This window comes from Dendrobates tinctorius, unplaced genomic scaffold (genome assembly GCF_039654945.1).
Source record: "Dendrobates tinctorius isolate UK_male_01 unplaced genomic scaffold, ASM3965494v1 ptg000063l, whole genome shotgun sequence".
Lineage (NCBI taxonomy): Eukaryota > Metazoa > Chordata > Amphibia > Anura > Dendrobatidae > Dendrobates > Dendrobates tinctorius.
The window spans coordinates 20,438,565-20,711,489 of NW_027361731.1; the positions used below are offsets into that span (position 1 = coordinate 20,438,565).

At 47.2% G+C, this 272,925-nt stretch overlaps 4 protein-coding genes and 1 long non-coding RNA gene across 15 annotated transcripts; 2 read left to right on the forward strand and 3 right to left on the reverse strand.

The window, feature by feature from the left end:
- Window positions 1-74,152: 74,152 nt before the first annotated feature.
- Window positions 74,153-218,479, reverse strand: LOC141094200 (uncharacterized). 10 transcript variants are annotated; one of them, XM_073579970.1, is made up of 7 exons: window positions 98,449-98,703; window positions 96,060-96,206; window positions 95,755-95,934; window positions 95,548-95,671; window positions 95,367-95,464; window positions 95,078-95,168; window positions 74,153-75,365 (listed from the first exon to the last, which is right to left on the reverse strand). In XM_073579970.1, the coding sequence occupies exons 1-7, from the start codon at window positions 98,686-98,688 to the stop codon at window positions 74,587-74,589; spliced, it is 1,659 nt and encodes a 552-aa protein (XP_073436071.1). In that variant the 5' UTR covers window positions 98,689-98,703; the 3' UTR covers window positions 74,153-74,586. The 10 variants fall into 10 exon arrangements, with proteins under 10 accessions (XP_073436071.1, XP_073436079.1, XP_073436075.1 ...); XM_073579978.1 differs by lacking the exon at window positions 98,449-98,703 and adding an exon at window positions 218,438-218,479 and having other exon boundaries at window positions 74,467-75,365; XM_073579974.1 differs by lacking the exon at window positions 98,449-98,703 and adding an exon at window positions 99,600-99,777 and having other exon boundaries at window positions 74,467-75,365.
- LOC141094387 (uncharacterized) lies at window positions 101,928-102,971 on the forward strand. The gene is made up of 2 exons (XR_012233056.1): window positions 101,928-102,148; window positions 102,311-102,971. It is a non-coding gene; the product is annotated as an uncharacterized lncRNA (long non-coding RNA).
- LOC141094242 (uncharacterized) lies at window positions 108,566-115,532 on the forward strand. 2 transcript variants are annotated; one of them, XM_073580059.1, is made up of 3 exons: window positions 108,976-110,874; window positions 113,165-113,296; window positions 114,146-115,532. In XM_073580059.1, the coding sequence occupies exons 1-3, from the start codon at window positions 109,746-109,748 to the stop codon at window positions 114,739-114,741; spliced, it is 1,857 nt and encodes a 618-aa protein (XP_073436160.1). In that variant the 5' UTR covers window positions 108,976-109,745; the 3' UTR covers window positions 114,742-115,532. The 2 variants fall into 2 exon arrangements, with proteins under 2 accessions (XP_073436159.1, XP_073436160.1); XM_073580058.1 differs by having other exon boundaries at window positions 108,566-110,874; window positions 113,165-115,532.
- Window positions 184,338-218,758, reverse strand: LOC141094290 (uncharacterized). Its single transcript, XM_073580127.1, has 7 exons — window positions 218,658-218,758; window positions 209,258-209,387; window positions 208,949-209,128; window positions 208,742-208,865; window positions 208,561-208,658; window positions 208,272-208,362; window positions 184,338-189,112 (listed from the first exon to the last, which is right to left on the reverse strand). Exons 2-7 carry the CDS (start codon window positions 209,324-209,326, stop codon window positions 187,998-188,000), a joined length of 1,677 nt encoding a protein of 558 aa, XP_073436228.1. The 5' UTR covers window positions 209,327-209,387; window positions 218,658-218,758; the 3' UTR covers window positions 184,338-187,997.
- A 44,961-nt stretch (window positions 218,759-263,719) lies between these two features.
- LOC141093971 (SCAN domain-containing protein 3-like) lies at window positions 263,720-268,691 on the reverse strand. The gene is made up of 2 exons (XM_073579643.1): window positions 268,494-268,691; window positions 263,720-265,630 (listed from the first exon to the last, which is right to left on the reverse strand). Exons 1-2 carry the CDS (start codon window positions 268,689-268,691, stop codon window positions 263,720-263,722), a joined length of 2,109 nt encoding a protein of 702 aa, XP_073435744.1.
- Window positions 268,692-272,925: the final 4,234 nt, after the last annotated feature.

Here is a 272,925-nt window from a genome sequence, read left to right on the forward strand (position 1 = left end):
CTGGGATACTGCTGGCTGTTACCTGTATGGAGCCTGCTCAGTTATAGAATCATAGAATCGTAGAGTTGGAAGGGACCTCCTGGGCCATCTGGTCCAACCCCCTGCTCAAAGCAGGATTCGCTAAATCATCCCAGTCAGATGTCTGTCCAGCCTCTGTTTGAAGACTTCTATTGAAGGAGAACTCACCACCTCTCGTGGCAGCATGTTCCACTCATTGATCATTCTGTCAAAAAGTTTTTTCTAATATCTAATCTGTGTCTCCTCCCATTCAGTTTCATCCCATTGCTTCTAGTCTTTCCTTGTGCAAATGAGAATAAAGATGATCCTTCTACAATGTGACAGCCCTTGAGATATTTGTAGACAGCTATTAAGTCTCCTCTCAGTCTTCTCTTTTGCAGGCTAAACATTCCAAATCCTGCAACCTTTCCTCATAAGACAGGGTTTGCAGACCAGTCACCATTCTGGTCGCTCTTTTCTGAAATTACTCCAGTTTGTTGATGTCTTTTTTAAAATGTGGTGCCCAAAACTGGACACAATATTCCAGATGAGGTCTGACCAAAGAGGAGCAGAGGGCATAGTTCCCTGCTCTGCTGCGTAGCCATGCATGTGTTGCTAGGTCTTTGCTCTGCTGCTTGACCATCCCCATGTGCGATCCCTGGTTGCCGCTGTGGAAGCTGTCCACGGGTTGCGAGATCATTTGCAGCTGGTGCATGACTTTCCACATGTGTCTAGGCTTGCAGACGCTGCCAGGTATTCTAAGCCTCAATTTCTGCACTGACTGTGCTGTAATGGTTTCTGTTTGTGCTTAGTGCATGCGCGCCACACCTCCACTGCTTTTATCAGGGTTAGTGTGTGTACTTGAAATGTTGTCCCCAGCCAATTTCTGAGGGTCAGCTCCTATATAAACTTCCCCTTCCCTGCTGGGTGGGGCCAAAGCTTCTGTCATGACTGCGGCCAAGCACGTGGCCCAGCAGGTGCCTCCACGCCGACGGTGAGGGGTGGAAGTCCCTCGGGGACGCAATATGGACCCTCTATACCACAGAGGGGGACCCGAGCCTACCCAAACTAGGGAAGGGCAGCAACCGGGATACTGTGGCAGCTGAGCATGTGGACAAAGAGAAGACATGTAGGAATTGATAACACCGCACAACTTCGGGTATAAAGAACGTAAAGTTTGCTAAAGTAAAGACACACAGTACATAGACGAAACAGGGCTATGCCAGGCTCCCGATTCCACACCTACCAGAAGGGGTACCACCCAGTGGACCCCAAGGCACCAACGGATCTCCGAGGTACAAATAGGCAGGGAATCAGGACATAAGGGTACATGAGGACATCAGTACACAGGCTGGACATCATGGTCACTCACAGGACATCAGAGTCACCGGCAGAACTCAAGAGTCATTCGGTTCCGGACATCCGACATGACCTACAGGCACCAATGCAGTCATCAAGCTCCAGGCTCCAGGCAGCTGACACCAGGTTCCAGACTGCGGTCGTCAGGCTCCAGCCATTGGACCTAGGAAGGAACTCAAGCATGATGGTGCTAAAACCGCAGGATTGCTGGGCCAGCATGGAGCTAGCACCGTATGGTAGTCAGAGAATAGGGTAGTAGATGCTCAGCAGGAATACCGGTTACAAAAGACTCAGTCACTGGGTGTGAGGCTCCAAACACAGAGGGATTCCAGAAACATAACAGCAGACACAGTGTCACAATCCATTTTTGGATCTGTGTCAGATTCTGGATTCTCTTATATAAACTTTTTTCCCTTCAGGCCATTGGGGATTAATATTAGTTTTTGCCCCCAGTGGCCGCTGGTGTTATTACATGTTTGGTTAGTCTGAGTCTGCTGGTGGTGACCATTCCCGCCTTCTTATAAAAGGTCACCTGAGGCATCAGCTGGTGTTGGTGATACACTTCTTTTTGAATACCAACCGTGGTCAAGACAGGAGCTGGCTGAGAGCAGTGGTGCTTCTGCTGAATGCTGATCTGGTGCCTCACTCTGCTGCTTGGTGCATTGCTGCAGAGAAAGCTAAGTGTTGTTTGTCTTACCTTGTCTGTTATCTTTCCTTAGTGTTATATTAGTGCAGTGGTGGGACCAGTGTCCGCTCTTACCAATTCCCTAGTGAGGGATAAGTGCAGGGTAAGTGAGGGGAAAGGTGTCTGTCACGATCCATTTTCGGATCTGTGGCAGAGTCTGGACTCTCTTTTATGAACTTTTTTCTTTCTGGCCTATGGAGTTTTGCCCCCGGTGGCCGCTGGTGTCACTACAACTGTAGTTGGTCGGCTGCTGGGTTTTTTTCCCTGGTGGCCGCTGGTGTTACACTACATGTTTAATTGGTCAGCAGGCGGTGACCTCCCCCCTCCTTCCTATAAAAGGTTGTCAGCTGCTGCTGCTCCCTGTTGGTAATACTGGTCATTCACTAGCCAACCTTGGAGAAGAGAGGAGCTATTTGGAGCAGTGCGGTTGCAGCTCATCTGGAGCCTTGGTGTTTCAGCGGGAAGCTGTGTCCGGGTGCCTTACTCTGCTGCCTCAGGAGCATTGGCAGCAGAGAAAGCTAAGTTTGTTATTCCCTGTCTGTTATTTTCCCTGGTGTGTTTATTAGTACAGCGGTGAGGACTAGTGTCTGCACTTGCCAGTTCCCTAGTAAGGGATAGGTGCAGGGCAAGTGAGGGACTGAGGTATCTTGGTCGGCGACAGGTTGAAAGAACCTGTGTAGGGAACATGAGGAGAGCTCAGGCGCTTCCTTAGGAGAGTGCAGAAGGTGTCCACTTCCCCATTCCATATTATAGGGCCCACCATTGTAATTGTTTCCACGGTGTCCCCTTGTCTGTCTTGTTGTTTTGTGACCGACCGATCGTCGGGTCGCATCACGCAGAGCCAGACATACCTTGACATTATTAGCAACCTACCCATTTTTTCTGGTAAGCCATGACCCAAATACAGGCCTTTGCCCAACTGCTTCCCTCATTGATGAGCTTAGGGTGCTGCGTGGTGAGGTATTGCAGCAGCTGCAGCAGTTGGTGGGGTTTGGGGGCTTGGTTCAGGTGCAGGCCCAACCAGAACCCAAGATATTTCTCCCTGACAGGTTTGCTGGAGGGAGAGATAAATTCTTGGTTTTTCAGGAGGCCAGCAAGTTATACTTCAGGCTCTGTCCTCGTTCATCAGGGAGTGAGGAACAACGGGTGGGAATCATTATGTCCCTTCTTAAGGGTGATCCCCAATCCTGGGCCTTCTCCCTGCTTGTCGATTCACCATCTCTACGATCAGTGGACGAGTTTTTTGCGGCATTGGCCCTGGTGTATGGAGATCCTGATGGCGTCTCCCTGGCGGAATCCCGACTCCATAAGATCAAGCAAGGGGGCCGGCTGAGGAGTACTGCTCAGAGTTTAGGAGGTGGGCCACTGACACACAGTGGAATTACCCTGCACTTAGGAGTCATTTTGTGCAGGGTCTGTCCCCAAAGTTGCAGGACACTCTGGTGCAGTACGCCGCCGCCATGTTGTTGGAGGCCGCCATGTCCCTTGCTATCTGGGTGGATAGACGCCTCAGGGAGAGGCATACACCAAATCTGCCCCATGTAGTCCTTGCTAGGGAGGATGACACACCAATGCTGATGGAGGAACCCATGCAGATCGAAGTAGTGGATTTCAAAAGAGGGTTGCCTGTGATTCGCCGTGGTGTGGGGGCATGTTTTTTTCTGTGGGCACACTGGCCATTTTTTAAAACTCTGCCCAGCGCATACCAAATCTTCGGTAGAACCTAAGCAGCCACTTTCCCCTGGTTGTGTGGAGGGAGGCGACCAGGGAGTGTATATTTCCTCCATTTTGCCCTCTCAGTGTACTTTGTCAGCAGAAGTGGTGGTTGGTGGGGTACCTGAGGGCAAACTGGTGTTTGTGAACAGTGGAGCGGGAGTCAATCTGGTGGACGCTCACTTTGTCCAGACTCATGGCCTGAGGTGTAGAACGCTAGCCAAACCCCTAGGCATCCAGGCCATTGTCTCTGTCCCACTGAGCCAGGGGAGGTTGACCCAAGTCGTGGAAAATATACATCTGCGTATAGGGACTCATCATGTAGAGGCCCCTTCATGCTACGTCTTGGGGAGAATGCCAATCGTTTTAGGCCTCCCTTGGTTAGAAAAACACAACCCGGTCATAGATTGGCGGTCTAGGGAAGTAGTCAGCTGGAATCAGTCGTGTGAGGGCTGCTGCCTGGAGGCTACTGTCTCTGCTCTTTCTACAGCCATCCCCTTCTACTACAGTGGGGGCAGCAGAGGTGCTGCCAGGGAGTAGGGGCAAGTCTCAATCCTCACCATTAGCCAACCCTGAGAGGCGGAGTCCTCGTAGGAGGAGGGGTCAGAGGAGGGTGGTGACTCCTTCTGAGCATTGTAGGGGTGTGAGTGTGATGACACAGGGGGACACCTCTGTTGTTGGTTCTGTGAAGAGTTCACCATCTTGTGGCAAACTTGTGCATGGCAATAAACGTTCAGGTCCGGACCTGTGTGTGAATGAGTATGTATAGGTGTCCACCAAAAACATCCGGTGAAAGTGTGCTGCAGGGGTCTGGAGTTCTCGGGTGATCGGGCTGTATCAGGTGTCGGCCATCCTCGGCCCGGGGACTTACCAGTTGGAGCTACCCCCAATAATGCCCATACACAACTCATTCAGGTCGGCGCTCTGGAGATTTGTGGTGCCTCCGGAGCATACATTGCCACTTCCATCTGCCCACGTTTGCCATAAACCTGAGAGTCAGGTAGTTGCTGAAGTGAACTCTGGTGGATCTAGGCATCCTCACTGTAGGTGGCTTTCCGGTGAGGTGCTGTGTTGAGGTTCCAGAGGCCCCAGGTGCTTCACAGGAATTTATAACGCAGAGCGGTGAAAATAAAAATATTTTTTTTCCTCAAAAAATGATTTTTAGCCCACTATTTTTTATTTTCACAAGGGTTACAGGATAAAATTGGACCACTAAAGTTGTTGTCCAGTTTGTCCTGAGTACGCTGGTACCCCATATGTGGGGGGGACCACTGTTTGGGTACACGTTGGGGCTCGGAAGGGAAGTAGTGACGTTTTGAAATGCCGACTTGATGGAATGGTCTGCGGGTGTCATGTTACATTTGCAGAGCTCCTGATGTACCTAAACAGTGGAAACCCCCCACAAGTGACCCCATTTTGGAAACTAGACCCCCCCAAGGAGCTAATCTAGATGTGTGGTGAGCACTTTGAACCCCCAAGTGCTTCACAGAAGTTTATAAAGCAGAGCCGTGAAAATAAAAAAAAAAAAATTTTTCCTCAAAAAATGATTTTTAGCCCACTATTTTTTATTTTCAAAAGGGTAACAGGATAAATTTGGAACACAAAAGTTGTCCAGTTTGTCCTGCGTATGCTGGTACCCCATATGTGGGGGGGACCACTGTTTGGCCACACGTTGGGGCTCGGAAGGGAAGTAGTGACGTTTTGAAATGCCGACTTGATGGAATAGTCTGCGGGTGTCATGTTCCGTTTGCAGAGCCCCTGATGTACCTAAACAGAGGAATTCACCCTCAAGTGACCCCATTTTGGAAACTAGACCACCCAAGGAACTAATCTAGATGTGTGGTGAGCACTTTGAACCCCCAAGTGCTTCACAGAAGTTTATAAAGCAGAGCCGTGAAAATAAAAAATAAAAAATGTCCTCAAAAAATTATATTTAGCCTACAATTTTTTATTTGACAAGGGTAACAGGATAAATTTGGACCCCAAAAGTTGTTGTTCAGTTTGTCCTGAGTAAGCTGGTACCCCATATGTGGGGGGGACCACTGTTTGGGCACACGTTGGGGCTCGGAAGGGACGTAGTGACGTTTTGAAATGCCGACTTGATGGAATGGTCTATGGGTGTCATGTTACATTTGCAGAGCCCCTGATGTACCTAAACAGTGGAAACCCCCCACAAGTGACCCCATTTTGGAAACTAGACCACCCAAGGAACTAATCTAGATGTGTGGTGAGCACTTTGAACCCCCAAGTGCTTCACAGAAGATTATAAAGCAGGGCCATGAAAATAAAAATAAAAAAAATTTCCACAAAAAATGATTTTTAGCCCCCAATTTTTTATTTTCCCAAGGGTAACAGGATAAATTTGGGCCCCCAAATTTGTTGTGCAATTTTTCCTGAGTGAGCTGATACCCCATATGTGGGGGTAAACCACTGTTTGGGCGCACGTCGGGGCTTGAATTGGAGGGAGCACTGTTTAACTTTTTGAATGCAAAATTGGCTGGAATAAATGGTGATGCCAAGTCACGTTTGGAGACCCCGTGATATGCCTAAACAGTGGAAACCCCTCAATTCTATCTCCAACCCTAACCCCAACACACCCCTAACCCTAATCCCAACCCTAATCATAACCCTAACCACAACCCTAACCCCAACACACCCCTAACCCTAATCCCATCTCTAACCACAAGCCTAACTGTAATCCCAACCCCAACCCACCCCTAACCCTAATACCAACTGTGAGAATCATGTGGGAATAGTGGATGAGGGCAGGTATATCTCACCCAGATACCTTTCCTATGTGGCCTAGTCTGGTCAGTATCTCACCTGGTTAGTAATGAATAATGGGAGGCGGATATAAAAGGATGCCAGGTGGTTGTGTGAGTGTCTCAGCCTGGGGACACAGAGAGCCTGTCTGTATGAGAGACACATGTGAATGAAAGCAGTGCCCACGGTAACTGTGGTTTGGCTGGACGGGAGAAGCCCACCAGTTGGTAGTTAGGTCGTACCTTGTTTAGTTAGTGCCGGACAGGCAAGGATTTGTTTTATGTTTTTATTTCCTTTATGCATTGCTTTCACCTTTAATAAACCTGACCCAGTGTCAGTTATACCCGGACCCCGGCTGTGCACCTGAGTTTCATGCTGAACACACGTGACCTTTGACCCCAGCAAAGGCGATCCCGGAGTGTTTTATCACATTGTGGTGGAGAACGCGGGCATCACGTTGGAAGCATGAGCATGGAGGACGTGGTGAAAGCGCTGGTACAGTCGACCGCCGTCCAGCAAGAAGCTAATCGGGTGATGATGGCCCAGCTGAAGGAGTTGGTGGACATGACAGCTACCGATCGTTCGCTTCTACATCAGGTGGTGCAGCGCCTGGCAAGCTTACCTGAGGTTAACCTGGAAGCCGAGTCGAGAGTGATTCACGAGAGTCGGTACTGGCAGAAGATGACGTCGAGGCATACCTGACCACGTTTGAACGGACGGCGGTGCGAGAAAAATGGCCGAAGGCACGATGGGCCGGCCTGATTGCCCCGTTTCTTTCCGGTGAGGCCCAAAAGGCTTATTAAGACTTAGAACCTGAAGCCGCGCAGGACTTTGACAAACTGAAAGCCGAGATCTTGGCCCGGCTGGGAGTGACGACCGCTGTCCGTGCACAGAGTGCATCAATGGACTTATCAGCCGGATAAACCACCGCGGTCACAGATGTTCGACCTGATCCACGTGACCAAGAAGTGACTACAACCCAAGGTGCTGACAGAGCTAGAGATAATCCAGAGAGTCATCATGGACAAGTACCTGAGAGCTCTACTGCCAGCCCTGAGTAAGTGGGTAAGCCATGGAAATCCTACGACGGCAGATCAACTGGTGGATCTGGTTGAACGTTACTCCGTGGCGGAAGGACTCCGAGGCGACGCTACCCCACCTCGTTCTTCATCATCTCCACGTGGAAGCGGTAAGACTGTTCCAGGGAGTAGGGGAGAAGGAAAAATCCCTAAGACAGTGGGGGAAGAAAACGGGACTGACCGCACTGCGAGGCCGAGAGTAACGAACTATGGCTTAAGCATTGGGCCCGTTAGGTGTTTCCGCTGCCAAGAGATGGGCCACATTGCTGCGAACTGTCCGGTCACTGCTGAACCCATGCAGTGCGACGTCACAGACTCTAAAAACCACATGTCTATGGTTGCACGGGTAGTGAGTGTGAATGCCGGTCAAAAGGATGTGGAAAAACACTTGTGTGATTTAACGGTTAATGGCAAAAATGTGGTGGCATTGTTAGACTCAGGAAATGTGGTGACTCTGGTGAAGGCCAGTCTGGTGTCAGCCCCGACTGGACCATCAGACAAATTTTCTGTAACGTGTGTGCATGGAGACACCTGTTCGTACCACACCACGGTCATATGCATTACTACTTCCTATGGGTCTGTGCAACATAAAGTGGGACTCGTCCCTGCGTTATTGCATGATGTTATCTTGGGCCGGGACTTTCCCCACTTCAGGCCATTGTGGGAGAATCAGTTGATGCCCCAGGGTAATAGCGTACATGGTTCTTCTCCCAGGGCGCGTGTGGGTCCCGAACCCCTGGATGAGGTCCCCCCCGGAAGACTCGGGGGGAAGAGTCTGCTGGAAATGACCTGCAGTTCCCGTTTTCAGTCATGGCGGGTGATACGTAGGAGACCAGGGAAGAGGAGGAGGCCGACAGCCGTTCACCTCCCCGTTTGCCGGATTTGGAAGTTCAGAAAGATGACTTCCAAAGCGAGCAAATAAAGGATCCTACCCTTTCTCAGGCTAGGACAAATGTAAAAGTGATAAATGGCGTACCCGTAGAATCTGGCTCTAGGCTGGCATATCCTTACATGGTCCTGGAGAATGATTTACTATATCAGATAGAGAAAAAGGGGGAAGACATGGTGCAACTATTAGTCGTGCCAAAACCCTACCGGTGGCAGGTGCTGGACCTGGCCCACGGAAATGTGATGGGAGGTCACCTGGGAGTCCAGAAAACCACCGAAAGGATATTACACTGTTTTGTTTGGAAAGGCATGCATCACGATATTTGTGTATATTGTGAGTCTTGTCCTGACTGCCAAGCCTCTGCGCCTAAGCCCCGGTTCTGTAGCCCTTTGGTACCCCTACCTATTATTGAGGTCCCGTTTGAGAGGATTGGGATGGATTTAGTTGGGCCCCTTCCACGGTCTGCACGTGGACACCAACATATCCTGGTCCTCTTGGATTATGCCACTCGTTACCCGGAGGCCATCCCTTTGTGTAACACAGCCACCAAGACGATTGCCAAGGAACTGGTGCATGTGTTTAGTCAGGTCGGTATACCAAAACAGATACTCAGCGACCAGGGGACTCCCTTTATGTCCAGGGTAATGAAGGAGCTCTGCCGGTTGTTACTAATCGAACCGTTACGCACATCCGGTGTATCGCCCTCAAACAGACGGGTTGGTCGAACGGTTCAATAAAACTCTGAAGCAGATGCTGAGAAAGGCGATAGACAAGGATGGGAAGAACTGGGACTATTTACTTCCGTATTTGCTTTTTGCCATCAGGGAAGTGCCCCAGTCTTCCATGGGATTCTCGCCTTTCAAGTTATTGTACGCCCGACGTCCTCGCGGACTGTTAGACGTCACCAAAGAAACCTGGGAGGGTCAGGTCACTCCGTTTAAAATGGTGATAGATCACGTATCCCAAATGCAGGACCGTATTGTGGCTGTTATGCCTATCATCAAAGAAAACATGATGCAGGCTCAAGGAGCCCAAAAAAGAATCTATGATAGGGGCGCCAAGATCCATACGTTTGCACCCGGAGATAGGGTGTTGATCCTGGTCCCCACGGTGGACAGTAAGTTCCTAGCAAAGTGGCAGGGCCCCTTTGAGATAAGAGTTGGTGAAGTAAACTACAAAGTATACCAGGCAGGTAAACGGAAACCTGAACAGGTTTATCATGTAAATCTGATAAAACCCTGGAAAGATCGGTCTGCCTTGTCAGCAGAGCTGGCCCGTCCCGTCTGCTCGCATACCATACCAGAGGTACGGGTTGCAGAGACTCCTTCTGGAGCGGCAGGCAGTTTCTACTTCACAACCAAAAGTTTTTCTCAGAAAAACCCGGGCAGACTACGCTAATGAAACATGTCATCGTAACGGAACCTGGTGTCACAGTTCACGTGAAACCCTACAGAATTCCGGAAGCGCGCCGTGAAGCCATTTCCCGAGAAGTGAAGGCAATGTTAGAGTTAGGTGTCATTGAGGAATCGCACAGTGCTTGGTCCAGCCCGATTGTGTTAATTCCTAAACCGGACGGCACCATCTGGTTCTGCAATGACTTCAGGAAACTGAATGCGGTCTCAAAATTTGATGCCTACCCTATGCCCTGGGTCAACGAGTTAATAGATCGGTTAGGAAAAGCCCGGTATATTACGACCCTAGACCTAACAAAGGGGTATTGGTAGATCCCTCTGGTGGAGGCGGCCAGAGAAAAGACATTTGCTACGCCAGAAGGTTTATTTCAGTATGTGTTTATGCCGTTTGGACTGCACGGAGCAACGGCGACCTTCCAGAGACTGATGGATCGAGTTCTGAGGCCACATAGGCAGTACGCTTTGGCCTATTTGGATGACATTGTCATTTACAGCTTGGACTGGGAGACTCATCTCCAGAAAATACAAGCTGTAATCGACGACCTGTGGGAGGCAGGTCTAACCGCGAACCCAAAGAAATGTCACATCGGGCTAGAAGAAGCTCGGTATTTGGGGTATGTAATTGGGAGGGATATTGTTAAACTCCAGGTCGATAAGATTCAAGCGGTTCAGGACTGGCCGCAACCTGTCAACAAGAAGCAGGTGCAAGCCTTTCTGGGGATCGCCGGCTATTATCGCCGGTTCATACCCAATTTTGCAGCCATTGCTACCCCCTGATGGATCTTACCAAAGGGAAAGACTCTGTCATGATTAAATGGAATTTAGCGGCTGAAGAAGCCTTCCATAGCCTAAAACGGGCACTTTGCTCTCAACCCGTACTGGTGATTCCGGACTTCTGAAGCGAGTTTGTGGCACAAACAGATGCCTCTGATACCGGTATCGGGGCCGTACTGTCACAAGTGAGGGACGGAGTGGAACACCCAGTCCTCTATCTCAGCAGGAAGCTGAATAAACATGAGCAAAAGTATGCAGTTGTAGAAAAAGAGTGCCTAGCCATTAAGAGGGCTCTAGAGGCCCTCAAATATAACCTGGTGGGTCGAAAGTTCAGGCTGATCACTGACCATGCCCCTCTCAAGTGGATGCACTTGCACAAGGAACGGAATAGCCGGGTGACCCGATGGTTCCTTGCCCTGCAGGCAGGCCTACACTTTTACGGTGGAGCACCGCCCAGGGGTACAGATGGGGAATGCAGATGCCCTGTCCCGAGTGCACTGTTTGGCGGGTGTCATTGCTCGACCGGAGTGGTCTGAGCAGAGGGGGGGATATGTGAGAATCATGTGGGAATAGTGGATGAGGGCAGGTATATCTCGCCCAGATACCTTTCCTATGTGGCCTAGTCTGGTCAGTATCTCACCTGGTTACTAATGAATAATGGGAGGCAGATATAAAAGGATGCCAGGTGGTTGTGTGAGTGTCTCAGCCTGGGGACACAGAGAGCCTGTCTGTGTGAGACACACGTGAATAAAAGCAGTGCCCATGGTAACTGTGGTTTGGCTGGATGGGAGAAGCCCGCCAGTTGGTTGTTAGGTTGTACCTTGTTTAGTTAGTGCCGGACAGGCAAGGATTTGTTTTATGTTTTTATTTCCTTTATGCATTGCTTTCACCTTTAATAAACCTGACCCAGTGTGTTATACCCGGACCCCGGCTGTGTGCCTGAGTTTCATGCTGAACGCACGTGACCTTTGACCCCAGCAAAGGCGATCCCGGAGTGTTTTATCACACAACCCTAATTCCAACCCTAACCGTAATTCCAACCCTAACCCTATTTCTAACCCTAATTTCAATCATAGCCCTAACCCTAGCCCTAACCCTAACTCTAATGGAAAAATAAAAATAAAAATATTTTCTTTATTTTATTATATGTCCCTACTTATGGGGGTGATAAGGGGGCGGTGATTTATTTTTTTTTCTTTTGATCACTGTGAAAGTGATCAAAATAAATGAATGAATCTGCAGGTCGCAGATTCCCGGCAGGCGCACTGCGCATGCGCCCACCATTTTCCAGGATGGCGGCGCCCATCATCCGGGACGGTGGCAAACCGGGACAGCCAGAGGGACTTCAAATTTTCATTGATGAAATATTACAATCGCTCTGATTGGCAGTTTCACTTTTAACAGCCAATCAGAGAGATCATAGGCACGTGTGGGCTAAGTCACACCCCCTGTGGTTAACTCTAAGGTGTCCTCTGTGTGCGGGTCGGGTGACCTTTCAGTGACCCCGGTCACCCGACCCGCAGGGGGGCAATCAATTCATGACGCCACATAGGTGTCATGGGTCATTTTGGCCCGTCTTTTCATGATGCCTACGTGGCGTCAAAGGTCGCGAAGGGGTTAAAGACCTGGACTTACATTGGCTCGCCTTGGATATTTCTGGAATCCTCCATGTCATCCGCACTTGTCTTGGAATAGGTGGAGACGTCTTTGGTCAGCACAGCAAGGGTTAAAATGACTCTTCTAAACATAGCCCCATAACCGGTCCTTAGTCCTAATACACAGGTCACATGTCAGAGTTGTAGCTTCCTGACAATTACCTTCATTGTTCACCAGCTTTTATCAAAGCTTTATAGGTGATGGGAAACCACTGGAACTCGATAAAAACGTGATAACACAGTTCATCTCAGCGTCATAGGATCATCGTCCTCTGCAGTCGTGGTTGTCAGTGGTGAAATGAATTGTAATTGACACAGTCCATTATTACTCAGAAATCATAGCTTTGTTACCTTCTGGGACTTCTGTATAGCGGCTATTTCTTCTTGAAACTTTTCTTATTTCTAAATTCAATTGATTCTTAAAAGTCTTTATTAACATACTGTAATTCCAGAATTTTGCTTGAAGTCTTCATTCCCTATTCTATACCAAATCTGGTAATTTCCTGACTTATAATATCACACTGTACCATAGCAGTCAGTAATATCCATATAATTATCATCAGTGTATTAATATGGAATTCTTAGTGTAAAGAAATGACTCTTTATAATACTTAATGCTATTATAGCCAATATTATACCATTGTACCTTATTTATATTTTGTGACGTCCGTCTGCAAGTCTGGGCTGCAGTAAGACAGCACCCCCGATACCCTTTACCCCTATACAGGGATCTGGATTTACAGCAGAGCCCAGGAGGCGCTGTCTGAATATGAGCAGCGGCCAGAGCAGGACGGTCACCAGAGAGGGGTAAAAAACGGACCAAAAGTGAAGTCAGGTATCCGAGTCTTAACCAGGCGGGCAGCAAAAGTACAATAGCGGCAGACAATAGCGGAGTCAAATTCAGGCCAAAGTCAGAATCATAAACCAAGAGGGCGGCAGAGGTACAGAATCGTTAGGCAGTAGCAGAGTCAGAAATCCAAGCAAAGGTCAGAATCAACTATAGTAAATCACAAAGTAACACGTAGGGGAACCAAGAATATATCCGGCGGCTTGCAAGCCCAGTGCCAAAGTATTTGAGTGATCAGGTCATCCCTCACAGGTTCCCGGCCTGCTGATGTCATCAGGACCGCCCCCAGGACCAGACCCAATGATGATGCACCAACCCCTTCATGACTGACAGAGGAGCGGAGTCTGCGTCTACTAGACGTCTGCGCAGAAGCCCTTTCACTGTTGCCGCCATCACTCTTGCGTGAACCACAGCGCCTCCCAGTGACCGAGGCAGGAACAGCAGGCCCTGAGTTCGACAGTGATGTGTCAGTCCGGCGCCTCCTGATGACCGAGACCTGGACAGCATGCCCCGAGCCCGAGGGCGGCGTGACAGTCCGTCACCTCCTGGTGGCTGAGGGTGGAAAAGCAGGCCTCGCGTCTGACGGTATAGAAAGAACACCGTGAGCACAACTCAAGATGGTGCTAAGGTTAGGTTCCCAAACCGTTAAAGCAACAAATATGAACCTAGCACTCAACTTAAAGGTATTTGTAAGGCGGTTAAAAGACGTTTCGGTCAATGTGACCTTCTTCAGTTACGTGTGGTATATAGATTGTGTAGAGCTTATAGGCATCTATCAGAAAGGACGATGGTGCTTTAGGCATTGAGGAGAATGTCCACCGGCCATCTGGAGGCACGTTTGCCCCTCTCCTATATACTGACAAGCCCATTACCTTAGAGAGATCATTCTCCTCAATGCCTAAAGCACCATCGTCCTTTCTGATAGATGCCTATAAGCTCTACACAATCTATATACCACACGTAACTGAAGAAGGTCACATTGACCGAAACGTCTTTTTTCGTGTACTACAATAAACCGCCTTACAAATACCTTTAAGTTGAGTGCTAGGTTCATATTTGTCGTGTCTGACGGTGACGTGACATATTTCTTCTTTATTAAAATGTGTGAAGAAGAGGCATTAATCAAATGTGATGATGTAGTCAGGATCAAAAACACATTTCCCCCTTAATACCAACAAAATATTGTTAATTATAAATAATAATAATTATTACAATTATTTTATAAATTATTTGTGTAAATTCTATACTTGCTTCATACCATATATTTGTCTGAAGACCTGTACCTGTCTAAGTAACCATTAAAAAATATCATTGAATATCATAAAATTATCCTTAGGAAAAAATGTAGATTTTCTTAAACCATTTTGATGTGTGATTACACTTATCAACAATGAACTAAATCAAGAAGTAATAATTACTATAGAAATATATGTTGTGTAGATAATATTTCATTTTGTATCTTATTCGAATAATTTAACCAATTTGTATTATTTCTCATAAAACAAGGTTTTTGCTTTCTCCTAAAACAAGGTTTTTGCTTTCTCCTAGCAAGTGTCATGATCCAGGACGGGGTTTCGCTTTGGCCCATCCTGGTCTGATTGGGGGTTAATTATTCCGCCTCTCCCTGGCAGAGGGTGGCTATTTAATGCTGACTGGACCTAGGTCCGGTGTCAGTACCACTCCTGCCCTCGGCTGAGTTGGTTGACCTTGTGCATACGTGTGCCTTGTGCCTGATAACTTGTTGCTTGTTTGGTTTTGATCCGGTTCTGTCCCTGTTACGAGTTTTGTCTGTCCCTCTTGTACAGCGCTACCTCTTGTGTATGACTCTCTGCTTGTGACCCGACTTATCTCTGCTCGTCCCCTTGGTACCGCGTCGCCCTCTTGTGTATGACCTTTGGCGTTGTCTGACCTCCCATCTGTTTACCCCTTCTGTACCTCGCTGTCCGTACTGTGAAGACCTCCATTTTGCCTGACTCTGAGTTTGCTGTCTTCTGTGAAAGCAGGAAGCTAAGACCCGCCCCCTTGCAGTCACATGACCGTAGGTCCCGTGCCGGCTTTCTAAACTTCATCCCTAAGGTCCTGTGCACCTATACTTTCTGGCTATTCTGGTCCCCAGGGGTCCCTACAGTGCGGGTGAGTCCCTGCTCAGCGGAGGCTGTACGCCGGCGCTGTCAGGATCCTGATAGCGAGTCATGAGACCTCTTCCATACATCACACATGCCACGTTACTCTTACGTTATATTCTCTCTCAGCACCTGCTCATCCTCATCTGTCACCGATCACTCAGACCGTGACAAAGATATAAGTTCACACCACAGATTCCACATATAAAGGTATGAATACATGTACATTAGCCCAAATTATTGTAACCTAATTATCAATGCTAAATGTAAACTATTACATTTAATATTTCTTTAAATATTCCCCCAATAAACATAACAAACTTTTGTAAACCATTTATAGATAGAATACTGAATAGAAAATTAGGCATGAGGTGGTACAAGGGTTTTCTTTTTATCTTTTTGCACTTTTTATCATTTTTGCAGGATGCAGCCGGGCCTCTTTATGTTGGCTTGGTTTTTCTGTGTAATGCATATATATAGTGCTGAGCACCCCACCTGCTAATACTATGGGCGTCATTAATAGGCTGTTCAGACACTTTGCACCACACTTATCTGTGTGACTGATGTCCTATGCAAGCCCTATTTGTGTGCATTTTTTTTCCACTAGGCAGCCAGACAATATTGGGTTACCAGCTGTTCTCATCAGTGGTTTTGCATCTGTGCTGCCCCAGCCTTTATCAATGGAGGTCTGCTGCTTCCTGCTAATGCATTAGTCAGGGTTTTGGTGAGTTAACCTCTCAAATGTGTTTTTTTTAATTTTTGGGAATTTTTTCCTTATGTGCGCTGTTCAGATTTAGTGGTACAAGGGTTTGCAATTGTAGCTGAACCTTGAAACTTAAGAGGCCTAAAAAATCCCTTTGACTTGCAAAGGTTGAGGTCCCTCAAAAATTCTTTTATTATTAGAACAGAGTTCAGATGTCACCTGCTGTGACTGTCATGTCATGCCATGCAGTAAAGAGACAAAAAAACTGACTGGCACATCCAAACTAGTGTGAATAGTCACCAGGTGGTGATTTTAACTATAGCAGGTTCCTACTTACCCATAAATGCAGGCATTGCTGACAGAGGTGTCCACATTCACCCAGGAATTCAGACATCAGCCTTAGAGAGGTATTCACACAGTGCAGGTACCCATCAGATTTGAGGCCGCCTTGACGTTGGTTGGTGGGCAGATAATATTTGGCCAAATTTTATGCTATGAGTCTCATATTATTATTATTTATTGTTATTGTTATAGCACCATTTATTCCATGGCGCTTTACATGTAAGGAGGTGTATACATAATAAAAACAAGTACAATAATGTTAAACAATACAAGTCATAACTGGTACCAGAGGAGAGAGGACCCTGCCCGTGAAGGCTCACAATCTACAAGGGATGGGTGAGAATACAGTAGGCGAGGGTAGAGCTGGTCATGCAGTGGTTTGGTCGATCGGTGGTTACTGCAGGTTATAGGCTTGTCGGAAGAGGTGGGTCTTCAGGCTCTTTTTGAAGGTTTCGATGGTAGGTGAGAGTCTGATATGTTGTGGTAGAGAGTTCCAGAGTAGCGGTGATGCGCGAGAGAAATCTTGTATGCGATTGTGGGAAGAGGAGATAAGAGGGGAGTAGAGAAGGAGATCTTGTGAGGATCGGATGTTGCGTGCAGGAAAGTACCGGGAGACGAGGTCACAGATGTATGGAGGAGACAGGTTGTGGATGGCTTTGTATGTCATGGTTAGGGTTTTGTACTGGAGTCTCTGGGCAATGGGGAGCCAGTGAAGGGATTGACAGAGGGGAGAAGCTGGGGAATAGTGGGGGAACAGGTGGATTAGGCGAGCAGCAGAGTTTAGAATAGATTGGAGGGGTGCTAGAGTGTTCGAGGGGAGGCCACTGAGCAGGAGGTTGCAGTAGTCAAGGCGAGAGATGATGAGGGCATGGACTAGGGTTTTTGCAGATTTTTGGTTGAGGAATGAACGGATTCGTGAAATATTTTTGAGTTGAAGTCGGCAGGAAGTGGAAAGGTCTCATATATTTTTTCTATAATTCTAAAGCTGTATTGCAATTCTAATTACATATATTCCACATTGACATGCCTTAGCATGATAGAGTGCAACCATTCTTTGTATATGCCATGCAGTAAAGACATACAGTATTAGCAGCACACAGAAAACTAATTTTAGATTGTTATATATTATTTCTTTTAAGTGTTAAATATATGAAATCATGCAGTTATTTCAACTTCCTGTGTAAATAAAGGCCTGAATCCATGTAAGAGAATTTTTTTCTGATTAAGTCCTACTTTGAAATGAAAATTCTAAGGAAAAATAAAAGATAAAAGTTAAATATCAAATTCATACAGAAACAAAACAATTGTAATATCCTATACATATATGTATTGGCTTTAATGTAATTCTAAATATTATTACTGGAGTAAATTTTAATTTTCACTAAAAAATACAGTTCTACAATCTCTACTTAAGTATACTATATATACTGTATGAATATATACATATTTATATATACACACATACCTAGAAAATCTATGGAATTACAGAATTATACTCTATAAAATAATTACAAATCACTGACTAATACATTGTATAACACTTTTTACACAACCTATAATTACATTTTTTTTTAGCCAATTCCTAAACCAAATCTTATTTCTCTGTAAAAAAATCTCCTGAAAAATCATTGCCATTTTTAAGCTAATGGATTCTCTGAGCAGCTCCGATAATTGAGTCTTCAGTTTACCCCCCCCCCATGATGTCACTCTGAGAAGTCACCTGTTTCTGTCTGTCAATTTCCGCCATTTGTCTTTTTACGGAAAGGTCTGAACCTGGGATTTTTAACTCTTTCTGTCTTTCTGTGGACTCTTGGATCATTTGATAGGGCTTATAACAAATATGTGATTTTCTTTGTACTTCATAGATTTGATTACGGGGATAACTCACTTTAGGAGAGTTTGATTCTGGCTTCTGATAAGGTTTTACTCTGCCTGATTTTACTAAATTAGCACGATTTATTTTTCTTTCACAATTCTTATGTTTTCTAGTAAAATCAAGGGATTGCGCACACTCAGATAAAGAATCTTTAGTGACGCAATAACACAAGATACAGGATCTAGGAACCCAAAATTGTTTGCAAAACTTTTTCTCATTGATTGTGTTCTTACATTGTTAATGAGAGTTTTGTACAACTGTTCAAATATGGACATGAATGTAGAGGTACATTCTTTCCGACCAATCCTTAATTTTTTGGAAGAATATCAATATCTGGACAACTTTCATTCGATGCACACAAAAAGACAGAATTTTTAATCTGTCTATATCATTTAAATTTTCATGTGACTCACAAGAGATTTTTAATGTTGACCATTTAGAAAAGGTTACAGGAAGCCACATTTTAAACAACTCATTTTTCTCCTCATTAGTTAAATCAAATTTATCAGCAAAACTTTCAAATATCTCTGAATTTCTGCACGCATAGATTTTGTTAGATGAAGGAATGATTTTGCATAATTGTAAAATTTTTTTCCTAACTTTAACCTCTTCCCGACCTTTGACGCCACGTAGGCGTCAAGAAAGTCGGTGCCAATTCGACCCATGACGCCTATGTGGTGTCATGAATTGATAGCCCCCCTGCGGGTCAGGTGACCGGGGTTCTGAAAGGTCACCTGACCCGCACACACTGGGCCCTTAGTACTTCACCCCAGGGGAGGTGGCTCAGCCCTTCCGTGGGTATGATCACTCTGATTGGCTGTTAAAAGTGAAACAGCCAATGAGAGCAATTTGTAATATTTCACCAATTAAATTTGGTGAAATATTGCAATCCAGCCATGGCCGATGCTGCAATAGCATCGGGCATGGCTGGAGACACCGATCCACCTCCCCCACCGACTGATGGCACCAAGCGGCCCCTGCCACTGACTGACGGCACCGATCGGCCACCGTCATCATCTGCTCCCCCTCCCCTCTGTTCCCCTCACCCCCCTGTACCTCCTATGTCCCTCTGACCATCCCAATGTCCCTACATCCCAGATCATGGGCGCTGCCACCTTGGAAAATGGCGGGCGCATGTGCAGTGCGCCCGCCGGAATCTGCCATCTGCAGATTCATTCATTCATTTTGATCACTGTGATAAACTCTCACAGTGATCAAAATAAAAAAAAGTAAATAAACCCCCCTTTATCACCCGTATAGGTAGGCACAAATAATAAAATAATTTTTAATTTTTCCATTAGGGTTAGAATTAGGGTTAGGGTTGGAATTAGGGTTAGGGTTGGGGTTGGAATTAGGGTTAGGGTTGGAATTAGGGTTAAGATTAGGGTTAGGGGTGGGTTGGGATTAGGGTTAGGCTTGTGGTTAGGGTTAGAGTTGGGATTAGGGTTAGGGGTGTGTTGGGGTTAGGGTTGTGGTTAGGGTTATGATTAAGGTTGGGATTAGGTTAGGGGTGTGTTGGGGTTATGGTTGGAGTTATAATTGCGGGGTTTCCACTGTTTAGGCTTATCACGGGGTCTCGAAACGCGACATGGCGCCACCATTTATTCCAGCCAATTTTGCATTCAAAAAGTCAAACAGTGCTCCCTCCATTCCAAGGCCCGAAGTGTGCCCAAACAGTGGTTTACCCCCACATATGGGGTATCAGCGTGCTCAGGACAAACTGGACAATAACTTTTGGGGTCCAATTTATCCTGTTACCCTTGGGAAAATAAAAAATTGGGGGCTAAAAAATTATTTTTGTGAAAAATTATTTTTTATTTTCACTGCTCTGTCATAAACTTCTGTGAAGCACTTGGGGGTTCAAAGTACTCACCACACATCTATATAAGTTCCTTGGGGGGGTCTAGTTTCCAAAATGGGGTCAATTGTGGGGGTTTCCACCGTTTAGGCACATCAGGAGCTCTGCAAATGTAATGACGCCCGCAGACCATTCCATCAAGTTGGCATTTCAAAACATAACTACTTCCCTTCCGAGCCCCAATATGTGCCCAAACAGTGGTTCCCCACCACATATTGGGTACCAGCGTACTCAGGACAAACTGGACAACAACTTTTGGGGTCAAATTTCTCCTGCTACCCTTGTGAAAATAAAAAATTGCGGGCTAAAAAAATCATTTTTTGAGGAAAAAAAGGATTTTTTATTTTCACGGCTCTGCGTTATAAACTTCTGTGAAGCACTTGGGGGTTCAAAGTGCTCCCCACACATCTAGATAAGTTCCTTGGGGGTCTAGTTTCCAAAATGAGGTCACTTGTGGGGGAGCTCCAATGTTTCGGCACACAGGGGCTCTCCAAACGCGACTTGGTGTCCGCTAACGATTGGAGCCAATTTTCCATTCAAAAAGTCAAATGGCACTCCTTCCCTTCTGGTCCCTGATGTGCGCCCAAACAGTGGTTTATGACCACATATAAGGTATTGGTGTACTCAGGAGAAATTGCCCAACAAATTTTAGGATCCAATTTATCCTGTTACCCATGTGAAAATGAAAAAACTGAGGCTAAAAGAAAATTTGTGAAAAAAAGTACTTTTTTTTACAGATCAATTTGTGAAGCACCTGGGGGTTCAAAGTGCTCACTATGCATCTAGATAAGTTCCTTGGAGGGTCTAGCTTCCAAAATTGGGTCAATTGTGGGGGAGATCCAATGTTTAGGCACACAGGGACTCTCCAAACGCGACATGGCAACCGCTAAATATTCCAGCACATTTTCCATTCAAAAAGTCAAATGGCACTCCTTCCCTTCTGAGCCCTGCTGTGCGCCCAAACAGTGGTTTATGACCACATATGAGGTGTCGGTGTACTCAGAAGAAATTGCCCAACAAATTTTAGGATCCATTTTATCCTGTTGCCCATGTGAAAATGAAAAAAATTGATGCTGAAAGAAAATTTGTGTGGGAAAAATTAAAATGTCCATTTTTTCCTTCCACGTTGCTTTAGTTCCTGTGAAGCACCTGAAGAGTTAATAATCTTCTTGAATGTAGTTTTGAGTAGCTTGAGGATTGCAGTTTTTAGATTGGTGTCACTTTTGGGTATTTTCTGGCGTATTGACTCCTCAAAGTGACATCAAATGTGAGATGGTCCCTTAAAAATTTGCTTTTGTAAATTTTGTTGTAAAAATGAGAAATCGCTGGTCAACTTTTAACCCTTATAACTTCCAAACAAAAAAAAAAATTGTCTCAAAAATTGTGCTGATGTAAAGTAGACATGTGGGAAATGTTATTTATTAACTATTTTGTGTCACATAACTCTCTGGTTTGACAAAATAAAAATTCAAAATTTGAAAATTGTGAAATTTTCAAGATTTTCACCAAATTTCTGTTTTTTTCACAAATAAATGCAAAAATTATCAACCTAAATTTACCACTAACATGAATCCCAATATGTCACGAAAAAACATTCTCAGAATTTCTAGGATACATTGAAGCATTCCTGAGTTATTACCTCATAAAGGGACACTGATCAGAATTGCAAAAAATGGCCAGGTCATTAAGGTCAAAATAGGTTGGGTCATGAAGGGGTTAATTTGGAGTTGGGCCTCTGAGTGGTCTATTTTTAGTGCGTCTGTTCCTCGTAAGTCATCTACGTCAGTTCTGAAGTCTCCTCCTATGCTTCCTCCATCTTTTTTCATATCTTCAGACATAAGTTCACCTTGAGTGGCTGCTACAGACACATGACTCTCATTTTGTAACTGTTTCTCCACATTACAATCAATCTTGGGAACATCACTACTTTCCTTTGCACAGTCATTTTTGGCTTTCTCTGACACAAACTTGTGAAAAACGTCAACCAACTGTAAAATATTTTTCAATTTCTCTCTTTCTCTATTAAAGGGCACTAACTTAGAATCTAACTTTAGATTTTCCATTTCACATTCTGCATAGAAGCTGAGCCATAAAACGTCTAAATTAGACTCATCTGGAGACATAAATTTCAGTTTACTTTGCTTAGAAAAAGAAGTAATGATATCCTTGTTTCTTACCTTGAAATATCTCAACTTTTAATTCCTTTGTTGGACAACGCTGGGCTCTGGTCATCAGGACGTTTATCTTGTAGTTTGTCTGGCACTTGTAGCTTCTCAATCCATCTGACAACTCTTAGTCCTCACTCCTAGGTTCTGCCTGATCCTTGTGACTTGAAACATAGTAGTGGAATTCCTGATAACTTGCGCATCTGACGTTAGCAAAGCTCTTTAAAATTCCCCCTTGGGCAAGTAAAAGGAAATCCACACAAAAATAGCACAGAATAATCAGACATGGCTGGCTCTGCCAATGTTAAATATACTTATTTTCATATATTTATTTAGTCAGGACTTGTTACCCGATGTGATACTCTAAAGAAAATATCACAATGTTTCTCAGAAAAAAAATGTAGTGGTTTATTGGATTGTCCACCAAAAAGATCATTGCAGTAAAATATGAAATAAATAAAATAAGTTACATTGTCCATATCAAAGTCTGTACGCTTCTTTCCTGGGATCCTGAATGATAAATGACATCTGTCTCTGTTAAAAACATGGAAGAAGCAACACGTGGTTAACTTACATATCAGCTGTCCTTTCAACGTAGTGTCAGAGTAAAGTGTCCCTGGAGTGTGCCTGAAGAGAGTGTAGAAGAGAGAGCCCCCCTTCCTGTAGGTCATGTGTTGTATACGTCCCACAGAGCACGTGTTCTCTCTATATGGTGTTGACATTTTACCATGAGCTAAATACAGAAATAACATATGCAATGTCAGCGAAAGGCAATGTGCTCAGTACAGAATTTAGAATAAGAATAAATCCATAACCAATAATTAATATTTAACACCGCTTCAGCTATCTTGCTGGTATCCAATAAAAAGAAAAAATGGTGTTCTATACAAAAAATTATATTAAAAATAATACATTTTATTAAACAAAATAACATACATATATAAAAACCAAGCAATGGTAGACCCTAGCAATTAATACATGGGTCCAGGGCATACAATAGGGTAATATTATGTATCAAGGCACATATCTATAATACTATATCAAAATATAACTTCAATTACAATCCCACTGATTAAAAGTTTAATCCCTCAAACAGACACAAACTTGACTCTTAAGACCTCGGGAATAACCCTCAGTATATATAGCATCCAAAAACGATAGGGTATATATAATCAGAGCGCTACTGAGATGAAACAGGTGCCATAAAAAAGTGATTTTAGTACTTAATGCAGTGACGCCGTCGGCCTCAGACTAGACAGAGGAGGACGCCGCGGCTGTCGGGAGATGAGCGGCTGTGGCGCAGGAGCGAGAAGGTGAGTAGACGGGGGAGCGACGGGGGCCATGACTGGTTAATGATGAAAAATAATAAAATAAGAAATAATAAATAAAACCAAAATAAAAAATAATAAAATATTAAAAATTATTTTGATAAATTGGGACACAAGGAGAATCCAAGAGAAAAACGGAATGGAACAAAAGGAATCATAGAAAGGGGGCAAAGCTCAATTTTTCATATAGCCCATTAGGGGCCATGGAATCCAGATCAACAATCCACTTGCATTCAGTTTGTGCTAATAGGAGTTTGACATTGCCCCCCCTACTACCGACATGCACCTGATCAATTCCTACAACCCGTAATCCCGTAGGGTCACCATTGTACACTTTTAGGAAATAAATCGGTAGGGTTTTAAGGGTGCTCAAAACTTCAATTTTTCGAGCATTAATGATGTCCCTAACATGTTCCCTTACTCGAATGCGGAGCTGACGTGAAGTCAACCCCACATAAATTTTGGAACAAGGACATGTGGCCACATAAATGACATATGTGCTACTGCAACTTAAATGATGCCGAATCCTAAATGTAGCAGTAGCACATATGTCATTTATGTGGCCACATGTCCTTGTTCCAAAATTTGTTGGCGATTCTTGGTCCAGCGCATGCGCTCTGTACTCCTGGAGCGACATCGTACCTCCGGCTTCATACTCCCAGCACGCATGTGCAGCGATGTCATCTGGGGATTTCCCCATGACGTGCGCGCTTGGTGAATGCTGGGAGGCAATGTAACTTCCTCCAGCGATGATTTCTGGGCATGCCACATAATGGATCTCACTATAAAAATACCAGTCAGTGATTCTTTGCTCATTCCCTTTTGAGAAAGCAAATGCGAAACGCACGTCAGGGGTGGCACGTGGCTCCCGGGCACTTCAGCAATATATTTTATGGGTAAGAACTAAAATCACTTTTTTTTATGGCACCTGTTTCCTCTCAGTAGCGCTCTGATGATATATACTGTATACTGAGGGTTGTTCCCGAGGTCTTAAGAGTCAAGTTTGTGTCTGTTTGAGGGTTTATACTTTTAATCAGTGGGATTGTAATTGAAGTTATATTTTGATATAGTATTATAATGTGCCTTGATACATAATATTACCCTATTGTATGCCCTGGACCAATGTATTAATTGCTGGGGTCTTCCATTACTTGGTTTTTATATACGTATGTATGTTATTTTGTTTAATAAAATTTATTATTTTTAAAATTTTAGACCATTTGACAGGGAAGAAAAAATAATTAAATTTTTACCACAAATTTTGTTTTAGTATTGCTTAGCCATACGGCGAGACTCAGGAGGGACGGAGCGCTATTTTCCTCCTGGAGTGCAGATTTTTTGAGAATTGTTTGCAGGCTCCATATACAGAGACACTAAGTGCTTGAAGAACGTAATCCCATTTTGGAAATTATACTCCTTTTGAAATGTATCTACAGTTATAGTGACGATTTTGACTCCATGGGTATTTTCCAGAAGCAAAAAGCAGTGGATGTTTGTCATGAATGGCACGGGGGATATATTTGGGTATCCCACCGCTGCCACCAATATGTCATGAACCGGGGTGTTTGGTTGCCCCAAGGTTTTTCTCAGGAGGATTTATGTATATCCCGCTTTCCAATTTCCAGTTTGGACTTTGACCTGAGGGTAAGGGGGCGCTGGAGAGCTGCAGTCAGGGAACAGCACCTAGGATAAGTAGTCGCCGGACGGGCCACCTCTCTGTGTCAGGCTAATAGAAGGCTGCAGTGAGGGAGATGACTAATCCCGGTCCTAGGCAGGATGTACAATTCTCAAACTCTGTCTGTCTTTGCCAGGGTCTCCCCAAAAGCCCCGAACACCCTTCGCTGCCACCAGCTCCTGGTCCTAGAATATGGGGCAGGAGCCACCCCAATTTGTAGCGAATTTAGCCTCAGAGGACATGAAGACACGTTATAGAGCAAAAAAACAAAGCTAGTAGTGATGAGTGAGTATGCTTGTTGCTCGGGTTTTTCCGAGCATGCTCAGATGATCTCCCAGTATTTGGACGTGCTCGGAGATTTAGTTTCTGTTGCCGCAGCTGCATGATTTGCGGCTACTTGACAGCCTGAATACATGTGTGGAATGCCTGTTAGGGAATCCCCACATATATTCAGCCTGTCCAGCCGCTGCAGATCATGCAGCTGCCGCAACAGAATCTAAATCTCCGAGCACTTCCAAATACTCGGAGATCATCCGAGCATGCTCGGGAAAACCCGAGCAACAAGCATACTCGCTCATCACTAGAAGCTAGTAATTTTATAGATTTTTCTCCAAAAGGTAGGCAGTGTACAACAGGTTAAAAAGATATTACAAAATGAGACAGTGGAAATATGTACAAACGATTACAAAATAACGAATTAAAAGGAGAAAAACACTTACAGTTGGTTAAGTCATTTCATAGAGACCATGCGGTGTGGGGGAGGGGCGATACATCACAGTGCATTACAGAGCCTCTCTGTATCAGGGTCCCAGGGCAAAGACCCCTGCAAAATGAGATGCCACTATCTTATACCCCCTGGTTGTGACATCACTGAGGGGCTGAGTTATGGGAGCCCTCCTCTTTTCAGAAAAGCCTAATAAACTCATAAGTATCATATCGCTGGGAAAGAACCTCGTATAGCGACGAACAAAGTATCATCTTACTCAGCATGACGTTGGCATTCATTTAAGTCCAACCACAAAGTGCCTGTATGAACCAGTTAAGTAGGAATCCATTTCTTGGATTCTGCTGAACTGGAGTCTAGAAAACTACAGGGTGGGTAGCTCTATCGGAGCACATTCCAAATATGTAACTTTAATACTTATAACACCAACTGGGTTCAAGATATGCCCTCTCACATACGCCAAAAGCACGTCTTCAGACATAGGATTGTATTCTGATCCCCCAGCACATTCTTGAAGGGGGGGAGGAAGGAGTACAGAATTACACACGCAGGCAGAGGGAGAGAGAAGGAGGTGGAAATGGGGGCAAAAGCACACAGCGTGTGTCTGGAAAGCCATGTAACCTTCTAGAAGTATACTCAGAATAGGGCATAGTAGTAGGATCATTACAATGTTGCTTAGTGAAAATTGAAAACTGCCATTGTGGTGCCCGTATGTTGTAGTGCACAGTACATTGCAGTCACCAGTATGTGGCAGTGCCCAGCTCATGCTTCTGTAGACACTGTAGTGCTGTGGTAGCACGCTGTGCAGTGTTGATGCAGTGACCCAGCAAAGTTATAACACAAAAGTCTTTTTAATGTGTTACTTGACAGCCTCAAATGTCCAATTCACACAAGTGCATAGCATTAATATCCAGTTCACATAAGTGCATATCATTAATGTCCACTTCACAGCGCTACATAGTAGCCAGTATCCTCCGGATCGCAGTCGGGAACCATATCCTCCAGTTTGCAGCAGTTAAACATGCTTGTCATCCTCCCTCAGGCACAGAAAAGTCTACCACTGGTTTACTGCCAGGCACAAGACAGTCCACCTTCGAGACCAGTTGGCGTGGATGACTGCAACACTGTGTAGGCTGTGGGTGCCAGGCTATTCAGCTGCCTTAGCCGTTTGGCTCCCCTGGCTTGTGTTGCCTCACACAGGTGGAGCTCTGCAAAGCCGACTGTTCTGCACACTATCAAGCACCAACTGACTCTGGCCCTGATACACTCAAACCCTATACTTCAGGGATTTTAACTGGGATGTGGCCTTCAGCAACATGGAATACCCAGGCATGGAATGAAATGGACTGCATGACTACCATCCTGCAGTCTGTTTCAAAATACAAAAACCCCAGAGCAGGTTTTCCCACCTCTGCCCTGGACACTAGCATGCCCAAGACTAACACTTATTTTTAGTCTACATTGCAATCACAGCTACACCTGTGACTGCAATGCACTCTCATGGCCTCCACACGCCTCCGTGAGCATCCTGGGGAGAGTTCACAGTGACCCCTACCTGTGACATCGGTCACTGCCTCACATATCCCCCGTGTTCAAACCTGTGGGGTTGAACACTTGTCATCCAACATGGGCGCATGACAGGGCATCCGCATGACCCTGTGACATCTCCGACCGACATGGTACTGAGAAACCAAAGTAGGGACCAGAACCATTGGTTGACACATGCATCCCTCCTCTGCATTTCTCCTCCATACTTCGTTATGGGACCACCCACCGCCCCATTCTCTATTGCAGTTGACATGTCCACTTTCCTGATTATCCGTAGGTTTGGGCTAGTTTTGGGGGGTCTCGACTTTATTTATTTTGGGATCACTAACCCCGAGGCTCCTCCTGGGACCTAAGTACCTGCCTTTGGGCCCTTGCTACCGTTTCCTCCATACCCTTACCCGTGGCTTGGTGACTATACCACGCCGAAACACCTCGGTCAACACAGACAACTCCGGAATACATCCGCACCATGTCGCACCTGAACCTAAGCCTCCCGATGCTGCTGTCTAGCGAGAACTCTATCCCTTTTCCCCTAATCACCGGCCACTTCCTTGGCCGGTGCCAGAGGTTTCCTTGTGCGTATGTCCCCAGTCACCTCTGGAACCACACTCTCCCAGTTCTTCCCAGCGTTCTTTTTAGATGTGCGGTTTTTATTCCTGTATCTCTGCATGGGACCCTGGAACTGAGCTGTCCCAAACTTACATTTCCAGCTCGGAGTTCAGTGGGGTCTCCATGACCTCTCCTGCCACAACTTCTAGGGGGAACCTATTGGAGTAACACTAGATCCCTAGATCGGTGACCCCTATGGCAGGTATCCCTGACTCGGGATCTTCGGATTCTGAACCCGGAACAATTACCATGGGAGTGTTAACCCTGGTCTCCCACAGGGACCAGAACAGTGGAAAGTCTCTTCCCAACACAGTCCCATATGGAATGGTCTTTACCACTCCCAACACATGTTTAATGTCCCCACATGGTGTGGAAAAATTAACCTCTGGGTACTCCCGGATTTCTCCATGGAACCCATCACCTCCACTTTCCATTCTTTGGGGTTGTCCCAGGCAACAAGGGACCCATGGACCAAAGTCACTATGCTCCTCGAGTCCAGGAGATCGTCCGTTTGGCATCCGTTGATGAATACCCGGCACAGCTGTGGTTCGCCACCATCAGTGCCCTAGTGGTGGTACAGGCTAGCTGGACATACATAGACTCACAGCGAGTATACCCGCAGTCCATGAGTTTAGATGTCAGAGGACAGTTGACAGTCATGTCCGGGCCCTTGACACCAATACATAAGAACTACAGCATGACTAGACCTTGAAGCCAGTTTAGGGGAAATGGGAATTTTGTCACCCTCACTTTGGGTTACTCCCTCATCATGGGCTTGGTCCTGGTTAGCCCCAATAGTGTTTTTGGGACTTTTCCCATGCTCCAGCACAAAGTCTTGATTGGCTGTATAGCGCTCAATCAATCCTTCCAGCTGGTTCAGAGTGCCCAGGTTCCCTTGCCCCACCCAACGCTGCTGGGCAGCCAGCAGAGCCCTCACCAGCCAGTCGACCACCATTCTCTCTACTATCTGGGCCGGGGTCAAAGTCTCAGGCTGGAACCATTTCTCCACCAACTGCAATAAGTCATTTGCCTGAGACCTGGTGGGACGAAACTCTGCAAAGGACAACTGGTACACCCTTATTTTTAGTCTGCATTGCAATCACAACTACACCTGTGACTCCAGTGCACTCTCATGGCCTCCATATGCCTCTGTGCTCATCCTGGGGAGAACACACAGCGACCCCTACCTGTGACACTTGTCACTGCCTCACAGCATACAACTGTAAATTAGGTGGGCCATCATCGCTACAGAAATGCCAAACATGTGGACGTTAAATGTGGTTTAGACACACTATGGTGATCAGAAAGTAGGGGACATTTGGATTTGGGAGCGCAGAATCTGCCAACTTTCTTTTGGGAGGCGAGGAGCCACAGCGCTTTTCCAGAGCCTTTGTGCTACCAGTAACGTGGAAGCCACATATATTTCCATTGACAGGTGATTGACCTGAGTGGGATCTTGCTTTTTTGTGGATTGATTTGAAGCTTTTGTAGGAAACAATTTTCTATAACATTTGAGATGACATTTATCCAGCACTCTACGCTGAGCACTTACATCGGGGTTTACATCTAAAACTGTGAGTGACAGGATTCAGATGAGACCTCCAAGTTATTCGCTATAATGCAGCAGCAGAGAAATTCTGGACTCTGTCTGGCGCCATCCTTTTTTTCAGAGGTGCACAAAACTGTGGTTGACTGCACTTTTACGCATCTCTAAAAAGATAGATATCGCAAGATCATAGGAAGCCACACGGCATCCACAGTGACTCCATATGCCTCATTACAGTGGGTACGGAAAGTATTCAGACCCCTTGAAATTTCACTCTTTGTTTCATTGCAGCCATTTGGTACATTCAAAAAAAGTTCATTTTTTTCTCATTAATGCACTCTCTGCACCCCATCTTAACTGAAAAAAAAACAAATGTAGAAATTGTTGCAAATTAAAAAAGAAATACTGAAATATCACATGGTCATAAGTATTCAGACCCTTTGCTCAGACACTCATATTTAAGTCACATGCTGTCCATTCCCTTGTGATCCTCCTTGAGATGGTTCTACCTCTTCATTGGAGTCCAGCTGTGTTTAATTAAACTGACAGGACATGATTTGGAAAGCACACACCTGTCTATATAAGACCTCACAGCTCACAGTGCATGTCAGACCAAATGAGAATCATGAGGTCAAAGGAACTGGCCAAGGAGCTCAGAGACAGAATTGTGGCAAGGCACAGATCTGGCCAAGGTTACAAAAGAATTTCTGCAGCGCTCAAAATTCCTAAGAGCACAGTGGCCTCCATAATCCTTGAATGGAAGAAGTTTGGGACCACCAGAAGTCTTCCTAGACCTGGCCATCCAGCAAAACTGAGAAATCCTGGGAGAAGAGCCTTGGTGAGAGAGGTAAAGAACCTCAAGATCATGGTGGCTGAGTTCCATAGATGCAGTAGGGAGATGAGAGAACATTCCACAAAATCAACCATCACTGCAGACCTCCACCAGTTGGGCCTTTATGGCAGAGTGACCAAACAGAAGCCTCTCCTCAGTGCAAGACATATGAAAAGCTGCAGAGTTTGCAAAAAAAAAAAAAACACATAAGGACTCCCAGGCTATGAAAAAGAAGATTCTCTGGTCTGATGAGATGAAGATAGAACCTTTTGCTGATAATTCTAAGAGGTATGTGTGGAGTTAACCAGACACTGCTCATCAGCTGCCAAACACAATCCCAACAATGAAACATGGTGGTGGCAGCATCATGCTATTGGGGTGTTTTTCAGATGCAGGGACAGGGTGACTGGTTGCAATTGAAGGAAACATGAATGCGGCCAAGTACAGTGATATCCTGGATGAAAACCTCTTCCAGAGTGCACTAGATCTCAGACTTGGCTGAAGGTTCACCTTCCAAGACAATGACCCTAAGCACACAGCTAAAATAACAAAAGGAGTAGCTTCAGAACAACTCTGTGACCATTCTTGACTGGCCCTGCCAGAGCCTTGACATAAACCCAATTGAGCATCTCTGTAGAGACCCAAAAATGGCTGTCCACCAACGTTCGTCATCCAACCTGACGGAACTGGAGAGGATCTGCAAGGAAGAATAACAGAGGATCCCCGAATCCAGGTGTGGAAAACTTGTTGCATCATTCCCAAAAAGACTCATGGCTGTACTAGCGCAAAAGGGTGCTTCTACCTCAATACTGAGCAAAGGGTCTGAATACTTATGACTATATGATTTCAGTTTTTCTTTTTTAATAAATTTGCAAAAAAAAGTCAAGTTTGGGTGCAGAGTGTACATTACTGAGAAAAAGATAAACTTTTTTGAATTTACCAAAATGACTGCGATAAAACAAAGAATGAAAAATGTGAAGGGGTCTTAATACTTTTCGTACCCACTGTATAGGGTATCATCCACCATAGGTTCCATCTGAACCATGTATTTCAGAGATGTACATGGAAACCCCTCTGTAAGCGCTCAGCATAGAGCACAGAATAAATATGAGGCAAACCTTACTGTGATCTTTGGGAGGCAGAATGAACAAATCAACAGCAGGTGAAGAATTGGTTTTATTTATACTTATGCTGTTCATCGTATGTAATAAGTGATAAGGTGACTTTATTCTTTGGATAAGTGCGATTACAGCTATACCAGATGTGGAGACACAGGGGTCCGCGAGTGCTCTAGACTGCTAGCCGAAACCGGCTGGACCAAGGATCATCCCACTGAACGCCCGCTCTCCTTTGACCATGGGCATAATATTACTCAGACAACACAGAGTGAAGGTAAAACAGTGTGGCAATACATTATTCAACCACAAAACAGGCAAATAATATATAGAACAGTCCCAGAAAAATACCCAAGATAGTGTAAAATTAGAGTCTCTCAATTCCGCTAACTCGCCGGGACTAGAGCAGCTGTGACTTCAGAGCTTCCAGGGCCAACTACCCCACCTGTGGAATGCACAGGAGGAGGCAGCAACAAGCCTAGGAAGCCAACAATCCAGTGAAATACAAGGCCAGGTGACTGGAGGGTCAGATCCTGGCTTCTCCGAACATCTCCATGAAGCCAGGTGACAAGTGGGTGCCAATCCTGGCTTTCTCAAACTTATCCATGGGGCTCTGGTGATCAGTGAGTCCAAATCCTCACTACCCAAAACATATCTATGGCACAGTTGTGGTCAACAGACAGATCATTATTCTTTCAGCGGGGCCGTGGTCCCCTAAACTGGCATCCTGTAAAATGTCAAATCCGTTTTCCTCGCGATGGAGCCATGATCTGGCAGCAATCCTGTAGAGTGTTCATGGATGTGGTTTTGTAAAGAGTCTCTGGTTCTTTGGATCTCTTGGTTCTCTGGATGTCTTGGCTGTCAGGATGTATATTGTTAGAAGCATATTCCACTTTTGTAACTCACTACTGTTGTCATTCAAGCCAGGATCCAGTGGTCAAGAGGAAGATGTGATGTTACCTCGCATTGTTTGACTACTTAATTTGCATAGTTTTTAATCCTCTGTTTTGCAAGTCAATAAGCCACAGGACCCACAAAACGGTCATTCAACAGATTAAGTAAAAATCCAGTGTTCAATTACCCTACATCACTGTATTCTAAAGATAGCAGACAATAAGTTGTAGGAGCCGATGTAAGAGGCAAACATTAGCTATTCAAAATGATCAAAAATCAACGTTTAAGACTAATATGACAACAGTGTATGGTTCTTGAACAACTGAAGAACAAACGCAAAAATGCACAACTCAACATATAGATAACAGTCTATTCCTCCTGGCTTACAGAAAATAGACGTGTGGATAATTCAGATAGAATACTGTGTCGTCACACCAGAATTATATATTTTTTTATGTTTGGCTGCTGTCACACATTAAGACGCTTTTTATTGCAAAAACTGCATCACCATATTTTGAGAGTTATAATTTTTACATAGTTTGGCTGGCAGTCATGTGAGGACTTTTTTTTTGCAGGACGAGTTGACGTTTACTGGTATATTTTTCGGACACATGACATTTCTTCATAGCTTTTTATTCCGATTTTTGGGAGGCAGAATGAAATAAAAAGTAACTCCTATTATTTTGTTTTTTTTTATGCTGTTCCGCAAGTAGTAAAATTGATAAGGCAGTTTTATTATTTGGATGAGTACAATTACAGCAATATCACATGTATTTTTTTATGTGCTTTTACACAATAAAAACTTATTAAAAAAAATCGCTTTATTATGAGAGCTATAGCTTTTTAATTTTTCTGCTGATGGACCCGTATGACGTTTTGTTTTTTGCAAGACAGAATGATGTAGATTGCTTTTTTTATCGCATAGTTTTCCACTTTTTGTTCATCAACATGATGATAAAGCATAGTTTTTTGGTTTGTTTTTATTTTGTTTTCACCGTGTTCACTGAAGGGGACAGTTTTATAGGTCTGGTCATTCCAGAAGGGGCGATACCAAATGTGTACTTTTTATTTTATTTCAAACATACCGTATTTTTCGCTTTATAAGACGCACCTGATTATAAGACGCATTCCCAAATTTGGTGAAGAAAAAGAGAAAAAAAATATTTTTTTATGTTAAATGGAGGTGTGTCTTATAATGCCAGTGTCCCGTTCAAGTATTCCCCCCTGCTGGCACACATTGTCCCCCCGTCCCTATATTCCCCCCTGCTGGCATACATTGTCCCCCCATTCATGTATTCCCCCTGCTGGCACACGGCCCCCCATCCCTATATTCCCCCCTGCTGGCACATACTGTCCCCCCATCCCTATATTCTCCCCTGCTGGCACACATGGCCCCTTGTTCATATATTTCCCCCCTGCTGGCACACATTGTCCCCCTGTCCCTATATTTCCCCCTGCTGTCACACATGGCCCTCGTCCCTATATTTCCCCCTGCTGGCACACACTGTCCCCCCATCCCAATATTCCCCCAGCTGGCACACATGGCCCCTTGTTCATATATTTCCCCCCTGCTGGCACACATTGTCCCCCTGTCCCTATATTTCCCCCTGCTGTCACACATGGCCCTCGTCCCTATATTTCCCCCTGCTGGCACACACTGTCCCCCCATCCCTATATTCCCCCCTGCTGTCACACATGGCCCCTGTCCCTATATTTCCCCCTGCTGGCAAGCACATGCTAAAATAATAAACAGTTAACTCACCTACTGATGATCGCTCCTGCTCCCAGCTCCCACGTGGCTTTCCTGAGTCTGTGCTGAGTCTGCTGTCATCCTCCTCCTGCAGGGCGCACGCAGCTGCTGCTCATTCAGGCAGCTCATTGTAGCTACAGGACCTTCCATGATGTGACCAATAGGAGCTGCTCAGCTGCGGTCACGTGACTCGCAGTGCACACTGAGAGTCACGTGACCGCAGGTCCTATTGGTCACATCATGCAAGGCCCTGAAGCGATGAGCTGCCTGAATGAGCTGCTGCTGCCGCGCGCCCTGCAGGAGGATGACCGCAGACTCGACACAGGAAAGCCAGGGGGAGCTGGGAGCAGGAGAGATCATCGGTAGGTGTCTATAGTGACTGGGGGTGAGTGCCGGCACATGTAATATGCACTATGTACCGCTCCCCTGTCTACCAACTCGGCGCTGCTTCAGCACCGAGGTGATGGACACCGGGTGCAGTGAATATTACATGAGCCTAATTAGCGGGGGGAAAGGACCTCCTCCTGTCTCTGCAGCCCCCAGCCAGCCCACCCCAGCCCCCTGACACCACCCCAGTGCCACCCCCCACTCTATAGCACAGCAGCACACAGATTCATTTTATAAGATGTACCCCCCACTTTCCCACAAAAATTAGGGGAACAAAATACGGTACGCTCATTTTCCGCCACTCGTAAAAAGGTTGTGAATCTAAGTACTGGGGAAATAGCAGCTATTGTGATGTACAGTATTCAGATGTACGGGATATCTTGTTCTCCAGACCTCCATTTTGTTGTTTTGAGATAAATTCTGTAACTAGGGTAAAGTTCGCGGTTGTTATGAAACCAGACTGTTCCAGCTTGCACAAGATATGAGATATGAGACCCTGATTAATGTGCTATTGTTCTCCTTCTTATGCTACGTAGATATGGACATATATGTAGTTTCCGGTTTTCTTGCAATACTATTGTCTTAAAAAGTAAATGTGATACAACGATGCTATTGGTAGCTATGTACTTTGTATAATTAAGCAAAATGCAATAACACAGATGACATAATAAACAGGGTTAGCGATCTGCTTTGATCCTGCCATACAGAGACACACGTCTCCGTCTGGTCATTCTCGGTTGCTAGCAACACCCTGTGGATTAATTTGGAAATCACTTGGTCAACCGTGAAGGGTCATTTCAGATCCTCTCTCAACAGCTTGGCACCCAATGTGGGGCCCCCAAAGAGGGACGCCTCTGCCCCCAGAGGACAACAAGACAAAGGACCCTTGGACCGGACACAGGCACTGGAAAATTGGGACTGATCATCCCCCACGACAGCCACAGTAAGTTGGCAGTTATACAGTACAGACTGACCATTTTGTGTGGTTTTCCTGTGTTTGTTGCTGCAAAGAGGATCTGAGGTTTGTCCTTGATGGTGGGGTGATTCTTGGGTGGAATCATATAGAGGTGCAGTCCCATTGGGGGCCCAGTGTTCGAACCGTACCTCATAAGGGACGGACACCCCGAATTGACCAGTGATTGTGACTCTCTTTAAAGTCAAAATATCCTGAAATCCTGATCACTGTTAGAATCAGGCATGGTGATGTGATCGAAGATTGGGTAGGATATGTAACTCAGGAATATATATACACTCACTGGCCACTTTATTAGGTACACCTGTCCAACTGTGTGTTAAGACTTAATTTCTAATCAGCCAATCACATGGCGGCAACTCAGTGCATTTAGGCATGTAGACATGGTCAAGACAATCTCCTGCAGTTCAAACCGAGCATCAGTATGGGGAAGAAAGGTGATTTGAGTGCCTTTGAACGTGGCAAGATTGTTGGTGCCAGAAGGGCTGGTCTGAGTATTTCAGAAACTGCTGATCTACTGGGATTTTCACGCACAACCATCTCTAGGGTTTACAGAGAATGGTCCGAAAAAGAAAAAAAATCCAGTGAGCGGCAGTTCTGTGGCCGGAAATGCCTTGTTGATGCCAGAGGTCAGAGGAGAATGGGCATACTGGTTCGAGCTGATAGAAAGGCAACAGTGACTCAAATTGCCACCCGTTACAACCAAGGTAGGCAGAAGAGCATCTCTGAACGCACAGTGCGTCGAACTTTGAGGCAGATGGGCTACAGCAGCAGAAGACCACACTGGGTACCACTCCTCTCAGCTAAGAACAGGCATCTGATGGCTACTTTCAGCAGGATAATGCGCCATGTCATAAAGCTCGAATCATCTCAGATTGGTTTCTTGAACATGACAATGAGTTCACTGTACTCAAATGGCCTCCTCAGTCACCAGATCTCAATCCAATAGAGCATCTTTGGGATGTGGTGGAACGGGAGATTCGCATCAGGGATGTGCAGCCGACAAATCTGCGCCAACTGTGTGATGCCATCATGTCAATATGGTCCAAAATCTCTGAGGAATGCTTCCAGCACCTTGTTGAATCTCTGCCACGAAGAATTGAGGCAGTTCTGAAGGCAAAAGGGGGTCCAACCCGTTACTAGCATGGTGTACCTAATAAAGTGGCCAGTGAGTGTATATATATATGTATAAAACCAGAGATGTCCGGAGGGATAGTCTGAGACACCCTCCTCCTTTCACTGAGTACCGCGTTGAATTTTGGGCATCCCAGAGGGGGATAGACCCAGTGGAACAGACTGTATGGTCGCTCCAGTACTGTGCACAACTGAAGTAAGGATTTTTTTTTTTTTTGATGTAAGGATATTTAGCTCTAAAGGAGAGAATCATGTTTCTGTGGAAGAAAAAGAAGAATTTCGTGGCTTGGCATATGAATTGTGTGATGAAGGTGTTAGGAAGAACAAAGGAAGTGAATTCTGATTGTTTCTGTTGCTGCTATGTTAAAGAAGGAAAATTGTCTATTACTATGACAAGGACTGGATGTTCTATGGTGCAAGAAGGAAAATAGAAAGTGACTGTGGTACGAGAAAGTGACGGAGAGTAATGTGCCAGAAAGACAAAGAACTAAAAATGATGATCTGAAACAAGGGGTCTTCTTGCTAGATGATAAGGTCCCACCCTAGGAAATCAAGCCTCTCCTCCCAACTGTAAGCTCTGTGCCCCTCAACCCCAGAGCACCAATATATCCTTGGCTGCCAAAACCCAGTGCGCCCCATCCTATGATCCTGCCGGGTGGATTTGTGACGTATGCGGAGTTACTAATCCTCAGTGGAGAGAGGTCTGTTGCAATTGTGGAGCAAGGAGACCTGGCATCGTAGTCCCAACCTTTCCCTTGTTAAACACTGACGGTACCTATTATCAGCCACTGCCAGGACCAGTCCCTGCTATGCCTAATATTGCTAGTGGTTATGAGTATCCACCCCCTCCTACTTTAGTCACCCGGTCAGAGATAGGATACACAGAGGAGATAGAAGATTTCCAGGAAATGTATTCCAATGTTATTCCTAGACCCCACCGTCATGATGTGCTCTTTAGGATAGGGACAGGGGATCTCACGAAGCAGCACGTTGGGGCCATAGTAAATGCCGTGAATAATCAACTCCACCATGCTGGAGGACTGGCCGCAACAATTTCACAGAAAGGCGGACCCATGATACAGGAAGAATCTAATTCGTATATACAAACGTATGGCCAGGTAGAAACAGGACAGGTTGCAGCAACCAGAGCAGGACAGCTGCCTTGTCAATATGTAATACATGCAGTGGGACCACGATATAATCCTACCAACATTCCTAGGTCCCAACAATTGCTTACTGAGGCTGTCCAGAATGCAATCCTGTATTCCTCCTCTGTCCCCCCTGGTACAATGCCTCAATGTACAATGGCCATACCAATAATCTCTGCCGGTATCTTTCAATATTCCAGGAAGGATGCCACCATGGTCATAGTATCAGCAATAGAGCGATGTATACAGGAAAACCCCATAAAATTGGAGGAGGTCCGATTTGTCCTCGACAGCCGCCTAACAGCCCATCAGGCAATACAATCTCTAACTGTAACAGAGCCTCCTGCCCCGCTTCCGCAGCAGATGTCTCTTGTGCCCGTACTACCGCCACCTCCTCCCTCCCCCGAGTCAGTAATATCCGAATTTGAAGAGGATAATGTGGAAACTACTCCTGACAGGCCAAAGTATACCCCCTTTACCCCATCCCAAATAGACACCCTTTTGTTGTGAGTTCATTTTCCCCTTCACTACTGAGGCCCGAGGAACTCCCTCTTCTGGTAAAGAAAGGTAGTGAGCCTGATTATCAAACACCTGAGTCTGATGATGATGACTGGCTGAGTGGAGTTACTGACTGGATATAAGGCTGCCGACGCCCTTCTGCCCTGCGGGTGATTTCTCTGTGGGATCCTTGGAGACCAGTCTGAATTCCTGCTCCTCTAAAGCTAAGTTTTCTGCTCGGCTTTTTGCATTTGTGCTTAGACTTTGTTTTGCTTTGTTTTTCTGGATTTCTGCCATTCCCTGCTGGGGTGTGCTGAATTCCTTTAGCTCTGTCTTCTGAAAATACCTGAGTGCTGATTTAGTTTTTGAAGCCTAGCTGCTTCAGGGTCTTTTTCATATCAGCTTGTTGGCTTATGTCTTTGATAGGGTTTTGGCAGATTGCAGACAGCAACCTTCCTTTCCTGTTCTGTTTAGCTAGCTTGGGCCCCATCGTTTGCTCAGCCTATCTTTCTATCTGTGTGAGTGTTTTTTCATCTTGCTTCACCGTCATTATATGTTGGGGGCTGCCTTTTACTTTGGGGTCTGCTCTGGGGCAGTTTAGATTTCCTTTTCTGTCTTTAAGCTATTTAGCGCTCCGGCTGTGATCGAGGGGTCTAGGGCATCGTAGGAACCCCCACGGCTACTGCTAGTTGTGTTGATAGGTTCAGGGGTCTGCAATCTGATAGTTGCCAACTTCTCTGGTTTTCTGGACGTAGCTTCTATTTTGGTGTCTGCCTCCTACGGTGACTCAATCATAACACCCTTTGCAATTAATTACCCGATCCAGAGACTTCCCCCATGGCCTTCTACAGACAAATGGCAGCAAATCGAGAGATTTATTCCACTCCCCGAAGAGATCTATTACACATACTTCGCGTAAAAGCTGGGGAGGGGTATTTTCCAATTATTGAGAGTGGCATAATGTATAATGTGAATCTGGATGGGGGAACCCATGAGAGTGGTGTCGATTTCTGCAATGCTTTAAAGGTTTGGGCACAAGATAGACTAGCGGATCAAGCTACCTCTCTCACAGATGTTATACAGGACAAGGGGGAGACTGCCGAGAAGTTCTTTGGGCATCTTATGGTGGTATTTAAAGATCTGGGATTCTCATTGTATAATAAAGCCCATACACACCTTTTTGTGGCAGCTTTGATGTCCGGCCTTAAACCCGAATTGAAGGAGGTGATAATGTCGGTTAGACCTGACGTCGAGAATTCCACTCCGGACGATGCATTGAAAGTAATAAAAAGTTTTCAGAAGAATTTAACCCGCTCTGCATCAGCAGGAAAAAACAAACAAACCAGCAGCTGTAGCAGTTCCAGCTCCTGCTCCAATTCCAGCCCCCACCACCACCCCCACCGCAGCTGCAAACACACAGCTCGTTCCTTATCAGTGGCCCATAGAGCAAACTCCAGTTCCCATGCTCCAACCATACACAAATTCAGCCCCCTACTCCAATATCTCTCCCAATCCTATGACTGGGAACCTTACTCCCCAGATCCGCCGTGCCAATTCTCGTCTGCAATGCTGGCGCTGTGGCCGATTCGGTCACTTTCAGAGTGCTTGTCATACCCCCATATTATTATTGGTAGAAGTTAAAAGTTAAAGATAGAAGACATTCAAAAACTCAGAGATCAATATGATAAAGTAATTATTAAAAATTACATAAAAATAATTGCGCTAGTATAACCCACTTGAATTGAATTTATCACTCCTAAAAGATCAATAACGAGCCATAATTTGATAAATCCCATTAAAAAATGTTGACCAAATGATCTCAAAGAACAGTACTCTCTCCTAGAGGTTTATAAAGATAACACCGATCTATATAAATCTCTTACTGCAACAATTAACAAAGTGATGTCAAAACAATTAAATCTCCTCAGAATTTATGAAAATAATGCCAGCAACAATAGGTCTCTCACTGCAAGGAAACCATTTGACTGACCATCCAAGTCACTGTTCATACCACAAGCGGTATTAAGAGTTCAGCGTACGTCGATGTTTCTCTTACCTTACTTCTATATGCTGAAGTAATGGCGCGTTCCTCAATGCCAATAACGCGTTAATAATGGAGAGTTCAGCAAACGGAGATATTTTCTCCTACCATGCTTCTGCGTGCTGGAATAATGGTGCGTTCCTCAATGGCAGTAGTTACATTGATGTTAGAAAGTGGCAGGCAAAAGGTAATAAGAATAAATCGTGTTCACCTCAGATGTAGTCAGGTGGTATATAGCGGGCGATGCTCCGGCCGGTAGCAATAGCCCTAATCTCCGATAATGTGCCGCCAGTAAAAAGCGGAACCAGCGGCAGGAGATATGAAAAAAGCCGGCAAGGGGATTTATCAAATTATGGTTCTTTATTGATCTTTTAGGAGTGATAAATTAAATTCAAGTGGGTTATACTAGCGCAATTATTTTTATATAATTTTTAATTGTTTTATTTTTCAGACAAAAAGGTGGAGTTGTCTGACAATTTGCAGCTTGTTTATCCCGAATGCAGCGCCACTGGTTATATAATATTCCTTTCAATATGATAAAGACAATGATCGCAATAAGGACAGCTGGTGGTCAGACACCTTCTCCTTTCTCAATCCAGCCAATTGGTTTAAGGGAATTGGGGTCTGGATAGCTGGGATCTTAAAAAGCTTGTTGCATATTGCTGCCTATATCCTTGTTGTATATGTGATACTAAAACTTATTCTTTGGTGTATTTCTGTATGTATTAGGAAATTCTGCACTAGGACAGCTAATGATGATACCAAAGGCGTCGTCACCTGCTCTTCTCTACACCGATCTCAAAAGGTTATTTGATGAAGATGTTGAAGCCAAGCGCATGGGTACCTTCAAAAGATTTCCACCACTGTCATCAAAAATGGTTATTCATAAATTGTAGCAAACAGGGGGGATGGGTGCGCCGCAACAGCCATGACTGACCAGTACCCCTCAAGCTGCTAGCTTGGGATAGCACCTCTGATGCTGCATATTAGTTAATAAAATTTATCTCGGGGGGATTGTGAAGTACAGTATTCAGATGTATGGGACATCTTGTTCTCCAGACCTCCATTTTGTTGTTTTGAGATAAATTCTGTAACTAGGGTAAAGTTCGCGGTTGTTATGAACTCAGACTAGAGTTGAGCGAAACAAGTCGATCGAAACCCGACCCTAGCGTGAGGTCGGCCATGAGGTCGCCGATCAGCACACCAAAGTCGTGTTTCAAATGATGCTTTCAGCGCCTTTTCTCACCCAATGATAGAGGACGCACACTGTGGGCAACGTGATAACATGCACCATCTTAGAGAAGGGCATTGAAGTGATTGGCTGGCTTTGTGTGGCATCACAGTGGGTATATAAGGCTGTGAACGCTGACCGCCATCTTACTTCTGCCGATCTTACAATAGGGAGAGGTGCTGCTGCTGATTCTGACAGGGAGAGCGTTAGGCAGGGAAGAAGAAAAAAACTGCTTCTGCTGATAGCGCTTTTCACTGTACAGTTAGTGTACAGTGAAAGGGGAGGATTTTTGTTGTGTGCAGCAGCGCTGGTGGTGATTAGGCTGCCTTTTAAGGCTACCTGCTAGCTGCATTGCTGTGTGCACACTGCTGTTCAAAATGCTTTTTTCAAAGCACTCCAAATTTTATTATTTTGCCCTGGTGAGTTACTGAATGTTGATTTTTTCACACACCGTCTAGCAGTGTACACTCCTCACACACTACCGTGTACCGGCTGGTATCACGGACAAATAGAAGCTATCTGGGTGTGACTCTGGAAGAAAAGCCGAGGAGTTTGCCAATTTTTCCAGACCTACACCTTAGAGTTGTGTCCGTTTTTCAAACAGTTTCGTATATCTGCTGTTTGATTACGGTCAAAACTAGACAGAGAGACAGCGTGTGTCAGTCCGTATACAAATACATGGAGCTTGACAATTTTCCATACAGACACCATCTAGCGGTGTACGCTCCTCACACACTACCGTGTACCGGCTGGTATCACGGACAAATAGAAGCTATCTGGGTGTTACTCTGGAAAAAAAGCCGAGGAGTTTTTCCGTTTTTCCAGACCTACACCTTAGAGTCCTGTCCGTTTTCCAAACAGTTTTGTATATCTGCTGTTTGATAATGGTCAAAACTAGACAGAGACAGCGTGTGTCAGTCCATATTGTAGGGATTCGCTCTGGTAGGCAATAGCCGGGCGGCAGTAACGAGGTAACACACAGGCATAAAGTCCAATTCAAGTGGTTTTAATGTCACTCAGTAATCAGCAGCTTAACAGAACATAAGGAAAACCAAACACATACTCCAGCTTGGAGAACCACTGGTCCCAGACTCACCCCTTGCACGGGACGGGTGTAACTAAACGGCTGCCAGGTCCCGCGGCATCCGCCAGGTGCCATTCCTGGGGTTCTTCCGAGTCTTTCTGCTATAGTCCTGCAGCACGGGAATCTTGTATACAAGTTTCAGGCTGAGTCCACACAAGTTCCTGTAGCTTCCAGAAACACACTCACACTGTGGTAATTACCAACCTCCTTTACATGGGTCTTAACCCCTCCCACCAGTGAGGTAGACATCACATGGGCTGATCACGTGACCCTGACATCATCGCAGGTCCCGTCTTTAGGGAAAAACCTGGCCAAACATTAATCTGCTGGGAGAAACATATCTTCCATCCAGTAAAACACCCTTTACTGTACCACATACCTCCCCCCTATGTTCAACCCCAAGGGGGTGGACACATGACATACAGTGAACTCTGGACAGGGCATCTGCATTCCCCTGTAGTCTGCCTGCACGATGTTCGACTGAAAATTTAAAATTTTGCAGAGACAGGAACCACCTTGTGACTCGGGCATTCCTCTCCTTAGTTTGACTCATCCACATAAGAGGGGAATGATCTGTCACCAACCGAAATGTTCTCCCCAGCAAATAGTAGCGCAATGATTCCAGTGCCCACTTGATGGCCAGGCACTCTCTCTTCACAATACTGTATCGGGTTTCAGCTGGGGTATGTAAGCTTCCGGCTTAGGAAGCTAACGGGATGCTCTTCCCTGTTAACTTCCTGAGAAAGCCTATCTCCGAGGCATCAGTCTGCACCACGAACTCTTTTTTGAAATCTGGAGTGATCAGGACTGGTGAACCACACAGTACCCCTTTTAATTTTGTAAAGGCCTCCTCTAACTGATCATTCCAGTGGACCATCACAGATTTTTTCCCTTTTAAACAATCTGTTAAAGGCACAAACAGGGTTGCAAAGTTGGGAATGAACTGCCTGTAATATCCCACTAAACCCAAAAAGGCTTTTACCTGAATTGTTGTGAGGGGGCGGGGCCAGTTCTGAATTGCCTCTACTTTGTTTACTTGGGGCTTGAGAACTCCTCTCCCAATGACATACCCCAAGTACCGGGCTTCTTCCAACCCTATGGAACACTTCTTTGGGTTGACAGTTAGCCCTGCTTGTCGCAGAGAGTCTATCACTGCCTGTACTTTTGCTAAGTGGCTTTCCCAGTCGGTGCTGCACACAATGATATCGTCTAGATAGGCTGAGGCATAGCGGCGATGGGGACGGAGCACAATATCCATTAACCGCTGGAACGTTGCTGGTGCGCCATGCAACCCAAAGGGTAATACCTTATACTGGAACAGCCCCTCAGGTGTTACAAAAGCCGTTTTTTCCTTCGCCGCCTCTGTTAGGGGTACCTGCCAATAACCTTTTGTGAGGTCTAGAGTTGTAAAATACCGTGCTTGCCCAAAGCGCTCTATCAACTCGTCAACCCGGGGCATGGGGTAGGGGTCAAATTTTGAAATGTCATTGAGTTTTCTAAAATCATTACAGAATCTTAGAGACCCATCAGGCTTGGGTATTAGGACTATTGGGCAGGCCCACTCACTTTGAGACTCTTCTATGACCCCTAACTGTAGCATAGTTTTCACCTCTTCCGAGATGGCTTGTCGCCGGGCCTCAGGCACCCCATAAGGCTTTAGTCGAACCTTGGCCTGTGGCTCTGTGACAATGTCATGTTGGATTAGGGAGGTGCGTCCAGGGAGCTCCGAAAAAACATCTGTATTTCGGCTAATGAACTCCCGGACCTCCTGAACCTGTCTAGGCGACAAAGTATCTGCAATTTTTACCGCAGGTTGGGCTTCTCCTGCCTCGCCCCGAGGTAACTGAGCCTTTTCCATCTGAAATGCTGGCAGCGGACTATCCCCACCAAGGTGCTCTCTTTCCAGGGTTTAAGCAAATTAATATGGTAAACCTGTTCTGGCTTTCTTCGTCCTGGCTGGTGTACCTTGTAATCTACTGGCCCCACCTTCTCCATGATCTCGTAGGGTCCCTGCCACCTTGCGAGAAATTTGCTATCTACGGTAGGCACAAGCACCAACACCCGATCCCCAGCGCTTAAGGTTCTTACCCGAGCCTTCTGGTTATAGACCTGACTCTGTGACCGTTGTGCTGCCTCCATATGTTCCCGGACCAGGGGTAGGACTGTCTCCATTCTCTCTTGCATTTTTGCAACATGTTCTATCACACTTTTGTGGGGGGTAGGTTGGTTCTCCCAGGCCTCTTTGGCTATATCGAGTAAGCCCCGTGGATGTCTGCCATACAATAGTACAAAGGGCGAGAACCCCGTAGATGCCTGAGGCACCTCCCGTACTGCAAACAACAAATATGGCAATAAGAGATCCAAGTCCTTCTCGTCTTTGGAAACTGCCTTTTTTATCATGCCCTTCAGCGTCTTATTGAACCTTTGTACCAGACCATCTGTTTGGGGATGATTGACCGATGTGCGCAACTGTTTAACATTTAACAACCGGCAGAGTTCCTTTATAATTTTTTACATAAAGGGGTTCTCTGGTCTGTTAAAATCTCTTGCGGAATTCCCACCCGTGAAAATATACCCATGAGTTCCTTTGCTATAAGCTTAGATGATGTGTGGCGCAGCGGAATGGCCTCAGGATATCGGGTAGCATAATCTAGAACTACAAGAATGTGTTGGTGTCCCCTTGCCGACTTATTGAGAGGCCCCACCAGGTCCATGGCCACTCTCTCTCATGGCACCTCTATAATTGGCGAAGGCACTAAAGGGCTCCGAAAGTGAGGCTGGGGACTGGTTACCTGGCACACTGGACAGGAGCTACAGTATCGTTTAACTTCTTCATCGACCCCTGGCCAGTAAAATCGCTGCAGAATTCGGTCGAGGGTTTTCTTTTGGCCCAAATGCCCCCCGAGTACATGCGCATGTGCTAAATCCATTACCAGCCTCCGATACGTCTGAGGTACCAGTAATTGTTCTACCATTTTCCCCGTATTTTCTCCACTCGGTACAACAAATCCTGGTTCAGCTCAAAGCGTGGCAACACCATATCTGCCCCAGGTTGTTGGGGTTCCCCATTGACAAACAGTACATTTTCTCTGGCCCGGGCTAAAGTAAGGTCTCGGAGTTGCGCCATACCAAAATTGTCACCTGATACATTCAAGTCTGACAACTCAGGTCCCGGCGGCAAGTCTTCCACCTCTCCAGCCAATACTTCCCTGGGAGAATTCTCCCCCTTCTCCACTGAAGGGAAGGTTATTCCTACAGCCAGCACTTCTTCCTCCGGGCCACCAGGTTCATGCCCCACTTCTGGAGAATGTAACTTGGTTGCCTCTGACAGCTGCTCAGTGGGTGGGACAACAGACGGCCACAGCACAGAAAACAACGGAAAGTCTGTTCCAATTATCACCTCATAATGTAAATTAGTCACAACCCCCACCTTGTGGCACCGCCTCCCCGCTGGCATGCTGATTGCCACTAGTGCGGTGGGATAGTCTTTTAAGTCTCCATGTATACACAACACCCCAATTTTCCGGCCCGTATACTCGCTGGTGTGTATCCAGCTGGCTCGTACCAGGATAACAAGACTCCCTGAGTCCAATAGGGCCACAGCCGGGTTGCCCTCTACTTCAACCCGACATAAATGTTCCATATTGGGACCTTTCGGGGTACCCATTGCACACATCGGTTCGGCATAGTGGGACTGGCGGTACCCAAAATTTGTGTCCATGGGTTCCGTCAGGTGGGGGCAGTCAGCTCTCCTATGACCTGGTTCCTGGCACTGCCAGCAGATTATGGGGCTCCTTACTTCCCCAGATAAGTCCTGAGCGGCCTTCCTGAGCTCTGCTCGCCGAACCAGGGGTGGGGACTTAGGGAACCTTCCTGTAACCTTCTGGGGGGTCCCTCCCTGTAGCTCTTTGGTATCCCCATACCTTTCTATGAGGTCTATCATCTGCATCGCATTAGTAGGGGATGCCTGTCCGACCCATGTCTGGAGGGAGTGGGGCAAAGCCCTCCAAAATTTATCAGTCACTATGCGGTCCAGCATGGCCGTGGGGGACAACACTTCAGGCTGCAACCACTTTTGTAACAGGTGCAACAGGTCGTAATACTGGGACCGGGCCGGCTTGGAGGGGGTAAACTCCCACTGGTGTACCTGTGGGCCCGCACTAACACATTTACACCAAGACGAGCCAGTATCTCACCCTTGACGACCGTGTAGTCCGCCCTTTGCTCTGGGGGTAGGTCCTGATACGCCTTCAAAGGTCCTGGGGTCAGAAACAGAGCGAGGACATGCGCCCAATTGTCCCGGGGTAGCTTCTCTCTCTCAGCGACTCCTTCGAACATCTCCAGGTATGCCTCCACATAGTCCGATTTTGCCATCTTGGGAATCGCTATACGAACTGCTTTCCGGACCTCATGGATTCCCCAGTCAGCTCCTTTTGTCTGCGCTGCCGTGATATGCTGTGTCAACAGCTGATTGGTTTCCTACTGCTGCATAGCCTACTGCTGCATAGCCTGCTGTTGCATGGCCTCCTGTTGCTACTGCTGCATGGCATCCTGTTGCTGCTGCATAGCCTGTATGAGCGCTTTTACCGTGGCCTCCATTTCTGGAAAGTTCCCCGCCTGGGTCTCTGCCACTCGTTTCACCCAGGCCATAGGCTGGGGTACACATCAAAAATAAAAAAAACAGCCTGGCCTCACTGCTTCTGCCCGCATTCAGTCGACCAATTTTAGGGATTCGCTCTGGTAGGCAATAGCTGGGCGGCAGTAACGAGGTAACACAGAGGCATAAAGTCCAATTCCAGTGGTTTTAATGTCACTCAGTAACCAGCAGCTTAACAAAACATAAGGAAAACCAAACACATACTCCAGCTTGGAGAACCACTGGTCCCAGACTCACCCCTTGCACGGGACGGGCGTAACTAAGCGGCTGCTGGGGGCGGGGCCTATCTCTTGATGTGAGAAGTTGGGTGGCTGTGCTTCTCTGCCACTATTAGCCTCAATTATCCTGCACAGAGCCCAAACCAGCTAATTCCTTTACCAGGATCAGATGTCTGAAGGTCCCAGGAGTCATGGACGAGCTTCTGCCAGACTCAGAGAGACAGACATGGGCCGCAAAAGGCAGAAAAATGCCGGAGCCTGCAGCAGTGCCTCAGTCCAAGATGGTGCTGAGAGAGAGGAGGAGGCGGGAAGAAGAAACACAGCCTATGCACAGAGGCTGGAAGTCTCAGCCCGGCTGAACAGGTATGTGAGGGGCATGGAGACAGATGAAGAAGGAAATGGAGGGAGTGAGAAGCACAGAGATGAGGAGGAAGACGATGAGGAGATGCCTGTGCTGAATGCAGAGCTGGAGCAGGAGGAAGAGGGGGATGGTGACACTGTGAAGTCAGCTGAAAGTGCAGATGTAGCAGAGCCCACCCTGCGGGATGTATTCCAAGCTGTCTTATACTGCAAGACTGCTTTAACTGCTCTGACAAAACAGGTGAATTGCCTGAAAGAAGAAATGGGAGGCATAAAAACATCTATGCAGAAAATTACAGCCAGATTAACTGAGGTGGAGGACAGAGTTGGTGTAACAGAAGATCACTTAACCTCAGTGCAAAAGACACAACAGCAGAGGATCACGGTAGTAGCCAATAAAAATGATGACCTGGAAAACCGGTCACGTAGGAACAATTTGCGCATTGTGGGCATCCCTGAGAGAGCTGAGGGTGCTGACCCCACAGCCTTTATTGAAACCTGGCTGCTGGACAAGTTTGGTGCTGATAACTTGTCGAGAGTGTTTGCGGTGGAGCGTGCCCATCGCGTACCCATGAGACCCCCAGTGCCGGGAGATGGACCTCGCATGATGCTAGCCAGAATCCTGAATTGCAGAGACAGGGACACTATCTTACGAAAGGCTGGAAAGTTGATAGATCTTAACCTGGAGGGCAAACGAATCGAAATATACCCGGATTACTCAGCCGAGGTGCAAAAGTTGCGACTGCGATATGGCGAAGTGAAGAAACAGCTCCGCTCTTTGCATTTGAAATACTCTATAATTTATTCTGCTAAATTAAGAGTGGAAGCTTTTGGAAAGGTCATTTTTTTCCCGTCACCGGTTGAGGCTGCTTCGTGGTTGGAGCGCAACCGGAGCAAATTGAGAGAAGATAATGGCAATATGACCACATGACCCTGCTAGACTGATCACTGGACAGGGTTGTGGCGCTGCTTTACTCTGCGAAATAGGAGCGCAGAAGAGGGGGAGAACTCCCCACTGGGATCTATGTATTATGGTTAATTGTTTGACTAATGGTTCGGGACTATGCATACTGTTGACAATATGGCGGAGAGGCTGCCAATGATGGAGGGGGACACGACGCATGTTGAAGTGCGGAATACTGAGAAGTTGCTCAGGTTCTTTGAGCTCCCACTCTCACATTGGAGAGAGAGTGACAACTGCAAAAGGGGAAGGGTGGGGGGAGGGGAAGCGGAGAGGGATGGGGGGAGGTGGGTGGGGCGGATTTGTAGGGAGATGGGGGTTTTCATGCTGTTTGACCGGGTATGATTGGGACTACAATGTAATGATGTTACTTGATGATGATGGATTGTTCTTTCTAATGCACAATGAGTAACCGTACTGTTCGGATGTTAAGTTGGAATGTACGTGGTATATCTGATAAGGTTAAGAGGGCGGCTGTTCTGAATCATATCAAATCCTGTGAACCTATGATCGCGTGCTTGCAGGAGACACATCTCACTAGAGACACTATGCACTGGTTGTCAAGAGCCTGGATGCTAAAGACATATCATTCTACTTATTCCTCGTACTCCAGGGGGGTGTCAGTCCTAATACACAAAAACACACATTATGAAAAGCTGGAAGTGCATGTAGACAGTGAAGGGCAGTATGTATGGATTGCTTGCAGATTGTTCGGACACAAAATGATTTTAGTGGCTTTATATATCCCTCCACCTTACTCTAAAAAGAAACTACAAGCAGTACTGGAACTGACGGGCAGATGGGGGGAGACTCCGTTGTTGATTATGGGAGATGTTAACAACACTATGAATGATTATTGGGATAAAGTACGACCGGCAGGTACTGAAGCTGGACAGGACAGGATGACTGCCTTTGGCGAGTATGTAGGGGAACTTGGGCTGGTAGATCTGTGGAGAGTACGAAATGAGGGTAAGAGGACTTTTTCATGTCATTCGGCAACACATGGAACACTCTCGAGGATAGACCTGGCTTTGGGGGATACCGCTATGGACGGGATGGTGAGGGAGGTGGAATACTTACAGAGGACTCTCTCGGATCATGGTCCTATGGTGGTCACGCTTCTGGTGAGATCTGCTCAGGGTCAGAGGGGAGGTTGGCGTCTTCACCAGACGTGGCTTAAAGTGGTGGACATGGGTGGCATAACCAAAGAGCTAGAGCACTTCTTCCAAATGAACGAAGGGAGTACTGAGGCCACAACGGTATGGGATGCCATGAAGGCGTTTATGAGGGGACTTTTTATAAGTGAGATTGCGAGGTGTAAGACCAAAACTAAATTGGCAGATCAACAAATAAAAGATGACCTGACAAGAGCGGAGGCAGACACATTGGCTCAGGAGGCAGTTGATAAACTGCACATGATGCAAGCTGAGAGGAAAAGGGCATTTCAGCAAGCCCAATTCTTTGAAGAAGGAGAGAGAGTGGGTCACTTGTTGGCGGTGATATCTGCGGCACAGAGGGAGTCTTCCAGGGTGTATAAACTGAGAGATCAAACAGGGGCGACTCTGACAGACACAAAGGACATACTGGAGGTCTTCAAGGCATATTACATGGCACTGTACACTTCGAGAGCACGGGACACAGAGGGGGATGTGGAGAATTTTTTAGAAGGCATTTCACTACCTAAATTGTCTGAGGAAGATAGGTTGAGGTTGGAAGAACCTGTGAGTGTGGAGGAGGTGGAATGTGCAATACTGTCTATGCCCAATAACAAATCACCGGGAGCTGATGGTCTTCCTGGGGAGGTGTACAGGGTGGAACTGCTGGCTCCGAAATTGAAATCTGTGTTTGATGAGGCTTTAGTGACGGGGGCACTGCCGAGATCAATGGAGGAAGCGGTGATAGTGGTTCTGCCGAAGGAGGGAAAAGATCCCATGGATGCGGAGTCGTACAGGCCCATTTTGTTGTTGACAACGGATGTCAAAATACTCGCTAAGATCCTGGCCACCCGGCTCACCGGGGTTGCGCATACCATTATACATGAGGACCAGTCGGGCTTTATGCCTAACCGCTCCACGGCTGTTAACTTAAGGAGATTATTTCTTAATATGCAACTGCCTGCTGATAATGGTAGCAGGAGAAAAGTGATGTCATTGGACGCTAGAAAAGCATTTGATAGTGTGGAATGGCAATACTTATGGAAAATCATGGAACTGATGGGATTGGGCCCCGCGTTCATGGCCTGGGTGAAGTTATTGTACTCATCCCCAAAGGCGGTAGTTAAGGTGAATGGAGAACAATCCGGGATGTTTGACTTGCATAGGGGCACAAGGCAGGGGTGTCCGCTGTCCCCGCTATTGTTCGCGGTGGCAGTGGAGCCCCTGGCGGCCAAGATCAGAGCTGAGAGGGGAGTGGTCGGATTTAAATTTGGGAAGCTGGAAGAAAAAATATCATTGTATGCCAACGACATCCTGTTGTTTTTGGAAAGTGCAGGAGAGACACTGGGGTGCGCGATGGATGTAATTAAACAATTTGGGAGCATTTCGGGACTGGAGATAAATTGGCACAAGTCTTATGTCATGGCTGTGGATAGAGCAATAGAAGCGGAGGAGATAGATGAGAGGGGGAAACAACTCCAGCTAGTTTCACAGTTTAAATACCTAGGGATATGGGTAGCTCTTCCACTGTCCTGATTCACGGGTCTGAATTTGGTTCCTCTGCTAGAGAAATTTAAAGGGAAAATAGGTGCATGGTGCAAATTGGCTTTAACGGTAACGGGTAGAACTAACCTGATTAAGATGGTCCTTATGCCACAACTAATGTACGTTTTGCACAATTCGCCGATATGGCTACCAAAAAAACGGTTTCGGGGCATTGATTCTATCTTCAGATCCTTGATATGGGGCAAGAAGCAGGCACGGATTAAATTTGGAACTTTGCAAAAAGGAAAGGAAGAGGGAGGACTGGCCACACCAAGTCCATGGGTCTATTTCTTGGCAGTACAGGGCCAGCATGTCAGGGGATGGAGAGAGCTCGATTGTGGAGGAGCAGCTCACCGGGTGCTGGTACATGTGACGGGGAGACGCCCACTTATCCAGGGTCTAGAGGATGGTACCTTTAAGAAACTGGGAGCACCATATCCTACCATAGGCATGATTCAGAAGGTATGGGACACCATTAAAAGGATCAGAGGGGTGGATGAGCTGACTAGGTACTCACCGGTGTGGGACAATGAGCATCTGCCGGAACTTAATAAGCTGCGTCAAATGGGCAATTGGAAGGCGAAAGGAGTGAGATATGTGTGCCAGCTGCAGAGTGGAACGGACCTGAAGACCTTTGAGACATTGAGAGAGGAATTTGATTTGACTTCGGTATGGGGGTTTCAATACTATATGCTTCGACATGCTTGGAGGACACAGTGTAGATTGGGAGCCATGACGGTTCAGGGCGACATTGTACTAGACTTTGTGTGTATGAAGGGAGGGACGAGGGGAGTTATATCGAGCATATATCATGATCTACTACACTCCTATCTGGGGGACAATCACCTCACTGCAAAGAGTAAATGGGAAAGGGAGGTGGGTACCCTCACAACAGAACAATGGGAGGCTATTCTTGAATATGTCCCGAAGATCTCTCTAAGCGAGCAGGCACGGCTCTCCCAATTATATGTAATACATAGAACATACAAAACACCGCTGGTCCTATTCAAGGCGGGCTTGAGGGGAGACTCTAGCTGCCCTAGATGTGGCACAGACCAGGCCGGACTGTTACATATGCTATGGTCGTGTCCGCGGCTGGTGGCATACTGGCTGGTCGTTATCAACAAAATTGAGAGAGCTTATGCATGTACGCTCGACAGGAATCCAGTGCTGTGTGTTTTGGGGGAGGTGGATGGGATACCTGTCTCAGAACATTACAAAGTGGCAATAGCGAGGTTGCTGTATATGGCACGCAAACTAATAGCACGAAAATGGAAGGATTCGGAACCCCCCACTAGGAGGGAATTTATTGCTCAGACACGTACGGTAATGCATTTAGAGGAAAGCATTTACAGGCGAAGGCATGGTGAAAGAACGTTCGAAAAAATATGGTCCGCCTGGATGGCGGTGATATGATTGCTAAGACTCTCAAGTATACCCGGCATAAGGAGGATTGGGGGAGGGGGGATGGCTTTGATTGTATTATTACAAGATATGTGAATTGTTACATGTATATTGATATCCACTGTTTATTGTTTAAAATCTTTTGAAACCTAAATAAAAATAACTGGTTTAAAAAAAAAACTAAGCGGCTGCCAGGTCCTGTGGCATCCGCCAGGTGCCATTCCCGGGGTTCTTCCAAGTCTTGCTGCTATAGTCCTGCAACACGGGAATCCTGTATACCAGTTTCAGGCTGAGTCCACACAAGTTCCTGTAGCTTCCAGAAACACACTCACACTGTGGTAATTACCAACTTCCATTACATGGGGCCTAACCCCTCCCACCAGTGAGGTAGACATCACATGGGCTGATCACGTGACCCTGACATCATCACAGGTCCCGTCTTTAGGGAAAAACCCAGCCAAACATTAATCTGCTGGGAGAAACATATCTTCCATCCAGTAAAACACCCTTTACTGTACCACATACCTCCCCCTATGTTCAACCCCGTGTATTCAATACACGGAGCTTGACAATTTTCCATACACACACCGTACAGCGGTGTACGCTCCTCACACACTACCGTGTACCACCTTCTAGCACGGACAAATAGAAGCTACCTGTGTGTGACTCTGGAAAAAAAAGCCAAGGAGTTTTTCCATTTTTCCAGACCTACACCTTAGAGTCCTGTCCGTTTTTCAAACAGTTTCGTATATTTGCTGTTTGATAACGGTCAAAGCTAGACAGAGACAGCGTGTGTCAGTCCGTATACAAATACACGAAGCTTGACAATTTTCCATACACACCGTACAGCGGTGTATGCTCCTCACACACTTCCATGTACCGCCTTCTAGCACGGACAAATAGAAGCTACCTGTGTGTGACTCTGGAAAAAAAAGCTGAGGAGTTTTTCCAGACCTACACCTTAGAGTTGTGCACCTGCTCCGACTGAAGGTAGCCAACAACACTCCATCGCTACCCCCACTGTATGACCACCGCCACCATTAAGCACACCACCAGCACTAAATGTGGAGGTGTTGTCACAAGGCCAAAGCACTCAGGGAATCACAATGGTTTTGCAGCACAACACTGAATCTAGGCCATCACCACCAATACCATCACCAACCCCCTCTCACTCCATACGGTCCACCGCTACTTCCTCCATATGCAGCTCTCCAGTCCAGCTCACCCTACCAGACACTCTGAGTAGGACAAGAAAGTACTCATCCTCTCATCCGCGTACACTGTGTTTGAACGCCTACATTGCCAAACTAATCTCATTAGAGATGATGCCCTACCGTTTGGTTGAAAGCGAAGCTTTCCGCGACCTCATGGCCTACGCTGTCCCACACTATGACCTACCCAGTCAGCACTTCTTTTCTCGAAAAGCCATCCCTGCCCTCCACCGGCATGTGAAAGACCGCATTGTCCATGCACTAAAACAGTCAGTGAGTGGAAAGGTGCACCTCACAACAGATGCATGGTCCAGTAGGCATGGTCAGGGCCGTTACGTGTACATCACTGCGCACTGGGTTAATGTGGTGGATGCAGACTCCACTGGGGACAGCAGCGGTGGAACAGTGCTGCCTAGCCCACGGTATAGGAAACAGTTGGCTGTAGGTTTTCGCTCCTCCTCCTCCTCGTCTATCAGTGAAAGCTCATCCACAGAGCGCAGTCGCACGAGCACTACATCCGCAGCTGGCAGTGTTGCACACGAGGTGTCCCACTATCGAACAGCTAGTGGTAAGCGTCAGCAAGCTGTGTTAAAGATGATGTCTTTGGGCGACAACAGACACACCGCGGAGGTACTGGCCGACTACTTGCAGCGACAAACAGAGTCATGGCTGGGCAGTCCACATCTTGAGGCAGGCACGGTAGTCAGTGATAACGGCCGTAATTTTGTGGCAGCCATAGCCCGTGCAAAACTCACACCTACCTTGCCTGGCTCACACTTTGAACCTGGTGGTGCAGTGCTTCCTTGATAATTATCCAGAGTTAACATCCCTACTCCATAAGGTGCGAAGACTGTGCTCGCACATCCGTCGCTCGGCCGTACACTCCAGTCGTATGCAGAAGCTGCAGCGATTGCTCCACCTCCCCAAGCACCGCCTAATCATAGACGTTGCACCAAGGTGGAACTCCACCCTGCACATGGTTGAGAGGCTGTGCGAACAGAGGCAGGCTGTAATGCATTTGTGGGAGATTACACGGGCAGGCAGTTTGAGGGGAGACATGGAATTGTCGGGTATGCAGTGGTCAAAGCTGAAAGACCTCTGTAAAGTCCTTCAGTGTTTTGAGGAATGCACACGGCTGGTAAGCGCAGATGACACCAGCATAAGCATGAGCATCCCACTTATGCGTCTGCTCATGCAAAGTTTGACGCACATTAAGGATCAGGCGTCTGCAGCGGAGGAGGAGGAGGAGGGAAGCCTTGATGACAGTCAGCCATTGTCTGGTCAGGGAACTGTCCTGGACGAGGTGGAGGAAGAGGAGGATGAGGGGGATGATTATTTTGGGCAGGAGGATGTTTCTCAGGGGGCAAGAGAAAATGTTGGTGTTCCAAGATCAGGTACAGTGTTTGTGCATGACTGTAGTGATGTGGATTTGCCAGAAACTGCTCCTCCACCCACCACGGGCAGTGCATCATTGACACCAGGAACATTGGCCCACATGTGCGATTATGCCTTGCAGATCCTAAAAAGGGACCCCTGCATTGCCAAAATGATGAGGGATGACGACTACTGGCTGGCCAGCATCCTCAATCCACGCTACAAAGGCAAATTACACAACATCATGCCACAGGAGAACCTAGAGATAATATTGGCAAACAAACAAGCAACTCTGGTAAACCGTTTGTTTGAGGCTTTCCCAGCACACAGCAGCGATGCTGGTTCTCCCACGAGCCGTAGTGGGCACAATGGAAGAGGTGTTCGTGGTGCACACAGCAGAAGTGGCTTTGGAGACAGGGGTTCCATGACCAAGTTGTGGAATGATTTCTCAAGTACCGCTCACACGACTGCTAATACTGCATCTTTTAAAAGTGACAGGAGGCAGCAGTTGTCAACTTTGGTTACAAACTACTTTTTCTCCCATATCGATGTTCTCCCTCACAGGTCATTCCCCTTTGACTATTGGGCCTCTAAACTGGACGCCTAACCTGAATTGGCAAAATATGCCTTACAGGAGCTCGCTTGCCCTGCTGCTAGTGTGTTATCTGAAAGAGTCTTCAGTGCTGCTGGATCAATCCTGACAAAAAAAAAGGACCCGTCTGTCAAACCAAAATTTTGATGATCTAACCTTCATTAAAATGAACCATGCAAGGGTTTCAAAGGATTTTGTCCCACCTTCCCCTGATGACACATAGGTTACCAGAAAAGTGGCTCCGTTTTTTCCTCCTCTTCCTCGGACTTGCCCAATTACACCCTTTGCAGCAGCTGAATGTCCAGCCAACACATCAACATATGCCAATTTTTAAACCTCCCTAACTGGGCTGCCCACCCCTCCCCCACCGACTGGGGTCAAGACCTGGTGCACCCGGGCAAGTGCCATTGCTCTGAACAGGTGGATGGGCCCACTGATGGCCGACGGCAATGGCACAGAGCCCCTCATAGCACAATACAGTGTCTCAGACGGTGGGAGGGCCCACTCGCCGTCAGACACACCAGCATACTATGAGGGGCCCTGTGCCAGTACCATCGACCACGATTGTGCCCCCCCTGCTTGATCATGGCCACAGCACTTGCAAGTTGCAATACTTACCTCTCCCTGCTCCACCGCTGTGTAGTCTGGGCAGTTAAATCCTTCACAGGGACGGCCACTAGAAATTTGGTGTATTGATCAATGATGGTTAAGATGTAGCTATGGCCTGTCATGCTGGCCTCTACCTTCAGATGATCAATGGCTACCATTTGAAATGGACGTCAACTTACAAGCGGATGCAGTGGTGGTTTATAATCACCTTTCACAGTTGTGATAGTCACAGATGTGTGACATTCCTGCCACCATTTTTAAATGTCTCCTCTCATGCCAATCCAATAGAATCGCCTACAGCTTGTGGCTTCTGTCTTTTGCACTCCAAAATAACCAGACACATCATGATAGGCAGTGAGGACCATGGGTACATCTCTCCCTGTGATCACAATTTGATGGAGACGAGTAACGGTGATGTGATCCACGCTACTGCGATAAAGCAATCCTTTCTTCACAAAGAACCTTTTTCGCTTTCTCCACAGACACAGTAATTGAGGGTCTGCATCACCTCTGCAACATCTACCGCGATGAGTAATTCCAAAATTTCTGCTAACACTCGACTTTGCGTCTATACTTGTATCCATGTAGTTTCCAGTAGCGGAGATTCTGGACTGGCTTACTGAGATTGAAATATATATACGAAGATTTAAAAGTACCACAACACTGCATACTGGTGTATGCTATGAATACCTTTCCCTTTTTCTACTTTTTTAATTCTGGTGTAATACATAGTGAGCCTGTGAGTGTCTGTGTCTGACTCCGGAAGTATAGACGGAAATTTAACCCTAGACTGGACACACCTGGTATGTGCTGATACAGTACCTTGTTTCAAAAATTTGTATTAAGGTATCATCTGTAGGATAACCAACTGTGGGGGGGGGACCATCTTCTTGCCGCAGACAAACATGAGACTGAGACAGAGTTTGTATTGAACAGGTCCGTTTTTAGTGCCCATCCTTCTGTCAACAACAGCAATTCACCACAGCCGTTTCACATTTCTCTGTACATAGGCCCCGGTACCTTCACTTCCTTTGTAACTATAATCATGGCGTCCTCTGTGGCTCTTCCACTGTGGCTGGCCTAGGCCCAACCATCACAGCGCTGCGCCAGTCTGAGCACACCGTCCGTATGATAGCCCCAGGCCGTCTTCGTCTGCGGCTACTGTCCTTTGGGCCACCCCCCGTGACCGCCTCAACTGTCAGTCCTCTCTGGAGCCTTCCCACTGTCTCTATTTCCTCAGCAGAACTTCCTCTTTACTGTGCTCCCTTCGCTGACTGACTCTTCCAGAACCTTCCCTCAGCCTTTTATACTTCCAGTTCTGGTAACTCCGCCCACCACCACCTAACAGTTTCTCTGACCAATGGCAGTTATTCAGTCCCAATCCTACTCTCCACTGCCCTTCAATGGGCAAGCTAAAACACTGCACCCTTTCTCTTTATCTTAGCGGTTTCACACCTACACTGCGCTACACCTCTGCTTCTCACTACAGGCTGGTTTGTCTGTCAGTCCACCTTCCCTACATCATCCATAGTGAGTGAGCATGTGTGGGTTACGCCTTCTATATTTACGGTGAATCGGAGAAACAAATTTTTACACTATACAGGATACAGCTTGTATCTTGTTATACAGTACTTTTATTCGACAGTTAGCATTATGGTCAAATCCATACTGGGTAAGCGTCTGAGAGTGACTACGGGACTATTTATACGGAGATTTCAATTGTACCCTAAAAAATATATACTTGCTATCTTGTTATCCAGGACCTTTTTTACAACATTTTTTATTATGGTCAAAACCAAACTGAGTGAGCGTCTGAGGGTGACTATGGAAATTTATACCGATATTTTCAATTTGGCCAACACTGTATACAGCAGAACGCTTTTGATACAGTAACCTTTTTAACTATTTAGATTCTGGTGTAATCCATAATGAGCCTGTAAACGTCTGTCTGTTACTCCGGCAATATATTTGGAATTTTAAGATTACCCCAACACTGTATACAGCTGTACGCTTGTGTTACATAACCCATTTACAGCTTTTCATATTCTTGTGTAATCCATACTGGGCCTGAGAGCGTTTGTGTCTGCCTCCTGAAATGTATACATAGAATCAGAATGTTTACACTATACTATATATACCTTGTATCAGGTGATACTGTACCCTTTTTCAACTTGTTATTTTATTGGGTAATCCATACTGAGCCTGTGAGCGTCTGTGTATGCCTCATGAAATATATATACGGAGATTTACTGTTATCCATAGACTGTATAGAGCTGTACGCTTCTGATACAGTACCATATATCTGCTGGTATTTTGGGTCCATTTTCCAAAACATGAGGAAGTATGGTGGAAGAGGACGCGGATGTGGGTGCGGAGGGCCACCTGGTACTGATGGTGGTGGTGGTGGTGGTGCATCTGCTGGTACAGCCAAAAACACAATAGCAGCTAAGGCAGGAGGTGTTGAGCCAGTGTCATGGTGTAGCTCTGGAAGACCTGTAAGGCTCCCTTTTCTGGGAGTAGGTAGACTGCTTTTAAAGCCGGAGTATCAGGAACTGTTTGTGGCTTACATTGCTGAAACAGCCTCCAGCTCTATCGCCTCCTCTTCTGAAGTTGTAAAAAATGCAAGTACTGAGTCGTAACTGCAGGCTTCTGGTCAGGAGCAACCCCTTTCCTTGTGTCCTTCACCCACACCAAAAGTGAAGGATGTGGAAGCACACACCTCAGCTTACTTATACACAAAATGCCGTGAAAAGTGACTCAGTGTATTTAAAAATAACAGAGCCTAATTGCTCATATCCTTATACAAAATATATAAATTATTATGTGCAAACATTACTAAATATATTTGACCATATAAAACTCTATATTATTTATAACAGTGTACAAAAATATAATACATATAAATAATTTAAGTGCACAAATTCATTAATATACAATACACAGTACATTTACTGTATAATACACAAATTCATAAATAAACAATTATGCAGAACAATTTTATTTTATTTTTTTCTTTTTATACATGTGAAAAATAATTGTGTAGACCGCAATAGTATGTTCTTTCAAGATGTTTCTTGATGGTTTCCAGACCAGACAATAATATGACATAAACCGCCATGTAACTAAAATAAATATATTCAAAAAAGATGATTAGAACATAAAAACACCCAATTACTCCCCAATCCCATAAAAACATAGCAATAATTGCCCATCACAAATATGCACTAAATCCAAAGCTTTCATTTAACCCGTTTGGTACCATGGTTCCCAATCTATATATCCATTTGCACTCAAGTTTAGCCAGGTGCTTACTCAGATCACCCCCCCCCCTGGATCCCAATTGCAATACATCGATGCTTTTAGCATAGGATGAGGCACATTGATGATGTGTGGTTCATCTGGGAAGGCCCCAAACAGGACTTGGATGTCTTGATGACCAAATTGAATCAAAATAATTTAAACATTAAATTGACCTACAAGGTTGGTAGGGAACTGGACTTTCTGGACATATTGATTAAAACCTCTTCTAATGGATGCCTCATGACGGAGGTTTACAGAAAACCCACGGCAACTAATACCTTGTTGCATGCTACCTCATCCCACCCACGATCCAATATGGGTGGGATACCTGTAGGTCAATTGTTGAGGATTAAACGCATTTGTTCTGACGAATTTTCGTTTGAACGACAATCTAAGATGCTTAGAACGAGTTTTGGTGGTAGAGGTTATTCTAAAAAAATTATCACAGAAGGTTACCATCGGGCCAAAAACACCTCCAGAAATGAATTGCTTTACCTAAGGAAAAGGAAAGTGAGGTTCGGTTAATCTCTGCATTTAATAGCCAGTGGTTTGAGTTTAAGGATATTATTCGAAAACACTGGCTGATTTTATTATCAGATCCAGTATTGAAAAAGTGTTTGCCTTCCTCACCATTGATTACAGCTCGGAGATCTAAGAATCTCAAAGATTTGCTGGTACATAGCCACTACGAAACATCGGTACCTAGCAATAATACGTGGCTGGAAATTAAAGGATTCTTTCCATGTGGACACCGCAAAGGGTGCGCCAATATGGTGAAAACAAAAGAATTTTCAAATGCTGCTGGTACACGCAATTTTCTTATTAGGCATTTTATAATGGGCTCAACAAAAGGGGTTAGTTATAGTGCACAGTGCCCCTGTGGTAAGCTTTATGTTGGGCTTACCACACGAGAATTGCATGTACGTATTAGGGAACATGTGCGGGATATTGAGAATGGACGGAATGCAACAGATCCATCCCTTCTCAAAACGATTCCTAGACATTTTTTTCATCATCATAATAGTGATTCGAGTCAATTTTTTGCTAAAGGCGTTGATGTATTGCAATTGGGATCCGGGGGGGGGTGATCTGAGTAAGAACCTGGCTAAACTTGAGCGCAAATGGATATATAGATTGGGAACCATGGTACCAAATGGGTTAAATGACAGCTTTGGATTTAGTGCATGTAACATCGGCGGCCGTGCCCGCCGATATTCCATCAGCGGCGGCACCCGCCGCAGCCCTGTCTCACCTGCGCTTCTCCTCCCGGGCTTCCTCCAGTCCTCCCTCCCGTTCTGCTGCGTTCCCGTGCGCCTCCCTTAGGCCGCAGGCGCGCACCCGACCGCTCTCTTCACACGGCGGGGGGCGTCGCTGAGGGGCAGGGCCGTGGTGATCCACTTCCGGGTTTAAAGATATTTCAGGCGTCTTCCCTAAGGGGAAGACGCCTGGTAATCGTGTGGTGTCCCTGCACTATTCTGGCCGCTATAGTGCTTCTATAGTCCTCTAGCCTAGTCTGTTCCTGGTCCCTGTCTTCCTTGTCTCGGTGTGCGTCCCTTGCCATCCCTCCTGCCTGCCTTCTCCTAGTTTAGCCTTGCTACCTTCTACCTAGCGTCTGGTGTTACTGGTTCCCCGTCTTCTGTCCGTCCGCTGATTTTCCTGCCTCTGGTCCTCCACTTCTGCCTTCCCTCGCCAACATGCTGCTCCTCTCGGTGTCCTCCCTCCTCTGGTACCCCCTGCTCAGGTACCCTTGTCTCCGCCTTGCATCCCAGGCCGTCGGCATCCTTATTTGTCCTTGAGCCGTCCCTCTTGGTCCCGGCTGTCGTGGGTCTGACCCCGGCGGCCCTGCCCCTAACGATCCCTGTATAGGGGACTGTTATCACCGGGCGTGCTCGGCCCAGGGGTCCAGATCCGCGACCCAGAGGATCTACTCCTGGACGTTGTCTACTCGTGAACGTCACAGTGCATATTTGTGATGGGGAATTTTCTGCAGTTATTGCTATGTTTTTATGGGATTGGGGAGTAATTGGGTGTTTTTATGTTCTAATCATCTTTTTTGTATATATTTATTTTAGTTACATGGCGGTTTATGTCATATTATTGTCTGGTCTGGAAACTATCAAGAAATATCTTGAAAGAACAAACTATTGCGGTCTACACAATCATTTTTCACATGTATAAAAAGAAAAAATAAAATAAAATAGTTCTGCATAATTGTTTGTTATTTATGAATTTGTGTATTATAAATGTACTGTGTATTGTATATTAATGAATTTGTGCACTTAAATTATTTATATTTATATGTATTATATTTTTGTACACTGTTATAAATAATATAGAGTTTTATATGGTCAAATATATTTAGTAATGTTTGCACATAATAATTTATATATTTTGTATAAGGATATGAGCAGTTATTTTTAAATGCACTGAGTCACTTTTCACAGCATTTTGTGTATAAATTAATGATATAAATAATGTATGCACTTCTAGTGTGTAATTAACACTTAGTCACTTTTTGATATGCAGTCTGTGAAAATTGCATTGAGATGGCCACTATAGAGCGCACAGCTTTGTTCTCCAGCGCCTGGACTCTGATATCCCCGGCAATTTAGAGTCAGCTGACAAACAGGTTTGCCTCATACTATGGCAACCTGGATGTTTGCGTCTCACTAGCCGGAGATGACGGGTCACTTGTGAGGCAGCTGTGATATGATGCTGTGCGCCGCAATTAGTTCGGCTTTTTCAAAAGCATACATGTGATCGCATTTAGCACATTTTTATTGGCGCTTAGATGATTTAAAAACCCGCTCTCCCTCTCCCTTGGTATGCCCCCTGATGAAGAGGACGAAACGCGCGTCAGGGTGAGGGACGTGGCACAAGACACTTTACATGTGAGTTTTCATTGCAAATTGTTATGCGGTTACTGAGTCCTGGCAGTGGGGAGATACAAGGCTGTAATGTAATTATTGGAGATCTGCTTAAATGTTAATCCTTCATGGTTATAATTAAAGGGCCAGTACCTATTTAGCATTATATGTTCATAATCACATATTTAGAGTGGTCTGTAGCCTCTTTGTGTCCTGCCATAGAGGTGATTGTGGCTTGTACAATTATTTTTGTGCTTGTGATATTTTTAAAAAAATTTCCATGTAGAATAATAAAATAATTTTATACAATTTCTAAATATTGTGCCAGTTTCTGTTTAACAAAAAAGGATATTAAAACAGATGGGTTTGTTATTAATGCTATGTGAGGCACATTGATAATATTGTTGGTTCTTTTGTTGGTTATAAATGTCCCTACTCTGCCTAGAATGGTATTCAGAAGGAGTCGGACCATACGTAATCTTGTCGCTCCAAGCAATACCACCCTACACTCCTCCCATGGGTCTGGTATCCAACCAGTCAAGAACCCTGGTTGTTTGGCTTGTAGGGCAGCGAAGTGTCTTTGCTGCTCCTCTATTGTTAACGGTGCAAAAGAATTCAGCTCTAATACTACTGGTATCTGCTATAAGATTAATCATTTTGTAAACTGCCAATCAATGTTGTGGGCTCCAATATGTAGGCCGCACTATACAGACCATGCACGCGCGGCTCAACAAACACTGTCAGAATATACGGAATGGCTATCTACTGCACAGCCTCGCCAAACATATCTTTAATAGGCACCAGAAAGATCCAAAATCGCTCAAATTAATAATTATTGATCATATACCTGATACTGTACCTGACCGCTATAACAGCCTAATTAATCGGGAAAGCTTTTGGATTTTTAAATTGGGCACATTGGCACCTGAGGGACTGAACCTAACCATTGAAAAAGTGATGAGATATATATATATATATATATATATATATAAAAAATATGTAAAATATATAGCTATCTTTTTACTGGTTTCTTTTATTGTTTTGTCGCCATTTTACTATAACATAAGTGTTCTTAATTTTGCTTTTTACCTTGTTTCAGTCTTTTTAATTATGTATTTTTATATATTTTATTCCCCTTGTTTATTTCTTCCTGTGATTTCACTCTGTCATGTGACTTGTCAATCATGTGTCTAACCACCGTGACCATTGAATGGTTGCTGGTCACATATATAACCCTTCCTGTTTTGATCAATAAACTGTCATCTGATGAAGACGGTTTCCAGTCGAAACGCGTTGCAGGCTAAAGAAACTACTGCTCTCTTCTCTTATTCCTGGCGCTCCTCTGACCGTTTCTCACAGTGCCCATAGTGGTGGTACAGACTGGCTGGACATACATAGACACACAGCGAGTATACCAGCAGTCCATGGGTTTAGATGTCAGAGGGCAGTTGACAGTCACATGTCTGGGCCCTTGACACCACCAACACTTAAGAACTGCAGCATGACTAGACCTTGGAGCCGCTTTAGGGAAAATGTGAGCTTGTCACCCTCACTTTGGGTTACCACCTCATCATGGGCTTGGTCCTGGTTAGCCCCAACAGTGTTTTTTGGACTTTTCCCATGCTCCGGCACAAAGTCTTGAGTGGCTGTATAGCGCTCAATCAATCCTACCAGCTGGTCCAGAGTGCCCAGGTTTCCTTGCCCCACCCAACGCTGCTGGGCAGCCGGAAGAGCCCTCACCAGCCAGTCGACCACCACTCTCTCTACCATCTGGGCCGGGGTCAAAGTCTCAGGCTGGAGCCATTACTCCACAAAGTGCAATAAGTCATTCGCCTGAGACCTGGTGGGACAAAACTCTGCAAAGGACCACTGGTACATCCTATGATTGCCCTACTTGATGGGTCTCCTCTTTACACCGCTGATGCTCCGTTTGCTGCCTCTGCAACTGCAGCACTTCTTCCTGCTGCCGCTGTATCTTTAGCTCCTGCTGTTGGTCTCTTAGCTCCAGCTGCTGCCACCGGAACTGCAGTGCCTCTTGCTGCTGCCGCTGGAACTGCAGTGCCTGCTGCTGCTGAGTGAGGATTAGCTATTTCAAAAGCTCCTCCATTTTGTCCAGCAGGCTTAAGCTGTAGCAATGCTGGCTTGCTCACGGATATGCAGCACACTTTGGGGTATGGCTCAGTTCACACTGTCCACATTCTCCAACATATCTAGTGCCGCGGTAGCATTCTGTGCAGTGATGAAGTAGTGACCCAGTAAAGTTCCAACACAAAAGTCTCTTTAATGCGTTACTTCACAGCATTACTGTGACGGACTCAGCTCCTGCTGAGCCCATTTTTTGAGTGGACCCTCTGGGTCGTGGCACCCACCCACCGAGGGCGAGCTGACCTTGTGAGAATCCACCCCCTATACAGGGAGTGTCAGGGTCAAGACCAAGGGGGTGAGCCACCACGACTGCTGGGACCAGACGGCCGGCTCAGGGGACACTAGACGAGTGTCTGACGACAAGGACGAGCAGGAAGCAAGACGAGACTAGACGTAGGTGCAAGGTATCTTCATTAGAATAACACAATATCACATACAGAGAAAACAAGCAAAACGTGCAAGGTGCGCGCGTGGGCACGCCAAGGTCCATAACATGGTACGTGCCAGATGGCACGCCTAGGCACAGGTAATGGCATGATGGCATCGGACTCCGGACTGCTGGCAAACCGACAGGGTCCAGGGATCAGGCTGCGGACGTCAGCTCCGGACATCAGGCCGTAGTCATCTGGTTCCGGACCTCTGGCAACGGTCGGCAGGTTCCGGGCATCCGGCAGGCAAACCAGGGTTCAGGCAAGGAGGCACGACAGATATCCAAGCAGGGTGCGTGTTTAGGGAACACGCCAAGGTCCAAGGCTAGGTGAGTGTGTAGGGGACACGCCAGGGTCCAAGGCTAGGTGCGTGTGTAGGGGACACACCAGGGTTCAAGACTAGGTGCAAGGCAAGGTGCGTGTGTAGGGGACACGCCAGGGTTCAAAGCGAGGTGCGTGTGTAGGGGACACGCCAAGGTTCACAAACGAGACAGGGTGCATGTGTAGCCACGCCAAAGCATAGAATAAGACAGTGCGTGTAGAGACACGCCAAGGCACAAGGTACAAGACAGTGCGTGTAGAGACACGCCAAGGTACAAGGTATAAGACAGAGTGCGTGTAGAGACACGCCAAGGTACAAGACAGAGTGCGTGTAGAGACACGCCAAGGTACAAGACAGAGTGCGTGTAGAGACACGCCAAGGCACAAGACAGAGTGTGTGTAGAGACACGCCAGGGTTCAGAGCAGGGCTGCGTGCTAGGAGCTACGCAGGGACGCACACCTCACTGGCCAATGCACACGGCTGTAACGCCAGCACGAGGCACGACTAAGGCACAGGAGGGGGAAAAGGAACCTTCGTGCTAGGAGCCACGCCAGGTTCAGGGCAGGGTGCGTGCTAGGAGCCACGCCAGGGTTCTAGGCAGGGTGCGTGCTAGGAGCCACGCCAGGGTTCAAGGCAGGGTGCGTGCTAGGAGCCACGCCAGGGCACAAGGAAGGGCTGCGTGCTAGGAGCCACACTGGCCAGTACACACGGCTGTACACAAATACGTGGCACTTACCACGGCACAGGAGACGGCCAAGGGGAACCCACGCTGGGGTTCAATGCAAGGACAAGGCAGGGAACAAGGCAAGGAACACAAGCAGAAACAGAGCCAGGTCAGAGCGAGGACAGAGTCTAGCAGCGGAGCGTAGGCAGAAGCCCAGAGCCGGGCCAAGGGAAGACCTTGGGACTAGACAAAGAAACGAGCACTAAGGAGAGGAGAAATGGTGCGTGTGCCAGGGAGCACTACAGAGCACCATAGGAGAGAGCGAGGCAGAGCAAGCAAAGACTGAGACCATAGGGAGGAACACAAAGCAAGGAATAGCAAGGCAGAGAACACAGGGAGGACTACAAGTCAAAGCATAGCAAAAGCAAGACATGGCAAAACAGGCGAGGCAGAGAACGCAGGAAGGACTACAAGTCAAAGCATAGCTAAGGCGAGACATAGCAAAACAGACTAAGACAAAGAACAGCAGAAGGACTACAAGGCAAAGCAAGGCAAAGACAAACATGGCACGAGAGACAACACAAGACATGGCACAAGACAAGAGGCGGAATACGAGCACGGAGCGTGTGCAGAGATGCACTACAGAGCAAAGTGCAAGGGCACAGAATAGAGGGAGCAACCCCACAGACCCAGAGCCTTGCAGGGAAGCAACACAATAATCAGGCCCTGAGCATAGGAAGAGGCGGCCTGATATAGGGCATAGCACCTCCTCCTCCAGGTCAGGACCAGGGGAGCACTTCTGGGATTCTAGACATGACGAGATGATAGCAGAACCAGACAGGATCTTAGGAAACGTCACATGATCAGGGTTTCAGACATGACGAGATGATCACCGAACCAACCAGTGCAGGATCCTAGGAAGAACACATGATCCGGGATTCTAGACATGACGAGATGATTGCAGAACCAGACAGTGCAGGATCTTAAGAAACATCACATGATCAAGGACTCCAGACATGACGAGAAGATCACAGAAGGCAGAGCAGAAACGCAGGGATCCTGCAGCTCAGACATGAGGTGAGTCTGCACACAGCTCTAGCGAAAATGCAGGACAGCAGACAAAACATGCGCATGCACATCGCTCCAGGAGTTCTTGAGACAAACAGACATGGCGGACGTGACAATTACATGTCCAATTCACACAATTGCATAGTAATAATGTCCAGTTTATACAAATGCATATCATTCATGTCCACTTCACAGCACTACATAGTACCCAGTATCCTCCGGATCGCAGCCGGGAACTATACCCTCCAGTTTGCAGCCATTAAACACTCTAATCCACCTCCTTTGGGCAAAGGACAGTCTACCTTTGGTTCACCGCCGGGCATAAGACAGTCCACCTCCGGGACCAGTTGCTGTGGACGACTGCACCGCTGTGTAAGCTGTCAATGCCAGACTATTCAACTACCTTGGTCATTAGGCTCCGCTGGCCTATACTCCCTCACTCAGGTGGAGCTCTGCAAAGAAAGACTGTTCTGCACACTAACAAGCACCAACTGACTCTGGCCCTGATGCACCCAAACCCTATACTGCAGGGATTTTACCTGGGATCTATGGCCTTCAGCATCATGGAAATCCCAGGCATGGAATGAAACAGACTGCATGACTACCATCACGCAGTCTGTTTCAAAATACAAAAACCCCAGAGCAAGTTTTCCCAACTCTGCCCTGGTTACTAGCATGTCCAAGACTAACATTTATTTTTAGTCTGCATTACAATCACAACTCCACCTGTGACTGCAATGCACTCTCATGGCCTCCATGCGCCTCTGTGCTCATCCTGGGGAGAATACATGACCTCTGCCTGTGACACTGGTCACTGCCTCACAACACATAACTGCAAATTAGGTGGGCTGTCATCGCTACAGAAATGCCAAACATGTGGACGTTAAATATGGTTTAGACACACTGTGGTGATCAGAAAGGAGGGGACATTTGGATTTGGGAGCGCAGAATTTGCTGACGTTCTTTTGGTAGGCGAGGAGCCACAGCGCTTTTCCAAAGCCTTTGTGCTACCAGTAACGTGGAAGCCACCTATATTTCCATTGACAGGTGATGGACCTGAGTGGGGACTTGATTTTTTTGTGGATTGATTTGAAGCTTTGTAAGGAACATTTTCCAGAACATTTGTGATGACATTTAGCCGGCGCACTACGCTGAGCACTTACATCGGGGTTTACATCTAAAACTCTGAGTGACAGGACTCAGATGAGACCTCCAAGTTATTCACTATAATGCGGCAACAGAGTTATTCTGGACTCCGTCTGGCGATGTCCTTCTTTTCAGAGGTGCACAAAACTGTGGTTGACTGCACTATTATGCACCCCTAAAAAGATAGACATCGCAAGATCATAGGAAGCCACAAGGCATCCACAGTGACTCCATCTGCCTCATTGCAGTGGGTACGGAAAGTATTCAGACCCCTTTAAATTTTTCACTCTTTGTTCCATTGCAGCCATTTGGTAAATTCAAAAAAGTTCATTTTTTTTCTCATTAATGTACACTCTGCACCCCATCTTAACTGAAAAAACAGTTGCAAATTATAAAAGAAAAACTGAAATATCACATGGTCATAAGTATTCAGACCCTTTGCTCAGACACTCATATTTAAGTCACATGCTGTCCGTTCCCTTGTGATCCTCCTTGAGATGGTTCTATTTCTTGAGTCCAGCTGTGTGTAATTAAACTGATAGGACTTGATTTGGAAAGGCACACACCTGTCTATATAAGACCTCACAGCTCACAGTGCATGTCAGACCAAATGAGAATCATGAGGTCAAAAGGAACCGGCCTGAGAGCTCAGAGACAGAATTGTGGCAAGGCACAGATCTGGCCAAGGTTACAAAAGAATGTCTGCAGTACTCAAGGTTCCTAATATCACAGTGGCCTCCATAATCCTTAAATGAAATAAGTTTGGGACCACCAGAAGTCTTCCTTGACCTAGCCGTCCAGCAAAATTGAAAAATCCTGGGAGAAGAGCCTTGGTGAGAGAGGTAAAGAACCTCAAGATCATGGTGGCTGAGCTCCACAGATGCAGTAGGGAGATGGGAGAAAGTTCAACAAAGTCAACTGTCACTGCAGACCTCCACCAGTTGGGCCTTTATGGCAAGGTGGCCCAACGGAAGCCTCTCCTCAGAGCAAGACATATGAAATCCCGCATAGAGTTTGCTAAAAAAAAAAAAAACAAAAAAAAAAAACACAGACTCCCAGGCTATGAAAAATAAGTTTCTCTGGTCTTTTCAATTGCAGGGACAGGATGACTGGTTGCAATTGAAGGAAACATGAATGCGGCCAAGTACAGAAATATCCTGGATGAAAACTTCTTCCAGAGTACACTAGACCTGACTTGGCTGAAGGTTCATCTTCCAACAAGACAATGACCCTGAGCACACAGCTAAAATAACAAAGGAGTGGCTTCAGAACAGTGACCATTCTTGACTGGCCCAGCCAGAGCCTTGACCTAAACCCAACTGAGCATCTCTGGAGAGACCTGAAAATGGCTGTCCACCAACGTTCATCATCCAACCTGACGGAACTGGAGAGGATCTGCAAGGAAGAATAACAGAGGATCCCCGAATCCAGGTGTGGAAAACTTGTTGCATCATTCCCAAGAAGACTCACAGCTGTACTAGCTCAAAAGGGTGATTCTACTCAATACTTATGACCATGTGATAGCAAATTTATTAAAAAAGAAAAGCTGAACTAACATTTCTACATTTCTGGCTTTTTAAAGTCAAGATTGGGTGCAGAGTGTACATTACTGAGAAAAAAAATGAACTTTTTTGAATTGACCAAAATGACTGCAATAAAGCAAAGAATGAAAAATTTAAAAGGGGTCTGAATACTTTCTGTACCCACTGCATAGGGAATCATCCACCAGAGGTTCCATCTGAACCATGTGTTTCAGAGATTTACAAGGAATTCCCGCTGTAAGCGCTCAGCATAGAGTGCAAAATAAATATGAGGAAAACCTTACTGCAATCTTTGGGAGGCAGAATGAACAAACCAACAGCAGGTGAAGAATTGGTTTTATTTATTCTTATGCTGTTCATCGTATGTAATAAGTGATAAGGTGACTTTATTCTTTGGGTAAGTGCGATTACAGCTATACCAGATGTGGAGACACAGGGGTCCACGAGTGCTCTAGACCGCTAGCTGAAACCGCATGGACCAAGTATCATCCCACTGAACGCCCGCTCACCTTTGACCATGGGGGCATAATACTACTCAGACAACACAGGGTGAAGGTAAAAGTGTGGTAATACATTATTCAACAACAAAACAGGCAAATAATATATAGAACAGTCCCAGAAAAATGTCCAAGATAGTGTAAAATTACAGAGTCGCTCACTTCCGCTAACTCGCCGGGACAAGAGCAGCTGTAACTTCAGAGCTTCGAGGGCTGACTACCCCACCTGTGAAATGCACAGGAGGAGGCAGCAACAAGCCTTGGAAGCCAACAATCCAGTGAAATACAAGGCCGGGTGACCAGAGGGTCAGATCCAGGATTCTCTGAACATCTCCATGAAGCCAGGTGGGTGCCAATCCTGGCTTTCCCAAACTTATCCATGGGGCTCTGGTGATCAGTGGGTCCAAGTCATGACTACCCCAAACATATATATGGCACAGTGGTGGTCAATGGAGCAGATGGTTATTCTTTCAGCTGGGGCCGTGGTCCCCTAAACTGGCATCCTGTAAAATGTCAAATCTGTTTCCCTCATGATGGAGCCATGATCTGGCAGCTATCCTGTAGTGTTCCTGGCTGTGGTTTTGTAAAGAGTCTCTGGATCTCTTGGCTCTCTGGATGTATATTGTTAGAGGCAAATTCCACTTTTATAGCTCACAACTGTTGTCATTCAAGCCAGCATTCAGTGGTCAAGAGGAAGATGTGATGAGGTTACCTCGCATTGTTTGACTATTTAATTTGCATAGTTTTTAATCCTCTGTTTTGCAAGTCAACAAGCCACATGACCCACACAATGGTCATTCAACAGATTACGTAAAAATCCAGTGTCAAATCACCCTACATCACTGTCTTCTAAAGATAGCAGACAACAAGTTGTAGGAGCCGATATAAGAGGCAAACATTAGCTATTCAAAATGATCAAAAATCAATGTTTAAGACTAATATGACAACAGTGTATGGTTCTTGACCAACTGAAGAACAAACGCATAAATGCAAAACTCAACATATAGATAACAGTCTATTCCTCCTGGCTTACAGGAAATAGACGTGTGGATAATTAAGATAGAATGCTGTGTCCTCACACCAGATTTATATATTTTTTTATGTTTGGCTGCTGTCACACACTGAGAGACGCTTTTTATTGCAAAAGCTGCATCACCATATTTTGAGAACTAGAATTTTTCCAGTTTTGCTGACAGTCAGGTGAGGGCTTGCTTTTTGCAGGACGAGTTGACATTTACTGTTATAATTTTCAGATACATTACAGTTTGATACTTTTTTTTTTTCGTTCTGCAAATATCAATCCAAGGAAAAAAAGAAACATCCGGCACTGTCCATGAATAAGAACCCGTCGAAGTGCATTGTGCACGAAACGGCTGCTGTCCGTCTTTTTACATCTCTCCCGTGCCGATGCCTATGCTTTGTCAATATGAAATAAAGTGAATCATTTCAAGAGAACGGTGAGTGCCATCCTGCTGTCTTTTTCTACTATGATTTTTTTCGTTCTGCCTCCCAAAAATTGGAATAAAAAGCTAACTATTGTTTTGTTTTTTTATATGATGTTCGGCAAGTAGTAAAATTGATAAGGCAGTTTTATTCTTCGGATCAGTACAATTACAGCAATACCTAATTTATATTTATAGGTTAGTGCTTTTACACAATAAAATCTATTTTATTCAAAAAAGAATCGCTTTATTATGAGAGCCATAGCTTTTTTATTTTTCTGCTGATCGACCCGTATGACGTTTTGTTTTTTGCAAGACAAGATGATGCTTTTTTTTTTTTTATTGAATAGTTTTCCACTTTTTGTTCATCAACATGATGATAAAGCATAGTTTTTTGCCTTGTTTTTTTTGTTTGTTTTTACTTTGTTCACTGAACGAGAAAGTGGGACAGTTTTATAGGTCTGGTCGTTCCAGAAGGGGCGTTACCAAATGTGTACTTTTTATTTTATTTCAAACATAAATGTATTTATTGGATTAATATTTTTTTTTTTGTTCTTTATTTTGTGATTTAAAATTTTTTTTTTTAATAATTTATTAACTTTTTTTTTTTTTTTTTTTTAACTTTTACATGGTCCCCGGATGGGACATCAACTGTATAATGACAGATCGCTGATCTAGCTGATCACAGCGACATATCTATATGGCGGTTTGCGGTAACACAGCTCCTGCAGCGCCTTATATACACACAGCGCAAATCGGGAATGGGTTAAACAATTCTGTCTATGAATGGTTGGATGAGACAAGTTGTGCCCTTTCAAATACTTATCTCTTCCTACACAGACAATAGGCGATACCGTATATACTCGAGTATAAGTCGAGATTTTCAGCCATTTTTTTTAGGCTGAAAGTGCCCCTCTCGGCTTATACTCAAGTCAATGTTCCAGTGGGTTGGCGGAGGAGGAGGAGCAGGCAGCTGTCACATCATACTCATGCCCTGCTGGTGCGGTCTCTGCTCTTCCCTGCTTCTCAGATGGTTTCCGGCGCCAGCAGCTCTTCCTGTGTTCAGCAGTCACGTGGTACTGCTCATTAAAGTAATGAATATGAATGCGACTCCACTCCCATAGGCGTGGAGGGCATTTTCATTACTTTAATGAGCGGTACCATGTTACCACTGAACACAGGAACAAGCTGCCGGAGACCATCAGAGAAGCAGGGAAGTTCAGAGACCACTCCAGGAGGGGGCGAGTATGACAGGGAGGACGGGGGGAGTCATGCAATATTCACCTGTCCCTGTTCTACCGCCACGCTGTCTTCCTCATCTGGCTGTGACATTCAGATCAGAGGGCGCGATGACGTGTATAGTGCGCGCCCTGTGCCCGAACAGTCACTGTAGAGACCCGGAAGACGGAGCAGCGCACGGCGGTGGAATGGGGACAGGTGAATATCTCAAGTGTCGGGGGCCTGAGCCAGCGGCAACACTTGCAAATGGCCCCCAGAGACGAGAGGTGAGTATTTAATTTTTTTTATCACAGCCGCAGCATATGGGGCATATCATTCTATGGAGCATCTTATGGGGCCATCAACCTTTATGGAGCAGCATAGGGCATTTTATTCTATGGAGCATCATATGGGGCCATCAACCTTTATAGAGCAGCATATGGGGCATATTATTCTATGGAGCATCTTATGGAGCCATCATTAACCATTTATGCAGCATTATATGGGGTATATTTTAATATGGAGCATCTTATGGGGCCATTATTAACCTTTGTGCAGCATTAAATGGGGTATATGTTTGTATAGAGCATCTTATGGGGCCCATCATGAACTCTATGGAGCATTATATGGGGCTCATGATTCAATATGGATATTCAAAACCATTTAACCTACTGATGTCTTAATTAATTTTACTTTTATTGGTTATTTATTTTTGAAATTTACCAGTAGCTGCTGCATTTCCCAATAAGTTTTCCCAGTTTTTTTGTGGCAAAATTAGGGACCTCCGCTTATGCTCGGGTTGGCTTATACTCGAGTATATATGGTATTCCTTCGTGTACAAACCATTTGCTATCCCCTCTCTAAGCTGAGAATTCAAGAGCTAAGGTGCCAGGATTGACACCGATCTCCAGCAAAAGCCACTTTGTGCTTACAATACTGGTATATCCAATTTCACCCTTTTGTCAACTAAATGTAACTTTACTGTCTTATTCATTTCAATTCTTAATTATTTATTTCCTTCACACGCTACATGAGTTTTTCGATGATGAAGAAGATATGATTCCCAGGAATAACATTTCCCACATTCTGAACATAAAAAATGGTTTCTACCCTGTATGAGTTCTCTGATGTGCAACAAACTTTGATCTTGAACTATAACATTTCCCACATTCTGGACATGAATACGGCTTCTCCCCTGTGTGACTTCTCTGATGTTTAAGAAGATCTGATCTGTGGATAAAAAATCTCCCACATTCTGAACATGAAAATGTCTTTTCTCCTGTGTGAATTCTCTCATGTGAAAGCAAGTTAGATTTACGTTTAAAACACTTCCCACATTCTGAACATGATAATGGCTTCTCACCTATGTGAATTATTTGATGTTTAAAAAGATAGATTTTCTTGGTAAAACATTTCCCACATTCTGAACAAGAAAAAGGCTTCTCCCCTGTGTGACTTCTGTAATGTGTAATCAAATTTGACTTACTGTTAAAACATTTCCCACATTCTGAACATGAAAATGGCTTCTCCCCTGAGTGAATTCTCTGATGATTGAAAAGACTTGATTTCTGGTTGAAACATTTGCCACATTCTGAACATGAAAATGGCTTTTCTCCTGTGTGAATTCTCTCATGTCTAAGCAATTGAGATTTATTTTTAAAATATTTCCCACATTCTGAACAGGTAAATGGTTTCTTAAATGTGGGAATTATTTGATGTTCAGCATCACTTTTGCGGCTTTCATTTTGCTTAACAGTCTGTGATGAATCCAAATAGGTGACTGATTGAAAAGGCTCCGATGACTGATTTTTGCTCTGAAGGGCTGGAGGTATAGCTGGAATAATGGCATGCTTTTCATAGGTATCTGGTTTGACACCACAGTCACCTGCCAAGAATAAAACTGATTTTATTATTTTTCATTATCAATGCCTTATATTTTATATAATTTCTATATACATAATTCTATACAACGTAAAGTATAGTGAATCTATGACCTCAGACAGTGGTGAGCCACCTGTTCACAAATCCCATAGTACTGAACCTCTAAAAGTACAATCAACAAACATAATATACAAACGCAGAAAAGTTTGAAGCAATAAAGGGAGGATTAAAAAATACGCTTTATTACATTACAATCTATAGCAAAACATAAAAATAAAGACCATAAAAACAAAGTCTTAAATGGGTATTAACCATTTCTGATCAACTATCCCAATATGTAGTAGGTGTAATAATAATATTAGGAAATATGTAGTATAGTTCCTCTGACTCGCTATGTTGCTCACTCCATTTGCAGAGCATTGCATTAGCTTAAGCATCCATGGTTGCTACTGTTAAGAACGTGTAGACTAGGAAATAAAAAACAAACAAGCTAAGTCTCAGAAAACCAAAGAGGTTGGTAACTATGCAGACCCCTGATCCTAACACGCAACTAGCAGCAGTCGTGGAGCGTTCCTACGGTGGTCCTAGACGCCTCGTCACAACCGGAGAACTAAATAAGCCTAAAGCAGGAAAAGAGGAAAACTAACTGCCCCAGAGCAGACCCCAAAGGAGAGACAGCCCCCCACATGTATTGACGGTTCAACAAGATGAAAATACAAACAAAGGCAGGCAAATAGGCTGAGCAAACGATGGGGCCAAACTAACTAGAAAGGACAGGAAAGGAAAGATACTGTCTGCAATCTGCTAAAAAACCCTACAAAAATGTCCAACACAACTGATAGCAAAATAAACCCTGAAGTCACTAGATATCTCCCACTATATCAGCACTCTGAAATATTCTGAGACAGAGCAAAAAGAGGCCAATCCAATAAGGGACAAAAAAAAAGACAATTTGGCAAATAAGTGTGGAAATTCAGCACAGCCCAGCCGGGATGGCTGACCACACAGAAAACTGAAATGACCAACAAGAGCAAGTGTGAACATTAGCAAAAAACAAACTTGTCTTGGGAAGACTGGAACAGAGCCGAGTCCTAGACCTGAGAAGCAGACTGAACCACCAGCACTAGGATAGGGCGTCGGCTGTCATATCTATTCTGATCCTCCAGAGATCCAATCATCATCTTCCTCACCAGGTGGCAGATCACTACCACTTAAGCCAACCTCTCTACCTCCTGTCACCACCAGAGGGAGAACGGAAGGGGAACTCTCAGCTGGTAGAGCAGAAAATGAGCTCATAACATTCTACCACTCATACAGTGACTGTTAGTTGCTAGTAGTCATAGTCATGGATACCTAAGCTACTGCAATGCCCTAGTCATGGGGTAAGTGACAGAGAATCAGAAAAACTATACCACATTCCTAACTGGAGGTATTTGCTATTATTACACCTACTATATTTTGGGATAGGATCTTGGAAATGAGAGTACCCCCTTAAGGCCTCCTTCACACGTCAGTGTCCAACATGTGTGGTGACAGTTTTCATACATACCGGAGACACAAACACGCAGACCCATTCAAGTTTGCGCTGATCCCAGGTGTTTGAAACAGCTCACATCACTGTACCCTGCTCTGCCTGTGATCAGCGCAAGCAGGGGACAATATTGAGAATTGTATTTGGCCCACGCTGTCCAAGTATAAAATTTTTAAAAAAAGTAAAAAAAAAAAAAAAAAAAAAAACCACACACACGGGCGGCTAACTTGCAAGGATATGATTTGTTTAGGAGGGATCGTAAAAAAAGGAAAGGGGGTGGAGTCTGTCTATATAAAAAGTCCACTTTAAAGCCCACACTGAGAAGATATACAAGAGGGAAATGAAGAGGTGGAGTCTCTATGTGTGGAGACACAAGGAGAGAAAAGTAATAAAATCCTCATAGGGGTTTGTTATAAACCACCAAATATAACAGAAACCACTGAAAATGTATTATTGAAACAAATAGACAAAGCAGCAAATCCCAATGAGGTGATTATTATGGGGGACTTCAACTACCCCGACATAGACTGGGAAACTGAAACCTGCGTATCTCAGAAAGGAAACCAATTTCTGTCAGTGACCAAGGATAATTATCTGTCACCACTTGTGCAGGGCCCAACTAGAGGGACAGCCCTTCTGGACTTAATGTTAAGCAACAGGCCAGATAGAAAAACAGAAGTACGAGTCGATGGGCACCTAGGGAACAGTGACCACAAGATAATACACTTCCACTTGTCCTTCAGTAAGGTGCCCTGGAAGGGGGTTACCAAAACGCTGAATTTCAGGAAAGCAAAGTTTGATCAGCTTAGAGAGGACCTTCGCCAAATTGATTGGGACAATGTCCTCAAAAATAGGAGCACAGAAAATAAATGGGAAATATTTAAATCAGTTTTACACACCCACTGCGAGCTAGCCATACCGTACAGAAATAAAAGGGCTGGGAACAGGAGAACACCAATGTGGCTAAATAAGGATGTAAAAAGGGCAATAACAAGAACAAGGCAATGAAGAAGCTAAAACAAGAAGGCAATGAAGAAGCATTAAAAAGTTACAGAGAAAAAAATAAAATGTGTAAAAAACAAATACATTTAGCAAAAGTGGAAACTGAGAGACTCATTGCTAAGGAAAGTGAAACAAACCCCAAACTATTCTTTAATTATATAAACAGTAAAATGATTAAAATTGATGGTGTCGGCCCTTTAAAGAACAATGAGGGTGAAATCATAGAGAGCGATGTGGGAAAAGCAAATGTTTTAAATCCTTTTTTCTCAACAGTGTTCACACAGGAAAAGGATTTGCCAGGGGAAATGCAGAGTGATAATGTAAACTCCCTATTAAGTATTACCTGCCTAACCCAGGAAGAAGTGCAGAACCGCCTTAGTAAGATTAAAATTGACAAATCACCAGGCCCTGATGGCATTCACCCTCGGGGATTAAGGGAGTTAAGTAATGTGATAGACAGGCCTCTATTCCTTATATTTAAAGACTGTGTTCCTTTTGATTGGCGGCAAGCAAATGTTGTACCAATATTCAAAAAGGGGTGTAAAAGGGAACCTGGAAACTATAGGCCGGTAAGCTTAACATCTGTTGTGGGTAACATTTTTGAAGGGTTTCTAAGGGATACCATTCTGGAATATCTCAATGTTATTAAATGTTTAACTCCATATCAACATGGATTTATGAAGGATCGCTCCTGTCAAACTAACCTGATCAGCTTCTATGAGGATGTAAGCTCTCAAATGGACCAAGGAGAATCATTGGATGTCATTTATCTCGACTTCTCTAAAGCATTTGACACTGTCCCACATAAAAGATTGGTAAGTAAGATGAGAAAGCTTGGGCTAGGGGAAATTGTGTGTAGATGGGTAGGTAGCTGGCTTATTGCTAGAAAACAAAGAGTGGTTATTAATGGTGCACACTCAGATTGGGCCAGGGTTACTAGTGGGGGACCACAGGGGTCTGCATTGGGCCCCCTACTATTTAATATATTTATTAATGATCTAGTGGATGGCTTACACAGTATAATATCAGTATTTGCAGATTATACAAAACTATGTAAGGTAGTTAACACAAAGGAGGACAGTTTGCAACTACAGACAGATTTGAGTAAATTGGAGAATTGGGCTGAAAAATTGCAAATGAGGTTTAACACAGATAAGTGTAAGGTTATGCACATGGGAAGGAGAAACAGATGCTACAATTACTTACTAAATGGGAAGCTGCTGGGGAAAACAGACATGGAAAAAGACTTAGGCATCTTAGTCAATAAGAAGCTAAATTGGAGTGCCCAGTGTCAGGCAGCTGCCACCAAAGCAAATAGGGTCATGGGATGCATTAGAAGAGGTCTGGGGACACGAGATGAAAACATAATTCTCCCTCTGTACAAATCACTCGTCAGACCACACTTGGAGTATTGTGTGCAATTTTGGACGCTGGTACTCAAGAAAGACATTACTGAACTTGAAAGGCTTCAAAGGCGGGCTACTAAAATGATAAATGGAGTTGGTTCACTACAATACCCAGAAAGGTTATCAAAATTAGGTCTATTTACTCTAGAAAAGAGAAGACTTAGGGGAGACCTAATATATATGTACAAGTATATCAGAGGGCAATACAGAGATCTATCCAATGAACTGTTTGTACCAAGGACTGTGACAAGAACAAGGGGGCGTTCTCTTCGCTTGGAGGAAAGACAATTTCTGCACCAGCATAGAAGAGGGTTCTTCACGGTAAGTGCAGTGAGGCTCTGGAATTGTCTTCCTGAGGAAGTGGTGATGGCCAACTCACTGAATGAATTTAAGAAAGGAATGGATGCTTTTCTTGTAACAGTATAGAAGGTTACAAATAACATAATATTATAGGTAGATGGTTGACCCAGCATAGGGGAAGGAATTTTTTTCCCTATGGAGAAAATTGGCTTCTACTCTGTGGGTTTTTTGCCTTCCCCAGGATCAACAATGCATAACAGCTGCACTAAAAATAGGCTGAACTAGATGGACATAAGGTCTTCCTTCAGCCTTCAAAACTATGTTACATTATACTTACCTTAACACCTAATCCAGTGAAGCCATTGTCCCCTGTAAAAAAAACACAAAAATGAAAAAACAACAATATCCCTCATGTGTCCAAAGCTGAAAGAATCCAAAATGTTCCACGCTGTAATCCATCTGTGTGACATTTGCTTATCAGCATAAGCGATGACCTGAGGCGACCAAACATTGAAAAGCTGGGTAGAATGACTTATTGCACGCTGATTTCTCAAGGTGAACTGTGTTGATCTCACTAAGGTCATCACAGTTCATAGGCCTGCTCTCGCTGCAGGGAGTCATGTTGCCCTGCTCTTCAGCAGGAGCGATTGTCTCATAACTCTCCATCAAACTCCATTGCACCCAAAAGCACTGCAAATATTGGCTGGTGACTAGCTCATCCAACCTTTATCCACCCCCAATTCCTCAAGATGGCTCTTCCATCAATGTAAATAAGCCCTTGTACTTTGTGTCACTCCCATCACATTGTAAGCTCTCACAGACAGTGTTGTGAACATCATTGCATTAATTATTGAATTACCATTAACTTTGTTATGAATGTTGTATATGAACTGTTGAATTGTAAAGTGCTGCAAAATATTTTGGCGCTATATAAAGTTTATTATTATTATTATTATGAGCAAATGTCACACAGATGGATTACAGCGTTGATTACTTGATTCCTTCAACTTTGGACAGGTGAGAGATATTGTTGTTTTATTTTTGTTTGTGTACAGGTGACAATAGCTTCAGGGGATTAGGTGTTAAGGGCTTGTACCCATTACTTTGAAAAAAAATTCTGATTTCGGTTCAGAAAAGTAGGACTAGTGTCATGAACATACCATGCAATTTTCATGCGAGTACAACCCGATTTTTCACACCTAGCATCAGATTGACATCCGAATGCCATGTAATTGCTATATTGCAATATGATTTTATCATGAACTTTGACATAGACTAATTCTCCATGTTGTTTACACATTTTTCCAAGGAAATATACTTCAATGCACACACATATATATTGATGAAAAGCCAGCAATTCATCTGCCACGTACAGTAGAATTACAGTGTGGCAAATGGGTTGATGGTTGGGGGAATGATGGCACCTTTGTATTGTCAGGTGACATCAAGCCCAGAGGTTAGTAAAGGAGAGGTGTCTATAAGGGTATGTTTCTACAGTCAAGAAACGCTGCGGATTGGACGCTGCGCACAGCCATAGCATCCAATCCGCAGCGGCCAGACGTTTCAGCATGGTGAAGGGGATTTTATGAAATCCCATATCCACTATGCGTGCAAACCTGCGTATACCCACATGTGGCGCGTCTTTTTAGACCACAGCATATCTTTATCTTGTGGAGACGCACAGTCTCCTCAAGATAAATAGCACCATCCTATGTATAGGGTGCGATGATTCCGTACTTGTTCAATGAACATATGCAGAATCACCACACATATAAACTGGGGCAGCGCTTTGGGCGAAGCTGCGTCCAAAGCGCTGCCAATACCCCATGTGGAAACATACTCTAAGATGTCCCCATTACTAACCCCATAGTCAAATTGTACATAAAAAAAACCTTTGTATTTGTAAAAACACAAAGAATAAAGTCCTTTAATTGAAAGAATGAAACAGACTCCTTTAACAAACCTAAATTAAACCATACTCACGTCATCACCCACTCCACTGAAGCCAATGTACCCTGTAACAAAATTAAAATAACCATATTCCTCACCTGTCCGCCAAGAAGATAATAATCCATTTGTCCCACGTCGCATCTGACTCTGCTACATCCAAACTGCAATGTTGCATGATGCGACTGTACAGCATGCCATCCAGCAGAGATACTGAGCTGCACGTGCTTCGTAAGCTCAATGTCTCACACTGAACTCCTTTCACCTCACTGATGTCACAGCAAGCGTGAGAAAGTTCTCAGGCTCACTGTGCCAACAGAAAGGTCCGGGGAATTCAGAGCCAATGAACTCAGTTCAACTCACTAATGTCACTGTGAGCACCGTTAGAACTCTTCCTACAGCTATAGCGCTGACGTGAATTGAACTGAATTCATTGGTTGTGAACTCACAGGACCTTTCTGCCATCATTGTGAGCATGGGAACTTCCTCACACTCGTGGTGACATCAGTGAGGTGAAGAGAGTTCACCGCGAGACACTGAGCTGAGCAGGCATACACAGCTCAGTGCCTCTGCTGGATGGCAGCCTGCCATGTAGCAGAGCTAGACCAGTCATGGGACAAATGTATTATTTTCTCGGCAGACAGGTGAGGACTATTGTTATTATTTTAATTATGTTACAGGAGACATTGCCTTCAGTGGACTGGGCGATGATGTGAGTATGGCTTATTTTAGATTCATTAAAGGAGTAGATGTCATTACACTGTGTTCCAAATTATTATGCAAAAAATATTTCCTCAAATTTTCTCTAAATTACCTATATGAATTGCAGTCATTGTTATTTTCCAGTCATCTAATATTCTAGTATAATTGCAATGTTTTTGAACAAACTGCCTATGAAAACAGTATATTTTTAAAAATAAGAAACACTCAAAATGCATGTTCCAAATTATTATGCACAGCAGAGTTTAACCTTTTTATTTTTATTTGGAACAAAAAAAATAGTCAATTGTGAAATTATAAGCATTATCAGCTTATTACAAAATGAAATCAAACAGTTTTCAAGTCAAAACTTTATTCTAGGTGATGTTACATTTGCACATAGGACCGCTTGTTCGAAAGAAGCTTCTGAACTCTCTCGCCCATTGAATTTGTCAGTTTTTGGATGGTTTGTGCTTCAATTGTTTTGCATGTGGACAGAATACCCTCCCAGAGCTGTTGCTTAGATGTGACCTGCCTCCCGACATCATAGACACTCCTTTTGATGATGCTCCAGAGGTTCTCAATGGGGTTGAGGTCAGGGGGAAATGGTGGCCACACCATAAGTTTGTCCTCTTTTATGCCCATAGCAGCCAGAGATGCAGATGTGTTATTTGCAGCATGAGACGGTGCATTATCATGCATGAAAATGATCTTGCTGCAGAAAGCACGGTTCTTCCTCTTGAACCATGGCAGGAAGTGCTGTTTTAGAAACTCCACATAGATTATGGAGTTCATCTTTACCCCTTCAGGGATCCTAAAGGGGCTGTGATAAAAACACTCCGGGATTGCCTTTGCTGGGGTCAAAGGTCACGTGCGTTCAGCATAAAACTCAGGCGCAGAGCTGGGATACGGGTGTAACTGACCCTGGGTCAGGTTTATTAACGGTGAAAGCAATGCAAAAGGAAATAAAACATAAAACAAATCCTTGCCTGTCCGGCACTAACTAAACAATGGACAACCTAACTACCAACTGGCGGGCTTCTCCCGTCCAGCCAAACCACATTTGCAGTGGGCACTGCTTTCACTCACGTGTGTCTCTCACACAGACAGGCTCTCTGTGTTCCCAGGCTGAGACACTCACACAACCACCTGGCATCCTTTTATATCCACCTCCCATTAATCATTAGCAAGCAGGTGCGATACTGACCAGACTAGGCCACATAGGAAAGGAATCTGGGCGAGATATACCTGCCCTCATCCACTATTCCCACATGATTCTCACATCCCCCCCCCCTCTGCTCAGACCACTCTGGTCGAGCAATGACACCCGCCAAACAGTGCACTCGGGACAGGGCATCTGCATTCCCCATCTGTACCCCTGGGCGGTGCTCCACCGTAAAAGTGTAGGCCTGCAGGGCAAGGAACCACCGGGTCACCCGGCTATTCCATTCCTTGTTCAAGTGCATCCACTTGAGAGGGGCATGGTCCGTGATCAGCCTGAACTTTCGGCCCACCAGGTAATATTTAAGGGCCTCTAGAGCCCACTTAATGGCGAGGCACTCTTTTTCTACGACTGCATACCTTTGCTCGTGTTTATTCAGCTTCCTGCTGAGATAGAGGACTGGGTGTTCCACTCCGTCCCTCACTTGTGAGAGTACTGCCCCGATACCGGTATCAGAGGCATCCGTTTGTACCACAAACTCGCTGCGGAAGTCCGGAGTCACCAGTACGGGCTGAGAGCAAAGTGCCCGTTTTAGGCTATGGAAGGCTTCTTCAGCCGCTAAACTCCATTTAATCATGACGGAGCCTTTCCCTTTTGTAAGATCCGTCAGGGGAGTAGCGATGGCTGCAAAATTGGGTATGAACCGGCGATAATAGCCGGCGATCCCCAGGAAGGCTTGCACCTGCTTCTTGTTGACAGGTTGTGGCCAGTCCTGAACCGCCTGAATCTTATCAACCTGGGGTTTAACAACACCCCTCCCAATTACATACCCCAAATACCGGGCTTCTTCTAGCCCGATGTGACATTTCTTGGGGTTCGCGGTTAGACCTGCCTCCCACAGGTCGTCAATCACAGCTTGTACTTTCTGGAGATGAGTTTCCCAGTCCAAGCTGTAAATGACAGTGTCATCCAAATAGGCCGAAGCATACTGCCTATGTGGCCTCAGGACTCGATCCATCAGTCTCTGGAAGGTCGCTGGTGCTCCGTGCAGTCCAAACGGCATATACACATACTGAAATAGACCTTCTGGGGTAGCAAATGCAGTCTTTTCTCTGGCAGCCTCCGCCAGAGGGATCTGCCAATACCCCTTTGTTAGGTCAAGAATCGTAATATACCGGGCTTTTCCTAACCGATCTATTAACTCGTCGACCTGGGGCATAGGGTAGGCATCAAATTTTGAGACCGCATTCAGTTTCCTGAAGTCATTGCAGAACCGGATGGTGCCGTCCGGTTTAGGAATTAGCACAATCGGGCTGGACCAAGCACTGTGCGATTCCTCAATGACGCCTAACTCTAACATTGCCTTCACTTCTCGGGAAATGGCTTCACGGCGCGCTTCCGGGATTCTGTAGGGCTTTACGTGAACTGTGACACCAGGTTCCGTTACGATGTCATGTTTCATTAGCGTAGTCTGCCCAGGTTTTTCTGAGAAAAAGTTTTGGTTGTCAAGTAGAAACTGCCTGACCTCAGTCTTTTGCCGCTCCGAGAGAGTCTCTGCCACCCGTTCCTCCGGTACGGTATGCGAGCAGACGGGATGGGCCAGCTCCGCTGACAAGGCAGACCAATCTTTCCAGGGTTTTATCAGATTTACATGATAAATCTGTTCAGGTTTCCGTTTACCTGCCTGGTATACTTTGTAGTTTACTTCACCAACTCTTTCCTTAATCTCAAAGGGGCCCTGCCACTTTGCCAGGAACTTACTGTCCACCGTGGGGACCAGGATCAACACCCTATCTCCGGGTGCAAACGTACAGATCTTGGCGCCCCTATCAGATTCTTTTTTGGGCTCCTTGAGCCTGTATCATGTTCTTTGACGATAGGCATAACAGCCGCAATACGGTCCTGCATTTGTGTAACGTGATCTATCACTGTTTTAAACGGAGTGACCTGACCCTCCCAGGTTTCTTTTGCAACGTCTAACAGTCCGCGAGGACGTCGGGCGTACAATAACTCGAAAGGCGAGAATCCCATGGAAGACTGGGGTACTTCCCTGATGGCAAAAAGCAAATACGGAAGTAAATAGTCTCAGTTCTTCCCATCCTTGTCTATCACCTTTCTCAGCATCTGCTTCAGAGTTTTATTGAACCGTTCGACCAACCCGTCTGTTTGAGGGTGATACACGGATGTGCATAACGGTTCGATTTGTAACAACCGGCAGAGCTCCTTCATTACCCTGGACATAAAGGAGGTCCCCTGGTCGGTGAGTATCTGTTTTGGTATACCGACCCGACTAAACACATGCACCAGTTCCTTGGCAATCGTCTTGGTGGCCGTGTTACGCAAAGGGATGGCCTCCGGGTAACGAGTGGCATAATCCAAGATGACCAGGATATGTTGGTGTCCTCGTGCCGACCGTGGAAGGGGCCCAACTAAATCCATCCCAATCCTCTCAAACGGGACTTCAATAATAGGTAGGGGTACCAAAGGGCTACAGAACCGGGGCTTAAGTGCAGAGGCTTGGCAGTCAGGACAAGACTCACAATATACACGAATATCGTGATGCATGCCTGGCCAAACAAAACAGTGTAATATCCTTTGGTTGGTTTTCTGGACTCCCAGGTGACCCCCCATCACATGTCCGTGGGCCAGGTCCAGCACCTGCCGCCGGTAGGGTTTTGGCACGACTAATAGTTGCACCGTATCTTCCCCCTTTTTCTCTATCTGATAGAGTAAATCATTCTCCAGAACCATGTAAGGATATGCCAGCCTTAGCCAGGTTCTATGGGTACCCCATTTATCACTTTTACATTCGTCCTAGCCTGAGAAAGGGTAGGATCCTTTATTTGCTCGCTTTGGAAGTCATCTTTCTGAACTTCTAAATCCGGCAAACGGGGAGGTGGACGGCTGTCGGCCTCCTCCTCTTCCCCGGTCTCCTCCGTATCACCCGCCATGACTGAAAACGTGAACTGCAGGTCATTTCCCGCAGACTCTTCCCCCGAGTCTTCCGGGGAGACCTCTTCTAGGGGTTCGGGACCCACACGCACCCTGGGAGAAGAATCATGTACACTTTTACCCGAGGGCATCAACTGATTCTCCCACAATTGCCAGAAGTGGGGAAAATCCCAGCCCAGGATAACATCATGCAATAACGCCGGGACGAGTCCCACTTTATGTTGCACAGACCCATAGGAAGTAGTAATGCATATGACCGTGGTGAGGTACGAACAGGTGTCTCCATGCACACACGTTACAGAAAATTTGTCTGATGGTCCAGTCGGGGCTGACCCCAGACTGGCCTTCACCAGAGTCATGACACTTCCCGAGTCTAACAATGCCACCACATTTTTGCCATCAACAGTTAAATCACACAAGTGTTTTTCCACATCCTTTTGACCGGCATTCACACTCACTACCCGTGCAACCATAGACATGCGGTTTTTAGAGTCTGTGACGTCGCACTGCATGGGTTCAGTAGTGACCGGACAGTTCGCAGCAATATGTCCCATCTCTTGGCAGCGGAAACACCTAACGGGCCCCTTGCTTAGACCATAGTTCGTTACTCTCGGCCTCGTAGTGCGGGCAGTCCCGTTTTCCTCCCCCACTGTCTTAGGGATTTTTCCATCTCCCCTACTCCCTGGAACAGTCTTACCGGTTCCACGTGGAGATGATGAAGAACGAGGTGGGGTAGCGTCGTCTCGGAGTCCTTCCGCCACGGAGTAACGTTCAACCAGATCCACAAGTTGATCTGCCGTCGTAGGATTTCCATGGCTTACCCACTTCCTCAGGGCTGGAGGTAGAGCTCTCAGGTACTTGTCCATGACGACTCTCTGGAGTATCTCTGGCGCTGTCAACACCTCGGGTTGTAGCCACTTCTTCGTCACGTGGATCAGGTTGAACATCTGTGACCGCGGTGGTTTATCCGGCTGATAAGTCCATTGATGCACTCTCTGTGCACGGACAGCGGTCGTCACTCCCAGCCGGGCCAAGATCTCGGCTTTCAGTTTGTCAAAGTCCTGCGCGGCTTCAGGCTCTAAGTCATAATACGCCTTTTGGGCCTCACCGGAAAGAAACGAGGCAATCAGGCCGGCCCATCGTGCCTTCGGCCATTTTTCTCGCACCGCCGTCCGTTCAAACGTGAGGTATGCCTCGACGTCATCTTTGGTCGTCATCTTCTGCCAGTACCGACTCACGTGAATCACTCTCGACTCTGCTTCCAGGTTAACCTCAGGTAAGCTTGCCAGGCGCTGCACCACCTGCTGGAGAAGCGAACGATCGGTAGCTGTCATGTCCACCAACTCCTTCAGCTGGGCCATCATCACCCGATTAGCTTCTTGCTGGACGGCGGTGGACTGTACCAGCGCTTTCACCACGTCCTCCATGCTCATGCTTGCAACGTGATGCCCGCGTTCTCCACCACAATGTGATAAAACACTCCGGGATCGCCTTTGCTGGGGTCAAAGGTCACGTGCGTTCAGCATAAAACTCAGGCGCAGAGCTGGGATACGGGTGTAACTGACCCTGGGTCAGGTTTATTAACGGTGAAAGCAATGCAAAAGGAAATAAAACATAAAACAAATCCTTGCCTGTCCGGCACTAACTAAACAATGGACAACCTAACTACCAACTGGCGGGCTTCTCCCGTCCAGCCAAACCACATTTGCAGTGGGCACTGCTTTCACTCACGTGTGTCTCTCACACAGACAGGCTGTGTTCCCAGGCTGAGACACTCACACAACCACCTGGCATCCTTTTATATCCACCTCCCATTATTCATTAGCAAGCAGGTGCGATACTGACCAGACTAGGCCACATAGGAAAGGAATCTGGGCGAGATATACCTGCCCTCATCCACTATTCCCACATGACTCTCACAGGGCCGACAATCTCTCTCCCCATGATTCCAGCCCAAAACATTACTCCACCTCCTCCTTGTTGGTGCCTTAGCCGTGTTTTCATGGGGTGTCCATCAACCAGCCATCCTCCACTCCATCCAGATCGAGCGTTGCACGGCCCTCATCGGTGAACAAAACAGTTTGGAAGTCAGTCTTCTTGTATCGTTTGGCCCACTGGAGCCGTTTCTGCTTGTGTGCAGTGGATAGAGGTGGTCGACAGGATGGCTTACGCACAGCTGCAAACCTCTGAAGGACCCTGCATCTTGTTGTTCGGGGGACATTGGAGGCACCAGCAGCTTCAAAAACTTGTCTGCTGCTATGACAAGGCATTTTTGCAGCTGCTCTTTTAACCTGACGTAATTGCCTGTTGGAAAGAGTCCTCAATTTTTCCTTATCAGCACCCACACGTGTGTGCTGCGAATCAGCTACATACTTCTTGATTGTGCGATGATCACGATGAAGTGTCTGGGCAATGTTGATTGTAGTCATGCCTTGACCTAAATACTCCACAATTTGTTGCTTTTCAGCAGCCGACACATCCTTTTTCTTTCCCATTTTGGCAAAAAATGTAGGCTGCTTAATAATGTGGAACAGCCTCCTTAAGTAGTCTTGCCTTTATTTGGACACACCTGCCAAACTAATTTGCACAGGTATCTGCAATTGCTTTCAGTGATATAAAGAGCCCTGACACACATCACCATCAAGGAGTTTAAATGACAAACAAAAAAATTCTAACCTTATCACTCCTAAACTCTTTTTGCATAATAATTTGGAACACAGTTTATTTCAATGAAAGACTTTATTCTTGGTGTGTGTTTTTTTCTAATTCAAATTGACTATGGAGTTAGTAATAGGGGTGTCTTATTGACGCCTCTCCATTACTAATCTCTGGGCTTGATGTCACCTGACAATACAAAAGGTGACATCAATCCCCCCCATCACCCCATTTGCCACCGCCCCAGGGCAAGTGGGAAGAGCGAGGCTAAGTGCCAGAATTGATGCATCTTATATATGCTCCATTTCTGAGGAAGCTAAGAGCTGAGGTTTTTAGTCTGGAATGGAGCCAATGTCCATGGTCCCTTTGTATGCTATTAATATGAGCCCAAACCTGTCTGCCAAGCCTTTGCTGGTTATTAATTATAGGGAGACTTTACGTCATTTTTTTTGAGGGGACTCCCATTTTAATAACCAGGAAAGGCCAAGTATACAGCTGTGAACTGACATTAATATCCTGGGAAGCTCCATGTGTATTACCTTCTTCCCAGGCCATAAACATCTGCCCACAGCTGTCAGCTTTCCCCCTGCTGGCTAATAAATTGTCGATGGACCCTATGCCAGTTATTTCAGAAAATAATTTAGTAACTAATAAAATACATGTAGAGTAAGCTGCACACACACTGTACCAATTCAATATGTGACTGACATCTTTATATCCATCTATTCTATTCTGTTGGGTCAAGCTGTGATTTTACAGTAGGCGGCAGATGAATTGCCGGCTTTTCAAAGGACATGGGTATGTAAAATTCGGACAGCACTCGCATGGTCCGATTGCAGTGTGATTTTTTTTTCCTCGCACCCATTGATTTGCATTGGTGAGTCTCCTCCGAGATACAAGGACAGTTGCAGAATGCTCATAGAATAACACGGAGTGCGGTCTGATTTTTTATCGGATTGCACTCGTCCATTTTCCTCGCAGATGAGTATGAGCCCTTAATGTGACTATAATGTGATTTATTTATTCTTAATTTTACACAGCGGGCTCTGAATACAACTCTCAACATTGTCCCCTGCTCCCGCTGATCACAGACAGAGCAGAGGAAAATTATGTGAGCCGTCTTCAACACCCAGCACCGGGGATCAGTGCAAACAGTACCGCTGATTCTCAGGCACCGGTAAGTGTGATACTGATGCAGCACATGGTTGCCACACGTATGAAACACAGACACATATCTCTGGGCCAGGCAAAATTGTTGGCACTTTGCCAAATTTTGATTTCGGCCATGAGTGTATCTAGAATGTAGTGTTGAATGTATCCTTCTGTCTGAAGCCAGTATAGACTGCGCCTGCGCAGTGTGGTCAGAGTCAGAAGGATGCGTCCAACTTTAAGAGAAGTGACAGGGAGAAGGATGAGGATGGAGGAGTGTGGCGCTGGAGATTGCGGTATGCGTAGACGCTGAACGAATATGTGAGGACTTACTGCGAGTGTTGGGCCGGAGTCAGGGCCTGCACGTGGTCCTATCTCCTGCGCTATTTTAATGAAGACAAATTCGCACACAGTGTATTAAACAAAATGGCGCCAGATAGCACGGTATGAGCATGCGCTGACTCCGGCTCCATTTTAAAAAAATATTTTTTGCAGACAACGCGTAGCAGGGAAGCGAGGGAAAGATTTATTTTTTGTTTGTTTGTATGAATAAAACTACAGTACAGTAGTGCATGCAGGATGGGGTGAGCATATAATAGGATGGGGGAGCATATACCAGGCTGGAGGAGCATAAAGCAGGCTGAAGAGGCATATACCAGGGTAGGGGAGCATATACCAGGACTAGCTATTGAACCGGTTCTACGCCCAAATTGTGAGCATTTTTATTGGTACATTTTTGTGCTATGTTAACCCCTTCAAGTCCTTGACCTTTTTTGTTTTTGCGTTTCGGATTTTCATTCCCCTTCTTCCCAGAGGCATAACTCTTTTACTTTGACCATGTTAGGGCTTGTTTTTTTTGCAGGACAAGTTGTACTTTTGAACAACATCATTGGTTTTACCGTATCGTTTACTCAAAAATGGGAAAAATTCCAAGTCTGGTGAAATTGCAAAGATAAAGTGAAATTCCACAAATTTTTGGGGGATTTTTTTTCTATACTATGTTCACCAAATGCTAAAACTGAGCTGTCATTATGATTCTCCAGGTCATTATGAGTTCATAGACACCAAACATGTCTAGGTTCTTTTTTATTTAAGTAACAAAAAAATTCGAAAGTTTGTTAAAAATAAAAAAAAAGCATCTCTATTCTTCGTGATCTCGGGTTGGGTGAGGGCTTGTTTATTGCGTGCCGAGCTGATATTTTTAATGATACCATTTTGGTGCTGATACAATCTTTTGATCGCCCGTTATTGCATTTTAATGCAATGTCATGGCAACCAAAAAAAAACATAATTCTGGCATTTTGACTTTTTTTCTCTCACTACACCGTTTAGCGATCAGGTTAATCCTTTTTTTTTTTTTTTTTTAATTGATCGATCGGGCGATTCTGAACGCCAAATATATGTACGTTTGATTTTTTTATTGTTTTATTTTGAATAAAGCAAAAGGGGGGTGATTTAAACTTTTCTATTTTTTAAATATTTAATTTTTTTTTTTTTTACTTTTGGCATGTTTTAATACTCTCCATGGGAGACTAGAAACGAGACTAGAGACTGCCATAACCCGATAGGCTCTGCCACATACAGGTGATGATCAGATCGTCTGTATGTAGCGGAATACCTCACTTGCTATGAGTGTTGACCACCAGGCGGCGATCACAGCAAGCCGGCAGTGACAACTATGGCCGGCGGTCAACAATGGTGGGAAGCATGGGTTAAATGTCGCAGAGATTGACAGTGGCATGTAATGGGTTAATAGTTGCGGGTGGATCGCGATTCCACCCATGGCTGTTCAGGGCACATGTCAGCTGTTCAAAACAGCTGACATGTGCCAGAAAAGATGTGGGCTCAACGTCGGAGCACACATCAAAGCGGAGACATGACATTTGCCATACTAGTACGGTGCATGTTGCAAGGGAGTTAAAAGGAATCTGTCACCTCAAATTGGCACTATATGTAAATGAGTTTGGTCCGATCCAATGGGCGGTGTTTCGGCTCCTTCCCTCCACCCTTCCTTGGCCGCTGTACGCAATATTTCAGGTAATTCCCGTAGTTGTCGTCCATATTACGCGCGTGCGCATTGCAATCTCCAATCGTGCGTGCTCAGTATGCTTTGCCCAACTGCGGGCAAAGCCGAAAAGCATTAGTGCGTGTGCGCCAGTAAACTATGTCCCGGAACACAGAAATGGCAGCAAACTACTTCCGGGACTTCATTTACATACAGAGCCAAATTGAGGTGACAGATTTCCTTTAAAGGGAACCTGTCACCAGAAATAATGTTGTTAACCTGCAGATATGCAGTCAGTCTGCAAGTTAACAGTTAGCAGTATTATGCTGCCTGGTGCCCGCACGCAGCCAAATGCAGAGGGGAGAAAATTTATCTTTATTCTTAGCAGTATGGTCATTTCAAAAAAGTTTGCTCATTTCTGCATCAAGATACGTGTTTATTCTTCCCAAGTGGGTATCAATAATCAGTTGTGTACAGATGGTATAGAGAAACACCTTTGTACATAGAAGAACTTCATATGCTGCCATGTCACGTCTCACCATGACTACTCTGTAATGGTCTTGTACTGGCATGCTCCTGCACTGTCACTTTTCTAACCAGCCTTCGCAATATAGTCCATGGTTTATTAATAAAATAAAACTCATGAAGCAGGTCTGGATAGAAATGGTGGTTCCCTTAGTATTTTGCTGTACAACCTTTTGAGGCAATCACTGCAATCAAACGATACCTGTATCGATGCATGAGACTTCTGCTCCTCTCGACAGGTATTTTGGCCCACGCCTCAAAAGCAAACTGCTCCAGTTGTCTCATGTTTGAAGGTTGCCTTTTCCAGATGGCATGTTTCAGCTCTTTCCAAAGATGCTCCATAGGATCTAGGTCAGGACTCATAGAAGGCCACTTCAGAATAGTCCAATGTGTTTTAGCTGTGTGTTTTGGGTCAATATCCTGTTGCAAGACCCGTGATCAGCGACTGAGACCAAGCTTTCTGACACTGGGCAGCACATTTCTCTCTAGAATCCCTTGATAGTCTTGAGATTTCATTGTACCCTGCACAGATTCTAGACACCCTGTGCCAGATGCAGCAAAACAGCCCCAGAACATAACAGAGCCTCCTCCATGTTTCACAGTAGGGACAGTGTTCTTTTCTTGATATGTTTCATTTTTCCATCTGTGAACATAGAGCTGATTTGCCTTGCCCAAAAGTTCCATTTTTGTCTCATCTGTCCATAGGACATTCTCCCAGAAGCTTTGTGGCTTGTCAACATGTAGTTTGGCAAATTCCAGTCTGGTGTTTTGTGATTCTTTTTTTCAACAATGGTGTCCTCCTCCATGAAGTCCACTTTGGATCATACAACGACGGATAGTGCAATCTCACACTGATGTTCCTTGAGCGTCAAGTTCACCTTTAATCCCTTTAGAAGTTTTTCTGGGCTCTTTTGTTATCATTCGCATTATGCATCACTTTGATTTGTCATCAATTTTCCTCCTGCAGCCACATCCAGGGAGGTTAGCTACAGTCCCATGGATCTTAAATTTCTGAATAATATGTGCACCTGTATTCACAGGAACATCAAGCTGCATGGAGATGGTCTTATAACTTTTACCTTTACCATGTTTGTCTATAATGTTCTTTCTAATCTCCTGAGACAACTCTTTCATTCTCTTCCTCTGGTCCATGTTGAGTGTGATACACACCATGTCACCAAACAGCACAGTGAGTATTTTTAGCCTCTATACAGGCCACTCACTGATTCCAAGATTGTAGACACTTGTGATGATAATTAGTGGACACACCTTAAGTTAACATGTCACATTTTCAGGGATACCAGCATTTCTGTCCAGGCCTATTTCATGAGTTTTATTTAAAAAAGCAATGTCTGTGTTAGGAACGGCAGAACGCACTAAATAAAATAATAAAGTGCGTTCGCCGCTCGGGGTCCACCGTGCAGAAGGTGATATCACTGATGCTAAGTAGTGTCAGACGAGCAATATGGTGGAAATGCGCACACGGGTTGCAAGTCACCCAGGTGCGCTAAGCAATCTGTTTGCTCACAGAGATGTCAGCAGAGGTAAACACAAAAGGCTGAGCCTGTTAGTGTCACAGGTCTCAGGTAACTGCACACACGGTATCTAGTCACAGGAACGGGACCCAAAGCAGAGGGACTGCGTCCGTCTAGACCTACCGTGCGTGCAGCGTCGCTACTGCCGATGCCAAGGAGGGCTACAACTACAGCGCGGCGTAGGACACTGCCGCTAGTCGACAAAGCAAGGAAGCAGGCGCAATGTCAGACGCTAGCACTGTGGATGATGTAGTAGTGGCTTGTGGCTTGCCGCGCGCTGGCTCTAAGCTAAGTCCCTGTACACTTTCGTAATATCACAGGGAGGGGATCTTAATGAGTCAGTCACCAGAATCATACATCCATCACCATTCACACAGTAGCAACTAGAAACTATAAGCGCCTTTTATAGCCAGGACCTTCCGGAAGCTTCCAGATCTCCAAGATGGACCAATGAGACCTGGAGCAGGACCTGGGCACATGACTCCCGATCTCCAGTGGGAGATAGTCTCATGAGCATGCCCAGTAGGAGAACAGAGGGACTTAGTCTCTGGAGTGATTTGCTGCAAAGCAATCTGCTCTGCGGTAGATAGACAGCAGGAGACCGCAGAATGTGAGGCTCTGGTTTCCTGCAGAGCAGATGCAAAAACATGAAGCCTAACAGTCTGACTTTCATTTGTTCACCTTCATAGATTTTTTATTTATCATTACTTTAGTCAAATTCAAGTTATTTCTGTGACCATTGTGGTTTATTCCTTCATTAAATGAGGGGTACCAACAATTTTGACCACGTGTGTACAGTAATTACAAAAGAATCTGTGACTTCTCTACATTTAATGGTTACTACTCACCTGGGTAGTCATATGTAGGAATCTCCTCTTTACACCGCTCATCACCCCTCACATATGTCTCTGTAGTAGTAATATGGGTCAGATCTTCACCCTGAAACAAATATTGTAAAAGTCACAGACAGATGGAGAAGTCCCATCTATGATCAGCTCTAATCCTGCCATCTCCACCGCTCTCATTACACAAGTATAAAACATATAATACTGGTGGATAAAACAAGACTGAGCACAAGACCTTCACAGCCGTCTACACATCATAGGGGAGATCTCATGACACCTTCTCTCCATCTACCTGATGATCCTGAGGAACATTGGGATCTTCTTGGTTACAGTCCTGTGGAAGAAGAGGACGGGGACATCTCTCTGGTGTTGTCCTCTTACTGGATAGATCTGGAGGAAACACATACAGGGACTGAATTCATTCTTTACATACAGATAATTATAGGCCGTGTGTATTTAGTCCTGTCTATTACCTGGTGATGTGAGGGGCTGGGGAACCTCCATCATGACGTCCTTGTACAGATCTTTGTGTCCTTCTAAATACTCCCACTCCTCCATGGAGAAATAGATGGAGACATCCTGACACCTTATAGGAACCTGACACATACAATGATACCGTCATCCCCCCGATCCCTTCATAGTGTTACTGCATAATGTCCCAGCATTCCCAGCAGTGTCACCTCTCCAGTCAGCAGCTCAATCATCTTATAGGCGAGTTCTAGGATCTTCTGGTGATTGATGTCCTCATATATCAGGGGGTGAGGTGGAGGCCCCGTGATTGGGCTCAGGGGTCTTCCCCATCCCTCAGACACAGGGTCCTGACAGCGCTCACTAGAGGTCTTCTTCACTACTGTGTAATCCTGGTTATGGAGACACATTAATAAATCTCAATACAGACATTTCCAGAGTCCTCACCTCTCCAGTTCTGTCCATCTGTTATTCCCATAGATAAGAATGATGTAATGTGACCTCATCAGAATCTCACCTCTCCAGTAAGCCGGAAGAGGATCTCTAGGGTGAGGTGTAATATTCGCTCCGCCATCTTGTCTCTGTCCATATCCATACTTGATGGGTACATAAGGAAAATTCTCTTTTGTAGATCTTCTCTGAGAGGATCCGATATTGCAGAGACCTGAATCAGAAGATGAGACGATGTTTCCAGGATTCTTCTGGGAATTGGCTGCGATATCCCCTGTGCAATATATTTCTAGTATTAATGCACCAGTAATGGGGAATCTCCAGCATCGACATCCACCCGCAGAGCCGCCCTCCACATAGAGAATAATGGAGCCTCCAGCACCGACCTCCACCAGCAGAGCCGCACTCCACATAGAGAATAATGGAGCCTCCAGCACCGACCTCCACCCGCAGAGCCGCACTCCACATAGAGAATAATGGAGCCTCCGGCACCAACCTCCACCAGCAGAGCCGCACTCCACATAGAGAATAATGGAGCCTCCAGCACCGACCTCCACCAGCAGAGCCGCACTCCACAGAGAATAATGGAGCCTCCAGCACCGACCTCCACCCGCAGAGCCGCACTCCACAGAGAATAATGGAGCCTCCGGCACCGACCTACACCCGCAGAGCCACACTCCACATAGAGAATAATGGAGCCTCCGGCACCGACCTCCACCCGCAGAGCCGCACTCCACATAGAGAATAATGGAGCCTCCGGCACCGACCTCCACCCGCAGAGCCGCACTCCACATAGAGAATAATGGAGCCTCCGGCACCGACCTCCACCCACAGAGCCGCACTCCACATAGAGAATAATGGAGCCTCCGGCACCGACCTCCACCCGCAGAGCCGCACTCCACATAGAGAATAATGGAGCCTCCAGCACCGACCTCCACCCGCAGAGCCGCACTCCACATAGAGAATAATGGAGCCTCCGGCACCGACCTCCACCCACAGAGCCGCACTCCACATAGAGAATAGCCTCCAGCACCGACCTCCACCCGCAGAGCCGCACTCCACATAGAGAATAATGGAGCCTCCCGCACCGACCTCCACCCGCAGAGCCGCACTCCACATAGAGAATAATGGAGCCTCCAGCACCGACCTCCACCCGCAGAGCCACACTCCACATAGAGAATAATGGAGCCTTCAGCACCGACCTCCACCTGCAGAGCCGCACTCCACATAGAGAATAATGGAGCCTCCGGCACCGACCTCCACCCACAGAGCCGCACTGCACATAGAGAATAGCCTCTAGCACCGACCTCCACCCGCAGAGCCGCACTCCACATAGAGAATAATGGAGCCTCCAGCACCGACCTCCACCCGCAGAGCCGCACTCCACATAGAGAATAATGGAGCCTCCGGCAACGACCTCCACCCGCACTCCACATAGAGAATAATGGAGCCTCCAGCACCAACCTCCACCCGCAGAGCCGCACTCCACATAGAGAATAATGGAGCCTCCGGCACCGACCTCCACCCGCACTCCACATAGAGAATAATGGAGCCTCCGGCACCGACCTCCACCCGCAGAGCCGCACTCCACATAGAGAATAATGGAGCCTCCAGCACCAACCTCCACCCGCAGAGCCGCACTCCACATAGAGAATAATGGAGCCTCCGGCACCGACCTCCACCCGCACTCCACATAGAGAATAATGGAGCCTCCGGCACCAACCTCCACCCGCAGAGCCACACTCCACATAGAGAATAATGGAGCCTCCGGCACCGACCTCCACCCGCAGAGCCGCACTCCACAGAGAATAATGGAGCCCCCAGCACTGACCTCCACCCACAGAGCCGCACTCCACGTAGAGAATGGAGCCTCCAGTACCGACCTCCACCCGCAGAGCCGCACTCCACATAGAGAATAATGGAGCCTCCGGCACCGACCTCCACCCGCAGAGCCGCACTCCACATAGAGAATAATGGAGCCTCCAGCACCGACCTCCACAGAGAATAATGGAGCCTCCAGCACCGACCTCCACCCGCAGAGCCGCACTCCACATAGAGAATAATGGAGCCTCCGGCACCGACCTCCACCCGCAGAGCCGCACTCCACATAGAGAATGGAGCCTCCAGCACCGACCTCCACCCGCAGAGCCGCACTCCACATAGAGAATAATGGAGCCTCTGGCACCGACCTCCACCCGCAGAGCCACACTCCACATAGAGAATGGAGCCTCCAGCACCGATCTCCACCCGCAGAGCCGCACTCCACAGAGAATAATGGAGCCTCCAGCACTGACCTCCACCCGCAGAGCCGCACTCCACATAGAGAATAATGGAGCCTCCAGCACTGACCTCCACCCGCAGAGCCGCACTCCACATAGAGAATAATGGAGCCTCTGGCACCGACCTCCACCCGCAGAGCCACACTCCACATAGAGAATGGAGCCTCCAGCACCGACCTCCACCCGCAGAGCCGCACTCCACAGAGAATAATGGAGCCTCCAGCACTGACCTCCACCCGCAGAGCCACACTCCACATAGAGAATAATGGAGCCTCCGGCACCGACCTCCACCCGCAGAGCCGCACTCCACAGAGAATAATGGAGCCCCCAGCACCGACCTCCACCCACAGAGCCGCACTCCACGTAGAGAATGGAGCCTCCAGTACCGACCTCCACCCGCAGAGCCGCACTCCACATAGAGAATAATGGAGCCTCCGGCACCGACCTCCACCCGCAGAGCCGCACTCCACATAGAGAATAATGGAGCCTCCAGCACCGACCTCCACAGAGAATAATGGAGCCTCCAGCACCGACCTCCACCCGCAGAGCCGCACTCCACATAGAGAATAATGGAGCCTCCAGCACCGACCTCCACCCGCAGAGCCGCACTCCACATAGAGAATAATGGAGCCTCCAGCACCGACCTCCACAGAGAATAATGGAGCCTCCAGCACTGACCTCCACCCGCAGAGCCGCACTCCACATAGAGAATAATGGAGCCTCCAGCACCGACCTCCACCCGCAGAGCCGCACTCCACATAGAGAATAATGGAGCCTCCAGCACTGACCTCCACCCGCAGAGCCGCACTCCACATAGAGAATAATGGATCCTCCAGCACCGACCTCCACCCGCAGAGCCGCACTCCACATAGAGAATAATGGAGCCTCCAGCACCGACCTCCACCCGCAGAGCCGCACTCCACATAGAGAATAATGGATCCTCCAGCACCGACCTCCACCCGCAGAGCCGCACTCCACATAGAGAATAATGGAGCCTCCAGCACTGACCTCCACCCGCAGAGCCGCACTCCACAGAGAATAATGGAGCCTCCAGCACCGACCTCCAGCCGCAGAGCCGCACTCCACATAGAGAATAATGGAGCCTCCAGCACCGACCTCCACCCGCAGAGCCGCACTCCACATAGAGAATAATGGAGCCTCCGGCACCGACCTCCACCCACAGAGCCGCACTCCACATAGAGAATAATGGAGCCTCCGGCCCCGACCTCCACCCGCACTCCACATAGAGAATAATGGGGCCTCCAGCACCGACCTCCACCCGCAGAGCCGCACTCCACATAGAGAATAATGGAGCCTCCAGCACCGACCTCCACCCGCAGAGCCGCACTCCACATAGAGAATAATGGATCCTCCGGCACCGACCTCCACCCGCAGAGCCGCACTCCACAGAGAATAATGGAGCCTCCAGCCGCAGAGCCGCACTCCACATAGAGAATAATGGAGCCTCCAGCACCGACCTCCACCCGCAGAGCCGCACTCCACATATATGGCTGCTCTGTGCACACAGGACCTGTGATGAGGTCACAGGAGGGGAGGAGTCAGGGGTCACATGATCAGGGGCCTCAGTGTGTGCAGGACTCTGCTGTGCTGGTTGTCATGGTGCTGGATGAGGGGAAGTTTCTGTGTGGGGTCAGGAGGGGTTTACAGTGTGGAAGGAGCGGAGCCGTGTGTGTACGAGGTGTACGGAGCGGAGCGGAGCCGCGTGTGTACAAGGTTTACGGAGCGGAGCCGCGTTTGTACGAGGTGTACGGAGAGGAGCCGTGTGTGTACGAGGTGTACGGAGCGGAGCCGTGTGTGTACGAGGTGTACGGAGCGGAGCCGTGTGTGTACGAGGTGTACGGAGCGGAGCTGTGTGTGTATGAGGTGTACGGAGCGGAGCTGTATGTGTACGAGGTGTGCGGAGCGGAGCCGTGTGTGTACGAGGTGTACGGAGCGGAGCCGTGTGTGTACGAGGTGTACGGAGCGGAGCTGTGTGTGTATGAGGTGTACGGAGCGGAGCTGTATGTGTACGAGGTGTGCGGAGCGGAGCCGTGTGTGTACGAGGTGTACGGAGCGGAGACGTGTGTGTACGAGGTGTACGGAGCGGAGCCGTGCGTGTTCGAGGTGTACGGAGCGGAGCCGTGTGTGTGTACGAGGTGTATGGAGCGGAGCCGCGTGTGTACGAGGTGTGCGGAGCGGAGCCGTGTGTGTACGAGGTGTGCGGAGCGGAGCCGTGTGTGTACGAGGTGTACGGAGCGGAGCCGTGCGTGTACGAGGTGTACGGAGCGGAGCCGTGTGTGTACGAGGTGTACGGAGCGGAGCCGTGTGTGTACGAGGTGTACGGAGCGGAGCCGTGTGTGTACGAGGTGTGCGGAGCGGAGCCGTGTGTACGAGGTGTACGGAGCGGAGCCGTGCGTGTACGAGGTGTGCGAAGCGGAGCCGTGTGTGTACGAGGTGTACGGAGCGGAGACGTCTGTGTACGACATTGGAGGATGTACATGAAGAAGACGCCATGATCTTCTAGTCCTGCTTTGTGTTGGGTATGGGGCCTTTATCTGGTGGTGATATGTGGGTGCAGGTCTTGCATTTCTTCGGCTGTGCGCACATGATGCAGATTTGCAGCGGATTTTACCGTGCAGAAGCGTTGCATATCCGCATTGTGATGTACAGTAGCCTTAAAATCAATGTTAAAATAAACCGCTGTACAGACGCTGTGGATTTTTGCGCGCGGTTTTCCCGCAGTACAAAATCTGCAGCATGTCACTTCTTTTGTGCGGTTTTCCATCTCCCCTGTCACCAAATCCGCAGGGGGAAAACCACACAAAAACCGCAAGAAAAACTTATGAAAAATGGAAGAAATCCGCAGGGCCAAAAAGTGCTTCTGCACTCAGCCTTACTGATACAATGTACAAGGTGCAATGCAGGGACAGACATCGGGGAAACTAAACAAAAACTACAAACAAGGATGAATCTGCATAGACATATGATGAATAATGAGCTGGAGCCGCCTGTAGGAATACACTTCTCTAGACCTGGGCACAGTATCGCAGATCTACAAGCCCTAATATTGAAAGGTCATTTTAATAGTGACAGAGAAAGAAAAATCTGGGAGTTCAGATTTATAAATATGTTTCAATCTCTAACAATAGGACTCAGTTTGACACCTGGATTCATGACTCATTACATGGACACAGTTCACACCTCCTCAAGTACGTCTTCACATGTACAGTATAATAAAACACTTCCACCTCATCTACATGTATAACAAAAGCCTTAATGTGATTTCCTTGGCCTGTCTCTAGCATCATCTCATGTCCTTGTATAATTCCTATATAAATGTCGCCATTTCTTCTCAGTAATGGCCTGATGAAGGGGCCTTCTGAGCCTTGAAAGCTTGCAAATATAATTTCTCTGGTTAGGCAATAAAGGTATCACTCCTTGAATACTTTTCTCAATTTTTTTGGCACATAAGTATTTACATAGATTTTCTGGCTAACTCGGTACCACAATATTATTTTGTATTGAACATCTTTATTGATGTAAAAAGACATAAATCCATGCGACACATTCATTCCTGCACTGAGTTAGTCAAAGGTCGTCATAAATTTATTCTCCCAGACCCTCCTGTGTCTCTGAGATTTGAAATTACCTTTTAACCCTCCGTCAGGCGCAATAGATCTGACAGGCACACAGTAATTAGTTTCACTTCTCTCTCCTTGCCCACTTATCAGAAAACCTCACCCCTCCTAGTTATCTCCTGACTCTACAGGCTCTGTGAAACCTGATATCACAGTGACTCAGCAGACCTTCTAGTGAGCAGATATCAACACTTTGGCTTCTCAGGCACATTGCGCCTGATTTCAACACAAATTGAAAGGTTAGTATTTTCTTTTTTTATTCATCACGATTGTGTATTTAGCTTGTTTTATGAAGGATTAATGCTAAGTTAGTGTACATAAGTACTGTTTTCTTAGACAAAAGGAGGGTGGCTTCTAAGGCACATTGCGCCCTAACACATACTCTTTCTCTCTTGCTTCAGATTTTCTGCTGCAATGGCCAGAAAACAGTATGATTCATCTAAACCCCTTCATTTAGAAGAAATGAAGATTTTTTTGTTAGAAGATGATGAGGAAGAACCAGCAGTAACTGAGGATTTAGAGGAATCTAGTGACATTTCATCTGAAGATGAGGTAGCAGAATGTAACACTGATTCTGGAACAGAGCAGGATGGTGATGACACTGATACAGAGGAAACAGACACAGATCTAGCTTATTATTTGGGCAAAGATAAAAATACAAAGGACGTCCCAAGGACGTTCCAGAACAAACACCGACTCTACCACCTTCTAAAAGACGCAGTTGTACTACCTGCTCATTTGTATCTGGTTTCAGAAGGCTTTCTAAATATGACTGCAAAATATGTAAAGAATCAATCTGCCTTTCCCATGCAACTTTCGTCTGCCAGCCTTGCTTTTCTAAGTGTACCTGTGCTGCTTCTGCTGCAATTGAAACCACTGAAGATGAGTAGAAAATAATTAAGTAACAGCTAAGTGCAATATCCTTTAAGTTTTTTTCCATAATTTTATATTTAAGCAATAGTTACGTAAAGATAACTGGAGCCTATTTGGCGGTACTACCGAAAAGTGGTACTTTTAGTTTTAATAAGTTTATGGTTAATAAATGTTTTTTTTTGCATCTGATTTGGTGTAATCTCTTTTAATACATTCCTATGAAGGTCACTGACTACTTCTATAGTCCTGAAATTGAAAAATGTAGCTACTATAGGTGGTTTTCTGACCTGTGCTTGTCAGGCACATTGCGCATGAACTGAGGAGAATCTATATTGCGCCTGACGGAGGGTTAAAACAAGTAATTTAATGTCCATGATGCTATGACCGGGGATACAAAAATGTTTTTCTACAGTTAACTGTGAACCTCTAGTAGTCACCTACAATCCAAATCTGGAGGTGCTAAGGGGCGCTGCCCGGAAATTACAACCTTTACTACACAAAGATGCCCGATTACAATCCATATTTCCAGACCCCCCCACTACTGTGTATTAGGCAGCCTCCAAATTTAAGAAACATCATTGTCAGAATCTCCCTATCTGTAAGGTTCTCAGTCTGTTTTGACATTTTTTTTAATTAAGTTTTTTCCGTCGGCCATTTTGCTTTCTGTCCTGCTGCAGCTATCTTGCCCTCAGTTAGTATGGTGTTTACAGCTTTCATGTTCCCGCCCTGATTCTCTCCCTCTTGCCTCTTAAAGGGAAGGTGCCATCCAAAAAAAAATTTTTCAGCAATTGAAAAAATTTAAAGAATTAATGTTTACATTTTCTTAAAAAATATTATCATTTGTTTTTAATTTTGAAAAATAATTTTAAAAAGGTTGGCATTTCCACTTGTTAACACTAGGGGGAGCAGCTACTGAAATTTGGCACAAAAACCTAGTGTATAACTAACTCAGATTACTGCCCTGCAGTAATTATGGGCGGAGTCTGCTGACATGGGTGTGATGTCACTCCTCTCCTCCCCTTCTGGGTATTTGCTAAGGGAAAAGAGAGGATGACATCTAGGAACACAGTGAGCAGCCATTTTGATGGGGCCTGCAAAGTTACTGACTGTCTTTGCATGTAAAGTCTGGATCCGAACAGGTCATCAATCAGAAGAAATGTTTCCTGGATTTCTGTGGAGCAGACAAGACGGTCCATCCATGTGTATAAAACACAGCACTCTATGTACAATCCCTGGCACTGAGCAGGGCGCCCCCCATAGACCAGCACACTGCTCTCCTGAAATACTCTGTGCTGCTGTCACCCTGCTCCTCCACCATATATCTCCCTCTGTGCCCCCCATAGACCAGCACACTGCTCTCCTGAAATACTCTGTGCTGCTGTCACCCTGCTCCTCCCCCATATATCTCCCTCTGTGCCCCCCATAGACCAGCGCACTGCTTTCCTGAAATACTCTGTGCTGCTGTCACCCTGCTCCTCCCCCATATATCTCCCTCTGTGCCCCCCATAGACCAGCGCACTGCTCTCCAGAAATACTCTGTGCTGCTGTCACCCTGCTCCTCCTCCATATATCTCCCTCTGTGACCCTCCATAGACCAGCACACTGCTCTCCTGAAATACTCTGTGCTGCAGTCACCCTGCTTCCTCCACCATATATCTCCCTCTGTGACCCCCATAGACCAGCACACTGCTCTCCTGAAATACTCTGTGCTGCAGTCACCCTGCTTCCTCCACCATATATCTCCCTCTGTGCCCCCATAGATCAGCACACTGCTCTCCTGAAATAATCTGTGCTGCTGTCACCCTGCTCCTCCCCCATATATCTCTCTCTGTGCCCCCCATAGACCAGCACACTGCTCTCCTGAAATACTCTGTGCTGCTGTCACCCTGCTCCTCCCCATATATCTCCCTCTGTGACCCCCCCATAGACCAGCACACCGCTCTCCTGAAATACTCTGTGCTGCTGTCACCCTGCTCCTCCTCCATACATCTCCCTCTGTGCCCCCCATAGACCAGCGCACTGCTCTCCTGAAATACTCTGTGCTGCTGTCACCCTGCTCCTCCACCATATATCTCCCTCTGTGACCCCCATAGACCAGCACACTGCTCTCCTGAAATACTCTGTGCTGCTGTCCCCCTGCTCCTCCACCATATATCTCCCTCTGTGCCCCCCATAGACCAGCACACTGCTCTCCTGAAATACTCTGTGCTGCTGTCACCTCGCTTTCACACATCGCCAGGACAGGATCTGAGGAGAGGAATAGGGTCTTCGATCACTGAGGATGGCAGGCAGCAAGGATTCTGGGAGCAGGGTGACAGCAGCACAGAGTATTTCAGGAGAGCAGTGCGCTGGTCTATGGGGGGTCACAGAGGGAGATATATGGTGGAGGAGCAGGGTGACAGCAGCACAGAGTATTTCAGGAGAGCAGTGTGCTGGTCTATGGGGGGTCACAGAGGGAGATATATGGTGGAGGAGCAGGGTGACTGCAGCACAGAGTATTTCAGGAGAGCAGTATGCTGGTCTATGGAGGGTCACAGAGGGAGATATATGGTGGAGGAGCAGGGTGACAGCAGCACAGAGTATTTCAGGAGAGCAGTGCGCTGGTCTATGGGGGGCACAGAGGGAGATATATGGGGGAGGAGCAGGGTGACAGCAGCACAGAGTATTTCAGGAGAGCAGTGTGCTGGTCTATGGGGGTCACAGAGGGAGATATATGGTGGAGGTGCAGGGTGACAGCAGCACAGAGTATTTCAGGAGTGCAGTGTGCTGGTCTATGGGGGGTCACAGAGGGAGATATATGGTGGAGGAGCAGGGTGACTGCAGCACAGAGTATTTCAGGAGAGCAGTATGCTGGTCTATGGAGGGTCACAGAGGGAGATATATGGTGGAGGAGCAGGGTGACAGCAGCACAGAGTATTTCAGGAGAGCAGTGCGCTGGTCTATGGGGGGCACAGAGGGAGATATATGGGGGAGGAGCAGGGTGACAGCAGCACAGAGTATTTCAGGAGAGCAGTGTGCTGGTCTATGGTGGGCACAGAGGGAGATATATGGTGGAGGAGCAGGGTGACAGCAGCACTGAGTATTTCAGGAGAGCAGTGTGCTGGTCTATGGGGGGTCACAGAGGGAGATATATGGTGGAGGAGCAGGGTGACAGCAGCACAGAGTATTTCAGGAGAGCAGTGTGCTGGTCTATGGGGGGTCACAGAGGGAGATATATGGTGGAGGTGCAGGGTGACAGCAGCACAGAGTATTTCAGGAGTGCAGTGTGCTGGTCTATGGGGGGTCACAGAGGGAGATATATGGTGGAGGAGCAGGGTGACTGCAGCACAGAGTATTTCAGGAGAGCAGTATGCTGGTCTATGGAGGGTCACAGAGGGAGATATATGGTGGAGGAGCAGGGTGACAGCAGCACAGAGTATTTCAGGAGAGCAGTGCGCTGGTCTATGGGGGGCACAGAGGGAGATATATGGGGGAGGAGCAGGGTGACAGCAGCACAGAGTATTTCAGGAGAGCAGTGTGCTGGTCTATGGTGGGCACAGAGGGAGATATATGGTGGAGGAGCAGGGTGACAGCAGCACTGAGTATTTCAGGAGAGCAGTGTGCTGGTCTATGGGGGGTCACAGAGGGAGATATATGGTGGAGGAGCAGGGTGACAGCAGCACAGAGTATTTCAGGAGAGCAGTGCGCTGGTCTATGGTGGGCACAGAGGGAGATATATGGTGGAGGAGCAGGGTGACAGCAGCAGAGTATTTCAGGAGAGCAGTGTGCTGGTCTATGGGGGGCACAGAGGGAGATATATGGTGGAGGAGCAGGGTGACAGCAGCACAGAGTATTTCAGGAGAACAGTGCGCTGGTCTATGGGGGGTCACAGAGGGAGATATATGGGGGAGGAACAGGGTGACAGCAGCACCGAGTATTTCAGGAGAGCAGTGTGCTGGTCTATGGGGGGTCACAGAGGGAGATATATGGTGGAGGAGCAGGGTGACTGCAGCACAGAGTATTTCAGGAGAGCAGTGCGCTGGTCTATGGGGGTCACAGAGGGAGATATATGGGGGAGGAGCAGGGTGACAGCAGCACAGAGTATTTCAGGAGAGCAGTGTGCTGGTCTATGTGGGGGGTCACAGAGGGAGATATATGGTGGAGGAGCAGGGAGACAGCAGCACAGAGTATTTCAGGAGAGCAGTGTGCTGGTCTATGGGGGGTCACAGAGGGATATATGGGGGAGGAGCAGGGTGACAGCAGCACAGAGTATTTCAGGAGAGCAGTGCGCTGGTCTATGGGGGTCACAGGGAGATATATGGGGGAGAGAGCAGGGTGACAGCAGCACAGAGTATTTCAGGAGAGCAGTGTGCTGGTCTATGGGGGTCACAGGGAGATATATGGGGGAGAGAGCAGGGTGACAGCAGCACAGAGTATTTCAGGAGAGCAGTGCACTGGTCTATGGGGGGCACACAGAGGGAGATATATGGTGGAGGAAGCAGGGTGACAGCAGCACAGAATATTTCAGGAGAGCAGTGCGCTGGTCTATGGGGGTCACAGGGAGATATATGGGGAGAGAGCAGGGTGACAGCAGCACAGAGTATTTCAGGAGATCAGTGTGCTGGTCTATGGGGGTCACAGGGAGATATATGGGGGAGAGAGCAGGGTGACAGCAGCACAGAGTATTTCAGGAGAGCAGTGTGCTGGTCTATGAGGGTCACAGAGGGAGATATATGGGGGAGGGAGCAGGGTGACAGCAGCACAGAAATCCAGGAAACATTTCTGCTGATTATTGGCCTGTTCTGATCCAGACTTTGCATGCAAAGACACCATTCCCCTCCTCAGATCCTGTCCTGGCGATGTGTGACAGCGAGGCGACAGGTGCAGTCCGGAGTGACACTGGGAAGCAGGCTGGGGGGAAATGGAGCCATACAGTAACGATAAAAATGAGACCCCTCTCTTCAGCTGCCTCACCAGCCCTCCCCTGACTGCACCTAACTATTACCCCTGACCTGTGTGCAGGTGCTCAGCCAGAACCACCTCAAAATGGGTCCCCTTTTAGCAGATAATACTGCCATAGTGTTCTCACATAATACCGCCATATATTTCACACATAATGCCGCCATATACTTCACACATCATACCGCCATATAGATCATACACAATACCACCATGTTGATCACACATAAAACCAGCAGGGTGACAGCAGCACAGAGTATTTCAGGAGCGCAGTATCAGACGGGATAGGATTAGATACACAGCTCAGCAGTCAGTATCACACAGGATATGATTAGATACACAGCTCAGCAATCAGTATCACACGGGATAGGATTAGATACACAGCTCAGCAATCAGTATCACATGGGATAGGATTAGATACACAGCTCAGCAGACAGTATCACACGGGATAGGATTAGATACACAGCTCAGCAGACAGTATCACACAGGATAGGATTAGATACATGAATCAGCAGTCAGTATCACACAGGATAGGATTAGATACACGGCTCAACAGTCAGTATCATACGGGATAGGATTAGATACACGGCTCAGCAGTCAGTATCACACAGGATAGGATTAGATACACGGCTCAGCAGACAGTATCACACAGGATAGGATTAGATACACGGATCAGCAGACTATCACACAGGATAGGATTAGATGCACGGCTCAGCAGACTGTATCACACAGGATAGGATTAGATGCACGGCTCAGCAGACTGTATCACACAGGAGAGGATTGGCAGGCACCGTACTGAATAAGGATGGTGCCTCTGACTGTAGAGCCCCCATGGATTTGATGATAAGTAAACTCTGTGCAGTGAATCCTCCTCTCACACTAATCCCCCTCCCCAGGTGATTAGGACGCCCCACGGACCAATGGAAAGAGAATGGAAGGGGCATCCGGCCATACCCCCAGGGGTTAAATTCAGATGCTGGGTGGGGGTCTCTCTCTTTCCTCCCCGGCTGATACCTAGAAGCTTTTGTTTTCCTGAGGACCCTGGAGCCATGTCTGAGGCAGTGATTGCGGCCCTGCGGCAGAGAGCAGCACAGGTGGGTGATCCATGTATTTTAGCCCTTTTATCTGAATTAGATTATCACCCACCTGTGCCCTCTCTTAATCCCCTGTCGCCGCTGGCCTCCCCTTTATCCCCCGAGGCTCAATCCACTCCAAGGCCACAGGGTCCTTTGTCTCCCCCTGCTCCGGTGATGCCTGCAGCACACGCAGCCCCTGTGTCTCCCACTCCTTCTGCCTCTGCATGCCTCCCTTGTAGTCTCACATGCGCCGTCCTCTGCTGGCCCGTCCACTGCGTCCCCTCCGGCTCCTTTGTCGGCCCCGGCGCTGCCCTTTGTACAAGCCGCCCCTGAGTTACCCACCACGCCTGCTCTGCCTCCGAATGCTTCCCCTCTATCCTTGCATGTCCCGTCCTCCCCTGGCCCGTCCACCTGCCACCCAGTTCTTATACTGTCCTCTCCCCTGCCATCTCCAGTTAGTCGGGCACACGCTGCTCCCACCACCTCCTCTCAGAGGCCGCGCTCCAGCAGACGCTCATTCAGAACTAAGCGCCAGCCTGAGCGTCTGCATGTGGGCGAGATTTCTGCTGTTCGGCGTCGCGCCCGGGCTGCTGCTCAGATACAGGATTCTTCCCCACTTGTATCAGCCCGGGGCGTCGCATGTAGGCCGCAGAACCGGACGCCATTACTGTGTTCTTCTAGTGGTGTGAGTCGGACGGTGGCTCCGCCCACTTCTTCCCCCGGCGTTACGCCCACTTCCTCCCACAATCGTCCTCCCACTCACACACCCACCCCTTCACTTTTGCTGGGACCTGGGCGTCATAGCCGGCCTGTAGCTCCACCCACTTCAGCCCAGCGTCACCGCATAGGCCCGCCCATCTCCAGTCCCACCCTTAATCCTTTGTTTAGGGCCAGGCATCTGAGCCGGCCCCTAGATCCACCCAAACAGCATCCCATCTCTACTTCCTCTATGTCTGCAGCAATGGCAAGTCCTGTAGAGCAGCCTCTACAGAGGAGGCCGCGCAGCCACTACAATAGCCAGCCATCTCAGGTACACCCGGTCTGCAACATCATCCCTGCGGGCGCAGCTCTGCCGCCCGTGCGGGACGATGTGGGATGCAGAAGAAACAATGCTGCGGCCGAGCGCGCTGTCCGGACCAATCCGACCATTCAGCGCGCTCTGCTCCAACAACAAGGTGAAACATGTATAGCAAGCACAACACACTATACACCGCCGACCCCTCCAATGAGCCAATACCGCTCTGTACACCCCACATTATTGGCGGACATAACGCCATCCTCCCTGCTAAACGCCACACAGACAACAATCGCCCAGGGCCCTCTGAATATTCCTCTTCAACTGGTACCAGAAACTACCCTTAGGCATGCACCAAGTCAGCATATAAGCTCTAACCTTGGTAGTCGAAATTCCATACACCACAGGTCTTTATCCCCCTCCTCAGGGGATTCCCATCACCATTCTCGCTGTCCCTCTGTCTGTCGCTGTTCCCGTTTCAGTCAAAAGCGAAGCTCCAATAGAAGCCGTCACAGATCGCGGTCATCCAGGTGGCGGTCACCTTCTACTTCTGAACAGTCCGACGCACCCGAGAGTTGTCGCAGCAGGCGGTCGGGGGCATCCAGAAGACGGCGTACGAGATCTCCATCCCAGTCAGCCAGACGGAGGGCCTCCTCAACACCAATTGGGACCTCCGGTCAGATCGTGGTCGGAACCAGTGCGCAGCTATCATCGACAGCATATCCACCACGGGCAGACAGCAGTCATCAGCTGCCACATGCTCCACCATCATATCCACCACGGGCAGACAGCAGTCATCGGCTGCCACATGCTCCACCATCATATCCACCACGGGCAGACAGCAGTCATCGGCTGCCACATGCTCCACCATTGCCCACAAGCCGGGAAGAGCTATCACTTCAACCCATTTCAGGTTCCGTTTCTGAGATGGAAGTCCAGCAACATTCAATGGGTCTTGGGAGCGCAGAGTCATCAAAGGTCACCAGTCATGGGCAGGACATCACCACCACCGGAGTCGGGGTACCTCCATCTCCTGGAGACTCTCGATCAGCGAGGAACAGTGGTGAGTTTGGCGTAATCAACGCATCTAATAATACACATGACGCTGTGGAAAACAGCCTGGTATCTGCTATCAGGGCGTTAGTTGACCACTTACACCAGCCGGGAGGTCAAACCGTTACTAGGAATATACCTCAATTAGCTAGTTTACACAAAGATGCTTTTTTCTGTGGAATTAGTCCACTAGGTACACACATAGACCAAGATACAAAAGAAAAAATTTGGAATAATGATTATGTTGACATATGGTCTTTGTTATCAGCAGACCAGCAGTCAGTAGATAAGGAAAGGAGGACTGGCGAATGGTCATACGATAGAAATAGAGGTAAAATAGCGCATACCATGAACAACTGGCTGCAGGCCTTCCTAGGATGTATTATGGGTCAAAAACACCCAGAACATTGCTCTGAGTTATTTATATACCAGGATTTAATATATAACTCCTATAAGTCTCATGGCTGTGTTGCTTGGAAGGCGCTATGATGAGGAGTTCTGCAGGAGGCTAGCCCTGCAACCAGATCTAGGATGGGGAGTGAAAGCCACAGATGTCTGGCTACGATTAATGCTTACACAAAAACACCCCCCCTTTTCATCATCGGCCACTAGTTTGTCAGCAGCCGCAGGCCAGAACTCAGTGGTCGTACGGAGACCAGGGGCCTGCTTGTTATACAATGAAGGAAACTGTCGCTTTCAGGCGGCATGCAGATATAGACATCATTGCGCAACCTGCGGTGGCGGACACCCTGCATCAAGGTGTACACGCTTCACAAACGCAAACTCTACGAGGCAAAACCCCAGTGAGCGTAGCCGCCATGGGCCCCTGGCTAAGCCTTTACCCCAATAAAGAAGCTGCTCAGCAATTATCTGACGGTTTTAGGTCCGGTTTTTTCATCCCCTTTAAATTTAACCTAGCACCAACATCAGCTAAGAATCTAAAATCAGCTCGGGAGTTCCCGGAGGTCTTACAACAAAAAATCATGAAAGAGGTCGAACTCGGCAGGATGGCGGGCCCATTTCAATCATTACCATTTAAAAATTTCAGGATTTCGCCCTTAGGTATTGTGCCCAAAAAAGAACCCGGTAAATATCGGCTAATTCACCATCTATCTTACCCTAAAGGCGATTCGGTCAACGACGCAATTCCCCCCGAAGACTCGTCGGTAACTTACGCGTCGTTCGACAGAGCAATTGAGCTTGTGCGAGCAGTGGGGCCCGGTGCCCTGTTGGCAAAGACCGATATAGAGTCAGCTTTCCGTCTATTACCCGTGCACCCCGAATGCTTTCATTTGTTGGGTTGTAAGGTGGACCAGCTTTTTTATTTCGACATGTGCCTGCCCATGGGCTGCTCCATTTCCTGTCACTATTTCGAACTTTTCAGCACCTTCTTAGACTGGGTAATACGTCACGAAACAGGCAGCAATTCCACAATCCACTACCTCGATGATTTTTTGTTTGTGGGTCCCAAGGAATCTAAACTCTGTTCTTTTCTGCTTCAAAAGTTTAAATTTATTTCTAGGCTTTTCGGTGTCCCACTATCGCCGGAGAAAACGCTCGGTCCGTGTAATGTTCTCCCTTTCCTTGGTATTGAAATAGACACAAACGAGATGATTTTTCGTTTACCGGCGGATAAAATCGAAAAAACACTCCAAATGGTTAAAAGTTTCCTCGTGGTAAAGAAAGTCACCCTCCAGCAGATGCAGTCCTTACTAGGTTTACTCAACTTTGCTTGCCGGGTAATGCCAGTTGGCAGGGCTTTCTCACGCAGGTTATCATTAGCTACAAAGGGCATCGCCCAGCCGGGCCACAGAATCAGAATTAATCGGTCAATGAGAGCGGATTTGTCCGTGTGGAATGCATTCTTGGAAAACTACAATGGGCATACATGTGTCATGTCTCAGGAAACGCTAAACAGCACCCTAGGTCTACTGGTGGGCGCAGATCTCACAAATGGTTTTGTTGCAATCTACCGCAACCAATGGTGCAAAAGCAGATGGCCGGACATATGGACCTCTGCCAACTGGGGCTGCAACCCCGTCTTGTGGGAGATATTTGCTATAGTTACATCTGTCGAACTATGGGGTGACAAACTAAAAAATGTAAATCTCAGATTTCTAATCAAAAATCCAGGAACCGCCAAATGCTTGAACAGTATGTCTTCCTCATCACCACCGATTCTTGCGCTGTTGCGCCGCCTTGCACTATTATGCCTTAGACACAACATCTGGTGCTGAGCCAGAGTGACGCCTACTGTGGATGATAAAATGGTTAACTCTCTGTTGTCTTCCGATTGGCAGGCCTTCAAAGTCTTCCTTCCCAGCGCAGAACCAACGGGCCTACTGTGTCCTCCCTCCCTCTGGGACACAGTGGCCAATCACTGATGCCCTTGATTCGAGCCTCAGTGACACCGGCTACCTGGCAGGTTTATGGTAAGGCATGGGAAGAGTGGTGCTCGCTAGTAAAAGGGAGGCCAGTTGATACGTGTGTTCGGGCGAGATGCGACGTGGTGGTAGAACTCCTGAATCTGCTCAAGAGTAGAGGTGCGTCGGGTACATTAGCGCAGCATAATTTAACGGGAATAGCCTTTTTCTTTCAGCTAATGGGATGGGCCGACGTAACTAAATATTTTTTCATAAAGCAAGCCGTTAAAGGCTGGAGAAGGCTCCAACCCAGTCAGGAATGTCGTCGCCCCATTTCTTTAAGTCTGTTGCACGATATTATAACAAAATCTGAAACGGTGTGCAAGTCTCAATACGAATCTGCCCTAATATCTACAGCGTTTGCAATTGCATTCTTCGGGGCGCTGCGGATTAGTGAACTGGTGCCGCATTCTAAAACAGCACTAATAGGCGGGTTAATTAATGAGGATCTCGTAATATGCAGCGACGCTCTGCGCATTAGAGTGCGGAAATCCAAATGCGATCCCACCGGTAGAGGGTCGTGGGTCCTGGTCAAGGCTCTAGAAGGCCCCATATGCCCTGTTAAAATAGTAAGACACTACGCGGTTATAAGACACGAAAGTCATTTTTTCCTCTCACACACCGACGGGTCCCCACTTACTAAAGATCAATTTCACACAATTTTTAAAAAATGTCTACAAGCTGTCGGTGTAGACCCCAAAGAATACGGAACACATTCTTTTAGAATCGGAGCAGCCACTGAAGCAGCTAGGGCCGGTGCAGCTGAAGCTGAAGTACAGAGATTGGGTCGTTGGAAATCCGCATGCTTTGCAAGATACATAAGACCAGACCTGCTATAACACATCTTGTTTCTTACAGGAGATTATAAGCCCGCTGTTTGGGTGTTGGGACATTCTTTTATTTATTGGGCGTGCAAAAGAGCCGAGATACGCCCCTGTGGAAAGAATTTTTACTTCCCACAACTAGAGGTCAACTGGAGAGGCATCCGAGGGCTCCAGTGGGAGCAGATTTTCCCGGAGTTGGTTAAAATTTCTAAATCGGCTAAAGGGCCGCTGATATTGGTGTTACATGCTGGTGGAAATGATTTGTGCAAGACAACAGGAGCAGAGCTCTTCACGACAATGAAAACCGACATAAAGCGGGCTGTTTGTCTTATACCAGATATGGTGGTGGTGTGGTCTGATATAATATCACGACCAGTCTGGCACGGAGCTAAAGACCCTAAAGCCATTGACAAGTCAAGGAGAAAGATAAACTCGAAAATGGCAAAGTTTGTCAAAGAGAACTTCGGCATCGTGGTTCACCACCACAATCTGGAAGAAAACATCTCACCCCTCCTGAGACCGGACAGCGTTCATCTAACAGATATCGGGCTAGATATGTTCTTATTAAACTTGCAAGACAGGGTTGAACAGGCCTTAATGATGTTGTGTGGGGGTCGGAGTCCTGTGTAGGTCATACACATGATCCTCCGTGGCGGTAGTGTAGAGGGGGGCAAGGTTCGTAACCTCTCATCAGCCGACGTGCCCAGCGGTCGCGGGCCTACAGCTGTGAGTCTGTTGCGAATTGTACTTGCCTCACTCTGTTTATTAATAAACTGTGACCGACCTGTTCAACCCATCCATGCTTGTCGGTGTTTTGTTATTACGGGATTGGTGGGAGGCGGGATGGCACTGCTTACGACACACAGGTCTCTGCAGTCTGGCAGGCACCGTACTGAATAAGGATGGTGCCTCTGACTGTAGAGCCCCCATGGATTTGATGATAAGTAAACTCCGTGCAGTGCCTCCTCCTCTCACACTAATCCCCCTCCCCAGGTGATTAGGACGCCCCACGGACCAATGGAAAGTGAATGGAAGGGGCGTCCGGCCATACCCCCAGGGGTTAAATTCAGATGCTGGGTGGGGGTCTCTCTCTTTCCTCCCCGGCTGATACCTAGAAGCTTTTGTCCCACCCTCCCTCCCTTATAGATTAGAAGATATGCGGTGGTTTTGTATTAAAATCTATAATTTCAACAAAAAAAAAAAAAAAACACAATGTATATATATTTTTACATAATTGGTTGTGCACATATATTATTCATGTTATCTGGTTACTATGTCACAGCGGTAGTGTAGAGGGGGGCAAGGTTCGTAACCTCTCATCAGCCGACGTGCCCAGCGGTCGTGGGCCTACAGCTGTGAGTCTGTTGCGAATTGTACTTGCCTCACTCTGTTTATTAATAAACTGTGACCGACCTGTTCAACCCATCCATGCTTGTCGGTGTTTTGTTATTACGGGATTGGTGGGAGGCGGGATGGCACTGCTTACGACTAGAGTTGAGCGATACCAGCCGATACTTGAAAATATCGGATCGGAATGGATCGGCCGATCTTAAAAAAAAATATCGGTATCGCCGATTCCGATACCGGGAACCAATGCAAGTCAATGGGGCCAAAATATCGGAATTAAAAAAAACCCTTTCTTTCCTTGTAGGTTAATTCTACATGAAGAAAAACAACTAAGAATAATGTAGAATGTATTGTGGGAGGTGGAGGAGACATTAAAGCCATAGAGTTTTAGCCCAATCAAAAGGAATAGCAGGAATTAAACTTTTTTTTTAAAGACGTTAGGAGTTACAAAGATATTGACTATGTTAGCCTCATTTATATTTTGCCAGACATGTATGTCTTCTTCTTCTTTCTTCTTCTTTCTTATTCTTCTTCCCTTTTTTACCTTCTTCTTCTTCTTCTTATTATTCCTTTTTTTACATTCTTCTTCTTCTTCTTCCTTTTTTTACATTCTTCTACTTCCTTTTTTTACATTCTTCTTCTTCTTCCTTTTTTTACATTCTTCTTCTTATTCCTTTTTTTACATTCTTCTTCTTCTTCTTCCTTTTCTTACATTCTTCATATTCTTCTTATTCAACAATTATTATTCTACATATTCAACTTCTTCATCTTCTTCCTATTCTTCTTCATCATATTCTTGTTTGTGTCAGGCATTCCTGTAGTTGTTATCTAGAAAAGTTAGAAGTTTACACCTTCCGTTCTGCCTGTCACAAAAGATTTACAACAGGATTTGTCCGCGTTCAGTTTGGCCTGCAGCAGCAGGCCTTTTCCAGGGGCACCACGAGGAGGAACGGACTCACCCCCATACACTGCCTAGTCTTCTTCTGCTTATAAATAAGATAATATCATTTGCTCAGAGTATTAGTCTTATGCTTAATGTTCTTCTGCTTTGTTTTTTTTATGCTTCTTTGTCTTCTCTCTCTTGTTGTTCTGCATCTTGGTGGTTGTCTTCCTGTTCTTTGTCCTCTTGAACCAGCTAACGGTACTGGCACCCGGAGGGGCAGCAGAAGGAACAAGAGCCAATGGCACTACCGAGGACCAGCTGACGGTGCTGGAACCCGGTTACTAAGCAGGAGGTACCTGTGCTACAAAGCACTACCAAGGACCAGCAGACGTTGCCGGAACTCGGATACCGAGATGGAGGCACCTAGGCCAAAGGCTCTGACGAGAACCAGCTGACGGTGCTGGAACCCGGAGGGGTAGCATAAGCTGCAAGAGCAAATGTAAATAGCGAGGACCAGCTGACAGTGCTGGCACCCGGAGGGGCAGCAGAAGGAATAAGAGCCAATGGCACAACCGAGGACCAGCTGACGGTGCTGGAACCCGGTTACTAAGCAGGAGGTACCTGTGCTACAAAGCACTACCAAGGACCAGCAGACGTTGCCGGAACTCGGATACCGAGATGGAGGCACCTAGGCCAAAGGCTCTGACGAGAACCAGCTGACGGTGCTGGAACCCGGAGGGGTAGCATAAGCTGCAAGAGCAAATGGAAATAGCGAGGACCAGCTGACAGTGCTGGCACCCGGAGGGGCAGCAGAAGGAATAAGAGCCAATGGCACAACCGAGGACCAGCTGACGGTGCTGGAACCCGGTTACTAAGCAGGAGGTACCTGTGCTACAAAGCACTACCAAGGACCAGCAGACGTTGCCGGAACTCGGATACCGAGATGGAGGCACCTAGGCCAAAGGCTCTGACGAGAACCAGCTGACGGTGCTGGAACCCGGAGGGGTATCAGAAGTTACCCCTGAAAAGCAAAGTTGGCATGCCGCAAGCTGGCCGCAGTTACCGAATCACACAGTCCTACAGGGGGTGCTTGTCCTACTGGCACTATGGAACAAGCCTTTCTTACCAGAACCCGCAGTCCACATAGGAAGCACCTAAACTGCTGGCACCCTAGCCTCGGCTAACCCAACCGCAACACGACATGGCAACTTGGGGTGGCAAACTGACATTGACACTTCCCGGAAACAGCAGGCAGGGCTGGAACCAAGCTGGGCAGGAGGGAGTACCCGTGCCAAAGTCAGTTATGAGCAGCAACTGGCGATGTTGGAGCCCAGGACAAGCACTTAGCAGGCTGAGGCCTGATGTGCTGTCAATTGGGAGGCAGCAGGACAGATTGCCATCAAAACAGCAGGGGAACAGCTGACGTTACTGAACCCCACAAACACAGGAGCTAGTGTTTTACTCTGTGAAGACGGCACTTCCGAGCAACAACTGGCTGTGTTGAAGCCCAGGGACAAGCACGGAGCAGGCTGAGGCTGCATTGAAGAAATTTTAAGATCGGTTGTAGACTACTAATTTTAACCAAGCTCCACTTAGGCCTGTGGCTTCACTGATTTTCGTATTTCCCCTGTCCTCCAACCCCGCCAGTTACAGCTCCGAAGTGGCGTCTGCACAATCCACACTTGTTCCTGTGTTACAGGTGTTCAGTCCGGTCAGTTAATCCCCTGATGTGTGTCCGGCAATGTCGCCTGCTCTGTCCACATTCCCATAATGGGAATGTGGACAGAGCAGGCGACATTGCCGGACACACATCAGGGGATTAACTGACCGGACTGAACACCTGTAACACAGGAACAAGTGTGGATTGTGCAGACGCCACTTCGGAGCTGTAACTGGCAGGGTTGGAGGACAGGGGAAATACGAGAGACAGTGGAGCCACAGGCCTAATTGGAGCACGGTTAAAAATCAGTAGTGGTATGACTGTGTAGGCAGCAGGAGACTTTGCCATCTACACAGCAGGGGATCAGCTGACGTTACTGAACCCCACTGAGACACGGGAGCAAGTGTCTCTTTCCGTGTGGACGGCACTTCCGAACTACAACTGGCTGTGTTGAAGCCCAGGAAATTGGAGGGTGTAGGCAGAGGCCTACTGTATTTTGAATGAGGTGACAGCAGGAGAGACTGCCATCCACACAGCAGGGGATCAGCTGACGTTACTGAACCCCACTGAGACACGGGAGCAAGTGTCTCTTTCCGTGTGGACGGCACTTCCGAACTACAACTGGCTGTGTTGAAGCCCAGGAAATTGGAGGGTGTAGGCAGAGGCCTACTGTATTTTGAATGAGGTGACAGCAGGAGAGACTGCCATCCACACAGCAGGGGATCAGCTGACGTTACTGAACCCCACTGAGACACGGGAGCAAGTATCTCTTTCCGTGTGGACGGCACTTCCGAACTACAACTGGCTGTGTTGAAGCCCAGGAAATAGGAGGGTGTAGGCAGAGGCCTACTGTATTTTGAATGAGGTGACAGCAGGAGAGACTGCCATCCACACAGCAGGGGATCAGCTGACGTTACTGAACCCCACTGAGACACGGGAGCAAGTATCTCTTTCCGTGTGGACGGCACTTCCGAACTACAACTGGCTGTGTTGAAGCCCAGGAAATAGGAGGGTGTAGGCAGAGGCCTACTGTATTTTGAATGAGGTGACAGCAGGAGAGACTGCCATCCACACAGCAGGGGATCAGCTGACGTTACTGAACCCCACTGAGACACGGGAGCAAGTATCTCTTTCCGTGTGGACGGCACTTCCGAACTACAACTGGCTGTGTTGAAGCCCAGGAAATAGGAGGGTGTAGGCAGAGGCCTACTGTATTTTGAATGAGGTGACAGCAGGAGAGACTGCCATCCACACAGCAGGGGATCAGCTGACGTTACTGAACCCCACTGAGACACGGGAGCAAGTATCTCTTTCCGTGTGGACGGCACTTCCGAACTACAACTGGCTGTGTTGAAGCCCAGGAAATTGGAGGGTGTAGGCAGAGGCCTACTGTATTTTGAATGAGGTGACAGCAGGAGAGACTGCCATCCACACAGCAGGGGATCAGCTGACGTTACTGAACCCCACTGAGACACGGGAGCAAGTATCTCTTTCCGTGTGGACGGCACTTCCGAACTACAACTGGCTGTGTTGAAGCCCAGGAAATTGGAGGGTGTAGGCAGAGGCCTACTGTATTTTGAATGAGGTGACAGCAGGAGAGACTGCCATCCACACAGCAGGGGATCAGCTGACGTAACTGAACCCCACTGAGACACGGGAGCAAGTATCTCTTTCCGTGTGGACGGCACTTCCGAACTACAACTGGCTGTGTTGAAGCCCAGGAAATTGGAGGGTGTAGGCAGAGGCCTACTGTATTTTGAATGAGGTGACAGCAGGAGAGACTGCCATCCACACAGCAGGGGATCAGCTGACGTTACTGAACCCCACTGAGACACGGGAGCAAGTATCTCTTTCCGTGTGGACGGCACTTCCGAACTACAACTGGCTGTGTTGAAGCCCAGGAAATTGGAGGGTGTAGGCAGAGGCCTACTGTATTTTGAATGAGGTGACAGCAGGAGAGACTGCCATCCACACAGCAGGGGATCAGCTGACGTAACTGAACCCCACTGAGACACGGGAGCAAGTATCTCTTTCCGTGTGGACGGCACTTCCGAACTACAACTGGCTGTGTTGAAGCCCAGGAAATTGGAGGGTGTAGGCAGAGGCCTACTGTATTTTGAATGAGGTGACAGCAGGAGAGACTGCCATCCACACAGCAGGGGATCAGCTGACGTTACTGAACCCCACTGAGACACGGGAGCAAGTATCTCTTTCCGTGTGGACGGCACTTCCCAACTACAACTGGCTGTGTTGAAGCCCAGGAAATAGGAGGGTGTAGGCAGAGGCCTACTGTATTTTGAATGAGGTGACAGCAGGAGAGACTGCCATCCACACAGCAGGGGATCAGCTGACGTTACTGAACCCCACTGAGACACGGGAGCAAGTGTCTCTTTCCGTGTGGACGGCACTTCCGAACTACAACTGGCTGTGTTGAAGCCCAGGAAATTGGAGGGTGTAGGCAGAGGCCTACTGTATTTTGAATGAGGTGACAGCAGGAGAGACTGCCATCCACACAGCAGGGGATCAGCTGACGTTACTGAACCCCACTGAGACACGGGAGCAAGTATCTCTTTCCATGTGGACGGCACTTCCGAGCTACAACTGGCTGAGTTGAAGCCCAGGAAATAGGAGGGTGTAGGCAGAGGCCTACTGTCTTTGGAATGCGGAGACAGCAGGAGAGACTGCCATCTCCACAGCAGGGGAACAGCTGGCATTGCTGAACCCCACTAACACTTGAACGAATGTGTTTGGCTCTGTGGAGACGACACTTCTGAACACCAACTGACGCTGTTGGAGCCCAGGATTAGGCGAGGAGCAGGCTGGGGCCTACTGGATTTTGGCAGGTGAAGGCAGCAGGAAACTTGCCATCTCCACAGCAGGGGAACAGCTGGCAGTGCTGAAACCCACTAACACTTGAACGAATGTGTTTGGCTCTGTGGAGACGACACTTCTGAACACCAACTGACGCTGTTGGAGCCCAGGATTAGGCGTGGAGCAGGCTGGGGCCTACTGGATTTTGGCAGGTGAAGGCAGCAGGAGACTTGCCATCTCCACAGCAGGGGAACAGCTGGCAGTGCTGAACCCCACTAACACTTGAACGAATGTGTTTGGCTCTGTGGAGACGACACTTCTGAACACCAACTGACGCTGTTGGAGCCCAGGATTAGGCGTGGAGCAGGCTGGGGCCTACTGGATTTTGGCAGGTGAAGGCAGCAGGAGACTTGCCATCTCCACAGCAGGGGAACAGCTGGCAGTGCTGAAACCCACTAACACTCGAACGAATGTGTCTGGCTCTGTGGAGACGACACTTCTGAACACCAACTGATGCTGTTGGAGCCCAGGATTAGGCGTGGAGCAGGCTGGGGCCTACTGGATTTTGGCAGGTGAAGGCAGCAGGAGACTTGCCATCTCCACAGCAGGGGAACAGCTGGCAGTGCTGAAACCCACTAACACTCGAACGAATGTGTCTGGCTCTGTGGAGACGACACTTCTGAACACCAACTGATGCTGTTGGAGCCCAGGATTAGGCGAGGAGCAGGCTGGGGCCTACTGGATTTTGGCAGGTGAAGGCAGCAGGAGACTTGCCATCTCCACAGCAGGGGAACAGCTGGCAGTGCTGAACCCCACTAACACTAGAACGAATGTATTTGGCTCTGTGGAGACGACACTTCTGAACACCAACTGACGCTGTTGGAGCCCAGGATTAGGCGAGGAGCAGGCTGGGGCCTGTTGTTTTTGGCAGGAGACTTGCCATCTCCACAGCAGGGGAACAGCTGGCAGTGCTGAAACCCACTAACACTCGAACGAATGTGTTTGGCTCTGTGGAGACGACACTTCTGAACACCAACTGACACTGTTGGAGCCCAGGATTACGCATGCCGCATGCAGAGGCCAATGGGCAGCGGTTTTTATGGAGGTTGTGGACTACTACTGATTCTAACCATGCTCCACTTAGGCCTCTGGCTCCACTGTCTCTACTATTTACCCTGGCCTCCAACCCCGCCAGCTACATCTCTGAAGTGGCGTCAGCACAATCTACACTTGTTCCTGTGTTACTGGTGCTCAGTCCCGTCAGTTGATCCCCTGATGTTTGTCCGGCAAGTTCGCCAGCTCTGTCCTCATTCCCACTACTGGTTATGGGAATGTGGACAGAGCAGGAGACCTTGCCGGACACACATCAGGGGATAAACTGATGGGACTGAGCCACAGGAACACAGGAACAAGTGTAGATTGTGCTGACGCCACTTCAGAGATGTAGATGGCGGGGTTGGAGGTCAGGGGAAATAGTAGAGACAGTGGAGCCAGAGACCTAAGTTGGGCACGGTTAAAAATCAGTAGTGGTTTGAATGTTGATGGAGCTGGTGACTTTGCCGTCCACACAGCAGGGGATCAGCTGGCATTACTGAACCCCACTAACACAGGAGCTAGTGTGTTTCTCTGTGCAGACGACACATCTGAGCGACAACTGGCTGTGTTGAAGCACAGGGATTATAGTTCAGGTGGTAGAAAAATGAACACACCAGCAGACCTGGATACAGTTGCCAACCACTAATTTAGTCTGTAAGAGGAATGGCAAAGTCTTTTGAGATCCAGGCCTTGTTCATTTTCAGAAAAGTCAGCCGGTCAACATTATCGGAAGATAGTCGCGTGCGACGGTCTGTTAGTACACCACCTGCGGCACTAAAGACACGTTCCGATAATACACTGGCAGCAGGGCAAGCCAGCACCTCCAATGCATACTGGCTAAGCTCTGGCCATGTATCCAGCTTAGAGACCCAAAACTTGAAGGGGGAAGAGCCATCTGGGAGTACAGCGACAGGGCAAGACATGTAGTCTGACACCATCTGACGGAAGCCTTGCCTCCTGCTGACTCGAGGCGTCGCTGATGGTGTAGACAATTGTGGTGGACACACAAAACTTTGCCACATTTGGGCCATAGTGGTCTTGCCTTGTGCTGCGGCGCTGCCTCTGCTCCCTCTTTGTGCAGAGTTTCCTCCACTGCCTCGACGCACAGAGCTGCTTTTTAAAGCAATAGCAACAATGCTGTCGGGTGGAATGGAAAACATTATGGACTGCACCAGTGACTCTTCGTACTCCCGCATTTTACGCTCCCGGTTCAACGTTGGTATGAGCCTTTGTACGCTGTCCCGGTAGCGAGGATCTAGGAGGGTGTACACCCAATAATCAGCCGAGACGAGAATGTGGGCGATGCGGTGGTCGTTTCTCAGGCACTGCAGCATGAAATCAACCATGTGCTGCAGACTCCCAACTGCCAAAGAACCGCTGTCCCCTGTTTGAGGCGTGACCTCGGCCTGCTCTGCATCACCCCACCCTCGCTGTACATACTGAGTAGAGGTTTGTGTACCTCCCTCCTCTGGAGAGATGTCTTCCTCCTTCATCGACTCCTCCTCATCCTCCTCACAAAGTGTCCCCTGCCTAGGCCTTTGTGAGGAAACACGTAGCGCAGACTGTCCAGAAGCAGATGGCATTTGGGACTCCTCATCCTCCACCTCTTCCGAAACCTCATCCCTTAGTGCTTGCAGTGTTTGTTGAAGCAGGCAGATAAGGGGGACAGTCATGCTGACTAGTGCATCATCTGCACTCGCCATCCGCGTGGATTCATCGAAGGCACGCAAAACGAGGCAGATGTCCTTCATAGAGGCCCACTCAATGGTGCTGAAGTGTGAACGGCGCACAGTGCGACTTGTTTGCGCCTGATGCAGCTGGTACTCCATGACTGCTGCCTGCTGCTCACACAACCGCTCCAACATATGTAACGTTGAATTCCACCGGGTGGGTAGGTCACATATGATGCGATGTTCCGGAAGGCCAAATCGTCGCTGCAGAGCAGCGAGGCGCGATCTTGCCGTGCTGGAACGTCGCAAGTGAGCGCACTCTATGCGGACCTTGTGCAACAGTGCATCAAGATCCGGATAGTCCCTCAGAAAGCTCTGCACGACCAAGTTAAGAACATGTGCCAGACATGGGATGTGTGTGAGGTTGCCTAGGCCAAGAGCTGCCACCAGATTTCGGCCATTGTCACACACTACCAAGCCCGGCTGGAGATTCGCTGGCCCAAACCACACATCGCTCTCCAGCTTGATAGCATTCCAGAGCTCCTGCGCTGTGTGGCTTCGATTCCCCAAAGAAATTAATTTGAGTACAGCCTGTTGACGTTTGGCCACGGCTGTGCTCATATCGGTCGTAACAGGCTCCTGCTCTGCTGTTTCTGAGGAACTTGAGTAGGAGGAGGAGTCTATGTGTACAGACTGGAGTCCTGCAATCCGTGGCGTTGGAAGAACACGTACAGCGCCACTCTCCAGATCCGTACCCGGCTCCACAACATTGACCCAGTGGGCAGTGAGGGAAAGGTATCGTCCCTGTCCATGGTTACTGGTCCACGCATCGGTGGTCAGGTGGACTTTGCTACTAACGGCGTTTAGTAGCGCATGTTTTATTTTGCCCTCAACATGTTTCTGCAGGGCAGGGACGGCTCGCCTGCTGAAATAAAAGCGGCTGGGCACGTTGTATTGGGGGACTGCCAATGCCATTAAGTCCCGGAAGGTGTCAGTGTCCACCAGCCTGAATGACAGCATTTCAACTGCCAGAAGTTTGGCAATGCCAGCATTCAGAGACTGTGCTCGGGGATGGTTTGCCGAGTAAGGGCGCCTTTTATCCCATGCCTGTGCTACCGATGGCTGTGATGGATGGGAACGTGCTGCTATGGGTGTAATCTGACAGGGTCTCCGGACAACAGTGGCAGAGGTTCTTCCTTGGCGATCCTGTGAGGAAGCCGAACCAGCAGTGTGTGAGCTGGAGGAAGAGGCCCCAACACGAACTGAAGAGGTGGTAGGTGGTGCTGTACGTTGGCCTACATCTTCAGGGTGTCTCTGCAACTCCAACTCGTGCTTGGTGCGCACATGTTTCCACATATTTGTGGTATTGAGGTTGCTGACATTTCTCCCTCTTTTGACTCTCTGATGACACAGCTTGCATTTGACAAAGCAAATGTCATCTGCAACTGTGTCAAAAAAGGACCACGCACTGCAACTCTTGGGAGCGCCCGGTTTGCCTTTGGAATGAGGAATGCTCCTAACGGGTGCCGAAGTGGAGGGTACAGGCAACCAAGTCTTCCCCCTCCCTCTGCCTCCTGTTTTGGCCGGTAGGGGAATCTCTTCCTCCGAGCTGCTCCCACCACCTTCCTGTTCCTCACGCCATGATGGGTCAAGGACCTCATCATCTTCCCTCCCCTCTTCAAACAGCTGCTTCTCCGGGGTTGTCTCGCCAGCACCATGCGCACCAGAAAGTGGCAACTGAGTCTCGTCATCATCTGATGCGTACTGAGGTGTGCTGACCATAGGCACTGGCCCACTCGCCTCTTCAGATTCGGAGGGACAAAGAAGTTGCGCATCACTGCATACTCCCTCTTCTTCACATTCAGGAATGCTGCTTGGCTGGCCCCCTCTTTCCAAGCCAACAGATTCCGAGAACAGAAGTAGAGACTGTGATGGCTCCTGTCCATGTCTCTCTGACTGCCTGGGCACTTTGGCAGGTGGTGATGGTGCAGATGGTTGCTCTTCGGTGCTCTGACCCTGAGAGGATGCGGAAGTAATTGAAGTCGATGCGTTAGCTGCCATCCATCCGACAACGGCTTCAATTTGTTCCTCCCGCAGCAGTGGGGTACGTTGAGGTCCTACAAAGCTGCGCATAAAGGACTGTTGCCTGCTAAAACTGGGGGATGCTGATCCACTGGTGCCCGCAGCAGGCCCAGAATCCCCACGTCCTCTACCTGTAGAATCCCCACGTCCTCTACCTGCAGAATCCCCACGTCCTCTCCCTGCTGAAACTCCACGCCCACGCCCACGCGCCTTACTCCCTGCCTTCTTCATCTTGCAAGACTGCTTAAGATAGGCAGAAAAGTACAAAGGGGGGCCTTAGTGTGCTTATTCCTGAACAGCTGGTTACAGGTACAAGAAACACTAATTTTATGAAGTGTGTGTGTGTGGACTACACTTTAATAGGAGCTGATGTGGCCTACACAAGTTCCAAATGTAGTGTTTGGTGAACTTTTTTTGTGGTTTCTTTGTTGGAAACAAACTCAAAGTATGTGAACAAAGAATTGAAACTGATAGTATCACCAACTTTTTGGAGCTATTACAATGCAGGCAGGTAACCTACAATGCAAAAGATGAGGCTCCAAAAAAATTGGGTAATACTAATCTGGCTGCGCCGGCAGGGCACAAGCCAGAAAAAAAGGCTCCTCTATCTACTCCTATATAGTGTTTGCAACCAATCAATGTTGATGGATACGGATGGATGCACACTAATAGGAGAAGAAAAAATGAGCTGCACTCAAAGACAAATATGTGTGAGGCAGTGACGCACGTTGAGCGTCCTACAACCAGACGTAGCTGCAGGACACTCTACTCAGCGTGAGCTGCACTCACACACAGTCAGAGACCTCTCAGACAGCCGTCAACAGTGCAGCTAAGTGGGCACTGGCACTGACAGGCTGCAGAAAGGCTCCGCTGTGTACTCCTATATAGTGTTTGCAACCACCGTAGATGGAGACGGATGGATGCACACTAATAGAAGAAAAAATGAGCTGCACTCAAATAAAAATATGTGTGAGGCACTGACGCACGCTGAGCGTCCTACAGCCAGACGTAGCTGCAGGACACACTACTCAGCGTGAGCTGCACTCACACACAGTCAGAGACCTCTCAGACAGCCGTGAACAGTGCAGCAAAGTGGACACTAGCCCTGAAAGGCTGCAGAAAGGCTCTGCTGTCTACTACTAGTGTTTGCAACCAACGTATATGGATACAGATGGAAGCACACTAGATTGAAATTATGTAAAAAATGCAGCTCAAAAATTAAAAGATGTATGAGGCAGCAGTGATCACACTGGGTGGCCTACAGCCTGACGTGGCTGCAGGACCCACTCCACAGCGTGAGCTGCACTCACACAGCCCTTGCAGACAGCTGTGAACACTGCTGCTAGGGCAAAGAAGGCTACAGTGGTGGTTTATGTAGCCTGGGTAAAGCACTAGATGTTTGGTGGAATCGCTATTTCTAACTGTCCCTCACAGTCTTCTACAACAGCCTGTCCCTAACTGAATTCACAGCAGAGTGAACCAGAAATGGCGGCTGCGGTGGCTTTTATAGTGCATCATGACATCATTTCGGCAGCCAATCACAGCCATGCCAATAGTTAACATGCCTACATGCCTAACAGGATGTGCCCACACTTCGGAGGATTCCCATTGGCTGAATCAAAGCAAGCAGGCTCATAGCATGATGGGAACTTCCGATTCCGGAATCCGATATGACAAAAGTATCGGAAGTCAGTATCGGAATTCCGATACCGCTAATATCGGCCGATACCCGATACTTGCGGTATCGGAATGCTCAACACTACTTACGACACACAGGTCTCTGCAGTCTAGATACATAACTCAGCAGTATCACACAGGATAGGATTAGATACACAGCTCAGCAGACAGTATCACACAGGAGAGGATTAGATACACAGCTCAGCAATCAGTATCACACAGGATAGGATTAGATACACGGCTCAGCAGTCAGTATCACACAGGATAGGATTAGATACACAGCTCAGCAGACAGTATCACACAGAATAGGATTAAATACACAGCTCAGCAGTCAGTATCACACAGGAGAGGATTAGATACACAGCTCAGCAATCAGTATCACACAGGATAGGATTAAATACACAGCTCAGCAGTCAGTATCACACAGGAGAGGATTAGATACACAGCTCAGCAATCAGTATCACACAGGATAGGATTAGATACACGGCTCAGCAGTCAGTATCACACAGGATAGGATTAGATACACAGCTCAGCAGACAGTATCACACAGAATAGGATTAGATACACAGCTCAGCAATCAGTATCACACAGGATAGGATTAGATACACAGCTCAGCAGACAGTATCACACAGAATAGGATTAGATACACAGCTCAGCAATCAGTATCACACAGGATAGGATTAGATACACAGCTCAGCAGACAGTATCACACAGGATAGGATTAGATACACGAATCAGCAGACTATCACACAGGATAGGATTAGATACACGGCTCAGCAGTCAGTATCATACGGGATAGGATTAGTTACACGGATCAGCAGTCAGTATCATACGGGATAGGATTAGATACACAGCTCAGCAATCAGTATCACACAGGATAGGATTAGATACACAGCTCAGCAGACAGTATCACACAGGATAGGATTAGATACACGAATCAGCAGACTATCACACAGGATAAGATTAGATACACAGCTCAGCAGTCAGTATCACACAGGAGAGGATTAGATACACGGCTCAGCAGTCAGTATCACACAGGATAGGATTAGATGCACGGCTCAGCAGACTGTATCACACAGGATAGGATTAGATACACGGCTCAGCAGACAGTACCACACAGGAGAGGATTAGTTACACGGCTCAGCAGTCAGTATGACACAGGATAGGATTAGATTAGATTAGATAGGATAGGATTAGATACACTGTATACAGTCTAGATCACGTGAAGTCATTATTTCCCTCTACTCCTCTTTGGTCAGACCTCATCTGGAATATTGTGTCCAGTTTTGGGCACCACATTTTAAAAAAGACATCAACAAACTGGAGCAAGTCCAGAAAAGAGAGACCAGAATGGTGACTGGTCTGCAAACCCTGTCTTATGAGGAAAGGTTGCAGGATTTGGGAATGTTTAGTTTGCAAAAGAGAAGACTGAGAGGAGACTTAATAGCTGTCTACAAATATCTAAAGGGCTGTCACATTGTAGAAGGATCAACTTTATTCTCATTTGCACAAGGAAAGACTAGAAGCAATGGGATGAAACTGAATGGGAGGAGACACAGATTAGATATTAGAAAAAACTTTTTGACAGTTAGAGTGATCAATGAGTGGAACAGGCTGCCACGAGAAGTGGTGAGTTCTCCTTCAATGGAAGTCTTCAAACAGAGGCTGGACAGACATCTGACTGGGATGATTTAGCGAATCCTGCTTTGAGCAGGGGGTTGGACCAGATGGCCCAGGAGGTCCCTTCCAACTCTACGATTCTATGATTCTATGATTCTACACAGCTCAGCAGACAGTATCACACTGGAGAGGATTAGATACATGGCTCAGCAGTCAGTATCACACAGGATAGGATTAGATACACAGCTCAGCAATCAGTATCACACAGGATAGGATTAGATACACAGCTCAGCAGACAGTATCACACAGGATAGGATTAGATACACGAATCAGCAGACTGTATCACACAGGATAGGATTAGATACACGGCTCAGCAGTCAGTATCATACGGGATAGGATTAGATGCACGGATCAGCAGACTATCACACAGGATAGGATTAGATGCACAGCTCAGCAGTCAGTATCACACAGGATAGGATTAGATGCACGGCTCAGCAGACAGTACCACACAGGAGAGGATTAGATACACGGCTCAGCAGTCAGTATCACACAGGATAGGATTAGATACACAGCTCAGCAGACAGTATCACACAGGATAGGATTAGATACACGGCTCAGCAGACTGTATCACACAGGATAGGATTAGATACACGGCTCAGAAGACTGTATCACACAGGATAGGATTAGATACACAGCTCAGCAATCAGTATCACACAGGATAGGATTAGATACACAGCTCAGCAGACAGTATCACACAGGATAGGATTAGATACACGAATCAGCAGACTGTATCACACAGGATAGGATTAGATACACGGCTCAGCAGTCAGTATCATACGGGATAGGATTAGACGCACGGATCAGCAGACTATCACACAGGATAGGATTAGATGCACGGCTCAGCAGACTGTATCACACAGGATAGGATTAGATGCACGGCTCAGCAGACAGTACCACACAGGAGAGGATTAGATACACGGCTCAGCAGTCAGTATCACACAGGATAGGATTAGATACACAGCTCAGCAGACAGTATCACACAGGATAGGATTAGATACACGGCTCAGCAGACTGTATCACACAGGATAGGATTAGATACACGGCTCAGCAGTCAGTATCACACAGGATAGGATTAGATACACAGGTCAGCAGACAGTATCACACATGATAGGATTAGATACACAGCTCAGCAGTCAGTATCACACAGGATAGGATTAAATACACAGCTCAGCAGTCAGTATCACACAGGAGAGGATTAGATACATGGCTCAGCAGTCAGTATCACACAGGAGAGGATCAGATACACAGCTCAGCACAGTATCACACAGGAGAGGATTAGATGTCCAGCAGTCAGTATCACACAGGATAGGATTAGATACACGGCTCAGCAGTCAGTATCACACAGGATAGGATCAGATACACAGCTCAGCAGTCAGTATCACACAGGATAGGATTAGATACACGGCTCAGCAGACAGTATCACACAGAGGATTAGATACACGGCTCAGCAGTCAGTATCACACAGGAGAGGATTAGATACACGGCTCAGCAGTCAGTATCACACAGGAGAGGATTAGATACAGGGCTCAGCAGTTAGTATCACACAGGAGAGGATTAGATGCACAGCCCAGCAGTCAGTATCACACAGGAGAGGATTAGATACACGGCCCAGCAGTCAGTATCACACAGGAGAGGATTAGATACACAGCTCAGCAGTCTCTATCACACAGGATAGGATTAGATACACAGCTCAGCAGTCAGTATCACACAGGAGAGGATTAGATACACGGCTCAGCAGTCAGTATCACACAGGAGAGGATTAGATACAGGGCTCAGCAGTCAGTATCACACAGGAGAGGATTAGATACACGGCTCAGCAGTCAGTATCACACAGGAGAGGATTAGATACACGGCTCAGCAGTCAGTATCACACAGGAGAGGATTAGATACACAGCTCAGCAGACAGTATCACACAGGAGAGGATTAGATACACGGCTCAGCAGTCAGTATCACACAGGAGAGGATTAGATACACGGCTCAGCAGTCAGTATCACACAGGAGAGGATTAGATACACGGCTCAGCACAGTATCACACAGGATAGGATTAGATACACGGCTCAGCAGACAGTATCACACAGGATAGGATTAGATACACGGCTCAGCAGTCAGTATCACACAGGAGAGGATTAGATACACGGCTCAGCAGTCAGTATCACACAGGAGAGGATTAGATACACAGCTCAGCAGACAGTATCACACAGGAGAGAATTAGATACACGGCTCAGCAGTCAGTATCACACAGGAGAGGATTAGATACACGGCTCAGCAGTCAGTATCACACAGGAGAGGATTAGATACACGGCTCAGCACAGTATCACACAGGATAGGATTAGATACACGGCTCAGCAGACAGTATCACACAGGATAGGATTAGATACACAGCTCAGCAGACAGTATCACACATGATAGGATTAGATACACAGCTCAGCAGTCAGTATCACACAGGATAGGATTAAATACACAGCTCAGCAGTCAGTATCACACAGGAGAGGATTAGATACATGGCTCAGCAGTCAGTATCACACAGGAGAGGATCAGATACACAGCTCAGCACAGTATCACACAGGAGAGGATTAGATGTCCAGCAGTCAGTATCACACAGGATAGGATTAGATACACGGCTCAGCAGACAGTATCACACAGAGGATTAGATACACAGCTCAACAGTCAGTATCACACAGGAGAGGATTAGATACACAGCTCAGCACAGTATCACACAGGAGAGGATTAGATGTCCAGCCTTCAGTATCACACAGGATAGGATTAGATACACGGCTCAGCAGTCAGTATCACACAGGATAGGATTAGATACACAGCTCAGCAGTCAGTATCACACAGGATAGGATTAGATACACGGCTCAGCAGACAGTATCACACAGAGGATTAGATACACGGCTCAGCAGTCAGTATCACACAGGAGAGGATTAGATACACGGCTCAGCAGTCAGTATCACACAGGAGAGGATTAGATACAGGGCTCAGCAGTTAGTATCACACAGGAGAGGATTAGATGCACAGCCCAGCAGTCAGTATCACACAGGAGAGGATTAGATACACGGCCCAGCAGTCAGTATCACACAGGAGAGGATTAGATACACAGCTCAGCAGTCTCTATCACACAGGATAGGATTAGATACACAGCTCAGCAGTCAGTATCACACAGGAGAGGATTAGATACACGGCTCAGCAGTCAGTATCACACAGGAGAGGATTAGATACAGGGCTCAGCAGTCAGTATCACACAGGAGAGGATTAGATACACGGCTCAGCAGTCAGTATCACACAGGAGAGGATTAGATACACGGCTCAGCAGTCAGTATCACACAGGAGAGGATTAGATACACAGCTCAGCAGACAGTATCACACAGGAGAGGATTAGATACACGGCTCAGCAGTCAGTATCACACAGGAGAGGATTAGATACACGGCTCAGCAGTCAGTATCACACAGGAGAGGATTAGATACACGGCTCAGCACAGTATCACACAGGATAGGATTAGATACACGGCTCAGCAGACAGTATCACACAGGATAGGATTAGATACACGGCTCAGCAGTCAGTATCACACAGGAGAGGATTAGATACACGGCTCAGCAGTCAGTATCACACAGGAGAGGATTAGATACACAGCTCAGCAGACAGTATCACACAGGAGAGAATTAGATACACGGCTCAGCAGTCAGTATCACACAGGAGAGGATTAGATACATGGCTCAGCAGTCAGTATCACACAGGAGAGGATTAGATACACGGCTCAGCACAGTATCACACAGGATAGGATTAGATACACGGCTCAGCAGACAGTATCACACAGGATAGGATTAGATACACGGCTCAGCAGTCAGTATCACACAGGAGAGGATTAGATACACGGCTCAGCAGTCAGTATCACACAGGAGAGGATTAGATACACAGCTCAGCAGTCAGTATCTCACAGGAGAGGATTAGATACACGGCTCAGCAGTCAGTATCAAACAGGAGAGGATTAGATACACGGCTCAGCAGTCAGTATCACACAGGAGAGGATTAGATACACGGCTCAGCAGTCAGTATCACACAGGATAGGACTAGATACACGGCTCAGCAGATAGTATCACACAGGAGAGGATTAGATACACGGCTCAGCAGTCAGTATCACACAGGAGAGGATTAGATACACGGCTCAGCAGTCAGTATCACACAGGAGAGGATTAGATACACGGCTCAGTAGTCAGTATCACACAGGAGAGGATTAGATACACGGCTCAGCAGTCAGTATCACACAGGAGAGGATTAGATACACGGCTCAGCAGTCAGTATCACACAGGAGAGGATTAGATACACGGCTCAGCAGACAGTATCACACAGAAGAGGATTAGATACACGACTCAGCAGTCAGTATCACACAGGAGAGGATTAGATACACGGCTCAGCAGTCAGTATCACTCAGGAGAGGATTAGATACACGGCTCAGCAGTCAGTATCACACAGGAGAGGATTAGATACACGGCTCAGCAGTCAGTATCACACAGGAGAGGATTAGATACACGGCTCAGCAGTCAGTATCACACAGGAGAGGATTAGATACACGGCTCAGCAGACAGTATCACACAGAAGAGGATTAGATACACGGCTCAGCAGTCAGTATCACACAAGAGAGGATTAGATACACAGCTCAGCACAGTATCACACAGGATAGGATTAGATACACGGCTCAGCAGACAGTATCACACAGGATAGGATTAGATACACGGCTCAGCAGTCAGTATCACACAGGAGAGGATTGGATACACGGCTCAGCAGTCAGTATCACACAGGAGAGGATTAGATACACAGCTCAGCAGTCAGTATCACACAGGAGAGGATTAGATACACGGCTCAGCAGTCAGTATCACACAGGAGAGGATTAGATACACGGCTCAGCAGTCAGTATCACACAGGAGAGGATTAGATACACGGCTCAGCAGTCAGTATCACACAGGATAGGATTAGATACACGGCTCAGCAGTCAGTATCACACAGGAGAGGATTAGATACACGGCTCAGCAGTCAGTATCACAAGATACACGGCTCAGCAGTCAGTATCACACAGGAGAGGATTAGATACACGGCTCAGCAGTCAGTATCACACAGGAGAGGATTAGATACACGGCTCAGCAGTCAGTATCACACAGGAGAGGATTAGATACACGGCTCAGCAGTCAGTATCACACAGGATAGGACTAGATACACGGCTCAGCAGATAGTATCACACAGGAGAGGATTAGATACACGGCTCAGCAGTCAGTATCACACAGGAGAGGATTAGATACACGGCTCAGCAGTCAGTATCACACAGGAGAGGATTAGATACACGGCTCAGTAGTCAGTATCACACAGGAGAGGATTAGATACACGGCTCAGCAGTCAGTATCACACAGGAGAGGATTAGATACACGGCTCAGCAGTCAGTATCACACAGGAGAGGATTAGATACACGGCTCAGCAGACAGTATCACACAGAAGAGGATTAGATACACGGCTCAGCAGTCAGTATCACACAGGAGAGGATTAGATACACGGCTCAGCAGTCAGTATCACTCAGGAGAGGATTAGATACACGGCTCAGCAGTCAGTATCACACAGGAGAGGATTAGATACACGGCTCAGCAGACAGTATCACACATAAGAGGATTAGATACACGGCTCAGCAGTCAGTATCACACAAGAGAGGATTAGATACACAGCTCAGCACAGTATCACACAGGATAGGATTAGATACACGGCTCAGCAGACAGTATCACACAGGATAGGATTAGATACACGGCTCAGCAGTCAGTATCACACAGGAGAGGATTAGATACACGGCTCAGCAGTCAGTATCACACAGGAGAGGATTAGATACACAGCTCAGCAGTCAGTATCACACAGGAGAGGATTAGATACACGGCTCAGCAGTCAGTATCACACAGGAGAGGATTAGATACACGGCTCAGCAGTCAGTATCACACAGGAGAGGATTAGATACACGGCTCAGCAGTCAGTATCACACAGGATAGGATTAGATACACGGCTCAGCAGTCAGTATCACACAGGAGAGGATTAGATACACGGCTCAGCAGTCAGTATCACAAGATACACGGCTCAGCAGTCAGTATCACACAGGAGAGGATTAGATACACGGCTCAGCAGTCAGTATCACACAGGAGAGGATTAGATACACGGCTCAGCAGTCAGTATCACACAGGAGAGGATTAGATACACGGCTCAGCAGTCAGTATCACACAGGAGAGGATTAGATACACGGCTCAGCAGTCAGTATCACACAGGAGAGGATTAGATACATGGCTCAGCAGTCAGTATCACACAGGAGAGGATTAGATACACGGCTCAGCAGTCAGTATCACACAGGAGAGGATTAGATACATGGCTCAGCAGACAGTATCACACAGAAGAGGATTAGATACATGGCTCAGCAGTCAGTATCACACAGGAGAGGATTAGATACACGGCTCAACAGTCAGTATCACACAGGAGAGGATTAGATACACGGCTCAGCAGTCAGTATCACACAGGAGAGGATTAGATACACGGCTCAGCAGTCAGTATCATACAGGAGAGGATTAGATACACGGCTCAGCAGTCAGTATCACACAGGAGAGGATTAGATACATGGCTCAGCAGATAGTATCACACAGAAGAGGATTAGATACACAGCTCAGCAGTCAGTATCACACAGGAGAGGATTAGATACACAGCTCAGCACAGTATCTCACAGGAGAGGATTAGACACACGGCTCAGCAGTCAGTATCACACAGGAGAGGATTAGATACACAGCTCAGCAGTCAGTATCACACAGGAGAGGATTAGATACACAGCTCAGCAGTCAGTATCTCACAGGAGAGGATTAGATACAGGGCTCAGCAGTCAGTATCACACAGGATAGGATTAGATACACGGCTCAGCAGTCAGTATCACACAGGATAGGATTAGATACACAGCTCAGCAGTCAGTATCACACAGGAGAGGATTAGATACACGGCTCAGCAGTCAGTATCACACAGGAGAGGATTAGATACACGGCTCAGCAGACAGTATCACACAGAAGAGGATTAGATACATGGCTCAGCAGTCAGTATCACACAGGAGAGGATTAGATACACGGCTCAGCAGTCAGTATCACACAGGAGAGGATTAGATACACGGCTCAGCAGTCAGTATCACACAGGAGAGGATTAGATACACGGCTCAGCAGTCAGTATCACACAGGAGAGGATTAGATACACGGCTCAGCAGATAGTATCACACAGAAGAGGATTAGATACACAGCTCAGCAGTCAGTATCACACAGGAGAGGATTAGATACACAGCTCAGCACAGTATCTCACAGGAGAGGATTAGATACACGGCTCAGCAGTCAGTATCACACAGGAGAGGATTAGATACACGGCTCAGCAGTCAGTATCACACAGGAGAGGATTAGATACACAGCTCAGCAGTCAGTATCTCACAGGAGAGGATTAGATACAGGGCTCAGCAGTCAGTATCACACAGGATAGGATTAGATACACGGCTCAGCAGTCAGTATCACACAGGATAGGATTAGATACACGGCTCAGCAGTCAGTATCACAAGATACACGGCTCAGCAGTCAGTATCACACAGGAGAGGATTAGATACACGGCTCAGCAGTCAGTATCACACAGGAGAGGATTAGATACACGGCTCAGCAGATAGTATCACACAGAAGAGGATTAGATACACGGCTCAGCAGTCAGTATCACACAGGAGAGGATTAGATACACAGCTCAGCACAGTGTCTCACAGGAGAGGATTAGATACACGGCTCAGCAGTCAGTATCACACAGGAGAGGATTAGATACACGGCTCAGCAGTCAGTATCACACAGGAGAGGATTAGATACACGGCTCAGTAGTCAGTATCACGCAGGAGAGGATTAGATACACGGCTCAGTAGTCAGTATCACGCAGGAGAGGATTAGATATACGGCTCAGCAGTCAGTATCACACAGGACAGGATTAGGTACACGGCTCAGCAGTCAGTATCACAAGATACACGGCTCAGCAGTCAGTATCACACAGGAGAGGATTAGATGTCCAGCAGATTGCCAAGTGTTTTGAAACAGCAGGGAGCAGCTCTTCCTATGTTTTGCAGGGGCTGCAGCTGGTCGGGTGATTTGGAAAGAGCAGCTCGGTCTCCAGCAGCTCGTCCTGGTTCCTCTCCTACAGCTGGTATGTGCAGAGTGAACATCCAAGCCCTGTTATGCTGGAACAGTACAGCATCCAGGGCTTGCAATAGAGTGTACATGGAGCCAAGAGGAAGCACTGGGCTCTAATAAGATGGCGCCTGGCCACACCTACAGCTGTGAATTGAGCCGCCCACAGAGGCATGGCCAGTTCAATCCTGATGCTGCTGCCATGATACAGATAGGGTCGGGAGCCGACCGTTATGTCTTATGTCCAGGGACTGCCGTAAATGAGCATGGAAAGTGTCGTTCAGCAGCCAGAGAGGTAAGATGGCAGCCCCCAGTGGCTTCATTAATGCAGTAAATAAAACAAAACAAACACACCACTGAGTCAAGCTTAGGGGACAATATCTTTTTTGCATTAAATTATGAAAAAACACGGCACCTTCCCTTTAATCAGCCTCAGCTGAGCAATCAGTGCTTCAGAATCAAGTCTGCAGTTAGCCTGTGACCTGCTCCTGGAAGTCTTGGACTTGGTACTCCAGCCATCTCCTGCTGATGAACTTGGGAACACTTGTGGACACTGGAAACCTGCTGCCTGCTAAAGCCACAGTTGCCGGGGAAGTAACAGAGAGAGACCATGAACCTGTTGTGGAACTTCTGCTGTGTTTAAAGCTTACTCTTGCCTGCTGTGTCTCCTGCCTTTGCATCTGCAAACTGTGAACCCTTTTGGCTTACATGTATGAAGTAATACAAGTCCTTCCTAATCACACCTGTGTGTCCTGTGTTTTCCTTGCACCCAAGCACAAGACGCTATATGAATCGTACACAGTACATCACAAGATTCTGAAGCCAACGTTGGTGTCTGCTGGGTTTTGAAGGCCGTGTCTGTCGTGACCATGGATGTCAGATATCCGTTTATATCTTCCGTGATGACAGTGGTTGTGACTTCTCACAACCATTCCAGTACTTCTGCCTTAAAGGATCTGGAAGATGGAGTCTCGCATAAAGGAGTTGTGCGGAGTGACTGATACAATCCTTGCAGATATACAGACTTGAAAGACCCGCTTTACAAGCCTGCAGGACCTTACTAACCACAATTTGCAGTTTTTTGGACAAACTACTCAGGATTTACGAGCCAAGATTGAGGCTCTAGAGGAATAAATCCAGGCTCCAGCCATAACCCCGAGTTCTGGGATCCCCAAGTTACCTCCTTTTCGTTTTGGCAGTGAACGTGAAAAATTCAGGGGATTTATTAAACAATGCAACCTGTTTTTCGCTGCACATGCTTCACAATTTCCCACTGAACAATCCAACGTGCTTACTATAATCATGCTGCTTACCAACAAGGCTCTGATGTGGGCAAATCTTCTGATTGAGACTGAGGATGAATGTTTAAATCATCTTGATGATTTCATTTCAGCCATGGGGCAAGTGTTTGATGACCCCAACCGAGGTGCAACAGCTGAAGCAGCCATGTTAACTTTGCACCGAGGTAAGCGCTCAGTAGCCGAATATGCCTTGGATTTCAGGAGATGGGCTCTTGATACCACTTGGGACACTTCCGCCAAAAAATCTATTTTTCGGAAAAGGTTGTCTCCACTGATTAATGATGAACTTGCTCGTGCAGACCCACCCAATGCGTTAGGTGACTTTAGTAACTACTGCATCCGTATCGATGCTCGTCTTACTGAACGCAGACAGGAGAGATGGTTCGAAAGTAATCGCACTCACTTTTTCCTACCTTCCTCCCCAGCTAAGGAACCTTTGAGTAGAATCACACGGGAACCAGAACTTGAATCCATGCAGGTGGACTCTGTACAGAGACGGGTTAGTGATGCACGCAAAGAACATCGCCTAAAGGAAAATCTATGTTTCTACTGCAGTAAGTCAGGGCACTTCATTATAAACTGCGCCAGCCATTATTGTAAGACTACAGCGGCAGTCATTCACTGTGAGTGTTGTGAGAGGAGATCTGTCATGTCTGAGCCTCAGGCTCCAGGGAGATCTGCAGCCATAGATATGGAGTTCTCGGACTTAAACTCTGTTAGTTCTGAGGCCGATGACTGTGTTAACGCTGCAATTTTTCAAGTTTCCTCAGCAGTGTCCCAGCTGAGCTGTAAGAAGAACAATTATCATTGCTTCCTTTCCATCAAACTCTGGGTTGACTCGGTCTGGGTGTCTAGCTCTGCTATGATCGAATCAGGGGCAAGCAGCAATTTTATGGATATCTCCTTTGCTCTGAAACATGGGATACGTTCAGTGAAGGCTAATCCAGTACAGATGGAGACTGTGGATGGCTCCGTGCTGACCTCTAGACCAGTGGATCAGGAAACAGAGCCTTTGAAGGTCCTTATGGGTAAAGATCACCAGGAGAAACTGTCTTTTATGCGTATCTCTTCTCCCCACTTTCCCATTATTCTAGGGCTACCATGGCTGCAGGCTCAGACCCTACAATTAACTGGGAGACCAAGGAACTACACTTAACAGAGAAACAGATGAGTCCAGAAATTTCAGCTTGCTCTGTTCCTAAGGGAACCATGTCAGTCCCTGAACTACCAGCTGTATACCAGGACTATGTGGATGTTTGTGATAAGAAGAGCGCTGACCAGCTTCCCCCTCACCATCTATATGATTGTCCAATTGAATTATTACCTGGAGCAGAGATACCTTTTGGTAAGATCTACCCCTTGGCGGGGCCCGAGCTAAAGGCTTTGAAGGACTATATAGACGAAAATCTAGCTAAGGGCTTCATACGCCACTCTTCATCTCCTGCAGGTGCACCCATCTTCTTTGTGAAGAAGGATACATCTCTGAGACCCTGCATAGACTATCGGGAACTCAATAAGGTTACTATTAGAAATCGTTATCCATTGCCTTTGATCCCGGAGTTATTGGAGAGACTGCGGCATGCCAAAATTTTCTCTAAACTGGATCTCTGTGGGGCCTATAACTTGTTCTGTATTAGATGAATGGAAGACTTCATTCAGGTCATGCTACGGACACTTTGAATATCTAGTCATGCCATTTGGTCTGTGTAACGCCCCAGCCACCTTCCAACACTTGGTGAATGACATCTTCAGGGATCTCCTAGATACATTTGTGATGATTTATCTGGATGATATTTTAATTTTTTTCTAACTCCACAGAGGAACATCATGGACATGTGAAAATGGTCTTAGAATGCCTAAGACAGAACCATCTTTACATCAAACTTGAAAAGTGTGAATTTCATAGGACCGAAATTCAATTTCTGGGGTATGTAATGTCTACACAAGGAATTAGTATGGATGGAAGCAAGACCCAAGCCATCAAGAATTGGCCACTTCCTAGGAATGTGAAGGAGGTGCAGCACTTCATCGGGTTTGCCAATTTCTATAGACGTTTTAATAGGAATTTCTCTGAGGTTGTGTCACCTATCAATATTTTATCAAGGAATGATAAAAAAATAGGGAAATGTGATAGATTTACATCTATGCTACAAAATCTTGTTATTATTGTGGATATTATTATTATAAAACATCTTATTTATGATCTTTTTGAGGTGTTTAGCATAAATACTTAGTAACAATGTATCACATGTACATAAAAAATAATGAAAAAAATATGTGAAAAAAAATGTCTAAGGAATAATGGGCAATAATGAGACATGATAAATTTATACTTATGTCGCAATTTTTGTGACATTATTGTAGACACCACCATTGTAATTCATCTTATTTTTTGATCTCTTTGTGATTGTCAGTATAAATACCCAGAAATAACGCACTACTATTTTTCTCCATTTTTCCTTTCCTATATGAATAGTTTGGCTACATATATAGAGAACAAAAAAACTCAGAGAATACAAGGATAAATTACAAGAGAAAGAAAATCAATATAATTACTTGCACATATATATGAATAAATGGAAACATTTTTGATTGATAAAGTCCGTCACAAACTATAAATTACTCTGATTGCACCTTCTGGTCATTTTCTGACCATTTTTCTGTGATTTTAAATGTATTTGTACTTCATGTGTTTTCACTTTGTTAATTGTTCAATTATTTTACCGGTGTGTAGACCGGATTCAGCAGAAAAGTTCTGTCTGTAACATTGCTTGACATCATGACTAAGGGTGCGCAGTCACCAGAAACGCGTTGAACGCAAGCAATCATCTGTATTATGCGGGCATTTTAACCTTGTTTGTACTTTTGGATTGGAGTGAATAAAAGAATTTATATTTTCACCACATGGTAGAGCTGGACAATCTCTTCATTCCTGTAACTAAGGTAAATGCAGGGTTTCTAAGTGATGCGCGCTGCTTAGAAACCCGATGTGTACCTTAGTTACCAGCTCCCTGCATCAGCGCGCTGGTAACTAACGTACACAGCGACGCGCCTGCTCGGCGTCGCTGGTGCTGATCGCTGGTGAAGCTGCCTGTTTGACAGCTTATCAGCGATCATGTAGCGACTCACCAGCAATCCTGACAAGTTGATATCGTTGTCGGGATTGCTGGTGAGTCGGGGCCCTAAGAATGGTGTGTGGATTCAGGGACAACGCTTGTATATACCCGAAACGGTCAGATTGAGAGTATTGCAACTCATCCATGTTTCTAAGATAGCTGGGCATAGAGGAGTTCTAAAGACACAAGAACTTCTTTCTGGTTTCTTTTGGTGGCCCACTTACAGAAAGGACATTTGAAACTATGTCACTTCATGTGAAGTCTGTGCAAGATGCAAAACACCACGCTCCTCGCCAACGGGTCTATTGCAACCCTTTCCCACCCCGGCCTGCCCATGGGGATCCATTTCTATGGACTTCATTGTGGAGTTACCAACCTCTCAAGGGAAGAACACCATTGTAGTGGTGGTGGATCGTTTAGCAAAGGCAGCTCATTTTATTCCCTGTGTCGGCTTAGGCTGGTTTCACATTTGCGTTTTTTAGCGCTGGAAAAAAACGCATACGTGCGCATGCGATTTTTCCCCTATATTTAACATGGGTGCGCATACCTGCGCGCTGGCATGCGCATGTATGCGATTTTCATGCGCTGCGTTTTTTTGGGGTGTGCGTTGGTATTTTCCAGACGCTGCATGTTGCATTTTTTGGCCCTTGAAAAAAGCGCATGCGCACGTATGCGCACGTTTTGCGCTAAAAATGGCCATTATAGCCTATGGATGCGCATACGTGCGCACTGGCATGTGCAGGTATGCGTTTTTTTAGCGCTGCGTTTTTTGGGTGGTGTCCACTTGTTATCCTAGTTATAATCTTCTAAAGTCAAAAAAAAAAGTCTATATAAAGGAGGTGCCTGCCAAAACTCTGCCACTACTACACTGACAGATTGAAGAGCAGACAGTCAACCAAGAACCCATTATATCAGCGAAGAATGTGAGTATATTACATTATATGCCTGTCCTTTTAAATTATGTATGTACTAATGATTTTTATTATTTTTACATGCAGTATGTCTTCAGAATCCGAGTATTCCCCATCGCGGCAGGAATTGGCGCAAGCAGACCGTGAGGTGATTATTTTCGTGCATCTGGTAAGTATATCTGCTGCTTCTCCAAATCTCTTACGTTTTTTTCAACTTTTTTAAGACATCGTCATCATCATCTGCGGACGGGACTAGTGAGGGCGAAGAGCAGGAGCAGCGAAGCCAAGTCCCGGTGGTGATACGGAATGTAAGTATCAAATGATTTGTAATGTTCTTTATTTTTTATCTTCTATTTTTACTCTTTTTTTTGTTTCTTTTTTTGTAACTTTTTATTCAATTTAAATTTGATTATTCTAATGAATGTGTTTTGTCTAGGTTCCACAACGGGATGAAGACGTCTACCTGGATAATGAGCAGCTCATCAGCCTGGTCCAGGAGCGTTCACCGTTGTGGGACAGCCGTGACCGGCTATACAAGGACAATGTGGTGACCCGGCGGCTATGGAATGAGGTGGCCGCAGCGTTGATGGATGACTGGGACAGCGCCACAGCATCGTCTAAAAAGGCGTTTAGTGAGTATTTCCCTGCTCTGTATTGTGCCGCAGTGACTGTTGTCCTTGACGGCACTGTTGGGTTTCGTGCTAGGCATATTCTAGCAGGAAACCCAACAGTGTCATCGGGGTCTACAGTGACTGCTTTGAGTATTGTATTGCTACATTGTGCCTCAGTGACTGTTGTCCTTGACGGCACTGTTGGGTTTCGTGCTAGGTGTATTCTAGCAGGAAACCCAACATTGTCATCGGGGTCTACAGTGACTGCTTTGAGTATTGTATTGCTACATTGTGCCGCAGTGACTGTTGTCCTTGACGGCACTGTTGGGTTTCGTGCTAGGTGTATTCTAGCAGGAAACCCAACAGTGTCATCGGGGTCTACAGTGACTGCTTTGAGTATTGTATTGCTACATTGTGCCGCAGTGACTGTTGTCCTTGACGGCACTGTTGGGTTTCGTGCTAGGTGTATTCTAGCAGGAAACCCAACAGTGTCATCGGGGTCTACAGTGACTGCTTTGAGTATTGTATTGCTACATTGTGCCGCAGTGACTGTTGTCCTTGACGGCACTGTTGGGTTTCGTGCTAGGTGTATTCTAGCAGGAAACCCAACAGTGTCATCGGGGTCTACAGTGACTGCTTTGAGTATTGTATTGCTACATTGTGCCGCAGTGACTGTTGTCCTTGACGGCACTGTTGGGTTTCGTGCTAGGTGTATTCTAGCAGGAAACCCAACAGTGTCATCGGGGTCTACAGTGACTGCTTTGAGTATTGTATTGCTACATTGTGCCGCAGTGACTGTTGTCCTTGACGGCACTGTTGGGTTTCGTGCTAGGTGTATTCTAGCAGGAAACCCAACAGTGTCATCGGGGTCTACAGTGACTGCTTTGAGTATTGTATTGCTACATTGTGCCGCAGTGACTGTTGTCCTTGACGGCACTGTTTTTTTTTTATCAACAGTGGACAAAGTCCGAACACGTTGGCGTTCGATCAAGGACCGCTTCAACAGTGATGTTCGTGCTGAGGGCCAGGTTCGCAGTGGATCTGCGTCAAGGACCAGAACTAGATACCGTCACTATCACGCGTTGCAGTTCCTAAGACCGGTCCTTGCCACGAGATCGTAAGTATTATACATTTTGGGTTTTTATTTTTATTAATCTGTGTTTTTCTAATCCACAGCTGATGCTTCTTGTAAAGGCATGGTAGTAATGATTTTCCTTTCTTCCACAGCACCTGGAGCAGCACCCTGCAACCTGGCCCTGGAGCGGTCCTTCCTCGGACGTCCTCTGACCCGTCCCAGCCATCCGACAGCCAGGAAGCACCTTGCAGGTCAACCACACACACAGCTGGTGACCAGGAAGCTGGGCCATCAGGTGTTCCCCTGTCCCAGGTCTCTGCCACTGGTTATGCGGGCACTACCCGCCAGCGGCAGAGGGCCTTGGACAGGAATGTCTTGCCCGAGTTTATGCATTTGAGCGAGACATTTAATTCCAGCCTCAAGTCACTGTCCGACAGAGTTGAAAGCGGTTTTGCACTCATGGAACGTGGTTTTAACCACTTTTAACACCGCTTCAATTCTGTAGAACAGCGCCTTGACCGTCTGGAGGCCGACCTCAACAGACCAGCACACCATTTTTTTAGTAAGATTGAAAAGGGCATGGCGGAACACCTTAGTCCTGATCAACAGCTGAATGTGCTGCAGGCCTGCAACAATGCTTTCTTGCAGGCTATGCAGCATAATCGGTACGGTCAGCAGTCAGTGGTGTCCTTTCCACCTGTGCCACCATTGACTCGCTTCACCTCACTACCGACTTGTGCTGCATACCACTGCACGGACACCTCTATTCAAAGCCAGGACACCCACCGTTACACCACCACAAGTCTGAGTGCAGCTGGTCACTTCACCGACACCACCATGGCAAGCGCTGCTCCTGTCTGGAGCACCACCGCCAATCCCATGCATGCGTGGAGCTCAGCCACCACTAGGCAAACATGGAACAGCCCTGCCGCTACAACAACATGTAGTAGCCCTGCCACCACCACTCTGCAAACCTGGACCATCACTGCCGCCACCAGTCCTCCTGCAAGGACGAGCACAGACAACGAAGAGCAGCAGCAGCCACCTCAGCAGCAGCAGCCACCTCAGCAGCAGCAGCCACCTCAGCAGCAGCAGCAACCACCTCAGCAGCAGCAGCAACCACCTCAGCAGCAGCAGCAACCACCTCAGCAGCAGCAACCACCTCAGCAGCAGCAGCCACCTCAGCAGCAGCAGCCACCTCAGCAGCAGCAGCCACCTCAGCAGCAGCAGCCACCTCAGCAGCAGCCGCCACCTCAGCAGCAGCCGCCACCTCAGCAGCAGCAGCCGCCACCTCAGCAGCAGCAGCAGCCATACCAGCAGACGGGGGACCTACATTCCATATTTGCCCCTAGTTCAAGGCGAAATCAATCAAGGCGGGCATTGGGCCAAAGTCGGTCCAGGCACACAAGCCTACGGCGACATGCCATTACAACTAATGTACCTGAACAGATTTCCTCTCCTCCAAGTGTTCCTAGTTTAATTCCCTTAACTGGACTACCTTCCCCCACAAGTTTTGTTGCCCCTTCCCCTCAAACACCGTCTTCAACTGCAAGTGTTGCATATTCCCTGCACACCCCCAAACGCCGTAAAAAATAATTTTTAGGTTTATTTTTGTGATAAAAAATAAATTTACATTTGTGGTTCACCATTACTAAGTTTCATTAATGTTGTTTGCGCCGCTCACACACACTGAGGGGTAAATACATGTTAAAAACCAACCCAAGGCCTAGTATAGTCATATGTGAAATAACATGGACTAGTATAGTCATACCAAGGCCTAGTGTAATAACTCTAGTTTTACCAACTTGGATCTGGTTTCATGAAAAACAAACTGTTGAAACTTGTCTTAAAAATAAGTTTCTTTCTAGTTTCACCAGTTTGTTTTTTGTGAAACAAGATGCTAGTTGTTAAAAATCGAGTTATTACAGTAGGCCTTGGTATGACTATACTAGGCCGTGGTATTTCACATATGACTATACTAGTAGGCCCAAGGCCTACTATACTCATATTTGAAATACCACGGCCTAGTATAGTCATTCCAAGGCCTAGTGTAATAACTATAGTTTTACCAACTAGAATCTGGTTTCATGAAAAACAAACTGTTGAAACTTGTCTAAAAAATAAGTTTCTTTCTAGTTTCACCAGTTTGTTTTTTGTGAAACAAGATGCTAGTTGTTAAAAATCGAGTTATTACAGTAGGCCTTGGTATGACTATACTAGGCCGTGGTATTTCACATATTACTATACTACTAGCCCCAAGGCCTACTATACTCATATTTGAAATACCACAGCCTAGTATAGTCATTCCAAGGCCTAGTGTAATAACTCTAGTTTTACCAACTAGAATCTATTTTCATGAAAAACAAACTGTTGAAACTTGTCAAGTTTCACCCGTTTGTTTTTCGTGAAACAAGATACTAGTTGGCCAAAATCGAGTAGGCCTTGTTATGACTATACTAGGCCGTGGTATTTCACATATGACTATACTAGTAGGCCCAAGGCCTACTATACTCATATTTGAAATACCACGGCCTAGTATAGTCATTCCAAGGCCTAGTGTAATAACTTGTAATGGAGCAGATTACATGAGCAGATTACATTCATCCACTCAATACTGACTTGTATTCCCCATGGACTTTCATTGGGGTTGGGTTTTGAGGGTTGTGTTTTGAGAAAATCACATACTTTGTTTTAAACTAGTTGGTTTCCTGATTCATGGCCTGCAGCTTTGCTCGTTCCAATATATTTCACGCAGACTAGCAATGCTGCATTTTAACTCATATGTGTATTTACCTGCCCAGGTGTGTGAACATCAAAAAATTCAGTTATACATGGGAATTTTTTTAATTAATTGGAGTTTAAAAAATATAGTGCACTCAGTAATGGTATCAAATAAGGATTTTTATTACCATAAACAAACAACAACATTACACCATTTCATCTTGCCAGTGCACCCGTCCTACATCAGAAATAAAGTAGGCCGCAAATTTGTCCCTCATTTGGCCAACTTCAACGGATGACCTGAGAGTGTGCTGAGTGAATTCAGGCAATGGGTTAGGAGCATCATCGTCCAGTTCAAAGGTCGGGTGCTCTTTAGCCATCACAAAGTTATGTAGAACCACACAGGCCTTCACCACCTCATCGACTGTTTCAAGTTTAAGATTAATGGCCGTGCCCAGAATTCGCCATCTGGAAACAAGAATCCCAAAAGCACACTCGACAGTTCTTCTGGCCCTGGTCAGCCTGTAATTAAATATTTTTTTGGTGTGGTCCAAGTCCCGGCTGGAGTAGGGTTTCAGTAAGTTTCCGCACATTTGAAAAGCCTCATCGCCAACCATTACAAAGGGCAGTGGCGGAGCTTCGGTGTGAGGAAGAGGCCGTGGCATAGGGAAATTAAATTGGTTGCCATACAACCTCCGGCCCATGTCTGAGTTTTTAAAAGCCTGTGAGTCATTACCACGGCCAAATGCTCCAATGTCCACTGCTACAAACATACATCCGGCATCCGCAATCGCAATGAGTACTATTGAAAAGTACTTTTTGTAATTATAGTACTCAGATCCCGTTCTTTGGGGTTTGATGATCCGTATGTGTTTCCCATCAACAGCTCCCAAACAGTTGGGAAAATTGCATACTGTCCAGAATTTGTCAGCAATTTCCATCCACTTTTCAGCGGTGGGCAGGGGCATAAATTCTGGGCAAAGAACATTCCAGAGAGCCCGGCAGGTGTCAGCAACAATTCCAGACAAGGTAGAGATTCCAATACGGTACTGGAAGTGTAGTGAAGATAGGGTTTCTCCAGTCGCCAGGAATCTGTGAACAGACAAAGAAGTAAAATTAATATTTATGTATATTATTTTTAAAAACTATAAAATAAAATATTAGTACATTCACGAAAACTAATTACCCAAGGTTTTGAATACTAAATTTACAAAAAAAAACATCAGACCACACCCCTTGGTTTTTAAAACATACCGTAATGTCACCAGTAGCCGTTCCTCAGGAGGAATCGCACGACGGAGCTGTGTGTCCTGTCTCCGGATGGATTGTTGGACACGAGCAAGCAAATCCATGAAACTTTCGTGGGACATCCGGATATAATCTGTAAATTTCTCCGGGTTTGCCCGTAGCTCGCTGTAGAGGGTGTGGTATGCCCCACGGCTCTCCCGGAGTTCAACAATCGGATGTATCCACATACGCCGCCGTCTTCGCTGCCTCTCTCTCTTCCTTTGTTCATGGCAAGCAACTGCATACGCCTGAGCCATCGCAATGTCCAAATCCAAGTTGAAGTGAAAACTCTTCCAGCGCAGATCCATGGTCACGAGAAGAATCAAGCAAATGTGAAGAATACTGTAGACAGGGTCTATATATTAACATACCACACCCACAATGAAGTCCCATTGGTCTTGTGTGTTGTTGAATGGTTGTTTTTTCATTTTTGTGGGGTTTTTCAAAAATCTGTAAAAAAACGCTAACGCACAAAAAACGCATACAAACGCGCAAAAACGCTGCGTTTTTTCCTGCATGCGCATAAAAATGCTTGAAAAAAACGCAGCGTTTGTATGCATTTGTATGCGTTTTTTTAATGCGTTTTTTTGCGGTAAAAACGCGCTGCAAAAAAAAGCAAGTGTGAAACTAGCCTTACCCACTGCAAAACAAACATCAGATTTGGCGATTCAGAATGTGTTTCGCTTGTATGGAGTACCGGATGAGGTCATTTCGGATCCAGGGGTGAAATTCACTTCAAGGTTTTGGCAGATTTTCTGTGCCGCATTGGACTTTAAAGTAAACCTTTGTTCTGCTTTTCATCCCCAGACTAATGGACAGACGGAATGGACCAATCAGACCCTGGAGCAGTATCTCTGCTGCTTTATTTGCCACCTACAGGATGATTGGGTGGATCTACTTCCACTGGCGGAGTTCTCTTATAACAACTCTCAGAGCGCCTCCACTAAGCAGTCTCCTTTTTACGCCAATCTAGGTTATCATCCTAACATTCTTCCTCGATTTCCCATAGATACACGCTTGTCAGCAGTGGCTGAAAGAATCACGTCTTTACAAAGAATATTGATCTTCTAAAGGAAAATCCGGAATTGGCTCAGGAACGGTATAAGAAAGCAGCAGATAAATTTCGTAAACTTGCACCAGCTTTCAAGGTAGGAGACTTGGTCTGACTGTCAACCAGAAATCTTAAGATTCCATCATCTAAATTGGGACATAAATACATTGGACCCTATAAGATCAATAAAATTGTAAGTGCCGTTGCTTGTCGTCTTCAACTGCCCACAACTATGAGAATCATCCCTTTCATGTTTCCCTACTAAAGGCTGCAACACCCAATATGTTTCCTGGATGTTCTTCTCCTCGCCCTGACCCAGTGCTGGTCGATGGTCAGGAAGAATTTGTGGTGGAAAGGATTCTAGATTCCAGGTTGTACAGAAATCAGTTACAATACTTGATTAAATGGCAGGGCTACCCAGTGGAGGACAACTCATGGGAACCAGTCAATAACATTAATGCTCCTCGCTTACTCCGCCAGTTTCATTAGAGGTACCCAGACAAGCCTGGTCTGAAGTCATCCGGAGGCTGTCCCTAAGGGGGAGTAATGTAAGGTTCTCAGTCTGTTTTGACATTTTTTTTTTAAACTCAGTTTTTTCCGTAGGCCATTTTGCTTTCTGTCCTGCTGCAGCTAACTTGCCATCAGTTAGTATGGAGTTTCCAGCTTTCATGTTCCCGCCCTGATTCTCTAACTCTTGCCTCTTAAGCAGCCTCAGCTGAGCAATCAGTGCTTCAGAATCAAGTCTGCAGTTAGCCTGTGAACTGGCTCCTGGAAGTCTTGGACTTGGTACTCCAGCCATCTCATGCTGATGAACTTTTGAACACTTGTGGACACTGGAAACCTGCTGCCTGCTAAATCCACAGTTGCAAGGGAAGTAACAGAGAGAGACCATGAACCTGTTGTGGAAGTTCTGCTGTGTTTAAAGTTTACTCTTGCCTGCTGTGTCTCCTGCCTTTGTATCTGCAAACTGTGAACCCCTTTTGCTTACTTGTATGAAGTAATACAAGTCCTTCCTAATCACACCTGTACATCACACTGTCCTCTCCAACAGCTACAGGAACCTTTCCTTGCAACCAGAAAAAAGTAAGACCTGTCCACTTATAATGACCACGGACAAGATAAAGATCCCCCAACTCACATCAGGACTACAAGATCCCAGGTGCTTTCAGCTCAATCACATCTAATGGGGTGTACTTAATTATTTGTACTAAATATCCAACTGGGGGTCTGTATGTGGGGGGGAGACAGGGCAAAAGCTGAGAACAAGGATGAATTCTCATCGCCACAACATAAGAGAAAGAATGGACCTACCTGTAGTAAAACCTTTTTGTATCCCCGGTCATAGCATCATGGTATCAACCATTGAGGACTCTCAATTCTAAATATTTTTCTGTCTATTGGCTGACACGGCACAAAGATATATATCTTTCCTGGATCAAGATTTTGGATGCGCTTTGTTTTTGTCTTATTGACCTTTGTACTGTCCTGGTCATCCATAATGGTTTCTTTTTATTCCTGGACATTTTATTACCTGAGGGTGTAAGGTTTTTGCAGGATTCTAGAAGTATTTCCTTAAAAGTGCCCCATTTATGTTCGGTATCCCCAGTTACCATAACGTTGTCCCAGTCTATACGATTAAAGGGAATCTGTCACCCTTTTTTTGGACTATGATCTTTCGGCATCGACATCAGGGGCTTATCTACAGCATGTAGATAAGCCTCCGATCTAACCTGAAAGACAAGAAAAAGGAGTTATATTATACTAACCGGGGGGTGGTCCGTTCTTGGCCCGATGGGTGCTGCGGTCTGGCACCTCCCATCTTCATACGATGCCGTCCTCTTCTTTCCTGTCGTGGCTCCGGCGCAGGCACACTGCACTGCCCTGTTGAAGGCAGAGCAGAATCCTGCAGTGCACAGGATTCAATATGGAAGAGCAGTGTGCCGGAACCACGACAGGAAGGGAAGAAGAGGATGGCATCGTATGAAGATGGGTGGCGCCAGACCGGATCGCGACACCCATTGGACCGGACCGAATGCCAGGGTGAGTATAATCTAACTCTTTTTTCTTCTCTTTCAGATTACATTGGGGGCTTATCTACAGCATTACAGAATGCTGTAGATAAGCCCCTGATGTCGGTGCCGGCAGATCATAGTCCAAAAAAAGGGTGACAGATTCCCTTTAAGCTCCTCCCTTAATTTGTTAAAATCATCTTTCTTAAAGTTCCAGGTTTTTGCATTTGCCTTTTTGAATGTTTGATTGAAAATGACGTTTAAACTTAGGGTCCCATTACATTTAGCGATGCAGCAGCGATCCCGACAATGTTACGACCTGGTCAGGATAACTGGTGCGTCGCTAAATAGTCGCTAGTGAGCTGCCAAACAGGCAGATCTCTCCAGCGACGCAGCAGCGATACAGCGATCCATCGGGGGTCGCTGTTACCTGTCATACCGCAGCGATTCTGATGACTTCTGCCTACGTCCATGAGTTCTGTGTCGCCAACGACGTCGCTAGTCGGTGCTGAACACAGCGATGCATGCCGGCCAGTGGGACGCCAGCGACAATAAAATGGCCCAGGCCATTCGAGCATGATCAGCGATTTCCAGTGGGGGGGGGGGCGGTCACAGGTACGTGTCACACAAAGCGAGATCGCTGTTGCGTCACAAAATCGGTGACGCTTTAGCGATCTCGCTATGTGAGAAAGGCCCTTTACTATGTTATTCTCACTGCTTCCCAAATGCTCCCTGACCTGTAGATCTGAAATTGTATCTAGTCTGTTTGACAGAACCAGATCCAGCAGATCACCTCCCCTGGTCAGTTCATCAGCCAGCTGAGGGAGGTAATTGTCCTGAGCTGCGGACAAGAAATTGTAGCTTTTAGCACAGCCAGAAGAGTCTATGTCCCATTGAATGTCTGGATAGTTAAAATCCCCCATTATAAGAACCCTATTACTGTTTGCTGCTCCTCCTCTACCTGTTCCTCTATATTAGGAGGCTTGTAGCAGACTCCAATTAGCAGCTTTCCATTATTACCATCCCCACGTACAGTTACACAGTGACTCTACATTGCTGTAACTCCCCCAATGTCTTCATTGAGCACAGGTTTTACTGTGGATTCTATGAAGATGCACACCCCTCCACCTTTTTTTATCTCTTCTATCCTTTCTAAATGTAGTGTAACCCTCTGTTTGTTCCCCAGTCATGGCTCTCATCAAGCCAGGTTTCCGTAATGCCCACCACTGTAGGCATCGTGGAGGTGGATGCTTCTGATTGGGCATTGGGAGCCATTCTATCAAAAAACTGGAGAGAAGGCTCTGTTACATCCCTGTGCTTTCTTTTCCTGTAGGCTTACCCTTGCAGAGAGGAACTATAACGTGGGAAATAAGGAACTTCTAGCGAATATTGCAGCCTTTAAGGAATGGAGGCATCATCTGCAAGGGGCCGCACAACAGATCATAGTGCTGACCGATCATCGCAATTTAAAATTCCTCAGATCTGCTAAATGTCTGTCTCCACGTCAGGCTCGGTGAAATTTATTTTCCAGGACGTCCACCTGACAGCACCAAGGAGGACGTCCTCCTCCTCCTTATAGGGACAGGAAAGCACACGAGAGGTTAAAAGGTCCCGTCCCACCCCTTTTCCATCAGTGGTTTTCCTGTCCCTGCATGGAGGGACACGTGAGAGGAGCTGCAGAAGCTTACCGGAGGGCCCAGGGGGATCGGGCAGCCAGTCCAAACCTTCCCCCTGTCAAGACGCCCGGGACGAAACTTTCCAGTGGGAAGTCCCTGTGCCCCAAAGGCCAGGAGCAGGACGACGCTCCTGGAGGGAGCCACTCCTCCCGGTGGGAGGCTCTCGGCTCCAGTTGGTGGCCGCCATGACAGGCGAAGGTCGGTCCCCCACAGGCAGCTGGCTGGGCAGGTGCCGGTGTCACGAGGAGAGCGCCGTCGGAGGTGCAGGCGGGGCTAGAGTCCGGGAGGAAGCGGCAGGACCCGGCCTATCGCGAGAGCACGCGCGTCACTGCCGATGACATCACACGCCGGGTTTGAATCGCAGCATGCGCTCCAGGAGCTCACCCTCTCTCTGGAAGCGTGGATCTTTGCAGGATGGATGCAGAGGCTCCGGCGAATGGAGGGGTAAGTGCGCCTGGCGCAGACCACCCTCCCCACACCCATCCCCGCAGCCCAGGATGACTGACATGGCTACCCCATCTTATGTTGATAGGATAAGGGAACCCCAGCAGTCCCCCCGTCAGTGACTAAGGACCCTGCCAAGGCCACATCCAAGTTGGTCCGATGCCCTGTATGCAGAGTAAAGCTGCCAGACACCTATAATAAAAACCTCTGTGGACCCTGCACATCAAGGGTCATAAGAGACGAACAACCATCCCTCCTATCCGAGATGAGATCCTTGATACGGAAGGAAGTCCAAGCCTCCAGAGCCAGCCTCGCACGGCAACAGTCCCCCAGTCCAGGGCCGAGCTACAAGCATCCTAGGTGGGAGGCAGACCCAGTTTCCGAAGCAAGCTCTATCGAGGAGTCAAGACTTCCGGGACTCGGATCCGGAGGAGGAAGGAGAGATCCTGGCGGACAGACAGGATCCAGGCAGGAAATTCCTGTTCAGGCTGGAGGACACTGACGAGTTAGTCCAGGCGGTCAGGAACACTATGCAGATCGAGGAAGTTCCTAAACCACAATCCAAACAGGACTTGATGTTTGGAGGTCTGGTGGCCCGGAGAGAGACAGTGTTCTCCGTAAGTGAACACATCAAGACAATGGTCCATGAGGAGTGGAAAGAGGCAGAACGTCAGCTTGTACTATCCTGGGACTTTAAAAGTCGTCTGCCTTTTGACCCCGAGGAAACATGAGCATGGGAGGAAGTCCCCAAAATCGAAGTTCCGGTAGGCAAGGTCACCAAGAAAACCGCCATCCCGTTCAAGCACTCATCAAGTCTCCGGGACCCGATGGACAGGAAGGCGGACATTCTATTAAAAAGGACATGGGAGACTTTGGCGGCCCTCATTAGGGCTAACATATCAGCCACCTCGGTGGCCAGGTCTATGTTTCTGTGGATTTTGCAGTTGGAGGAACACCTAACCAACAAGACCCCGAGATCCTGGCATCCCTTCCACTCATGAAATCGGCCATGGCATTCCTGTCGGACACGCCAGCCGAATCAGTAAGGTTCGCAGCCAGGAACAGCTCCCTGTCTAATGCAGCTCGGAGAGCGATCTGGCTTAAATCCTGGTAGGGGGATAACGCTTCTAAGGCGAAGTTATGCTTCATTCCCTTCTCAGGCCTAAGGGTGTTCGGTCCTGCCCTAGATAACATTTTAGAGCTAGTGTCCAACAAGAATAAAGGGTTCCCAGAAGTCCTTTCAGAGAGGCCACTTCTCTAAGAGACAGGCCGACTTCAGGAGCCAAACCAGGTCCAACAGAGGCTCCTATAGGAGCTCCCACAGCCAGGGTGGGAGAAGCAAAAGCTCCTTTTTGCGTCAACCTCCAGACCTAGAAGGCAATGACGCCATAAGTATCGGGGGGAGACTTCACCACTTCGCAGTAAATTGGGCCCGAGTTACCCACAACCAGTGGGTCCTCAGAACCATTGCGGAGGGTTACAGCATAGAGCTTTACTCCCCTCCCCCTGACAGATATATTGCCCCCACCGTAGTCCAGGCGGACTGCCATGTGGACGGACCTACAGGAAATGATCAGTTCAGAGGTTATAGTACCGGTTCCTCTGACAGAAAGGTGAAAGGGACACTACTCCTCCCTGTTCTCCATTGCAAAACCATCCGGCGAGGCTCGTACTATTATAAACTTAAACCCTCTAAATGCCTGGGTCAGGTACAAGAGGTTCCGGATGGAATCAATTCGGTCTGCAATACATCTAATAGACAGGGACGCGGTCATGTGCACCCTCGACCTGAAGAGTGCGTACTATCAGGTCCCTATCCATCCTTCATCCCAGAAGCTGTTAAGATTCGGGGTCAAATTACCAACTCGGACCTGCCACTTCCAGTTCCAATGCCTTCCATTCGGGCTGGCTTCGGCCCCCCAAATCTTCACAAAGCTGGTAGCAGAGGTAGTGACCTACCTGAGAGGTCAGGGTATCGTGATCATACCATACTTAGACGATTTCCTCCTGGTGGCAGGATCCGAAGAAGCGCTCAATCGAGACAGGAACTGAGCAATTACAGTGATGGAGTTCCTTGGCTGGGTGATCAACTGGCAGAAGTCAAACCTCATACCAGAGTCCAGAAACGTCTTCCTCGGAGTTCTCCTAGACTCAGGAGACAGGATATCCCTGTTACCAAAAGAAAAGCAGAAGACTATTCGGGACAGAGTCGGAGACCTTTTGAAGCATCGCTCCTCCATAAGAGGGGCAATGGAGGTTCTGGGTCTAATGACTGCTTGCATTCCGTGCATCAGATGGGGCCAGTTCCATTCGAGACCATTACAAAGGGAGATCCTCGCAAGATGGGACAGGAGGCAGGCTTCACTCGACATATTAAATATTTCCCATAAGGGATGGGGGCATTGCTCTAGAATTACTGCATTGAGAAACATGTGATGGTGTCTCCGCAGTGTTGGATGTTGATCTCCATGAGGTCATTCATCCTCATTTTTCACAGGCTTCACTCGACAGACCCATAAGGCTGCCAGGACTGGTGGAAAAAGTCACTATGGTGGTGGACACAGCCCAGGAACCTCCAGGTGGGTGTACTATGGACAACCTCTCCATACGTGGTAGTCACCACGGACGCCAGTACGTGGGGATGGGGAGCCCATGTAGAAGGGAAGATCTTCCAGGGAAGATGGCCAGTAGACATCAGAAGCAGATCCTCCAACTTCAGGGAACTCTATGCGGTCTGGGCGGCCCTGCGGCGGAACCGATCGGTCCTGCAGAATCGACATGTCCAAATATTATCCGACAACGTAACAGCAGTGTCATTCCTGAAGCACCAGGGAGGCTCCAGGCACCGACGACTCCAAGCCCTAGCAGGAAGAATATTCGCCTGGGCAGAATCAACAGTCCTCTGAGTAACGGCAATCCACCTACAAGGTTCCCAGAACGTGGTAGCGGACTACCTAAGCAGAAAGCAGGTCTGCCCGACAGAGTGGGAACTGAACAAGGAAGTTTTCTGTCAACTGTGTCAGCGTTGGGGGACCCCCAGTATAGACCTGTTCGCAAGCTGAAAGAACTCAAAGGTCTCCAAATTCTACTCCCTGAACCCGGCGGACCACCCGGAAGGCGTAGATGCCCTGAGCCAGGCCTGGGAAGAACCCCTCTCACGCGTTCCCACCCTGGCGCTCATACCGGCGGTACTCAGGAAGATCCACGAGGACCGGGCAAAGGTGATAATGGTCGTTCCATACTGGCCAAAGAGAAGCTGGTTTCCCCTACTAGGAGCCATGGCAGTGGAAAACCCAGTCGAGCTACCTTTGAAGAAAGAAGTCATCCACCAGGGCCCGAGCCGCCATCTGAATCCAGCAAGGCTCCACCTTTCGGCTTGGATCCTGAAAGGGACATCCTGAAGGCAAAAGGCTTGTCAGATCAGGTCATATCTACCGTACAGGCCAGTAGGAAACCGGTGACGTCCGTAATCTACTGGAAAATATGTAAGAGATTCTGTCTGGACGGTGGCAGGTCTGATCTTGTGGCTGGTACCCCTGACCTCCCTAATATCCTAAACTTTCTACAGTCAGGGTTTAATAAAGCCCTTAAGCCCAGCACTTTAAAGGTCCAGATTTCGGCCTTGAGCTCCTTCTTTGATTACCCTTTAGCTTCTCATCCTTGGGTAGAAAGATTCATAAGGGCCACGCAACTTCTTCGCCCCACAATTAGGCAGCCCACCCCGCCTTGGGACCTTGGCCTGGTACTCAGATTCCTATGTAGAGATCCCTATGTCCCCAGGGAAGAGATGACTCTCAACTCTCACTCACAGAACAACCTTCCTTGTAGCCATTACCAAAACCAAGAGAATAGGGGAAATCCAGGCCTTGTCCACCAGAGACCCATATCTCCAGATCAGAGAAGATCGTATAATCTTGAGATTAGATCCGGCATTCATTCCAAAAGTAGCCTCTGGCCAAAATATAAATCAGGAGATAGTGTTACCATCCTTCTGTGACAATCCCCGTAATGAAAAGGAACAGCGTCTTCACTCACTGGATGTGAGGCGTGTGGTTATAGACTATTTAGAGGCTACCAACAGTTGGCTCATTGACCCAAACCTGTTCATCCTTTTTTGGGGTAAAAATAAGGGGAAAAAAGCCTTGAAGGCATCCATCACAAGATGGATTACTTCAGTAATTTCAGATGCCCACCAAGCCGAAGGCACCAACCTGCCAGATATTTTAAAGGCCCACTCTACAAGGGCAGTATCAGCCTCGTGGGCCAAATGGGCCGGCGCATCGGTTGATCAAATCTGTAGCGCAGCAACCTGGGCCAGATTTAATACATCTGCAAGCACTACAAGCTTGATGTGCTATCTGGTCAACAGACCGCATTTGGGAGAAAGGTTCTCCAGGCGGTTATCCCACCCTGAGGAGGTGCTTTGGTACTCTCCATGGTGCTGTCAGGTGGACATCCTGGAAAATAGGTATTAGACCTACCGGTAATGATGTTTCCAGGAGTCCATCCTGACAGCACGGGTAGTTCCCTCCCTGTTTATGTTATGTCATATGCTGTAATATGATTGTATCATTAAAGTGTTACTTGCATTATCCATGCTGCGGTATTTGTTAAATCACTGAGGGAAAGGGGGTGGTACGGGACCTTTTAACCTCTCGTGTGCTTTCCTGTCCCTGTAAGGAGGAGGAGGTTGTCCTCCATGGTGCTGTCAGGATGGACTCCTGGAAACATCATTACCAGTAGGTCTAATACCTATTTTTGACCAAATTTAAATTTTGTTATTTCGTACCGTCCAGGTTCACGTAACGGGAAAGCTGATGCTTTGCCCAAATCCATTCTTTGGATTCCGTACTTGGGTCCCTGCCCAAGACCATTTTATCAGATGCCAACTTCATCGGAGTAATCCAAGATCCAGCCCTTTGGATGGAGATCAAGGAGGCCTATGATGATGATGTATCTCTTGCTATCCCGCCTGTGGATATCAATCTTGTCCTTAAAGAGGCTTGTGGTTTTGTGACCGATGTATCTACATTCCTGAGGCCGTATGTCTGCAGATCCTCGAGTTGGTACATGACTCCAAGTTGGCTGGTCATAGGGGGGTACAGAAAACACAAGAATTCCTGAGCCGATTTTTCTGGTGGCCAACTTGCCTGAAGGATACAAAGGACTATGTTCTCTCTTGCGAGGTATGTGCTCGCTATCAGACTCCTCGTACTTCTCCTACGGGTCAACTTCAACCACTACCTGTTCCATCTCGTCCGTGGGGCTCAATCTCTATGGACTTCATTGTGGATCTTCCTACTTCTGGTGGCATGAATATGATCCTAGTGGTGCTTAATCATCTGACTAACCCGCTGCTCATTTTGTTCCTTGTCCTGGCCTTCCCTTGGCTAAGGAGACTGTGAACTTGGTGATACAGAATATATTTCAGCTGCATGGGGTCCCAGATGAAGTTATCTGACCGTGGAGTACAATTCACCTCAGATTCTGGAAGGGGTTTTGTTCTGCACTTAATATTAATGTTCATCTTTCTTCTGCATATAACCCTCAGACGAATAGTCAGATCAAGCGAACCAATAAGACTTTGGAGCAATATCTAATATGCTACGTCTGCCATCTTCAGGATGATTGGTTGGAACTACTTCCTTTAGCGGAATTCTCCTACAATAATTCTCAGAATGCCTCCACTATGGTAACACCTTTCTTTGCTAATCTAATCATCCGAGCATCTTTCCTAGATCTCCGTTGGATGTTCCAGTTCCAGCAGAGGAGGAGAGGTTGTCTGCTTTGAGGGAGAATCTAGAAGTCCTTAAAGAAATATTAACTTCAGCTCAGGAATGTTACAAGAGATAGATTCCAGAAGCCAGCACCCATGTTCAAGGTAGGAGACTCAGTGTGGCTATCCACTAAGAATCTAAGACTGAACGTTCCTTCACAGAAACTGGGACAGAAGTTCATCCATCCTTTCAAGATCAGCGGTATTGTGAGTTCTGTGGCCTGCCATCTTAAGCTGCCAAGGACTATGAAGGTACACCCAGTATTTCATGTTTCTCTTTTGAAGTCTGTCTCTCCTAATAGCTTTCAGGGATGCATTGTGCCCCCTCCATGACCCATACTGGTAGATGGGCAATAGCATTTCTTGGTGGAGGTTATCATTGATTCCAGGATCTAGAGAAACCAACTCAGTATCTTATAAGATGGCAGGGATGGCAGTCCTGAGGAGGACTCTTGGGAACCCGTTGCTAACATCTGTGCCCTGCAGAACATTACTCAGTTCCATCAAAGATACCCTCAGAAACCGTTCCGGGATCGTCCTTATGCCGCTGTTAAAGAGGGAGTAATGTCAGGACTCTGGGTTTCCTGTTTCACTTTCATCTGTGGTGCTTATTGCTCTTTTCCAAGATGGCATCTGCTGCCTCGCTTCTGCTCATGTGACCCTCCTTCCCTGTCTTTTTAACCCTGGTTACCCTCCCAGTCAATGTTTCTGTATTCTGCTTGAATTCCTGGCTTGTGTTGCAAGAGAATGATTCTCACCAGAGAATCTGGCTCAGCCTTTCCAGCAAACCTTCCCAGCTTACAGTGGTGCTGCTCGTTCTACAAGCTGTGTGTTTGTGTTTCTCTACGTCTGCTTCAGCCTGCCTGCTTAGGACACGTAAGCTCGGCCCACTTCAGCTATCTTGTTGGTATTCAGTGCCAGTATATTTGACTGTTCTGGACTCTCAGCTCTGCACCGTTTCTGGGTATTCTGAGACTGCCAGCCCTGTTTGAACTGTGTCTTCTGGTCAGCATTCCCCAGTCTGTGCCTCGCCCATGAGATTTTGCTTGCAGCAGCGCTGTGTAAGAACTGCTTCTAATATCATCCCGTTAGCTTTGTTTGCTTGAACTGTTGCCCACATGCTGCACCTACGTTTATTCATATAAATACAGACTTTGCTTGCAGTAGTGCCGCATACGAACTGCTCCTAATATCATCCCGTTTGCTGTGTTTACTTGAATATCATTCCGTTTGCTCACACTCTGCACCTACGTTTGTTTAATACAGACTTGACACCGTACTCAGTTTCTGTTGCCTTATTGTCTCAAGCCAAGAGATTCCTGAGTGTACCACTATAATTGTTACAACCACATCATGTTCCGTTACTGTCATAAGAGTCTCCAGTTCATCCATTTTGTTTGCTAGACTTCTTGCATTTTCCGGCAGACATTAAATATTCTTAGCACATTTGTTACTCATTCAGCTCCCTGCTTTCCTTACATATCCCAGCCATCCTAATTCCCATTTACCCCTACTGCCTCCCTCTCTCTGTCTACTTTATCCCCTTATTAGAACAACTACCCTCCCTCCCCCAGATCCTAGTTTAAAAGCTCCTCCATCCATCTTACCATTTTTCCCCAAGCACAGCTGTACCCTCCCCATTGAGGTGCAGCCCGTCCCTACCATAGAGCCTGTAGCCTACAGAGAAGTAGGCCAGGTTCTCCAGAACCCAAATCCCTTCCTTCATGTACCAATTTCTAAGCCACTTATTTATCTCCCTAAGCTCCCGCTGCCTATGTAGTGACGCTCATGGCACTGGCAGTATTTCTGAAAACACCACCTTGGAGATCCTGGCCTTCAGCTTCTCTCCTAATTCCCTAAAATCATTCTTAAGGACCTTCCACCTCCCATGGACCATGACCGCAGGGTTTTCCCCAGCCCTACCCAGCAATCTGTCTATTCGATCCGCAATATGTCGAACCTGAGCACCCGGCAAACAACAAACTTCAGCATTCACGTTCTAGGTGACAAATGACCTTGTCTGTCCGCTTAATTATAGAGTCCCCTACCACCAATATCTGTCTGGTCTTTGCTGCACTCCTATTTCTCTTCTTCCTAATGTAAGGGGGTAAGTTATGATGTCTCTTATGCCTCCCGTCCCTCTGATTGTCTTCCAGTTCTTAATGTTTACAGACGTGGTTTTATTGCTTGCAGTACTGCTACATGTATAATTATGTATTACCGCTCACTACTTATGGTATTGCCACTTGAATGTGTTACCATTGTATGGATAACTGCATATATTACCTCAAGTTCCTGTACAGTATGATAATATTGCATGTATATTATGTGTCATTTGTGTATGTACAGTCAGGGAAAGTTAGTGCATTCTTTATTGGGACATTAGACGAGGGCATTCTTAGTAAATAGTTTCCACATAGGCTGGGTAGCTGTAGTTATGTTGTGGGCCACTAGGTGGTGGTATATTAGTGGGGCCTGATAATAGGTTCATAGAGGGTTAAGTGAGGAGGGGCTGCTGAGAGATAAGGTTAGTGATCAAGAGGGGTTTAGTCAGATGGGGCCAGGGTGCCCAAGAGTCCACATGGTTCGCCTGGACAGCTCGGCAGTCACGTAACGTTAAGTCGTTATTGCCCACGTTACACACGGCCACTGCAGGTCTTAGCAGTGGGTCAGAACAGGAAAAGGAAGATGTGGTGTCTTACCGCCTGGGCCAATGCTTTTAAAGCAGCAGTTGGCTGAACTAAGTAAATGAAAGGAGTTGGAACTTTGACGAGAACGGTACAGACGGGCCGGATGCTTCACCAAACGTAGTGATTGAAGAATTCATGTTTGGGGCGAAACAGGCTGAAGGAAATGTCACTGTAGTGAGGTCAGACCTGGAAGGAACTGGGAAGCAGTCTAGTACGGTCCGGTCCGGTCCCGTACTGCACAGAAGTAACAAGCAAGGGAAAGATCAGGAAGCAAATGTTATGATGTACCAACTGTGGATGTAACGTGCGAAATCCTAAGTAATTAAAGTGTTAAAGTTGTCTCAGACTGTGTCTCCATTGATGGGTGTTGCCTAGAAGAGGGACTGTTATGGCCTGGGAAGTGCCAGGGTGAAGATGGATCTGGAGATGCAGGTATGCGGAGCAGCATAGTATTGTTTCATGTAGGGGAAAGGCTGGGAGAGCTGCCACCAGAGTACAGGTCATGACTACGGTCCTGGCCCTCCCTTACACTACAGCAGTTGTTTTCCTTGGTGCTAGGAGCAACGTCCTGCTGCAGTGATCCCAGTCCTGGGCTTGCATTCCTAATATCAGCCAAACAGGCATATTTACCAGGTTGTGCCAGATCAGGACTGGGTTCCCTGGCACTTTTCCCCCTACCCCTTCTTGTAACATTTACCCAGCTGCTTACTACTCTTCCCTGATCTTCCCACCTCCACCCTCCTCCATATCACTGGCCTCAGCCGGCACAAGCTCGGTGAGCTCTAAACTCCTCTCGAGGTTAGCAATGCTCCTGAGTGTTGCCAGCTGCACATTTAGATCCATTACCTGGGCTTCCAAACATGTAACTCGCTTGCATCGAGTGCAGACATATTCACCCTCAAACGGCTGTTCAAGGCATGCATACATCTCACAAGACGCACACCTAGTGGCATTGTCCATGGAGCACATATCCAATGGGGATAACAGTACAGATAAAAGCAGAAAAAATAACCAACTGAAGCTAGTAAGGAAAACATCAAACTATGCTCTTGTGTTAACCTATGAAATTGCATTTAACTATGGACTTATCTGCAGCCTCGGACTTAACAGCCCTCACTCCGCCCATAAGTGACCCCATTTTACACATTGAATTAATATATGGGTGCAGTGATCAAATTTACACCACAGGTGTTTCACAAAATGTTATACCATTGAACAGTGAAGAAAAAATAATTAAATTTTTACCACAAAAATTTTGTTTTAGTATTGCTTAGCCATACGGCAAGACTCAGGAATAATGGAGCACTATTTTCCTGCTGGAGTGCAGATTTTTCAAGAATTGTTTGCGGGTTCCATATGCAGATCCACTAAGAGCTAGAAGAAAGTAATCCCATTTTGGAGATTATACCCCTTTTGAAATGTATCTACAGTTAGGCCGGAGTCACACTAGCGATTAAATCGGACGAATGCAATGCAATAAAAAAAAAAAAAAAAAAAAAAAAAAAAATCGCATTGCATTCGTCCCAATGTTATTCTATGGTGCTGCTCCCATCATGCGATTTTTGATCAGATCCGTTCCTCGGACAGAGACTATCGCAGCATGCTGCAATTGTCACCGATTTTCGGATCGGATTCGACAATGCAAGTCTATGGATGCGATTAAAAATCGCATTGAAAACGCACCACATGTGTGACTTGTGTCAACAGGAAAGAGCATCAGGCATTGGCATTGGATGTCAATTTGATGCTTAGATGCGAAAAAATCGTATCATCGCCGGAAAATGGGATGACAGATGGATCCCTGGACAAGAAATCTTTGTGCGATTTCGTACCGTTAAAATCGGAACGATTTTTTATTCGTTGTGTGTGACTCCAGCCTTATAGTGACGATTTTGACTCCATGAGTATTTTCCAGAAACAAACAGCAGTGGATGTCGCTTAGTGAAAATTGCAAACTGCCATTGTGGTGCCCGTACATTGTAGTGCCAGTACGTTGCAGTCACCAGTATGTGGCAGTGCCCAGCTCATGCTTCTGTAGGCACTGTAGTGCCGTGGTAGCACGCTGTGCAGTGTTGGGCAGTGACGAGCAAAGTTCCAACACAAAAGTCTCTTTAATGTGTTACTTCACAGCATTAATATCCAGTTCACACAAGTGCATATCATTAATGTCCAGTTCACAGCACTACATAGTACCCAGTATCCTCCGGATCGCAGTCGGGAACCATACCCTCCAGTTTGCAGCCATTAAACACGCTGGTCAACCTCCTTCGGACACAGGAAAGTCTACCTCCAGTTCACCACCGGGCACAAGATAGTCCACCTCCGAGACCAGTTGCCTTGGATGACTGCACCGCTGTGGGTGCTAGGCTATTCAGCTGCCTTAGCCATTTGGCTCCCCTGGCTTGTGTTGCCTCACACAGGTGGAGCTCTGCAAAGCCAACTGTTCTGCACACTAGCAAGCACCAACTGACTCTGGCCCTAACACACCCAAACCCTTTACTGCAGGCATTTTAACTGGGATCCATGGCCTTCAGCCACATGGAAAACCTGGGCCTGGAATGAAACGGACTGCATGACTACCATCCTGCAGTCTGTTTCAAAATACAAGAACTCCAGAGCAAGTTTTCCCATCTCTGCCCTGAACACTCGCATGCCCAAGACTAACACTTATTTTTAGTCTGCATTGCAATCACAGCTATGTCTGTGACTGCAATGCTCTCTCATGGTCTCCATAAGCCTCCGGGCGCATCCTGGGGAAGGTACTAAGCCAAGAACAGGGAAGCATAATGGCAAAACTAAAAGCAATGGAGGAAAAAGTAAAAAATTTCCAAAACCCCATGGATACACCTATTCCTCTTACATTACAGGAAGTAGCAGAGAGAATCTCTTCCATAAGATGTAGAAAAGCCGGTGGCCTGGATGGAATCCTACCAGAAATGCTGAAGTACAGCCCACCAGAAATACAGGCTGCAATGGTTAGACTCTTCAATATTGTGCCAAGTGCTGGCTACTTCCCTCGTATCTGGAACCAAGGCCTCATCACACCCATCTACAAGAATGGGGACATGTATGACCCTGCCAACTACAGAGGAATATGTGTCAGCAGCAACCTGGGAAAACTGTTCAACAGCATCCTGAACAAGAGGAGCCTCAGTTTCCTCACCGAGCACAACGTCCTCAGCAAGAGCCAAGCAGGGTTCATGCCAAACCACCGCACCACTGACCACATCTATACCCTGCACAGCCTCATTCAGGGCCATGTTTACAATACAAAGAACAGGAAGATATACGCCTGTTTCGTGGACTTTAAAAAGGCCTTTGATTCGGTGTGGCACCCAGGCTTATTCCTGAAACTGCTGGAGAGCGGAATAGGAGGAAAGACCTATGATGTTATCAAAAGCTCCTACACCGAGAACCTCTGCAGTGTGAGTGTGAACGGCAGAAGAACGGCTTATTTCCAGCAGAGCCGGGGAGTCAGATAAGGCTGCAGCCTAAGCCCAACACTCTTCAACATTTACATCAACGAGCTGGCTACTGCTCTGGATTCTTCCACAGCACCAGGTCTCACCCTCCACGATGAGCAGGTGAAATTCCTGCTGTATGCAGATGACCTGCTGCTTCTGTCACCAACCGAGAAAGGCCTCCAAGACAACCTGAAAATCTTAGCGAAATTCAGCTCCACCTGGGCACTACCGGTCAACCTAAAGAAAACCAACATCTTGGTGTTCCAGAAGAGAAAGAGAAAATCAGACCAGCACCTTTTATTTGTCCTCAACAGCTACGCCCTTACAGAAACGGACAAATATACCTACCTGGGCCTAGAGATTCACTGGTCAGGGAGCTTCAAACAAGCCATAGAGACCCTGAAAGACAAGGCCTGCAAAACCTTCTATGCCATCCGAAGGAAACTCTACCATCTGAAGCCACCAGTGAGGGTCTGGTGACATAGTTACCTAGTTTTGAGGGCTGAAGGAAGACCTTATGTCCATCTAGTTCAGCCTATTTTTAGTGCAGCTGTTCTGCATTGTTGATCCTGGGGATATACTTGTACATATATATTAGGTCTCCCCTAAGTCTTCTCTTTTCTAGAGTAAATAGACCTAATTTTGACAACCTTTCTGGGTATTGTAGTGAACCAACTCCATTTATCATTTGAGTAGCCCGCCTTTAAACCCTTTCAAGTTCAGTAATATCTTTCTTGAGCACCGGTGTCCAAAATTGCACACAATACTCCAAGTGTGGTCTGACGAGTGATTTGTACAGAGGGAGAATAATGTTTTCATCTTGTGTCCCCAGAACTCTTCTAATGCATCCCATGACCCTATTTGCTTTGGTGGCAGCTGCCTGACACTGGGCACTCCAATTTAGCTTCTTATTGACTAAGCTGTTTAAGTCTATTTCCATGTCTGATTTCCCCAGCAGTTTCCCCATTTAGTAATTGTAGCATCTGTTTCTCCTTCCCATGTGCATAACCTTACACTTATGTGTTAAACCTCATTTGCCATTTTTCAGCTCAAATCTCCAATTTACTCAAATCTGTCTGTAGTTGCAAACTGTCCTCCTTTGTGTTAACTACCTTACATAGTTTTGTATCATCTGCAAATACTGATATTTTACCATGTAAGCCATCCACTAGTTCATTAATAAATATATTAAATAGTAGGGGGCCCAATACAGAACCCTGTGGTCCCCCACTAGTAACCCTGGCCCAATCTGAGTGTGCACCATTAATAACCACTCTTTGTTTTCTATCACTAAGCAAGCTACCTACCCATCTACACACATTTTCCCCTAGCCCAAGCTTTCTCATCTTACTTACCAATCTTTTATGTGGGACAGTGTCAAATGCTTTAGAGAAGTCAAGATAAATGACATCCAATGATTCTCCTTGGTCCATTTGAGAGCTTACATCCTCATAGAAGCTGATCAGGTTAGTCTGACAGGAGCGATCCTTCATAAATCCATGTTGATATGGAGTTAAACATTTATTAACACTGAGATATTCCATAATGGTATCCCTTAGAAACCCTTCAAAAATTTTACCACAACAGATGTTAAGCTTACCGGCCTATAGTTTCCAGGTTCCCTTTTACACTCCTTTTTGAATATTGGTACCACATTTGCTTGCCCCAAATCAAAAGGAACAGACCCTGTTTCTATAGAGTCTTTAAATATAAGGAATAGAGGCCTGTCTATCACATTACTTAACTCCCTTAATCCCCGAGGGTGAATGCCATCAGGGCCTGGTGATTTGTCAATTTTAATCTTACTAAGGCGGTTCTGCACTTCTTCCTGGGTTAGGCAGGTAATACTTAATGGGGAGTTTACATTATCACTCGGCATTTCCCCTGGAAAATCCTTTTCCTGTGTGAACACTGTTGAGAAAAAAGTATTTAAAACATTTGCTTTTCCCACATCGCTCTCTATGATTTCACCCGCATTGTTCTTTAAAGGGCCGACACCATCAATTTTAATCATTTTACTGTTTATATAATTAAAGAATAGTTTGGGGTTTGTTTTACTTTCCTTAGCAATGAGTCTCTCAGTTTCCACTTTTGCTAAATGTATTTGTTTTTTACACATTTTATTTTTTTCTCTATAGCTTTTTAATGCTTCTTCATTGCCTTCTTGTTTTAGCTTCCTAAATGCCTTGTTCTTGTTATTGCCCTTTTTACATCCTTATTTAGCCACATTGGTGTTCTCCTGTTCCTCGCCCTTTTATTTCTGTACGGTATGGCTAGCTCGCAGTGGGTGTGTAAAACTGATTTAAACATTTCCCATTTATTTTCTGTGCTCCTATTTTTAAGGACATTGTCCCAATCAATTCGGCGAAGGTCCTCTCTAAGCTGATCAAACTTTGCTTTCCTGAAATTCAGCGTTTTTGTAACCCCCTTCCAGGGCACCTTACTGAAGGACAAGTGGAATTGTATTATATTGTGGTCACTGTTCCCTAGGGGCCCATCGACTCGTACTTCTGTTATTCTATCTGGCCTGTTGCTTAATATTAAGTCCAGAAGGGCTGTCCCTCTAGTTGGGCCCTGCACAAGTGGTGACAGATAATTATCCTTGGTAACTGACAGAAATTGGTTTCCTTTCAGAGATACGCAGGTTTCAGTTTCCCAGTCTATGTCGGGGTAGTTGAAGTCCCCCATAATAATCACCTCATTGTGATTTGCTGCTTTGTCCATTTGTTTCAATAATACATTTTCAGTGGTTTCTGTTATATTTGGTGGCTTATAACAAACCCCTATGAGGATTTTATTACTTTTCCCTCCTTGTGTCTCCACACATAGAGACTCCACCTCTTCATTTCCCTCTTGTATATCTTCTCAGTGTGGGCTTTAAAGTGGACTTTTTATATAGACAGACTCCACCCCCTTTCCTTTTTTACGATACCTCCTAAACAAATCATATACTTGCAAGTTAGCCGCCCAATCATAGCTGTCTAACCATGTCTCAGTTATTCCTACTATGTCGTATTTTTCCTCATATATTACCAACTCCAGATCTTCAATCTTATTGGTCAGACTTCTTGCGTTGGTCAGCATGCAGGAAAGAAGTTTTGCTTCCTTTTTCTTAGCTTCCTTCTGAGTACCCTGTCTTGGGTCCTCTGTACCACATCTAGTATCCTTGATTAGTTTGTCCTTCTGCTTCATGTTTTTGTCTGCTGCTTTTCCTCCCATCCCCTCTTCTTCTAGTTTAAAGCCCTCCTGATGAGTGTGGCAAGTCTTCTGGCGAATGTGTGTTTCCCAGGTTTTTTGAGGTTTATCCCATCTCTTGCGAGAAGTCCATCGTAGAGGTAATTCACGCCATGGTCCAAGAATCCAAATCCTTGCTGCCTGCACCACCGTCGTAGCCAGTTGTTCACCTCTAGTATCCTATTTCATCTTCTGATGCCATGACCATCGACTGGGAGGATTGATGAGAAAAACAACTTGTAAATTCCGTTCCTTTATTTTCATCCCCCTAATTTCAAAGTCTTCGCAGATAGTTGGTAGGTCATTTCTTGCCGTGTCGTTTGTGCCTACATGTATCAGTAGGAAAGGGTAGTCGTCCTTGGATTTGAGGATAGTTGGTATCCTGTTGGCCACATCCTTGATTTTTGCTCCTGGGAGGCAGCATACTTCTCGTGCGGTTATGTCCGGCCTGCAGATAGTTGCCTCCGTGCCTTTTAGTAGTGAGTCGCCCATAACTACCACTCTTCTTTTCTTTCCGGATGCACTGCTTGTTGCTCGTGAGTGTTTTTGAGTGTCATTTGTTTCCGCTTTTGTTGACGGAGTAACTTCTTTTGTTGATATGGTGTCTTCTCTTGTAGATACGGTATCATTCTGAACTGTGCCATTTTCATTCTCCAGCATGAGGGCTTCATATTGGTTGCTGAGCTGTGTGGGTGGTGATGACCACTTGATCCGTTAGCTTCTTTTCGTCACATGGCTCCACTTTTCAGCCTCTGTATGTGCTCTGAAGCTTTTCTCACTTTCCGTTTCCTGAATGGTTGCTTCTGCTTCATCCAAGAAGTCCTCATGTTCTTTGAATAGCAACATTGAAGCTAATTTTTCTTCCAGTCCCTGCACCTTTTCCTCTAAAAGGGCAACAAGTTTGCACTTCTGACAGGTAAAGTTGAGTTTTTGAGCCGGAAAATCCGTAAACATGTAGCATGTGTTGCAGGTGACCATGTGGATTTTCCTCTCTTCCATATTGCTATTGCTGATGCAGTCTATGATGGGTGGTTTTGCGATGTCCTCAAACAGCGAGACCCGGCAAGTCCCAGCGATCGATCAGCTTAAGGCGACTCTTCTCCTCTTCCCAGAATGCACCGGAAATATGCAGATGAGCTTCCTGCTTCTCCAATCCCTGGTAAAAAATCTTCGACTATCATCGCCCCAATCCTCCTGTATGGCAGCGAAGTCTGGGGTCCTCACACCTACCCAGACTGGTCAAGGTGGGATTCCAGCCCAACATAAATATTCCACATGAAATTCTGCAAGCACCTTCTCCAAATCCATCGGAGCACCTCCAACAGTGCTTGCCGGGCCGAGCTGGGCAGATTTCCTCTACACCCAACAGTTCTAAAGAGGGCACTGTCATTCCGGGCTCACCTATGTAGGAGCAATCCAAGCTCCCATCACCATAAAGCCCTGACACACGTAGGTGAAACAGAAAAACCAGGACCCTGGGAACAGCTCACTCAAACCCAATCTGACCAAAACACCAATCACAACAACCTGACAAAAGACAGAATCAGGAAGATGGTAGATGAAGGCCAGGAGAGGTACGTAAGTGACTGGAAGAACGACATCATCAGCTCACAGAAACTGACCATGTACCGGAGTCTACAGAGAGACTACAGACTGGCCCCAAGTCTGGAGAAACTCCCAGACCTCAGAGACCACAAGATCCTGAGCCGATATAGACTCAGTGCCCACAGTCTGGCCATCGAATCTGGCCGACACAGGCAGAGCTACAAGCCCAGGGAGGAAAGACTGTGCCAACACTGTGACCAGGAGGCCCTGGAGGATGAGACCCACTTCCTGCTACACTGCCCAAAATACTCAGCAGTGAGGGACACTCACTTCAGGAGACTCTCACATCTCTTCCTGGATTTCATAACCATGAAGGAAGAGAAAACATATATCCTGCTGGGGGAACAAGAGAGAGCAGTGGAGATAGCAGCACAATAATGTGAGCGAATGTCAGACTGCGAGAAAGAGAACTATGATATGCCATGGACTTCTATGGCCCCCACCCAGGATCTGCCCCCATCCCCCCATTCACCTTCCCTATGCCATGGACTTCTATAGCCTCATCCTGTATCTGCCCCCATCCACCTTCCCTATGCCATGAACTTCTATAGCCCCATCCTGGATCAGCCCCCATCCTCCTTTCCTACAGCCCCTACCCAACATCCCTACAGTCCCTATCCCTATTCCCTTTTGTACACTTGCTTTGGCAAAACTAATGTGTATTTAGTCCTGCCAATAAAGCTTCTTTGAATTTGAATTTGTACACAGTGACCCCTACCTGTGAAGTCGGTCACTGCCCCCTCATCATTGTAATTACAACTACGTCTGTGACTGCAATGCACCCCCATGACCTCTATATGCCTCCGTGCGCACCCTGGGGAGAGCACACAGTGACCCCTACCTGTGACACCGATTACTGCCTCACACATATCCCCACCTCTGTTTAAACCTGTGGGGTTGGACACTTGTGATCCAACATGGGCACGTGACAGGGCATCCGCATGACCCTGTGACATCCCCGACCGACAAGGTACTGGGAAACTAAAGTAGGGACCGGAATCATTGGTTGACACATGCATTCCTCCTCTTTGCGTTTCTCCTCCATACTTCGTTACAGGACCACCCACCACCCCATTCTCCGTTGCAGTTGACATGCCCACTTTCCTGATTAACCGTAGATTTGGGCTAGATTTGGGGGGGTCTCCACTTTATTTATTTTGGGTTCATTAACGCCATAGCTCCTCCCGGGACCTAAGTACCTGCCTTCGGGCCCTTGGTACCGTTTCCTCCGTACATTTATCCGTGGCTCGGTGACTATATCAAGCCGAAACGCCACGGTCCACCACATCAACTATGAGCATACATCCGCACCATGTTGCACCTGGACCTGAGCCTCCCGATGCAGCTGCCTACCGAGAACTCTATTCCTCTTACCCTGACCCCCGGCTACATCCTTGGCCCATGCCAGAGGGTTCCTTGTGCGTATGTCCCCATTCGCCTCTGTAGCCACACATGCCCAGTTCTTCCCAGCGTTTAGACGTGCAGTTTTTATTCCTGCGTCTCAGCATGGGGCCCTGGAACTGAGCTGTCCCAAACTTACCAGGGGACATTTCCAGCTTGGGGTTCAGTGGGGTCTCCATGACCTCTCCTGCCACAACCTCTAGAGGGAACGTATCGAATTAACACTCTGTCCTTAGATTGGTCACCCCTACGGCAGGTATCCCCGACTCGGGATCTTCGGGTTCTGAACCCGGAACATTTACCATGGGAAGGTTAACCCTGGTCCTCCCACAGGGACCAGAAAAGTGGCAAGTCTCTTCCCAACACAGTCCTATATGAAATGGTCTTTACCACTCCCACCACAAGTTTAATGCCCCCACATGGTGTGGAAAAATTAACCTCTGCGGTTGGGTACTCCCGGATTTCCCCATGGATACCCATTACCTCCTCTTCAGTCCTGAAGATAGTGGAGCTGGTCAGATTGAGAGTTCTCTTTCTGGGCTCCCTCTGGTGGTTACTGGAGGTAGTGGAGCTGATCTGATTGACAAATGCTTGCTACCTGATAATGAGGATGACGATTGGAGATCTGAGGTTTCAGATTGGGATTTAAGACAGCTGACTCCCTCTATCCCTGCTGGTGATTTTCTTCATGTGCCTTCTGAGGTCTGATGTCTCCTGCTCTGTCCCTGCATGGTTCAGCTAAGTGGTTCATTTGCTATTCAGTTTGCATTTGATCTGGTTTTGTCTGTCTATCTCTGCTTTGTGCGGGTCAGCCAGCTCCAGCTGGGGCTGTACTGCATCACCGTCCATATTTTACTGCCTGTGTCAGTTTGTTTTGTCCCGTTATATTGGTCTCTTTTTGTTTTGCTTTCAGAATATACCAGAGTGCTGATATAGTGGGGGCGAAGTCGTGCGACTTCAGTGTATTTTGTGCATCAGACGTGTTGGACTTTTTGCAGGGTTTTTTGTGTGATTGCAGACAGTGTCTTTCCTGTCTAGTCAGTGTGGGCCCCATCATTTTCTCAGTCCATTTTCCTGCCTGTGTTTGTGTTTTCATCTGGTCTCACCGACAATATATGTTTGGGGGCTATCTATTCCTTTGGGGTCTGCTCTGGGGCAGTTTAGATTTCCTTTTTCTTGCTTTAGGTTTAGTTAGCTCTCTGTGTCATGATCTCAGTGCGGGTTTGACTCGCACACGTGGGGTTAATGCCTGGAACCAGTGCTGATGACTGGCATTTCTGGGGTTAAAGGTTGTGATCCCGGTGCAGGCTTACCTGCACACCTGGGGCTATGATTGTGGCCTCTCCCTGGTTCTGGGGGAGGCTTCTTATAGCCTCAGGACGCTCCCATCCCTGTCAGTTATACTTTCGCCCTTGGCATTGTGTGGTGACCCCTGAGTGTGTTAGTGCTGTGTTCTGGTTGCATGATTCTCTGTGTATGACTCGGTCTGTTCCCTGGATATCGCTTTGGATTCTGCCTGGTACCTTATATGTCTGCAAGCTTTTTTTTCTCTAAGGCCCCGCTCCTCCGGGGATGAGTTCCAGAGGGTGGGGGTCATCATTTCCCTACTTCGGGGGGCTCCGCAAGCATGGGCTTTCTCTCTGTCTTCCTCTGCTCCTGAACCTATGTCAGTGAACGCATTTTTTGAGGCCCTCGGGCACATTTATGATGAACCTGACCGAGTGTGATTGGCAGAGGACATGGTGATAAGTGTCTGTCAGGGGAAACACTCAGCTGAGTGGTTTTGTTCTGAGTTCCGCCGCTGGGCGGCAGAGGTCTCTTGGAGCGACGCCGCACTCCGAGGACTCTTTCGCAGAGGCTTGTCTGAGCGGCTGCAGGATGCCTTGGCGTTACATCCCCCACCTAACTCTCTCGAGGACACCATGACCCAGGCCGTCCGGATGGACCGCAGGCTGCGGGCCAGAGGGGTGATGCAGGTGGATACTCCATTATTCTCCAGTGGAAAAGAGACATCCCCTGAGCCCATGGATGTAGGCGCCCTCTCCCTGAAGGATACGGAGAGGAAACGTCAGAAGGACAAGCAGTTATGCTTTTACTGCGGTAAAAAGGGACATTGGAAAAGAGAGTGCCCGAATTGCCCGTCTTCAAAACCGGTCGGCGGGAAACGACTAGGTCTGGGTAGTCAACGGGGAGGCTGCTCAGACCCTCAGGTACCATTTTCCTCGTTTTCTAAAGTAGTACTGCCTGTGGAACTGTTTGTGGATGGTAGTTCTTTTTCCTCTACAGCCTTCGTGGACTGCGGATCATCTATTAATCTTATTGACTCCCAATTGGTCACACACTGCAAGATAGGGACAGTTAGGCTCAAGGTTCCGATCAAGGTGATGGCCATTGACTCATCTCCCCTCACTAAGGAGGGAATTCGCTTTATGTCTGATGTGTTTTCGCTCAGAGTGAGCGCTACTCATGTGGAAAACATAAGTTGTTTTGTGCTGGACAATCTACCTGCAGGGTTGGTGTTGGGCATGCCCTGGTTACAACACCATAACCCAGTTATTAACTGGAAAACGGGGGAGATTGTACAATGGGGGTTTAATGATTTTGAGTTATGTGATAAATCCGCACTGCTGATTGAACCTGTTAAATCTGTGTCTGTATCATCTGTCGAGCTGGAAGGTATTCCGGAATGCCTGAAGGACTTCGAAGATGTATTCTCCGAAAGCGAGACCGAGACGTTATCGCCACATAGACCCTTTGACTGCGCTATTGAGCTGGTCCCGGGGGCTAAATTACCCAAAGCCCGTCTGTTTAATTTGTCCGGTCCTGAGCGCTTGGCTATGAAGGAGTACATTACTGAAAGTCTGCGCAAAGGACACATACGTCCTTCAGTCTCACCTGTGGCGGCAGGTTTCTTTTTTGTAAAGAAAAAAGATGGCGGGTTACGTCCCTGTCTCGACTTCCGGGAGCTTAATCAAATTACTGTACGGAATACGTACCCCCTTCCGTTGATTCCCGATTTATGTAACCAACTATCAGGGGCAAAGTGGTTTTCTAAACTGGACCTTCGGGGGGCATATAATTTGATAAGGGTCCGAGAGGGGGATGAATGGAAAACCGCGTTCCTCACGACCGAGGGACTATTTGAAAATTTAGTCATGCCGTTTGGTCTTACCAACGCCCCTGCCATATTTCAGAATTTCATCAACGTGGTATTCTCGGATCTCATTGGTCGTTTTGTCGTTATCTACTTAGATGATATTTTAATATATTCCCCCCGACAAGTATTCTCATTTGGAACATGTACGAACTGTGCTCCAAAGGCTTAGAGAAAATCATTTGTATGCCAAATGGGAGAAATGTGTATTCTGTGTACAAGAGTTGTCCTTTTTGGGGTTAATTGTATCCGGTGAGGGTTTTCGCATGGACCCCAAGAAGGTGCAGGCCATTGAGGATTGGGTGCAACCCCGAGATCTTAAGGGTCTTCAGCGCTTCGCCAATTATTACCGCAAATTTATCCGGGGGTTTTCGCAAGTGGTCAAACCTCTCACGGATCTAACATGCAAAGGTGCGGATGTGAGAAATTGGTCCTCGCTCGCAAAAGAGGCCTTTGCAACACTGAAAAAATGTTTTATGTCTGCTCCTGTGTTAGTGCAGCCAGATCCGTCCAAACCATTCGTCGTGGAAGTGGACGCCTCTGAGGTGGGGGTGGGGGCGGTGTTGTCCCAAGGGCCTGCCACTCTAACCAACCTCAGGCCATGTGCTTTCTTTTCCAAGAAGTTCTCTGCTGCGGAAAGAAATTACGACGTAGGCAATAGAGAGCTTGCGGTCAAATTGGCGTTTGAAGAATGGAGGCACTTTTTGGAGGGGGCCAGTCACCCGGTTACGGTGATCACGGATCACAAAAATTTGTCCTACATTGAGTCTGCTAAAAGACTAACGCCCAGACAGGCCCGTTGGTCACTTTTTTTTCCCCGTTTTCAGTGTACGATTACATTTCGTCCAGGGTCTAAGAATGTCAAGGCTGACGCCTTATCACGCAGTTTTCAGCCGGTGTCGCCCCCTGAGCCACCGTCCTCCATTCTTCACCCTGGGGTTGTGATAGCAGAGGTCTCATCTGAATTGGAACGGGAGATTCAGGGGGCCCAGTCGCGGGCCCCAGCGGCCAAGCCGGAGGGGAAGTTGTTTGTCCCAGAGCAACTTCGCCTGAAACTCTTGCAGGAGTTCCATGAATCCAAGCTGAGTGCTCACCCTGGTATTTCAGCCACACGTCTGGCGGTGGCTAGGATCTTTTGGTGGCCTACCCTTGGTTCGGACATAAAAAAATTCATTGCTGGTTGTGGGGTCTGCGCTCGTTCTAAAAGCTCTCATAGCCGGCCGGCAGGGGAGCTGATACCCTTGACAGTGCCCGAAAGGCCATGGACTCACTTATCCATGGATTTTGTTACCAATCTCCCTCCATCTAAGGGTAGTACAGTGGTATGGGTAGTGGTGGACAGGTTTTCTAAGCAGGCTCATTTCGTACCCCTGTCCGCACTACCGTCAGCTGAGACGTTGTCCAGGTTGTTTGTGCAGCATGTGATCCGGTTGCATGGGGTACCCCTGAATGTGGTGTCTGATCGTGGTGTGCAGTTTGTGGCTAAGTTTTGGCGTGCTGTCTGCAAAAAATTAGGTATGTCTCTGTCCTTTTCGTCTGCATACCATCCTGAGAGCAATGGGCAGACGGAGCGCACTAACCAGTCCCTGGAACAGATCCTCAGGTGTCTAACCTCTGCTAGACAGAATGACTGGTGCGATGCACTGCCGTTGGCTGAATTTGCCTTCAATAGTCGGGTGAGTCAATCCACTGGTAGGTCCCTTTTCTTGATTAACTATGGGTTCAGTCCTCATTTTGGTGAGTTTTCTCGTCTGGATTCGGGGTGTCCCGGGGCTGAGGACTCTGTTCAGCGGTTAAAAGATACATGGGCAGAAGTCCAGCAGCGTATATCTAGGTCTCAAGGCAGGTATAAGTTTTTCGCGGACAGGAAACGAACACCTGGTCCCATGTTTCGGGTGGGAGAGAAAGTTTGGCTCTCCACGCGAAACATTAAGTTAAAGATTCCGTCAGCCAAGTTGGGACCCAAATTCATTGGCCCGTACAAGATTGTGGAAAAAAATCAATCCAGTGGCGTATAGGCTGTGCCTTCCACCCTCTTTCAAGATCCCTAACATCTTCCACAAATCTCTACTGAAACCTTTTGAAGCAGTCCGGCGAGACTCAGAGTCTGCCGCTCCTCCTGTTTTGGTCGAAGGGCAGGTGGAGTACGAGGTTGGTCATATCGTAGATTCCAGGTTGGTACGGCGGTCGGTACAGTGCCTGGATCATTGGAAGGGGTATGGACCGGAGGACAGGTCCTGGTTACCGGCCCGGTTGATGCATGCTGATCGCCTGGTGCGGGCTTTCCATGCTAAGTACCCGGGCAAGCCTGGGGTCCAGAGGCCCCCCGTTGAGAGGGGGGTACTGTCATGATCTCAGTGCGGGTTTGACTCGCACACGTGGGGTTAATGCCTGGAACCAGTGCTGATGACTGGCATTTCTGGGGTTAAAGGTTGTGATCCCGATGCAGGCTTACCTGCACACCTGGGGCTATGATTGTGGCCTCTCCCTGGTTCTGGGGGAGGCTTCTTATAGCCTCAGGACGCTCCCATCCCTGTCAGTTATACTTTCGCCCTTGGCATTGTGTGGTGACCCCTGAGTGTGTTAGTGCTGTGTTCTGGTTGCATGATTCTCTGTGTATGACTCGGTCTGTTCCCTGGATATCGCTTTGGATTCTGCCTGGTACCTTATATGTCTGTTTGGTTTTGATCTCTGCTTGGCCCTGATTATCCGCTCTGTCTCCTCCCTGGTACTGTACTGATATCTTGTGTATGACCTTTTTGCTTTGTCTGACCTCCCGTCTGTTTATCCCTCCTGTACCTCGCTGGTCTGTACTGTGCATGACTTCTGCTTTGCCATAATCTGAGTTCTCTGGACCCTGACACTATTAGCTTGAAGCACGCTTTTTCACCTCTGCTGCCCTGCTCCCCAGGTAACTCTTAGCACTGCTTCTGTACTCAGGACACGTGCACTGGCTCTATGAGCAAGTGTAGTGCGGTGTCTCTGACACTCTGGCTGTGCCAAGGCGTCTAGGATCATCGTAGGCACGCTCCTCGGCTACTGCTGGTTGTGTGGATAGGATCAGGGGTCTGCAATCCACTTAGTTACCAACCTCTCTGGTTTTCTGTGGCTTAGCCTGGGCCTGCTATCCTCCTCAGTGACCCATTCATAACAGGGACCTATGGATCAAAGTCACTATGCTCCCCGAGTCCAGGAGAGCGTCCGTTTGGCACCTGTTGAAGAATACTCACCACAACTGCGGTTCGCCACCATCAGTGCCCGTAGTGGTGGTACAGACTGGCTGGGCATACATAGACGCATAGCGAGTATACCCGCAGTCCATGGGTTTAGATGTCAGAGGGCAGTTCACAGTCACATGTCTGGGCCCTTGACACCAACACATAAGAACTGCAGCATGACTAGACCTTGGAGCCACTTTGGGGAAATGGTAATTTTGTCACCCTCACTTTGGGTTACCCCCTCATCGTGGGCTTGGTCCTGGTTAGCCCCAACAGTGTTTTTTTGGTCTTTTCCATGCTTCGGCATAAAGTCTTGAGTGGTTGTATAGCGCTTAATCAATCCTACCAGCTGGTCAAGAGTGCCCAGGTTCCCTTGCTCCACCCAATGCTGCAGGGCAGCTGGCAGAGCCCTCACCAGCCAGTCGACCACCATACCATCTGGGCTGGGGTCAAAGTCTCTGGCTGGAGCCATTCCTCCACCAACTGCAATAAGTCATTCACCTGAGATATGGTGGGACAAAACTCTGCAAAGGAACACTGGTACACCCTCTGATCGCCCCTTACCTTAGGGGTCTCCTCTGTACACCGCTGATAATCCGGTTACTGTCTCTGCAACTGCAGAACTTCTTGCTGCTGCCGCTGTATCTGTAGCTCCTGCTGCTATTGGTCCCTTAGCTGCTGCTGCTGCAGCCGGAACTGCAGAGCCTCTTGCTGCTGCCTCCGGAACTGCAGTGCCTGCTGCTGAGTGAGGAATATCTGTTTCAAAAGCTCCTCCATTTTTTCCCAGCAGCCTTGAGCTGTAGCAATGCTGGCTTGCTCATGGATATGCAGCATGCTTTGGGGTAAGCCTCAGTTCACACTGTCCACATTTTCCAACATATGTAGTGCTGCGGTAGCATGCTGTGCAGTAATGAGGCAGTGACCCAGCAAAGTTCCAACACAAAAGTCGTAGTTACTCACCGGTTAACGGTATTTTTCGGAGTCCATGACAGCACCACCAGAGAGAGGGGATCCGCCCTCCACGAACAGGAAATCCTACAGATACATAAGGGTGGCACCTCTCCCACGCATCAGTTGGTTTACAGAGCACAAGAGGACCGCAATGGTTAATAGCATAATTTATATACAATACTATACACGACTATCAATTACCCGTGTACATATAAGAGGAAAAAGTGCACACCCAAATTAAACTAAAGGGAGGGAATGTACGGGTGCTGTCATGGACTCCGAAAAATACCATTAAACGGTGAGTAACTACGACTTTATTCGGTCGTCCTTGACAGCACCACCTGAGAGAATTACAGAGAGTAATAATTTAGGGAGGGACTACAGCCTGCAGAACCCTGACACCAAAGGAGAGGTCTGAGGAAGCACCCAGGTCTAGTCTATAATGGTTATAAAAGGTGCTTGGAGAGGACCAAGTAGCTGCCTTACATATTTGGTCGATTGAGACCTCCGATCTCTTGGCCCACGAGGTTGCCATGGCCCTGGTGGAATGCGCCCTCAGCTTGCGAGGGGCCGGTTTGCCCTTTGAGGTGTATGCTAAAGAAATGGCCTCCCTAATCCACCTCGCTAGCGAACTTTTTGAAGCCCTAAGGCCCTTCCTAGTGCCCTGATAGGAAATAAATAAGGCATTATCTTTTTTCCAGGGGTCGGTAACTGTCAGGTACTCTAGGAGACATCTCCTAACGTCTAGCGTGTGTAATTTCCTTTCTTTATCGTTCGTGGGATTAGCGCATTCCCTGTTTTTTGCCTTGTCAGTACATTTTTTCCCCTATAGGAGGAAAAACATAAGGGGGACACTGCGTCAGGGCACATTCTTGAAGATCTCTTACGCCTTCTGCTCAGGGTAGGTACCGGATCACGGGGGGGGCGAGCTGGATCCTTCGGCCTGGAGGAACTTCTGTGGCCGCATTGTCCAGTTAGTTTCTTCTTTTGCTGGGAGCTGGTTTGGGACCTCTCTGAGGTACGTTCCTGCTCTTTGTCCAGCTGTGCCTCTGAGCTTGAAGCCACTCAGCAGTGCATCTGTGCACTTTTTCTCCCCCCGGAAATCTGGGTTCGCAGGTGACGTGGCCAGGGGCTAATTTTCTCCCCCCCCATTTTTCCCTGATGTCCCCCCCGCATTCCGTGCCCCCTCCCCGCGTTGACCAGCCCCACCGGGCGCGCCGACACGCAAGCCGTCAACGCCACCGGCTCCGCCGCACCACTTCCGGTCCGGCGTGCGCGAGGACGCGCACGCCACCGGCCCCGCCCCCCGCTGCGCCACATCCGGTCGGGGCGTGCGCAAGGACCACCGGCCCCGCCTCTCACCCACGCTACCCCCGGCTCGGCGCGCACGAGGATGAGCCGGCCACCAGCGCCCCGGCGGCGCCGACACATAGTGCTCCCCGGGCACCACCGAGCGCAGCCGCACAACCCCGACCGCGATCCTAGGCGAGGGGAGCTGCACCAGCTGGGGTAAGGACCGGGATCCGGGGGGAGAAAGCCCTATTTACCCGCCGGCCCAGGAGACGGGCATCCACCGGACCCCACTCGCACCTGCCCCGCACACTGCCGTGAAACCCTGCGTGGGTCACCGTGGCGCTTCCAGGGAGCTCCGCACTGCCCGAGGTAAGAGACCCCCCCGCTGAGTCGGACAGCCGGCCTGGGGATTCCTTCGTCCATGATAGCATGATCTGTAGGGAATCCTGTCCTCCAGGAACAGGAAACCAACTGATGCGTGGGAGAGGTGCCACCCTTATGTATCTGTAGGATTTCCTGTTCCTGGAGGGTGGATCCCCTCTCTCAGGTGGTGCTGTCATGGACGACTGAATAAAGTCTCTTTAATGCATTACATGTCCAATTCACACAAGTGCATATCATTAATGTCCACTTCACAGCACTTCATAGTACCCAGTATCCTCCGGATCACAGCTGGAAACCATACCCTCCAGTATGCAGTCGTTAAACACGCTAATCCATCTCCTTTTGGCACAGGACAGTCCACCTCTGGTTCACCGCCGGGCACAAGACAGTCCACCTCCGAGACCAGTTACTGTGGACAACTGCACCGCTGTGTAGGCTGCGAGTGCCAGACTATTCAGCTACCTTGGCCATTTGGCTGTGCTGGCCTGTACTGCCACACTCAGGTGGAGCTCTGCAAAGCTGACTGTTCTGCACACTAACAAGTACCAACTGACTCTGGCCCTGATAGACCCAAACCCTATACTGCAGGGTAGACACTCATATTTAAGTCACATGCTGCCCATTACCTTGTGATCTTCCTTGAGATGGTTCTATTCCTTCATTGGTGTCCAGCTGTGTTTACTTAAACTGATAGGACTTGATTTGTAAAGGCACACACCTGTCTATATAAGACCTCACAGCTCACAGTGCATGTAAGACCAAATGAGAATCATGAGGTCAAAGGAACTGGCCAAGGAGCCCAGAGATAGATTGGTGCAAGGCACAGATCTGGCCAAGGTTACAAAAAATGTCTGCAGTACTCAAGGTTCCTAAGAGCACAGTCGCCTCCATAATGCTTAAATGGAAGGAGTTTAGGACCACCAGAAGTCTTCCTAGATCTGGCCGTCCAGCAAAACAGAGAAATCGTGGGAGACGAGCCTTGGTGAGAGAGGTAAAGAACTTCAAGATGACGGTGGCTAAGCTCCACAGATGCAGTAGGGAGATGGGAGAAAGGTCCACAAAGTCAACCATCACTGCAGACCTTCACCAGTCGGGCCTTTATGGCAGAGTGGCCCGACGGAAGCCTATCCTCAGTGAAAGACATATGAAAACCCGCATAGAGTTTGCTAAAAAAAAAAATCCACACGTGAAGGACTCCCAGGCTATGAAAACTAAGATTCTCTGGTCTGATGAGACGAAGATAGAACATTTTGGTGATAATTCTAAGCGGTATGTGTGGAGAAAACCAGGCACTGCTCATCACCTACCCAATACAATCCCAACAATGAAACATGGTGGTGGCAGCATCATGCTATGGGCGTGTTTTTCAGTTGCAGGGACAGGATTACTGGTTGCAATTGAAGGAAACATGAATGCGGCCAAGTACAGAGATATTCTGGATGGAAACCTCTTCCAGAGTGCTTTGGATCTCAGACTTGGCCGAAGGTTCACCTTCCAACAAGACAATGACCCTAAGCACACAGCTATAATAACAAAGGAGAGGCTTCAGAACAACTCTGTGACCATTCTTGACTGGCCCAGCCAGAGCCCTGACCTAAACCTAATTGAGCATCTCTGGAGAGGCCTTAAAATGGCTGTCAACCACCGTTCATCATCCAACCTGACGGAACTGGAGAGGATCTGCAAGGAAGAATAGCAGAGGATCCCCAAATCCAGGTATGAAAAACTTGCTGCATCATTCCCAAGAAGACTCATGGCTGTACTAGCTCAAAAGGGTGCTTCTACTCAATACTGAGCAAGGGTTTGAATACTTATGACCATGTGATTTCAGTTTTTCTTTTTTAATAAATTTGCTAAAATTTCTACATTTCTGGTTTTTTAAAGTCAAGATGAGGTGCACAGTGTACATTACTGAAAAAAAAATAAACCTTTTTGAATTTACCAAAATATTGTAAAATTAGTCTCACACTTCCACTGACTCACAGGGACAAGAGCAGCTGTGACTTCAGAGCATCCAAGGCCGACTGCCCCACCTGTGGAATGCACAGGAGGACGTAGCAACAAGCTTAGGAAGCTGACAGTCCATTGAAACACAAGGCCAGGTGACCGGAGGGTCAGATCCTAGCTTCTCTGAACATCTCAGTGGAGCCAGGTAACAGGTGGGTGCCAAACCTGGCTTTCCCAAACTTATACATGGGGCTCTGGTGATCAGTGGGTCCAAATACTGGCTACCCCAAACTTGTCAATGGCACAGTGATGGTCAAACAGATCGTTATTCTTTCAGCTGGGGCCATGGTCCCCTAAAACTGGCATCCTGTAAAATGTCAAATCTGTTTCCCTCATGATGGAGCCATGATCTTGCAGCTATCCTGTAGAGTGTTCCTGGCTGTGGTTTTGTAAAGAGTCTCTGGTTTTTTAGATCTCTTCGCTATCTGGATGTATATTGTTAGAGGCATATTCCACTTTTATAGCTCACAACTGTTGTCACTCAAGCCAGCATCCAGAGGTCAAGAGTAAGATGTGATGAGGTTACCTCACATTGTTGACTACTTAATTTGCATAGTTTTTAATCCTCTTTTGCAAGTCAACAAGCCACAGGACCCACACAATGGTCATTCAACAGATTACGTAAAAATCCAGTGTTCAATTACCCTATATCATTGTATTCTAAAGATAGACAATAAGTTGTAGGAACTGATATAAGAGGCAAACATTAGCTATTCAAAATAAAAATCAACGTTTTAAGACTAATATGACAACAGTGTATGGTTCTTAACCAACTGAAGAACAAACGCATACATTCAAAACTCAACATATAGATAACAGTCTATTCCCCCTGGCATACTGTTCACCCAGTCCCAGTTCTGGCACTGCACCAGGTTTTGACGCTGCCCCCCCAGTTCTGGTCCCTCACCTGCTCCTGACGCTGCCCCTGTACCTTGGCGAGGTCTGTCAGGATCCTCGTTTTTTCTGTCCCTCGGCGTCCTGCTGTTGCTTCTCTCTCCCCCATTTCCTGGCACGCTGCCAGTAGGCCTCCAGGGAATGCTTAGGACGTGCGCTTGCTTCTCTCTGGGGACAGCGTGCATTATTTGAAAATATCAATTAACCAATGGCAGCGCACTGATTACTATTTCTGGCCACTCCGCCATAGGGGGAGTGCCGGAGCAACGTGTATCTACTCTTGCTAAGTCCGATCGTTTCTTTCTGCCTGCGCTGTTATAGCATTCCGTTTGGCACTCTGCTTATACTGTTTGTTTCCGCAGAATATCAGTGACCTGTTATTCGGCTATCCTAGACAACATCTGCGATTAAAAATACAAATATCGCAGGTGGAATATATTTAGTTATCCCACCACTGCCACCAATTGGTCATGAACCGCAGAGATTTATGTATATCCCACTTACCAGTTCCGGTTTGGAACTTGCAGCTCTCCGGTGCCCCCCTTACCCCTCAGGTCAGTCAGGGAACTGCACCTAGGATAATTAGCTGCCAGACGGGCTGCCTGGATGTGTGCTGGCTATTAGGCACGCTGCAGCGAGAGAATTATAACTACTCCTAGCCGCAGCCAGGCAACACGCTTCTAAAACCCGCTCCGTCACTGCCAGCTTTGCCTAACAAGCCCAGAACACACTTCGCTGCCACCAGCTGAGATTTCTTAATTAATAACAGGTATGGAGCTAACTCAACTTAGTAGTGCAATTCACTTCAGAGGACGTGACAGTACGTTATAGAGCAAGGAGAAACAAAGCTAGTAATTTTATATATTTTACTCCAAAAAGGTAGGCAGTGTTTACAAAAGGTATAAAAAGATATTACAATATGAGAATAGAAATATGTACAGATGATTACAAAATAACAGGGATTAAAAGGAGAAAACACTTACATTTGCTTAAGTCATTTCAGGCAGACCATGTGGTCAGGGGATGGGCGATGCATAGAGGCTCTGTGATGCACTGTGATGTATCAGGTTTTCAGGGCAAAGACCACTGCATTATGAGCTTACACTATATTATACCCCCTGGTCATGACATCACTGAAGGGGCTAAGTCATGACAGCCCTCCTCTTTTCTCAGAGGGTTGAACACTGGCTAAAACCTTATTGATTCTATAACTCAGGCGGAAAACCTGGCAGAACAAAGGCAGACCCATCACCAATCCTGTTTTGGAATTAGCTTCTATTAAATCTAAACATGGAGTGGTTATTCGACTCTGTTCAGGAGAAGTCCATTTCTCGGATTCTGCTGGTGCCAGACCTTAGTAGAAGGCGCTGGCGTGTAGCTTGAACATTGCAGGTTCTAAATATGTAATTTTTATATCTCTGTCACTGAATGGGACCGAGTTATTCCATCTTTAATAATCACCACACACACAAAGGAAAGTGCGTTTCAAAGGACTGGTTTCTGCTAATTAACACTTTTCTGAGGGAGGGGTTTTGTATTACACAGCAGGCAGAGGGAGACAGAGCTTGCAGCTGTGACAGGGGGGGGTCAGAAACCCACAGCTTGTGTCTGCACAGCTATGGAACTTTTCTACAAGGGTACTTTGATTATGAGCATTTTCATAGTATCATTACAACATCTGTACCTAAACACTCAAGTGCCATCCCGTTCCGCCACTCGCCATCCGAACTCATGGACAACGCTCAAGTTGCTGTAGCCAGCTTCCTTCCATCTAGCAGGAACCTGACTGTCCTCGTCAGAGCCAGCTTCTCATATACCCGGTGTCCGCCGGTCAGCTCCACCATATCTGTAATATCTGTTGACCCGTTTGTCCTGCTGGGACAGCTGCCACTTGTCCGGGGTATATCTGGAGGTAGTACCAGGCATTCCACTCTGGTCCTGTTCGAGGGATCTTACTACAGATACCCGGGGCTCACTAGTTACGCCCCCTTCGGAGCCCCCCGGACCGAGGTCCCACTCAAAAAATAAAAAACGAATGTGAACTTCATCACCTGTGCCTCTGCTTCCATTCGTTACACTTCCAGAAAATAGACGTGTGGATAATGAAGGTAAAATGCTGTGTCGTCACACCAGAATTATACATTTTGTTAGGTTTGGCTGCTGTCACACACTGAGAGACGCTTTTTATTGCAAAAACTGCATCGCCATAATTTGAGAGATATAATTTTTCCATAGTTGTGCTGGCAGAGTCATGTGAGGGCTTGTTTTTTGCAGGCCGAGTTGACATTAAGGCTGAGTTTACACGTGGCGTTTTTTTCCGCGTTTCCGCGGTGGTTTTAACCGCGCGATTTTGCCGCGAAAAATAAGCATCCCATGCATTCCTATGGGATTCCGCAATGCTGTGCTAGTGCTGCGGTTTTTACCGCGGCGGAATCGCTTCGCGGTAAAAGCTGCAGTATGCTCATTAATTTTGCGGTATCACGGCGATCCCGCACCCATAGGAATGTATTGTTCCGCTTACTTCCCGCATGTGGCTGTGCACAACATGCGGAAAGTAAGCAGAACAATTGCGGATGGTACCCACGGTCCGGAGGAGAGGAGACTGTCCTCCGGGCTTTGGGTACCATATCCCTGTAAAAAATAGAATTTAAAATAAAAAAATATTGTTATTCTCACCTTCCGGCGTCCCGCGCAGCCTTCCCGCCTCTCTCCACGCTCTCGTTCCCAGTAATCCTTTGCGAAAATGCCCATGATGGCGTCCGTTCTCGCGGTCATTCGCGCAACGTCATCGCGAATTATCGCGAGACGTCGCGATCTCGCGAGAACGGACGCCATCGCGGGCATTTTCGCAAAGGATTACTGGGAACGGCTGCGCGGGACGTCGGAAGGTAAGAATAACACCATTTTTTTTTTTTTTTACATTCTATCTTTTACTATTGATGCTGCATAGGCGGCCACAGTAGTAAAAATTTGGTCACACTTGTCAAACACTGTGTTTGACGAGTGTGACCAACCTGTCAATCAGTTCTCCAAGCGATGCTACAGATCGCTTGGAAAACGCTAGCATTCTGCAAGCTAATTACGCTTGCAAAATGCTAGTTTTTCCGCGGAAAAATCGTGGGAATTTAAAATGCGATTTTCCCTCGGAATGGAATTCCAGAATTCTCGCGGTAATTTCCACGAGAGTTCCATTACGTGTGCACATAGCCTTACTGGTATAATTTTCGGACACATTACATTTTTTGATCACTTTCTATTTCGATTTTTGGGAGGCACAATGAAAAAAAGTTACTCCTATTTTTTTTTTTATGCTGTTCTGCAAGTAGTAAAACGGATAAGGCAGTTTTATTCTTCGGATCAGTACTATTACAGCGATACCTCATTTATATTTTTTTATGTTTTAGTGCTTTTACACAATTAAAACTATACTGCTCAAAAAAATAAAGGGAACCCTTAAACAACAAAAATTAACTCCAAGTCAGTCACACTTCTGTGAAATCAACACTGATCGTGATTCAATTTCTCCTGCTGTTGTGCAAATGGCATAAACAACAGTTAGATATGATAGGATGGTCACTAACATCCATGTGTCTGCTCAGTAAGAGTGTCCAGGGTTCCCTTTATTTTTTTTGAGCAGTGAATTTTATTCAAAAAATGAATCGCTTTATTATGAGAGCTATAGCTTTTTTATTTTTCTGCTGATCGACCCGTATGACGTTTTGTTTTTGATGTAGGTTGCTTTTTTTTCCACCGCATAGTTTTCCACTTTTTGTTCATCAACGTGATGATAAAACATACTTTTTTGCCTTGTTAATTTTGTTTGTTTTTACGTTGTTCACTGAAGGGGACAGTTTTATAGGTCTGGTCGTTCCAGAAGGGGCGATTTCAAATTTGTGTACTGTTTATTTTATTTTAAAACATAAATAAATGTATTTATTGGAATAATATTTTTTTCTTTTTTTGTTCTTTATTTTGCGATTTAAAAAAATATTTTTACAATTTAACTTTTTTTTTTTTTTAAACTCTTTTACATTGTTCCTGGATGGGACATCAACTGTATAATGACAGATCACTGATCGAGCTGATCACAGCGCCATATCTATATGATGGTTTGAGGTAACACAGCTGCTGCGGCGTCTCATATATACACAGCGCAAGTCGGGAATTAGTTAAACAATTCGATCTATGACTGGATGGATGAGCCAAGTTGTGCCCTTTCAAATACTTGTCTCTTCCTACACAGACAATAGCAAATGATCTGTACTAGAAGGAATATTTCCTATCTCCCTCTCTAAGATGAGAATCCAGGAGCTAATGTGTCAGGATTGACACCTTTGTGCTTACAATACTGGTATATCCAGTTTCACCCTTTTGTCAACTAAATGTAACTCTACTGCCTGATTGATTTCCCTTGTTATTTATTTCCTTCACACTCTACATGAGTTTTTTAGATGATGAAGATATGATTCCCAGGAATAACATTTCCCACATTCTGATCATAAAAAATGGTTTCTACCCTGTATGAGTTCTCTGATGTGCAACAAGCTTTGATCTCAAACTGTAACTTTTCCCACATTCTGCACATGAATACGGCTTCTCCCCCGTGTGAATTTGCTGATGCATAAGCAAATGTGATTTCTGGTTGAAACATTTCCCACATTCTGGACATGAATACGGCTTCTCTCCTGTGTGAATTCGTTGATGTCTAAGAAGATCTGGTTTCTGGAAAAAACACTTCCCACATTCTGGACATGGATATGGCTTCTCTCCTGTGTGAATTTGCTGATGCCTAAGGAAATGTGCTTTCTGTTTGAAACATTTCCCACATTCTGGACATGAATACGGCTTCTCTCCTGTGTGAATTCGTTGATGTCTAAGAAGATCTGGTTTCTGGATAAAACACTTCCCACATTCTGGACATGAATATGGCTTCTCTCCTGTGTGAATTCTTTGATGTTTAAGAAGATCTGGTTTCTGGAAAAAACACTTCTCACATTCTGGACATGGATATGGCTTCTCTCCTGTGTGAATTTGCTGATGCCTAAGGAAATGTGCTTTCTGTTTGAAACATTTCCCACATTCTGGACATGAAAATGGCTTCTCTCCTGTGTGAATTCGTTGATGTCTAAGAAGATCTGGTTTCTGGATAAAACACTTCCCACATTCTGGACATGAATATGGCTTCTCTCCTGTGTGAATTCGTTGATGTTTAAGAAGATCTGGTTTCTGGATAAAACATTTCGAACATTCTGGACATGAATATGGCATCTCCCCTGTGTGACTTCTGTAATGTGTAACCAAATTTGACTTACGGTTAAAACATTTCCCACATTGTGAACATGAAAATGGCTTTTCTCCTGTGTGAATTCTCTCATGTCTAAGCAATTCAGATTTATGTTTAAAATATTTCCCACATTCTGAACAGGTAAATGGTTTCTTCTCTGTGGGAATTATTTGATGCTCAACATCGCTTTTGCGGCTTTCATTTTGCTTAACAGTCTGTGATGAATCCAAATAGGTGACTGATTGAAAAGGCTCCGATGAATGATTTTTGCTCTGAAGGGCTGGAGGTATAGCTGGAATAATGGCATGCTTTTCATAGGTATCTGGCTTGACACCACAGTCACCTGCCAAGAATAAAACTGATTTTATTATTTTTCTTTATCAATGCCTTATATTTTATATAATTTCTATATACATAATTCTATACAACTCAAAGTATAATGAAACTATGACCTAAGACAGTGGTGAGCCACCTGTTCACAAATCCCATGGTACTGAACCTCTAAAGTATAATCGACAAACATAATACACAAACACAGAAAAGTTTGAAGCAATAAAGGGAGGACTAAAAATAAGCTTTATTATTACATTACTATCTATAGCAACAGATAAAATTATACACTATAAAAACATGTAAGAGTCTTAAAGGGGTATTCCCATCTCTGATCAACTATCCCAATATGTAGTGGGTGTAACAATATTAGGAAACATGTACTATAGTTCTTCTGACTCGCTATGTTGCTCACCCTATGTGCAGAGCGTTGCATTAGCTTAGATATCCATGGTTACTACCACTCATATAGTGACTGTCAGTTGCTAGTGGTCATAACCATGGATACCTAAGCTACTGCAATGCCCTGGACATGGGGTAAGTGAAATAGAGAATCAGGAAAACTATACCACATTTCTAATTTCAAAAATGAAAAAAACAGCAATATCCCTCACCTGTCCAAAGTTGAAAGAATCCAAAGTGTCCCACGCTGTATTCCATCTGTGCGACATTTGCTCATCAGCATAAGCGGCAACCACTCACGTTGAAAAGCGGGGTAGAATGACTCATTGCACCATTTTTCAAGGTGAAGTGCGATGATCTCACTGAGGTCAGCACCGTTCTTGGGCCCGCTCTCGCTGCAGGGACTCATTTTCCCCTACTCTTCAGCAGGAGCAGTTGCCTTATAACCCTCCAAACTAAATCGCCCCCAAAAACACTACAAATATTGGCTGGTGACTAGCTCATCCAACCTTGGTCCAACCACCTTGAAGAATTGGGGGTGGATAATCATCATAAATTATCCCCTGTACTTTGGGTCATTCCCACCACATTGTAGACTGTAAGCTCTTACGGGCAGGGTCGTCAATATCTTTGCATATATTATTGTATTAGCGTTAACTTTGTTATGACTGTTGTATATGAACTGTAGAATTGTAAAGCGTGGCGGAATCTGTTGGCACTATATAAAGAATATTATTATGAGCAAATGTCACACAGATGGATTACGGCGTTGATAACTCGATTCTTTCAACTTTGGACAGGTGTGAGATATTGTTGTCTTGTTTTTGTTTGCTTACAGGGGACAATGGCTTCTGGGTATTAGTTATTAAGAGCTTGTACACGTAACAGTGAAAAAAAGTTCTGATTTCGGTCCAGAACAGTAGGACTATGGTCATGAACATGCCATGCAATTTTCATGTAAGTACAATCCTATTTTTCACACCTAGCATCTGACTAACATCCAAATGCAAGTAATTGTTAAAATTGTATTGCAATGGAATAGCATGAACTTTGACAGAAAATTACTCTGTCAATTACACATATTTTCCAAGGAAATATACTTCAATACACACACATATGAAAACCTCAAAAAGAGGAAAAAAATCCTCCAAAAAAATTCAGATACAAACCAGACAGGCCTATATGCATCTGCACTAATACAGGGTGCAACGGAACCAAGTAAAATGGCAGCTGCACAGGTGCATAAATACCAAATGAAACAGCCAGCCTACAATCAGGGATTGGCCGTGTGGCACACCAGTGCAGAAGAAATAATCCGCATGTGGCAGTGTTCACACAGGGAATGCAGGGCTTCTGGTTCACAACCTCTTAGTAACACCATATAGGGGGGCTGCCCAGTGCCAACTAGAATGCATCCCGTGAGAACAGAGGCCACAAGTTTGCAGAACCATTTGGGCCCAACTGCACCCTGAAAGAAAAAAAAAAGTGCACAAAAAACATATCAATATATGTAAGGTATTGGTTGATATTAAGGCCTTAATACGTGTCATGATCCAGATTGGATCTGGCAGTTTAAATGGATAAGTGAACTTTTTTTCCTTTGGCTAGGTGCCAAAGTGATGTGATTGCCCCCGGTGGCCATTAGAATTATTACACGTGGTGTCGTTCATTCTAGTTGCCCCGGTGGTGGTGAGCGGTAGTGCACTTTAGTTTCTTTGGTTTAATGTGCACTTAATTACAAATCAGGTGTTAGGCTCTATAAAAGGGAGCCAGGTGTGTTCAATCACTGTTGGTGATATTGTGTGTTAGTCATTAACAAGGAAGCCTGGGTGAAGGAAGGAGCTGAACATGAGTCCTGCGCAGCCCAGCCAGAGGGGACGAGTGGCAACTAGGTGGTCTGCAAGAAGGGCTGGCGTGGCGTGGAGTCACAGTTTATGGTGTCGGCAGGAAGTGCTTGCATGGCTTGGTGGAGTGACGACTATGGAGAGAGTTGCACTCAGCATGCGGGACTTGGTTGCTGAGAGCTGGACTCAAGCATGCTTGACTTTTTGGGCAGGAGCTGAACTCATCTTTGGGACTCTCACTGGACAGCTGCAACTGGTGGTGGACTCTGCTCCAAGGCTGCACTATGGTGAAGGATCCAGTTATGGTGATGGATCCGGGTGGTGAAGATGCACACAGGTGGTGGGCTCTGTTGCTAGGAGCGTACGCAACAGAGCAAAGCTGAGTGGTGTTTCCCCTGTATTGTCATTTTCCCTCGTGTGTTTAGGGCAGTGGTGGGATTAGTTTCCGCACCGACCAATTCCCTAGTGAGGGTTTAGGTTCAGGGCGAGCTAGGGTTTTTAGGTTCCTGTGCGTCGCCCGGTGCGGAACCGGCATAGGGAACGTTAGGAGTGCAGGGACACTGGCTCAGGGGAGTTCAGGAGGTCTCCACTTCCCTATTACCTATTGCAGGGCCCACTATTGTTAATGTTACCCAGGTTACCCCTTTATTATTTAAATTCGCCTTATTGGAGGCGGGGTTTCCAGACTACTGTATGTATAACGTGTAATACCTAAATTAGCCAGTTGGAGGAGGCGTATCCAGCTGCACGTTTTATTTTTTAAATTCGCCTCACTGTATGCGCTGTATCCAGGGTCACGGGTGTCTTATGGGTTTGCCTTGCGGTACTCACGGCGTCCAGACACACGTGACCGTGACAATATGGAAGTTGGCAAACTGCGTCAAAGTTCCATACACTTGCCAGTCCTACTCTAACATGAAAACCTCAAAAAGAGGAAAAAATCCTCCAAAAAATTCAGATACAAACCAGACAGGCCTAAATGCATCTGCACTAATACAGGGTGCAGCGGACCCAAGTAAAATGGCAGCTGCACAGGTGCATAAATACCAAATGAAACAGCCAGCCTACAATCAGGGATTGGCCGTGTGGTACACCAGTGCAGAAGAAATAATCCACATGCGGATTATTTCTTCTGCACTGGTGTACCACACGGCCAAACCCTGATTGTAGGCTGGCTGTTTCATTTGGTATTTATGTACCTGTGCAGCTGCCATTTTACTTGGGTCCGCTGCACCCTGTATTAGTGCAGATGCATTTAGGCCTGTCAAATACACACACATATATTGATGAAAAGCCAGCAATTCATCTGCTATGTACAGTAGAATCACTGACGCGACAGAATAGAACAAATAGAATAGATAGATTACCAACAGTATATATACATAGAATAGATAAAAAGAGATCAGTCACACATAATTAGTACAGTGTGTGCAGCTTACTGTACATGTATTTAAATGATTATTTATATGAAAAAAAAAATTGCATGGGCTTAATTATCATAACCAGCAGAGGTAAAGCAGATGGCTGTGGGCTGAGGTTTATAGCCTGGGAAGGGGGTAATACCCATGGAGCTTTCCAGACTATTAATATCAGCTCTCAGTTGTATACTTAGCCTTTATTGGTTATTATAATGGGAGACCCACCCAAAAAAATGACTTCGGGTCGCCTTATAATTAATAACCAGCAAAGGTTAGGCAGACAGCTGAGGGCTGATATTAATAGCCTGGGAAGGCGCCATGTATATTGGCCTCATTCTAGACTAAAAACAGCTCTCAGCCACCCCAGAAAAGTCTCATCCATAGGATGCGCCAAATCTGGCACTTAATCTCGCTCTTCTCACTTGCCCTGATGCGATGGCAAGTGGGCTGATGGTTGGGGGTGTAAGGTAGCGCTGTCATTCAAGTAGGGGATACTCACTTAGCAGCCACAAAACCAGATCCGGCACAGATTTTCCATAAAACAATCATAGTCCATGCGGTTTATTAGGCATCATAAACCAACAGCAGTAACAAACTTCATAACATCAGCATAGCGTCCATGACAGAGTTCAGCTCTGTAATCCCTGTGGTCACACAGGTCATGCATACACAGGCTCTTCAGCCTCAGTTATCTCACCCGTCAGGGTTCACTCATGGTTCCTTCTCCATGTCGCAGACGTCCATTCCCTCCAAGGAATTACCAGGCACGTGCAGCCATTACACAGCGTTCACTTGCTGTCAGAAGGCAGCCCCATCTCTCTCAGATGGGACCTTCCAAAATGGACCAACCAGGTCCCTGCATTCACCTCATGTGACCTACCCTGGCCACCTTATATGGTCTGTAGCTACGCCCACCGGGTCACATGGCTATGACCTCATCGCAGGTCCTTTAACCACTCATACACACTTTACAATAGCGCTCTTAAACACACCCCTGGGTGGGTTTGTAGGTAACTGGGCCTGCCCATCTCCCCAGTTGCCTGGAGACTTCTCCCTGACACATTGAGACAGCACCTCAGCAGTATCACTGCTGATGAACACACACACAAGTCTCCATCTCAAGGCCACCTACCTTGAGATACACAACGGTCATTTAGGATTCTGCCATTCATCCTCTCTCCTAGGACATCCATACACCGCCACCTAGCAGACACAGTGGTCAATACACCACATACCTCCCCCTCTGTTCAAACTTGTGGGGTTGAATACACAACATTACACCAGGATCTCAAGACCGGGCACTCATTACACCTTGTCCCACAGGTCGAGAGAACCGTCTCCGTCCGTCATACGACCTCATCTCTACGTTAGGCCTCCCCCGCCCCCAGCGGTCAGAATACCGGTCGTTGTCTTTGACCCTCCAGTCGCGGTCTGTCTGCATCATCAGACACTGTTTTGTCATCACATGCCTCTCCTTGTCTGTTCCATTCTCCGACCAGCATCCCCCGGTTGGTATGGTCATAAGTCTTAGTTAAGCTTACTATCTGGCCTGAGTCTGACTCATTCAGCGTCTCACAGGAACTACGATCTCTCAGCTTCGTCCTGCCAGTCGAACTACCACTTGCTGACATTCTTCGGCCATTTGCCATGTCACTTACTGGAGGAACCCTTCGGGTCCTTACATCTTGGGTCGAAGGTGGCCGCCACTTGGTGTTCCATACCTCTTTATTGATTCGCCGACGGTCCTGCCTCAACTGCTCAGTCTCTTGCAGGTACCCCACTCAATACTCCAAGAGCATCCGAAAGTCTCTCAGGCTTTCCACGGAGCCAACCACCATGATGGGAATCCTACCCTCTCCACTGGATACCTGGTCATCATCAGGAGGGATCCTGTTATGAATGAGTCACCGAAGGAGGAAAAAACAAAAATACAAGCTAAGTCCAGAAAACCGGAGAGGTTGGTAGCTATCGGATTGCAGACCCCTGATCCTATTCACCACAACTAACAGTAGCCGTGGGAGGTTCCTACGGTGCCCTAGACCCCTCGTTCACAGCCGGAGAACTAAATAAGCCTAAAGAAAGGGGAAATCTAAACTGCCCCAGAGCAGACCCCAAGCAATAGACAGCCCCCAACATGTATTGTCGGTGAAAAGCAGATGAAAACACAGACAGAAAGACAGGTTGAGCAAACGATGGGGCCCAACTAACTAAATAGGAAAGGACAGAAAAGATGCTGGCTGCAATCCGCAAAAAACATTACCAAAAATGTCCCAACCGTCTGATAGGGAAAAAGGCCCTGAAGCCGCTAGACTTCAAAATCACTATATCAGCACTCAGGTATATTCTGAAAACAGAGCAAAGAGATAAACTGATCAGAGACAAAAATGGAGCTCAGCCCGTCCCAACAAAGTCAGGCTGAACACAAAACATGAAGCAAACAGACAAACTCTCATGGAAAAATAAGAGAGCAAAAATTTTGATTTCAGTAGACAGGACTAACTGGTTGCAAGAACTCAGAGCAGAAAGGATCACCAGCACCCCTGTAGGGCGTCGGCTGCCTTATATCCACTCAGTGATTCCGGGTGTCCAATCAGGCTCCACCTGTTCAGATGACAGGTTCTTCTCAACCCAATCAATTTCACTACCTCTCTTCACCAGCAGAGGGAGTTCATCAGACATCAACGGTGAAGGGGAAAATGAACTCACAACAGGATCCTCACCCTCACCACACCGGAAATATTCACAAGGTCTTGCATTACCTTCCCGAGTCTTCCAATCATTCTCCCAATCAGACATTTGGGTACTGGAATCACATCTTTCTGCAAACCCAGCAGATCCATAGCCTCCCTTGCTAACTCTAGGCGTCGAGCAGATTTCATATTACTCCGCCTAACCAGCTCTTTGGCGTTAAGACATTGCAGATGCATTTCTTTCAGGACAGCTACTCGGTTTGATTGATCTTCTCTGGCTGATATTATCACCAACTGCCGAGTCTCAGGTGCCCAGTGCAACTTACACACTTTGATCGCCTCTTTGAAAGCCTCATGCACACCTTCCTCAGCACAGGCTTCTTGCATGTCTTCTGGTACAGCAATCACAGACTTGAAGGTCATGGTCTTGCTCTCTTCCTGGACTGGAGGCTCTGGCTTTATCACGGACACTTCCCTCACTACAGTTGACCTAACCGGGTGACTGTCTTCTTCAGTTCTTAGCTCACAAACTTCCTGAGACTTTACCTCCTCACGACCCTTTGCCAAGATGGACACTGGCAGTTCCGTCTCGTTATCACTCGTGCTCGGCTGCTGTAAGTCTTCATCCAAGCTCTTCTCCCACAGAATACCTTTTACTACTCCTCTGAGTTCGTCCATCTCTTCCCTAAGCATCTAGTTCACGTTTTGCCACGTTGACAGGTGACCTCTGATCTCAGAGACTTCCTTCTCTAGCCCTTCTATTCTGTGCTCTCTTTCTATCTCAGAGCCACAGTCACCCCCAGAGTCGGAGTCACCCCGGCCTGTCGAGTAATCCTTCGAGTTACCCACTAACCGTGTGAATACTTCAGCAGTGTTATCAATCAGGTCACCGTCAGTCCTGTCACGAAACGTCAGATCCGATCGTTGGGCAGACGTACCCCTTTACACCCTCTAAAGCAACTGGAGTAGTTAGCAACTGCCTTAGCCACTCTGGCTGGGGTAAGGTACCACCTGGTCATCACCTTATAATTGGTTTCCAGCATTGGGGCATCTAATATTCCTCCAGTAGAGGAGGACCAAACTTGGGACCACTCTGAATCAGAAAAAGTGGACTCCCAGTGAGAAATGTAGTTTAAACAGAGCCTATGTGAGGAGGAGTTGATATGCGAGTAGAGAAGTGATATAATGCCCGGTGCGTGTGGATTTTGATGGCATCTTTGTTCAAAGGGAGCAAAGGTATAAGGAGGAGTAAAGTTTTTTTCATTAATGATGAAGTGACCAAGTTTTCAAGTTGCAAATAACGAAACACCTCTCCGGGAGAGGGGGAATTATATTTTTCTCCCAGGACTGAGAATGGGATTATCCTTTTAACGTTAAAGAGATGGTGGACTCTAGTTATCCCTGCAGTGACCCATAAATGGAAGTTCCTAAGGGACTCCATACCTGGGGAAAACTGAAGATTACCCCAAAGGGGGGCGAGGGGCAAGAATGGCGAGATTAGCTGTGAGGAATATTTCAGTGAGTCCCAAATCTTAAGAGAGTGTGTTATAATAGGATTCGAGACTTGCCTACGTTGAGCTGGGAGGATCCATAATAATGCATCGAGGGTACCCGTGTGACATTCAGGAGCCACTAGAGAAAGCCACAGGGGAGGTTCTGAATAGGCATGGTATAAGGCTACCTAATTGAGCGCTTGATAACATTTAGAAAGATTGGGAACTCCCAGGCCTCCTTTGAAACAATGACGATAGAGGGTAGCTCTATTAACCCTGGGAAGGCCAACCCTCCAGACAAAAGTGTTAACTAATTATTGGGCTATTTTGAGGTAGTGCAAAGGAACAGGAACTGGCAAAACTCAAAATAAGTTGAGTAATTTCATAAGTATAGTCATTTTAAGTGCACGCGAGCCAGGAGAGATGTAACTTCTCCCATGACTGGACTAGCAAGCGAAGTTTGTGGAGCATTTGAGGATAATTGGCTGCAAAATGGGAGTCTAGATTGGCTGTCAATTACACTTGCAAGTAATCCAGGTGGTTAGTAGCCCATTGAAATGGAAAGTCATATTGGAGCTGTGAAACAATAGTAGTAGGAAGGGATATGGGATATAGGGATTCATGGTGTACTAAGGGATTGAAGTAGGGCTTGCAAAGATGTGTGTGGTGTTGATGAGAAGTAGTATATCATCTGCAAACATAAAAAGTTTGTGGGAAACTGAATTTGTTACCCGGTTTAAAATAGATTATTACTGGATCCTACTTCTCAATCCTTTCCTGATCTGCCTACATATTTCTTGTTGACCTCAAAATGGTTTGGCTTCTCACTTGAGTGTCCTTCCAGGACCAGTACAGCCGGTAGAAATTCAACATATACACACTTGGTCAAAATTGTTAGCACCCCTCGTTTAATGAAAGAAAAACCCACAATGGTCACAGAAATAACTTGAATCTAACAAAAGTAAATCTATGAAAATGAACAAATGAGAGTCAGACATTGCTTTTCAACCATGCTTCCACAGAATTTAAAAAAAATAAATAAAACTCATGAAATAGTCCTGGACAGAAATGATGGTCCCTTAACTTAATATTTTGTTGCACAACCTTTGAGGAAATCACTGCAATCAAACGATTCCTGTAACTGCCAATGAACATTCTGCACCTCTTGAAAGGTATTTTGGCCCACTTCTCAGAAGCAAACTGCTCCAGTTGTCTCGTGTTTGAAGGTTGCTTTTTCAGATGGCATATTTCAGCTCTTTCTAAAGATGCTCAATAGGAATTAGGTCAGGTCTCATATGAGGCCACTTCAGAATAATCCAAAGTATTCCTCTTAGCCATTCTTGGGGTTTTTTAGCTGTGTGCTTTGGGTCAATATCCTGTTGCAAGATCCATGACCAGCGACTGAGACCAAGCTTTCTGACCCTGGGCAGCACATTTCTCTTTTGAATCTCTTGATAGTCTTGAGATTTCATTGTACCCTGCACAGATTGAAGACACCCTGTGCTAGATGCGGCAAAACAGCCCCAGAACATAACAGAGCCTCCTCCATGTTTCACATTAGGGATAGTGTTGTTTTCTTGATATGCTTCATTTTTCTGTCTGTGAACATAGAGCTGATGTGCCTTGCCAAAAAGTTCCATATTTGTCTCATCTGTCCATAGGACATTCTCCCAGAAGCTTTGTGGCTTGTCAACATGTAGTTTGGCAAATTCCAGTCTGGCTTTTTTATGATTTTTTTTTGAACAATGGTGTCCTCCTTGTTCATCTCCCATGAAGTCTACTTTGGTTCATACAACGGCGGATGGTGCGATCTGACACTGATGTCCCTTGAGATTGAAGTTCACCTTTACTCTTTAGTAGTTTTTCTGGGCTCATTTTTTACCATTCATATTATGCATCTCTTTGATTTGTCATCAATTTTCCTCCTGCAGCCACGTCCAGGGAGGTTGGCTACAGTGTCATGGATCTTAAATTTCTGAATAATATGTGCAACTGTAATCACAGGAACATCAAGCTGTTTGGAAATGGTCTTATATTATAACCTTTACCATGTTTGTCTATAATTTTCTTTTTTTTTTTGATCAGGTAAATTTTTATTGAACATTCTCAAAATCTAGAAGACACATCAAACACAGGATAATTCCTGAACAGCATATTACATAAACAATCTAGAAACCCATAGAGTTCCCCATAGTCCCACCCCCCACCCAACAAAAGCCTCTCTCTCTCTCCCCTAGTGTATTTAGCCTCCTCACGGCCACAATTCTCCATTGCAGATGATCAAATTTCTAAACGGTCCTTAACGCCTGTAATGTCAGTTCCAAATCCCGGGCTGTTAGCATATCCTCAAGAGCCACCTCTGCAGTAACATTCACCAAAGTGTAATGTTGATCTAAGGATCTTATTACATCCTCCTAAGCACTCTCAACCATGTTAAAGAAGAAGGTGCCAACTCAGGAGTATCCAACCAGGGCGCCCACATATCTTCCCACTTCTTAATTGTCCGTCACTTTTGATATACATACTTTTCCATAACAATAGTATTATTGACTGCATTAGTGACCTCCATGATTGTAGGTACAGAGGATCCCCTCCAATGAGCCACCACCCTCTTGCGAGCTTGATATAGTATACGTGAAATTGCCAACTGGTGCCCCTCCGAAAGTGGCAAGTTCGCCACCTGACCCAAAAGGGCCATTTTAGGGTCCAGAACCATAGGACATTGATAAACATTAATAAGTAAATCAACCACATCTCCCCAAAATCAACATAGCCAGGGACAGATCCAGGTTAGGTGAATCAAGTCTGCATTAGGCATACCACATTTCCAAAAATCAGCCTCTCTAGCATAACCCTATCTTAACAAGCGTACAGCGGTTCGATATACCAGGTGAAGCAAAAAAGATGTGAAACTCTCTGCGCCTCACTAACCGACACTTTCATGACTTCTTGCAATATATCTTCCTAATCATCGTCTGTGAAGTCTCCCACATTAGCCTGCCATTTAGTCTTCAAAGCTTCCAGATTTGCCACTCTTTTCGGACATCTCTGCATATATCATGGATACATTACCTCTTGATCCCCCTCTCATCACTATTCTATCCAACAAAGGGGTTCTATCGCATTTATTAAGCGGGGTGAAGTGATGTTGTGTTTCACAGGCATGCCTTAGCTGCAAACATTGAAAAAAATCTTGCATTAGGAATGGAAAAGGTTTGAGATCTTCAAAAGATCGAAGTTCCCCGTCCGAATAAAGTTGCAATATTAAGTTAAGGCCTTTCCTCTCCCACAGCTCAAGGCCCTCTAATTTATTGAGCGCTGCACAAGTCGAGTTTCTCCAGATTAGGGCATGTCTCGTAACCCCATGTATACCAAGTAGTTTCTTGGCCGTATTCCACACCAGTTCATTGTCGGAATATTGAGAGCCAGGCCCTGACGAAACCGCCCCGAATCCAACGACTGTATCAGCATGTCATTTCCTACTACACATGCTAGCATATTCCCCGAGGAACTTCGTAGAGTTGAGTCCTCTTCCCCATCCTCTGAAATGCTGCAATTGTGCCAAGAGATCGTAAAGAAATGGATTATGAACTGCTAAACCCCCCCTTCTCTTTATATCTACGTAGTACTTCCAACCGAATTCTAGGACCACTCCTGTCCAAATAAGCTCTGAATACTCTATTTAATTGGTAAAAAATTTGGCTAGGAATCCAGACGGGCACATTATGAAGAATATACAAAGCTTGTAGCAGGAGGACCATTTTCGTTAGGTTTACTCTGCCCACCATGCTCAATGGTAACCTGCACCAGTCCTTTACTTTTTGATGAAATTTAGCAAACAATGGGGTAAGATTTAGGTGTTCAAAATCTTGTACATTATGCCGGATATGAATTCCCAAGTATTTAAATTCTGTGACTACATTTAAGCGTCTAGTTAGTCCCGAGGGATTCTCGGGGCCCATCCCACCGGCATGATCGAGGACTTCTCCCAGTTAATAAATAGGCCAGAAATCCTTGCAAAGGAGTTGAAGACCTCCAGGCAGATCTCACCAGCGGTCGTTACCTGTCAGACGCGGCGATGAAGACGTCCTCCCGCCCGCGTCCACGCATCGCTCGTCGGCGCCAGCAGGACGTTCTCGCGCGATCAGCGATAACCAGCGGGGGAGTCGGTCGGAGGCAAGTATCACACATAGCGATATTGCTAGCAATATCGCTGCTGCGTCACAAAATCGGTGACGCTTAAGCGATAATCGCTAGCAATCTCGCTTAGTGTGACGGGGCCTTTAGTCTTAACTCTGCTCACTTCCGTGATCAACAGACCCCTTAGATAGGCTTTAGACGTGTCCTATACTATTTCTCTTGGGGCGGTGCCTTCATTAACAGCAAAAAACTCTAAGTAGATCAGGAATCCTGGCATCCGCCAGAATGATAGGTATCCAGAATGCATTAAACGACCATGGTGTACGTTCCCCTCTCCCAGTCAAAGGTCGCCAAAACAGGGAGAGTGGTCTGACAGAGCTCTGGGCAAGTATTCTACTCCCCTGGTCAGCCGGACTGCCTGTGGGTTACCCAGTACCATATCAATCCTAGACAGAGAGCCATGGGAAAGGGACAGGGAGGAGTATAATCTCTTTTGTGGATTGTCTCGCCACCATACAGTCATATGTTAAAGTTTGGGCACCCCTATTAATGTTAACCTTTTTTCTTTATAACAATTTTGGTTTTTGCAACAGCTATTTCAGTTTCATATATCTAATAACTGATGGATATTTCTGGATTCAAATGAGGTTTATTGTAACAGAAAATGTGCAATCTGCATTTAAACAAAATTTGACCGGTGCAAAAGTATGGGCACCCTTATCATTTTCTTGATTTGAACACTCCTAACTACTTTTTACTGACTTCCTGAAGCACTAAATTGGCTTTGTAACCTCATTGAGCTTTGAACTTCATAACCAGGTGTATCAAATCATGAGAAAAGGTATTTAAGGTGGCCACTTGCAAGTAGTTCTCCTATTTGATTCTCCTATGAAGAGTGGCATCATGGGCTCCTCAAAACAACTCTCAAATGATCTGAAAACAAAGATTATTCAACATAGCTTTTAGATATGAATATCCGTCAGCACCACTTCAGCTAGCAGTCTCCCAAAGGGTGTCCGACCCCCCAGTGTTCACCCCAACCCCTGTGATTTATCTAATGAATTATGTTAAAGTCTCCCAGTATCACCATCGGGACCCCTGGATGTCTCTCTACACAGCAGAGACTCTCCTGCAGCACTATTCCAGAATACGGAGGAGGGACGTAGAGAGCCACAATCAAGCATTCAATCTCATTCAGCCTGCCTCTCAAGCATATAAACAGACCACATCAATTTTAGAATCAGATTCCAGAAATGTGGTATTCTTCCGGAACAGCACACTCACACCTCTAGAATAAGTGGAGAAAGTAGAATGAAAGCATTGCCCAACCCATCGGGGACGTATAGAGAGAAGTCTATCTTTGGTTATGCGTGTTTCCTGCAGGCATATCACTTCAGTCTGGGAAGTCTTTACATAATCAAGTATTGCTTTACGTTTAGTTAATTCATTCAGGCCATGGCCGTTCCACATCAGTATTTTAAGAGTTCGGGCTGTGACAGCTATTCAAGAAAGACATAAGCAGCGGAGCATCATGAGGAAACATTTCATGCAAACATCTAGCTGCAATAGCCCCACACACCAAGAGACAATTGAGAGAAAATAGTAACAATACCTAACTCACCCCTCCCCCCCAACAAACCCAAGTCTCAGTCCAAACATAATACTAGAGGCGGGGAGTCCCTTTCTTGGCTCACCGCAAGTCCAGCTCTCCAGAAAAAAGTGGCGTTGTTAGCAGCTCACCACTGCCACCAACCAGAAGCAATGATAAGCAAACCCTCTCTATACCGCCTTCTGTTGTGAGTTCATTTTTCCCTTCACATTGAGGTCTGATGAACTCCCTCCTCTAGTGAAGGAAGGTAGTGAGACTGATTACCAAACACCTGGGCAGATAGATGATGACTGGGTGGCTGGAATGGAGGACTGGATATAAGGCTGCCGACGCCCTTCTTCCTGGCTGATTTTCCTGCTGGATTCTTGGAGACCAGTCTGATTCCTGCATCTCAAAGCTAAGTTTTTCTGCTCTGCTTTGTACTCTTCAGTTTTGTTGTTGTTTTGCCTTGTTTTTTGGGAGTTCTGCCATCCCCGGCCAGGGGTGAGCTGAGTTCCATTTTTGTCTCTGATCTGTTGATATTTTGCTCTGTCTTCAGAATATACCTGGGTGCTGATATAGTCTTTTGAAGCCTAGCGACTTCAGGGCCTGTTTTTCCTATCAGTCGGTTGGCTCATTTTGATAGGGTTTTTGCGGATGGCAGACAGCAGCTTTCCTATCCTGTCCTATGTAGTTAGCTTGGGCCCCATCATTTGCTCAACCTATCTTTCTATCTGTGTTAGTGTTTTCATCTTGCTTCACCGTCATATGTTGGGGGCTGCCAATTGCTTTGGGGTCTGCTCTGGGGCAGTTTAGTTTTTCCCCTTTCTGTCTTTAGGCTATATAGTTCTCCGGCTGTGATCGAGGGGTCTAGGGCACCGTAGGAACCCCCCACGGCTACTGCTAGTTGTTGTGGATAGGTTCAGGGGTCTGCGATCCAATAGCTGCCAACCTCTCTGGTTTTTCTGGACTTAGCTGGTATTTTGTTTATTCCTCCTTCGATGACTCATCATAACAGCCTTCCCTATTTGCTCCATATATTACAGGAGTCTTCGTTACAGATCATCTGGGTATTTTCGAATATTGATGGACGGAATGGAAGAGAAAAAAAAAAAAAAATTTCCAGAGCCCGAGCGCACCACCAGAGCAGGCCAAAAATATCCAGCAGTGTAAAAGGGGAGCTCCATCTACTCTCCACCAACAGTCAATCCAGAGGGGGATATCATGAAAAATGCAAAAAAGACATTCAGCAGAGTTCAACTAACACACAGTAGTCCATGAACAGAAGATAAACTTAGGTTGCCAACTGACGTATTCTTTTCTCATTTTTGTCCAGCCAATCCAGCGCGGGTAGAGTCCATGGCTACCACTCGTAGCTTAGCTGGGTATAGCATCGAATAAGGCACTTTTAAGGAGCGCAGCCGGCGTTTAACATCTTGGAATTGCCAACTCTTATTCTGGACCTCAATGGAAAAGTCCGGGTACAAAGAGATCTGTTGGCCATCTATTAGATCCGTCTTGTCCCTGGCCTCTCTCAGGATGGCACCTCTGTCCCTATAGTGAAGGATTCGAATCAAGACAGTGCGCAGTTGCGCCCCTGGGACCTGGGGTTTGGTGGTGACCCTATGGGCTCTTTCTATTGCAAACAATAGGGACGAAACATTATTCCCAACTGACTGCCGAATCCAAGTCTCAAAATATTCCACGGCTTTATTTCCTTCTGCCTTCTCAGGGACCCCCACTATTCGTATATTATTGCGGTGCATCCAGTTTTCCAAATCATCTTGTTTGTTTGGCTCTAATTGCCTCTATCATTCCGCCGTACTGTTCCACTCGTGTTCTCACGGGCCACAATACATCTCCCACATCGTTTTGTCTTTCTTCCAGCTCAGTAGTTCCATCAGTTAATGATCTAATATCTTGCCTGATATTCCTCATCTCATCCTTAAAGTTCCTCATTTGTAGGGCCAGTGCTGTATTGCCCTGTGATACAGCATTCAGGACATCAGTGAGGGTGGGAGGATTAGCAGTCTGTGATAAAGTGACCATGTGTGCAGGATCCTGCATCTGCTCCTCAGCCTGTGTCACTATGGTTCCCCCTGCCCCTTGCACATTCTGGGGGCCATCCACCTCCATCCGGGGGGAGATTTCGGGCTGCATCTCACCCTGATCCAATCTTTGCTTGCTGGGGCTGTTTGGAAGAGCCCCTGGCCGGGAACCGCGCATACCTCTGTAGCTTTGCAGCTGTCTCTCGCCGTCTCTCCTCTTCATGCCTCCCGGCTGTCGGCCTACACAGCAGTGTGGCACAATTTTGAGCTTCCTCCTCCACTCATCTTCCAGGCCATGATTTTCTCATAGTTCTCAGCTGTACACCTCCTGGTCACTGTCCACCGGCACCGCGGGCTCCAGAGGTATAGAAAAAGCTGTCCAGACCCCTCAAGGCTCAGGATGGAGTACTGCAACAGGATAAATTAACAGGAGCTCCTGAGTTCTGCTGCCTCTCACATAGCTGACTAGCTCCGCCCCCCTATAATTTTTTTTCTAATCTCCAGAGACAAATATTTCCTTCGCTTCCTCTGGTCCATGTTGAGTGTGCTACACACCATGTCACCAAACAGCACAGTGAGTATCTGTAGCCTCTATACAGGCCACTCACTGATTCCAAGATTGTAGACACCTGTAATGCTAAGTAGTGGACACACCGCGATTTAACATGTCCATTTTCTCACATTTTAAGGGGTACCATCATTTCTGTCCAGGCCTATATCATGATTTTTATTTTTTTTTTTTTAAACTCTGTGGAAGCATGGCTGAAAAGCTATGTCTGACTTTCATTTGTTCATGTTCATAGATTTTGTCATGATTCAGACCGGGTTTTGAGCCCTCCTTCCCTTTTCCCAGGTCCGGTCATGTCAAGGGTTAACCTTGCTCAGCCTCAGTCTGGGTTCAGGTTGGCTATTTATCACCGCTTACTGCAGGCGGTGTCGTTGATAGTCTTTTGCCTAGTGCTGCTGTAAGTTGACTCTGATTTGTCCTGCTGTGTGTGTTGTCTGAACCCGTGTCTCTGTTTCCCCCACCATTCCCATTTTGACTCCTTGTTCCCCTTTCGTGTATTGACCTCTCGGCTTTGACTTGGCTTATATCCGGACGTGCTTCTGTTTTTTGTCCTTTTGGCTTATCTGCTCCTGACGTTCTCGGCTTGCCTCTGACCCTGTGTTTGCTCATTCCGTTTGGTACTGTGTTATAGTGTGTTGCTAAGGCCTCTTTCACACTTCCGTTTTTGACAATCAGTCAAGTTCCGCCAATTTTGAAAAAAAACGGATCCGCCATTTTTCTTTGCGGATCCTTTTTTTCCCCATTCACTTTCATTATTGGCGGATCCTGACTGATTGCCGTCCATTGCATCCGTTTTTTTGAGGATCTGCCACAATGTTAGTGTCCGTCAACATCCTCAAAGATTTCCAAACGGAGCTTGTAACGTTTTTTTTGCCGGCGGATCCTCCAGACACTGAATTAACCCCAAATTCTGTCTGGGTGCCGGACAAAAAAAAAAAAAAAAAAAAATCTCTCTCTCTCTCTCTCTCTCTCTCTCTCTCCAGCGTTTCCTTTAAATTTTCTCATTTTCAGGATCAGTCTAAAAACGGATCCTGTGCCATCCACTCAGAACGGATCCGCTTGTCTGCCTTTTTGGAGGATTGTAACTGATGAAAATAAACTGAAGTGTGAAAGAGGCCTTAACTGGGACTGTTTTGATTACTCTGCTGCCACCTGTGGTAACCGGGGTGCTGCACTGCAAGTCTGCTCTGTGTAGGTGCAGTTCTGCTTCCACTCTACAGTCATGGCCAAAAGTTTTGAGAATGACACAAATATTTTTTACAAAGTCTACTGCTTCATTTTTTCTAATGGCAATTTGCATATACTCCAGAATGTTATAAAGAGTGATCAGCTTAACAGCAATTACTTTCAAAGTCAATATTTTCCTAGAAAATGAACTTTATCCCCAAAACACATTTCAACATCATTGTAGCCCTGCCTTAAAAGGACCAGCTAACATCGTTTCAGTGATTGCTCCATTAACACAGGTGTGGCTGTTGATGAGGACAGGGCTGGAGATCAATCTGTCATGATTAAGTAAGAATGACACCACTGGACACTTTAAAAGGAGGCTGGTGCTTGGCATCATTGTTTCTCTTCTGTTAACCATGGTTATCTCTAAAGAAACACGTGCAGTCATCATTGCACTGCACAAAAATGGCCTAACAGGGAAGAGTATCGCAGCTAGAAAGATTGCACCTCAGTCAACAATCTATCGCATCATCAAGAACTTCAAGGAGAGAGGTTCCCTTGTTGCCAAAAAGGCTCCAGGGCGCCCAAGACAGACCAGCAAGCGCCAGGACCGTCTCTTAAAAGTGTTTCAGCTGCGGGATCGGGCCACCAGCAGTGCAGAGCTTGCTCAGGAATGGCAGCAGGCAGGTGTGAGTGCATCTGCACGCACTGTGAGGCGGAGACTCTTGGAGCAAGGCCTGGTCTCAAGGAGGGCAGCAAAGAAGCCACTTCTCTCCAGAAAAAACATCATGGACAGACTGATATTCTGCAAGAGGTACAGGGAGTGGACTGCTGAGGACTGGGGTAAAGTCATTTTCTCTGATGAATCCCCTTTTCGATTGTTTGGGACATCTGGAAAACGGCTTATTCGGAGAAGACCAGGTAAGCTCTACCACCAGTCTTGTCTCATGCCAACTGTCAAGCATCCTGAAACCATTCATGTGTGGGGTTGCTTCTCAGCCAAGGGAATGGGCTCTCTCTGTCTTGCCTAAAAACACAGCCATGAATAAAGAATGGTACCAGAATGTCCTCCAAGAGCAACTTCTCCCAACCGTCCAAGAGCAGTTTGGCGATCAACAATGCCTTTTTCAACATGATGGAGCACCTTGCCATAAAGCAAAGGTGATAACTAAATGGCTCAGGGAACAGAACATAGAGATTTTGGGACCATGGCCTGGAAACTCCCCAGATGTTAAGCCCATTGAGAACTTGTGGTCAATCATCAAGAGACGGGTGGACAAACAAAAAGCTTCAAATTCAGACAAAATAAAAGCATTGATTTTGCAAGAATGGACTGCTATCAGTCAGGATTTGATCCAGAAGTTGATTGAGAGCATGCCAGGGAGAATTGCTGAGGTCATGAAGAAGAAGGGTCAACACTGCAAATATTGACTTGCTGCATTAACTCATTCTAACTGTCAATATAACCTTTTGTAACTCATAATACTGTTGCAATTATATTTCTGTATGTGATAAAAACATCTGACAAACACACATAAAAACCAGAGGCCAGCAGATCATGTGAAAATATAATGTTTGTGTCATTCTCAAAACTTTTGGCCATGACTGTATTACCATCTAGTGGAGCCTGCACTCATCTGCACTGCAGCAGCCTGACAGATTTTTTTATTTATTACTTTTGTCAGATTCAAGTTATTTCTGTCACCATTCTGGGTTTTTCTGCAATTAAACGAGGGGAACCAACAATTTTGACCACGTGTGTAATTACAGCAGAATATGTGACTTCTCTGCATTTAGTGGTTACTACTCACCTGGGTAGTCATCTGTAGGAATCTCCTCTTTACACCGCTCATCACCCCTCACATATGTCTCTGTAGTATTAATATGGGTCAGATCTTCACCCTGAAACAAATATTGTAAAAGTCACCGACAGATGGAGAAGTCCCATCTATGATCAGCTCTAATCCTGCCATCTCCACCGCTCTCATTACACAAGTATAAAACATTTAATACTGGTGGATAAAACAAGACTGAGCACAAGACCTTCACAGCCGTCTACACATCATAGGGGAGATCTCATGACACCTTCTCTCCATCTACCTGATGATCCTGAGGAACATTGGGATCTTCTTGTTTACAGTCCTGTGGAAGAAGAGGCCGGGGACATCTCTCTGGTGGTGTCCTCTTACTGGATAGATCTGGAGGAAACACATACAGGGACTGAATTCATTCTTTACATACAGATAATTATAGGCCGTGTGTATTTAGTCCTGTCTATTACCTGGTGATGTGAGGGGCTGGGGAACCTCCATCATGACGTCCCTGTACAGATCTTTGTGTACTTCTAAATACCCCCACTCCTCCATGGAGAAATAGATGGCGACATCCTGACACCTTACAGGAACCTGACACATACAACGATACAGTCATCCCCCCAATCCCTTCATAGTGTTACTGTATAATGTCCCAGCATTCCCAGCAGTGTCACCTCTCCAGTCAGAAGCTCAATCATCTTATAGGTGAGTTCTAGGATCTTCTGTTGATTGATGTCCTCATGTATCAGGGGGTGAGGTGGAGGCCCCGTGATAGGGCTCAGGGGTCTTCCCCATCCCTCAGACACAGGGTCCTGACAGCGATCACTAGAGGTCTTCTTCACTACTGTGTAATCCTGGTTATGGAGAGACACATTAATAAATCTTACTACAGACATTTCCAGAGTCCTCACCTCTCCAGTTCTGTCCATCTGTTATTCCCATAGATAAGAATGATGTAATGTGACCTCATCAGAATCTCTCACCTCTCCAGTAAGCCGGAAGAGGATCTCTAGGGTGAGGTGTAATATCTTCTCCATCTTGTCCGTAGCCATTCGTTAAAGTTTAAAGTAAATTTTCTAGAAGATAATTATACCGATTGTATCTGCCAGGATCCTAAATGGAAGGAAGATCAGCTGATGAAGAATCATACAAAATACCATGGGAAAACAAGACACAGGAGCAGTGATGTTGGTATAGCGTAAGGACATGTGCACACTGTCTTTTCAGGTGGACATGTCCTGTAATTAATCCAAAAAGTGCAAAAGTTGGACCATAATGCACAAAAATGGAAAACAGCTCACTGTTCATAGTTGCAGTTTTTCACCTTCTATTAACCCCTTCAGGTTTCTAAAGCTGCAAAACAGTTACAAGAAGTGACCTGAAAGCTGCAGATAACACGCCAAAAAAATGGCATCTCAGGACCCCGTCCGTTCTGAGGACCAGAGACTGTGCCTATAGTGAGGTCACAGGACTCATTCTGTTACGAGTCCATGAAAAAAAAAAAAAAAAAGAAAAAGGATTGTCCAGGAAGGCATCAATGTGCAGTGTATGATACGGGGAATACAGATGTGCGAACTTGTCGGAAAACATTTGCCAATCTCAAATTCGGCACGAACGTAGCACATTCGGATTAGTGTTCCTGAGCAAAGTTCGAGCACATGTCGGTAAATGATCGTGTTTCCAATAATGCTTTAATTAGGTGTCACGGGTTTTCCACAGCAGAAAGTGGCCAGAAGAAGACACCAGCGACTGATTGCTCCTACTCCTGAGCTGAAAAGCACTTCTTTTTAATGTTGTATATTTCTTTTGGAAGAACAGGGGTTAAGCGACCATGTTGGAAACTCTGAGCTCTCAGCTGTGCTCGGTTAGCCATTCCCATCCCCTTTATAATCTGGGTCCTGATTCAAACCCACGTTAGAGCTAGCATTTGTTTCATGGCTTAGGAGGAGAGGTGTTCACATGAAAAGGAGTTATCTGTGACTGTTGCGTGGTTTGTAAGTGTGGTAATTCCATTCCCCCCTCCACTCCCCGATGCATTACTCTGTTATACACTCACTGGCCACTTTATTAGGTACACCATGCTAGTAAGGGGTTGGACCCCCTTTTGCCTTCAGAACTGCCTCAATTCTTCGTGGCAGAGATTCAACAAGGTGCTGGAAGCATTCCTCAGAGATTTTGGACCATATTGACATGATGGCATCACACAGTTGGCGCAGATTTGTCGGCTGCACATCCCTGATGCGAATCTCCCGTTCCACCACATCCCAAAGATGCTCTATTGGATTGAGATCTGGTGACTGAGGAGGCCATTTGAGTACAGTAAACTCATTGTCATGTTCAAGAAACCAATCTGAGATGATTCGAGCTTTATGACATGGCGCATTATCCTGCTGAAAGTAGCCATCAGATGTTGGGTACATTGTGGTCATAAAGGGATGGACATGGTCAGCAACAATACTCAGGTAGGCTGTGGCGTTGCAACGATGCTCAATTGGTACCAAGGGGCCCAAAGAGTGCCCAGAAAAAATTCCCCACACCATGACACCACCACCACCAGCCTGAACCGTTGATACAAGGCAGGATGGATCCATGCTTTCATGTTGTTTACGCCAAATTCTGACCCAACCATCCGAATGTCGCAGCAGAAATCGAGACTCATCAGACCAGGCAATGTTTTTCCAATCTTCTACTGTCCAATTTCGATGAGCTTGTGCAAATTGTAGCCTCAGTTTCCTGTTCTTAGCTGAGAGGAGTGGTACCCAGTGTGGTCTTCTGCTGCTGTAGCCCATCTGCCTCAAAGTTCGACGCACTGTGCATTCAGAGATGCTCTTCTGCCTACCTTGGTTGTAACGGGTGGCAATTTGAGTCACTGTTGCCTTTCTATCAGCTCGAACCAGTCTGCCCATTCTCCTCTGACCTCTGGCATCAACATGGCATTTCCTGCCACAGAACTGCCGCTCACTGGATTTTTTTTCTTTTTCGGACCATTCTCTGTAAACCCTAGAGATGGTTGTGCGTGAAAATCCCAGTAGATCAGCAGTTTCTGAAATTCTCAGACCAGCCCTTCTGGCACCAACAATCATGCCACGTTCAAAGGCACTCAAATCACCTTTCTTCCCCATACTGATGCTCGGTTTGAACTGCAGGAGATTGTCTTGACCATGTCTACATGCCTAAATGCACTGAGTTGCCGCCATGTGATTGGCTGATTAGAAATTAAGTCTTAACACACAGTTGGACAGGTGTACCTAATAAAGTGGCCAGTGAGTGTATGTAAGTGAATATTTGTATGCATGGTGTTTTCAGTTTACCCTTGTTTGTGTAGCCTTGTTTGTTGGGTTTGTGTGCTGCAGTGCACAGTAGCGCCCTTCTTCCCTGGGTGTGGGGAGAAGGAAGAGAACAGATGGAGGGCTAACTCAGCACATAAGGCAAGGGTGGCTGCCTCGACATCTTCACCTTCAGAAGTATCCCTGGGAACAGGGCGAGCTAGGGCACCCCCTAGTGTTAGCGACAGGGAAGGAGCTCCTTGTCCCGGGTCACCTGACAGCTGAGTCATGACATTAGGACTGTGGCTAGGTTGAGGGGGGGGGGGTTCGTGTTTGATGAGGGGAAAGACTCAGGAGACCCCATTTGCTAGTCAAAATCATTAGGCCTAATTTTGAGGTTCAGCCAGGAGGCCCCATCTGCTAATCAAAATCATTATGGCCAATAGTGTTGTGCAGGCCACAGTCCACATTTCTTACTCAAAGTCTTTTGGGCTAACACTATGTTGCAGTCAGGACTACAGAGGTCACATTTACTAATCAAAATAGTTTGGGATAATACTCTGATGCAGGCACCAGTCCACATTTCAACATGTTAATCTTTTGTGCTAATTCTGTGGTCTAGCCACACTATATCAGCCAATAAATACTGATTATTAAATTAGTGACAGGTGACTTACAGGTCTGGGCCCAGGGTTGTGAAACAGCTAGTTAAAAGAGGGGAAGGGTACAGCCAATTTGAGTGGGATAAAGTAGGGTTGTGGTGGAAGGGAGAACAGGCTTGGTGTTCGAGGTTTACGTGGAGCAGGTGGTAATGTTGCTGAAAACTCTACTGAACAAACATCATCCTATCCAAAGACAACTGACAACTTGTGTTACTGGACAGAATACTCAACTCCCTTTCTTTTGCAGCCACACAGCGGTGCGCCTTGTAAATGAGGGCCAGAAAGGGCATGTGCTCCAGTAGATGGCAAGCACTGCATCAAGTGGCCTCTCCGCCTCTTTCTCCACCTAAACATAACACAGTGCAGAGCTCAGAGGTGGCACCAGAATTACCCTTGTTAATCCCCAAATCATAACTCTCCAACCGCCCAACTCACCCAGAGTACTAATCGTATAATTGAATGCATGTATGCACAGGCCAGGGCCTTGGACAGGGATTGGACCAGCATTTCTAGCTTAAACATTGATCAGTAACAGGTGGATGAGTGACAGGTGTAGGCCTGGCGCTGAGTACCCTGCAAAATTCAGGCAACAAACATGTGGGAGACAAAAATTTTCCAAAAATTAGGAGTAGACACCACTGAAATGTCATCAATTTCCCCACAGTAGAAATAGTATAATGAGGCTCTGGCACTCTTTCCACTACAGGCAAGCCACCAGATGAAGATACAACTTAATCTTGATATTTCCAAAAATTGTTAGCAACAATAGCAACAGCAGGCACAGATCCACAACAAAGGTGTCACATACTACAATAAAGCAAGAACAATGCAGCCTACTGAAAACTACACTATCGCCCAGTCTGCGATTGGGGTGCAAAAGTCATTGGAGATCCAGGACTTGTTCATCTTGATGAAAGTTAGGCCGTGCAGCCATTTTTGAAGACCAAAATGCAGAAAGGTCCAAATTTTCCCTGATGGTATTGCTATTGAGCTGAACATACTCCTGCACCATACTCTCCAGTCATTCAAGAGTCACACTTGCACGGTCTTCTTCTGGTGCACGTGCTGGTCTAAAAAATGTGTGAAGTGACTCACAGAAATTGCTTATGCCACTTACACTGCTGATGCTAATGCTCTTGAAAGTTCCCAGGGTTGAAACTCTATAACTGTGATGCACTAATTGTGCGTGACTTCTGTCTTGGGGAAAACCACTCTTAATTTTGTGTACAAGCGTGTTTCGATACTCCAGCAGCATATGCGCATCCCATTACAGGGGGAAAGCATCTGGCAAAATTTACTCTTGTACCGTGGATCTAACAGAGTGGCAATCCAGTAGCCAGCACTATTTCTAAACCTAAAAATATGGACATCATGTTGTAGATAGTGCAGTAAGAAGGCGCTCATATGTGGGGCGCTTCCATGAGGTCCGAGTTCATTGTGTCTTGGTGGCAGGGTAACACTCAAGCTTGCTTACTACATCCTCTCCCACCAACCACAGTCAGAGTGGGGATCATTATCTTCATCTCCTCACTGTTGCACGCCGATCATCTCTTACTCCTTGTCCTCCTCCATTTGTTCCTCAGCTCCTGCACCTTCACTAACAGTTTGTCCAGTACCATGACCCCCCCCCTCGATCGCTGTAATCCACCCTCCCATGGCACGCTTGTGCAACAACAGTCCAGAACTTGGAGATATTGATATCACTTCTTCATCTTCCACCTCTTCCTTTGGGACCACCACAACCTCCTGCAGACTATTCAAAGTATGCTCCAGCATGAAGATGACCAGAATAGTGATGCTTATGATGACATAGTCAGCAAAAACCATCTTAATAGCCATTTCTAAACTGTGCACAAAGGTGCCAAGGTCCTTCCTCTGTGCTCACTATGTAAGCTTGAGTTTCAACACATCTGTACTAAGTTGGCCCAGGCTTTGCAAAAGGGCATATTGCACCAGGGCTCATCGCTGCTGCCACAGTCACTGCAACATGTGGAGAGTTAAATTCCACCATGTTGGCAGATCACAAATAAAACGGTTAACCAGTAGGCCAAAAGATGTCTGTAGCGATGCACGTTGACGACCTACGGGGTGCAAATGGCGGAAGTGACAACACAGCGATCGTGCTTTCTGCTGGAGCGCATCCAGGCCGGATAGTGGTAGAGATATTTCTGAACCACCACCTTGAGGATGTAAGGTACGTGTGTAAGCTCGACCCCCTCTGTGGGGAAGGCAACATGTTCCCACCGTTATTGCACACCCCATTCCCTGCATCCAGTTTGTGTGGAGACTGCCATTGTTCAAACTCGGCGTGGATAGCTGTCCACAACTCTTAAGCTGTGTGACTGCAATTTCCAAGGCATATTAATTTAAACACTGCCTGATTGTGGTGAGACCTGACTGCACAGTAAGTCTGAGTGCACACGTACTTTTTTGCCCTGCGGATTTTTCCGCGCAGAATTGAAGAAATCCGCAGGTCAAATGACCTGCATTTTTCCTGTGGATTTCTTCCATTTTTAATGCGGTTTTCTACTGCGGTTTTCCCCCTGCAGATTTGGAGACTGGGGAGGTGGAAAACCACACAAAAGTGACATGCTGCAGATTTTGTACCGCAGGCAAACCGCGTGAAAAAATCGGCAGCGTCTGCACAGCGTTTTTTTTTTTTTTCATTGATTTACATGCTACTGTAAATCACACTGCGGATCCGCAGGAATTCTGCATCGTGTGCACACAGCCTAAGGGGGGGGGGGGGATTCTATCTGCAATGTTGGAATGCGTGTCTCATTAAGAGAAAGGTTGAAGCCGCAGGTGGAGGTCCTACAAGAGGTGGAGGAGGCAAGAGCAGTGGAGGAAGTGTTAGATACAGAGGTTTGTCCCACAAGCCTTGGTTATTCCAAGACTTGGTGTGTATTGACACCTTGGCATCTAGTGGTTTAGTTCACCATTCCTTATTGTGTAGTGGTTTATTTCTCCATCCCCTGGTAAGTAGTGGTTTAGTTATCCAATGCTAGGTGTTTAGTAGTTTATTTTTCCAACCCCTGTTGTCTAGTAGTTTAGTTCTCCATCCTCTGCTGTGTAGTGGTTTACTTCTCCATCCCAAAGGATTCCAAGACTTACGGACCAGCCCCTTCCCCACCCGTCCCAACAGCCACCCAGTGCCCAATCAGCAAGATGTAATGACCCCTGGCCATGATTGCTCATCCAGATGTCAGTAGTGAAATGCAAACTGGCAGACATTGATTTTTTCAAGTAACGGCTGACGTCTGCGACATGCTGTCATAGCGCAGGCAAAGCTTTTTTACATAAATAATGGAGACAGGGCAACTGGTACTGAGTGACCGCGATGGCAATCAGCTTTTGGAAAGTGACGTACACCAGGAAGAAAAGCAGCATTTCCACGGCAAACGGATTGGAGATGATGAAGTTCAAGCTGTTAGCTATGCCATGTGTAGGAGGAAACAATCTTTTACATGACCACAACTGCGGGACCAAGGGCTTGCTGCAGTGCAGAGAGAATGGAGTAAGGAGAACACGACAAACTGCTGGACTGTGAATGAGGTGCAGACGGAGATGTTATCATGTAGTGAGAAAGATGTGATGTGTTTGGTCACTGAGATCTGTCAAGAACAGCAGGCATGTACACATCCGTAACAGCTGATGGGCTGTCACTCACCGCAACTGTAGTGGGTAAACAAGTGGAGTTTCTGAGGCCGGAGACTTGTGTGAGAACACTTAGCACAGTGATGGAGGAGGAAGAAGCAGCAGACGTGGATGGTTGATTGGGCAGACGGTGGGTGGTGAGGCACACTAGGCCACATATTAGCGCTGTGAGTTTCCCAGAATAATGCATGTTGATCGCTCATGTGCCGCTTCATGCATGCAGTAGTCAATATATTGCAATCCTTGCCTCTGAGTTTTTTTTTTTTTTACAAAGTTGGCAGATTACCTGCATTGGGTGTCAAAAAAGCCCCAGCCTAGGCAACTCTTACCACCCATGCGAACTGCACACCTGCCATCATTGCTGGCCACAACCAGAGTAGTGGCTGAGGTTGCAGTGCTTCTCCAGGTTGCAACACTCACACATCTATGGTTCCCCACAGTCAGTTGGGTGGATGGAAAGTTGTGACATGGGGGAAAACAAGGGTGATTGGGTGCCAACACTGAGGACTGTACTGTGTGTGATGTCAAGGTGGAGGAAAAGGAGGAGAGATCACTTAACGCAGCGCTTGCCATCCACTGTATACAGCACATGCTCTTTCTGGCCCTCATCTACAAGGAGTAGATGAGTGCATCTCGCAAGCTCTGTGCCTCAAGGTAACCCTGAACTCTGATCTCTCCTTCAAAATACATATCCATGCCATTTCCACTTCCTGCTGACAAAAACTCAAAAATATTTCCCGGATCCGTACATTCCTTAATCAAGTATCTGCAAACCCCTAGTTCATGCATTCATCATCTTCTGTCTCGACAATTGCAGTCTTGTATCTCTCAAATCTATCCTAAACTCTGCTGCCTGACTAATCCACCTAAACACCCCCCCCACACTATTCCCCAGCCTCTCCCCTCTGTTAATCCCTACACTGGCTCCCCATTACTCAGACACCAGTTGAAAACCCTAACAATGGCAAACAAAACCTTCCAAAATCTGTGGCCTCCATACATCTGTGACCTCATGTCCCAAAACTTACCTGCAGGCAACCTTCGATCCTCATAAGACTCCTTCTCAACTCCCCTCTTATCATAATCACATACAAGAATTCTCCTGCACATCCCCCCTACTCTGGAAGTCTCTACCCCAACATACCATGCTCTCGCCTACTGTAGAAACCTTCAGAAGGAACCTGAAAAACCACCTCTTCCGACAAGCCTACAACCCGCAGTAACCATCTCTCCACCATACCGCTGCCCAAGCAGCTCTACCCTCACCTATTGTATCCTCACTCAGCCCTTGTAGACTGTGATCCCTCACGGGGAAGGTCCTCTCTCCTTCTGTATCAGTCAGTGACTTGCATTGTTTAAGATTATTGCACTTGTTTTTATTATGTACACCCCTTTACACATAAATTGTGCTATAACAAATAATACCGCTGAGCAGCTGCAAAAGAAAGGGAGTGGAGTAGCCCATCCAGTAACAGAAAATGTCAAAATGCTGCACAATTATACTATTCCTACTGTGGGAAATTGGTGCCACTTTGGGCATGTGTGACAATTTTCTGAAATGTGGAGACTCCAAGTTGGGTCTCCTTCATGTGTGCTGCCTGAATTTGGCAGAGCTCTCAGAGCACCAGGCCTTCACCTGTCACTCATCCACCTGTTCCTGATCAGTGTTTCAGATAGAGATGCTGCTCCAGGCTCTGCTCCAGGCATCCATGCTGCACAATTATACTATCTGTACTTTGGGTCAATTGGTGACACTTTTCCTGGTGTCTGCCCCTAATTTCAGCTGTGTGAGAAGCTTTTTGGCTCCTGAAGGTGTTGTCTATGCGTTTGGTTTTGCCTCCCACTGAATTCAATGGGGTTCGGGTATGTTTGTCAAACCGGGACGTTAGACGAACCGAACCTTGAAAGGTTCCCTCATTTCTAATGGGGAGCAACTGCTGTGAGACGTGGCCTCCTCCAGAGCGTCTGTGTGATTAGATGAATAGAGGATAAAGGAGCCTCCAGCACCGACCTCCACCTACAGAGCCGCACTCCACATAGAGAATAATGGAGCCGCCGGCACCGACCTCCACCCGCAGAGCCGCACTCCACATAGAGAATAATGGAGCCTCCGGCACCGACCTCCACCCGCAGAGTCGCACTCCACATAGAGAATAATGGAGCCTCCGGCACCGACCTCCACCCACAGAGCCGCACTCCACATAGAGAATAATGGAGCCGCCGGCACCGACCTCCACCCGCAGAGCCGCACTCCACATAGAGAATAATGGAACCTCCAGCACCAACCTCCACATAGAGAATAATGGAACCTCCAGCACCAACCTCCACCCGCAGAGCCACACTCCACATAGAGAATAATGGAACCTCCAGCACCAACCTCCACATAGAGAATAATGGAGCCTCCAGCACTGACCTCAACCCGCAGAGCCGCACTCCACATAGAGAATAATGGAGCCTCCAGCACCGACCTCCACGCGCAGAGCCGCACTCCACATAGAGAATAATGGCGCCTCCAGCACTGACCTCCACCCGCAGAGCCGCACTCCACATAGAGAATAATGGAGCTTCCAGCACAGACCTCCACCCGCAGAGCCGCACTCCACATAGAGAATAATGGAGCCTCCGGCACTGACCTCCACCCGCAGAGCCGCACTCCACATAGAGAATAATGGAGCCTCCGGCATGGACCTCCACCCGCAGAGCCGCACTCCACATAGAGAATAATGGAGCCTCCAGCACCGACCTCCACCCGCAGAGCCGCACTCCACATAGAGAATAATGGAGCCTCCAGCACCGACCTCCACCCGCACTCCACATAGAGAATAATGGAGCCTTCAGCACCGACCTCCACCCGCAGAGCCGCACTCCACATAGAGAATAATGGAGCCTCCAGCACTGACCTCCACCCGCACTCCACATAGAGAATAATGGAGCCTTCAGCACCGACCTCCACCCGCAGAGCCGCACTCCACATAGAGAATAATGGAGCCTCCAGCACCGACCTCCACCCGCAGAGCCGCACTCCACATATATGGCTGCTCTGTGCGCACAGGACCTGTGATGAGGTCACAGGAGGGGAGGAGTCAGGGGTCACATGATCAGGGGCCTCAGTGTGTGCAGGACTCTGCTGTGCTGGTTGTCATGGTGCTGGATGAGGGGAAGTTTCTGTGTGGGGTCAGGAGGGGTTTACAGTGTGGATGTGGCAGAGCCGTGTGTGTACGAGGTGTACTGAGCGGAGCCGTGTGTGTACGAGGTGTACGGAGCGGAGCCGCGTGTGTACGAGGTGTACGGAGCGGAGCCGCGTGTGTACGAGGTGTACGGAGCGGAGCCGCGTGTGTACGAGGTGTACGGAGCGGAGCCGCGTGTGTACGGGGTGTACGGAGCAGAACCGCGTGTGTACGGGGTGTACGGAGCGGAGCCGTGTGTGTACGAGGTGTACGGAGCGGAGCCGTGTGTGTACGAGGTGTACGGAGCGGAGCCGTGTGTGTATGAGGTGTACGGAGCGGAGCCGCGTGTGTATGAGGTGTACGGAGCGGAGCCGTGTGTGTACGAGGTGTACGGAGCGGAGCCGTGTGTGTACGAGGTGTACGGAGCGGAGCCGTGTGTGTACGAGGTGTACGGAGCGGAGCCGTGTGTGTACGAGGTGTACGGAGCGGAGCCGCGTGTGTATGAGGTGTACGGAGCGGAGCCGCGTGTGTACGAGGTGGACGGAGCGGAGCCGCGTGTGTACGAGGTGTACGGAGCGGAGCCGCGTGTGTATGAGGTGTACGGAGCGGAGCCGTGTGTGTACGAGGTGTACGGAGCGGAGCCGTGTGTGTACGGAGCGGAGCCGCGTGTGTATGAGGTGTACGGAGCGGAGCCGTGTGTGTACGAGGTGTACGGAGCGGAGCCGTGTGTGTACGGAGCGGAGCCGCGTGTGTATGAGGTGTACGGAGCGGAGCCGTGTGTGTACGAGGTGTACGGAGCGGAGCCGCGTGTGTACGGGGTGTACGGAGCGGAGCCGCGTGTGTACGGGGTGTACGGAGCAGAACCGCGTGTGTACGAGGTTTAAGGAGCGGAGCCGCGTGTGTACGAGGTGTACGGAGCAGAGCCGCGTGTGTACGGGGTATACGGAGCAGAGCCGTGTGTGTACGACGGAGGATGTACATAATAATAATAAATTTTATTTCTGTAGCGCCAACATATTCCGCAGCACTTTACATTTCGGAGGGGATTTGTACAGACAATAGACATTACAGCATAACAATAATCACATAATCACATACAGTAGATTATAACAAATACCAAGAGGAATGAGGGCCCTGCTCGCAAGCTTACAATCTATGAGGAAAAAAGGGAGACACGAAAGGTGGGTGGTGACAGTTGCCCTGATTGTATGGACCAGCCATAATGTTAAGTGTGTAACAGTACAGACACAGAGGGCTAATGGATGCATAAAGCATGTGGGAACATGATGCGGGAAATCTGGTTATGGTGAAAACTTTTGGCTCTGCCACACAGGGATAGATTAGGTTAATATGTTGAGGCGATAGGCCAGTCTGAATAAATGCATTTTCAGGGCACGCTTAAAATTGTGGGGATTGGGGACTAATCATATTGACCTGGGAAGTGCATTTCAAAGAATTGGCGCAGCACGTGTATAGTCTTGAAGACGGGAGTGGGAGGTTCTGATTATTGAGGATGCTAACCTCAGGTCATCAGCAGAACGGAGGGCACGGGTAGGATGGTATACTGAAACAAGGGAGGAGATGTAGGGTGGTGCTGAGCTATGGAGGGCTTTGTGGGTGAGGGTAATAAGTTTATACTGAATTCTGGAGTGGATGAGTAGCCAGTGTAATGACTGGCATAAGGTAGAGGCATCGGTGTAACGATTGGTGAGGAATATGATCCTGGCTGCAGCATTCAAGACAGATTGGAGGGGGGAGAGTTTGGTAAGAGGGAGACCGATAAGAAGAGACTTACAATAGTCGAGACGAGAATGAATAAGAGAGACAGTAAGAGTTTTTGCAGAGTCAAAAGTAAGAAAAGGTCGAATTCTAGAAATGTTTTTGAGGTGCAGATGACAAGAGTGAGCCAGTGATCGAATGTGGGGGGTAAAGGAAAGCTCGGAGTCAAGTATGACACCAAGACAGTGGGCCTGTTGCTGGGGAGTAATAGTGGAACCACACACAGAAATGGCAATGTTGGGTATAGGTACCTTAGTAGAGGGAGGAAACACAAGGAGTTCTGTTATGATGAGTCACCGAAGGAGGAAAAAACAAAATACCAGCTAAGTCCAGAAAAACCAGAGAGGTTGGCAGCTATCGGATTGCAGACCCCTGAACCTATCCACAACAACTAGCAGTAGCCGTGGGGGGTTCCTACGGTGCCCTAGACCCCTCGATCACAGCCAGAGAACTATATAGCCTAAAGACAGAAAGGGGAAAAACTAAACTGCCCCAGAGCAGACCCCAAAGCAATAGGCAGCCCCCCACATATAATGACGGTGAAGCAAAATGAAAACACTAACACAGATAGAAAGATAGGTTGAGCAAATGATGGGGCCCAAGCTAACTACATAGGACAGGATAGGAAAGCTGCTGTCTGCCATCCGCAAAAACCCTATCAAAATGAGCCAACCGACTGATAGGAAAAACAGGCCCTGAAGTCCCTAGGCTTCAAAAGACTATATCAGCACTCAGGTATATTCTGAAGACAGAGAAAAATATCAACAGATCAGAGACAAAAATGGAATTCAGCTCACCCCCGGCCGAGGATGGCAGAACTCCCAAAAAGCAAGGCAAAACAAAAACAAAACTGAAGAGTACAAAGCAGAGCAGAAAAACTTAGCTTTGAGATGAAGGAATCAGACTGGTCTCCAAGAATCCAGCAGGAAAATCACCAGCCAGGAAGAAGGGCGTCGGCAGCCTTATATCCAGTCCTCAATTCCAGCCACCCAGTCATCATCTAGCTGCCCAGGTGTTTGATAATCAGTCTCACTACCTTCCTTCACTAGAGGAGGGAGTTCATCAGACCTCAATGGTGAAGGGAAAAATGAACTCACAACAGAGTTTAGTCTTTGACAGGTTCAGTTTCAGATATAGTGAGGACATGATGTTAGACACAGCGTTTAGACAATCGTCGGTGTTTTCTAGAAAGGCTGGCATGATGTCAGGAGAAGAAGCATATAATTGGGTGTCATCAGCATAGAGATGGTACTGGAAACCAAATCTACTGATTGTTTGACCAATAGGGGCAGTGTACAAGGAGAAGAGGAGGGGGCCTAGAACTGATCCTTGAGGGACCCCAACAGTAAGGGGAAGGTGAGAGGAGGAGGAACCGGCAAAAGATACAGTAAAGGAGCGGTCGGAGAGATAGGAGGAGAACCATGAGAGAATGGTGTCCTTGAGGCCAATGGAACGGAGCATAGTGAGGAGGAGCTGAGGATCCACAGTGTCGAATGCTGCAGAGAGATCCAAGAGAATTACCATGGAGTAATGACCATTTGATTTTGCTGTTAGCAGATCATTAGAGACTTTAGTGAGGGCAGTTTCTGTGGAGTGTAGAGAGCAGAAACCGGATTGGAGAGGGTCGAGAACAGAGTTTTCTGAGAGATAGCGGATAAGACGGGAGTGGACCAGGCGTTCCAGGAGTTTAAAGATGAAGGGAAGATTAGAGACAGATCTATAGTTAGCGGCACAGTTTTGGTCGAGGGATGGTTTTTTAAGTAGTGGATGTATGATGGCATGCTTAAATGAGGAGGGAAAAATACCAGAAGAGAGAGAGAGGTTAAATATTTTAGTTAGGTGAGGGGTCACAGCAGGGGAAAGGGATTGGAGGAGATGGAGATATGACGGAAATGGGTCACTGGTGCAAGTGGTTGGGCGAGAAGATGCAAGGAGCCTGCTTACTTCATCTTCTGTGACTGGTTCAAAATCAGAGCGTGAGCTAGATGCAGTGGGGGAGGGAGGACTGTTGTGAGTTCATTTTCCCCTTCACCATTGAGGTCTGATGAACTCCCTCTTCTGGTAAAGGAAGGTAGTGAGGCTGATTACCAAGCACCTGAGCAGAATGATGATGACTGGGTGACTGGAATTGCTGACTGGATATAAGGCAGCCGACGCCCTTCTGCCTTGCGGGTGATTTCTCTGAGGGATTCTAGGAGACCAGTCTGATTCCTGCTCCTCAAAAGCTAAGTTTTCTGCTCCGCTTTTTGCATTTGTGTTTTGGTTTTGTTTTGCCTTGTTTTTCTGGATTTCTGCCATTCCCTGCTGGGGTATGCTGAATTCATACCATGCACTGTCCTCTGTTATGAATGAGTCACCGTAGGAGGCAAAAACAGAAATACTAGCTAAGTCCAGAAAACCAGAGAAGTTGGCAGCCATCGGATTGCAGACCCCTGAACCTATCAACAACTAGCAGTAGCCGTGGGGGCTTCCTACGGAGCCCTAGACCCCTCGATCACAGCCGGAGAACTAAATAGCCTAAAGACAGAAAGGGAAATCTAAACTGCCCCAGAGCAGACCCCAAAGCAATAGGCAGCCCCCAACATATAATGACGGTGAAGCAAGATGAAGAAACACTCACACAGATAGAAAGATAGGCTGAGCAAATGATGGGGCCCAAGCTAACTAAATAGGACAGGATAGAAAAACTGCTGTCTGCAATCCGCCAAAACCCTATGAAAACAAGAGCCAACAGACTGATAGGGAAAAAAGCCCTGAAGACGCTAGGCTTCAAAAAGACTATATCAGTACTCAGGTATTTTCTGAAGACAGAGCAAAAAGGAATTCAGCTCACCCCAGCAGGGAATGGCAGAAATCCAGAAAAACAAGGCAAAACAAAACCAAAACACAAATGCAAAAAGCGGAGCAGAAAACTTAGCTTTTGAGTAGCAGGAATCAGACTGGTCTCCTAGAATCCCTCAGAGAAATCACCCGCAAGGCAGAAGGGCATCGGCTGCCTTATATCCAGTCAGCAATTCCAGTCACCCAGTCATCATCATTCTGCTCAGGTGCTTGGTAATCAGCCTCACTACCTTCCTTCACCAGAAGAGGGAGTTCATCAGATCTCAATGGTGAAGGGGAAAATGAACTCACAACAGTACCTCCCCCTTGAGGAGGGGTCACCGAACCCTCATCCGCGCCACCAGGGCGATCAGGGTGAGCCCGATGAAAGGCACGCACCAATCTTTTGACATGAATATCAGAGGCAGAGACCCAGGAATTATCCTCCTGACCATAACCCTTCCACTTAACCAAATACTGGAGTCTCCGTCTAGCCAGACGGGAATCCAGTATCTTCTCTACCTCATATTCCATGTTACCTTCAACCAATACAGGGTCCAGAGGTGCCACCCCAGGAACAACTAATTCTCCAACGCATGAAGATGGAAACTCCCTCGACTTGGTCTTCTCTCGGCTTTGTGCAGTGGATGATTTTGCAAACTCCCCTCTCCCGCTCTCTGACCACAATCTTCTTTCATTCTCTATCAAGAACTGCCACGCTGCTCAGGTCACCCCCACTGTCCAGACTTATAGAAACATACAGGCCATTAACACCCAGAAACTTATGAAGAACTTGCAGTCTTCATTGGCCCCTATCCCCTCCCTCTCATGTCCTGATACTGCATTGAAGCATTACAATGAAACACTTCAAAGTGCCCTGGATGAATTTGCACCCCCTATAAATAGAACACCACAACGCGGTGCTCCAGGTGCGCCGAACGTCTGTGGAGAAAATCCAAATCTACACAAAGATTTCATTCATTTTAAGTTTATGCTTAGAACATACAACACTGCCCTTCACCTCTCCAAAAAAGCCTATTTCAACACCCTCATCACCTCACTGTCCAATAACCCGAAACGTCTCTTTGACACTTTTCATTCTCTACTCAATCCAAGAGTACAGGCCCCAACCACGGAGCTCCGAGCTGACGATCTGGCCAAGTACTTCAAAGAAAAAATTGACCAGATTCGACAGGAAATTATCTCCCAATCACCTCATACCATGCACTGTCCTCTGTTATGAATGAGTCACCGTAGGAGGCAAAAACAGAAATACTAGCTAAGTCCAGAAAACCAGAGAAGTTGGCAGCCATCGGATTGCAGACCCCTGAACCTATCAACAACAACTAGCAGTAGCCGTGGGGGGTTCCTACGGAGCCCTAGACCCCTTCGATCACAGCCGGAGTACTAAATAGCCTAAAGACAGAAAGGGAAATCTAAACTGCCCCAGAGCAGACCCCAAAGCAAAAGGCAGCCCCCAACATATAATGACGGTGAAGCAAGATGAAAAAACACTCACACAGATAGAAAGATAGGCTGAGCAAATGATGGGGCCCAAGCTAACTAAATAGGACAGGATAGAAAAGCTGCTGTCTGCAATCCGCCAAAACCCTATGAAAACAAGAGCCAACAGACTGATAGGGGAAAAAGCCCTGAAGACTCTAGGCTTCAAAAAGACTATATCAGTACTCAGGTATTTTCTGAAGACAGAGCGAAAAGGAATTCAGCATACCCCAGCAGGGAATGGCAGAAATCCAGAAAAACAAGGCAAAACAAAACCAAGTCGAGGGAGTTTCCGTCTTCATGCGTTGGAGAATTAGTAAGCTGCGAAAGGCCAAATGAGGAGGTTAGAGATAAAAGGTGAGTAGCAGATGGTGAGAGGGGAAGAGCAATGGGGATGTTGAAATCTCCCATGATGAGGGTAGGGATGTCACAGGAGAGAAAATGTGGAAGCCAAGTGGCAAAATGATCCAGGAACTGATGGGAGTGGCCGGGAGGACGATATACCACCGCCACTCGCATGGAGAAGAGGGTGTAGAGTCTGACGGCATGGACCTCAAAAGAAGGGAAGACTAGTGAGGGTAGTTGAGGGATAACCTGAAATGTACATTTTGCTGATAGGAGAAGACCAACGCCTCCACCTGCTCTATTGTCTGATCTTGGGGTATGAGAGAAGTGTAGCCCCCCGTATGAAAGAGCAGCAGCAGCGGTAGTGTCTGACTGCTGGATCCAGGTTTCAGTAAGAGCCAGGAGGTTAAGAGAATTAGAAAGGAAGAAGTCATGGATGAAGGAGAGTTTGTTACACACTGAGCGAGAATTCCAAAGTGCACAGTCTAGAGAGACAGATGGCATGCAGGGAATATTAATAAGATTAGATGGGTTTTTGAGTGTAGCAGTCGGGGGGTTTGACTTTCTATAACATTGGGGACCAGGGTTGGGAGCAATGTCTCCTGCGACTAGGAGGAGGATAGAAAGAGTGAGCAGATGGTTAAGTGATTTGTGAGAGCGTCTCTGATGTTGAATGGTGAGACTGAACAATGTGAAAAGAGCGTGAGTGCTATACATAGGAGAGGAAAGGAGCGAGGGGCCGATATGGATGGAGTGTAGAGAGTTAATGCCAGGGCGGTGGATGTGTGTGAATGCAGCGGCCAGGATAAAAATTACACAAATGCATATGGTATATATTTGATGTGCTCCAAATGTACAGGGAGTAGATGTATATAAATGTCTTACCTGTCTCCTGCCCTGTCTAACTGCCATGTTATAACTGCCAGTAGTACTTTGATACATGTACTTCGATTACATGTGCCTAAATGCCCCCTGCATAAATGCTCCCCCTAGCTATGTCTGAATATATAGGAGGTTAGGGCTAAGATTTTTTTTTTTTCTGCTCTCTCTCTTCTCGTTAATCAAGAAGTCTCCATGATCTTCTAGTCCTGCTTTGTGTTGGGTATGGGGACTTTATCTGGTGGTGATATGTGGGTGCAGCTCTTGTATTTCTTACTCTTACAAGGTACTGATACAATGTACAAGGTGCAATGCAGGGACAGACATCGGGGAAACTAAACAAAAACTACAAACAAGGATGAATCTGCATAGACATACGATGAATAATGAGCGAGCTGGAGCCGCCTGTAGGAATACACTTCTCTAGACCTGGACACAGTATGGCAGATCTAAAAGCCCTAATATTGAAAGGTCATTTTAATAGTGACAGAGAAATAAAAATCTGGGAGTTTAGATTTATAAATATGTTTCAATCTCTAACAATAGGACTCAATTTAACACCTGGATTCATGACTCATTACATGGACACAGTTCACACCTCCACAAGAAGGTTGTTAGCGCGGGTGGTCAGAGCGGGAAACTCCGAGAGTGGACCCTCTGGACCGTGGCACCGAGGGGCCCCGGGCGAGCTGCCAGGTGGAACCGACCCCTATACATGGACCGTTAGGAGCAGGCCCAAGGGTTCGAGTACCACGGTAGCCGGTACCGAGAGGGGCGGCTCAGGATGGACCGGAGTAAGACTGAGACTGGAGTTGGACAGCAGGAGCACTGAAGACAGGACTGGAGTAGGACGGCAGGAACACAAGGCAGGGCTGGAGTAGGACGACAGGAACACTGAAGGCAGGACTGGAGTAGGTCGGCAGGAACACAAGGCAGGACTGGAGTAGGACGACAGGAACACCGAAGGCAGGAGTGGAGTAGGTCGGCAGGAACACAAGGCAGGACTGGAGTAGGTCGGCAGGAACACAAGGCAGGACTGGAGTAGGTCGGCAGGAACACAAGGCAGGACTGGAGTAGGTCGGCAGGAACACAGGTAGCGGGACTGAGAAGCTGCTGTGAGGAGCAGCCGAGACAGGAACTGCAGCAGCAGTGTGTGTACGATGGAGCGAGGCCAGAGTGTCAGGAAACACAACGATCAGGCGCCTCCCTCAGGGGGAAGCGGCCTGATATGGCCCCGTCTGGTCAGCCATTGGTCCACAGGTGCTTCCGGGTTAGGGCACAGCGGGAGCATAAGAAGCAGGAAGGAGGCGCGGCCGCGGCCTATGGCGCATGCGCATAGCATGCAGGGAAGGCATCGGTCGCGGACCTGTCTCAGGTGACCGCCGCGGCCGTCGGGTGGAGAGAGGCTGCGGCGTGGGAGCGGAGGCCGGGTGAGTATGGCGGAGCGGTGTAACAGTACCCCCTACCCTAAGCCGCCCCCCCCCGGAGGTTAACAAGAAACCTCTTGAGGATACGGGGAGCATTAATATTCTCCCGAGGCTCCCAGGATCTCTCCTCAGGACCAAAGCCCTTCCAATCAACGAGAAAGAAAGTCCTACCTCTAACCCATTTCACAGCGAGGATGTCCTGTACTTCAAAAATGTTGTCAGCCCCCACCAGCTGAGGACCAAGATCAAGCGAGGAGTGGAAACGATTCAGCACCACAGGCTTCAGGAGAGAGACGTGAGAGGTGTTCGGGATCCGGAGCGAAGCAGGCAACCTCAATTTGTAGGCAACTTCGTTAATACGTCCCAGAATTTCGAACGGACCAATGTAGCGTGGACCCAACTTGTAAGAGGGCAGTTTTAGTCGGACGAATTTGGAGGAGAGCCAGACCTTGTCGCCAACACGATACGGAGGAGAATCCAACCTCTTTTTGTCAGCATAGTTCTTCATCTGATCAGCGGATCTCTTGAGTGATGTGTTGGTCTCAGCCCAAATCTTAGAAAATTCCGAGGACAAGGCATTGGCCGCGGGTACCTCAGAGTCAGGGGTTATCGGAAGAGGAACACCAGGATGTCTGCCAAAAACAATGAAAAACGGAGACTTGGCCGAAGACTCACCAGCATGGTTGTTATAAGCGAACTCTGCCCAGGGGAGTAAGTTGACCCAATCGTTCTGGTGGGCGTTAGAGAAGTGGCGTAAGTATCCCGTAAGCGTCTGGTTGGTACGCTCTACTTGTCCATTGGACTGTGGATGGTAGGCCGAGGAGAAGTCGAGGGAAACGTTCATGAGCTTACAAAGCGAACGCCAGAACTTGGAGGTAAACTGAACCTCTCGGTCAGACACAATGCGTCGAGGTAGACCATGAAGCCAGAAGACTTGATGAATGAAGATTTTGGCCAGCTCTGGCACTGAGGGAAGACCCGGCAGAGGGATGAAGTGAGCCATCTTGGAAAAACGATCCACCACCACCAGGATGACTGTGCAGCCCGCAGAGCAGGGTAGATCGGTGATGAAATCCATGGCGATGTTCTCCCAAGGAACCGTAGGGACAGGCAACGGAAGCAACAAGCCGGACGGAGATCTCCGTGGCACCTTGTTTTTTGCACAGGATGGACAAGAAGCCACAAAGTCGAGTACATCTTGGCGAAGTGAGGGCCACCAGTAGTGACGTTTGATAAGGTCAAGAGTCTTCTTAGTTCCGGCATGGCCGGCCAGTTTGGAGGAGTGCCCCCATAGAAGAACCTTTTGCTTGAGATTCTCTGGCACAAGCGTCTTGCCAGGCGGAGGAGTAAGCCAGTTCACTGGAGCCACGGTGATGATCCTAGTGGGATCAATGATATGTGACGGTTCCTCCGTGGATTCGTGTGGTTGGAAGACCCTGGACAGGAATTCTTGTTGCCGGGACGGAATCGGAGCTCGAAATCAAATCGGGCAAAAAATAAAGACCATCTGGCCTGGCGAGGGTTTAGTCTCTGGGCAGACTGGAGATAGGCCAGATTCTTGTGGTCTGAGAAGATGACAAAAGGATGTACAGCTCCTTCCAGGAGGTGGCGCCATTCCTCCAAGGCCAACTTGATAGCCAAAAGTTCCCGGTCACCGATCGAGTAGTTACACTCGGATGGAGAAAAGGCCTTCGAAAAGAAGCCACAAGGGTGCAGGCGACCGGAGACGGTTCTCTGGGACAACACCGCCCCGGCACCAGTCGAGGAAGCGTCCACCTCGAGTACAAAAGGTCGATCGCTCTCAGGGCGATGCAGGACCGGAGCCGTGGAGAAAGCCCGTTTTAGGGTCAGAAAGGCCTGCTCTGCCTCAGGAGACCAATCCTTGGAAGTAGACCCTTTATGGGTGAGCACAGAAATGGGTCTTGTGATCGCGGAGAAGTGGGAGAAAAATTGCCGGTGATAGTTGGCGAACCCGAGGAATCGTTGTATCGCCTTTAATCCGACGGGGCGAGGCCATTTGAGGATGGCAGACAACTTCTCGGGGTCCATCCTTAGACCAGCGTCGGAGATAATGTATCCCAGAAATGGCAGAGAGGTCTGTTCGAAGAGACATTTCTCGATCTTTGCATACAGACGGTTCTCCCGAAGCCGCTGAAGCACCAGGCGGACACTCTTTCTGTGGGACGAGAGGTCCGGCGAGAAGACGAGGATGTCGTCTAAGTACACGACCACACAGGAGTACAAGAGGTCCCGGAAGATCTCGTTGACGAACTCTTGAAAGACTGCAGGAGCATTGCAAAGACCGAAGGGCATGACCAGGTACTCGTAATGGCCATCTCGAGTGTTGAAAGCGGTCTTCCACTCGTCACCTGCACGGATACGGACCAGATTGTAGGCTCCTCTGAGGTCCAGCTTGGTAAAGACCCGAGCCCCTCTGAGACGGTCAAACAGTTCTGGAATGAGTGGAAGAGGGTACCTGTTCTTGATGGTAATCTCATTCAAGCCCCTATAGTCAATACATGGCCGAAGAGTCCCGTCCTTCTTTTTGACGAAGAAGAACCCGGCTCCTGCGGGCGAAGAGGATTTCCGTATAAAGCCTTTGGCGAGGTTCTCTCGGACGTACTCAGACATGGCGGTGGTCTCCACGGGAGACAGAGGGTAGATTCTGCCCCTTGGAGGGGTTGAACCAGAAACAAGTTCAATTGGGCAGTCAAACGGTCGGTGTGGAGGGAGGACCTCCGCTTCCTTCTTATCAAAAAAATCGGCGTAGGAGCTGTAAGCTGGAGGAAGACCCGGGAGGTCTGGAGGTGACCGTGGAGCGGCTGCCAGGCGGACAGGAATCAGACAGCGAGCTTGGCACGGGTGCCCCCAGCGGAGTATCTCCCCAGAAGACCAGTCGAGAACAGGCTGATGAGTCCTTAACCATGGAAGACCGAGTAGAATGGCGTGAGAGAGCTTAGGTAAAACGTAAAAGGCTATCTTCTCTCGATGTAAGGCTCCGATTTGCAATTCCACCTCTTCAGTGACTAAGGTGACGGACACCTGTAGCGGTTTGCCATCCACGGTGGCAATCTGAATTGGGTTAGGTAGAGTGACTACAGGAATTCGGTATTTGTCTACCTCCTCCGGCCGAATGAAGTTACCCGCTGAGCCCGAATCCACGTAGGCCACCTCGGAACCACGCCTCCCTCCTGAAACCAAAAGCACAGAAATCGTAAGGGGTTGAGAGGAATCATCATCACCTAGGAAGGCCTCTCTTACCTGACCTAGGTGGAGTCGTTTCCCTGTCTCTTAGGACAGGTGCGGATATAGTGTGACGAATGACCGCAATAGAGGCACAGACCTTGTGCCCGTCTCTCTCTCTGACGTAACTTGGCCAACCTGAGATGATCTATCTGCATGGGCTCACCCGAAGAGAGGGAAGAAGATCCGACTGAACGTGAGCTGGCCGACTGAGTGAAAGGAGAAACTGACCTGGAGGAGCGCCTGTCTCTCACTGACTCCCGAGCGTGCTCCAGGAAGCGCAGGTCAATGCGGGTAGCCAGCGAGATAAGGTCCTCTAAGGTGGACGGGGTATCTCGACCTGCGAGTTCATCCTTTATTTTACTAGAAAGACCGCGCCAGAATGCCCCCACCAAAGCTGCGTTATTCCAGCCGAGCTCGGAGGAAATAGTGCGAAAGCGAATAGCGTACTGTCCGACCGTGAGAGAGCCCTGGTGTAAGTTAAAGAGTGACTCAGTGAGAGAGGCTAACCGGCCCGGCTCATCGAAAACCTTACGAAACGTATCCAGGAAAACCGGGAGACTCGAAACGACCGGGTCGTCACGTTCCCAGAGCGGGTTTACCCAAGAAAGGGCCTCTCCCTCCAGATGGGACATGATGAAGGCCACTTTGGCCCGGTCCTAGGGGTATTGCTGCGGCAGCCATTCAAAGTGGAGACTACACTGATTTAAGAACCCCCTACAGAGCTTGGGATCCCCAGTGAAACGAGGCGGCTTGGCGAGGCGGGGCGTCGGAGGAGCAGTAGACGCAGGGGGAGGTGTCGGCACTGCAGCGGCAGCCTGGAGGGCCGACAAGCGACTATCAAAGGAGGCCATGTAGGACAAAATGTGGGTTTGAGTATCTTGCTGCTGACCCAGCTCCTGTTGGAGACTGGCCAGCTGAGTGGCATTTCCAGGATCGGCCACCTGTAAGGCCGACAAACGGGTGTCCATCGACTTCATGATTGACATAATGCGCCCCTGATTCTCCCGTAGGAATAGCAACTCTTTCTGGGTAGCAGCCGTAGTACCGGCGGAGTCCATGGCCTGATCGTACTGTTAGCGCGGGTGGTCAGGAACGGGAAACTCCGAGAGTGGACCCTCTGGACCGTGGCACCGAGGGGCCCCGGGCGAGCTGCCAGGTGGAACCGACCCCTATACAGGGACCGTTAGGAGCAGGCCCAGGGGTTCGAGTACCACGGTAGCCGGTACCGAGAGGGGCGGCTCAGGATGGACCGGAGTAAGACTGAGACTGGAGTTGGACGGCAGGAGCACTGAAGACAGGACTGGAGTAGGACGGCAGGAACACAAGGCAGGGCTGGAGTAGGACGACAGGAACACTGAAGGCAGGACTGGAGTAGGTCGGCAGGAACACAAGGCAGGACTGGAGTAGGACGACAGGAACACCGAAGGCAGGAGTGGAGTAGGTCGGCAGGAACACAAGGCAGGACTGGAGTAGGTCGGCAGGAACACAAGGCAGGACTGGAGTAGGTCGGCAGGAACACAAGGCAGGACTGGAGTAGGTCGGCAGGAACACAGGTAGCGGGACTGAGAAGCTGCTGTGAGGAGCAGCCGAGACAGGAACTGCAGCAGCAGTGTGTGTACGATGGAGCGAGGCCAGAGTGTCAGGAAACACAACGATCAGGCGCCTCCCTCAGGGGGAAGCGGCCTGATATGGCCCCGTCTGGTCAGCCATTGGTCCACAGGTGCTTCCGGGTTAGGGCACAGCCGGAGCATAAGAAGCAGGAAGGAGGCGCGGCCGCGGCCTATGGCGCATGCGCATAGCATGCAGGGAAGGCATCGGTCGCGGACCTGTCTCAGGTGACCGCCGCGGCCGTCAGGTGGAGAGAGGCTGCGGCGTGGGAGCGGAGGGCGACTGCGGCGTGGGAGCGGAGGCCCGGTGAGTATGGCGGAGCGGTGTAACAAAGGTCTTCAGATGTCTAATAGAACACTTCCACCTCATCTACATGTATAACGAAAGCCTTAATGTGATTTCCTTGGCCTGTCTCTAGCAAGCATCACCTCATGTCCTTGTATAATTCCTATATAAATGTCTCCATCTCTTCTCAGTAATTGCCTGATGAAGGGGCCTTCTGAGCCTTGAAAGCTTACAAATATAATTTGTCTGGTTAGTCAATAAAGGTATCACTCCTTGAATACTTTTCTCAATTTTTTGGCACATAAGTAATTACATCGCTTCTTCTGGCTAACACGGTACCATAATATTATTTTGTATTGTACATCTTTATTGATGTAAAAAGACATAAATCCATGAGACACATTCATTCCTGCACTGAGTTAGTCATAGGTCGTCATAAATTTATACTCCCAGACCCTCCTGTCTCTCTGAGATTTGAAGTTACCTTTTAAAACAAGTAATTTAATGTCCATGATGCTATGACCGGGGATACAAAAATGATTTGGTACAGTTAACTGTGAACCTATAGTAGTCACCTACAATCCAAATCTGGAGGTGCTAAGGGGCGCTGCCCGGAAATTACAACCTTTACTACAAAAAGATGCACGATTACAATCCATATTTCCAGACCACCCACTACTGTGTTTTAGGCAGCCCCCAAAATTTGAGAAACATCATTGTCAGAAGCTCCCTGTCCTCTCCAACAGCTGCAGGAACCTTTTCTTGCAACCAGAAAAATGTAAGACCTATCCACTTATAATGACCACGGACAAGATAAAGATCCCCAACTCACACCAGGACTACAAGATCCCAGGTACTTTCAGCTGCACTACATCTAATGGGGTGTACTTAATTATTTGTACTAAATGTCCAACTGGGGGTCTGTATGTGGGGGGAGACAGGGCAAAAGCTGAGACCAAGGATGAATTCTCCGCCACAAAATAAGAGAAAGAATGGACCTACCTGTAGCAAAACGTTTTTGTATCCCCGGTCATAGCATCATGGTATCAACCACTGAGGACTCTCAATTCTAAATATTTTTCTATCTATTGGCTAACACAGTGCAAAGATATATATCTTTCCTGTTGTCCTGCCTTCATACACATTGACGTGGTGTGCACTCTAGCATACAGCATAAACCACCTTCTATCTTCCAAAATAAGCAGACTGTTCTCTATAGTCTAACTTGTTTATTGGTGAAGAGTATAGAACATGCGGTAAAACTATAAAGAATACAAACGACATGGGTAAGTATTGGACAGATGATCACACAGTTAACACAATTACAGGAAGTATACCATGTGATGCAAACTTTACATAGAAACACACTGGTGTCTAATTACATCTACTGAGCACTGGCTGCTATACAGCTAATAACATCTCTGCACAACACTGCATTGCAAGAAAAGACATTAATCTTACCAGATATGCTTTACCCGGATAACAAACTCAAGCTTAGATTTAGAGTAAACCAAGGCTCTGTTGCATGGGAAGGGAGTCCGTGTCTAAATCCATGTCTTTTAGATCAGTTGAGTAATCTTGAGAGGGAAAAGCTGCCATCATTGTTTGGCTGTTGGAAGCAATTTTTTGCAGCCTCAAATTGGACAAAGCGAGCATTTCTTGTGTCCTCTTTAGGAGACTGACTGCCGATTCATCTGTGGGTGTGGATTTAAAGCAGTCGTCCACGTAGAAATCCTTCTCCACAAACGATCTAACATCCGACCTGTACTTTGCTTCACCCTCTCTGGCTGAACGTCTAAGACCATAAATGGCGACAACAGGGGAAGGGCCGTTCCCAAAGATGTGTACTTTCATCCGATACTCCATGATGTCTTTGTAGGGGTCATTATTGTGGTACCAGAAAAACCTCAAATAGTTTCTATGTTCTTTTTTGACAAGGAAGCAATGAAACATCTGTTGTATGTCAGCCATGAATGCCACTGCATCTTTGCGGAAGTGAAGAAGTACTACTAGAAGTCTGTTGTTGAGGTCTGGGCAGGACAAAAAGACATCGTTTAGCGAGACACCTTCATATCTGGCACTTGAGTCAAATACTACTCTTATCTGACCAGGTTTCTTAGGATGATACACGCCAAAAATGGGTAGATACCAACGTTCCTCGGCATCTTGAAGTACAGGTGCAATTTCTGCATGGCCATTCTGAAGTATTTTCTCCATGAAGGCAAAGAAGTGCTCTCTCATTTCAGTTGCCTTCTGAAATTTGCGTTTGAGCGAGACAAATCAACCATAGACAGGTTCTCTGTTGTTGGGTAAGTGTTGCTTCTGGAGTTTAAACGGTAGAGGGGCCATCCAATTCTTTGACTCATCTCTTACCATCTCTCGATCCATGATGTCCAAAAACAGTCTGTCTTCTATGGACATTGCTACCTTGTCTTCTCTTGTTCTGTGGAAAACTGTGCACCCTATGTGATCAGGGTCGCCGTCACATGTGTGGTCTTCACAGGATGGATCAGCTAATGGACAAGGTAGAGGAGCATTGTGTGGCAACTCTTTTGCCAGGAAGCTACTCTTACATGGCTGGAAGAGAGACAGACATCCATTTTCAAGAGTATTGGTAATCATGCTGTCGACTAAAGCCGGCTTGTGTGCTCCTCCTAGGCAGACGTCTCCTATGATGACCCATCCAAGGTCGTGCATCTGTGCGTACGGAGCGTTCCTGGAGCCGTTCATACATTCTCTAGCCTTGCGGACTTGTAGTATATCTCTTCCCAGAAGTAGAGCTATTGTGGTTCCTGGATCCCTCTCTGGTATGAGGTGGGCTATACGCTTTAGATGGGGGTGATGTGTCGCCACTTCCCGTGAAGGTATTTCTGACCGGTTGTCAGGAATCTGGTTGCACTCCAGGATGGTCGGTAGTGATAGGCAGGTTTGGCCATCTATGGACTCCACCTTGTATCTGGTTGCTTTTCTCCCTGCCGTCTCAACGGTACCTGAACACGTCTTCAGGGTATAGGGAGAACCAGGGCCTACAATGCTGAAGTTGTCAAAGAAGATGGTCCTGACTAGGGACCTGTTACCCTGATGATCCAGGATTGCGTATCTCTTGAGGGCTGCGTCCTTGTGGCCTGCATGATAGACTTGCACAAGGCAGATTTTTGAACAGGACCTTCCTCCTGTGAGTCCCTTACAGATCTCCATACATTTAGAGCTGACCTCAGGGGTGTCTTTGTCAGTGTCTTTCTGCTTCTCATCGTGTTCCTCTGCTTGTGACAACACTCGTGGAGTTGATCCAGGGTGCATGGCTGTATTGTGATCCATGCTGCTGCATTCTGCACATTTCACGCTAGCTTCACAGTTCCTTGCAAAGTGAGAGGTTGTGGCACAACATTTGAAGCAGATGTTGTTCTCCTTGAGGAAACCTTTGCGATCCTGTAAAGACTTCTCCCTGAAGACTCTGCATTTTAGTAGAGGATGTGGTTTCTTGTGTAGAGGACTGTTAGGGACAGCGGAATGCACTAAATAATAAATAATAGAAAGTGCATTCACCGCCCGGGGTCCACCGTGCAGAAGATGTTACACTGCTGCTAGGTAATAGCGGACACGCAATATGGCGGTATATCGCACGCGGGTTGAACGTCACCCGGTGTTAGGAGTCTGATTTCTTCCTTCCCTATAATGAAATCTAGACCCTTACATGCTGCAGACTCCTGCGTTTCTTCTGCGGTAGAGGAGATGAGGATTATCTCCAGAGGCTAAGTCCTCTGTTCCCTCCACTGAGCATGCTCATGGTACGAGCTCCCATTGGAGTTCGGGAGTCACATGCTCAGGTCCTGGGTCTAATCCTATTGGCTCCTCCTGAAGCCTTGGAGACTTCTGGAAGGTCCCGTTTGGTATAAAAAGCGCGCATGGCTATTCCGCCATGCGCTAGTATTTCATACTTGCTGCTGTATGTATGATGATGGATGCTTGGACTGGTGACTGACTTATTAAGAAACCCCTTCCCTCTGATAATACGATTGTGCGAGTGTTTGTGTTCAGCCAGTAGCAGCGCTAGCGCCAGTGCACATATGCTCCATCTTGCTCAGCAGCTTAGCGTCTGCATTGCGCCAGCGTTTTTGCAGTGCCTTGCCAGCGGCTCAGTTTTTGCCGCGCTGCAGTTGCAGCTTTCTCTGCATCCGCGGTTGCGACGCTTCGCACCTTATTTGACGGTAGGTCTAGATGGAGTAGTCCTGCTGTTTAAGCTACTCCTGTGACCGCGAATACCGCGACTGTATCGCTGTGTGTCTGTGACTCTGAACAGACTCAGCGTTTAATTTGAGCTTATTTGCCTGCAGCTCTGTGAGTATCAGAGCTTGCTTTTGTGCACTGGATGCCGTCTAACCCTTGTGCACATTACCGCCTTGTGCTCTGCCTCTCTAGCAGTGGTTTTTCCATCCACCGCACGGTGGATCCCGGGTGGGGAAGGCACTTTATTTATTTTTTATTTAGTGTCTTCCGCCACTCCTAACATAATACTAGCGCCAGGGTCTGGCTAGAGATGGCAGATCAGCAGCAACTGGTGCAGTGTGTGCGACAGCTCGAGGCTCGCTTGGCCACCCTTGAGAGGTCTCTTCGCAGCTGCGCAGGCCACAGATGCTACTGTTCAGGCACTCACAGATGCCGTGGGGCGTATGTCCGTGTCCTTCTTTGTGCCGACAGTTACCCGCCTCCCGTTGCCCGAAAAATTCTCTGGGGATGGCGCCTCCTGCAGGGGTTTCATCAGCCAGTGCTCTATACACCTGGAGCTGCTGGCTGCGCAATTCCCTATAGAGCGGGCTAAGGTGGCCTTCATTATCTCCCTACTATTGGGCAAGGCTCTGGAATTGGCTACGCCTCTATGGGAACGTGGTGACCTCGAGATCCGGACTGCGGCCAACTTGCTAACTGCCATCAAGCAAGTATTTCTCGGTCCTCGGGTCACGCACGATACGTCTCTGCAGCTGCTCGCCCTTACTCAGGGGTCGCTCTCGGTTAGCCAGTTTGCCGTCCGTTTTCAGACACTGGCGTCCGAGTTGGAATGGTCCGACAGAGCGCTTTTCCCCATTTTTTGGTGAGGTCTAGCAGAGCACGTGAAGGATGCTCTCTCCACTAGAGAGATCCCCACCAGTTTGGAAGAGCTAATTTCCGTCTCCTCACGTATCGACCTCCGTTTTTCGGAGCGCGGTATGGAGAGGGCTCACTCCAAGCGAAGAGCTGCCTCAGCTCCTAAATTTTTTTACCTCCTGAGCTGTCGGAGCCAGAGGTTATACCCCCTGTGCCCATGGAGGTGTCTCGTACTGATCTCAACACAGACTCTGATCAGGAATCCATTTGCGGTTGTCCCCATGTATGTGCGGTTTCTCCGGAAGCCAGCTCCCCGCAATGGTCAGAATCTGAATCGGTCACCGAGACTTTTGTCCCTCCTCATCTTAGGGCTCAAGTTCTCGCATGGGCGCATGCCTCCCAAGCACCTCAAGAGCGAGGTTACATGCAAATCTCGAAGCTCTTGGCCGGAGCGTATTGGTGGCCTCATAGAGCTCGGGATATTAAAAAATTTATCCAGGCTTGCACTTCATGTGCCCAGGTTAAGCTTCCTAAGCGGAGAGTGGTGACGGTCGCTGATTTGCGGCGGCGTGCAGTTGCATCGCCAGCTCCTGCCATCTCCCAGGTGTCTCTGGTGAAACCTGGTGACTTTACTTCCACTGATGCCTTCCAGGTGTCCCGGTTTACTGTAACACCTACCAGGACATCAAGCTCGCCTTCGGGTGAGTTTGAGCCCAGGTTGATGGTTCGGAAGGCTCAGGGAGGAGGGAGCCCTAGGAGGGGGGGTAATGTTAGGAGTCTGATTTCTTCCTTCCCTATGATGAAATCTAGACCCTTACATGCTGCAGTCTCCTGCGTTTCATCTGCGGTAGAGGAGATTGCAGAGGAGAGTGCCTTGCGGCAACTCTCTCCAGAGGCTAAGTCCTCTGTTCCCTCCACTGAGCATGCTCATGGGACGAGCTCCCATTGGAGTTCGGGAGTCACATGCTCAGGTCCTGGGTCTAATCCGATTGGCTCCTCCTGGAGCCTTGGAGACTTCCGGAAGGTCCCGTTTGGTATAAAAAGCGCGCATGGCTATTCCGCCATGCGCTTGTATTTCATACTTGCTGCTGTATGTATGATGATGGATGCTTGGACTAGTGACTGACTTATTAAGAAACCCCTTCCCTCTGATAATATGATTGTGTGACTGTTTGGGTTCAGCCAGTAGCAGCGCTAGTGCCAGCGCGCATATGCTCCATCTTGCTCAGCAGCTTAGCGTCTGCATTGCGCCAGCGTCATTGCAGCGCCTTGCCAGCGGCTCACTTTTTGCTGCGCTGCAGTTGCAGCTTTCTCTGCGTCCACGGTTGCGACGCTTCGCACCTTATTTGGCGGTAGGTCTAGACGGAGTAGTCCTGCTGTTTAAGGCTATTCCTGTGACCGCGAATACTGCGACTGTATCGCTGTGTGTCTGTGACTCTGAACAGACTCAGCATTTAATTTGAGCTTATTTGCCGGCAGCTCTGTGAGTATAATAGAGCTTGCTTTTGTGCACTGGGTGCCGTCTAACCCTTGTGCACATTACCGCCTTGTGCTCTGCCTCTCTAGCAGCGGTTTTTCCATCCACCACACGGTGGACCCCGGGTGGCGAAGGCACTTTATTTTTTTATTTAGTGTCTTCCGTCACTCCTAACACCCGGTGTGCGCTGGGCGTATTCTGTTGATTCACAGAGGTGCCAAAGCAAAAAACTTAAATACCGAGCCTGTTGGACTCACAGGTCTCAGCGGCATGCACGCACGGTATATGGTCACAGGACTAGGGCCCAAGACACAGGGTCAGTGTCCGTCTAGAACTTCCATGCGTGCGGCGTCGCTACCGTGAACGCCGACAAGTGCTGCTGACTGCAGCGTGGCGGCTGACACAGCCGCTATATGACAATGCCCTGGAGGGGGCGCACTGTCGGACACTAGTTCTGTGGAGATCTGCACTGTGGCCTGTAGCGTGCCACTGACTGGCGCTGACTCTATGAATAAGTCCCTATCCACACAATATCAGAGGGAGGGGATCTTAATGAGTCATTCGCAGGTTCATGCATCCGTCTTCATTCACACAGGTAGCAACTAGAGTCTGTACTAGCGGCCATGCGAACCTTTTATAACCAGGACCTTCCGGAAGCTTCCATATCCCTGAGATGGACCAATCAGATCTGGAGAAGGACCTGTGCATGTGACTCCCGATCTCCAATGGGAGATCGTCTCGTGAGCATGCTCAGTGGAGCGATGGTGTCATGTCCGCCATGTCTGTCATATCTGCCTTGTCTGTTTTGCCTCAAGAACTCCTGGAGCGGTGTGCACGCGCATCTCGTGTCTGCTATCTTGCATGTTCCCTAGAGCAGTGTGCATACTCACCTCATGTCTGTTGAGCTGCAGGATGCCTGCCTTTCTGCTCTGCCTTCTGTGGTCATCCCGTCATGTCTAGAACCCCTGATCATGTGTCCTTCCTATGTTCCAGCAGAGGCTGGTTCTGCATTCATCTCTGCATGTCTGGAACTCTGATCATGTGATCTGCCTAGGTTTCAACACTGGTTCTGCAATCATCCCTGCATGTCTGGAATCCTGATCATGTGACTGCTCCCTGTGATCCTGGAGGAACTGAACTGGAAGTTCTTCCCTGGTCTGACCCGGAAGTGGAGGTGCTATGCCCTATATCAGACCGCCCCTTCCTATGCTCAGGGCCTGAGTATTGTGTTGCTTCCCTGCATGGCTGCTTGGTCTGCTGGGTCGCTCCCTCTATTCTGTGCCCTTGCACTGTGCTCTGTCGTGCGTCTCTGCACACGCTCCGTGCTCATATTCTGTCTCTTGTCTCATGCTTTGTCTCATGTTGTCCTTCGTGCTTGGTTTGTCCTCGCTATGCTTCCTTGTTATGCTATGTTCTGTACCCTGTCCCTGACGTGTCTCTCTACATGTGCAGGTCACCGTTCTGTACCCTGTCCCTGACGTGTCTCTCTACACGTGCAGGCCTCCGCTCTTTACCCTGTCCCTGATGTGTCTCTCTACATGTGCAGGACTCCGCTCTGTACCCTGTCCCTGGTGTGCCTCTCTACACGTGCAAGCCTCCGCTCTTAACTCTGTCTAGTCCCAAGGCTCTCTGTTATGAGTTCATTCTCTGGTTCACCAGTTGTGAGTTCTCCTTCCAGACTCCCTCTGGTGGTGACAGGAGGTGGTGAGGCTGGTTTGATCGATGGAGGTCTGCCACCTGAGAATGAGGATGACGATTGGACCTCCAGATTCTCAGATTGGATTTAAGACAGCCGACGCCATATTCAGTTGCTAGTGATTCCTTCTGGCTTGTTAGCTCTTGGTTTTCTGCTCTGTTCCAGTCATCTAAAGCTAAGTTTTTCTGCTAATGTTCACACTTGATTTTGTTGGTCTGTTCAGTTTTTTGTGTGGTCAGCCAGCCCCGGATGGGGGCTGTGCTGAATTTCCACTCTTATTTATCAGTATTTTGCCAATTGGCTTTTTGTCCCTTACTAGTTTGGTCTCTTTTTGCTCTGTCTCAGAATATTTCAGAGTGCTGATATAGTGGGAGAAGTCTAGTGACTTCAGGGTTAATTTTGCTATCAGAAGTGTTGGACATTATTTTTATAGGGTTTTTTGCAGGTTGCAGACAGTGTCTTTCCTTTCCTTTCCTCTCTAGTTAGTTTGGGCCCCATCATTTGCTCAGCCTATTTTCCTGCCTGTGTTTGTGCCTTCATCTTGTTTCACCATCAATACATGTGTGGGGGCAATCTATTCCTTTTGGGGTCTGCTCTGGGGCAGTTAGTTTTCCCTTTTCTTGCTTTAGGCTTATTTAGTCCTCCGGCCGTGACGAGGCGTCTAGGAACATCGTAGGCACGCTCCACGGCTACTGCTAGTTGTGTGGTAAGATCAGGGATCTGCAATCTGCGTAGTTACCAACCTCTCTGGTTTTCTGTGACTTACCTTGTTTTGTTTTTTCCCCTCGGTGACCCATTCATAACAGAATCACCAGCCATACCACAGATTCTAGGGTACTCAAAAGCAGGAGGTAGCTGTTAAAAAAAGTGTCAGAATTTTTTATATATATATATATATATATTTTCTTTCCTCTTTTTTCTCTGGGGCCGTAGGAGGATTTTTTTTTTCTTTTAACTAATGGAGATTAAGCAATTGTTTGATTGTGTGGAGCAGCTGGCTGCTGAAGTGCAGGGAATTTCCACCTACCTCATTCACTCACATGCTGCTGAACCTAAGATCCCTACTCCTGATTTGTTTTCTGGGGATCGGTCTAAATTTCTGAATTTTAAGAATAATTGTAAATAATTTCTTGCCTTGAAGCCTAGTTCATCGGGGAGCTCTGTGCAGCAGGTTAAAATTGTCATCTCCTTGCTGCGCGGCGATCCCCAGGATTGGGCTTTTTCTCTGACACCTGAAAATCCTATTCTGACTAATGTGGATGCATTTTTTCAAGCCTTTGGGTTGTTGTATGATGAACCTAATGCTGTTAATCAAGCTGAGAGAACCCTGTTGGCATTAAACCAGGGTCAGGATTCTGCAGAGTTATACTGTCAAAAATTCCGAAAGTGGGCGGTCCTTACTACATGGAATGATAGTGCATTGGCAGCTCTCTTTCGGAAGGGTTTATCAGAGACCGTAAAAGATGTTATGGTGGGATTTCCTGTTCCCTCTGGTCTGGATGATTCTATGTCATTAGCCATTCAAGTTGATCGGCGTTTACGTGAATGTAAAACTACACGGGAGGCGCTGCCACCTTTTGAACAAACGTCTGAACCTATGCAATGTGATGGGGTTTTGTCTAGGGCACAACGTCAGGAGTTTAGAAGGCGTAATAAGCTGTGTTTTTTCTGTGGAGACATCTCTCATACTATTTCTGTCTGTCCTAAATGAGAGAAACGTTTTGCACACACATTTGCTGTGGGCAGTATACAACCTAAGTTTCTTTTAGCAATTACTCTGATCTGCTCCTTATCCACGTTTTCCACGAAGGCTTTTGTGGATTCAGGAGCAGCGTTGAATCTGATCGATTTGGACTTTGCTAAACGTTGTGGTTTTTCCATGACGCCTCTGCAGACGCCTATTCCATTGAGGGGTATTGATGCTACTCCTTTGGCGGAGAATAAACCTCAGTTTTGGACCCAGGTGACAATGCGAATTGCCCCAGACCACCAAGAAAATTGTAAATTTTTGGTGCTGCATAATTTGCATGATACTATTGTTCTGGGTTTTCTTTGGTTGCAAACTCATAATCCAGTTTTGGATTGGAAATCTGGGTCTGTGGTGAGTTGGGGTTGTCAGTGTGTTTTTAGGGACGCTCCTATTTTCTCCACCTCTCCTCAGTCTCATGATATTCCTGATAATCTAGCCGATTTTTCTGATGTATTTAGTGAGAGCAAGTCTGCGTCTTTGCCTCCTCATAGGAGTTATGACTGTGCAATTGAGTTGATGCCTGGGTGTAAATTTCCCAAGGGTCAGCTTTTCAACTTATCTGTACCCGAACATGATGCTATGCGATCCTATATTAAGGAGTCATTGGAGAAGGGTCATATTAGACCATAATCGTCACCTTTAGGTGCTGGGGGGTTTTTTGTGGCCAAGAAAGATGGTTCATTAAGACCGTGTATTGATTATCGTTCCCTTAACAAGATGACGGTTAAATATCAGTACCCGTTACCTCTGATGTCTGATTTATTCTCCAGAGTTAAGAGTGCCTGCTGGTTTACTAAGTTTGACCTCAGGGGGGCGTATAATCTTATTCGCATCAAGCACGGGGATGAATGGAAGACGGCGTTTAATACTCCAAAGGGACATTTTGAGTACCTGGTGATGCCTTTTGGGCTCGCTAATGCCCCTTCTGTCTTCCAGTCCTTTAAGAATGATATTTTCCATGACTTTGTGGATAAGTTTTTGATCATCTATCTGGATGATATTTTGATCTTTTCTAGTGATTAGGATTCTCATGTGGAACACGTCCGGACTGTGTTCCGGATTTTGAGGGTGAATTCCCTGTTTGTTAAGCGATCGAAATGCCTCTTTGGTGTACAGAGGATTTCATTTTTGGGATTTCTCTTATCTCCATCGACTACTGAAATGGACCCGGCCAAGGTACAGGCCATTTATGATTGGGTTCAGCCTACTTCTTTGAAGGCTCTTCAGAAGTTTTTGGGTTTTGCTAATTTCTATCGTAAATTTATAGGTAATTTTTCTGGTATTGTTAAACCACTGACTAATCTGACCAAGAAGGTCGCTGATGTGCTGAATTGGTCTCCTGAGGCTATCTCAGCATTTCAGGAGCTTAAGCAGAGATTTACTTCAGCTCCAGTTTTACAGCAACCTGATGTCTCACTTCCATTTCAGGTGGAGGTAGATGCTTCTGAGATTGGTGCAGGAGCTGTGTTGTCCCAAAAAGACCCTGTGACTTCTAAAATGAATCCCTGTGCCTTCTTTTCTCGAAAGTGCTCCCCATCTGAACGCAACTATGACGTGGGGAATCGGGAATTGTTGGCCATGAAGTGGGCATTTGAGGAGTGGCGACATTGGTTGGAGGGAGCTAGACATCAAATTGTGGTCTTCACCGATCACAAGAATTTGACTTCTCTGGAGTCGGCCAAACGCTTGAATCCTAGACAGGCTAGATGGGCCTTGTTTTTCACACGTTTTAATTTTGTGGTCTCTTTTCTTCCGGGCACTAAGAATGTTAAGGCAGACGCCCTTTCTAGGAGTTTCTTTGCCGATTCTCTTAGTGTGACCGAGCCTACTACCATCCTAGGTGAGGGGGTAGTTCTTTCTGCCATTTCGCCCGATTTGAGACGCGCCCTGGAGGAATTTCAGGAGGATAAACCTGAGCGTTGCCCTATGGGAAAATTGTATTTTCCTGACCTGTGGAGAAAGAGAGTGATGTCTGAAATTCATTGCTCCGCATTGGCTGGTCATCCAGGTATTTTTGGTACCAGAGATTTGGTGAGTCGGTCCTTTCAGTGGCCTGCCTTATCTCGTGACGTCAGGAATTTTGTACAGTCCTGTGGGACTTGTTCTCGGTCTAAACCCTGTTCTCGCTCTAGTGCGTAGCTGATGCCCTTGCCGGTGCCCAAGAGGCCATGGACCCATATCTCAATGGATTTTATTTCTGATCTTCCTGTCTCTCAGAGAATGACTGTTATATGGGTGATTTGTGATAGACTTTCGAAGATGGTCCATCTTGTACCACTCCCAAAGTTGCCATCTTCCGCTGAGTTGGTGCCCTTGTTCTTACAACAGGTGGTTCAGTTACATGGGATTCCTGAGAACATTGTGTCCGATAGAGGAGTCCAGTTTGCTTCCAGATTCTGGAAAGCCTTTTTCTTCCGATCTGGGAATTCAGTTATCCTTCTCCTCCACGTTTCATCCCTAGACCAATGGACAGACTGAGAAAACAAACCAGACCTTGGAGTCTTATTTGAGATATTTTATATCTGCTGATCAGGATGATTGGGTCTCATTTTTGCCCTTGGCTGAATTCGCACTGAACAATAGAGCTAGTTCTGCCACTTTGATATCACCCTTTTTCTGTAATTTTGGGTTTCATCCTCGATTCTCTTCAAGGCAAGTGGAATCTTCGTCCTGCCCAGGTGTGGACACTGTGGTTAAGAGAATGCAGCAGATATGGGACCAAGTGGTGGATAAGTTGTCACTCTCTCAGGAAAAGGCCCAGCGATTTTCCAACCGGCATAGGACCATTGGTCCCCGGTTTAAAGTGGGTGATATGGTTTGGTTGTTGTCTAAGAATATTCCTATGAAGGTTGCATCTCCTAAATTTAAGCCAAGATTTATTGGTCCTTATAAGATTTTGGAAATTCTTAATCCTGTTTCGTTTCGATTGGCTCTTCCAGTTACGTTCAAGATCCATAACGTATTTCACAAATCTCTGTTGAAAAGGTTTGTTGAGCCAGTGGTTCCTATGTCAACACCTCCTGACCCTGTGTTGGTCGAAGGCAATGAGGAATATGAGGTAGAGAAAATATTGGATTCTCGTTTGGTTAGACGGAGACTCCAGTATTTGGTCAAATGGAAGGGTTATGGTCAGGAGGATAATTCTTGGGTCTCTGCCTCTGACATTCATGCCAATAGAATAGATTGGTTCGTGCTTTTCACCGGGCCCATCCTGATCGGCCTGGTGGTGTGGATGAGGGTTCGGTGACCCCTCCTCAAGGGGGGTACTGTTGTGAGTTCATTCTCTGGTTCACCAGTTGTGAGTTCCAGACTCCCTCTGGTTGTGACAGGAGGTGGTGAGGCTGGTTTGATCGGTGGAGGTCTGCCACCTGAGAATGAGGATGACGATAGGACCTCGGAATTCTCAGATTGGATTTAAGACAGCCGACGCCCTATTCAGTTGCTGGTGATTCCTTCTGGCTTGTCAGCTCTTGGTTTTCTGCTCTGTTCCAGCCATCTAAAGCTAAGTTTTTCTGCTAATGTTCACACTTGATTTTGTTGGTCTGTTCAGTTTTTTGTGTGGTCAGCCAGCCCCGGCTGGGGGCTGTGCTGAATTTCCACTCTTATTTATCAGTATTTTGCCAATTGGCTTTTTGTCCCTTACTAGTTCGGTCTCTTTTTGCTCTGTCTCAGAATTTTTCAGAGTGCTGATATAGTGGGAGAAGTCTAGTGACTTCAGGGTTAATTTTGCTATCAGAAGTGTTGGACATTATTTTTGTAGGGTTTTTTGCAGGTTGCAGACAGTGTCTCTGTCCTTTCCTCTCTAGTTAGTTTGGGCCCCATCATTTGCTCAGCCTATTTTCCTGCCTATGTTTGTGCCTTCATCTTGTTTCACTGTCAATACATGTGTGGGGGCAATCAATTCCTCTGGGGTCTGCTCTGGGGCAGTTAGTTTTCCCTTTTCTTGCTTTAGGCTTATTTAGTCCTCCAGCCGTGACGAGGTGTCTAGGAACATCGTAGGCACGCTCCATGGCTACTGCTAGTTGTGTGGTAAGATCAGGGATCTGCAATCTGCATAGTTACCAACCTCTCTGGTTTTCTGTGACTTAGCTTGTTTTGTTTTTTTTCTCCTCAGTGACCCATTCTCCCTTGGCCCGCCTCTGGGCTACAGCCTACGCCCCGCTGCTAGACTCTATCCCTGTCCCTGGCGTGTCTCTCCACAAACGCAGGCCTCGTCTTGTACTTTGCCCCTGGCATGCCCTCTGCATGCACAGGACTTTGCCTCTCACCCTATGCCTTGTCTCTGATGTTTCGTGCACACTTGCACTTTTCGCACTAGGCTTTGCCGTGCTGTTTGACACGCGTCTCTGTCTTGTACCTGGTCGCCCTGTGCCTGCCTGTTGTGCCTCAGCCGTGCTGCCTCTAGTCGTGCTCGCCTGTGTGCCTCAGCCGTGCCCGCCGTCCAGTGCTATAGTGGTTACCGGCTGTGTGAGCCGCAGCTGTGCCACCTGTAAGTCATGCCCGCCTGCTTATGCCACCGTCGGTACCGCCTGCCGGTGCCCCAGCCGTGGTTTCCGTGCTCCCTTGCAAGGACGCTGGTTTTCGCACTGTGCCTTTTCGTGCTACTCTTGCACAAAGTCTTTTGCTTACTTTGCTCTGCTCTGAACCCTGTCTTGCCTGATGGATTCCGTAACTTGCCGACCGCTGCCAGAGGTCTGGACCTAGATGACTGCGGCCTGATGTCCGGAGCTGATTTCCGCAGTCTGATTCCGGGACCCTGTCGGTTGATGCCAGCACCCCGGATTCCCATGCCACCATACCCTATCTTGGTCCCTGGCGTGTCCTCTGCACGTGCAGGCCACCGTCCCTTTACCTGACCCTGGCATGCCCCTTGGCATGCGCAGGCCTCCGTCCTGTGAACCTGACCCGGGCGTGTTCGTTGACACGCATCCTGTTTCTAACTTTGTCTTGTCTCCTTGCATGGAACCCTGGTTTGCTTACCGGATGTCCGGAACCTGCCGATCACCTTCAGAGCTACAGAACCTGATGTCCCGGTTGATCGTTGCCTGCTGTTCGGAGTCCGATGTCCTCGTGCCTCTGTCTACCATCTGCATGTACCATGCTTTGGATCTCGGCGTGCCTTTGCACGCACCTTGCTCTATGTACTCTGTGTTCACGTTTTGCACCTGTTATACCCTGAAGTGTTCCGCATGCCTTGAACCTCGGCGTGCCCTTGCACGCATCTTGCTTTATGTACTTTGTGTGTTCACGTTTTGCACCTGTTGTACCCAGAAGTGTTCCTTAATGAAGTTTCCTTGAACTAATGTCTTGTCTCACCTTGTCTTGTTTCCCTGAGCCGGCCGTCTGGTCCAGTTGCCGTGGTGGCTCACCCCCTTGGTCTTGCCCCTGATACTCCCTGTATAGGGGGTGGTTCCTCACTAGGTCAGCTCGCCCTAGGTGGGTGGGTGCCACGGCCCAGAGGGTCCACTCATTCAAGAAAAACGACTCAGCTTAATCTGACGCTCATCACAGATGGAAGGACTTAGCATTTGAAGTGACTTGCTGCTGATCAGTCTGCGCTGTGCTATTGCTGGCCCAGAGGTGGCAGCAATAGCTAGACCCACAGAGCTGGTCTGAGCGGAGCGTCAGGAACAACGGGGCTGCTGAGCAAGTTCCTCTGCGGTCGATGGAGAATGGGAGCCTGCGGGATCTGAGGCTCTGGATCCCTGCTGTGCAGTTGCAGGAACCCGACGCCTAACAGAGGACAATGTTTACTGACATCCTGAGGCTTCCAGATATTCTGCTTTAGCTATTGCAGCTGCTGTCTCTTTGTCTGCCACAGGTTTTTCTCTCTCTGCCTGCAAACGTGCAGTTTCCGCTTCTCTCTCTGCATGCAAACGTGCGGTTTCTGCTTCTCTCTCTGCCTGCAAACGTGCGGTTTCAGCCTCTCTCTCTGCCCGCAAACGTACGGTTTGGGCCTCTCTCTCTGCCTTGTGTTCTGCTTGTCTCAGCTTTAGATGCATCTCTCGTTTGGCGAAGGAGGATCTTGCTTTGGCTGCTTCAGCCTCGGCAAGAGCGACAGCAGCGAGCTCTGCTATTGACGACCTGCCAGAACTTGCTCATGACCTCGATTTGAGTGAGGATGGGCCGTTTCGAGACATTGTGCGCTTAGCTGCATATTGGTGAGTGTTAGGGACGGCGGAACGCACTAAATATAAAATAATAGAAAGTGCGTTCGCCGCCCGGGGTCCATCATGCAGAGGTGTTAAACTGCTGCTATATAACGGCAGATGCACAATATGGCGGTATATCGCACGCAGGTTGAACGTTGAGGCGCCTTAAGGCATAAACATAAATGCCGAGCCTGTTGACCTCACAGGTCTCAGCGGTGTGCACGCACGGTATATGGTCACAGGACTCGGGCCCAAGATACAGGGTCGGTGTCCGTCTAGACCTACCGTGCATGCAGCGTCGCTACCGCGGACGCCCCCAAGTGCTGCTGACTGCAGCGCAACAACTGACTCAGCCGCTATACGACAATGCCCAGGAGGGGCGCACTGGCGGACGCTAGCTCTGTGGAGATGAGCACTGTGGCTTGTAGCATGCCACTGACTGGCGCTGACTCTAAGGGTACCGTTACACTTAGCGATGCACCAGCGATTCCGACAACGATATGGATCACTGGTGCATCGCTAAGTGGTCGCTATTGAGCTGCCACACAGACCGATCTCACCAGCGACATCGCTGGGGTCGGGGGTCGCTACTTACCTGTCAGACGCGGCGATCCTGACGTCCTCCTGCCCGCGTCCACGCGTCGCTCGTCGGCACCACAGGAAGCCCAGCAGGAAGCGCCCGACGAGAAGTGATCCAGGACCTTCTCACGCGACCAGCGATAATCAGCGGGGGAGCCGGTCGGAGGTAATTATCACATGTAGCGATATCGCTAGCAATATCGATGCTACATCACAAAAATCGGTGACTTTACAGCGATATTGCTAGCGATATCGCAGTGTGTAATGGGGGCTTAAGGCTAAGTCCCTATCCACACACGTAATATCAAAGGGAGGGGATGTTAAAGAGTCATTCGCAGGTTCATGCATCCATCATCATTCACATAGTAGCTATTAGAGACTACACTAGCGCATGGCCGAGCGGCCATGCAGACCTTTTATAGCCGTTTGGGACCTTCCAGATCTCTGGGATGGACCAATCGGATCAGGAGAAGGACCTGAGCACGTGACTCCCGATCTCCAATGGGAGATCGTCTCGTGAGCATGCCCAGTAGCATGACGAGAGGACTTAGCCACTGGAGTGGCTGGCTGCAGGGCAGCCTGTGCTGCTATTGCTGACCCAGAGGTGGCAGCAACAACCAGTCCTACAAAGCTGGTCTGAGCAGAGCGCCTGCAATGCTGAGATTGCTGTGCAGGCTCCTGAGCGGTCGGAGAAGAATGGGAGACCGCAGGATGCAAGGCTCTGGATTCCCGCTGTGCAGCTGCAGGAACCCAACGCCTAACAGGCGAGTATACTGACAGGAAACAGTTTATGCACTGCGGGCATCTGCATGGTGGGAAAGATGAAGCGTTTGTTGGCGGGCTGCAGTCTCTGTACTTGTGGCTGCTGCAGGCAGCGTGGTGTGGGTACAAGAGCCTCCTTAAGTTGTATTTGCTATCGCAGGCTTCTTGCATCTGTTTTACTGTTCTGCCTTCATACACGTTGACGCAGTGTGCACTCTAGCTTACAGCAAAAACTACCTTCTATCTTGCAAAATAAGCAGACAGTTCTCTGTAGTCTAACTTGTTTATTGTTGAAGAGTATAGAACAAGTGGTAAAACTATAAAGAATACAAACGACAAGGCTAAGTATTGGACAGATGATCACACAGTTAACACAATTACAGGAAGTATACAGTGTGATGCAAACTTTACATAGAAACACAATGGTGTCTAATTACATCTACTGAGCACTGGCTGCTATACAGCTAATAACATCTCTGTACAACACTGCATTGCAAGAAAAGACATTAATCTTACCAGATATGCTTTACCCGGATAACAAACTCAAGCTGGGGAGTTACAGGACGACAAGTAAACAACGTGCGTCCTATGAAATACACAGAAGAAAATGGCATCTCCCTCATCCCAGATACATTGCTTCAATTCCACAATGCATCACCCTGTTAAATAGCTTTACAGCCTGTGTCTTTAAGACACAGCTATGAATTCAGCCACCACTAGATGGTGCTAACTAAACCAGCACATAATATTCAGAGGGCAGAACACCTGTATCAAGATTTTGAATGTGCTTTGTTTTTATCTTATTGAATTTTGTACTGTCCTGTTCATCCATAATGGTTTCTTTTTATTCCTGGACATTTTATTACCAGAGGGTATAAGTTTTTTGCAGGATTCTAGTAGCATTTCCTTAAAAATGCCCCATTTATATTCAATATCCCCTAGTTACCATGATGTTGTCCCAATCTGTACGATTAAGCTCCTCCCTTAATTTGTTAAAATCATCTTTCTTAAAGTTCCAGGTTTTGGCATTTGCCTTTCTGAATGTTTGATTGAAAATGACATTGAAACTTACCATGTTATGGTCACTGCTTCCCAAATGCTCCCCGACCTGTAGATCTGAAATTGTATCTGGTCTATGTGACAGAACCAGATCCAGCAGATTACCTCCCCTCGTCAGTTCATCAGCCAGCTGAGAGAGGTAATTGTCCTGAAATGTGGACAAAAAATTGTAGCTTTTAACACAACCAGAAGAGTCTATGTCCCATTGAATGTTTGGATAATTAAAATCACCCATTATAAGAACCCTATTACTGTTTGCTGCTCCTCCTCTACATTAGGAGACTTGTAGCAGACTCCAATTAGCAGCTTTCCATTATTACCTTCCCCATGTACATTTACACATAGTGACTCTACATTGCTGTAACTCCCCTCAAGGTCTTCCCTGTCATGGCTCTCGTTAAGCCAGTTTTCCGTAATGCCCACCACTGTGGGCATCGTGGAGGTGGATGCTTCTGAGTGGGCATTGGGAGCCATTCTCTTTCAAAGAACTGGAGAGAAGGCAATGTTACATCCTTGTGCATTCTTTTCTCGTAGGCTTACCCTTGCAGAGCGGAACTACAACGTGGGAAATAAGGACCTTCTTGCGATTATTCTGTCTTTAAGGAATGGAGGCATCATCTGCAAGGGGCCGCACAACAGATCAGAGTGCTGACCGATCATCGCAATTTAGAATTCTTCAGATCTGCTAAATGTCTTTCACCACGTCAGGCTTGGTGGAAAGCTGATGCTTTAACCCAAAATTAATTCTGTGGATTCCGTACTTGGGTCCCTGCCCAAGACCATTTTATCGGATGCCAACTTCATTGGAGTAATCCATGAACCGGACCTGTGGATGGAGATCAATGAGGCCTATGATGGTGATGCAGTTCTTGTAAACCTGCCTGTGGATATCAATCTTGTCCTTAAGGGAGGCTTGTGGTTTCATGACGATATATCTACAATCCTGAGACTGTACGCTTGCAGATCCTCAAGTTGGTACATGACTCCAAGTTGGCTGGTCATAGGGGGTACAGAAGACACAAGAATTCCTGAGCCGATTTTTCTGGTGGTCAACTTGCATAAAGGATACGAAGGACTTGGTTCTCTCTTGCGAAGTATGTGCTCATTATAAGACTCCTCGTGCTTCTCCTACGGGTTTACTTCAACCACTACCGGTTCCATCTCGTCCGTAGGGCTCAATCTCTATGACTTCATTGTGGATATTCCTACTTCTGGTGGCATGAATATGATCCTAGTGGTGCTTGATCATCTGACTAAGGCTGCTCATTTTGTTCCTTGTGCCGGCCTTCCCTCAGCTAAGGAGACTGTGAACTTGGTGATACAGAATATTTTTCAGCTGCATGGGGTCTCAGATGAATTTATCTCTGACCATGGAGTACAATTCACCTGATTCTGGAAGGGGTGATGTTCTGCGCTTAATATTAATGTTTGTCTTTCTTCTGCACATCACCCTTAGATGAATGGCTCGCTTGGTCTGACCAATCAGACTTTGGATCAATATCTACTATGCTATGTATGCTATCTTCAGGATCATGGGTGGGAACTATTTCCTTTAGCGGAATTCTCCTACAATAATTCTCAGAATGCCTCCACTATGGTAACGCCTTTCTTTGCTAATCTAATCATCCGAGCATCTTTCCTAGATCTCCGTTGGATGTTCCAGTTCCAGCAGTGGAGGAGAGGTTGACTGCTTTGAGGGAGAATCTAGAAGTCCTCAAAGAAACATTAAATTCAGCACAGGAATGTTACAAGAGATCAGCTGATAGATTCCAGAAGCCAGCACCAATGTTTAAAGGTTGGAGACTCAGTGTGGTTATCCGCTAAGAATCTAAGGCTGAACGTTCCTTCACAGAAACTGGGACAGAAGTTCATTGGTCCTTTCAAGATCAGCGGTATCATGAGTTCTGTGGCCTGCCATCTTAAACTGCTGAGGACTATGAAGGTACACCCAGTATTTCATGTCTTTCTTTTGAAATGTCTCTCCTAATAGCTTTTAGGGATGCATTATGCCCCCTCCATGACCCATACTGGTAGGTGGGCAGGAGCACTTCTTGGTGGAGGAAATCATTGATTCCAGGATCCCCAGAAACCTACTCAGTATCTTATAAGATGGCATGGATATCCACCTGAGGAGGACTCTTGGGAACCCATTGCTGACATCTGTGCCCCACAGAAGATCCCTCAGTTCCATCAAATATACCCTGAGAAACCAGGTCCGGGATCGTCCTTAGGTCGCTGTTAAGGAGGGAGTAATGTCAGGACTCGGAATTCCCTGTTTCATCTGTGGTGCTTATTGCCCTTTTCCAAGATGGTGTCTGCTGCCTCACTTCTGCTCATGTGACCTGCCTTCCCTGTCTTTATAACTCTGGTTACCCTCCCAGTTAATGCTTGTGTATTCTGCTACAGGAAAGATGTTTATCTTTGTACCGTGTTAGCCAGTGGATAGAAAAATATTCAGGATTGAGAGTCCTCAGTAGTTGATACCTTTTAATGGCTAACTGAAAAGATGGTAACACATTGCAAGCTTTCGATGTCTAGCCTGATGAAGAGACCTGAGTAGTCTCGAAAGCTTGCAATGTGTTACCATCTTTTCAGTTAGCCATTAAAAGGTATCAGCTACTGAGGACTCTCAATCCTGAATATTTGTGTATTCTGCTTGAATTCCTGGCTTGTGTTGCAAGAGACTGATCCTCTCCAGGGAATCCGGCTCAGCCTTTCCAGCAAACCTTCCCAGCTCTCAGTGGTGCTCATGCTACAAGCTGTGCATTTGTGTTTCTCTACATCTGCTTCAGCCTGCCTGCTTAGGACACGTAAGCTCGGCCCGCTTCAGCTATCTTGTTGGTATTCGGTGCCAGTATATTTGACTGTTCTGGACTCTCAGCTCTGCCCTGTTTCAGGGACTCTTATTCTGAGACTGCCAGCCCTGTTTGAACTGTGTCTTCTGATCAGCATTCCCCAGTCTGTGCCTCGCCCATGAGACTGTGCTTGCAGCAGCGCTGTGTAAGAACTGCTTCTAATATCATCCCGTTAGCTCTGTTTGGTTGAACTGTTGCCCACGTGCTGCACCTACGTTTATTCATATAAATACAGACTTTGCTTGCAGTATACGAACGGCTTCTAATATCATCCCGTTTGCTGTGTTTACTTGAATATCATCCCGTTTGCTCACGCCCTGCACCTATGTTTGTTTAATACAGACTTGACACCGTACTGCTTCTGTTGCCTTATTGTCTCAAGCCAAGAGATTCCTGAGTGTACCACTATAATTGTTACAACCACATCATGTTCCGTTACCGTCATTAGAGTCTCCAGTTCATCCATTTTGTTTGCTAGACTTCTTGCATTTGCCAGCAGACATTTAATATTCTTAGCACATTTGTTCCTCCTATTCAGATCCCTGCTTTCCTTACATATCCCAGCCCCCCTAAATTCCCATTTACCCCTACTGCCTCCCTCGCTCTGTCTACTCTATCTATTCCCTTATTAGAACAACCACCGTCCCTCCCCCAGATCCTAGTTTAAAAGCTCCTCCATCCATCTTACCATTTTTGCTCCCCTTTGAGGTGCAGCCCGTCCCTACTGTAGAGCCTGTAGCTTACAGAGAAGTTGGCCCAGTTCTCCAGAACCCAAACCCTTCCTTCATGTACCAATTTCTAAGCCACTTATTTATCTCTCTAAGCTCCCGGTGCCTATTTATTGATGCTCGTGGCACTGGCAGTGTTTCTGAAAACACCACTTTGGAGGTCCTGGCCTTCTGCTTCTCTCTTAGTTCCCTAAAATCATTCTTAAAGACCTTCCACCTCCCATGGACCATGGCCGCTGGGTTTTCCCCAGCCCCACCCAGCAATCTGTCTATTCCATACACAATATGTTCTGGGCTTGCATTCCTAATATCAGCCAAACAGGTATATTTATTAGGTTGTGCCAGATCAGGACTGGGCTCCTTGGCACTTTTCCCCCTACCCCTTCTTGTAACATCTACCCAGCTGCTTACTACTCTTCCCTGATCTTCCCCACCTCCACCCTCCTCCATATCACTGGCCTCAGCCGGCACAAGCTCGGTGAGCTCTAAACTCCTCTCCAGGTTTGCAATGCTCCTGAGTGTTGCCAGCTGCACATTTAGATCCATTACCTGGGCTTCCAAACATGTAACTCGCTTGCATCGAGTGCAGACATATTCACCCTCAAACGGCTGTTCAAGGCATGCATACATCTCACAAGACGCACACCTAGTGGCATTGTCCATGGAGCACATATCCAATGGGGATAACAGTACAGATAAAAGCAGAAAAAATCAACAACTGAAGCTAGTAAGTAAAACACCAAACTATGCTCTTGTGTTAGGACCCCGTCACACATAGCGACTCACCAGCTATCCCGACAACGATATCAACGTGTCAGGATCGCTGGTGAATCGCTATGTGATCGCTGGTGAGCTGTCAGACAGCTTCACCAGCGATCAGCACAGCGACACCGAGCGCGCGGCGTCGCTGTGTTAGTTAGTTACCAGCGCGCTGATGCTGGGAGCTGGTAACTAACGTACACATCGGGTATCTAAGGGACGCCTGTCCCTTGGATACCCGATGTGTACGTTAGTTACCAGCAGATCGCTGGTCTCCCGCCTGTCACACGCAGCGATGCATGCTGGCCAGCGGGAGACCAGCGACCAAAGAAAAGTCCAGAGGTTTCCCAGAGCGATCAGCGATAACGGCAGGGGGGCCGGTCGCTGAACGCTGTCACACACAGCAATCTCGATAGTGAGATCGCTATGTGTGACGGGGCCTTATAACTATGAAATTGCATTTAACTATGGATTTATCTGCAGCCTCGGACTTAACAGCCCTCACTCCGCCCATAAGTGACCCCATTTTACAAGACACACCTTTCAATGAATATATGGGTGCAGTGATCATATTGACTCCACAGGTGTGTCACAAAATTTTATACCATTTGACAGGGAAGAAAAAATAATTACATTTTTACCACAAAAATTCTGTTTTAGTATTGCTTAGCCATATGGCGAGACTCAGGAGGGACGGAGCGCTATTTTCCTCCTGGAGTGCAGATTTTTCGAGAATTGTTTGCAGGCTCCATATACAGAGACACTAAGTGCTAGTGTCAGGAACACCGCACTGCACTTGCTCACTGTGCCAGTGCGGGTGTCCTGAGTACAGAGACAGTACTCACAGATACCTGTGGAGCAGGGCAGCAGAGGTGTCGATGCGTGCTTCAGAGTATCAGGACCTGAAGCACATGACTGCGGGGGGCGTGGCCTAAGCTCCACAGATCTAGGAGCTGCAGGGAAACTCCTAGAAAGGTAACTACGGGGCAATGTTACCAAGGGGCATAGACAGAGACAGAAACCAGACGAAGCCAGGGTCAAAGCACCAGATAGCAATACAGTACCACAGGGTTTAGACAGAAAGGATAGTCAGGACGTAGCAATAGGTCAGAAAACCAGAACGGGCAATAGACGGTACAATAGGGACAAACTGTAACGGAGTAACGATAGCCAAGCCAGGAGGTCAGAACCGGAGAAGACAGTAGTACCAAAGCGAGAGACGGAGTACAGAGTGAGGGAACAGGCCGGGTCATACACGGGAAGCAAACAAGCAACGTAGAATACACGCACACCAGGGGTCAGACACACCAGAACAACAGTATAGCTGACAGAGAACCCTGGTAAAGAGTGAGTATAAATACCCCTCCCAGATCCAGAAAGAGGCCACGAACACTTAACCCTGTGAGTGCAGGGCAAGAACCCTGTTCAAACCATGACAGTACCCCCCTCTTAATGGGGGGCCACTGGACCCCCAGGCTTGTCTGGGTATCTGGCGTGGAAAGCCCGCACCAGACGATCAGCATGCACCGAACTGGCCGGAACCCATGACCGATCCTCCAGAGAGTACCCCTTCCAGTGTATCAGATACTGGAGTCTCCGGCGCACCCACCGGGAGTCAACAATGCGCCCTACTTCATACTCCAGCTGCCCCTCTACCAGCACTGGTGGAGCATTTGATGAGGGATCCTCTCTCACCGTCCCCACAGGCTTTAACAGGGACCTGTGGAAGACATTAGAAATTTTAAAGGAGGTGGGCAGCTGCAGTCGGTAGGCTACTATGTTAACAACCTCCACAACTTTGTATGGGCCAATAAACTTGGGGCCCAGCTTTATAGAAGGTATCTTAAGCTTGATATTGCGGGTGGATAGCCACACCTTCTCCCCTACTGCAAATGCTGGACCTGGCCCCCTCCTCCTGTCAGCAAACCGCTTATAGTTTTCCTGGGCCTTGGAAATATTCCTCTGAACCTCCCTCCAAAGAATTCTAAGACGTTGTGTCACATCCTCAGCACCAGGACAACCTGAATCCATACGGGAAAACTCTCCAAAATGTGGGTTAAAGCCATAGTTGACCTGAAAAGGAGACTTCCCAGTAGACTGACTCACACGACCGTTGAATGCAAACTCTGCCATGGGCAATACCTCACACCTGTCCTCCTGCCTGGAAGAGGCCAAGCATCTCAGAATCTGCTCCAACGATTGGTTCGTGCGCTCCGTCTGTCCATTAGACTCTGGGTGGTAGGCAGAGGAGAAGGACAACGAAATCCCCAGCTTTTTGCAAAAAGCCCTCCAGAACCTGGCTACAAATTGTACCCCTCTGTCTGACACCACATTCATAGGCACTCCATGTAACCTAATTATATGCTGCATAAATAAGCGGGCCAGGGTTTCAGCAGATGGTAACGCGGGGAGAGGTACAAAGTGAGCTTGTTTTGAAAACCTATCCACCACCACCCATATCACCGAGTTGCCCCTGGAAGGAGGAAGATTTGTGATAAAATCCATGGACAAATGTGTCCATGGTCTATCCGGAATTGGCAAAGGCACCAATTCCCCGCCCGGCCGGACCTGAGAACTTTTAGAACGAGCACACACCCCACATGCAGTCACAAACTTTTTAATATCTGTTACCATAGAGGGCCACCAGAAATCCCTCGCAATTGCCCCCCGGGTAGCTGCAATCCCAGGATGAGCACTCAACACAGAATCATGAAATTCCTGCATAAGTCCGAGACAGAAACGTTCCGGTACAAACAATTTACCCGGGGGTTTACCACCAGGAGCCCGAGCCTGGGCCTCCAAAATCCCTCTCTGTAACTCAGATGAGATTTCGGCCACCACTACTCCTGGCTGAAGAATGGAGGAGGGAGGTTCTGGAGGGGACACCGAATCAAAGCTTCAGGATAAGGCATCAGCCTTGATGTTTTTAGATCCCGGGCGGAATGTGATGGTAAACTGAAAACGAGAAAAAAAAAAGTGCCCACCGAGCCTGTCTGGGGGTCAATCTCTTGGCAGACTCGATATAGGCCAAATTTTTGTGATCAGTGATGACTGTAATGGGATGAACAGACCCCTCCAGGAAATGCCTCCATTCTTCAAAAGCCAACTTTACCGCCAGCAACTCTCTATTGCCGACATCGTAATTTCTATCGGCAGAGGAAAATTTTTTAGAGAAGAAGGCGCAAGGCCTCAGGTTAGTAAAGGTAGGAGGGTCCTGAGACAAAACTGCCCCCACCCCCACTTCCGAGGCGTCAACCTCCACGACAAAAGGTCTTGAAGGGTCGGGTTGTACCAATACAGGGGCTGAAGAAAAGCACTTTTTTAATGTCATGAAAGAGTTTTTTGCAGCTACAGACCAATTTTTTACATCAGCTCCCTTGAGAGTGAGGTCCGTTAGAGGCTTTACCACCTGCGAAAAGCCCTTCATAAATTTCCTATAAAAGTTGGCAAAGCCCAAAAATCGTTGCAACCCTTTCAAGTCATGAGGTTGCACCCACTCCGTAACATCCTGGACTTTCTTAGGATCCATGCGGAACTCCTCCCCTCACACAATCAACCCCAGAAAGGATACTTCTTGCATGAAAAATGAGCATTTTTCCAGCTTGGCATACAAATGATTCTCCCTCAGTCTCATGAGAACCATCCGCAAATGGTGCAAGTGAGATTGACTGTCCACCGAGTACACCAGAATGTCATCCAAATAGATAACCACAAAACGACCGATTAAATCAGAGAAAATTACATTAATAAAATTCTGAAAAACAGCAGGAGCGTTGGTGAGACCAAAGGGCATAACCAAGTTTTCGAACAGCCCTTCAGTTGTTAGGAATGCTGTTTTCCATTCGTCCCCTTCACGGACTCATAAGGTTATATGCCCCACGTAAATCCAGTTTAGAGAACCACTTGGCCCCAGTGAGTTGGTTACATAGATCAGGAATTAGGGGGAGAGGGTATGTATTTTTCACAGTAATTTTGTTTAATTCCCAAAAGTCGAGGCACGGCCGCAAACCACCATCTTTTTTCTTAACAAAAAAGAAGCCCGCTGCCACAGGTGAAACAGAAGGCCTAATATGCCCTTTGCGGAGACTCTCAGTAATGTACTCCTTCATGGCTAGACGTTCGGGCCCGGACAAATTGAACAGGCGAGCCTTGGGTAACTTGGCTCCAGGGAATAGATTAATGGCACAATCAAAGGGTCTATGTGGTGGTAGCGCCTCAGCCTCACTTTCAGAAAATACGTCTTCAAAATCTTTCAGGCACTCCGGAATACCTTCCAGATCGACAGACGACACTGACACAGATTTTACTGGGGTGACAAGGGTTGTCAAGTTACAACATAGACCATTAGCCATACAACCCCACTGAATGATCTCCCCTGTGACCCAGTCAATAGTAGGATTGTGACGTTGAAGCCAAGGCATACCCAGTATCAGTCCAGCCGGCATATTATTTCTGACAAAACATCTTAATTTTTCCACGTGAGTGGAACCCACTTTCAGAGAAAAGGTATCAGTCATGAAACAAATTCCCTCCTGGGTGATAGGAGAAGAATCAATTGCCACGATTTTAACAGGATCTTTTAACCTGACTGTCCCTATCTTATGAAAAGTCACAACTTTGGCATCGATCAGATTAATAGAAGAACCACAGTCAACAAAGGCGGTAGTCCCAACCGGACCGCCTGTAAGTTCCAGTTCCACCGGAAGCAGAATTTTAGTAAGCGAGTAAAAGGGTACCTGGGAGTCTGGGCAACCTCCTCGATTGTTACCCAGACTCAGTCGTTTTCCTGACGGCTTCACTGAAGAAGGGCAAGAAGGACAGTTCCTTCTCCAATGTCCAGCGGATCCACAGTAAAAGCACAATTGGTTGTTTCTTCGGTGTCTCCTCTCTTTTTCCTCCAATGACGTGGCACCAACCTCCATGGGCTCAGTACTAGATGCAGAGTCTCTCAGATTGGAGAATAAAGGGGTCTCCTGCAGCATGACCCCTCTTGTCCGCAGCCTACGGTCCATGCGGACAGCCTGGATCATAGCGTCCTCCAAAGAATCCGGTGGAGAATGAAGGGCTAGGGCATCTTTCAAACGTTCGGACAGGCCTCTACAGAACAAACCCCGGAGGGCAGCGTCATCCCAGGAGACCTCCGCTGCCCAGCGTCTGAACTCAGAGCAGAACCATTCAGCAGAGTTCCTTCCCTGTGTCACACTCATCACCATATCCTCTGCCAGACGCACTCTATCAGGCTCATCATAAATGTGCCCCAGAGCCTCAAAGAACAAATTCACAGACATGCGTTCAGGAGCAGAGGAAGAGAGAGAGAAAGCCCATGCCTGTGGAGCCCCCCCCCGAAGTAGGGAAATGACGACCCCCACCCTCTGGAATTCATCCCCGGAAGAGCGGGGCCTCAGAGAAAAAAAAAAGCTTGCATCCTTCTCTGAAAGACCTGAACTCCTTTTTATCCCCTGAGAAAAGGTCTGGCAATTTGACCGGAGATTCTGGGAATGCTAATGACACATCTCTATCTCCAGCACAAGAATCCCCTGTAGCGGCAGCCCCCTGTACCTTATCCACCAACTGTTGCTGGGTCTGGGCCATCGTGCGCTGTTCCACATTAAGTTTGTGGAACATTTGGGTCAGGTGCTTGACCTGATCAGCCAAGGCTTGTATGGGATCCATGAGGATAACACACTTTTTTTTTTTTTCCCTCAGAGGGGGAAAAAAAAATTGAAATGGTCAGCTATAATGTCAGGAACTCACTGTGCCAGTGCGGGTGTCCTGAGTACAAAGACAGTACTCACAGATATCTGTGGAGCAGGGCAGCAGAGGTGACGATGCGTGCTTCAGAGTATCAGGACCTGAAGCACATGACTGCTGGGGGCGTGGCCTAAGCTCCACAGATCTAGGAGCTGCAGGGAAACTCCTAGAAAGGTAACTACGGGGCAATGTTACCAAGGGGCATAGACAGAGACAGAAACCAGACGAAGCCAGGGTCAAAGCACCAGATAGCAATACAGTACCACGGGGTTTAGACAGAAAGGATAGTCAGGACGTAGCAATAGGTCAGAACACCAGAACGGGCAATAGACGGTACAATAGGGACAAACTGTAACGGAGTAACGATAGCCAAGTCAGGAGGTCAGAACCAGAGAAGACAGTAGTACCAAAGCGAGAGACGGAGTACAGAGTGAGGGAACAGGCCGGGTCATACACGGGAAGCAAACAAGCAACGCAGAATACACGCACACCAGGGGTCAGACACACCAGAACAACAGTATAGCTGACAGAGAACCCTGGTAAAGAGTGAGTATAAATACCCCTCCCAGATCCAGAAAGAGGCCACGAACACTTAACCCTGTGAGTGCAGGGCAAGAACCCTGTTCAAACCATGACAGCTAGAAGAAAGTACGGTAATCCCATTTTGGAAATTATACCCTTTTTGAAATGTATCTACAGGTAAAGTGACAATTTTGACTCCATGGGTATTTTCCAGAAACAGACAGCAGTGGATGTTGCTTAGTGAAAATTGAAAACTGCCATTGTGGTGCCCGTACATTGTAGTGCCCAGTACGTTGCAGTCACCAGAATGTGGCAGTACCTAGCTCATGCTTCTGTAGACACTGTAGTGTCAAGGTAGCACGCTGTGCAGTGTTGAGGCAGTGACACAGCCAAGTTCCAACACAAATGTCTCTTTAATGTGTTACTTCACAGCATAAAATGTCCAATTCATATAAGTGCATAGCATTAATATCCAGTTCACACAAGTGCATAACATTAATGTCCACTTCACAGCACTACATAGTACCCAGTATCCTCCAGATCGCAGTCAGGAACTATATCCTCCAGTTTGCAGCCGTTAAACACGCTAGTCAATCTCCTTCGGGCACAGGAAAGTCTACCTCCGATTCACCGCCTGGTCCAAGACAGTCCACCTCCAAGACCATTTGCCGTGGATGACTGCACCGCTTTGTATGCTGTGAGTGCCAGGCTATTCAGCTGCCTTAGCCATTTGGCTCCCCTGGCTTGTGTTGCCTCACACAGGTGGAGCTCTGCAACGCCGACTGTTCTGCACACTAGCAAGCACCAACTGACTCTGGCCCTGATACACCCAAACCCTTTACTGCAGGTATTTTAACTGGGATCCATGGCCTTCAGCCACATGGAAAACCTGGGCCTGGAATGAAACAGACTGCATGACTACCATCCTGCAGTCTGTTTCAAAATACAAGAACTCCAGAGCAAGTTTTCCCAACTCTGCCCTGGACACTAGCATGCCCAAGACTAACACTTATTTTTAATCTTCATTGAAATCACAGCTATGCCTGTGACTGCATTGCACTCTCATGGCCTCCATATGCCTCTGTGCGCATCCTAGGGTTAGTACACAGTGACCCCTACCTCTGACATCGGTCACTGCCTCACCAATGTAATCACAACTACGTATGTGACTGTAATGCACCCCCATGACCTCCATACGCCTCTGTGTGCATCCTGGGGAGAACACACAGCGACCCCTACCTGTGACACCGGTCACTGCCTCGTATATACCCCTCTCTGTTCAAACCTGTGGGGTTGAACACTTGTCATCCAACATGGGCGGGTGACAGGGCATCCGCATGACCGTTACATCCCCGACCGAGATGATACTGAGAAACCAAAGTAGGGACCGAACAATTGGTTGACACTCATTCCTCCTCTTTGCATTTCTCCTCCATACTTCTTAACAGGACCACCCACTGCCCCATCCGCTGTTGCAGTGATTTTCAACCTTTTTTGAGCCGCGGCACACTTTTTATACGTAAAAAATCCCGGGGCACACCACCAACCAAAATGGCACAAAATGACACTAAAACAGTACATATTATACATATAGTTAATAATATAGATTCTAAATGTATTTTTACTCACTCAGTGTGAAACCTGGGCCTGTTTCGATAAACACAAAAGGGATATCCTGGCAGGAATGGTGGAAAGACACACACGAAGCTCTTCCTCAACAGTTCTCAGTCTCTCCCTGTTTTTAGTTTTTATCGCAGTCAAGCTTGAGAAGCCCAGTTCACATAGATATGTGGTCGAAAATGGGAGCAATGTCAAAATAGCTTTGTTGGCCAGAATGGGGAACTCCTTGGCAACAGATAACCAAAAACTGTGCAAAGGAAGATCAGCAAACTTTAGCTTTAAACCGCGGTCTTGCTTCAGTTCAATGAGTTCCTCTTGCTCCTTTAAAGTCATGTCCTTTCCAGCAACGGATAATGAGCTGTATGGGTCCCTAACCCAGTCAAGGCATTCTGTGAAGGTTGAAGAGAAATAAAACGATAACTTCTCCTCAAGAGTTTTCAAATGTCTGCCAATCACCTCGCACATTGCAGCAGTGTTGTCATCATGCAGTTTCTCGGTGAGTGGGAACATCTGAAGGTTGCCACCCTGCACATGTTGCTGCCAGAGCTGCACCTTTAAACGGAATCCGTTCATTTTATCAGCGCTTGTAAGCAGGTTTTCATTTCGGCCTTGCATCCGTGTGTTTAGTTCATTCAGATATTGAAATATATCAGCCAGGTATGCCAGCTTTGCACACCACTCATCACTTGCAAGCAGCTTTGAATAATCGGACCTCTCGTTTGTCAGAAATATTTTAAGTTCCTCTCGCAACTCATACACACGGGCCAGCACTTTGCCGCGTGACAGCCACCTGACCTCCGTGTGGAGCAATAAGATTTTATGTTCCGCTCCCATTTCTGTACACAAAGACGCAAATAAGCGACATCTCAAAGGTCGCGTCTTCACAAAGTTCACTATGCGCACAACATCATCCAACACAGGAGCTAGATCTGCTGGTAAGGTCTTTGCAACGAGGGCCTCACGGTGCAAGAAACAGTGGGTAACAAGAACATCTGGGTTTCTTTCTTTAACCCTACTTACAAAGCCTTTGATGCGCCCGACCATGGCTGCGGCTCCATCAGTGCAGACACCTGTGCAGTTTTCCCATGTAAGCCCACTTTTATCAAGATATTCCGATGTGACCTGAAATATTACCTCTCCTGTTGATTTTTCTGGCAGTGCCTTGCAAAATAGGAAGTTTTCTCTAATGGCTTCTCCATCCACAAAACGCACATTGGCCAACAGCTGACAATGTCCACTGATATCCGTCGACTCATCAAGTTGCAAGGCAAATTTCTTACTGATGCGCACCTTTTCCAAAACAACAGTTTCAATGTCCGCAGACATGTCATCAATCCGTCTGGCAATTGTGTTATCAGAGAGAAGCACTTTAGCTATCTCTTTGGCTGCGTCAGGGCCAAGCATCTCATTTACAATAGCTTTACAAGCTGGCAGTATTAATGTTTCTGCCACAGTGTGGGACTTTTTTGATTTAGCTATGAGTTCAGCAACAAGGTAGCTAGCTTTGAGGGCTCTCTCATTTACCTTTGTGCTTTTTCTCAAAAAAGTTGCCCCTTTCTCATTGTTTGTACGTAAGCGTACAAAATACTCCATCGGCTTGTTTTGAACGGAAGGGTGTTTCGTTTGGAGATGGCGTTTAAGCTTGCTTGGCACCATGGCGCTATTCATGGTAAGCTTCTCACCACACACCAAGCACAGTGGTGTTGGTGCTGTCGCATCCCCAGCGGAAGTAAATCCAAATGAAAGATAGCTTTCACTGTATTGCCTTGAGCTCACTGTCTTGTCTTTTTTCTTTTGTCGACCTCTCATACTAGGGCCTTCATCTGGGTTAGAATTGTGTCCAGGGTCCTGTTCGGCATTTGCCTTTTCCATTCTCAAATACTTCTCCATCACTGCTGAGATAGTGTGCGCAGCCACACACTAAAATAGAAGAGTATTACATTATCTGCCACACTTAAACTTTAAGTCTTAAAGGACCTCTGCCAGGCATATTTCACTCTTGAGGGCTTAAAAAGCAGCTCTTGTGGTGATAAGAAGCCGATTTAAAACCCCCAAGAGTGAACTTCGTGAGAGCTGTATGTGTGTAATAATGACTTATATTACTACGGTCTGCATTTCCTGCTTGAATTGACACTAGTGACGTAGCACTCAGCTTTCTCTATAAGTAGAATAGAGCCGGCTGCAAAGTGCTATGAGCTACGCCACTAGAGTCAATTCAAGCAGGACATGACTGCTGAAGACCGGCAAAATATCATTTATTATTCCACACATACAGCTCTCACGGAGTTCACTCTTGGGGGTTTTAAATCAGCTTCTTATCACCACAAGAGCTGCTTTTTAAGCCCTCAAGAGTGAAATATGCCTGGCAGAGGTCCTTTCAATAAATTATTTATTTTAAAAAAGTTAAATAAAAAAGGATAACCCCCTCATATATACAATCCCATGTAACCTCATACATACAGTCCCATGTATTCCCATATATATATACAGTCCCATGTAAAGTCATACATACAGTCCCACGTATATGAGCCACATAATTATCAGCATATACCATATATAGTATATGAGCTGGCGCTTGTACTCCAGCCTCATGACCATAGTATTTCTCATTGTACCCCTTTATATTGCAGTATATGAGCCACATAATTATCCCTTTCTTTTAGTAATATGCCCCATCATTATCCCCTTCTTTTAGTAATATGCCCCATCATTATCACCTTCTTGTAGTAATATGCCCCATCATAATCCCCTTCATGTAGAAATTGCCCATTCCACTACCTCCATCATTTCCTTCTCCCCACCACCCCATTATTGCCCTTTTGACAACCCCATCATTGCCCTCTCCCCACCACCGCCTTCTTATCACCCCCATCACCGCCTTCTCCATTGCCCTCTCCCCATCACCGCCTTCTCCATGACTCCCATCATTGCTTCTCATCACATCCATCAACTCACCTACACACACACACACATACACACACCTTTCACCTAGACACACACACACACACACACACCCCTCACCTCTCCTCACCGGCAGCTTCCTCTCACTGGCACAGCAGCCGTGGGGCTGAATGATGATGTCATCCAGCCGCTGACTGCTGTGTCAGGGAGGAAGGGACACAGGAACACGGGACTGCTGCCTCTCCGACCCGCCGCCCTGCTTGCCTCCACATGGCTAATTTGCATCGCATGTAAATTAGCCATGCGGACACGCGGCACACCCGACCATGTGTCGCGGCACACTAGTGTGCCGCGGAACACTGGTTGAAAACCACTGCTCTGTTGCAGTTGACATGCCCACTTTCCTGATTAACCTTAGATTTGGGCTAGTTTTGGGGGGTCTCAACTTTATTTCCCAAAGTTCTTTTTATTCCTGCATCTCTGCATGGAACCCTGGAACTGAGCTGTCCCAAACTTACCAGGGGACATTTCCAGCTCGGGGGTTCAATGGGGTCTCCACGACCTCTCCTGCCACAACCTCTAGGGGGAACCTATCGGCGTAACACTCTGTCCCTAGATTGGTCACCCCTATGGCAGGTATCCCTGACTCGGGATGTTTGGGTTCTGAACCCGGAATATTTGCCAATTTACCATGGGAGGGTTAACCCTGGTCTCCCACAGGGACCAGAACAGTGGCAAGTCTCTTCCCAACACAGTCCCAAATTGAATGGTTTTTACCACTGCCACCACATGTTTAATGTCCCCACGTGGTGTGGAAAAGTTAACCTCTGTGGTTGGGTACTCCCGGATTTCCCCATGGATACCCATCACCTCCACTTTCCATCATTTGGGGTTGTCCCAGGCAACAAGGGACCCATGGACCAAAGTCACTATGCTCCCCGAGTCCAGGAGAGCATCCAATTGGCACCCATTGATGAATATTGGGCACAGCTGTGGTTCGCCACTATCAGTGCCCGTAGTGGCAGTACAGACTGGCTGGACATACATAGACACACAGCGAGTACACCCGCAGTCCATTGGTTTAGATGTCAGAGGGCAGTTGACAGTCACATGTTCAGGCCGTTGACACCACCAACACTTAAGAACTGCAGCATGACTAGACCTTGGAGGAGCTTTAGGGTATGTGCACATGCTGCGGATTACGCTGCAGATTTTTCTGCGCGGATTTGGCTAAATCCACAGGTCAAATGACCTGCATTTTACCTGCGGATTTAGTGCAGATTTTGTGCGGATTTCCTCTGCGTTTTCCTATAGTGGAGCAGGTGTAAAAACGTTGCAGATCCGCAAAAAGTATTGACATGCTGTGGATTTGAACCTGTGGAAAAATCCGCATGTGCACAGCGTTTTTGAAAATAGGTAGACTTGAATGGTACTGTAAACGCAGCAGAATCTGCTGCGGATCTGCAGGGCTAAATCCGCTGCGAATCCGCAGCGTGTGCACATACCCTTAGGGAAAATGTGAGTTTTGTCACCCTCACTTTGGGTTACCCCCTCATCATGGGCTTGGTCCTGGTTAGCCCCAACAGTGTTTTTTTGGACTTTTCCCATGCTCCAGCACAAAGTCTTGAGTGGCTGTATAGCGCTCAATCAATCCTACCAGCTGGTCCAGAGTGCTCAGGTTGCCTTGCCCCACCCAACGCTGCTGGGCAGCCGGCAGAGCCCTCACCAGTCATTCGACCACCACTCTCTCTACCATCTGGGCCGGGGTCAAAGTATCAGGCTGGAGCCATTTCTCCACCAAGTGCAATAAGTCAATCGCCTGAGACCTGATGGGACAAAACTCTGCAAAGGACCACTGGTACACCCTATGATTGCCCCTTACTTTTGGGGTCTCCTCTATACACCGCTGATGCTCCAGTTGCTGCCTCTGCAACCGCAGCACTTCTTGCTGCTGCCACTGTATCTGTAGCTCCTGTTGCTGCTGTTGGTCTCTTAGCTGCAGCGCCTCTTGCTGCTGCCGCTGGAACTGCATTGCCTGCTGCTGCTGAGTGAGGATTAGCCATTTCAAAAGCTCCTCCATTTTGTCCAGCAGGCTTGAGCTGTAGCAATGCCGACTTGCTCACGGATATGCAGCACACTTTGGGGTATGCGTCAGTTCACACTGTCCACATTCTCCAACATATCTAGTGCCAATGTAGGTAGGTGACCGGCTGGGGGGTGGTCCTCTTACCGCCACGAACAGACTGAGACGGAGACTGAAGTGCGTCCAACAGGTCCTCTTTATTGCCCGTCCTCTTGATGACCGCAGCAACATACAGCAGCAGCTAGACACTCTCCGCACACAGGCCCGGGTACCTTCGCTTCCTCCTTACTTCTGTATGACGGCCCTCGCGGCTCTTTCACTGCAGCTGCCCTAGGCCTACCGCTACAGCGCTTCACCTGCCAGAGTCCATCCATCTTGTGGTACCCCCAGGCTCTCTCAGTCTGCGGCTTCTCTTGTCAGGGCCACCCCCCCGACTGTCTCATGTCAGTCCCTACTGGAGCTTCACCACTGTACTTCTCTTCCTCAGGTCTACTCTTCTCCTCAGCTCCTCTCCCTGGACTGACTGACCCCTTCTAGAACTCTCTGATTTTTATCCCCCTCCTTGAGGATTCCTCGCAGAGTTCCTGTAACCCCGCCCCCATGACTGTGCGGTTTCGTAGTCATAAGCTGATGTTAAGTCTATTTCTCACAACTCTCTCTACTACCATCTTGTGGCCAAACTGTAGTATTGCACCCATCTCCACTATTTCAGCTGTCTCCCATCTATAAATGCAACAGTCCACCTAAAGCACACTATGCCTTTACCTTCCCACTGCAGACAGGTCCGTATGTCAGTCCACCTCCCCTACACCGCGGTAGCATGCTGTGCAGTGATGAGGCAGTGACCCAACAAAGCTCCAACACAAAAGTATCTTTAATGCATTACTTCACAGCATTACATGTCCAATTCACACAAGCACTACATAGTACCCAGCATCCTCCAGATCGTAGCCAGGAACCATACCCTCCAGTTTGCAGCCATTAAACACGCTAATCCACCTCCTTTGGGCACAGGACAGTCTACCTCTGGTTCACCGCCGGGCACAAGACAGTTTACCTCCGAGACCTGTTGCTTTGGACGACTGCATCGCTGAGTAGGCTGTGTGTGCCAGACAATTCAGCTACCTTGGCCATTTGGCTCCGTTGGCCTATACTGCCTCACACAGGTGGAGCTCTGCAAAGCCGACTGTTCTACACACTAACAAGCACCAACTGACTCTTGCCCTGATACACCTAAACCCTATACTGCAGGGATTTTACCTGGGATGTGTGGCCTTCAGCAACATGAAAAACCTGGGCCTGGAATGAAACAGACTGCATGACTACCATCCTGCTGTCTGTTTCAAATACAAAAACCCCAGAGCAGGTTTTCCCAACTCTGCCCTGGACACTCGCATGCCCAAGACTAACATTTATTTTTAGTCTGCATTGCAATCACAACTCCACCTGTGACTGCAATGCACTCTCATGGCCTCCATACGCCTCCTGGGGAGAATACACAACGACCCCTACCTGTGACACTGGTCACTGCCTCACAACACTCAACTGTAAAGTAGGTGGGCTGTCATCGCTGCAGGAATGCCAAACATGTGGATGTTAAATGTGGTTTAGACACACTGTGGTGATCAGAAAGGAGGGGATATTTGGATTTGGGGGCGCAGAATTTGCTGACGTTCTTTTGGTGGGCGAGGAGGCATAGGACTTTTCCAGAGCCTTTGTGCTACCAGTATCGTGGAAGCCACCTATATTTCCATTGACAGGTGATGGACCTGAGTGGGGACTTGCTTTTTTTTGTGGATTGATTTGAAGCTTTTGTAGGAAACATTTTCCATAACATTTGAGATGACATTTATCTGGAGCTCTACGCTGAGCGCTTACATCTAAAAAGCTGAGTGACAGGATTCAGGTGAGACCTCCAAGTTATTCATTATAATGCGGCAGCAGAGTTACTCTGGACTCCGTCTGGCGATGTCCTTTTCAGAGGTGCACAAAACTGTGGTTGACTGGACTATTATGCACCCCTAAAAAGATAGACATCGCAAGATCATAGGAAGCCACAAGTGACTCCATCTGCCTCATTGCAGTGGGTACAGAAAGTATTCAGACCCCTTTAAATTTTTCACTCTGTTTCATTGCAGCCATTTGGTAAATTCAAAAAAGTTCATTTTTTTTCTCATTAATGTGCACTCTGCACCACATCTTAACTGAAAAAAAAGTTGCAAATTATAAAAGAAAAACTGAAATATCACATGGTCATAAGTATTCAGACCCTTTGCTCAGACACTCATTTAATTCACATGCTGTCCGTTCCCTTGTGATCCTCCTTGAGATGGTTCTATTCCTTCATTGGTGTCCAGCTGTGTTTACTTAAACTGATAGGACTTGATTTGTAAAGGCACACACCTGTCTATATAAGACCTCACAGCTCACAGTGCATGTCAGACCAAATGAGAATCATGAGGTCAAAGGAACTGGCCAAGGAGCCCAGAGATAGATTGGTGCAAGGCACAGATCTGGCCAAGGTTACAAAAAATGTCTGCAGTACTCAAGGTTCCTAAGAGCACAGTGGCCTCCATAATGCTTAAATGGAAGGAGTTTAGGACCACCAGAAGTCTTCCTAGACCTGGCCGTCCAGCAAAACAGAGAAATCGTGGGAGACGAGCCTTGGTGAGAGAGGTAAAGAACTTCAAGATGACGGTGGCTAAGCTCCACAGATGCAGTAGGGAGATGGGAGAAAGTTCCACAAAGTCAACCATCACTGCAGACCTTCACCAGTCGGGCCTTTATGGCAGAGTGGCCCGACGGAAGCCTATCCTCAGTGAAAGACATATGAAAACCCGCATAGAGTTTGCTAAAAAAAAATCCACACGTGAAGGACTCCCAGGCTATGAAAACTAAGATTCTCTGGTCTGATGAGACGAAGATAGAACATTTTGGTGATAATTCTAAGCGGTATGTGTGGAGAAAACCAGGCACTGCTCATCACCTACTCAATACAATCCCAACAATGAAACATGGTGGTAGCAGCATCATGCTATGGGCGTGTTTTTCAGTTGCAGGGACAGGATTACTGGTTGCAATTGAAGGAAACATGAATGCGGCCAAGTACAGAGATATTCTGGATGGAAACCTCTTCCAGAGTGCTTTGGATCTCAGACTTGGCCGAAGGTTCACCTTCCAACAAGACAATGACCCTAAGCACACAGCTATAATAACAAAGGAGAGGCTTCAGAACAACTCTGTGACCATTCTTGACTGGCCCAGCCACAGCCCTGACCTAAACCTAATTGAGCATCTCTGGAGAGGCCTTAAAATGGCTGTCAACCACCGTTCATCCTCCAACCTGACGGAACTGGAGAGGATCTGCAAGGAAGAATAGCAGAGGATCCCCAAATCCAGGTATGAAAAACTTGCTGCATCATTCCCAAGAAGACTCATGGCTGTACTAGCTCAAAAGGGTGCTTCTACTCAATACTGAGCAAGGGTTTGAATACTTATGACCATGTGATTTCAGTTTTTCTTTTTTAATAAATTTGCTAAAATTTCTACATTTCTGGTTTTTTAAAGTCAAGATGGGGAGCACAGTGTACATTACTGAAAAAAAAAAATAAACCTTTTTGAATTTACCAAAATATTGTAAAATTAGTCTCACACTTCCACTGACTCACAGGGACAAGAGCAGCTGTGACTTCAGAGCATCCAGGGCCGACTGCCCCACCTGTGGAATGCACAGGAGGACGTAGCAACAAGCTTAGGAAGCTGACAGTCCATTGAAACACAAGGCCAGGTGACCGGAGGGTCAGATCCTAGCTTCTCTGAACATCTCAGTGGAGCCAGGTAACAGGTGGGTGCCAAACCTGGATTTCCCAAACTTATACATGGGGCTCTGGTGATCAGTGGGTCCAAATACTGGCTACCCCAAACTTATCAATGGCACAGTGATGGTCAATCAAACAGATCGTTATTCTTTCAGCTGGGGCCATGGTCCCCTAAAACTGGCATCCTGTAAAATGTCAAATCTGTTTCCCTCATGATGGAGCCATGATCTTGCAGCTATCCTGTAGAGTGTTCCTGGCTGTGGTTTTGTAAAGAGTCTCTGGTTTTTTAGATCTCTTCGCTGTCTGGATGTATATTGTTAGAGGCATAGTCCACTTTTATAGCTCACAACTGTTGTCACTCAAGCCAGCATCCAGAGGTCAAGAGGAAGATGTGATGAGGTTACCTCACATTG

Excerpts from the sequence above, each read along its gene's own strand:
- LOC141094200 (XM_073579970.1), bottom strand. The coding sequence starts at position 98,688 with ATGTGGAGTGCGGCTCTGCGGGTGGAGGTCGGTACTGGAGGCTCCATT. Across the intron at positions 95,672-95,754 it reads TTGAGCTGCTGACTGGAGAG|GTTCCTATAAGGTGTCAGGA; the intron begins GTGACACTGCTG and ends TGTATGTGTCAG. Across the intron at positions 95,465-95,547 it reads CCAGCCCCTCACATCACCAG|ATCTATCCAGTAAGAGGACA; the intron begins GTAATAGACAGG and ends TGTTTCCTCCAG.
- LOC141094290 (XM_073580127.1), bottom strand. The coding sequence starts at position 209,326 with ATGGCTACGGACAAGATGGAGAAGATATTACACCTCACCCTAGAGATC. Across the intron at positions 209,129-209,257 it reads TCTTCCGGCTTACTGGAGAG|GATTACACAGTAGTGAAGAA; the intron begins GTGAGAGATTCT and ends CTCCATAACCAG. Across the intron at positions 189,113-208,271 it reads TCCTACAGATGACTACCCAG|GTGACTGTGGTGTCAAGCCA; the intron begins GTGAGTAGTAAC and ends TATTCTTGGCAG.
- LOC141094242 (XM_073580058.1), top strand. The coding sequence starts at position 109,746 with ATGTCTGCAGCAATGGCAAGTCCTGTAGAGCAGCCTCTACAGAGGAGG. Across the intron at positions 110,875-113,164 it reads TCGATCAGCGAGGAACAGTG|GCCTTCAAAGTCTTCCTTCC; the intron begins GTGAGTTTGGCG and ends TCCGATTGGCAG.
- LOC141093971 (XM_073579643.1), bottom strand. The coding sequence starts at position 268,691 with ATGGAGGAGCTTTTGAAATGGCTAATCCTCACTCAGCAGCAGCAGGCA. Across the intron at positions 265,631-268,493 it reads GTATAGAGGAGACCCCAAAA|TGTGTGGCTGCGCACACTAT; the intron begins GTAAGGGGCAAT and ends CTTCTATTTTAG.